This window comes from Orcinus orca, chromosome 2, assembly GCF_937001465.1.
Source record: "Orcinus orca chromosome 2, mOrcOrc1.1, whole genome shotgun sequence".
Taxonomy (NCBI): Eukaryota; Metazoa; Chordata; class Mammalia; order Artiodactyla; family Delphinidae; genus Orcinus; species Orcinus orca.
Window position 1 is genome coordinate 78,388,292 of NC_064560.1, and position 288,358 is coordinate 78,676,649.

Genomic DNA, 288,358 nt, shown 5'->3' on the forward strand with positions numbered 1-288,358 from the left:
GCCCCACACATTTTTTACTTTGTGACTGTATTACTGTCCACAGGCAGTGGTGGAACAAGTCGCTCCAATTGTGAACAAACACACCATTTACAATGGAAGTGTTCATGGGCAACGCTTCTTTGGGCTGATTCTTAGAGATGGGGGTGCTAAGATTTAAGGACTTTGAATGTTCAACTTTCAGATGAAACACCAGAACACTAACTGAAGTGGGTATACCAATTCATACTTCCACTGGTGAAGTTTAAAAGTTTCTTCTAGAGAGGGTGTGGAGAAAAGGGAACTCTCCTACACTGTTGGTGGGAATGTAAATTGGTGCAGCCACTATGGAGAACAGTGTGGAGGTTCCTTAAAAAACTAAAAATAGAACTACCATATGATCCAGCAACCCCACTCCTGGGCATATACCCAGAGAAAACCATAATTCAAAAAGATACATGCACCCCAATGTTCATTGCAGCACTATTTACAATAGCCAGTACATGGAAGCAACCTAAATGTCCATCGACAGATGAATGGATAAAGGAGATGTGGTCATATATACAATGGAATATTAGTCATAAAAAGGAATGAAATAATGCCATTTATAGCAACATGGATGGACCTAGAGATTATAATACTAAGTAAAGTAAGTCAGACAGAGAAAGACAAATACCATATGATATCACTTATATGTGGTATCTAAAAGAAGATACAAATGAACTTATTTACAAAACAGAAATAGACTCACAGAGGAAACAAACTTATGGTTACTAAAGGGAATAGTTGGAGAGGAGGGGAGATAAATTAGAAGTTTGGTATTAGCAGATGCAAACTATTACCTATAAAATGGATAAAAAACAAGGACCTACTATATAGCACAGAGAACTATATTCAATATCTTGTAATAACTATAAATGGAGAAAAATCTGAAAAAGAATATGTATATACATATATATAACTAAATCACTTTGCTGTACACTTGAAACTAACACAACATCGTAAATTAACTATACTTAAATTTTAAAAATTACTGAGTAAAAAAAAAAAGTTCCATCTAGTCCACATTCTCAAAAACCTTAAGTATTATTTGGCTTCTTAATTTTTGTCAATGCAGTATGTTATTAATTTATCTCCAAAATTTTTTTCATATTTATCTCCATTTATTCTTCAGTTACTTATATTCAATTTGTCAAGTTGAAAAAAAAATCCAGTTGCAATTAGTTTGGAAAACGCACAAAATCAACAGGTTAATTTGAGAGGTGCACCCAGGGACACGGCATACTTCTATCTTTATTTAGATCTTCCTCAGTAAAATGTCATGTTCACCAGCCACGTGTTCACATGTTCCTCATCTCTAATATTGGGATAAAAATCCTTCTGCCTCAGGGCAGGATGATGGAGATAAAGGCTATAAAGTTATCAGCACACACTGATCAGGTATTACATGCTCCCCAAAGGTTAGACGTTACTGCTGCTATTGTCGGGGGTTGTTATGCTTATTTGCAAACAGCCCAAACAGATTTTTAATTGCTTTTCATTAGGTATTTTATATTTATTCTAAAAATGAGGCCCGTTGGTTGATTCATTACATTTTCCAATTGGCTTTTGGTTGTATATGAGAAACCTACTGATTGTATGTCTTTATCTTGCCATTGGTGATATTACTAACCATATTACTAACCATTTTCTTGGATACAGCCATGATGTTGCAAAGAGTGATAAACTGTGCCTTTTTCTTTTCCAATATTTATACCTATACATATTACTATAGGGTAAGAAATTATAAATAAACTATAAACGGTTCCTTCACAATTACACGTTCTGATTTTAATGGGGGTTTTGCTAGCCTTGTAGAACAAATTGAGAGGGTCTCAATATCTTTCTATACAATATTATGAATACAATTTAAAACTAAACTATTTGAAGTTTCAGCAGAATTTGTCAAATGTTCTCCATTGGGTGCTTTTGGAGGATGGATTTCTGAGGACACTTTCAAGATCTTCTGGGGCTGGTTAATCTATTCAAAATGTTTTCTTAGCAAACCATGCAACCAACAAGAGATTAATTTCCAAAATATACAAAGAGCTCATACAGCTCAATATCAAAAAACAAACAAAAGAACCCAATAAAAAATTAGGCAGGGCTTCCCTGTTGGCGCAGTGGTTGAGAGTCCACCTGCCAATGCAGGGGACACGGGTTCGTGCCCCGGTCTGGGAAGATCCCACATGCTGCGGAGCGGCTAGGCCCGTGAGCCATGGCCGCTGAGCCTGCGCGTCTGGAGCCTGTGCTCCACAACGGGAGAGGCCACAACAGTGAGAGGCCCGCGTACCACAAAAAAAAAAAAAAAAAAAAAAAAAAAAAAAATTAGGCAGAAGATCTAGAAAGACATTTCTCCAAAGAAGACATACGGATGGCCAACAGGCACATGAAAAGATGTTCAACATTGCTAGCTATTAGAGAAATGCCAATCAAAACTACAATGAGGTATCACCTCACACCAGTCAGAATACCATCATTAAAAAATCTATAAATAATAAGTGTTGTAGAGAGTGTGGAGAAAAAGGAACCCCCTGGGCTTCCCTGGTGGCGCAGTGGTTAAGAATCCGCCTGCCAATGCAGGGGACACGGGTTCGAGCCCTGGTCCGGGAAGATCCCACATGCCCTGGAGCAACTAAGCCCATGTGCCATGACTACTAAGCCTGCACTCTAGAGTCCGTGAGCCACAACTACTGAGCCTGCGAGCCACAACTACTGAAGCCCACACACCTAGAGCCCGTGCTCCACAGCAAGAGAAGCCACTGCAATGAGAAGCCTGCACACTGCAACGAAGAGTACCCCCTGCTCGCGCGTAACTGGAGAAAGCCTGCACGCAACAACAAAGACCCAACACAGCCAAAAATAAATAAATAAATTTTTTTAAAAAAAGGAACCCTCTTATACTATTGGTGGGAATGTAAATTGATGCAGCCACTATGGAGAGCAGTATGGAGGTTCCTTAAAAAACTAAAAATAAGAGTTACCATATGATCCAGGAATCCCATTTCTGGGCATATATTCGGAGAAAACTCTAATTTGAAAAGATACGTGCATCCCAATGTTCATAGCAGCACTATTTACAATAGTCAAGACATGGAAACAACCTAAATGTCCATAGACAGATGAATGGATAAACAAGATATGGTGTGTGTATGTATATATATATATATATATATATATATATATATATATATATATATATACACACAATGGAATATTACTCAGCCATAAAAAAGAATGAAATAATGCCATTTGCAGCAACAAGGATGAACCTAGAGACTATCATACTAAGTGAAATAAGCCAGACAGAGAAAGACAAATATTATATGTGTGGAACGAAGAAAAATGATACAGATGAACTTATTTACAAAACTCACAGACATAAAAAACAAACTCATGGTTACCAAAGTGGAAGGGGGGAGGGATAAATTAGGAATCCGGGATTAACATATGCACACTACTATATATAAAATAGGTAACCAACAAGGATCTACTGTATACAGGGAACCATACACAACATTTTGTAATAACCTATAAGGGAAAATAATCTGAAACTAATACAACATTGTAAATCAACTATACTTCCATAAAAATAAAAGTTTTCTTATTCCCGAGTCACTTATTCTAGTTTATATTTTCTAATTGTAGAAAGTAGAAAAATAACACTAATATATAAAGGCAGATTATGTTCATTTCATAGATATATTACCACAAATAGTAAGCTACATTTTTTTTTTGTTCAGAAAACAAGCATGAATGGCTGCCTCTCTGAACTTTTGAATGTCTGGCAATGCATTTAATTGCCAGGACAGTTGAATATCAATTTGACTAATATAGAAATCTGTATTCAAAATCTGCCTCCCGTGGAAGAGTGTTGCAGTTTTTCCATCACGTGAGGAAGGTAAATGTTTATCTGCTGAGTATGTTCCAGAGGCAGCCCTGTGAGGCACTCTCCTGGCACCAGGACGCATGGCAGCAGTGACCAAGCAGCCCCCAAGCCTGGCCTGGTGGAGCTCAGGTCTTGAGCTGCAGAAGAGCGCCCACAAACAGCACATCAGGCGTGAGTCACAGCAGGGAGGGGACAAGCCAGGCTGCTAGGGAGAGGGGCCTGCAGAGTCCTGTCCCAGACACTGGACTCTGCTCTCTGATGTCTTCCTCCTTCTGGGTCCTGGCCTCATTACCTTTGCTTTTTGTTCACTCTCTGATGCTTCCAAACAGATTTTCTATTAATGTTTTGTCCATTTTTTCTAGATGTCCTCTGAAGTGTTGGTCCAATTTACCTTGTCAACCATCAGCACAGGCATCTGGGAGGGAATTTTCTGGATCCATCCTCCACATTTCTAGCCTCTTCTCTGCTGTTTTCATTTCTTCATCTTTATGCCCTGCATTCTAAAAGATTTCCTCAGTTTACCATCCAGATTACTAATTTTTCCCCTCTATTATTTTTTTTAAATTATGATAAAATATACATAAATATAACATTTGCCATCTTAGCCATTTATGGTGTACAGTTTAGTGACAGCAAGTACATTCACATTGTGTATTATGTTTTTTAAAACTATGTAACCAGCCCTGCCTTTGCTCCAAAGCTTTTACTATTTTTAATTTATTGTTTCTCATTTGCTTCTTTCTCATGGCAATTCTATACATGGGCTGGACTTTGGGATCTTTTTTAAGGATAATAATGATTTTTAATGTTATTCTGTGTTCTGTGTTGGCTCTGTATTCTCTCAGAGAGGACAAACTTGTGTGGAGTTGTTTTCTTTCTCTCATGTTACTAGTTCTGCTCAAGGATCCGGTGACTCTTGACTGTTTAATAAGTTCATACTTAACAACTGCAGATGTAGACCAGAGTCTAAACCCACCTGCATGTAGAATCACCCACACATAACTGGTCTGGAGCGAGACTTGGGTGTTGGTGTGATTTTGAAGCTCTGCAGGGGTCCCTCATGTGCATCAGGCAGTGAGGGCAACTAGTAGAAATAATGGGCCTGGGGTCTAGAGCAGCACCCTGGGTCCTTATAATGCAGGAATGATGGACCTCCTTTCCTCCCCAGATGCCCCAGCACGGCTCGTGCTCCCAGACCTTCTCTTCAGATTTGGGACCTTTCCAGGGGGAATATTTGGAAAACACTTTTTAAAAAGCTTGCTTGCCTACTTGACTATATAATGCATTCCCTTATATTCATTAGACTTCTTCACCAACCCACTTTCACCTGCTTTATATCTCCAGGCATCCCTTTCTATCTTCTGAAGATACTTTCCCCAGTTTCCCAGCACAACTATACAGTTAAATGTATCATCTGTCTTTCACAAGAAATTTAGTTTGGAGAAAAGGAGAACAAATTGTGCACAGGCAAGCATTCTAAAATAGAATGTTTACTTGAGTCTCGGTGAATTTGGCATTTCTGGGATTTGGGACATTATCATGGATCATTAACCAATTAATCTAACCTAATATTCCACAGCTCTATACTTTGATAATTTTTAAATAAATGTTAATTAATTAACATTTATTTAAAATCACATTATTAATGCCAGCATCTGTGCCTTGTTAATAAATGGCCAGCATCTGTGCCTGCTTTTATACATTTCACATTTCAAACTTTCTTATGCCTTTTTGTAAAAAATTAGGGGCAGTCACAGAGTAAATATTAAACAAGTGTTGTTAGTTTAAAACGTTGAGAATGTGATTGTCACTTAGTCCAGAAGTATTCATTAAGCAAGCATCACACCATCAAAGGGGCTGATTCTCCGTATATGAAAGCTGGACACAGTTTTCAGGACTGCCTCGTCCAATTCTCTACGTTGTTCAGTGAGAACGTCACACCAGGGTCTCTTCTATACACTCTATTTACGCTCTGTCTGTAGGTGCCAGCTTCTCATCACATAGCTCTAAATTACAGGTCTCTTTTGATGTTGCCCAGATCTGTATCTCTGGTGCTGGCCTCTCCTGTGATGTTGAGACCTCACTATCTCACTGCCTACTTGGCATCTGTTTGAGGTCCAACAGGCATCTCACACTTAGCATGGGGTATGCTACCTTTGTGTTTTCTTCCCCAAACTTGTTCTTCCCTTTAAGGGTGGAAAAACTTTTCCTTCTTTCCTCCTAGGTTCTGTGGCTGGTCTAATAGTTAAACTGACATAAGATAAATTAATAGGAGAAAAACACATGTAATTTTTGTACATAAAAAAACAGACTCAAAGAAGTGACCAAAGCAGGCAGCTTTTAGACCTTTTAGGCAAAGAAACAATGCATTTGTGAAGAATTGATGAGACAAAGGGGTTTGGGCTCAGGGAGTAAACGGTGAAGAAGTAAAAAGGTTTGTGTATATAGCCTTCTCAGTCCTAAAATTCCTTCTTTCTTTCTTTCTTTCTTTTTTTTGGCAGCACTGCATGGCTTGTAGGATCTCAGTTCTCCAACCGTGGATTGAACTCAAGCCATGGCTGTGAAAGCCCGGAATCCTAACCACTAGACCACTAGGGAACTCCCCTAAATTCCTTATTTCTGGTGATAAGTATGATTTCTACCCTCCTGTTACAGGGAGGGGTATCTTCACATGGGATATTTATTTCCTGATTTCAGGGGGACAAAGGAGGGTCAAAGTGTCCTTCTTGCACTGGCTGTTTCTCAAGTAACTTTAATTCAAAATAATCAATGTGCCAAAGTGGCATATTTTAGGGTGGCATACTCTGCTCCCCTTCATCCCCAAGTTATTAACTAAACTCTTAAGTGTTACTGTTGATTCACCTCATTTCCTCATTCAAACATCCAACCTGTTGGCCAATCAATTAACTCTACAGCAAGTCCCCTACAAACAGACGTATTCCACTCCAAGAGTATGTTCGTAAGTCCAATTTGTTCGTTAAGTCCAAAAAAGTTAGCCTAGGTACCCAGCTAACACAATCGGCCATGTAGTACTGTACTGTAATAGGTTTATAATTCTTTTCACACAACTAATACATAAAAAACAAACAAACACAAAAAATAAAGAAAACATTTTTAATCTTACAGTATAGTACCTTGAAAAGTACAGTAGTGCAGTATAACAGCTGGCATACAGGGGCTGGCATCGAGTGAACAGGCAAGAAGAGTTACCTACTGGAAGAGGGAGAGGAGGTGGGAGACGGTAGAGCTGAAGGATCGTCAGCAATAGGAGACGGAGGGCAAGCTGCAATTTCACTCACACCTGACGCTGATGGCACAGGTTCTGGTTCCTTGCTGTATTCAATTCTATCTACCCTCTTGAAAAAGTGATGTCTGGGTAGTAGCTCTTTTTTTCTCATCATAGATTACATGGTAGCACTGGATGGCATTCTGAACAGCTGCTGCAACCTTCGTGTACTGTTCTACATTCCGGTCCTGTGCCTCAAAAACTAGCAGTGCCTCCTCAAATAAGGAAAATCCCCTTGCCATTTCCTGTGTCATGAATCTCTTCGGTTCTTCAGTTGCTTCTTCTTCCTCTTGTTTCTCTGTGTCCTTTCTCTGGGCCCCCAATTCCATCAGGCCTTCATTAGTAAGCTCCTCATGTTGCACAGCAAGGAGTTCAATGAAGTCGTCCTCTTGCAGACCTAGCTCCAGCTTCTCGCTGAGGGTACTAAGTTGATGAAGACCTCTTTGGACTCCTCATCCACTTTCCCAAATCCATGAAAATCATGAACAAATTGCAGGCAAAGTTCTTCCAAACCCCATTCATGGTGACGGCCATAACCTCACGCCAAGCAGAGTCAATGTTTTTTATGGCCTTGTAGACAGTATAGTCCTTCCAAAATTGTCACAAGGTTGTTCCTGATTCGTCACTCACCTTTACTGCCTGATGAAAAGTGTGACATAAATAATATTTCTTGAAAGTTGCTGTAAGTCCCTGGTGCATAGGTTGGATCAATGACGCAGTATTTGATGACAGATGCACTACTTTGACATTGGGATGAAAGTCGTCCATGAATGGGGGGTGGCCCAGAGTGTTGTCAAGCAGCAAAAGAATGTTGAATGGGACATCCTTCTCCAAGTAATATTTCTCTACCTCCAGCATAAAGTGGTGGAAAAACCAATGTACGCCAGACACATGAACTAACTTACATGATTGGACCCGTGAACACACGTTCACACCTTTGAAAGTTTGCAACTGAAGGTCTGTATGTAAGGGACATACTGTACCTGGAAGACATACTTCCAATTTTTCTATTGTCTATCCATTGCCTGGGTCTAAGCCACCTCCTATTTAATCCACTGCCTTGCTTGCTCCCACTGGGCTCCAAGTCCGTCTTCCATCTTTTAAGAGGGAAAATCAGATTCTTTCATCTCATGCCTTTGCTTGGGGCAGTCCGTGGCTTCCTGTTGCCCTTGGAACGAATCTAGAGAGGCCTGTCCCTTCCAAAGGCCGGTGAAGCCCTGCACGCTGGCCTCTGTGCCCCAATCCCACTCCCAGCCACGCTATCCTCCACCCACATCCTGCTCTTTGACCCCAGACTGACATCTCTGGCTGGGCCTCCCTGCTGAGCTGGGATGTGTGCACCTGTGCACCCCTGCCTCCTGCACCTCGGCTCTTGGGCCCGGTGCCCACCTGCAGCACCCTTCCCCCCACTCCCCACACTGTCCTCCTGCCTCAGCAACTCAAGTTTTTAGCTAGACATCCTCAACTCCCTTCTTTCTTTCAGACACCACGCCCAGGCCACCAGCAGATTCTGCTTGCTTGAGTAGCTGCTTTCCAGCCTCCACCATGGCCACCCCTGCCTGAGCCACCGTCCCCTGTCCAGGGTCACTGCAATGGCTTCTGACGGCCTCTCTCTGCTGCTCTCACTCCTCTGCATTCTATTCACACAACAGCCGATGATCTGTTTCTTTTAATATAAATTTATTTTATTTTTACTTATTTATTATTTTTGGCTGTGTTGGGTCTTTGTTGCTGCGTGTGGGCTTTCTCCATCCACTTGCGGTGAGCAGGGGCTACTCTTCGTTGCGGTGTGTGGGCTTCTTATTGCGGTGGCTTCTCTTGTTGCGGAGCAGGGGCTCTAGAGGGTATGGGCTTCAGTAGTCGTGGCGCGTGGGCTCAGTAGTCGTGGCGCGTGGGCTCAGTAGTTGTGGCTTGCAGGCTCTACAGCACAGGCTCAGTAGTTGTGGCGCACGGGCTTAGTTGCTCCGTGGCATGTGGGATCTTCCCAGACCGGGGATGGAACCCCTGTCCCCTGCATTGGCAGATGGATTTTTTTTTTTTTTTTTTGCAGTACGCGGGCCTCTCACTGCTGTGGCCTCTCCCGTTGCAGAGCACAGGCTCCAGACGCGCAGGCTCAGCAGCCATGGCTCACGGGCCCAGCCGCTCTGCGGCATATGGGATTCTCCCGGACCGGGGCACGAACCCATGTCCCCTGCATCGGCAGGCAGATTCTCAACCACTGTGCCACCAGGGAAGACCAGGCAGATGGATTCTTAACCACTGCACCACCAGGGAAGCCCCAGCCGATGATCTTTGAAAACCTGAGTCCAGTCACATGAGTCCTCCACCCAGACCCTTCCTAGCCTCCCTTCTCACTCAGCTAAAAGCCAAAATGATCACCGTGATCCTCCAGGCCCTCCAAGAGCCCACCCTGGGGCCCTAGTCACCTAGCCCATCTTCTGGGCCCGGAACCCCACCCTCTCCTGCACTTGGCATTTCTTCTCCCAGACATCTGTGTAGCTTGTTTCCTTAGCCTCTGCTCAGGGCTGCCTAGGAGAGGCCCACTCCAACAGCCCTAGCTACAGTAAGCCAAGCACACCCCTCCCCGCCGGGTTGCCCGTGCCCCTCCATTTCCTGTGCCCGCCTTGTTGGTATTCCCACAGGAGAACACAGTGTTCCAGAGAGCAGGGACTTAGTGGTGTTCCCAGAGTGTCCTGTTTAGGACTGCCTTTGTTATGGGACACTGATTCCAATATGTGTGTGTGTGTGAATTCACCAGCTGGTGTCCTACAGTTCATCTCAATTATGACACCATCTACCTGACGAGAGCGTCTGATCCCACAGGGTAACGGCTCAGTCTCACAAGACTGCTCCCACTTCAGGAGACAATCACAAGTTCAGGTTTGTCAGCTGTGCTTCTGGCAATAGATCAACTATAGATTCTGGCTATAGATTGGAGGTTCCCAGAAACCCCCCTTCCTTGAGTTTGACTGATTTGCTAGAGTGGTTCACAGAACTCAGGAAAACATTTTACTTACTAGATTACCAGTTTATCATAATAGGATATAACTCAGGAACACGCAGATGGAAGAGGTGCACAGGGCAAGGTGCGGGGAAAGCACAGAGTATCCATGCCCTTTGTGAGCCCTCAACACTCCCAGAATCTCCACATGATCACCACCCTAGAAGTTCTCCAAACACAGTCCTTTGGGTTTTTATGGAGGTTTCATTACATAAAAGTGATTAAAACCTTTGATTAATGGTAATTGATTCAACCCCCATGATCCCTCCCCTCCCCAGAGGTCAGAGGGTGGAAAATTCCAAACTTCTAATCACTTAGATGGTTCCCTGGCAATCTGCCTCTATCCTTAGGGCTTTCTAAAAGTCACTTCATTAACATAAACCCAGATGTGGTTGAAAGGGGTTTGTTATGAATATCAAGGCACCTTTATAGCTCTTATCACTTAGGAAATTCCAAGGGATTAGGAGCTCTGTGCCAGAAACCAGAAATGGAGACAAAGACCAAATATATATTTCTTATTATAGATCACAATATCACACTGCCTCTTCTACTAGAATGTTAGATCCGTGAGACAACTCTCCCCTGCGGCCCCAGTGCCTATGAATGACGCCAGGCACATGCAGGTGATGAGTAAGTATTTGCTGAGTGAGGACAATGAAAGATATTTGCCTGGGGGTCAGCAGCAGGGCCTCCTTAGAACTCAGGGGTCCAGAGGGCCAGCCTGGGAGTCCATCCAAGCCTGGTCCTGGCCCAGGAAGCTAAGAGTCTGAGAGTTTGGCTGACAGAAGACATCCAAACCCAAAACCCCTGCAGAACAGTCTAAAAGAGGCTTACATACCACTACACATATGTCAGAATACAAGTAATTCCATGAGGTTCATGGAGCATGCAGTGTGGAAACCTTCAAGGGCAGATGAACTAGGCCTTAGTGGAAATACTTAATTTGGATTGGTGAAGAGCAGGTGGGGAGAGAGTCCAGGCTTAGGGAGCAGTGTGACTCACAGAACCTTGGAACCTTAGAGCGGAACACAGATGGGAAAGAACAAGGCCTGTTCTGAGAAGGGTAAGGAGACCTCTCCCTTGGGGCTGGTGGGGAGGAGGGCAGGGCAGAGTTAAATTAGCAAGTTGGTGCCTGTTCCCTGAGGGTCTCAAGGGACCTCTGCCTGAGGAGCCAGCCTTTGACTTTGTAAGCAGCAGGGGACTCCTGTAAGCTCCCGGGTAAGAAAATGAATTGAAGTAGTCAAGGAAGTCAAGTAACCGCTTTGGCCACCTGGGGACTGGCTGTAGCTGGGAGACTGGAAGGCAGGGAGACCCACCCAGAGGCCCTGGGGCAACCCTGGGGATACTGTAGGGATGGGAAATGGAGGGAACCAGCAGGCCCTGGGACCTCGCTGGGTTGGGGGATGGAGGAAAATGTGGATCCATGAGTTAGTCCCTGGACACCAGGGAAATTGTGGTCCTTCATGGGCTGTTAACACTCAATTTGGGATGCCACTGGTCCACTGTGAGATCTGATTTCTTTCCCTGAAAATGCAGGCACTTCAGTCAAAATTTTCTCTGACTTGGGCCTTTGATGTATGATGATGTACCATACATCAATATGGTACCCCCAGGAATGGTGGAAGGAAAGAGGCTTGATCAATGACATGGATCATTTTCTTAGTACCTGTCACTCTACCCTCCTCAAGCTGGATTCTAGTAAATATTGTGGTCCATGGCAAGGTTCCCTGTAGAGATGGAGCCCCTGTCCTGGCTGGATGGGGTGTAAGCCAGGGTACGGGAGGTGAGGACCATCCTGAGAGAGCGTCATGGGGAAGAGGTAAGTGATTTGAGCAAAGCCAGGGAAGTGACTTGTCAGCGGGCACACGAGGGAGGAACTCAGGCCAGCAGAGGCTGCTGAGGTGGTCCCTTGGGAGATGATAGTGTCCCAATGCAGTAAGAGAAATGAGGGGCTGGCCTGAAGGAGGAGGAGGAGGCCAACAGCTCCCCAAATCCAGATAGGCAGCACCCAAAAGTGCTCCTCTCACCCAAATTCCCAGCCATGGTCTCCTGGGCAAGAAATCCCTGCTTCTCGCATCTGTACTTCTAAAGTGGCCAAACTGTCACCGCTGGCTGTAGTACATCTGGGGGCGAGTCTTACTGTCCCCACTTGGGACTCCCCATACCTTCTGCCATGCCCAGCCTCTGCCCACCCTTCACACACTGCTCTCTCTGATTCCCTATGAATACCGAGGGGAGCCCTTTGCACCTACAGACACGTCTGCCACACCCTTCTGGGCCCCCCCCCCCTTCCCCTTCCAACAACCATCTTCAATGCCCCGTCACCGTCTGGGTCATAGAGGCCACTTCAGAACCAGAGCATACAAGGTATATTTTGGCCCTCAGGGTTTACCAGAGAGGAAAAGAGATAGAAATAAAGCAAACCAAAGCCTGCCTTTGCTTAGCGAAATATTCCTCCCTTCAATTAAGGAGAAAAAAAGAAAAAAGAATCCTATTTAGGGAAGTAAGGAAAGGCAGTGATGATCATAAAAGTTCAAAGTCTAGTTCACCCAAGAAGTGAATCTGAAAGGGCAGGGTAAGGAAGAGTGTAGAGACAATGAAGAATCCTCTTGGGGTCCCAGGAGCAGATGTCCTTGGTAAATAAGACATAAAAATCGTAGCATTGGTTTGGTATGCCCTGATTCATTTGAACTTTGATTCTAGTTTACTCCAGGAGGCTCCCAGCCTCCTGCACGGACTCGGGAAGAGTCCGCCAGCCTAGGGGGGCTGCGGTCCTTTTCTCCCACACTCTGCCGCCTCCTCTCTCCTCCGGTGGCGGACCGAACTGATGCTTCTGGGAAACGAAACTAAGCTGCTCTAAAGTTTCCAGCTCGGCTTTTTGTTTCCCGCTCTCCGCGGTGTCCCACTCTGGGCGCGGCGCGGGGCGGGGCCGGGAGCCGCCAGGGCGGAAAGGCCCGGGAGGGTGCGAGGACAAGGGGTCTCTGTGCGGCGCCCGGCCTCGACGGCGGGCGGGCTGGCTGGGCTGGGCTGGGCTGGGCTGGGCGGGGCGGCAGCTAACCGCGTCTCTGTGCGTCCCGCAGGCGGGCAACCCGCGCCGCCGCGCCGGGCCGCCGGCGATGATCACCTAGGAGGCTGGCGCGGGCGGGCGCGAGCGGCGGAGGAGCCGGGCGCGGCGATACGCGGCCATGGAGTGGGAGCTGGCGGCGGCTGGGGAGCCCGGGACCCCGGGACGGCGGCGGCGGCGGCGGCGGCGGCGACGGCGGCGGCGCTGGGAGGTCAGGACGCGCACGGTGCGCTCCAATCTGCTGCCGCCCCCGGGCGCCGAAGACCCTTTGGCGAGCGCGGCCAAGGGCGCGCGGCGGCGGCGGCGGTGCGGGGGCGCCCAGCACCTGGCCGACAACCGGCTCAAGACCACCAAGTACACTCTGCTGTCCTTCCTGCCCAAGAACCTGTTCGAGCAGTTCCATCGCCTGGCCAACGTGTACTTCGTCTTCATCGCGCTGCTCAACTTCGTGCCGGCGGTGAACGCCTTTCAGCCCGGCCTGGCACTGGCGCCTGTGCTCTTCATCCTGGCGGTCACGGCCTTCAAGGACCTGTGGGAGGACTACAGCCGTCACCGCTCCGACCAAGAGATCAACCACCTGGGCTGCCTCGTCTTCAGCAGGTGAGCGGAGTGGGCGGGGCGGCGCTGGGTCCGCGCAGGGCCGGGGCGCTCCCGGAAACTTGGCGTTGGGCGCGGCGTGAGTGGCACGGGGTGGGGAGCCCCGGAGAGAGCGACTCAACTCTGGGCGGAGGGCCGGGCCTCGAGGGGCCGGGGGCCGAGCCGGGACTCTGCGACTCTGGTCGCGGAGAGCAAGAAACCATAGATGTCGGGGCGCGGGGGTACCCTGTCCTTGATTGCCACTCGGACGCCGCTTCTGAGCCTAGGGATCCCAGGGCTGGAATCCAGAGGCAGCTGGGCGTCCTCATTCCCAGTCGCTCCTGCCTTATAAGTAAAAAGGAGGGAAACCTATTCCCGGGCGCCCCAGCCTGAAGTCCCAGCCTCTATCTTCAGCCAGGCTCCAAGCGCCAGGATGTTGAACGACTTTAACAACCTACACAGGAATGAATGTAAAGCTCGGTCTTAGATAACATTTCGTCTTGGGGCAACAGAGTGAAACTGCCGCCAAGTGCCGACATGCCAGTTAAAAGGGCAGGGGTAGTAACAGCGGCGTCCATCCATTGACGTGAGCTGTGAGCAGGCCACCCAGCTGGGTGCCATCCCATAGTTGACTGTTTAGTTTTTAAAAAATTAACCCCGGTTTCCAGATGGAAAGACTGAGGCTTTGAGGGGTTTTTCAAGCCCTGTCCACAGTTAGTACCAAGGAATGTACTTCTTCTGGGCTCCTCCTGTACCTCCCTAAAGTTTTGGATCCTCAGGCGGGACCTGTCTGGGATGCTTCTGTCTCTTCTCTCTTTACACTCCCCACCCCAAGAGAGGCACTTGGCTGCATACCCATCTTGGAGCTGTGTCTAGTAGTGGAGTCCACCTTAAGGCCGCATCCCTCAGGAAGGCAGATGGTCTTGGCCTCCATCCAGAGCTCAGCCCATCTTTCCCTCCTGTTGTCTTTGCTTGAGTCTCGGTGTAGGGGCTGATATGGGCCTCTGAGGTGAAGGACATTAGCCTTGTTCAGCCACCATTACATGTGAGCGGACTCCAGGAAGCCCCTTGTACTCTCAGTGGGCCATGGTTATTCCTGCCTCTTAGGATAGTTTAGACGAAGACCATGAATGCGTTTGAGTATCTCTAACCCTCCCAGCAGCACTGATTGTGCCTTATACTTATTTTACAAATGAATAAACAGAAGTTCAGAGAGGTTAAGTAACTTGGCCAAAGCCACACAGCTGCTATGTAGTAGTATTAGAATTTGACCCAGGTCTTCCCGACTTCACAGCTTTTACGATATTCTGGTGCTTGTGCTTCTTAAATTTATGTAAGAATCAGCCTGAGGAGCTTATTAAAAATAACAATTTAACAACTTGAATCCCAGGCTCATCTGGGATTGGGCCCAGGAATCTGTGTATTTAATTAGCACAGAGGTGATGCTTATATCATGACCCACTTTTGAGTAATGCTGCCTGCTTGCCGTCAAGGGGTACCCATTGACCAGTCAGCAAGCATGACATCGATAGAAAGGGCTGTGGGGTTTCCTGGCTTCTGTTCCCCAGGCTCCTGAAGCCAAGAAGGGAGGGGGCACCCTTATGCAGATGTCCTCAGGGTCCCCCGTTTCAGCACTCCAATCTGTTCTGCTCACCATGACCCCAGTGGGGCTCCAGGTTTTAGTCTTTACACATGTATCACTTCCTGTTATTACTCGGCTGGTAGCTCCTGAAGCCTCCTTTTTAGGAATACTTAGGCCTCAAGAAACAGTTTATTTTCAGCTGACAAAGTGCTTTCCACCCGTGAAGTCAATTAACCCTTAAAACAACCGTCACCCACAACATGCCCATGAGAAAACTCAGAGTGGAACCCCAAAGCAATCTCTGGACTCCATGACCTCGGAATGCTTCATGGGATTCTGAAACCTTCATCTTCCTCGTGGACCCACCCATCCCCGTTCGCTTCCCCTTCTACCCTGACCTGACCTGGGTTCTCAAAAGCTGGGTACAGTCCTTGTGGGCGAGGCCTCGGGGATAATGGTGCTTTCAGGAGGAGTTCCCCAGAACCTCCCAGTTCCCAAGTCAAATTCCTTGAATGCTTTCCTGGGGAGAGAATTGGCCTTCTTCCTAAGGAGGCTCCGTGGGTGTGAGATGGTGGCAGCTGTGTGTGGAGAGGAGGCCTGTCTGGAGGAGAGCCATCCCTTTTCAGAAGCCAGGTCAAACTTCTCTGGGCCCAGAAAGTCTGGGATGGGTGTTTTCCGGCCTAGGCTTTGAGTCCTGTGGATGTCCGAGCCCTCCCCGTCCTCCGATTGCATTCCACGCTGCATGTGGCTGCCTTGCTGCTGTTGCCCATAGGCTCAAACCAATACCCTGAGCTCTTCCTCACTGAGCCAGACCCAGGCCAGGCTCTGGAGAAGGGAGAGTCTGGGTCTCACCTGGAGCTTACCGTGGGGACCAATTGCACCGTGGGGCATGTCCGTGGGGGTCCTGGGTGGGGCTGCTAGCCCAGAGAGGCAGCTCAGGAGACTCCCTGCAGAGGGCACGAGTCCGAGGACCAGGGAGTGTGGCGCACGTGACAGAGTCAGGGCCCCCTGAGACTGCAACCAGGTCTTAACCTGTGCGCAGGGACGTGTATGGCCTTGAAGTCAGGATCTCAGAGAGCTGGCACTGAGGCTGGCCAGAGAAGCCTGGGAAATGACATTTTATGTCAGGCCAGAGTTTGTTCAAGGCCTTTGGTGACTACAGAGGCAGTGGCCCCACAGTGGTGCACAGTCAGGGTCTGTCCTGTGTCATGGCATTGCTCTGGTGGCTGTGAAATGGGCCTTCAGTCAAGTGAATGTAAATGCAGAGTGAGAGCAGACTTTAGTTGTGGAAGCCTGACCTGTTGACAGTGTCTCTGGAGGGTTGCTTCTCTGTGTTCTGACTGGAGCGTGCAGTGCATCAATGATTTGTACCGTTATTTATGTGGTGTGTCCCCATAACGGAGTCCTTGGGTCCCCTCTCTGTGAGAATCCCCCATCAGGCTTGCTGGAAGTGCAGGTTCCCAGGTTCTCCTCCCCCCACCCCTGGGCTGCTGGGCCTCTGGAGGTGGGAGGCTGCTGTCCACATCACGGCTTGGTTTGCACGAACAAACCTGAGCGGAGGTCCTATTTCCACGGCCTGAGCCCACGGTATCATCTCCTGGATTTCAGGCTGTGTTTAGGAAAACCCTCCTGAGCCAGCAGGATAGGAGCGCAGTGGGTGATCCTGGGGGTTCAGGTCCTGCCTGTGGCGCCCATCCTGGGGGAAGGCAGTCTGAGCATCACTCGGCTGTGGGCTAGTGCGTTGGGGGAGGCATGGAAGCCCTTTCTGGTCACGTAGACCTCCCTGGTGTTGGTGACAGTTGGCTGGAGAAGCCACCTCCTTCTGGGCGCAGGTGGAAAGAAAGGGGGTGACTGAGTTCTGTCCCCCTTCCCTCCCAATGTGACCTCAGGTTCCTGTTGCTGGGGGGCTTGGAGTTCACTTTAGCTGGCAGGCATCCACCTCCAGTACCAAGCGAGCGTCCAGCTGGGACAGGACCGGTGCCACCAGAGGCTGGGATGAAGGGGGCAGCGAATGACCACAGGTCCCAAGGCAGGTGGAACTGACAGAGGAGAGGGGACAGGAGTGCAGAGCCAGCCCAGAGAGTGGCGGTTCTGGTGGTGGGAAAGCAGAGCATGGTTATCAGAGGAGGAGCTGGGGGGAAATTTAAGAAGAAACATTCCTGGAAGGGGATTTGCCCAAGAGAGGTGAAGGGCGGAAGCAGGGGTCCAAGCACTCATCCACCTCTTCAACCACAGGGCGGGGGGGTAACACGTTAAAACCAGAAACCTCGCCCCTGCTGCCAGAAATGGAATGAGCCTTAGAGTGGCGCAGCCTGAGGTGGGGGTCCTGCCTGGCCGAGACTCTGCACAAGCCCCCCTGCCTCACTTGCACTCCATTTCCTAACTAGTCAAGTGGGGTACTGGCCCCAGGTCCACGTGCCCCTTCTGGCCCTGATCCTGTGGCCCTGGGAGAGTTTGGCACCCTTGTGCTATGGGCTGCCCGCCCTCTGCCCAAACCCTGCCTGGGTTCTTGTGTAATGTTTTCCCTTTAGCTTCCATACGCTTTGAGATAACTCAAACACAGGCACCTTTCAGTGTCTGACTCTAGGATGATGGAAACAGCAGCGTTTCTGCATGAATTAACCCAAGGTGACTTTTCCCTGAATCTTTTGGGCTTTGGGGGCTCTGTTCTTGGATATGAGTATGGCTTCTTGGTGTCTTTCCATCATCTTTTGGGAAAACAGGTAGTCAGGGCGTGCTCTAATGCTTACCTTGGAATTATTCTGATTGTTGTCTCTTCCCTTTCCTTTGATTCTTGCTTTGTTCCCCCAGCTCATCAGGGTTATCTGTCCAATTTGCTTACCCCGGGCTTCATGATTTGTTTTTTCAGAAGAGCCTGAAATGGGACCTGACAAAGTTCTCCTTTTGTTTCTGTCCATTTATCTTGTCTTGGTCCTCCTTTCCTCCCTTTCCTGGAGAGCCCAGTCTCTTCCTCACCACCAGCAGAAACATTTTGCCCCTGGGAAGCACAGCATCTTTGTCTTATTTGGAGTAATAAAAGATTTGAAGAAGCAGAGGTACCAGCGCAAGACCCAGGGGACAGGGACATATCAGGACAATGCAAGTGTTCTTTAAGCAGGGACATCCCTCTGGTGTGCTAGGTTGGGGGATACTTGAGGAATAATATTTGGACATTGCCATTCACATGGTTTTTGGAAATAATTTTTCTTTTGATACCTTTCATGAGTCATAAATTGGGTCCAGTTATAGAAAAAGAAGCTATCTTTCCCTAAAAACTTGCTTGCCTTCAGGAGATAGTCTTGTTCATGGGAAGGTTCTTTTTATACTTGTTAATATGAGCCAAGTGTTTTAGTGCACAGTTCCATCTTAACATCCTGATGGTACTATTTTCATATCCCCATTTCACAGATGAGGAAACTGAGCTTCAGGGCTTGATAGCTGCCTTAGGGTTCCCTATTAGGAGATGACAGTGCCATGGCTTCAACCCAGAGTCATCCTGCTCCGACTCCATGTTTGTAGTTTGCTTGTACTTGTCATCTCCACCTCCTAGAGCAGTATGCTTCATTTAAAAAAAACCCAAAAAACAAAACCTTCAAAATTTTATTTATCTCAGAGTATTTTCTAATTTCCCTGGTGATTTCTTCTTTGACCCATTTTATTTATCTCTGAGTATTTTCTAATTTCCCTGGTGATTTCTTCTTTGACCCATTTTATTTAGGAATGTTTTAATTTCCATATATTGCTGACTTCCCCAAATTTCGTTATTGATTTCCAGTTGCATTCTATTTACACAGATAAAGAGCAGTGCACAGATAGGGAACCTCTGTGTCTCCATCACCTAGTTTAACAGTTAGCACCTCATGGCAACATTGTTTATCCATATTGCCCTCACTCCCTCACCCACTTTTTATTTGGAAGCACATCCCAGACATCAGGACATTTCTTCTGTAATGTTTCAGCATTTATCTTTAGAAAATCAACAACTTTTTAAAAACCTAAACTACAATACCATTATTATAAAGAATTAATATTAATTCCTTAATATTATTAAATACCCAATCAATGTTCAAATTTCCACTTGTCTCATACATGCCATATTTTTTTTTTCAATTTGTGTGTTTGAATCAGATCCAGATAAGGTTGCCTCATTGCAGTTGGCTGATCTGTCTTTTAGAGCTCCCATACTCTTGATTTCCTCCTCTAAAATTCCCTTTCTCCCTCTCTCTCTCTCGTTTTACCCCTTGCAATTTGTTTTATTTATTTTTCCCCTTGCAAAATATATTTGAAGAAACTGAGTTATTTGTCCTGGAGGGTTTTGCATAGCTTGAATATTGCTGATTCCTTTCCTGTGGATCATGTAACATATTTCTTTCTACTGTAATTCCTGTGAAGTGGTAGGTGAGTCTCGATGCTTTATCAGAGTTTCATCAGGTTCAGGTTTGATTTTTTTTTTTTTTTTGATCAAAACCGCAAGCGTAGGTGGTGCACTTCCATCGTGAGGAACATAAGCTCCCTGGTCCATCTTTTTATGATGTTAGCAGCCATGATGATCATTGCCTGCATCCATTTATTTGCTAGTCGTTGTGAAATGATGGTGGTCTAATTCTTTCATTTATTATTGGGAATACTTTCATAAAAAAATTCTTCCCCTCATCTACTGCCTGGTTTCCCAGTGGTACAACTCATATAGGAAAGAGAGAAATGCTTGATTTGGATCACAAGCATCTTCCAATTGGAACTAATTGGTTTTCTAAAATGTTTAAACTTTTTATTTTAAAATAATTTTAGACTTTATAGAAAAGTTGCAAAAATAGTATACCCCTAACCAACCTTCCTCTAATTTTAACATTTTACTTAGCTGTACTACAGTTGTCAAAACTAAGAAATTAACATTAGCACAGCACAAACCTATTAAATTAAACTACAGTTTTATTCAGATTGAAATGGTTTTTCCATTAATGCAGTAACAAGTATTGGTCAGTCCTTCGGGTGCTGATCCTGTATCCTGCCCCCTTGCTAACTCATTTATTAGACCTAATACTTGTTTTGTGGATTCCTTAGGATTTTCTATATATGATCATGTCTTGCTCCTGATCTAAGGGTGAAAACATTCAGTCTTTGACCATTAAGTGTGATGCTAGCTGTGGCTCTCTTATGGATGCCATTATCAGAGAAAGTTCCTTTCTATTCTTTGTTGATTTTGTTGAGGTTTTTTTAAAATAAATTTATTTATATGTTTATTTACTTATTTTTGGCTGTGTTGGGTCTTCGCTGCTGCGCGCGGGCTTTCTCTAGTTGTGGCGAGCAGGGGCTATGCTTTATTGCAGTGCACGGGCTTCTCATTGCAGTGGTTTCTCTTTGTTGCGGAGCACGGGCCCTAGAGTGCGCGGGCTTCAGTAGTTGTGGCACATGGACTCAGTAGTTGTGGCTTGCGGGCTCTAGAGCGCAGGCTCAGTAGTTGTGGCGCACGAGCTTAGCTGTTCTGCAGCATGTGGGATCTTCCTGGACCAGGGCTTGAACCCGTGTCCCCTGCATTGGCAGGCGGATTCTTAACCACTGCACCACCATGGAAGTCTGAGTTTTTTTTATTTTATTTTATTTTTTAAAATCCAGAAAGAGTATTGGATTTTGTTAAATGCTTTTTCTTCATCTATTGACATGATCGTGTGGCTTTTGTCCTTTATTAAATTAATATAATGTGTTACATTGATTTTTCTTTTTTTAAAAAATAAATTTATTTATTTATTTTTTATTTTGGGCTGTGTTGGGTCTTCGTTGATGCATGCGGGCTTTCTCTAGTTGTGGTGAGCAGGGTCTACTCTTCATGGCGGTGCATGGGCTTCTCATTGCAGAGGCTTTTCTTGTTGTGGAGCATGGGCTTTAGGTGCACGGACTTAAGTAGTTGTGGCATGTGGGCTCAGTAGTTGTGGCTTGCAGGCTCCAGAGCACAGGCTCAGTAGTTGTGGCACACAGGCTTAGTTGCTCCCGGACCAGGGCTTGAACCCGTGTCCCCTGCATTGGCAGGCGGATTCTTAACCACTGTGCCACCAAGGAAGTCCTGATTTTTCATGTTAAACCAATCTTGCCTTCTTGAGATAAATCCCAAGATTTGTCATGGTATATAATCCTTTTTATAATTTGCTGGATTCAATTTACTAGAATTTGTTGAAGATTTTTGTATCTGTATTCGTATGGGATATTGGGGTGTGTGTGTGTGTGTGTGTGTGTGTGTGTGTGTGTGTGTGTTTGGTTTTGCTGTAAGGAAAATACTATACTGGCCTCATAGAATGAGATGGGGAGTATTCCTACTATTTTTCTTGGAAGAGTTTGTGAAGAATTGGTATGTATTCTAAACTAGATGTTTGAAAGAATTCACAATTGAAGATATCTTCAGTGTGGGGTTGGGCTTTTCTTTGTGGGGAGTTTAAAAATTACTAGTTCAATCTCTTTACTTGTAGGTTTCCATTAAGATTTTATATTTCTTTTTGAGTCAGCTATGGTAGATTTTTATCTTTCTAGGAAATTGTCCATTTCATCTAAGTTATCTTGTTTGTTGGCGTAGAGTTGTTCATAATATTCCCTTATAATCCTTTACATTTCTATAAGGTTGGTGGTGATGTATCCTCTTTTATTACTAATTTTAATGATATACGCTTTCTCTCTTTTTTACTTGGTCATTCTAGCTAAAGGTTTTCCAATTTTGTTGATCTTTTCAAAGAACCAACTTTTTTTGTATTGTTTTTTCTCTATTGTTTTTCTATTTTCTACTTCATTAATTTTGCTCTAATCTTTATTATTTCCTTCCTTCTGTTTGAGTTGGGTTAGTTTGCTCTTCTTTTTATAGTTACAGAATTGTCTTTTTTTTTTAATATTTATTTATTTGGTTGCACCAGATCTTAGTTGCGGCAGGTGGGCTCCTTAGTTGTGGCACACAGGCTCCTTAGTTGTGGCAGGCATGTGGGATCTAGTTCCCTGACCAGGGATCCAACCCGGGCCCCCTGCATCGGGAGCATGGAGTCTTAACCACTGCTCCGTGGGGAAGTCCCCAGAATTGTCTTTTAAATATGGATAGGAGAAGAAAACAGTTACCCAAAAATACACTTGTCTTGTTTTCCCCAACTGGTATAGCAGCCTCAGGCAGCTGTGATGTTGAACAATTGCTGCTGATTGCTTTCAATGCCTGTTCTATTTTATAGGGCTTTTCCCACAGAGCGAAGTCCAGATCAGCTCCCATAATGACACTGTTCTGGGATTGGGACTTTTTGAGGAACTCCAAACTCAGTCTACCTCTTCTGGTGGCATCTAGTCAGCTGGTTTTCACAGGTACTGTGGAGCTAGGGAGAGGGGAATGGTAGTAAGTCAAGTTAAAACACCACCAATCCTACTGTTCTTACTGAGGTTTATCAGGTTTTTTGGTAATAGACTCTCCTCAGACTATGGCAAGCCTTTGTTAATATACAGCACTCTGAAAAAGTTGACTTGGAAATTTTTGCCAGTGTAGAGTTTTTATGCAGGATCAAATTTACAGAGTTCCTCGCTTCACCATTCTGGCAGTCCCACCTCCTGATCAGTTACTTTGTGAAATTTTTCCCTCAGTTAGTGTTGGTCTGTTGTTCCTCATTAAATTGAGATTTTTGGTTTTTGGTGGGAATCCTACTGAAGTGATGCCTTTCTCTGCATGATATCAGGGGGTATACAATGCCAATATATATTACTACTGATGAGGCTAACTTTGATCAAGTGGTTAGGATGGTGTCTGCTAGGTTTCTGCACTATAAACTTATGATTTTTTCTTTGGTAAAAAGCATCTTGGAGTCGATACTTTGAGACTGTAGGTATCTTATTTCTCCTTAAATTTTGCCCTCCAACATTAGCATCCATTGACAGGTCTTGTCTGCAGTAATTATTGCAGGAGTGTTCTAATGGTGATCTTCTTTATCCCTCACTTCTGCGTTTATGAGCTAGAATTCTTGGAAGAGCCAGTTTTTCCTTCCTTGTTGATTTATTTACTCAATTATTTATATCAGGGCAGATTATTGCATATTTATTCCAGGGGTTATAGTCAAATACTACTGTAATTTATCTGGTTGCTCACATTGTTCCAGCTTTGGTGATTGGGAGCTCTCTCAGGCTGGATCAGTGTCCCTTTGATGTGCCCCCAGCTTTCCTTTTTTTAAATTTTTAAAAAAAATTTCATTTTATTGGAGGATAGTTGATTTACATTGTTGTGTTAGTTTCAGGTGTATAGCACCCCCAGCCTTCCTTGAGCTGTGCTTATTTTCTGGCTCTGTAAGGTGCTCCAGGCTTATCTTCTGTTTTCCTTTCCCTGGTTCTGGAATCAACCACTTCTCCTAAGGGTATTTAGCATTTAAAAAATTATTATTATGGCTTTTATAGGTTTATTTACTGTGGAATTCATAGATTTAAATATAATTCATTGGTTTTAGTTAGTTGTAGTTATTATAATTGATGTTCTTTGGTCAGGTTGAGTCCTTTTGACAGAACTGCCCATCATTTCTTTCGGTCCATATCACAAGCTCAGTCTTAGACATTTTCTACTGTACTTCTCCAACCAAAGATGACTTGTTATTTTTTTCATTTTATTGAGATATAATTAAAATACAGCACTGTGGGACTTCCCTGGTGGCGCAGTGGTTAAGAATCTGCCTGCCAGTGCTGGGGACACGGCTTTGATCCTTGGTCTGGGAAGATCCCACATGCCGTGGAGCAACTGACCCTCTGCGCCACAACTACTGAGCCTGTGCTCTAGAGCCCGTGAGCCATAACTACGGAGCCCACATGCTGCAACTATTGAAGCCCATGCGCCTAGAGCCCATGCTCTACAACAAGAGAAGCCACCGCAATGAGAAGCCGCACACTGCAATGAAGAGTAGCCCCCGCTCACCGCAACTAGAGAAACCCATGTGCAGCCCAAATAAATAAATAAATAGCACTGTGTAAGTTTAAGGTGTACAGCGTAATAACTTGATTTACATATATTGTGAAATGATTACCACATTAAGTTTAGTTAGTATCCATCATCTCATATAGATGCAAAAAAAAAGCAAAAGAAAAAAATATTTTTTCCCTGTGTTAAGAACTTTTAGAATTTACTCTCTTAGCAACTTTCAAATATACCTTACAGCAGTGTTAACTATCGTCGTCATGTTAACACTATATCCCCAGTACTTACGTATAACTGGAAGCTTTCACCTTTTGACCACCTTCATCCGTTTCTCCCACCCCCACCTCTGGTAACCACAAACCTGATCTCTTTTACTGTGAGATTTTTTGTTTTTCAGATTCCACATGTAAGTGAGATCATATAGTATTTGTTTTTCTCTGACTTCTTTCACTTAGCATAATAACCTCAACGTACATTCATGTTGTTGCAAATGGCAGGATTTCATTTTTTATGGCTGAGTAGTATTCCATTGTGTATATGTACCACTTGTTTAGCCATTCATTGGTCAGTGGACACTTAGGTTGTTTCCATTATCTTGGCTATTGTAAATAATGCTGCTGTGAATATAGGGGTGCAGATGTCTCTTTGATATAGTGTTTTCATTTCCTTTCGAGATATTCCCAAAAGTGGAATTGTTGGATCAAATGGTAGTTCTATTTTTAATTTTTTGAGGAATTAAAAACTTTTAATTTTTTAAATTTTTAATTAAAAAAAATTTTTTTACATACTGTTTTCCACAGTGGCTGCACCAATTTACATTCCAGCTAACAGTGTATAAAGGTTCCTTTTTCTCCACATCCTCACCAACATTTGTTATCACTCTCTCTCTCTCTCTTTTTGATAGTAGCCATTCTAACAGGTGTGAGGTGATAATCTCATAGTGGTTTTGATTTGTGTCTCCCTGATGGTTAGTGATGTTGAGCACCTTTTTGTGTACCTGTTGGCTATTTGTATATCTTCTTTGGGAAAATGTCTATTCAGGTTTTTTGTCCATTTTAGTCGATTAGAGGCCTTATTATTATTATTTTTTGCGGTACACGGGCCTCTCACTGTTGTGGCCTCTCCCATTGTGGAGCACAGGCTCCGGACGCTCAGGCTCAGCGGCCATGGCTCATGGGCCCAGCGGCTCCACGGCATGTGGGATCTTCCCGGACCGGGGCACGAACCCGTGTCCTCTGCATCGGCAGGCGGACTCTCAACCACTGCGCCACCAGGGAAGCCCTGGCCTTATTATTTTTGACACAATTCTTTGATAGCTTTCAGTGGCCTGAGAAGCCCAATATGTCTGTTTTGTTCTGTTCTGCCATGCTATGGTCTGGCTGGACCTTCATCTGATGGTCATTCATTATGGTGATCAGCTACTCTGTAGGTTTCATCTTTTCTGGAAGGAGTCAGGTGTCTCATCTGTGGGAGCAGTACTGCCTTTAGGTGTGTTTGCAAATATTCAGTTATCACAGTGACTGCCAGCCTTCCTAGGACTTGGTGCTCCTGGACCAGGGTGCTGAATGATATGTGATGCTCTTGCCTAGTTCTGGTTAGTCCCACCCCATTAAGAACCCCCCTGTCCCCATGACCAGTCAAGCCCTCATTGAAAAGCACTTTTGGAAGACATTTTAAAGACAAAGCTTATCCACATTTCTGGATTCCTTGACTTGGGAAGATTGAGAGAGGGCTGTGTGTCTGCTAGGGTTCTGCCCTTTACAGTGGGTGGTCCAGCTTCTTGTTGAATTCCCTTAACAAGGCAGCCCATTGTACTCATTTGTACAAGACTTACCTTGCTATATATAATGCACTGAAAGAATTCACAGGAAAAATGGAGAAGCTATTTTGATCTTTGCTTTTTTAGAATACACTTAGCTTGGCTTTCTATGTTTACTTGTTTTGCATTTTCCCAGAGTACAGTTTGTATGCATTGCCTCCGACATACAAGTTGAAGTAGATATACTTTTAGCCAAAACAAAGACCTTTGTCATTAGCCTGTGTAGTTTTATCCTGGGTAAATGGACTGCTTTTGAAAGCATTTTGAAATATTGAAAGTAGCTTGTGGACTCCTGTTGCTAATCTCATGGACCCCTGATAATCTCGGGATGCTCCTGGTGGCTCAGGTATCTTCTTAGAAATGCACTTCGCTGGAGAAGCACTACACGGACATGGTGACATTAAGGCATTATTTGTTTAGATTAATAATTAGAAAGTAGTGTGGTGAGTTTTATAAATCCATTGGATGTGGTAAAATCCTTTTTTTTCTTTGGTTTTAAAAATATCAAATGAGTTAAATTCATTGACCTATTTGCAACAACAACCTACAGTAGGTCCTTGGTTTTCAAAAGGAGAACAAGTCTTGAGCAGCCAGGGTGGCTTCCTCCAGTGACCTGCGTGCAGGGCTCCTCAGAAGAGGACTTCATGGCCCTTCTGAGATTCCAGAGCTTAGAAGAGTAGGAACGTCCCGTCAGCTCAAGATCTGCCTTAATTTTTCTTCTTCTTTTCTTTTTTAAAATATTTATTTATTTATTTTGACTGCGCTGGAGCATAGTTGCGGCATGCGGACTCCTTAGTTGCAGCATGTGAACTCTTAGTTGCCGCATGCATGTGAGATCCAGTTCCCCTGACCAGGGATCGAACCCGGGACCCCTGCATTGGGAGCTCAGAGTCTTACCCACTGGACCACCAGGGAAGTCCCATCAGTGCTTTTCTGATGGAAATTTCTGCTCCTAAAGGACTCTAGTATCTGAGGGGTTAACTGAATGGGAGGAAGCCCAAGCTGTCACCAGGCTCTTTTCACTCCTCTTCTGTCCCGCCCTGTGTTTCTGTGTGCTTCCATGACAGCTAAAGATAAGCAAGTTCAGGAGAGTTCAGTTTTGGTTCCAAGTTCTCTCCTTTGTCAGATGTGACCTTGGGGCTCTTGGCGGCATCTGCCTCATGGGTCAGCTGCAGATGGGGACACGGGCGTGGCGCATGCAGGTGGATCCCACCTGAACCGCCCTGGCTTCGTGTCCCACCAGCCTCCTTCGGGTGGTGCCCAGATGCAGGGTCTTCTCCTGACGGTGAGTGGGCGGAGGAGGGTGCCCCGGGATTACTCAGGGTGTGGCCACCTCCCAGTCTAGTGCTGTTCTCTCCAGCACCCGGGTGGACACACAGATGGGGCCTCTCCCCTTGCCCTTGGCCAAGTTGGAAATCATTTTCATTTCAGTTACAAAATCCATCCATTTTCTCTATCCCGGTCATCTTCAGGACCAGTGGCTCAGGAAATCTGTTGACTCGGAAAGCTCAGAGCGATCTGAGGCAAAAAGACACGGCAGGAAGAGAGTGGGTTGTTGGGAGCGAGGCAGCGGTCCTCTTGGGATGCTCTCAGCTTTTGTATCTGAACAAACAAGCCATCTTTAAATGTGTGCAAACGATTTGTTCCCTCTTCATTTAACAGCCTCAGGATACACACAGCATGTATTTATTTTCTAAGAGTACTTGTGTTAAACGGCACGATAGTTTAGTAGATGTGTCTTGTTTCTCATGACTAATTGGTAGCAGCCTAGGCCCTAACATTCCATATTGCAGTTATCATCCTCATTCTTTTATTTTCTTTATTTATTTTGCCGTGACAGACTTTAGTCAAATCAGATGTGTGCAACTGTTCCTGGCATATTGAGACTGGCATTGTAACGTTTTCCACTTACAGTGGTTTTTTGTTTTTTTGTTTTTGGAAAGAAAAAACATTGCTTTTAAGCGGGGTGGAAAGTTTGATTCATTACGTTGAGGTCTGGTTGCTGTGTTGCCTCTTTAACAGGCTTGACGCTAGGCCAGGGCGCCAGGCCCGGGACTCCTTCACATCAGCTGAGCATCAGTGTGGGGCTGAGTCCGTGGGGCTGAGTCCCAGGGCTGTGGCTGCCCTATGGCAGGGGCGTCTTCCTGGTTCTGTGGGTACTCCCCACTGATCGCCGTAACCACCCTGCTTCTGGCCTTACTTTCTTTTCACCCTCTTTTCTGTCTCATTGATCTTCTGTGACTTAATGGGAATTCCTTCACAGTGCTGCGGGGCTGGAGGAGGGGTGGCTGCTGTCTGTTACTCTTGGCTTTGATCCCAATCACTGCATACAGTGACATCTTAAGTCAGTCCCTGCTTCTTCAGGCCCTTGTTTTTTAATTGTCTGTGTTCAGAGGCTTTGACATCAGGGCTTTGCCACCTATGGATGGATGGCTTCTCCCAGGACCAGCCAATTCCTAGAGGGAGCTGGCCAGTGAGTGTGCCTTTCATATGCAAACCAACCAATCCAGAGCCCACACCCTATACACCCTTTTATCAGGCTGTCACACTCAGGTCCCCCAAACCCTCAGGGCCAGGTAGCAGACCCCTGAGGACAGGCCCTATGTCCCAGAGCCTACTGATACTATTCCAGAGCCTGGTTACCCTGCCTCACCCTGTCCTTCCCACGGAAACCACAGTGAAGTCTCTTGCCCACGTTTTCCCCTCACTCCTCTGCCTCCTGACTGCCGTGGTGCTTCCCACGTGGCCTCTCCTCCTGGGAACTGTGAGAAACAAACTATCTTTTCACTGGCAGTGTCTCCTGATCTGTTGGCTTCCCCACACCTGAGTAACAGTAACCCTACTGTTAGGGTTAAGATGTGTCTCCACACAGCTACTACCCCAGGCCCTCTTTTTTTTTTTTTTTTTTTACATCTTTATTGGAGTATAATTGCTTTACAATGGTGTGTTAGTTTCTGCTTCATAACAAAGTGAATCAGTTATACATATACATATGTTCCCATATGTCTTCCATCTTGCGTCTCCCTCCCTCCCTCCCACCCTCCCTATCCCACCCCTCCAGGCGGTCACAAAGCAGATCTCCCTGTGCTATGCGGCTGCTTCCCACTAGCTATCTACCTTACGTTTGGTACTGTATATATGTCCATGCCTCTCTCTCACTTTGTCACAGCTTACCCTTCCCCCTCCCCATATCCTCAAGTCCATTCTCTAGTAGGTCTGTGTCTTTATTCCTGTCTTACCCCTAGGTTCTTCATGACATTTTTTTTTCTTAAATTCCATATGTATGGGTTAGCATATGGTATTTGTCTTTCTCCTTCTGACTTACTTTGACAGACTCCAGGCCTTCTTTAGCTTCCTTGTGTGTCTGACTTCACCTCCTAACTTAGCTACTCCTGCTTCTTCTGCACCTCTCCTGTGGTCTCCCCTCCTCATTGCCACCAGAGCTGTCTTTTTCGGATTATAAATGTTACATCTTTTTCTTTGACTCTTGGAACCTCTTGGTTAATCCCGATGTCATCTGCACCCTGCATGCTGAGCTGCAGCCCTGGACCTCTGTGCACAAGGTCCTGGGCCACCTGCTCTCCGCTGTACTGCACACACCTGTAGCCCCTCCGCCCCAGCACCCTCTCCTCATCCCCAGCCCTTTTCTCCAAGGCCTGGTAACCGCTCCCTCCTGCTGCCATTCATACCTGGAGCAGGAGTCCCTCCTCTGTATCCTGGGCATCTGTGCTCTTCCTCTGCTCCATATGCTCTGTCCTGTCCTGCTGTCTGGGACCAGCCAGTCCTCACTGCCCCTGCTGTGATGCTGTGACAGGGCCTCAGCATCTCTGATCTAATGAGTGAACTAATCCTTGTGATACCTGAATCGTGACACAATGAATGCCTGTTGGTAGAATAACAGCCCCCTAGAGATGCCCACATCCTAATCCCCAGAATCTGTGATTCTGTTAGGCTACATGGTGCAGGGGAATTAAGGTTGGTTACAGATGTAATTAAGGTTGCTAATCAGCTGGCCTTGAGATGGGGAGATTATTTTGGATTGTTCTGGTGAGCCCTTAGTCTCATCACCAGTCCTTAAAGGTAGAGGAGGAGAGGGTAGGGAGATGCAACGTTTGAAGGACTCAACTGGCTGTTGTTGGCTGTGAAGATGGAGGGAGGGTTCCCAACCTGTGGAGTGTGGGTGGCCTCTGGGAGCTGGAAAAGGCAAAGAAACCCTGTCTCCTACACCCTCCAGAAGGAGCACAGCCCTGCTGAGACTTCGGTTTTGTCCCCGCGAGACCCATATCAGACTCCTGACCTCTAGAACTGTAAGATAACACTTTTGTGTTGTTTCAGGCCACTGAGTTGTGATGATTTGTTACAGAAGCCACAGGAAATGAACACATCCCTGTTGATGGGAGGATCTGACAAACAAATACCAAGTTCTCGAACCATAGCCTTTTGTGTGTTCCTATCGATTTATCTAGTTTCAGTTGAAAACATCTGTAGCTGTTTGAAATCAGCTGATGATACCTGAGAATTCCATGTTTGCTGAATGGGGCATGAGGACATGGTAGAGTGGAAAAGAGGTGTTTACTTGTTTTTTCAGTTGAAATATTTAGTGATAAGACATCATACATGTCTCTAGCACTGTATACTTTTCAGAGTTTTTATGAATTTGTGTTGGAAGTTCACAGCCAGCCCTGGAGGTACTGATAAATTCTTCATTGAGCCTCTCAGGAAATGGTGGCCCAGAGAGGGAGGTCTCGACTCAGAGTGGGTGCACCTGGGGAGTGGGACAGATGGCTCTGGGCTCTGGGATCCCAGGTGACGCTACCCAGGGCCACCAGCCACATGCTGGCCGTGTGCTACCCTACGTGAGTATCCAGGGCCATTTTCATCTTGTGTATGGGTGCAGATAAGGCTCCAGCTGTTTAATTATTTCAGGCTTTTGAGAAAGTGTCTGAAACCAGATAGTTATCCTGACACATGCCAGGATCCAGAATTTACCAAGGGTTAATGACCAAGAGCATGTATGCTTTTTAGAAAAGTTTAAATGTTGTAATGGACATTCTTTTTGGTGTAGCTTGTTCATTTGAGCAGTAATCTCCAAACTTTTTTGATCTCACACCCTTCTAAGTCACAAGCACTTGTGTGTGTGCACTCAAGATGGACTTACTTATGTATAAATCATAGACATGTAATGCACTGCATGAATATATAAGTGAGTTTAAAAGTAAGGTAAATAGCAATTACAAATAAAAGTGGTGATGTTTTTCTGCACCTCATTGATGGTGTGATTTTGTGTGTGAGCATTGCCCTGGAGCATCCTCAGTTGGCCTTCTGTTTATCTTCGTTCACTGGAGAGCGTTGCGTGTGTTCAGATGCACAGTCCAGTTCATTCTCCGGATTTCTTTTATTTATCCAGGGCCACTTAGGAACCTTTAAAGAACCTCAGGCACCGCTAATGCCCACTGTTCACAGAGGGACGGTCCTTCCCTGTGTGCCATGAAGTCCGTCTGGTGGTCGTGGCCTGTGAGTTGCTGGATGTCTGGCTATGTCCACTTTCTGGGCACAGATGGCTTGTCAGTTCACACTGGGCAGCCTGAGCCACGCTGCATGGGCACACCGGCCACCTGCCCTCCAGTGTGCTCTTTCCTGTGCTTTACTTTTAAAACCTTTTTATTGTGGTAAAATACACATAACATTTACCAGTTTAACCATTTGTAAGTGTACAGTTCAGTGGCATTAATTACATGCACATTGTTGTGCAACCATCAACATCACCTGCAGAATTTTTTCATCTTCCCAAACTGAAATTATCCCCATTAAACAACTCATTCCCGCCTCCTCCAGCCCTGGGCACCCACCAGTCTACTCTCTGTCTCTTTGACCTCACATGAGTGAAATCATACAAATTTGTCCTTTTTTGTCTGACTTATTTCACTTAGCATAATGTCCTCAAGGTTCATCCGTATTGTAGCATGTGTCAGAACTTCCTTCCTTTTTGAGGCTGAATGATATTCAGGGAGTATGTGTAGACCCCATTGTGTTCATTCATTCAGCTGGCGATGGACATTGTTGGGTTGCTTCCACCTTTTGGCTGTTGTGAGTAATGCTGCTGTGAACATGGGTGTACAAGTATTTGCTTGAGTATCTTGTGCTTGACCTTTATGGGGATGTTTTGCATGGATTTCATTTGGATGCCCTGGTTTCCAGGGGCTGTATCTATGTATCCAGGATGGCACAGTCAGAGTGCATCTAGGCAGCATGAACTACGGGGTCTTTCCCCACCGTTAGCTTTTGTGTGGCTCCCATGAACTAAGGAGGTTGCTTCAGCCCCTTACCTTCAGGTGGTTCTGCCAACAGACAGGTCTCCAGGAGCCCGGCTGGTGTATCCGTAACCACACCTGTCCCCCCAGCTACACACCTGCGGGCTTGGGGGCACTGCTGTCAACTTAGCCTGGGTCAGGTGTTCCCTCATGGTCCTGTTGCCTGGATATCATCCTGCCCTTTATCTTTGAGCTTGAGATTCCTTTGGGTCCAGAGGCATCCCTGTTTACTGGCCGCCCAGGCACAGCTGTGGGCTCACTGCAGTGCACGCAGGTGGAGGCACCAGGTGTCACTGTTGCCGCATCACTGGGATGACCTCTGATGCCCACACGTGCAGGAGAAAGGGCCTGCTGACTTCGCGGTTCTGCAGGTGTGACTTGATCTTCGCCGCCTTTGGCACCTTTCTCACCTCTGTCATCCTTACTGGTGTTCAGAGTCTCCATCCTTGTTCACGCTTTGATTCCTCACGGTCAGAGCCCAGGGTGTCTTACAGCTCCTGAGAATCTGTGGCCAAGGTCTTGCTTGGTGAGTTCCACCTCATCAGATGGAGGTGCCACCATCTCCCTGCATTTGGGGCTTTCTCCTGGGTCACTTCCACCCTTTTGATGGGGCCCTTGTTCTGGGCTGTGTCCCTTTTGGTCAAATCAGAGGCATGTGGTGACTGGTGATTGGAGGAAGATGGGGAGGGCCCAGTGGACCTAAAATCTGTCACTGAAGTCAGGGAGGGTTGAGATCGTTCTGTGTCCCTGAGGCTGTCACACCATCCATGCCCGAATAGCCTCACCCCTTTTCCACATCTCATTTTACAGTTGGGGCTAGGCCTGTCCCCAGAGGGTGAATCTGCAGGTCTGCAGTGCTGGTGGCTTTGCTGCGGGAGCAGGGCCAATGTGCCCGCCCCATTGCTTGCCTGCAGCCCTGTGGGATGGGCAAGGTGTGGACAGGGAGGGCCCCCTGTTCCCCCCCACCCCCGCCAATCAGAGTGCGTGGTGTGGGGGGGGCATGGTGAGGGGACAGGTGGGGCTGTGCCCATCACTCTCACTGCATGATCGTGAAGCCCTTTCTGAAAGAGGCTGGTTTTCAACCTTCTTTTACTAATAAGTGAGTTCTCACTCTACCTACATTTTGAAAGCTTTCAGGAACACAGAAATTGTTTTTAAAGGAAAACAACTTTACTTATTTCCCTTTTGATTACCTGAGAAATTAAAATATCCCTTTAAAAATAGGACATCATAAAAACGAATATATTAGGAAAGTGGATGTGTAGAAAAATATTTCTTAAGCTTCATTACACTTGTTCAGGCCCATAAAAGTTCCTTTGATTTGTGTCGTAATTTAACTTGAGGTTGGAGTTTATTAATCCTCCTGTTTGTAGAGGGTCCAGCTGGCCAGAGGTGGGATGTACAGAGAAACTCCAAGATTTGTTATCTCAAGGTCATTTCCACTGAACGGCAAATTCTCTCCCTTTTTGAAAGCATTCAAATTGTAATGTTATGACGTACAACCAATGAGAAATAATAAACATGCTATCAAAGTGTATGACAAAGGCATTTTTTAATCCCTGTGTGCTTTGTGGCCTGTGTCATTTGTTTCTCACATTTTGGCTCCTTCATATTATTTGGAGTGATAGTAAAGTAAGGTGTCATCTCCACTTGATTTATCTTGAGCAAAAGTTCCTAGTGTGGTGGGCTTTGTCATAGTTTTGGCAGAGGGTGATATTGTTGTTTTAGACAAATACTTCAAAACTATGCTTTAAGGCCATGGGAAAGAGGAGAAAAGTGAAAAGGAGACTCCAGCCCTTTCTGACAGTGTCTGTTGAGTGTTTGTGAATTTAGAATTTCTGGTATCAACCAGAAACAGCATCCAGAAATTGCTTCTGGAATTAGTGGGGTCTGTGGCAGGAGCTGTGGGCTTGGCGTGATTGACTGTGAGAGTTCAAACACTGGGAGTGTCGTGTGGGTGACCCAGCATCTGTCTTTATTTGGGGGATGAGTTCTTCTTGAACATCCTCAAAGGGCTGGGGTGAAATCTGAGTAGATGGAAATCTGCGGGGTCAGGGCTTAGGGAAAGATGTTGAAAGAAGCTGTCTTCATTCATATGTGCTTAAAAGAGCTGATGGTGCACACACGTGTGTGTCTGTGTGCACGTGCACATTTGCTGTCATAAGGGATGCAAGTGTCAACCCGCCACACGCCCCCTCCCCCCGCCCTAGAAAGGAGCATGTCTTTTCTGTACCAAATCTAGGCAATGAGTTGGGAACATCAGCTATTCAGTCTAGGCAGAGGCAAAATTCAGTCAGTTTCTTAGAGAAGGTATTCTACTCCCTGCTGTTTAATCGCATCTCTGTCTGCTCACGTGGAAGAGTTGCCTTCTGTCTCCAGCTTTCTGTTTTGAAGTTTGACATCCCCAGAGGTGTGGCCCCCTGGAACCCTCTGCACACACTGATGTGGGTTTGAGTGGTGAGGAACGCCTTGAGATGCCCCAGTCACACCTCAGGGCGATGAGGGGTGGAGGATGAGCCTTTGCTCCTTGGGTTCACACCTGCTGTCTGGCACCGGGGGTGGGGGAGTGGGGGAGTGGGGAGGTATATGGAGTGACCCGGGTAGACAGGAGTTTGCACGGTTTTATTTTGTACCTCCGCTGCAACTTTAAATTGTTGGCACCTCCTGTAGCTGTTTAGAACACTAGGTTTTGAAATTCTGTATGGTGGAAGAAGGCAATTTTAATAGTTAAATAAAACTACTTGATAATAGAGTCAGACTTTTAGCTGTAAAAGACACCTTATAAAATCAGAGATGACATTTGTGTCTGAGACCTTAAAGACAGCTGACATTAATCATATATATATATAGATTATGTAAATTCTATTTATCACAATATGAGAAAGATGCATTTCTTATAGAAATATCTCAAAATTACAAGTAAACTGATGTTTTAGTTTCTCGCAGTTTATTGAAACATGGTAGAAAAATTGAAAAACAGAGACTTCTGGTTCCAGAACAAGATGGTGTAGATTCACTTTTCCTAACTCCTCCCCTACAACCAAATCCTGGAAATAATTCAACAGACAACAGTCAAAGAACACTGGAAGTTGAGAGAAGAAGGCAGACTGGCTGGGGACCTGAGAACTTGAAGTATGATAGCACGGTGAATTCTCTGGGTCTCCATTCTACCTCCCATGTACATCCAGCCTGGGCATGGATAGTCCTGTAACCAGAACTGCCAACAAGTATAGACAAAAACAAAAAAGTCTCTGTGGCCAAAGGGGAAGCTCAACAGAGACCTAGGGGAGGCCCATCCCACACAGGGTACCAGCAGGCACTGATGCTCCTGTAGGAGCAGTGTTGGCACAGCTCTGGGTGCCCTGCTCTCCACCCAGTAGCATAAGGAGACCCAGGCCCAGGGGTGTCTGCCCACACACCCACGCCACAGTGGAAGGCAACCTGGGGAGGTGCCTTCCACTCCCTTATCACATGTACAAAAATTCCAGAGTTAACATCATACTAATGGTGAAAGACTGATGCCTCCCCTCCTAAGAATGAGAAAAGACAAGAATGTTAGCTTCATCACTCTTACTTGATACAGTACTAGAAGTTTTCGCCACTGCAATAAGATACGAAAAAGAAACAAAATGCATACAGGTTGGAAAGAAAAAATAAAACTTAATTTGCAGGAAACATGATTACCTATGAAGAAAATACTAAGGAATCTACCACCAAACCAAACCAAACCCAAACAGAAACAAAAAAAACTAGTAATCCTAGAGCTAATAAATGAGCTCATTAAGATTACGGCATACAAGATCAACATACACAAATCAATTGCATTTCTATACACTGACCATGGACAAGTAGAAACTGAAAGCATAAACACAATACCATTTATAATTGCTCCAAAGAAAATAAAATACTTAGATATAAATTTAATAAAGCTCATACAATATCTGCATGAGGAAAATTACAAAGTGCTGATGAAAGAAATGAAAAGAGATCAGGGTAAATGTGGAGACATACCATGTTCATGGGTTGGAGGAAGCATTGTAACGCAGATGTCAGTTATCCCTAAAATTATCTTTAGGTTTAACACAATTCCTATCAAAATCTCAGCGAAGTTTTCATAGACATGGGCAGGCTTATTCTGATATTTATGTGGAAAAGCACAGGTCATAGAATAGCCAAGACAGTTACGAAAAGGAATAAAATGGGAAGAATCACTCTTCCCAATATTAATGCTTGCTGTAGAGCTACAGAATTCCAGATAGTATGGTATTGGCGAAAGCATAGTCACATATATCAAAGGAACAGAATAGAGAACTCAGAAATAAACCTGCACAAATATGTCCAATTAATTTTTGACAAAGAACCAAAAACAATTCAATGAAGGAAGGTATAGCCTTTTAAGAAATTGTGTAGGAGCAATTGAATATCTAGAGGCCAAAAAAGAAAAAAAAAAGAAAGAAAGAAAGGAAAAAACCCTAAACCTTACACCTCATACAAAAATTTACTCCAAAAAGATCATAGATTTAAATGTAAAACTACAAAACTTCTAGAAGAAAACATTTCAAAATGTTTTTTCAGGACCTAGGACAAGGCACAGAGTTCTTAGACTTGATACCAAAAGAAGCATCTATAAAAGGAGAAGTTGATAAATTGGACCTCATCAAAATTAAAAACATTTGCCGTGGGAAAGACCCTGTTAAAAAGAGAAGACAGATTAAGGACTGGTAGAGAATATTTGCAAATCACAAACAAAGTGCTTGTATTCAGAATATATAAAGAACTCTAAAAATTGAACATTAAAAAAACCTAATTTGAAAATGGGCAAGAAATGAGGAGACATTTCACTGGAGAAGATATGCAGGTGGCAGTAAGCACATGGAAAACGTTCAGCATCCTTAGATAATAGAGAAATGCAAATTCAAACCACCAGGAGATATCACTGTACATCTACTAGAATGGCAAGAACAAAAATGATGATAACACCAAATGTTGCCACAGATGCAGAGAAACTGGATGTCTCAAGTATTGCTTGTGGGATTGTAAAATACACCCACTTTGGGAAATAATCCTTTTAAAACCATAAATAGAATTTCTGTATGAACCCAACTGTACTCTTGGGCATTTACCCCAGAGAAATGAGGATTTATTTTCACACAGAAATCTGTACACGAGTGTACACAGCAGCTTTATTCATAATAGCCCAAAGCTGGAAACAACCCAGGTGTTCAACTGGTGAATGGTTAAACAAACTGTGGTCCATTCACACCTTGGAATGCTACTCAGCAATAAAATGGAATGAATTGTTGTTACATAACCACTTGGATGGGCCTCAAGGACATTTTACTGAGTGCAAAAAGCTGATTTCAGAAGGAAACATGCTGCATGATCCCATTTATGTAGCATTTGTGAAATAACGTAATTATGGAACAGATTAGTGGTTGTCGGGTTAGGGACGGGGAGGGTGGGTGTGGCTACAAAGAGGTAGCATTGAGGGGGTCTTGTATCTTGAGGTGGTGTTTATAAGAGGTTACACATGGAAAATCACATAGAAGTGCACATATACATACACAAGTGCACTTAAAGCTGGTGAAATCTGCATAAACTCTGTAGGTTATACCCTTGTCAGTTTCCTTGTTTCAATATCATACTCTGGTTATGCAGAAACGCAGGATGTTAACATGGGGGAGGCTGGCTGAAGGGTGCACGAGCCCTCTACATTTCTTTGCAACTTCCTGTGACTCTATTATTATTTTAAAACAAAAAGTTTAAAAATGATCATTTTGTTATTAAGTACTATAATTATTAAATATGAAAAGGAGACACAGAAATCAATGTTTCTAGGACCCAGAGAGTGGGAACGTGAGGCTGCCAGGACCATGGCCTCTGAAGGGGTGCCTGTTCCCTCATGTTGCTCTACCATTGCAGCAAGATGGGGAGAGATGTGCTGCCACTCTTCCCAGGGAGTGGTAGTGTCAGACATTACACGTCCCAGCAGAGATGAAGCGCTTGGGTACCAACATCTCTTATGGGTGCGGGTATAAGCATATATACCTTGTGAATAATTGTAATTAAGGGCAAATAGAAGAATCTGGCTGTTATTCCATACCTGACTTTGAGGTGACTTGGTTCTCTGGTTATAAGGAAAATATAAAACGCTCGGGAATATTAGCTTAAATTAATGCCTGGAAATATCCCATATAATTTTATCTTAATAATGTCCTTTTTTAAAAAAATACATTTATTTATTTTTGGCTGCGTTGGGTCTTTGCTGCTGCACACGGGCTTTCTCTAGTTGTGGAAAGCAGGGACTACTTTTCATTGTGGTGCGTGGGCTTCTCATTGCGGTGGCTTCTCTTGTTGTGGAGCACAGGCTCTATGTGCACGGGTTTCAGTAGTTGTGGCACGTGGGCTCAGTAGTTGTGGCACACAGGCTTAGTTGCTCCATGGCATGTGGGGTCTTCCCGGACCAGGGATCGAACCTGTGTCCCCAGCATTGGCAGGCGGATTCTTAACCACTGCGCTCCCAGGGAAGCCCCCTTAATGTCCTTTTATCTTATTGTTATGAGTAATTCAGATAATGATGTTGGAAGGGATGCACTAATGCACACACCCTGGAGTTACTTATTAACCCTGTCTCAGTCCTGGGAATATCCCAGCCCTTTACCTTTGAGATCAGGATTGTAACTGGATGCTGAGGAATAGCCAGTGTCTTCTAGAAAGAATTGGTCTTGGATGAAAGCATATCGCTATGTCACAGTTGACACCTATGTAAATACACATTTTTAACATATTTACAAGAGATGGATACTGCGTAGAAACACTACACTGCATGGGATGTTCCTAAAATAAACAAGCTTTCAGCCAGAGACATTCACTCCCAGGAAATAAGAACGGGGCAGGTGTCTTGCAGTCCTGTGGAAAGGTGAGGAAGTTCTCAATAGGAAATGCCTCCGAAAGGACCTTGATTTCTAACTGTAGAGAAAGGCTACTTCTAGAACAACATCTTGGAGACATGCCCGCCCTTTCCCAGTTTGCTCAGGGGAAATAATTTAAAGGAAGTACCACACACAATATCATTAATCAAGAGTCTTAACTCTCAGCGGGACACTTCCCTGAAGAGGCTACAAGGGACTCCATCGCGTTTAAAGCTGCAGAAAATCAAAACCTGATCAGCGTTTGAGTAACAATCTCTGTTGTTGGATTAATAAAATTATTTGGGGGGAAGGGATGGATTAGCAGTTTGGGATTAGCAGATGCAAACTATTATATATAGAATGGATAAACAACAAGGTCCTATTGTATAGCACAGGGAACTATATTCAATATCCTGTGATAAACCATAATGGAAAAGAATATGAAAAATAATGTATATATACATATAACTGAGTCACTTTGCTGTACAGCAGAAATTAACACAACATTGTTAACCAATCGTACTTCAATAAAATAAAAAAAAATGTTTGTGCTAGAACGGAGATTGAAGGGGTGGCCTTGAGCACAGAGCCGAGCCCTGAGGCTGTTGTTGGGATGCTCTAAAATCTGGTTCAAGCCAGGGCCGCCTTGGGCTTTCACACTGAGGCTTGGGAAGTTGTCACCCAACCCAGGTGTAGCTCTGCTGGGGATGTGAATTTGTCACAGGCCGTTTGGAATCTCCAGGTCCAGGACCTTTGCTCTGGCTCCTGAAGGAAGCTGAGGCTTGTGCAGGAGCTGAGCTTGCTTGCAGGCATGTGACCTGATGTGAGATGAAGAGTACATTCCGAAGTGTTCGCTAGGCCTCTGAGATTCTTACTGTTGAGTGGTAAGCACTTTGAGTATGTTGGTTTCACATTGAAAAATCAGAGTATCCGAGTTTCTGTTATGTCTGAATCAGGCCAAATGAGAACCTGCCAAACCTCAAGAAAACTGGACCCAGATGGAGTACACACTTCCCGAAAGGGCCTTCACATGGGACCAGCTACATGGGACCAGGATGTAGAGCAAAGATGACCTATATGCTTCTCTGACATGTGCCCACCAGAGTTAAATGCCTGGGCCATTTAGCCTTAGCTATCCGCAGCTTTCTTCTTATTATGTTAATTGGTTATCCACCCCCCAGCCCCCACCCAGTAGCATCTTAGTACTTTTACATATTTTCTTACTCTCAATAAACTTTTACTTAAGGGTAACCATGTGACAAAATAATTCCTATCTAAACCACCATTTCTCTGAAAGTTGAAGGCCATTTCATATCTAATGAGATTTACTAAAGTTACAAATCTCAGTATGGGACTTCCCTGATGGCGCAGTGGATAAGAATCTGCCTGCCAGTGCAGGGGACACGGGTTCAAGCCCTGGTCCAGGAAGATCCCACATGCCGTGGAGCAACTAAGCCCGTTCACCACAACTACTGAGCCTGCACTCTAGAGCACGCAAGCCACAACTACTGACGCCCACGTGCCACAACTACTAAAGCCTGCGCGCCTAGAGCCTGTGCTCCGCAAGAAGAGAAGCCACCTCAGTGAGAAGCCCATGCTCTGCAACGAAGAGTAGCCCCTGCTCGCTGCAACTAGAGAAAGCCCGCGTGCAGCAACGAAGACCCAATGCAGCCAAAAATCAATAAATCTATAAATAAATTTATTTAAAAAATCTCAGTATGTCTGAGTTTTTAATAAAACAATGAGTCTTACTGCCGTATACATTAATCCATTCAAACTAGCTTTCTTAGCTGTATAGGTGGGGGGTGGGGTGGGGGAAGCCCTCCTGGGGAGACCATATCAGAATCAGCTGGAGAGGTGCTTTTTCCGAGTGTATTTGCTTCCCTAGGTGAATATTTCCTCTTCTCCACTTCCCCTTTACTGCCTTGGTTTGCAGCCATCGCAGGAAAACAAACTTGCTTCCCGCTGGTTTATTCTTTTGCAGGCAGAGTAGAATGAGGTCTCTTAAGGAAGGCTAGTGGCAACTGGAAGGTACCTCTTTTCTGGAAAGCAGCTGGACCTATACTGTTTGAACTCAGAGGCCAAAGCAGACCCAGTTTTAACTTGACTAAATGTGGGGTATAACGACAGACACCAGTGTGGTATGTCATAGAAACACTGGAACAACTTCTGCTAAAGTTATGGCTAGAATTCCCTAGCGCAGTGGTTTTCAAAGTGTGGTCCCTGGACCAGCATCATCAGCATCACCTTGGAACTTGTTAGAGGTTCACATTGTAATGCCCTGTCCCCCACCAACTGAATCAGACTCTGGGGTGGGTGCTGTCTTCTGTGTTTGGTACTGCCGCTTGCTGAAGTTGGAGCACAGGCCTGAGAACACTGGTGCCATCAGCTTTCTCCCTCCTCTTGACCTCCACACTGCCCAAGGGCAGTGCCCCCAGCCAGGCTCTTTCTTCTAAGAGCATCATCACCTAGTTTAGCCCTCCCCTGCCCATCTTCCCTCCTGCCGGCTCCCCTTTTAGCCAGGTCTGCTGTGTGTTCCCCCTTCAGTTTGCCCAAAGCCTGCCCCCTATCCTCAGCTGTTTCCTAGGACCCCCCCTGCTGAATGGGAGCAGACAGGTAACTTCCACCCAAGTGACTGTGAGTGTGCACAGTTTCTGGTCCTGTACCCATTGGTGCCCATCTGTTTTAGATAATAAGATCTTAGAGCTTAAAGAGCATTGCAGTTTATACCTTTCCTTTTTGTTCCTCAAGTCAGCATCATCATCTACACGTATGAAGCCCAGTTGCAGATGTTCTGTGGACACAAAGGTGAAACATTGGCCTTTGTCTTTAAGGGGCTTACAGCCGAGTCAGAGGGACAGGTGCTCACAGAGATGGCCTTTCTAGAAGTGTGGTTCTTTGCAAGTGACTTCTGCCCTCACTCTCCTCCTCTGTGAATCAAGGGTGATGATGGTACCCATTTCCTAGGGTTGCTATGGAGACCAGCTCACGTGAGCCAGTACTACAATATATGTAGGACAGTTCCTGGCACATAGTTGGCACTAATTAATTACATAGCTGTCTGAGAGGATAGGGGGGATGGTCAGCCCTGGCTGCACTGCCCAAGAAGGCTTCCTGGAAGAAGTGGGGTTTGTGAGGGCCTTGAGGATGTCTTAGTGTTTGAATAGGTAGGCAGGAGTTTAATAAAATGTCTGCACTTGGTTGCCTTGTGTTAGTGACGTCTACAGTAATTCAGCCCACGCCATGAGCCTTAAACGCTTCTTTCTTTGATGTTGGCACTGCCACCTCTGTGGTCAGGGCGTGTTTCTTTTGCCACCACACTTATGGGGTAGTTGGTTCAGACAGCCCTCTGGAAGGAAGTTAGAAAAGGAATAGAATTAGCGAAGAGAAAAGGGTGCAGAAAGAGAGGAAGAAATGAAGGGATCCACTGGGAAAGGTGGAGCAGGAATAACATAAGGAGCTGCGGGGGAAGAAAAAGTGGGAAGGGATTGGGAGGGAGGGAGGGCGGGATGCCCAAGACTCCGGGATTGTGTTCCTGCCTTAAAGGCTGCACTGACTCCTGCAGCCCCGGAAGCAGCTGCTGATGTTGGTGACTGAGTACCCATGTCCCTGCCCTGACACAGAGGGGAGCCACTTCTGGGGGTGTTGTCCCTGTGGGGATTAGGGGGGCCACAGAGCAGGGATTCCTTTTATATTTTTTCTTTTTAAATTTTGACTCCAAAGTGAAAAGAAATGTTTGGTAGCAGTACTCTACTGGCAAGTGACTCTTCAGAAAATAAAATTGAGGATCCTACAGGCAAGTCAGCCTGAACTGGCCTCTAACCGGTCCACCTTGGCTGCTGTGGAGCCAGGTTTCCATTCTCTAGAGACAGGGGTATTCCATTCCGTGAGGTCTTTGGGGAGCGTGGCCAGCATGCACGTGTGCATTGTGCTCTTTTAATTTCCTCTCTAGGCAGAAGGCTGGTGGTTGCCCGTTTTTGTTTTACTTTTCTGCTTTACATGTAGTACATGAAAGGAGAGTGACTCGGATGCAAAGGATAAGCGCTTGGAAAAAACCTAGGACCCATCTGAAATAGTTCCCATGATCGTAAAACAAAAAATGGAATCTGCCCATCAGCAACCTGGGATGTAAAGATGCCAGTGTGGAATCCCTGTGATGGACCCAGAGTGTCTCCTGTTTTTGTGACGTCTGTGCCCTGCTGAAACAGGGTCTCTGTCAGTATAGGAAGTGGAGCTCAACTCTCCATTGTGGCTTTGGTAGTTTGGACACAAACGGGGTGGCTTAAAACAATGGAAATTTATTCTCTCACAGTTCTGGGGGCCAGAAGCGTGAAATGGAGCTGTTGGCAGGGCCGTGCTCACCCTGAAGGCTCGAGGGAGGCTTGCTTCATGTAGCTCCTGGTGGCTGCTGGCCATCCGTGGTTTTCCTTGGCTTGTAGCTGCATGGCTTCAGCTTTTATCTTCATCTTACCAGGGCTGTCTTCTCTCTGTGTGAGTCTCTGTTTTCTTTACAAAGGACAGCAGTCCGTGGATTAGCACCCATCCTTTTCCAGTGTGGCCTCATGTTAACATACAAAGACCCTATTTCCAAATAAGGTTGTGCTCTGAGGTTCTGGGTGGACATGGCTTTTGAGGACACTGTTCATCACAGTGTAATTGATGTAGTCACTTACTGACACTTGTCTCTGTTGGCAAGGTTTGTTGGTTTTCTGTTTGTAAAGGATTCCATTTAGGTGGTAAATAATGAGTTGTTAAGAGCCGAGGGTGGTGTGGCTCTTTGGAGATCTCTGACTGTGCTTGTCTTCTGTGTCTTCACCTGATCAGGCAGTGAGGTGGTGCTTTCAGTGCAGGGAGAGTCTGGCTCATGGTCCCTGGCTCCCCATGCCTGGCACAGCGCCTGGCACGTCATATGGCTCAGTTAAGAGCTTGTAGATAAATAGAAACTCAGAAAACGCGGTGCATTAATCCATATGGTATTTGGAAAAAATCCTTGAAGACACTCTGATTGCCAAGTATTTTGAGGATGTTGCTGGGTCAGCTTTGCTTTCACATCTCTACACACTGACGTGTGTTTTTAGAGAACTCCCGAAAGTGGTTCCCTCCCGTATTAGGAATTGCCCGCCCATAGCATTCCCCTGGAAAATATTATCAAGGAGATTAACTGTGTCCATGAATAAATGTGATGTTTTTGGGAGGGAGCGTAAACACACAGAACACACTGCAGTTACGGTCACGGCCCAACGGCGTGTAATTGCAGTGAGTACCTTGTATGGGTGGGTCCCCACAGCCCAAGCCACACGCAGCTTTGGAATGAGCTGGGCTTCCAGAGGAGGGAGTGGGTGTGGGCAGTGCTTCCAGACGTCCAGACACAGTGGAGGGTGCTGGGTCGGGCCCAGGGTGCAGCCTGTCTGTGGGGGGAGTGGTGGGTGGGTAGGAAGTCTGGCTGCATTTCACTGTGGATTCGTCATGCACCCTAATTACAGTTCTAGCTTCTAGTGATGCGGATGGGCTGTCGGATGCAGGGAGCCTGGCACATGGCGAAGCCATGAAGCTGGAGGAGGGTGGATGCTCCTCTGAGAGCACTGTCAGCTCGGCCAACTGTTTTCTGGTATCTTTTGTGCATCTGAGGAAATGGATTCCTTAGATTTGAAAGTTGACTCCCATAAGCTCTTAGATACTGAAGGTTTCATCAGGTGACAAGCTTCCTAAAGGTAATATTTTAAAAGGGTCTAATAATGAAAACAAAAAGAGGTAATCTTGTAGTGTCATGTTTTCTTGGATGTGGGAAAATTATAGACTTAGAGTTCTGGACCAAGGACCCTCAACCCACAGTGAGAGAAGGGGAGGGGTTCCACAGAACGATGCCCATTAGTAGAACAGAGGTGTGGCATCTGGGGACATATGCTGAGTGAAGTGACAGGGAGGATGGGGCACGGTGCCAGGCGCTGCCTGTGGGCACTGCCTCTCCTGCAGTTAAGCCTCTGATGTGCTTGTGCTGTGGAGGGGGCGGGGCTGTCCTCACTCCCCTTCACTTCATAGATGGATCCTAGCTCCAGATGGTTTTCCCTCCCTGCGTCCCTCACTTGTCACCCCTCTACCTCCACTGACCCAGCTGGCCTCTGCTTCCGCCCCTGCCCCCAGCACGCACCACATACCCTCTACCCAGCAGTGATGCCTTACAACCTAAAGCAGATCTCACAGGCTTCCGCTCAGAAGCCTCCCTGCCTCCCCTCCCACCCGGGGGAAGACCCAAAGCCCTCTCCTGGCCACAGGGGCTCTTTACCAAGCTGGCTGCTGCCTGTCTCCCTCCCTCCTGTCCTCGCCCCCACCACACATCCCACCACCCACCCCACGTTGGCCTCCAGGCTGTGCCCACTTCAGGGCCCTGGGCAGCTGCCCTTTCTGGAACCTTCCCCACGCTCCCTGGCTTGTCCCACACAGTGTCGTCCACATCTGGGTTCCAGTGTTGTGTCCTCAGGGAGCCCTTCCCTGCATCCTGCTCTGTTTATTCTGGCACCGCTCACCACAGTCCACTGTTGGTTGTTTTGCAGCACCCCCCCCCGCCCCCCATTAGAGTGTGAACTCCACAGGAGCAAGAGCTTGGCTACACACCTGGCCCCTCGAGGGGAGCACACCTGCCTCCTAAACATGCTCAAGGCATACGTACATAAGGTATATTTTAAAGAACAAATAATGTCACAATGCTCATTAACCATTGCCTCACCTATTTAAGACTTTACTGGGGGCCTCGTTTTTACTAATCTTTAAAATGGAGCTGACACTTCCTCCTCAGTATAACGTTAGGTTAAAAGGATGCAAAGTCCTGGTAGCATTGCTCCTTGGATGCTTTCAGGGGTTGCCCTCCTCCTTGGTGACATCACTACCTGCCATGAAGGTACCTGAACTGACACCTTCCCCTCCTTCCAGACAAGGTGTGGCCAAGCTTTGTAAAAATTCCATTATAAAAAAAGCACTCTGTGACTTCTCTGGTGGCACAGTGGTTAAGAATACACCTGCCAATGCAGGGGACATGGGTTCGAGCCCTCGTCCAGGAAGATCCCACGTGTCCTGGAGCAACTAAGCCCGTGCGCCACAACTACTGAGCCTGTGCTCTAGAGTCCGTGAGCCACAACTACTGAGCCAGCATGCCACAACTACTGAAGCCCGCACGCCTAGAGCCCGTGCTCCGCAACAAGAGAAGCCACCGCCATGAGAAGCCTGTGCACAGCAATGAAGAGTAGCTCCCACTTGCCACAACTAGAGAAAGCCTGCATGCAGCAGTGAAGACCCAATGCAGCCAAAATATAAATAATGATTTTTTTTTAAAAAAGCACTCTTTGGACATACTTGTGTTATTGCAAGAAAAATGGGAAAGAAAGGATTACAATTGTCCTCCTCTCCCCTGCTCCCCGTGTTGGTTCTCACGAGCACAGTGGAATCACAACATCTGCCACTGTTCCTTCTCCCACACATTTCCAGCATGTGTAAGATGCTGGACATGGCTTCATACACAATGAACAGAAGATTGCTAGGTATCACCAGCCATAGAAATAACTACCTTCTGAGTGAATGTTCCATTTCTATAAATCTATCCTGAGAAAATAATCTTTAATGCAGTCACAGATTAAAGTGTCCGAAGATAGTTTGTACAACAGCAAAAATAGAACACAACTTAAATGCTGCTAAATTAGCATAATGGTTAGATATTATAGTACATTCATTTCTTGGAATATTAATGTATTTATTAAAGTATATTTAAAAATACTTTTATTGATAATTCCATGGGAGTACTTATAATTGAAAAAACCAGTACAAATGATACTTAATATAGCATGTTAAATTCCCCTCTGTTTTAGGCCTCTTTTAGCCACATTCTGTAAGCTTTGGTGTATTGTGTTTTCGTTTGCATTAATCTCAAAGTATTTTCTTTTTAAAAATTGTTTATTTATTTATTTATGGCTGCGTTGGGTCTTCGTTGCTGCATGCGGGCTTTCTCTACTTGTGGCAAGGAGGGGCTACTCTTTGTTGCGGTGCATGGGCTTCTCATTACAGTGGCTTCTCTTGTTGCAGAGCATGGGCTCTAGGTGTGCAGACTTCAGTAGTTGTGGCTCACAGGCTCTAGAGTGCAGGCTCAGTAGTTGTGGCTCACGGGCTTAGCTGCTCCACGGCATGTGGGATCTTCCCGGACCAGGGATCGAACCTGTGTCCCCTGCATTGGCAGGCAGATTCTTAACCACTGTGCCACCAGGGAAGCCCTCAAAGTATTTTCTAATATCCTTTGTGATTTTCCTCTTTGATCCATTGATTATTCAAGAGTCTGTTGTCTAATGTCCACATATGTATGTGTTTTCATGATTAAAAACTCTCACCAAAGTGGATATAAAGGGAACAGATCTCAATATAATTAAAGCTATTTCTGACAAACCCACAGCCAGCATAATACTCAACAATGAAAAGCTGGAAGTCTTCCTGCTAAAATCTGTAACAATGATGCCCACTCTCACTACTTCTGTTCAGCATAGTATTGGAAGTTCTAGCCACAGTAATCAGCCAAGAAAAAGAAATAAAATGTATCCAAATTGGAAGAGTCATTACATGCAAATGACCTGATACTATATACAGAAAACCCTAAAGACTCCACACAAAAACTGTTAGACTGATAAACAAATTCAGCAAGGTAGCAGGATACAAGATTAACAAACAGAAATCTGTTGTATTTCTTTACACTAATGAAATATCAGAAAGAGGAAGAAAAAAAATCCCTTTTAAAATTGTGTCAAACAAAAAATATCTGTGAATAAATCTCATCAAGGAGGTGAAAGACTTATATGCTGAGAACTATAAGATATTGATAAAGGAAAATGAAGATGGTTCAAAGAAATGGAAAGATAGCCCATGCTCTTGGGTTGGAAGAATTAATATTGTTAAAATGGCCATACTAACCAAAGCAATCTACAGATTTAACGCAATCCCTATCAAATTACCCATGACATTTTTCGCAGAACTAGAACAAATAATCCTAAAATTCACATGAAACCACAAAAGACCCAGAATCGCCAAAGCAGTCCTGAGGAAAAACAAAGCTGGAGGCGTAACCCTCCCAGACTTCAGACAATACTACACTACAAAGCTATGGTAATCAAAACAACATGGTATTGGCACAAAAACAGACATATGGATCAAGGGAACAGAATAGAGAGCCCAGAAATAAACCTACACACCTATGGTCAATTAATCTTCCACAAAGGAGGCAATAATACACAATGGAGAAAAGAACATCAGTCTCTTCATGTAAATCAGTGGAGTTAGAACACTCCCTCACTTCTTACACAAAAATAAACTCAAAATGGCTTAAAGACTTAAATATAAGACATGGCACCATAAAACTCCTAGACGAGAATATAGACCAAACATTTTCTGACATACCAATGTTGTCTTAGGTCTGTCTCCCAAGGCAAAAGAAAGAAAAGCAAAAATAAACAAATGGGACCTAGTCAAACTTATAAGCTTTTGCACAGCAAAGGAAGCCATAAACAAAACGAAAAGACAACCGACTGAATGGGAGAAAATATTTTCAAACAATGCGACCAACCGACATGGGCTTAATTTACAAGATATACAAACAACTCATACAACACAATATCAAATAAACAAACAACCCAATCAAAGAATGAGCAGAAGGCCTGAATACACATTTCTCCAAAGAAGACATACAAATGGCCAATGGGCACATGAAAAGTTGCTCAATATCACTAATTATTAGGGAAATGCAACTCAGAACTACAATGCAGTATCACCTCACACCAGTCAGAATGGCCATCATCAAAAAGTCTATAAATAATAAATATTGGAGAGAATGTGGAAAAAAGGGAACCCCCTCCTACATTGTTGGTGGGAATGTAAATTTGTACAGCCAATTTGGAGAACAGTATGGAGGTTCCTTAAAAGAATAAAAATAGATTTACCATATGATTCAGCAATCCCACTCCTGGGCCTATATCCAGAGAAAACTCTAATTTTAAAAGATACATGCACCCCCATGTTTGTAGCAGCACTGTTTACAATAACCAAGATATGGAAGCAACCTAAATGTCCATTGACAGATGAATGGATAAAGCAGATGTGGTATATACAACGGAATATTACTCAGCCATAACAAGAATGAAATATGCCACCTGCAGCAACATGAATGGACCTAGAGATTATCATACTAGGCAAGTCAGAGAAAGACAAATATCATATAATATCACTTATATGTGGAATCTAAAATATAATACAAATGAACAGAAACAGACAAAAATACAAAACAGAAACAGACTCACAGACATAGAAAATAAATTTATGGTTACCAAAGGGGAAAGGAGGGGGAAGGATAAATTAGGAGTTTGGGATTAACACATACATACTACTATATATAAAATAGGTAGACAACAAGGGCCTACTGCATAGCACAGGGAACTATATTCAATATCTTATAATGACTATAATGGAAAAGAATCTGAAAAAGAATATATGTACATATAAAACTGAATCACTTTTGCTGTATAACTGAAACTAACCCAACATTGTAAACCAATGATACTTCAGTTGAAAAAAGATGAGTGTATTGTTTAATGTCTACATGTGTTTGTGTTCTCCAAGTTTGCATCTGTTATTGATTTCTAAGTTCATTCCATTGTGGTTAGAAAACATAGTTGGTATGATATCCATCCTTTAAACATATAGAGTCTTGTTGTATGACCTGTTCTATGGTCAGTGCTGCAGAGCATCCCATGTGCACTTGGGAAGATGTGTATTCTGTTGTTGGGTGGCATGTTCTGTAGTTGTTTCTTAGGTCTAGTTCATTTATACTATTGTCAAGTCTTCTATTTCTTTACTGATTTTCTGCTAGTTCTATTCATTATTGAAAGTAAGGTATTGGAGTCTCCAACTCTTACTGTTTAATTGTCTGTTTCATCCTTCAGGTCTGTCAGTTTTTCTTCATAAGTTTTGGACCCTGTTGTTAGGTGCATTTATGTTTATAATTATACGACTTCCTGACAGATTAACCCTTTTATCATTATAAAATATCCTTTATCTTTAGTACCAACTTTTGTTCTAAGTCTATTTTGTCTAATATTAATATAGCTAACCTAACTCCATTTTGAGTACCATTTGTGTGTTACATATTATCTGTGGCTGCTTTGTGCTCCCGTGGCAGAGTTAAGTTAATAGGAAAGAGATCTTATGGCCCGCAAAGCCTAACAAATTTACTCTCAGGCCCCCTGAAGAAAAAGTTTGCCAACCTCTGGAATATAATAAAGTAGCTATATTAAATTAATTATTTTTGATAAAGAATTGAAGTTGGAATTGGGAAAGATGTTAGCTTAAAGTTTGCTTATTACCACATGGTTATTTTCAAAGCTCTATTGTCAAGAATAAATTCATCGGAATGTTTGGATTGTGAGCTATGTTATGCCGTGGCAATTTTTTTTTGCTTACCTTATTAGAAATTAAGGATCAGTGATAGTTGAATTAACTCAAGCAATGTTTTTTGTGCTCTGAATAAATTTGTGTAGTAACTTCCTTGGAAAAATCTTGTACTTGGAACAGTTGGTCTAGTCACTTTAGTTTAAGCATTTGAAATACAATATTATGAATTTCTGAGTTTAAGAAGGAAGAATGCCTGTGTAAAGGCACTGACCCCACAGGAGGACACCTGGTGGAATTCCTCAAGCTTTCAGGTGACTTTGCCTTTCTGGCCTCTATTCAATGGGTACAATATAACTCTTCTGACAATGCTGTGTGATAATGAGGTTATATGTGTGAAAATTCCTCATAAACTGTAAGAGTAAACAGTTGTCTGTTACTATTATTATTACTAATATTGTTACTAGTATATAATAGAGATGCAGAAGAGTTTTTTTTCTGTTGCTAATGCATACCATTAAAGCTAGATTTTTAAAAAAACTGTTAAGCTCTCCATTCATTTAAAAATATTATAGGCTTTTCCAAACTCAAACCTCAACTTCTTCACTCTTTCTTAAAAAAATTATTTATTTATTTATTTAATTTATTTATTTTTAATTATTTATTTTTGGCTGTGTTGGGTCTTTTTTTTTTTTTTTTTACAGTACGCGGGCCTCTCACTGTTGTGGTCTCTCCCGTTGCAGAGCACAGGCTCCAGATGCGCAGGCCCAGCAGCCATGGCTCATGGGCCTATATACTCCGCGGCATGTGGGATCTTCCCAGACCGGGGCACGAACCCATGTCCCCTGCATCAGCAGGAGGACTCTCAACCACTGCGCCACCAGGGAAGCCCTGCGTTGGGTCTTTGTTGCTACGTGTGGGCTTTCTCTAGTTGCGGCGAGCGGGGGCTCCTCTTCATTGCAGTGCGCGGGCTTCTAATTGTGGTGGCTTCTCTTGTTGTAGAGCATGGGCTCTAGGTGCGTGGGCTTCAGTAGTTGTGGCATGGGACTCATTAGTTGTGGCTTGCAGGCTCTAGAGTGCAGGCTCAGTAGTTGTGGCACATGGGCTTAGTTGCTCCGTGGCATGTGAGATCTTCCCGGACCAGGGCTCGAACCTGTGTCCCTTGCATTGGCAGGCAGATTCTTAACCACTGCACCACCAGGGAAATCCCTATTTTATTTATTTATCTTTGGCTGTGTTGGGTCTTCGTTGCTGCGTGTGGCCTTTCTCTAGTTGTGGCGAGCAGGGGCTACTCTTTGTTGCTGTGCGTGGGCTTCAGTAGTTGTGGTCCGTGGGCTTCAGTAGTTGTGGTGTACAGGCTGAGTTGCTCCGCGGCATGTGGGATCTTCCCGGACCAGGGCCCGAACCCGTGTCCCCTGCATTGGCAGGCCGATTCTTAACCACAGCGCCACCAGTGAAGCCCCTCTTTCACTCTTGAGGTTTGTAAACTTTAAAGTCTACTAGAATATGTAAAAAATGAGTTTCTTTAAATATTTGGTTAACTTCTGAAAGTTTGCACATTGTAGAGGCATCAAGATTTCTTATTTAGGTTAAATGGTTCATAACTTAATGAAGGTGGATTTGCAACTTTAGATAGAAAATCTAGTGTAAGAAAGACCTTGCGTAGGAATCTAGATTTGTTTTTACGTTAGGTTGGAATTAGCAATTCAGTTTACCTGAAGTGTTTACCACAGTTAAACATTCAAACATTGATTCAGCTATGAATTGGCAATACACTGCTTTGTATAAGATATAAAAGGTGACGAGAAATTGTTATATGTAAGATATATGTAAGATATACATATATCTTATATGTAAGATAATTTTCCCTATTGACATTATTTTCTAAGCTGTAGGTTCTGAGAGAGAGAGAACAAGACTTAATATGCTTATGGAGTGAGACAGACGTGTGTTTTGGCTCCAGCTGTGCTTAGATGCTAGTTATGTGAATTTGGGCATGATGCTTGAAGCCTGTATTTCTCTGTAAAATGGGAGTATTACCTACCTCCTAGCCTTGTTGTGAGATGCATAAAGGCACATTGGGTCCTTGTGATGTTCCTGGTCAGCAGGGGTAGGAGGACAAAGCGTGGGTCAGATAATAAAGTCCAAAAGTTACATAGCCAGGCTAAATTTGCATGTAATACTGAAACAAACATAGATTATGACATAGCATTAATTTTATCATTAATCATTAGTATTTTTAGAAGCTTAGCACCACACAATATATGTTATTTACAAATATGTACATAAATAAATAGCAAATGAATACATAAATACATAATAATACATATTTAATGCATATATACATAAATATTATGTTTTTAAAATGTATACATGTTTACTATAGATCATTTGGAACATGTAGTAATTCAGAAAGAAGTAAATACCAATCATGTGCAACCTTTCCTGTCATTCATAGACTTTTACCGTCTTCATGTACTTATAGTTTTGTATGCCGTGTTTGTTGCCTTGTTATTATGTTTTATGTATCATGAAATATTCTGCAAAAATATGATTTTTAAAGACTACAAAGCTTCTGCTCTAATTATTGTTACCATTTACTTCATTGTTCATGAATTTTTTAACGGGTTATGCATTCCTATACGATCCTTGTGCAATCTTGTTGTTTTTGCTGGACGTATTCCTACAGGGCTCCTGAAATCTGAAAGAAAAAGCCTTTCCAATATAGATGCCCCAATTGTCAGTGTCAAAAATAAGCTGGGTGCCAGTTTCAGAGGTCCCCCACCTCACTGACATTGGCCCCCAGCTTATTTTTAGTCTTTGCCTAAAGGCAGACAAAAATGGCATCTTCTTATTTTCAATTTGTGTCTCTTTGATGGTAAGATTGAACATTATTTCCTTAGTGTTACTAGCTATATGTTTCCTTTTGAATCACCTGTTTTTCCCCAGTTTAAAAAAATAATTGTTTACTTTTCATTAAATTTATAAGATATATAGACATATACCATCATGTATATTAATTTTTATCTAGCATATATGTTGCAGGTACTTTTCCCACTGAATCATTACTTTCAGTTTTGTTGAGTGTTTTTTGACACATAAAAGTTGAAAACTCATATAGTCATATCAATCAATCTTTAGTTTTTTATACGTTTTAACTTATAAAGTTCTTCCAAACCCTGAAATATCAAATAGTCATTTACATTCATTTTTGTTTTCCTTATGATTTTGTTTTAATTTCTCTCAAACATTTTACAGTGTATTTTGTGAGGGTAGAAAGTATGTTTTTCCCTTCATATAATAAATTTTCCAAGAAGAATTTGTTGAATTTTTTTTCCTCACCAATTTAAAATCCTACTTTCATTGTATTCATTTTTTTCATTTTTTTACTCCAGACCACCAGTCTTACCCTGCATATTCCTTTGCACATTTATAAACATTTTAACATGTGGTGGTGAAAAATCACTCCACTGTTTTCTTAGGTATTTTCACCCATTTATTTTTCCATGTAAATATTAGAAATATTTTCAAGCCAATATAAATGGGTTGAAAAAATGTCACCAAAAATGTCCCTGTGGAGTTTTGGTTGGGCTTGCTCTGATAGAAGGAGGATCAACATCAGTATGGTGTAGCGTGTTTCCATTTAGGACCATGGTTGTCCTCATATTAGCCAGGTTTTCCTTTTAAGCTGTTCAGAAAGCACTGCCATTTCCTTCATAAAGATTCTGCACAGTAATTTTTAAATTTATTTCTTTACATTTGTAATTTTTGTGCTGTTGTGAATGGTCTGCCTTCCTTGGACAAGCTCCCTCCCCCAGATTTTTGAGCTAGTGATTACAGATGTAGAAGTATGCTGTTCAACTGCATGTGGCTCTTTCATTGAAGTTTTTGATTATGATCATATCATGATAGTTCTATCATACTTATATTCATCTATATGTGAATATATTTATATTTACCACTATATTTACCACTTATATTTACCACTATAGTATGATCTATTCCTTTAGTGTCTTTTGTTTAAAAATATTTGTTTAATATTAATTTACTGTCTTAAAAATTATTTATTAATAAAAAATATTAATAAATATATTAATGTTTGTCCTATATTTTCCCACATTAAAATTTCATTTGGTTTCAGTTTGCTTTAAATGTATCCCATAATGAACAAACACTTTTATTTTTATATATTGTTTGCATAAAAATAAATTAGCAATGTAAAATTATCCCTAAGGTTCATTTTAATGGAACCTAAGATCAAATAAATAATGGTATAGGTTAATTATGCTTTTTTAGGTGGCTTTTTGTGTTTGTAAATTAATCTTCCAGTTGTTTCAAGCAAATTCAATGAAAAATCAGTTTACTAGAATATTAAAACTAATTTATAGTGAAAACCAAAAATGAATACATTAGATATTCCATCTAAAGGAATGTACAAGTAGAACTTTATCATCGTAGCATTCTACATTTAATTACGAAAAATAACCTTTCAAATTCTTTAGCACCCTTCTTCTAAAGAGCCGTATTTGGTCTTGTTCCCATTGTAGAGATAAGAACTCTGACCCTGGGAAGGTCAAATAATGTGCACCCACCTGGATTTCCATCTATGAAGAGATGAACTGATAGTTGAACCGTGGAGGTGACCAGTGTCCTCCTGGCTATGATCTGGGTGGACTAGAGAGTTTGGAGAAAAGAAAGAGCTGGTAGTGTGTGTGCATTTGGGCAGTTGTTCTTATGAAGTAAATGATTTTATACATCATTTTTAGACACTTTTGTAAGATTAAGTATGTTATGTGAACTTTCATTTCCCAAAATGAATAGTATTTTCATAGTCTTCATGCAATCAAAGTTGGAAATTGATCTATTAAACTGATCTATTTAAATAAGGGTTTACCTTCTAGTGGGTTATGGACTGCATTGTTTGTTAAAAGAGAGAGGGAGAGGGCTTCCCTGGTGGCGCAGTGGTTGAGAGTCCACCTGCTGATGCAGGGGACACGGGTTCGTGTTCCGGTCCGGGAAGATCCCACATACCGCGGAGCTGCTAGGCCCGTGAGCCATGGCCGCTGAGCCTGTGCGTCCGGAGCCTGTGCTCTGCAACGGGAGCGGCCACAACAGTGAGAGGCCCGTGTACTGCAATAAAAAAAAAAGAGAGAGAGGGAGAATTGCATTATAAATAGATTACATAGACTAGTAGATTGTAAAATTAGAGCAGAATGTTTTTCCTACAGATGATCAAATTCTAGGGTGGGACCCACACCTTTTGTAGCCCAGAGTAAGTTATAACAGAAATTCTCACACCCATTCTTTTTTTTTTTTTTTTTTTTTTTTTGCGGTACGCGGGCCTCTCACTGTTGTGGCTTCTCCCGTTGCGGAGCGCAGGCTCAGCGGCCATGGGTCACGGGCCCAGCCGTTCCGCAGCATGTGGAATCTTCCCAGACCGGGGCACGAACCCGTGTCCCCTGCATCAGCAGGTGGACTCTCAACCACTGCACCACCAGGGAAGCCCTCACACCCATTCTTATAGTAGGCTTTTCTACTCTTAATGAGAATAATACTCTAAATGTGGAGATCTTAGATCTTTTCACTTTGCAGATAGGTCACACCTCAAAAATTCATACAGATAAGACAAAAAAATCAGTTTTTCTCACTTAAAATTTTTTCGTAATGTCATATTATCTCAGAACTGTGTAGCATAGTATTTGACGTAGCAGGTTAGGGAGAGAAGTAACCAAATCTGTGGCATGGTTGACAGTTACCTTTTAAAGAGATATTAAAAGCATAGCAATATTTTTGAAAATATCAAACCAATGTATACTCTTAAAAAACATATTTTTTAAGAAAATTCTGTATTTCATTTATTTTTACTGTGCCCATCATTAACAGAAATCTGGATTTTTGCCTTACATAAAACCAATTATATTCTTTAGGCACAGAAAGGAAAAATTTTGAGTTCATTTGGTTTTTCATATTTTCCCACTTTTGATTTAAAAGCAAAACCAGAAAAGCAACATAAGATCAGTCATTTTATTCATCATTAAGTTTTATTGCCCTGCAAGTTCTGTTCACTAACTTCAAACATTTTAAATTATAAATGTTAACTATTATTGATAATAAAGGAACAGGTATATCTCACTTTTAGAAATATTTTAAGTCTTCCATCATAAGATCCCCTATGATGGAAATTTCTGGTTTAAAAAAGATTTACGTAGTTTTCCTTCTTATCTTAAAATTCCTTCCATAAGACACAATTGTCAGAGTAACCCTCAGATTATCAGCCTAGAATTGGAAAGGCAAAATTTCCATTCATTTGCAAGACTTGGAACTGAATTGACCCATCAATTTAAAACACAAGGTAATAATAGCCTGTGTAAAGCAAAATGTATCATCCTAAGAGTGGAAGCTAGTTCCTTGGTAAAGTTAACATTTCCTCGAAAATGGCTAATAAATAAAACCAGTCTTTTGTTTTTAACATTTCCAACGTAATATCATTTTCTTGGAAAAAGCCACGTTTCACATGTGTGGAATCTAATCATTACAATAAGCTTAATAAAGGATGTTTGCAGAATTTATTCCTGAGTTTGGTTTTAGCCCGTGTCCTGTAATAACCAGGAGAGGTGACCTGGTGTGTCGGGTGAGAGTTGGAAGAGGTGAGCTCTAAGCTTCTTTGCCGTCTGCAATGTTAAGACCATCTGCTAATAGATAACAAAGTTGGTGCATTTAAGTTTTCATCTTCTTCCTGCCTGGCCACTCCTGGGAGTGAGAGGAGCTGTTGGGAGGGGCTGAGGGGAGCGTCTGGGAGAAGGGTGTGTCCCCCCGAGGTGTCAGGCTGTGCAGGCACCAAGACCCCATGATGGACAATACTATGCTGCAGAGGCCAGCCTGGCCCCAAGACATGCCCCTTGTTCCTGTGCAGTTGCAGTGCTGACTGAGTTTCACAACAAAGTAGACATCAAGATTTTTATAAATGTCTTTTTATAAGTCTCTTTTTCTGAACTCTGAAGGCAGAGGTTATTGTGGACCACTGGTTTGAGACCTTGACACTCCCATGGAACAGGCCCGCCATTGACTCTGTAGATACTATTTAACAAGTGTCCAAAGTAGAACCTTGAGAGGTTGCAGAGCCACAATCCTTCCTTTATGCAACGAGAAATCAATGCTGTTATGAAATGAGAAAACAGGCCTAAATGTGCAAGTAGCCGATCTGTGGCTGCAGCTTTCTGGTTCTCCTGTCACCTCCCCTGGGTCCCCTCCCTAGAATGCCACACAGATTTCTCCTGGTTTAGAATATGAGGTTATGTTAATCATTTTGAGTATTGATAATCTCAACTGATCAATAACCTCAACTAATTGGGTTAAGTGAATAGCTATTTGTGTCAATTTTTGTTTTTGTTTTGATGGAGCACAGCTGCTTGTGTTTTATGGAATTTAACTTCTGAGTGCTCAGTGGTTTGATGTCAACTTGGTAGAGGGTGAGGGGGTGGAGAGAGTTCAATTTAATCAGATTGATTTTAGCAAACAGCAAAACATTTAACTGTAATATCTTTTTTCTTGAAAGGATGTTCTAGCTTCTTGAGAGAACCTTCTTACATACATATTCTTCACAAGCCAAATGGATATTTTGTGTTTGGGAGGTATACACCTTACACAAATAGTGCAGATATTTGTGCATTTTCCTATTACTTTTTGAACATTGGTCCCAGACTCTGACAAACTTCACAATACCAGGTTAATATGGCTGGCTCTGCCTTTATCTTCTGTCTGTCCCCAAAAATGGAAATGCAAAAGAATTTCCTCTTTTTTGTACACAAAATAAGTTCCCAAACCAGAAATAGTTTTAAGGGAAATCCAAAGTGGCCTAATTGAAATTTAAGAAGGCTTATTCATTTATATTTCGAAGTAACAGACTCCCTTCTGCCCAGCTTGAAGATGTGGAAACCTCAGGGATCACAAGGAAACATGTATTTTCCAGAGCAACTTAAAAAAATCGCAGGAAAATGAGGCCCGGGTTGGCACAGGTGGTCCTGAGGAAAAGGGCAAGTGAGGATTTGGACTGCAGACCCAAAGGCGTTGATTTGCAGACGTCATTACTGACACCAGGTGATGGGCATCGTTTCTGGTGCCTGTCATCACTTCTGTGCAAGCAGATTTCCACCTGCTGTGACGTTCCTTCTGCCCGAAGGGTTTCCATTTCCTTTCCCAGAGTACAGGTCTACCCGGGATGAATTCTTTCCATTTTTCTAGGTCTGAAGAAGTCTTTATTTCTTTTTTGTTTTCAAAATATGTTTTCACTGGGTGTAGAATTATAGGTGGACAGTTTTTTCTTTCAATACTTTGAAGGTGTTGCTTCACTGTCTTTTTTGCTTTGGTGTTTCCAATGACAAGTTTATCAGTCTTGTCTTTGCTTCTCTGTACGTAATGTATTTTTTCTCTGTTTTTATGATTCTCTGTCATTGATTTTTAAGCAGTTTGAATATGATTTGCCTGGGGTGTCGTTTTCTTCTTGTTCTTGTACTTGGGATTTATTGAGTGTTTTGAATCTGTGATTTATAGTTTTCATCAAATTTGGAAAATTTTCGGTCATTATTTCTTCATCCATTTTTCTCTGCTCCCCCACCCACCCCCCGACTCTATTTCAGATGTATTAGCCTACTAGAAGTCGTCCCAGAGCTTACGGATGTTCTTTTTATACCCTCCCATCTTTTTTTTAAATCTATTTTTCATATTGGATAGTTTCTATTTCTGTGTCTTCAAGTTCATTAATTTTTTTCTTTTAAGATGTCTAATCTGCCGTTAATCTCATCCAGTGGGTTTTTCATCTCAGACTTTGTAGTTTTCAACTCTAGAAGTTTGATTTGGGTCTTTATTTTTTAAATCTCTTCCATATGTCTACTTAACAATTTCATCTTTCCTCTAGTTTCTTGAACACACAGATTATAGTTGTCACAACTATGTTAGTGCCCTACTCATTCTGTCATCTGTATCATTTCTGCATCTGTTTGTATTGCTTGATTTTTATTTTCTTGATTACCTTTCTTCTTCTTTGCATGCCTGTGGTTTTTTATCACCAGGCCAAGTGTTATGAATTTTACTTTGTAAGCTGTTGGACACTTCTGTACACTTTGAACTAAGAAACTTACTACTCTAGCTGGTGACAGCAAAGACTATTCCTGGACCACTGGGAAATTCAGAGATCTTTCCTTTGCTTTTTTTCAGGTGGTTCTTTCCCTGGCCTTGGGTTGTTTGCTCAGGGGCCCCTCGGTTGGTCTCCAGAGCAGCTGGCCTCTCTGGGCAGCTCTCCCTTTTTGGCACCCTGCCCCGCAAACTGCAGCGGCCTTGGTCTCCCTGGACCCTCAGCTCTCTCCCCCACCGGCTTGGGGAGACTGAGGGCTCTGCCTGGTTCCCCATCCTGTCTGCAGCCTGAGACCCTTCAGACAATAAAGCAGGGCAAGTGTGGGGCTCACCTCAATTGCTCCACTCTCACAGCTTCCTGCTGTCCAGTGTCTGAAAACCATTTTTTAAAAAATTTATTTACTTATTTATTTTTGGCTGCATTGGGTCTTTGTTGCTGTGCATAGGCTTTCTCTAGTTGCGGTGAGCGGGGGCTACTCTTCGTTGCAGTGGCGGGCTCCTCATTGTTGTGGCTTCTCTTGTTGCGAAGCACGGGCTCTAGGCACGTGGACTTAAGTAGTTGTGGCGCACGGGCTTAGTTGCTCCGTGGAATGTGGGATCTTCCCAGACCAGGGCTTGAACCCGTGGCTCCTGCATTGGCAGGTGGATTCTTAACCACTGCACCACCAGGGAAGTCCTGCAAACCATTTTTTAAAATGTATTTTGTCCCAGCTTCTTACTTGTTTCAAAGTGGAGAGTAAATCCTGTATATTCCACTTGGTCAGAAGTGGAAGTTGGTGATCAGTTTTGAAAATGGAATTATACTTTGTCTTTTTTAATACTCTAACTCAGAGATTAATAGTGTGTTTTGCTGCCCTTCCACAGCCAGGTCTCAGAGTAGCGTATTCCCCTGTGTTCAAAGAAAAATAAAGACAGCCTAGTACCCAAAAAATAGCTTGTTTTAATTTAAAGTGGAACAGAATGAGTATTTTTTCCTCACTGTTTAAGTGTGATTGATCGTAGATAAATTAAAGGACTTTGATATCATCAGCAAAACATTCTTGCCAGCCCAGGGACAAATACAAGTGTTCTTGGAAAAGGTTTGTGGGTGTGCTTAGGGCGTCCTTGTTATTTTCCCTCGCTTTGAATGAAAAAAGAAACATTTATTTTTATAGTAATGTTTCCTCAAAGTGATTGTGTAGCAGTGGTAGAACATAACACTCTACATTACAAAGCAGAAACAAATCGAGCTTTGTACTCAGCACAGGGCATGATATCCAAAGTACAGAAGTGTTCTTTAACACGGTAAGAATCTGAGTGAGGTTCCTGTTTCCTGACTTATTTTTAAAGTGTGATTGACACTGTGCTTTTTATCAGAGGATAGTCAGAAACTAAGGAAACTGTTTAAAAGACAAACAAACAAAAAAACAACTAACTCCTAGGCGTCAGTTTCTTAGTGGGCCAGGGAGGCACTACAGCTGTCATCTTTGCTCCTGTAAATGTTCGCTATGTCTCCTGATAAATTGTTTCCACTTCAGAGGAGCTGGGTGGGGAGAAACATGGACCAGGCACTGAGCAAGCATCACCATCGCTCCAGGTCCTGCATGATACCGTGCACTCTGCCGGCTGGCATCTTCCAGCCCGTGCCTCAGTTTCCCCGGCCTCACAGAGTGGAGAGCAGTGGGACTGGGCCTGGGGAGACACAGTGACTGGCGGAGTGAGCTGTGGTACAGCTGGATTAGGTGTGATGTCGGTCCCCGTGTGTCCGATGACCCATGTACACTGTCCCTGTGTCCCTGACACTTGTGATGTTTCTGGGTCCCTGAAGCTTTTCCTCCCCACAATCTCACTAGTGCTTTTTAATTTTTTTCTTGTAAATTTTTTTTCTTGTAAACGACCAGGCCCTGCTTGTCTTTCTCCTCTCTCTTCCCTCTCTGTCTTCATCTCCTGTTTCTCTTAGTTTTTTCCTCTCCTTTCTTTTCCCAACTCTGCTGTATGTCTTGGTGGGATGCTTCCCTCTCTCTGTGGCCAGGAACTGGCCAGTCAGCAAAGTTTGCCTCTGGCCTTCTTCCTCTTAATCACCCAGCTCTGTATCTGTAGAGAGCCTGCAAGAGCCCGAGTGATCCACGTCTGCCTGGGACATCCCGGCAGCTCCCTTCTGGGCTCCTGCAGTGTCCCTGATGCTGGCCTTCCCCGCCTCCTGTGTTCCACCCACACTGACCCCTCTGGGACCTATGCTCACTGGACCCCATTGTCTGGTGGCTTAAGGCTGTTAATGGGTTGTAATTAGTGAAGTGAAGAGAAATTTCTGCTAAGGTGGTGTCAGGTCACCTGTGACCCCTGCTGGATGACACATGTCCTCCACCTCATTTAAACACACACTGTTGTCATGGCTAGGAGACTTGTTCTGACTCCAGATCAGGGCAGTTAGTTCTCTGCTTCTGTCAGGCTGTATAGTTAAAGGGAAGGCTGTGCTACACTTGGCTTCTAGGCATAATTATGGTGCGTCTTTGCATACCTCACCTCCCTGGCTTTGCAGATGAATTTCTGGCCACCCAGTGATCACCCCCTGGATCCCAGTAGTGGTACTTTCTGTGGAAGCCTTTTCCATCAGACCTGGGAGACCTCGTCTCGTAAGTCCTGGCCAGGACTGTTTGCTCTGTTTTCAGACTGTGGTACAAACATTGCTTGTTGTAGGCAGGTAGGAGGTAAAGCCCTGTGGACATAGAATCATAGTTTCATCGTATATATTTAAGTTGCAAAACAGTCTGTGTGCCCAGAGCTCTGTGGGCATTGTTACACTTTGAAAACAAACAAGTATAGATGTGTATTTCCCAGAACATCTTAATATTTAAAGGAACCCTAAAATATGCAGGTGAGAGGATTGGCTTGCTCTTGAACTGCCTACCAGCAGCTTTGAATTCTAAGCAGTGCAGACACATCAGGCTCAAATCGTCCGTTTGGTAATTCATCCACGCCTTCATCCCTGCACCCTGTCTCCTGGCAACCCCACTGCTGTACTGTCAGGTAACCGCAGACAGGAAAGTTAAGGAAACTTGAACCAGGCCCTTGGGCTTTCGGCAGCAGGTCTTATTAGAAGGTTTGCAGGAGATGAGGAGTTCGGGGATAGTTTTCCTGCTTTGGCCTCCTCATTTCTCAGCCCCTACTCTGTAACACTTACATGGATCACAGGGAGTTCGCATTAAGTGATGGGGAAACTGCCATCAAGCCTTCATCTCTAGTTGAAGACCCTGACTTTGAAAACTAGATTCTAAAATGCACATTGTCATTTTTGGAAAAAAAATTCTTGTAATTAATTTCTTATGTCAGGTGGTTTACCATACATGTCCTAGATCTACCTGAAGTGCATATAGTCTGCAGCGTGGGTGACCCCAAGGCAGACCACTTCTGTATCGGCCGCCAGATGGGATCTACCACCCAGTTCTGCGACGGCAGAACTGAGAATACAGGCCATGGGAAAGAGGGCAAAGTATCTTCCATCCCCTTCTTGTTTCTACTTCAGGATTTTTAGCAACAAGTCCTCATGCTTAAATTACCGTGTGCTGTGCTCGCTTCAGCAGCACGTATATTAAAATTGGAACGATACAGAGAAGATTAGCATGGCCACTGTGCTAGGATGACACGCAAATTCGTGAAGCGTTCCATACTTTTTGTATAACTGATTCACTTTGTTATAAAGCAGAAACTAACACACCATTGTAAAGCAATTATACTCCAATAAAGATGTTAAAAAAAAATTACTGTGTGCTGCTAGACCAAAGATGAACGGTGGTCATGGAAACATCTTCCCGCCTCTCGGCGTATCCAGGGTGATGAGCACTGTTCTCAGGCACATGGTGCATCTATGTAACTATGAGTGAGTTTGAGGTTTTCCCAAGAAGGAAAGGAAAATGAGCACAAATAAAAATTTCTGAAAGCAAAAATTTAATTACATGTTACCTTGAAGATAGACTTTACCAAAAAAAAAAAAAAAAAAAGCCATCTTTATATAAATGTGCCCTTTGTTAGCTCACAGCAAATTTGTGGTGAAGTGGATGGAGTTCTTAAGGTTGGTTGCTCATTTGATTTTTCTCGTCTTTAGTTTTAAAAGAAACACCATAATTTTGAGAAAGTCAAAGTGAAATGTGTGTCCTCCATCACTCTGCCATCAGTAATTGTCCCTGGTGCCCTTAGTTCATGGCTCGTCACTCCCACCCTGCTCCCACTAGACTCTTTGTGGGAGGTATGGGCCTTACAGGCTCCCTCCTGTATCCCATCTCTTGGGGATTCCTCCACTGTGACATGTGGCCCCCACCATCCCACACTCAGCTGGGTTCTTTTGGGGGGTGGTCCCACCTCCCTGCCTCCCACCCTCCCATCTGGGGCCTCCCAGGGTGCTCTTACTTAGAGTGCAGACTGTCTCAGTGCTGGAAGCTTCCGCAGGGCTCGGGCTTCAGAGAACACAAGCAGGAATCCTCCCGTGCAGCCATCATGTCTCCCCTCCCCACCATGTGGGCCGTCTCCTGTAAGGACCTTATTGCCCACTTGTGGCCTCTCTGCATACCCCCGTCTCACGGCCAGTCAGTGAGCACATCACATCCTCCCAACTGTGACCATCTTCCTGAAACCCAGGAAAGCCTGTGCTGATGTTAGTGCGTGTGGATCCCCCCAGCCTTTAATCCTAAAGCCAAACTCCACCTTCTCCAAGAAACTTCTTCTAAGTTCCCCCAAAGAATAGACAGCATTTGGCATAAAAGTATTATAGATCCAGGCTGGTCACCTGATGGGGGAAAATACTGGCATAAAAATACATGAGTTGTGAATCACTAGTTCCTTATACAAACCGCTTTCTCACCTGGGAAACAGGAGACAAACGGGAGAGTGTTTTGATGAGAGTTGATCGATAAATTGTGCTGAAGTATAGGTATCCCCCACTTTTCGAAAGTTCAGTTTATGCCACTTTGTTTTTACTTTTATTTATTTATTTTTTTGCGTTCACTTTTGCTAACCAAAAGGAATCCAAAGAGGATTTTTGCTTTTATGAAAAAAGGCAAAAAACAAAAATAGCGTTTGTTTTGCAGCGAGCGGCAATAGAGGCAATGCACACCTCAAAGAGTGACACCACCAAGCTCTTTCTCTGGGAACCACACTCAGCATCTCTGTATCAAGTAGCTTTGAACTGTGTGAGCATCTGTGCTTTATCTAGATTTATTTTTGTGCATCCCTTGCCAGATGTGTTGTAAGGTAATTGCTTCTTCATTTATGCCATTTCAGGTCAGGAAAAGTTTCATAGAAACACTCTGCTTTTGGATAGTGGGGGAAACCTGTCATCCGTTTTTGCTCATTTAACCATTAATTTATGCCTAGCTGCTTCATCCAATATTCCCCTAGCACAGTAAGGCCATAGTGAGACCTTGAAGAAAGCAAATGCAACAGTGAGAACAAACCCTAGAACTGGGAAGTAACTTTGCTACCCAGTGGTGACTCATGGTGGTGTTATTTTCATACTGTGAAATGAAGGGCCTTGTTGTGTAGTACAGCATGGGAACCAACAGTTAAATCGGGGGCTGTGTGCTTTCAGCCTGCTGATATATTTGGCACTTGTGAAAGTAAATAGGACACATTTAACTTTCAATATTACTTAAATGGTGATTACTTACTGCCTTTTTTCTTACTGGTATGTTCTACTGTGATCTTCCTCAAAGAAATCATTCAGTCAAACTTTTTTTTTTTTTGCAGTATGCGGGCCTCTCACTGTTGTGTCCTCTCCCGTTGCGGAGCACAGGCTCCGGACACGCAGGCTCAGCGGCCATGGCTCACGGGCCTAGCTGCTCCGCGGCATGTGGGATCTTCCAGGACTGGGGCACAGACCCATGTCCCCTGCATCGGCAGGCGGACTCTCAACCACTGCGCCACCAGGGAAGCCCCAGTCGAACTTTTTACCTTCACTTCCACTATAGTTAGAAAATTTGTGAGGACATCATTTCAGAGTCCCAACTGGCACCAACGAAAGTGTTTTTCTCTTTAAAATATTTGGTTAATTAGGACTTCATTTAAAACCATCACCCTACAAGGAATGTTTGACCATCGCCAGAATCTCAAAGCATTCATCCATTCAGCCAGCAAAGCCAGCTTGACCTGTGGGAGGCCGGGCCACGGGCAGGGTGAGGGGATGGGCGGCCTGAAGGCCAGTGTGCACCCTGTGCGTGTGGCCTGGTGGAGTGGGTGAGGAGGCCTGCGGGCAGGCTGCCTGCCCACCCTCCCTGGTGAAGGTGCTCAGAGCCTGGGCATCTGGTCCCCTTGAGCATTCAGAGGCGCTCAGCGGAGGAGAGAAGATGGCATTCGGGCTGATTCTTGAAATATGTGAAGATTCCACTGCATGAAGAAATGAGTGAAGGGTGTCTTCCTGATCTCACACCCAAGGTGGCCGTTCTTTGAAAGTCCTGAGCACTTCTCCTTTGCTTTTGTTGCTCCTGAAAAGCTGAGCTCCCAGCTGAGGTGGAGGCAGTCTGTGTGATGGAGACATGGGTGCCTTGAAGGGTAGGCTGTGGTCAGAACTGGGCCATTTAGATGCACTGGAGAAAACACATGCCTGCCCTTAATTTCTCCTGCTTTGGGGTCAGGGAGCATTCATGGTGGAGGGAGAGCAGAAGGTGTGTCAGGGCGGCTGTTTCTTCTGTATTAATTAGAAGACAATTATGTTTAGCAGTTTGCAGTTGCTTCTTCTCAAAGCAATATAAGGGGCTTTTCTAAGAATTAAGATAAATGTCTTGGGAAGACTATTCAAAATAACTAGCAGATGTGCTTTTCATCTTTGATTCTGAAATACCTTTTCCTCCAGACTCTGGGAATTATGGGAATTTCACGTTTTCTTTTTAGTAAAGGTAGAAACTTGTTTTCATGAAGCAAATTATGAAATGTTTGCCAATTCCTAGAACTAGGTGAGTTTTGGGAAGGAAAATAGTCCAGCCTTCCTTTTTGAACCCATGGATTTAGAATTTCCTTGTGTTCTGCCCCTAGAAGGGACACATAAGCCTCCAACCTGTGGGCCCAGGTGGTGCTAGAGTGGACACAACCCACGGGTGTTGAGCTACAAGACTTCGACTTTTATCTGGAACTTTCTTACATGTTCATGCATTATTTTCCCAGTCAAAATCTGTAAATAGCCAGCTGTTCGAACTCAAACATAGCACAAAAATATGTATTAAGTGTGATGCAGGGGGTGGGCCCACTTTTTGGTGAATGCTACTATTGAAACATTGATTATGATAAAAGACTTTCTGTTTCTTAATGAGGCAGCCTCTCTTTTCCTGGATCTGGACCCTTGTACAGCAGGAGGAACTCAAGGTGGTGAAGCAGGGGCCCTGAGGCCAGTGTGTGCTGGGCCTGGTGGATTCCATCTGCCCTGTGGGTCCTAGGGACTCAACCAGTCATTCTAAACTAGCTGGAGAGGCATCGCTGAGCAGGTATCCAGCAGGGTCCTGTGGGCCTGTGTGTAGATGTGGAGGTTGGTTCTCTCAGAACCTTCTCCCGCATCACCATTAGCTTGCCACACCTGCTGCGTGTGCCTTATAAGATTTCAAAAGAGGGTTTTAACTTTTCCTCCATTCCCACCTTTCTGTTTTCCAAACCCAGGATGTATTACAATTTGAGCAAATCTAAAAAGCCAATACTTAAAATTCCTGATATTTTTATAATATTTTATACTTCTAAAGGAAATACCACATAATATTATTCATTCAGCTGTTTAACAAACATTTATTTGACTCTATATATTTAATATTCAAAGGTGCATGCTGGATAAAATTGGTTTGATTCCCAGCACAGTTCTGAGAGGTGACTCGCCTGTGTCATTAGCCACGTTTTCCAGACAAGATGACTTACGTTCATGTTCCTAGTAGTTAGGTGGCTTATCCAGGCACACTAAGTGGATGCCGGAGGCTGATTGAACATGTCTATCTTCTTAGATCTCAGGCTCTTTCTACTTGACCTCCACGTGTGTCAGTTGTCCTTGATGTGTATATCTGTGTGTACCCATCCATGTGTACGTGTGTGCACCCCCCCACACCTACAGACATACCGCACACACTCATGTGCATACACCACACACACACGCCTCCCACTCGCACACATCTTGTGGCAGGGCAGTGTGCAGACAGAGCAGCAGTGTGGGTGGTACTGAGGCGTACTCAAGCCCACGTCTGGCAGATCTGTGGCTCCCAGTCTACGCTCGCAGAAGCCAAGGCCTCTGGAGGTTTGGGAATTGCCCAGCTTGGTCCAGACTGAGTGAGGTTCATTCTTGGGCTTTCTGAATTCACTGTTGGGTTTAGCAGGTGCTGCTGGTGTGTCCACTGTGGGCTATCTTGGCCTTACAAGCAGGATGGCAGCACTTCGGAACCTGAGGGTCACATCCTTATGGAACAGGTGCTAGTGACAAGGGCCCTTGGGAATGGGGACTGGACTTTGCCCGCCAGGGGTTAGAACGGCAGTGGCCAAACCCTGGTTCCCATGGACTAACTAAAGCAGAGCAGCTCGGGCTGCTTGTGTAGGTTCCATCACTCTCTTTAAAGAACTCTCCATGGTGGGTGAGTTGCTCTAGTGATGCAGTCCTTGTGTCTGAGAAGCAGAGAGGAAACTTGCAGATGCCCAGAGGGCATGAGGGCATCACAGGCCCCCTTGCTCCCTGTCGTGCCTCGTCCCTTAGCATGTAGCCCAGCAGAACCAACAGACACTGGATGAATGAATGAGTGAGTGAATGAAAGGAAGAAGGTGCCCAGCAGGTCACGAGTAATCCAGGGGTCCTAGGGGACTGCATGGCAGATGTGCCTGAGGGATGGTAAGTGGGGACCCAGCACAGGCCACAGAGTCACAACCTGACCACCTTCCCACGAACCATTGTCTCCCCTCAGACCCTAGGCTGCTGTGTCCAGGGTCAGAGGGGGATGTGTCCCTGTGGCCGGGTCTTGCCTTGTTTCAGGAATCGTCCCCCCTCACAAGGGTCCCTTGGCCATGAGGGCACCAGGTGGGAGCTGACTTCAGGACACATCCCACTGAATATTGGCCACACTCTCCTCACATATAAAATGCACTTTTACCTGATTTCTGCTCATGATTTGTTTTAGGCAGCATAATGGTCCTCCAAAGACGTCCACCTCCTAATACTCAGAACCTGGGAGTATTTTCATGGAAAAGCACAGTTAAGGTGGCTCATCAGATGACCTTAAGATAAAGAGATTATCTTGGCTTTTCTAGGTGGGCCCATTATAATCCCAGGGATCCTAAGGTGGAAGAAAAAAAATCAGGAGAGAGCCAGAGAGTTGGAGCTCAGTGAGAGAGGCCTGACGCAACGTTGGCCTTGAAGGTGGAGGAGGGGGCTGGCCTTGGAAACTGGAAAAGGCAGGGAGACGGGTTTGCCCCTGGAGCCCCCAGAAAGGGATGCGGCCCTGCTGACACCTAGATTTTAGCTCAGTGAGGCCAATGTTGGGATTCTGACCCCCAGGACTATAACATGATAAATTTGTGTGGCTTTAAGCTTCGCTCGTGGTAATCTGTTACTGCTGCCAGAGGGAGCTGGTCCATAGTCCCAGACTCTGACTCAGTGCATCCACGTGGCCCCAGCTTCAGTGAGGGAGGCCTGTGGGTCTGAGAGAAGTTGCCTCCATATTTCCCAGCCTGGTGGTTTCAGTTTTCAAGGAGGAAAGCCCAGCTCCGTGTTGCGTCGTTAAAACAACACGGTCTGTACTGCAGAGACAGGCATATGCAACGTCTCCATGGTGCACTTTGCCCAATTTCTGTTCTGTTCTCAGAAGACAAGCATCCAGTTGGAGAGTTCCCAAGTAAGTCTTGGCCCAAAAGCAACATTTTACTGACTTGAAACAGGAAAATAATTTTTAAAGTCTCCCTGGTGAACAAAGATGGCTTTGTGTGTGGTACTAGCCTGAGTCGGCCACGTGCCCTCCCGTCATGTGGAGCACGTGTTCCCTGTGTTGGTATAAAAATGTGCATGAGATCCTTCCCTTTGGAACACAGGGAGATTCTCAGCCTTTGGCCCAAGGCAAGTGGTACTGCTCGCCAGTAACGGAGATATACTGCCACGTGGCCTCTGTGTTCTGTCAGGCATGTTGGGTTCAGAGATTAGCAAGGAGGGGTCCCCATGGGGGCTCGAGGTGCCCCTCCCACCTGGTGGTGCAAAAGGACAGTAGCCTGGTGAGCAGTAGGTGCAGAAGGGGCAGGGGCAAGGTGCTTTATAGAGCGGAAAGGTGTGATTTCCTTAAAAGCAAGCTGTTCCACGCCAGATTGAACCATTTTCAAAATGAGCACATTGAGGCCTGATGATTGGGGAACTAAGGGTGAGAGGTGTTGGCTGTCTGGGAGGTGAGTACGAGTCAGCATTCCAAAGCTCCGTGTTGGCACCTTCCGCCAGAGACTCTCACCCAAGACCCCGTCACAGCAGCCCTGAGTACACAGCCAAGCTCATCTCTGCACCCATTCCCTACCCCCACGGTACAAGCATTGTCACTGTTATCCCCACTCTGCAGATGGGGACACAGGCTCAGACACACGCCTGGCAGCACAGCTTGGAAGTGCTGACCCTGGGGTTGAACCCGGGGCCTGGGGAGCTGCTGTTCTGACTTGAAACAGGAAAATGATTTTTTATTTTCCTCACATCCCAATGTGTAGGACAGTGTGAGGGCAGTACATGTGGCTGGTTCCCCAAAGCATCTCTGTCCCCCTGGGGTCATGGCACACACTGGACTGCCTTCCCCAGCTGAGGAGAGACTGTCACTCCAAAGAGTTTTCTTTTGTTCAAGTTAGTTACCTAAGAGGAGATACATTTTCCTTTCACCCAGAATGACGCCCCAAACTCTCCTCTGTAAGGGGGACAGCATGAGGATAGTGCTGTCACTAAAGTTATTCAAATACTGGTGTTAGATTAAATGTGTGGACTTTATTTCTATATAAGCACATAGGCTCTGCTGTTGTTGAAATACTAGGAATAAAATAAAACTAAAAAATAAGGTGAGAAATAGATGTTAAAAAAATTAGCCATGTATTGGTATTTGAAATAAAGTGAATTTTATTAGGATGGGTAGGAAGCCTCCCGAATGTTCCAGAGTGGGCTGCCTGACACACTTTCTACGCTACCCTAGATCAGTTTGCATTGTTGGGGGGTCCAGATGAAAGCCCTTTATGGGCGTGTCCAGTGCGGGTGGCAGCCAGAGCCGCAGAATCGGGTTTTGTCACCATGATCTGAGGACTGTTCTCTTGTTGGGTGTTTGTCATCCAGCCCCGGTGGCCCAGGAGACCTGGAAGCTGTCTCACCAGACTGGGATCACATATTGCAGGAAGTAAAAAAGCCTTTTTTCTCCTGCTGATTGGAATCTTCTCGCTGTTCTGTGCTGCCCTCCTTGTACCCTTGGCCTTGCTGCGGGATGTCCACAGATGCGGGCGGCAGGTCGGCCCCTCTTCATGCCAGTGACCTGCTCAGAGGTGTGTCCTGGGCCTGGGGTGCCTGTCCCAGCTTTCCTGGCAGCAGGGGGATTCCTTGTGCCACTGAGGAGCCTAATATACACAGGTGTGTGTTTTGTGAATTCTTTTCTGAAAGATAACCTTTCCAAGTTACTAAAGTTTCAAGAGCCACTGAAAGAGTGAGAGGCCTTTTCAAGGCGAGTTTGAATTACTGCTGCTGCCATTTCCACCCAGGGGGCATTGTCCTGAGGCCCAGTTGGCCCATCCCAGGGGGCAGCAGGCAAGTTCCAGGCAGAGGACACCTGTCCAGGTCACTTGTGGTTGCAGCCATGCCCAGGATGCCTGCCTGACCACAGGGGCACATCCCTAGTGGAAAGAACCGGAGCGGTCCGAAGAAGGGAGAGTGCTCTCTGATGTCGGCCAGACTCAGCTTGTGCAGGAACAAAGGCTCCCTGGCCAGCTCCCTGCTATGGGAACCCCCGTGTGCTGGCCCTGGCTGTGTGTGCACACAGGGTCATGACAGAGCTGTGGGTGAAAGAGACTGTGACACTCAGCACCTGTGCTTTGGCTGTGAAACAAACCCTTTTCACAGGTCAAATTTTTCCCAGCGGATTTCATGACACACTACGTCAGTTAAGGAATAACATGTCTCAAGAAATATTTCCAGGCAGTAATTTTAGTGCTGGTACCTACCTGGCAGTCTTTGGGAAAATAAGTATTACTATTAATAGTGGTAAAGATAATAACATATTGCTAAAACCAAAATCAGGAATCAAATTCAACGGTATTTAGATTGTTAGAGGCATAAGCAGAAACCCAAAAACATTAAAAAAATTTTTGTTCCTATTTACAAGCACTTTCAACCCCAAATCACTGAAGTGGATTGACGGAAGAGTCTGTCTCTCCCTCATCTCAAGAAGCTACGTTGAAATCCCAAAGTCGTCATTGTTACGGGTTTAGAATTGGGCCAGGGGTGACCAGTCGGCAGGCCTTCCCACAGTGGGGCCTGTGTGACAGTCACGTCTATGGCACCCAGGCCTCATGAGGTGGGCTCCGCAGTATGACGGCGATTTGGTGCTGGGATGGTGGGAACCCCTGGCTGATTCAGTTCCTCCGAAGCGGTGTGCTTCTTAACTTTGCACATTTGTGTAGTGACAAAAGATTCTTTGAATGTAACTTACTGTAACCTGCTTGATTCCCCCAAGAAGAAAAAGAAATTTTTTTTTCTAAATAAAGATAGGCGAAAACATCTATAATTTAGCCATTCCCATTTCTTAGCATTTTTGCCCCCAATAATCTAAAATTGGAAAGCATGGGTTACATTCGTAGACGTAGAAGGCCTTCCTTCTATGCGTGTTTTTGGAGCAGCTCTCCTCTCTTCCAGCCGTGAGTCAGGGCATAGGTTTAACCCCCTCTGGTCCTCAGCATCTTCATCCTTAAAGTGGGAGTGGCACGGCACTCCCTCACAGGGCACTGCAAACATGACTGGTGACAGTGACTCTGCGGTGGCCTGTGGGGTCTGGCAGCCGTGGCACAAGGAGAAGGGGACCATCAACAGCATGGCCGAACTCACCATGTCTTTACCCAAGAAGGGGGTTAAGTCAGTTCTGAATTCCAGCATTGTTGACCGTTCTCAGAAAATTATTGGGTGAAATCAGTTTCCTGAGGTTACTGTTGCCGTTACTGCTTTACTGGAGAAAATTGGGATTGGACTCCCAAGCTGTGAATTCCAGAGGTGTCTTACGTCCCCACACAAACTGCTTCAAAAGAAATCATGTCGCCAGAGCATAGTTTGATCCATATTTTAACATCCCTTCCGTTCCAGGGGCTGAATCTTCTGAAGGACAGGGCTTGTTTGACGTCGTTCACCGTGCTTGTCATGACTGAGGGACATTTGCAATAAATCAGTTATGGAGAAATGTTATTGCGGTGAATTTTTTAGAGAACTTTACATAGAGAATAGGTTGCATGCGTGATTCCTCATTCTGGTTGGCCAGGAGGAACCCAGCGTGGATTAGTCAGAGAGTGACCCAAAGGTCAGTGCTTTTCAGTGAGCCTCGGGAAGACTCCTGGTAGTGCAGTGGGAGCAGACCATCACCCCCACCGAGTGGGAAAATCCGTCTACTTCTCTGGCCCTTAGTCCCCTCAGAATGTCAAATGAGAGGAAGGGACCTTGTCATCAATGAAGCCTTCTCACTTTCAAAATTCAGATTCAGAGGAAGCAGGGGGCTCTGGGGAAATGGGGGCCTGAACCTTTCTCCTCTCCAACCTGCATGCTGGAGCAGTGGCCACAGGTCTCTGTACATCTGGACTGACCTTGGTCCATCTGGGTCCGTACAGAGCACTGGCTCAGGCTCCTGCATAGGCCACAGGCACTCGGAGAACAGCACTGGGGTGGGTGCCACAAAGGAGAGTGTCTTGGAGAAAGCCTGGGCCTGCAGAGGGCTGTGGGCCTTCAGTGGGGAAGGTGGCCGTTGGTGCATGCAAGGGTGACCTGACACTCTGGCCTCCGGGGTGCTTTTCATTTGCCCCTGAGGCTGGGAGAGGCTGCCAGTGGGAGCCCGGATGAACTTCATGCTCACTGCTCTCTTGGGGGCCGCTTCACTTTCCGTAAGGCGGGCACCTGCCATCATTTTAGAAAGCAGAGCTAACCAAGCAGAGCTAACCAAACGTGCTAACCAAGAATAGTAACCATTCCTTCAAAGGGGCCTGGCCACCAGGGAAAGGAAAATGGTTTAAGCAGAGAGAACTCATGCCCAGAGAAACAGCTGCTGAGGAAGGCTTGGGACCATAAAGAATGACTCACAGTAACTCAGGGAGCAGTGAGCACCCAGAGGGGAAGTGGGGAGGATAGTGCTGAAAACAGGAACAAATACTATAAAATACCTAGGAGTGAATTGAACAAGAAGGGCTCAAAACCTGCATGAAGAAAACTGCAGTATCTCTTTGAAGGATGTAAGCCAGCAGGAGGCTTCCTGTGGCTGTGGGTGGGAGAGTGAGTTCTCCAAGAAGAGGGTGCATGTGTTTCTGTGGTTCTGCCTGCAAGGTTCTCTTGGAATTGAATAAAATGGCCTTAGAGTTTATAATGCCCCAGTATAGCCAAGACATTTTTGAAAAGGTCAAACAGGAGGGACTTTTCGTACAGTTAGTGGAACCAGGGCTGCAGCATGAAGTTGACTGTGACTCGCAGGGGTGCAGAGGTGGCAGCAGGAAGCACCCCGTGTCACCCAGAGTGCCAGCCGGGGCCCTGCTAGGGGGCTGCCTCCACCCGGGGTTGGGGGCTCCCAGTGATGGGGCTGATCCAGCACACTGTGCAGTGGATCCCAGGGTCAGAGTGTGGACATGGAGAAAGACATGATAAACCCCAAATACATGATATTATATATGAGAATTTTAGAGTGGGTACTTAAGTTCCGTGGGGAAAGGATTATTTAATAAACAGTGTTTATACAATTGGCTGTCTGGAGGAAACAGCCTTGGACCCTCAGGTTGTATTATATAAAAATGAATATCAGTTCATTTGAACACTTGAATACTAAAAAAGAAAAGAATGCTGCACTCCCCAACAAAAAACAAAGAAGTAAACATCCAGTCTAGGGGCACAGGGGACTTTCTTAGCCAGGCCTAGAAAACTCACACATATTTAACTATAGAAAAATTTAAAACTGTTATATGACAAAAATATACTATAAGCAAACATTAAAAAACATAATTCTTTAGAGAAAAATATTTTCAAGGTAAAATAAATAGGATTAATATTTTTAATATAAAAGCTCTCACAAATTAAGTTGTCCAGAAGGAAGTAAACAATACGATAGGAAAAACAGTGGGAAAATAGGCAGTTTATTCCCAGAAGAACAGGTTAAATGGCCTGGGAGTCAGGCAGGAGCAATAAAAAGGTAAGGTGTCCTGTCTGCCTATCAGGTGGCAAGGAGAGAAAAGAAAGAAGCACTTACTGTTTGCAGAAACAGGGCAGGCAGGTACTCTTAGGTACCAAAGGAGAAGTATGTATTGTTGCAGCCACTTAGGAAAAATTGTTAAAAACACAAGACCTCTCCCAGCTTTAAGGCATTGCTTGAAATGTGAGTCATCCTGCCTGTTTCATGAGAATGTCATACCAACCAGTGAATGTAGAAGAAATTAACTTGAAAACTCTAAAAGTGCCCCCAAAGTGTTTTACATGCTTTACAAATGGGCAGTACTATTATTGGGATAAAGAGTCTGATCCCCGCATCCTGATGTCTGGTGAGCTATTTTGAGACTGTCCCATGAAACTCAGAAAAGACTGCTGTAGAAATGATTTGTCCAAAAACAAAAGTTTTATAACTCACCAAGAAGTTTCTAATTGGTCATGTTCCTTTAGGTGTCATTTTGCTGTCACAAGCTAGTACAGCTCCTGGGGAAAATTCCTTTCTTCTGGGTATGCAGTGTGGCCTTGCAGTGAATAATTGTGTGGTCCCAGCATAGTCCAGTGTGGGCTGGCAAAGTCAGCATCCAATCTTCATTCTAAAGAAGACAGAGGCCCTGTAATCCGGGGCGAGTACCGCCAGCATGCTCTGATGTTTAGTATGAGATTCCGAATCCATTAGCGTGTCTCACCGAAGGAGCAGCTGTTTCAGTTTAGGGTGGAAAGGAGACGCATTCTGGACATTATGCAACAGATTTGGGTCTGGTGCCTGCTGCAGATTTTGCCATTTCTGTTTCAGTGCTGAGTTCTCACCCACATAATTTTTAAAATATGTTGTTTCTGTAAAGGTTACTTAATAACCCACGTTCCTGAATGTCCATCCTGGGTGCTCTGAAGTGGTGGTCCTCCACCTGGAGCGACTTTGCCCCCAGAAGGAACTTGGCTGGTAGGATTTGTGGGGAGGGGCTACTGCCCCTCTTGGGTGGGGGCTTGGTGCTGCCCAAGTCCCACAGTGCAGATAGCCCTCTGCAAAAAAAAAAACGATCTGGCCCCAACGTTGCTGAGGCTGAGAAACCCTGCTTTAAAGCCATTATCTCTCTCATTCTGGGCTTTTCCCTTCTTTGCCTGTTGTGTAATTGCTAGGGACCAGGGTTCTTGGCCTCCTTAATCAATATAGAAATTGATCATAGAAATTGATCATAGAAATTGATCAGAGGCCAGACAAGAAATTCAGGCAAGGCTTTATTGGGACTCCTGCTGCAGCAGGAGGGAGCTAAAACAAGTAACAGATTCCCTTGTTTGCTCCCTGAGGGGAGGGTTGAGCTGATTCCTTATATGGGGTGAGGGTGGGGGTGTGTCCAGGGGTCGGGCCGGAGGGGTGGCTTAGGTGATCTGCCCACCCCCTTGGTGGTGGTGTGTGCAGGGGGCATGCGCAGCACCCTGCTGTTGCTCCTGACCCCCTGTTTTTGTTCCCGGCTCTTCAGAAGTGGCAGTTGGGTTTTTTTGTCTCTTTGTATCTTGTTGTCCAGAATTTGCCCCAACTGTACATACATGCAGTTATTTTTAGTTCATTATAGTTTTGTATTTTGTAGCTAGAGGAGAGGTTTGTCCAGGTGCAGGCATCGCAACGCTGCAGCAAAGGGTCCCAGGTCCCAGGCCTGTCTCATAATGAGTGTATATTAAATTTGGGGTAGTTTCAGAGTCTCTATGGGTCTTTTTAAAATGTTGTGAAAATTGTCCATCTCTGTCTCTCACTCTCTTCATCCCCACATACTCCTTCATTTGTCCACCATCTGAATAATGAATCCATGAAGGGTTTTCTCATCCCTAAGGCATCAGGCCTTGCCACAATGATTATTCCACGAGATTCTTGGATCTCTTGCTGCCACATTCCCATTTAGGGCTTGCCTCTCACTGCATCCTGTTTTCTCATTTGTGCTGTTTGCTTAAAAGAGCTTAAAAAAGTGTTGAGCAGCTCTCCCCTTGCAGGGCCAAAGGAGTACTTCACTCGGGCCATGCTTGGGAGGCCTGAGTCTAGTCGGTTTGCGTGTTTCGTGAGTTCTCTGGGCTTCTCTTTTTCTTAAAAATGTGTTTTGTGGATCTTTCTAGATACTTTATGTTTGACCCTACCTCGATCTTGAACCATTTGGAGGAAAGAACATGCATTCAACTGCATGCATCCCGATATTTCTGGCCAACTTTTTTTCTGTTTAGTAAATGAAGCACTTTACTTGGAGCTTGCCTTTCTTATCCAGGATCCGGATGTTTTACCAACAGGGGATGTGATAAACTGACAGGTAGACCTGAAGCAATTTTATGTTTGGAAAGAGCTTTCTCTTTATAGGGAAAATTGTTCCATGTCAGAGACGTTGTATGGAATGTTGCTAACCATGCGGTCTTATTTTCTCTTTGATTCTACACAGCGCTGCCCATACAGGTACCCCATTCACTTAACTGTTCTGAACAATCACACCATCTTTCTAAGTTAAGAAAACAAAATCTCAGCTCTTGCTTTAATTACAAACCACAAATTAAATGTAAAATGTATAATACTTTCAAAACCAGACCTCCCCCAGGGCTTCATGGGCCCCGGAGTCAGACAGATTTGGTCCTCGCTGTGCCCCTTTCTGGGTGTGACTTTGGACAGGTCAGTCTGTCCATCCGTAAGTGAGAATGTAGTGTGAGGACTGTGTGTAAGCACTCTGCATGCTGCCTGCTCCATATGAGGGCTGCACTTAGTGGGGGGACGTACCTACTGTTCTGTTGCTCTGATTATTAAGATGATACTGATGTGTGGGCGCTGACGGGGATTTGGTGTCAGCCTCCAGCTGGCGTGGGCTGAAAGCCTTGTCCCAAGCCGTTAAGCATTCGTGAACCTTGTGCAGGTGGCCCACTCCTGGAAAACATTTCCCCGTCTTTCAAGAGACTGAACTCTCCCTTAGTCAGGCAGGAAATGTGCTAGAGTGGAAAACAGGTCTGGAGGGGGAGGAAGAGGGGCTAGGAGTGTTTGGAAAAGTGACCATTGATCTTAACAGGTGTGCCGTATTCAGGTTTGTGCCACTGAAGTTTGAGGCCCCACAAAAGGAAATAAAAATACAGTGACTGTGAGCTCACATTCCATGACTGTTTGTCCAGATGTGATCACTTGGCAGTGGAAAGTGTGGCCCCTGGACTCCTGCCTGTGGTGGTGAGCGGGCACCACGAGGCCTTGGGCACATCTTCATCCTGGGCTCCCAGCCTCCACTCTCTGCCCCGCCTGCCTGCCCAGCCACCCCCACCGACTTCCCCTCCTCCGCATTCCCTCCCTCGTTGCCTCTGTCCGAGCTCACGCTGTTTCCGTCTAGCTAGCTCTCTCCCTGGTAATCACCATGACAGTGCCCATGGTCAGCATCCTGTCGCCTCCATGTGTGAACCCTGAGTGCCTATCTTTATCTCTCTTGGTCTTGGAAGCATCTCCCACCCCATACGCCCACCAGCACCTTGGACTCAGAATTGCTCACAACTGGACTCTGTTCCATCCCACAGCACACCCACTTCTGGGTGAGGTCAGTGGCTCCCACATTCCAGCCACCAGGGCTGGAGACCTGGGCACCCCGTGCCTGACTCATCTAATCATTCATGGAGTTCAGTCACATCGATTGTACATTCAAACTCCCACGCCTGGTCTTTCGTTTCTGTTTCTGTGTCTGAGTCTCCTGATCTCTTTTGCTGTGTCCTGCCTAAGCTCTGGTTTGGGCACTGCCCTTTTAGCCTCTCCCTAAATTCCACTCTTTAGTATAAGTAGTCTCCTTGGGGTGGGTGGGGTATGGGTTAGGCTAAGATTTTTTTCATCCTTCAGGAGCTAAAGTCAGATGCCCCCTCTTCCAGGAGGCACTCCCTGACTGCCTAATCAAAACAAGTGTTCTTCTCAGCCCTGAATTGTACTTAAAACATAAGTGAGGGAATTGTACTTTCATCTTTAATGCCATGTTTTCAAGTGGATTTGCTCAAACCTTAAAAACCCTCCATCTCTTCTTTCTCTTTCTCATTCTTTCCTGCCCATCCAAACCCAAGACACACTCCTTTGTTGGTCTTGTTGGGGGAGAGACAAGTTTAAGGGAGGGAAAAATCAAGGGAGGTGAGTGAGATGTGCCCTGTTTACCCCTGCACACACGTTGCCAGCACCTGAGCAGGGTGTGGGCATGGTGAATGGTGGGAGGGCTTTGGGGAGTTCCTGTGTGTGGTTGTGAAACTTATATGCAATTGAATTAAAGGGAGCATTTTTGGAACATGAGAAAGTAGATGGTAAAATATGGCCACGTAAAGTTGTTAGATAATGTAAGGGCCAGAAAATCAAATATGTATCCAAGTTATAAGCATTTCAATCTCTCATTCATTTCCTAAATTACTGAGAAATGGAAGAGGCAAGCATCTCCAACAGCAAGATGCCCTGGGACGCTGGTTCCATGCATGTGACATGGGCATTTCATGGATACATTTAGAACTGTGGGCAGCCTGCCTCCTGGTCACTAAACTGGAATGGTCGTGTCACATTACAAGGGAGGAGTCACCTGCTGTGGGTGGAGTCAAAAATGGGTGTGCATCTTCCTCTCCCTCCTTCCTTCTGGCAGGAGGACTCTTACGTTCATGACTCCATAAATCAGGTTGGAGATCAGGGACAGTGACAGCCCAATTATTGTTGGGACTGTCCTTGTACAAGGAGGGGCAGTGGGTCACCAGGGATGTTAAATGGTTTCTCAAATTTGGAATCTGTTGTCACCTTAAAAAAATTTTCTTTTGCTGTTTGGGAAAATGGTAATCCAAGAACCTAAATGAAAATTTATTTGATAACAACGCACTGAAGATGAAAGTAAAATTCACTCAATTCTGCAATGCCTTTTTTTTTTTTAAAAAAAAAACTTTATCTGTTTGTTTGGTTTTATACCTTGGCCACATCGTGTTACTGAGTCCAAGTTCATAATGCTTGCTGCACGACAGGACAGGCCAGTAAATTGAGAGATGAGTTGCTGGAGCAAGGAGTAGTGACGTTATTTGGAAAGCCAGCAGATCATGAAGGTGATGGACTCCTGCCCCAAAGAACCATCTTGCCTGAGTTAAAATTCAGACTTCTTTTATACTAAAAGGGGAAGTAAAGTCAAACATTTCCTGGTTCTGGTCAGCCTCCAGAGGGGATGTGTTAATTTCTCCTCCCTGTAGTCATTCACAGGTGGGCCTGGTCAGGATGTTTCCTGTGAGCTAAACAAAGGTATTTTAGCTTAAGGCTCATTACCTGGGAGGCACGGTTCCCAGAGATGGGCCATTATGTATAATTTATGCTTAAAGGCAATGTCCCTTTAGTGATTAACTTAAAGCAAAAGCAATAGAATACAGAAGTTAAAGAAACAGATCCAGTATGGAATCAGATTTGTTTTTCCCCCCAATACAATTGGAGAGATTTATAAATACATTGTTGAAAACCCTTAGCCATTGCAGAGACAGTTTCAACACTGGAGAGGGATCATGAGTGAGGCTGAACTGGTGGGAATTCTGATGCATTTCAAAAAATAAATCATTAACAGAACAGTTCTGAGCAGGAGTCCTTGAACCATTCATGAAGAGCTACATGAAAGTAACATAGTGATCTTCAGGAAGAACCTGCTTTCAACTGCTTAAAATAATTCCTGTAAATTCCATAAGCCAGCTTACCTCCTCTTATTGGAATTGTTTACTTAGTAACTTTAAAAACATAACTAGTGGGCTTCCCTGGTGGCGCAGTGGTTGAGAGTCCGCCTGCCGATGCAGGGGACACAGCTTCGTGCCCGGGTCCGGGAAGATCCCACATGCCGCGGAGCGGCTGGGCCCGTGAGCCATGGCCGCTGAGCCTGTGCTCTGCAACGGGAGAGGCCACAACAGTGCGAGGCCCGCGTACGGCAAAAAAAAAAAAACACCAAAAAACATAACTAGTACAAATAAATAGTTTGTCAGCCTAAACAACTGACCAAAAATGATGAATTAAGGGATCTTAAAATTTTGTTTACTGCTTGTCTTTAAATAAAATTTGTCACTAGTCACTCTAATATTTCCTTATTCCTTCACCCCCCACATTGTGCTGTTTTGCACAAAAAAGGCTCAGATAAGAACTTCAAAGCTCAGCAGGACTAATTATAAATTGTGTTAATTGATTTTCCCAGAAGAGGAAAGCTAATCATTAGAAGCCTCTTTTGGCCTAAGAACAGATCTTGGAAATTATATATTTAACACTCTGGCTTTACAGTTGAGCAAACAACAGGCCAAGAGGTGAGGGGTTTGGCGCAGAAAAACTGGTGGCAGTGCTTCCCTAGAAAAGACATGTTTTTGCCTGTGGCCTCCTAAGGGTTCTTCTGAACAGAAGGCGTTTTTATCAGGACCCCTTTCAGCTTGGACCCCTCCCCCACCCCCGCCCCCATCTCAGAAGAATCACACTTTTTTCCACCAATGACCCTTGACCTCTTGGATCAACACTCTGGGGCAGACCTCTCAGGACACCTGAGCAGGGTACTCGGTGATGGCTGATTGCAAGGGCGGTTGTCATTCTCTTGGAGGGTCCATGCTCCATGCTTGTAATATGTATGATGTGGCCCATATTTCAAGACTACACATTTTCAGGTTTCCCCACATTTTAATATGTTATGCATACCTACTGTCGGGCTCCCACTTTGTGAGGAGAGGGAAGTGTGTTTGGATTTTAACCAGTCTTGCTCTGCGTTCTTTTCCTATGAGGTAGTCTTTTCTCGGTATGCATATTCTAAAGCTGAGTGGGAGTTTTCCAGTTGCTGTGCCCTGAGAGGACTGAGCTGCCTCTGACTCCTGCTTCTGTGCAGAAGAAGGGAATTGTGCATATTAGTTTTCTACTGCTGTGTGATGAGTTAATATAAACTCAGCAGCTGGAGACAACTCAGATGTGTGCTGTCACAGCTTCAGGGAGCAGGCATGCAGGTGCAGGTTGGCTGGGTGCTCTGCCCTGGGTGTCACCCGCTGCAGTCCAGGCGTTGGCCTGGCTGTGGTCTCGTCCTCTTCCAGGCTCATTCAGGTTCTTGGTGGAATTCAGCTCTGGTGCTGGTAGGCCTGGGGCCCCGTGCTCTTGCTGGCTGACGGCCAGGGCCACTCTCAGCTCCTGGCCCTGTTCATGAGGCCCTTCCATTGCTCTCTACACTTTAGTGTCTGACTTACTGTCTCTGGTTTAGGCCCGGTTTACAGGGCTCCTGTGGCTCCATCAGGCCCACCTGATGATTAGCTCGTAGCCCACTGACTGGTCACCTTCATTACACCTGCAGGAGTGACTCCTCCCACATTCACAGCCCCCACTTTACTTGGGGGCCGGGGGTGGGGCGCTGGCAGGGACTTGCACACCAGGGCTGGGGATCTAGGGGATGTCTCAGAATCCTGCCACCACATGGGGCAGCACCTGTGCTTAGAAGGAATATCTCAGGGGCAAACTACACAGTGCCACTTCCTAAAATTGCTGGAAACAAATGCATAGTGTTGAGGACTGGGTGATTTTAAACCTTGCATCTCAGGTGGATCCCCTGGTCCCTGGAGGAGTGCAGGCACCTGCCTGGTGCAAGTTAGAATTCTGGAGTTTGCAGGGAGGCCACAGGTGGCATACACTCCTGAGACTTTTCCTATGGAGAGGAGGGGTCATGTGTCCTGTCCACCCTAACCTGCATCCACTGTGACCTGAGGAAACAGAAGCCGGTCCTAAATTGTTTACCTGCTGCTTCTAAAATCAGTGTTCTTAGGAGGCCAGTGTTGCCGTATGGTGTTAGTGGGACTTACATGTTTTCTCTGCGGTGCTTTTCCTGTGCACAGACACGGGGGCATGTGGTACACAAGCCTGTGGAAGTGTCTCCTGGTGTGATGCCCTCTGTCACCTGGTCCTCTGCTGCTCTCCCCCTTCCCATCCCTGCAGGCTGGGAGCCGCCCCTTCCAGCTGGAGTCATGGAAATTGAAGTTATGGGGTGCTAGTCTGCTCTGGCTGCTGTGACAGCACCACAGACTGGGCGGCTTAAACAACAGAAGTTTATTGTCTCACAGTCTGGAGGCAGGATGTCCAAGATCAAGGCATTGACAGGACTGGTGTCTCTGGGGGCCTCTCTCCTTGGCTTGCTGATAGCCGTCTTCTCCCTGTGTCCTCACATGGTCTTCCTCTGTGCACACACATCCCTGGTGTCTCTCCCTCTCCTTATAAGGATCAGGGCCCCACCCTATGACCTCATTTTGACTCAGTCACCTCTTTAAAGACCTTATGTCCAAATACAGTTGCTGAGAAAAGGAGGACAACTTATATCTAATATGTATGTTATATGTAATGTATCTGTTATATATGTATAGACATACACATGTAAAATGTAATATATTATATATAAGTTATATAGTATATGTTACTATATAATGTATATGGTATACATATAATAAAAATAAGAGTAACGCAGGCCAGGCAGGGGTGTTGCCGGGTCAGTGTAGGGTCCACACTCAGTGCTGGAGCTCCCGCTGGAACAGTCAACCGGACTGTGGGGCTTCAATGAGGAATTTTTGTCTGTCTGTCGAGGTGATGAAGGGGTTCTGTGATGCTGTTCTTCCACAAGTGACTCCTGAGTCTGGGTTTTAAGGGTCCTGCTGCTTTAGGAGTTCCTGTGAGCTGCAGGGCCTTTCTCTTTCAGGCATCCTGGAGCTGCTCTGCTGCAGCTCCCTTTGCTTTCCATGGCTGGGACGGGTCTTCCTGCCAGGACGGTCGGTCACCGAGGTCTCCTCATCCATTGCTCTGTGTTTACAGGGGCCTGTGCGGGGGTCTCCTTCGGGCTCAAATGCCTCCATCAAAGTTAACTGTTTTCAATACGTGCTCTGCTGGAGTGGGCAAGCTAATGTTCTAAGATTTCAAGGCAGATGGAAACTGACTTTATTTTTGATGAGTTCTGTAAATGGAATGTAGTCAAGATAAACAACCCAGACAGTGTCACGCCCTGCCTCCTCTGGCCCGGTCATCCCCGCCTCCTGCCTGTCCCCAGGGCCAGTGTAGGACCACCGGTCTCCTGGCAGCTGCTGTCACACTGGGGCCTGTCCAGCTCACTGTCAGCATGCATTGCCCACCTCAGTGACCGCACAGCAAATTAGCTTTTGGAAACTTTCTTCTGGAAAGGACAGGGCCTTTCAAATTCCTCTGTACTTTCTGTGAGAAGCCAACAAAGTGTCCTGATAAGGAAGAAAGACTAAAGAGCTAATGTTGCAATGATAGAAAGTCAAGGTTTGATCTTCAGAAGAGGAAATAGGAACATAGTTAAGTGATGTTTCATTTGTCACTCATCAAGGCTGTCTGTCCACTGGGAAGAAGTCAGACTGTGACAGTGAGCGGGCAGCGCCCTTGGGCCGGAGCCGGGGGACTTGTCACAGCTGGAAAAGGATGCCTCACCTGAACAGCACCCTGGCCTTGCAGGGAGGGTTGGGTCCAGAAGAATACCTTTGTGCTCACATTGGGGGCTTGATTCTATAGCCCCCAGGGGGTGCTATCTAGTGCTTTGGTCTCGCCTTGAATTTATTTTTGAGGACAAAGTTGTATCTAATTTATCTTTGTTGGCCCTATAGCGACCAAACTACGGTGTATCTTGAAACAGAGGAATGCAAGTAAATAGAGGCTTATAGTGGAAGGGGCTACTTCTCTTTTCAGCACCTGGGGCAGCTGATGCTAGGAGCCCCTGGAAGTCTGCCGTGGGTTCCCTCAGATCCACAGTGTGGAATAAAATAGAGGTCTGACACTCAGGACTCATCACCCAGCGCTCAGGAGTCAGGTGAGACTCAGACTCGCTGCTGAATTGTTCTCCGGGAGCTCAGGCGAGGAAGTGTGGGGGGCCAGTGAGAAGGTGATGGTGAAAGTGAAGTGTGTTTTAGGGCTTTTTATTTTCCTAACAACATAACCCAGAGGATTTTTTCATGCAGTTTTCTCATGTAGAATGTCATGTTGAGATAAAGTCTTGTTCCTTTGCTTATTTATAAAACTGGACAAAACTGCCTCCAAGGAGCTCTTAAAAATGCCATTTGTAGGATTAATGAGCCCATCTTTCCAGAGTAAAAAAAAAAATCTAAAGCGGAAATCTACCCATGTTTTCATCCTACTACCTATTAATCAATAGTAACTATCAAGGGTTGAAAGCTGACTGTGGCAGGCACTGTTTTGAGTGATTATCTACTTCATCTTGAGCGTCGTGGAGAGGATACATCTGCTGTGATCTCCATCCTGCAGAAGGTACAGAGGTTCTGCTAGCTGTCTCTATGAATTTGTCTATTGTAGGGACCTCATAAGAGTGAAATCGTACAGTGTTTGTCCTGTTGTGACTGGCTTATTTCACTTAGCATAATGTCCTCTGAGTTCATCCATGTTGTAACATGTGTCAGAATTTCCTTCCTTTTCATGGCTGAATCATATTCCACTGTATGAATATACGACATTTTGCTTATCCATCTATTGTTGGGCATTTGGGTTGTTTCCACTTTTGGGCTATTGGGAGTAATGCTGTTATGAACATGGGTAGGCAAATATACATTAGAGTCCCTGCTTTTAATTCTTTGGGGTATATACCTAGGAGTGGAAAGCGTAGCCATTTTAAAGGGGACAATTCAGTGGCATTTAGTGTAACCATCACCACTACCTAGTTCCAGAACATTTTAATCACCCCAAATGGAAACCTGTGCCCAGGAAACAATTTCTCCCCATCCCATCTCCCCTCCCCTCAGGCTCTGGCAGCCACGAATTCACCTTCTATTGCCATGGATTTGCCTGTTCTAGATATTTCATATTACTGGAGTTTCACTATATGTGGCCTTTAGGAATCTTCTTTTAAATGCTTGCTATTATGGAAAATTTCAGCATACCAGAAAGTGGCATGATGTGTTCAATGAGCTGCATGTGCCCATCACCCAGATTTGGCCTCCATCAATCTCCTCCAGACTTGTTAATGGCTGTCTCTTTACCAGGGAAGAAAAGCAGTACGTGAACCGATTCTGGAAAGAAATCCGCGTGGGAGACTTTGTGCGTCTTCGCTGCAACGAGATCATCCCTGCAGACATCCTGCTGCTCTGTTCGAGTGACCCCGACGGGCTGTGCCACATCGAGATGGCCAACCTGGATGGAGAGACCAACCTGAAACGGCGCCAGGTGGTCCGAGGCTTCTCCGAGCTCGTAAGTGACCTGGTGTGTCCAGGGTCCCAGGTACCATGTCCTGTGGTGCTTCCCATGCCGGCCCTCCAGGCCTTCGAGCACCTGCATCCCCTCCATCAGGCCAGGCTGATGGATGGATGGGGGACTGAGGGTCTGAGAGGACCCCAGTCCCCCTGAGAACATAACCGGCCTGTGGCTATGGGAAACAGGACCCAGTTTTATGACTCTGATTTCCACGGCACAATTTGTAGATTTGGAGTCCCTTTAAAGTCACTAGGAACACTTGGGACTGGCTGACTGTCAGCATTTACCCAGCTGTTGCTCTCATTCTAACACAGCAGCAGTAATGACCTGACCCCAGCATGTGGCTCAGGAATTTCTCTCCTCAGAGGTGTTTCTGAGTTCAGTGTCAGGTCTTCTGTGACTGAATTCTGCCTTGGAGGAGCATCGACCACAGCTCAGAAATGCTGGCCCTGTGGGGAGCGAGAAGTAGGAAGGGGAGCAGGGTCCCACCACCTATACCCACCGATAGCCTTGTGGCCGGAAAGTTCAGACCCTGTCAGGGGTTTCCAACCTCTGTCCCCCTCCGGGTCTGTGCAGAGGATGCGGGGGTGCCAACGCCAGGGGACAGAAAGGAGCATGAGCCCTCGGGGATCAGGAGGTGTCTGGCAGGGCAGTGGGCTAGCCCACACCTTGTTCTCCTGACACTGAGCTGCCTGTCTCTGTCACTCAGGCGCCTTGCCATCAAGGAAGGAAGGTTTAAGAAGTGCCCGAGGCAGTGAGCTCCTGAGTTTCAGGAAGGCAGCCACTGGGGGGGGTCTCTTCCTCTGTCACATAATGGGTGTCAGTGTCACACACACTGGGGATTTTCTTCCTCTGTCGTTGGCGCCCTCTCAGTGAGCTCTTACAGGAGAACCAGGCCTTAGAATCAGGACTGGGATGGGTCTGGAGCAGTTGGCTTGTTTTATAGCCTGGGGGTGTCCCTGGGCCACTGTCAGCATTTGACATAGGGCATTAGTTGTGCAGGATTGTCGGGGGAGGGGGGCATCTCCGCATCCCTCTATGAGTGTCCATGCCATTTACCCTTGGTCACTGTGACAGCCGAAGGCACCTCCTACACGCTTGCAAAGGGCCAGATGGCATCCCACACCCTGGGGCTACTGCCGGCCTTGGTGGCAGGACTTTCTGAGCCTGACACTCACCCACCTCCTGCAGACGGCCCGGACTTCCTCAACAGTGTCTGGATTGTTCTGCCCTCGCTTCTGTCCACCACCATGATTTCCTCATTTTCATCTTCTTTTGCGCCAAGAATGTTTTTGTGAGCTGCCTCAAATCTTTCTTGGAACAAGGCAAAGCATACATAAGCATTAAAAATAGTATTTTTTTTAAATGGGATGCTCTTCTCCCGGATCAGGAGAGTTGGTGACAGTGCTTATTGGGGACCCTTGAGGCCCAGCACTGGCACATTCAGTGAGTTCCAGCTTCTGCATTGATTGTGCTCCAGGGTTTGGTAATAAATGTGGGCCAACATTCCCCTGCCATTTCCCCCCCGGCCACATGTGCATGTGTCCTGAGGTCGCCTCACTCCCCCAGAACCCACTGTTCCCAAGCCCTCTCCAGGGCACAGGCGTGGGGACGAGCCCTGAGGTCAGCAGGGATGGGCTTGGATTGGAGGGAGGTGGTGACCGCACAGGCTCCAGCTCCATCCAGGTGGAGCAGCCAGTGTGCGCAGAGGGTGCCTGTAACATAAACGGATGCATACGTGTATCTAATGGGCGAAACTTCAGACACTGTGGAAAATCTGGCGAAACTGCAGAACCTGCGAGCAGAGTGGATCTGTTTGTGTGGCGGGTGGGGCAAAGCCACGGGGGGGCATCTCCTTGGTCAGCTTTAGGGAAAAACTTCCTTGTTTCCTGTCTTCTAATTTGTTCAGCTGCTGAACCCAGTAATATCTAAAAGCCTCCTCCACCCACTTTTCTCACTGGTGCTTTGTATAAACGCACTGTTCGTAAGATGGATGTTGAAATTCCAGGATCGCTAGAGACAGACACATCCTATATCCTGCTGCGTAGTGCCCGTGCATGCCTGAGGAGGTCAATGGAGCTGAGCCGTAACTTAGTCAAAATGGCCAAAATTAAGAACCAAAACCATTTTGATTAAAAAAAAGTTTCTTTATCAGCACCCAAATTCTTCAATATGTATGCACACTCTAGTCCCTATTATTGGTATATTTTTTCACTTTCTGTTTTTTTCTCCCTCTTTCCCTAACGTCCAAAGGCATTTTTCTGGTACCTGAATTCTTGTTCATACATTATTATTCTGAAATGTATGAACTGCCCCATGGAAAATAAAGATAGGAAGTCTCTGGCTTTTAAAAGCCTGACAATTGGAAAACCAAGGTTTGGCTGTAACATTACAATGCCAGGAACATTTCAGTTCTGTGTATTGAAGTGGGGTTTTCACGGGTGGAGTCAGCTGGTGTCTCAGGCAGGTGAAGAGCGGATTCCTGTCCAATGCACAGTAACAGTGCCACGTTGACGAGGGCTCAGTTGGAAGTGCAGGCCCCAAGGAAAACTTAAATTAGAGGTGATTTGCAAAACTAAGGTGAAGAATATGAGAGGACCTTGACATTCATGCAGGGGCTGGGTGTATCTGTCAGGGTCCAGTGAGGAGGCAGAAACCGCAGCTGATTTGGCCAGGGTAAGTTTGATGTAAAGAACTCCTCATGGGGGATTGCACAGTAAAAGTGAAGGGACTCCTCAGAATGTAGAAGAGCTGATAGAGGGAACAGCCAGTGGTCCTGGTGGTAAGATAGTGCCCAGGGAAGAGGCCCCCAAGCCTGAGTCTTGTTCTCATGGCCGAGGGCATGGCTGTCCTTCATGGGATGGCAGAAAAGTTACTGAGGGGCGGGCTGTACCAGTGGGTCAGCCCTCACAGGTGCAGGGGAGCCATACACTGGGAGGTGCTGGGCCTGGGAGCTTGCGAGATGCTGGGACAGGTGCTGCTGGAGCCGGGTGCTGGGGATGCCACCCTCTGTGTGGGGCTCCCACCGCTGCCGTGGACGAAGGCCAGGTGGCGGCTCTCTGGACAGCAGCCCCATGGATCCCAGGCCTGTATATGCGAGGTGTTCAGCGGGCATGCAGAGAGCAGCAGCCTGGGCTGGGGTCCGAGGCTGATCCTCAGGGATCTGGTTTCCCTGAGCTGAGAGCTGGGGAGAGCTTGTGCAGCCTGGGTCCTGGAGAACAAATCCACTGACCCTCCACCTGAAGGCCAGCTCCTCCCTCTAGCACCCTTGGCTGACAAGGCAAGAATGTGACTCCTCTTCCCACCCTCTCCAGTTTCCAAAGTCATTTATGAAGTGCGTGTTGTTTGCTTGGGGAAGGATGCTAAGAAAGAGGGAAGTGGTCCACACGCTGTAGGGTCTGGTCATTTAAGGCAGTGGGACCAACACCTAGAGGACCCAGGCCTGCTCACCAGCAGATACTTGATACTGAGCAACAAGAAGAATCCCATTAGGGGATTGAGCTTGGAAAGTGGCCTTCCGAGAGGCCTAGGGAGGCTCCCAGAAAGAGGGCTTAAATCGTATTCTGAAGACTAGGATGGGAGGGTTTGGGTGCCCGGTAGGTGTTTTAGGCAATGTTACAGGTCAGATGATGTCTCAGAGGTGGAAACAGGATTGTATGTAAAGAAGAGAGTTAGACAAATTGTACAGAATTGAGGGGCTGGAAACACAGCGAGGTGGGGATGCATGGCTTGCCCAGACCCCTGAGTCCAAGGGGACAAGGCCCCCAGACACCTTCAGCCACCCAGCCATCTTGCCTCTGGAGAAGGAAACATAGATATTGGCACTTCAAAATAAACATTTGATTTAAAAGTTGGGGTCATGGGAGTTCCCTGGCGGTCCAGTGGTTAGGAGTCCGTGCTCTCACTGCCAGGAGCCTGGGTCCAGTCCCTGGTTGGGGAACTGAGATCCCACAAGGCACACAGTGTGACCCAAAAAAAAAAGTTGGGGTGAAATTGGCATTATCCAAGAAATAAGAGGGACGGCAAGGCTGAACACGAGCTGTCACAATAACAACTCACATTTGTTCCAGCATCCTGGGGGCCAGGCGTTATTATGCCTCTCCCGTTCATAGTGGTTCAAACATTTTAAAATCATATTTTAAAATATAAATTGTGAGGTAATGATGATCATACCCTTTTATAGATGACAAACAGGGAAGTCAGGAGATTCTGCCAAGGCCCCCCTCCCCCACCCGTCAAATCAGCGGAGAGCTCGAAGCTTCCGGGTCTGGCAGCTCCTGGGTTGGCAGGATGGGGGTTCTCCAGCTCCCTGTCTTTCCTGTTCATTGGGCATCTGTGTTGCTTCATCCCACGTGTTCATTCAGACCTGCAGCCCTACCCATGCAGCTGCATGTGTTCAGCCTCTATACAGGGAGAAGTTTCTAGCTCATCTGTAACATTCGCACAGTCATTTCTGCAGAATGAGGAGGTCCTTAGGCTGATAATTTTACATAAAGATCTTTTTTTTTTTTTACAGAGTCTCACTTTTGTGATTTTTCATTCTTTTAACAAATATTTATTGAGCACCTACTATGCTTTAAATGCCATTCTAGGCACCCATGAAAACAGGTAAACGTCTTTCCCTTCATGGTGTTGTGTGACGTGTGAATAGGTAAATCGGGCAGAGGTGGACTAGGGATACTGCTGAGGATAAAGCAGAAGCAGGGGCCCTAAGCCTCAGGTGGTGTTGGAGTTTCAGAGTGGGTGGGGCCGTCTAGGAGGGGACTTACGTGTGGGTTAATTTCCTGGGAAAAAATGTTCCTCCAGTTTGTCTCTTGGATGGACTAGTGGGATTGTTGCCCACCCCCCGGCTACACCCACAGGGCCATCTGCTTCCCACAGTTTGGAGCGGTGATCGTGGGAGCTGCAGGAAGAGCTGAACCCACAAGCCTGCCGAAGCTCGCTCTTCCCAGGCGTGTGTGGGTGTGTGCACACGTGTGTGCATGTGTGCCCGGCGCGTGCTCCCGATGACATTAGTGTGGAAATTTCCTAGGCTGGAAAAAGTCTGAGAAGCACTACTTTAAAAAGATGTACCTAGGGGCTTCCCTGGTGGCGCAGTGGTTGAGAGTCCGCCTGCCAATGCAGGGGACGCGGGTTCGTGCCCCGGTCCGGGAGTATCTCACATGCCGCAGAGCGGCCGGGCCCGTGAGCATGGCCGCTGAGCCTGCGTGTCCGGAGCCTGTGCTCCACAATCGGAGAGGCCACAACAGTGAGAGGCCCGCGTACCGCAAAAACAAAAAAAAAGATGTACCTAATGTCTAGATTGGCACGGATCCTAAGACAGTGACCTGGCTTTTCTTCCACTTTGCACGTAGATTTTACTAAGTTACCACCAGCATTGGGTGCCAGACTCTCTCAGGCAGTGACAAAGCTCAGAGTTTCCTTTATGAGGGAGAGTCAGTCCTCCCCCAAGTCACTTGACAAAATTCAGGGAGTTTAGAAGAATGACTAAAATTCCAAATATGTAGGAGACACAATTAATATTTTTTTGTTTCTACCTACACATGCTCCCAAAATTATCTCTACCACAGGAAAACTAGGGGTGAAAAGTTGGTTTGTAAGATAGTTCTTACACCAAAGTTTCTTTTTCCTTAAGCTGTTGGAGTATTCAAATGAGCTATATTCTCTGCTGTGGGATTGAAGAAGGAAACCATCTGTCATCTAAGTGGAAAACAAAGACAGCTGGCTGGGTGTGTTAATTGGATTGGTCAATATCAAGCCTTGGCAAAAAGATTCATGGTTTCCTTTTACATAATGAAATATAGTCACTAAGCTCATAATTTATACTGTGAGACATTTTTATTCTCATATTTAACAATCATATACTTTTGTTGAAGGATATTGAATAGGTAACAGGAAAGAATATGAGAAAGAAAATTATTTTGAGAATATAATAACTATATTTGGACTAAAAATTTAATTCTAGCCAGTGTGGATATTCAAAGCAATTCAGTTAGGTAGGTAATATAATTATCTGAGACATACCATGTTTTATAATATCAACTGCATTTACTTCGTGGGGAATGTCAATTTGGTTGTATAATAAGATGTTTTGGTTTCCAATCCAGGTGACTTTGCTATGGATTCTTTGCCTTGAACCTGTGGTCTAGGAAAGCAGTGCTTGCAGAGAGTAAAGTACTGTAATCTTAATGAAAACAACTAAATGCCAGGAAGTTGATAATATTAGGCTCCCCTGAAGTATTAATCCTAAAAGATCTTATTACAATATATAGAAACTTCAACATTTTTTTGTGTGCATTTAACTTCGTGTTTTTTTGTTTGGTTGGAAGTGGTTATTTTCTATTCTAGGAAAAAGACAACTAAAGCAATAAGGTTTTTGTTCTATTCATGGTGGTATACAATGTGAAGTTTTATTTTTATTTTCATTGGAAAAAAAGGAATTTAATCAAATTCCAATTTTTCTAAATGTAGTTAAATTGCGTCAGTAATCGCAGAGTTTGAGGCTGTGTGTGTGTGTGTGTGTGTGTGTGTGTGTGTGTGTGTGTGTGTGTGTTTCTGGAGCAGGCATTTCTTACCAGTAGAAGGAGCTTGCAATGTGAGATCTGTCCAGTTGGCAGTAAGGTCCTCCTCACAAGTGGGTATGGGTGTGTATGTAGACGTGTGGTTGTGTGCATGTGTGTTTGCCCGCGTGTGAGTGTATTTGTGTGTGGGTATGCGCATAGGTATGTGTATGTGTGTGAGAGTGTGTGTGTGCAAGTGTATGTCCCAAAGAATAAAGCAAAATGAGCTAAGCGTGCCCAAGTTACCACTTTTGACTATCTTTGAGGAGAGGATAAAGATTCTTTCCTGGGCTAAGACATACTGTTCTAGCAGTATATTGATGTGCAGGAGCTCATTCCTGGGGGACCTGGAATTTTCAGTCTGGTTGTTGAGCATCCCCTGTTCACTGCTCACATTAGGCGATGGTGCCCAGGCAGTCCCGTCTCTGCGCAGTGGACTCTGGGGCAGATTGTTCCTTGATGGGGTGTCGTGCCTGGGGCTGTGTCCCTTCCCCTTGTTTTCTGAGCAGAGCCCCCGATGAGAGGAAGGTCCCTGTTCCCACAATATGAGACCAGTCGCCACAGCATTTGAATTTTTTGAGTTATCCTCCTTTTGTTTCTGAATGTTGAGTCTAGATCCCCATTTTACCAAGAATTACTGGGGAAGTTATATAAAGCTTTCAGCCTGCATGTACTCCTCGAGTGGAAACCAGTGCTAGGTTCTTGTACTGGTGCGAGTGCTTCTGAGAGTCTGGCCTCCCCACACAACAGAACAAAGCAGGGATCCTTATCCACATCTGCACAGTCATCATGATGTCCTGTGAACCAGTCCTTGTGTTACCTACCAGGGTTCTTGGCCTTCCCCAATCAATAGAAATTGATCAGAGGCCAGACAAGAAATTCAGGCAAGGCTTTACTGGGGCTCCTGCTGCAGCAGGGAGAAGTGAGAACAAGTAACAGTTTCCCTTGCACACTCCCTGGCGGGAGTGGCGAGCTGGTTCCTTGTATGGGGTGAGGGTGGGGGTGCGTCCAGGGGTCGGGCTGGAGGGGTGGCTTAGGAGGTTTGCCCACCCGTTAGGTGGTGCTCTGTGCAGGGTGCATGCCCAGTACCCTGCTTTTGCTCCCGACCCCCTGCTTTTGCTCCCGGCTCTTCAGCAGTGGCAGTTTGGTGTTTTTTTGGTCTTTTTGAATCTTGTCCATAATGTGCCCCAACTGTGCATGCACGCAGTTATTTTTAGTCCATTATAGTTTCTTTGTATTTCGTAGCTCCAGGAGACATTTGTCTAGGTGCAGGCACTGCAGCAAAGTGTCGCAGGTCCCTGGTCCCAGTCTGTCTCACCTGTAAGGGGAAGGGAGCTGTGCTACAGAGCACACTGTTACCTGCTTGGGTGTGGATGAAACTGTGCTCCTGACATCTGAATTGGGTTTAAACCATATTGAGATACATTCGGGGCTTTTCCAGCAGTGCTGACGAATAATCCATACTGGGGAAGGCACCGGGATTCGACCTAGCAGCCCCGATTGGCACTGTCACCCAGCCGAGGTCAGGCAGAAGTTTGTTGGTTTCCAGTGGAGCCTCTTGCAGTAACAGATGTGTCAGGGCACCTTCCCCTCCAGTGACCAGAGCCTGTGTGTCATAGCCAGTGACCAGAAATCTTCCCCTCCGATCCAGAGAGCAGACACTGAGGTACATCTGCATGGGTTTTTGTAAGTTTAGAATTAGGCCAAAGCTTCAGAATTGTTCTTTGTTGCACACACACACACCTAACCCTAACCCTAACCCTAACAGAAATATCCATGTGTGAGTCTTGTGTCTTTGAGAAAAAAGGAAAAAAATATTCTCACATACTTGTGACGAGTGACTTTTCAGCACATCTTCCTGCTGTTGGTTAGAAGTGAGCCCTTTCGTTTGGGTGGTAAAGAAGGCTGGCTTCAAAGGACTGCAGATCTAGGTTTGTTTTGGAAGGAACATCAAATGGCTGGTTTGGTCATCCGGCCTTTATCAAGCATTTTAGAGCCTTGACCATCAGGCAGGAAATCTTGTGAGGACAGACTTTGTGAGGTTGACATGAGGACAGACTGAGAGGGGGCGTGTCTCTCTCAGCCCTGGAGACCCTCCTCCAGGGTCGTGAGTGTTGAAACCCTGCTTGGATATTCTGAGTGTTGGTGTGTCAAGGCTAAGGATGGGCAGGGAAGATGTGCCAGGAGGGTCGGGCTCTATAGCCCAGGTGGGACTGTTTGTCCCAAGCACCAGAGATCAGAGGCTCAAGAGCACTTGGATTCAACAAGGTGGGGCCATCTGCCTGTTCTAAGCCATCCTGCACCTCGTGCCCCTTGGGGAGATGGGCATCTTTGTGACAGCTGCCTGCCAACCCCCTGTTGACCCTGTTGACAGGAGACCCTAGGGCTGGCACTGTGCAGAACCTGGAACTGGGGGGGCTCTGTGTTAGTGTTCAGAGAGCTTGTGACCCTTCTGGTGAGAGTGAGACTGTCTGCGCCAACCACTCCCCCCTCCGCCCCCGCCTTGGGTAGTGGAACCAGCTGACACTCACCCAGCACTCACTGTGTGCCAGGCCTCTCTGAGCCTCCCAGGTCACTGCTTCCTCTGATTCTCTTGAGGGAGGTGCTGGGACACCCATGTCATCCAGGTCCCGTGTGACAGATGAGCCCTGACACACAGAGGGACTCAGCCCCTTGGCCTATCATGGGGCAGAGGGACGGTTGGGACTCAGGGCCACCTCCAGAGATCCCTAGACCATTGCTGTTGAATATACAGGATGAGGAGGGCCGGGCCGGGCTCATCCACAGCCATGGGGGCGGGAGCAGAGCGTGGCCGTCCTTGGGGTGGACAGGGTGAGTCTGGGGTCCCGCGGTCACACTGCCACACCTGGTCTGGCTGGCTTCCTGCCCAGCTTGGAGTATGTGCTTCTGATTCCACCTCTGTGGCTTGAGAGGCATAGGAAATGTTTGCTTTATTCTAAGCAGAAGAAGCCATTTGTTCCACTGATTACACCTTTCACCAAAAAAGTCCACAATTAAAGGCGTTGAGCTGCTGTGGTAGGAGCAGGTGGCCAGGACACCCCTTCCTTCTACTACCCACCCCACAGCTCAGGAGACCCCTCTGACCCTCCCCTCCCCTTGGTCATGGTCACTCCTCCCCAGTGGCTGTCACGGTTCAGTCATTTCCCAGCCACCCCAGCCCAGCACTTGGAGTTACCGCTCCCCCGACCCTCCCTGAGTGCAGAGAGCTGGTCCCAGTCCTGTAGCTTCTGCAGTGCCAGGCCTGGGACCCCGACTGGGAGGCAGCCCCTCATGAGGTGTCACCTCAGCTGGGGACACCCAAGGCCCTTGTCCCGAATACGTGACTCTGAAAGGTCCCTTCATGGAGAGCAATTCCCCTCCCCTCCACAGAGCTCTTCAGAACTGTGAAAGCTGCTGGCAACTAGCCTGGGGCAGTGGTCTCCACAGCTGACATTTGCTGGCATTTAACCACTTAACAGTGCTTTCTAGTATGGTTGACTTAAACCTGCCCTGGGGGGGTACATGGGACCCTCCGGGCTGGGCCCCCCAGCGCTCTGCCTACCTTGGTGTGGGGTGGGCAGGCACTGGGCTGTTCCGAGCTCCCCAGGGTTTCCCCAGGGCTGAGGACAACTGCCTTGAGATAAAAACAGTTGCCTTCCTGTTTTACAAGTAAGGTGGCCCAGGTCCAGAGAGATAAGCGGGCTCGCCCCAGTCCTGTAGCTACAAAGCAGGCATCCTGGCTGCACTGCCCATACCTGCAGCGCCCCTCCAGCTCCTGCGCTCACCCTGCAGGGGTGCGTGAGTCCATCCTTCCTAGGACAGCACCTGACTTGGTTCCTCCTTGCACCTTCCCAGTGTGTCCACGCAGCGTCTTCCCCCCGCAGTTGGCCCTGAGCACTGCTGCAGTGGCTGCTAGAGTCATGTCCAAATGGCAGCTCTCACCTTGGCACTGTGGCTCAGAAGCCTGCAGTGGAGGCAGGCACTTTAAAGCATTGTGGTAAAGTTAAGGGACAAGTCCCTAGGCCAGAAAGGGCAGAAAAGAAATTGATGACTGTCCAAATATCTGACTACAGTGCACTGTGTAGCAGAACAGCCCAGTCTAAAGAAACTGCTGATGCCAAGAACCCAGGGGCAGAATGCATGATACGTGTTTGTCTATATATGTCTCTCTCTATGTATATACACACATAGATGTAGTCGATAGGGATGTACATGCACACATGTATCTGTGGGTTCCACTTAAGAGTTGATTAGTGGTTTGAAGTGTTCGCAAAACCCTGGCTAGGTTGTTTCTGGGGCTTTTGGGCTGTGCTTCTCACCGAGCTGTGGTCCTCGTCCCTGGCTTCACTCCAGGAGGCCTGGATGAGCACAGGATTCTGGGGCTGGAGAGAAGGCTCCGTCTCTGATGGGGGTTGGGGTGCCCCAGCTGGTTAGCTGGGGTGATGAGGGACCCTCGGACCATGGGCAGACAAGATGACCACCTGGACCTCTGGCACGTCCCCGTGCAGGCTGCTGCTCTCAGACAGCAGGGACAGGAAGCAGTTGCCCATGGGCATTGTGGCCCTGTGAGCACCTGGGTCACTTCTCACAGCAGTGCTGCACTTGGGCTTTTAAATGAGCATGACAGCTGTCACCGTTAGGGGTCTGGCCAAGATGTGGAGGGAAAACTGAGCCCTTGCCGTCTTTGCTCTCTGCCCTCCTTGAGATGGGCAGCCCGGGGTGGGGGGTGGGGGGTACTGCCCCCTCCCCGCCTCACAGGGTGGTGGGATCCAGGTGCTGATGAGGAAACGGGAGGACAGGGAGGCTCGGAAAGGCTCCTTCATTGTTCACAGACTTAGCACTTTGTGTGCTGGGCACTGTGATTAAAACAGAAAACATCCCTTCCTTTAAGGAACTGCAGGTTAAGTGATCTGAGCTGTTGACTGCAGCAGAGCCGGATGCAAACTGAAGCCTGCCTGAAGCAGCATGCGGGGGGCTCGGCCAGCCTCCTGGCTCCCCGGCCACCGCCCAACCCTTCCCTCACTCCCGAAGGGTGGGTGATGCCTGGGCGTGTGGTTGTTCTGTGTATGTCAGCCCTGCCTGCCCCGTTCCCTCCAAGACTTTCTAAGAAAAACCCAATTATAGTAGAGGCTGGCAGAGCTGGCGAGGCTGACTTGAGGCTGCAGCCCCTCAGTCCACACTGAGTAGAAATAAAGCTGGCCTTCCATGGCCTGTGAAGTGGCATGTGGCTTCCTTCCTTCCCAGCTTCCCGACCCACCTCGGTGGTGGCTGGCTCTTCTCACCCCTTCTTCCTGACTCAGAGGAAACCCCTGTTTTAGGAGGGACCACAGTCCCTGACGGGCCTGGGAGGAAGTCACTGGTAGACAGTTTGGGGTCTGAGAAGGAGGCCCCAGGCAGGCTTGGTCACAGTGAACAAGATGGGGGCCACGGAGAGCACTGTGGAGAACAGATTCTGGGTTCTGCACCTGCTGGCTTGCGACACAAGAGGGTCATATCACCTCTCAGGCTTCAGTTTCAACATCTGCAAGATGGGAGCATTGTCAGAGGTCCTCCTCTCCCAGCAGACCAGAGCTCAGCATGGGTGCCTCTGCCCCTGCCCCTGCCCCCATGACTGTCCTCAAAGGAAAGGTGGGAGCGGCCCCTGTGGGCCTCTCTGTGCAGAAGAGCCTGATAATAAACACAGCAGTGGGAGGCATTGCCCTGAGCTCAGTGAGTCCAGAGTGCCTGGAGAGAGCTGGAGAGTTGGGTGCTAGTGGGGAATTGTGCGGGGTTCTGGGGAGGAGGAGGCTGCAGCATGGAGTACTGGCCTGTGGGTGTGGGACTCTGGGTCTGCAGCTTTAACCTGCCTCCCTGGTGCAAGAACATGGGAGCAGGTAGGACACAACCAGCGCTCTGGGGAGCTGCTCCTTGACCCACTCGCAGGGCAGGGCTACATGCTTCTAAGGGAAAGTCCTGTTTTTTAGAGGGAATCCTTTTGTCACATATTGCAACTGTTGGCATGTATTCCACAGAGGAAGGGAGGATGCTGGCTTGATGTGCCGGGGACTGTTAGATCTCTACCCACAGCCCAGGAGCTCAGCAGACAGGAAGCCCCACCGTGCAGGGCTGACATCATTACCAGTGTCCATGGACCTGCCGGGGCTCTCTGGAGGTGCTTCACCTCAAACCGTAGGATGGTTGTAAAGGCCAGGCTTGCAAAGGGAAAATAATTGAGAAGGAAGCCTTCATTTATGTCCATAAGGCTCCTCACAAGCGTTCACCAGATACACTGCAGAGTTATCCTCTGCAGTTGGCAGGCTGGAGCCGGGAGCTCTTGGCACCCTTGAATTCAAGGGCAGGGTCCATATGATTTCTGGTATCACAGATGGGGCGTCCTTTTTGATGACCCTTGTGTCTCAGCTACCGGAAGTTAAGGATGGCTGAGATAACCAGTTGGGGCATCCTTGGTCCTGGAAGCCCACACTGCACCATGGGTCTTAGACTGAAAAACTATTTGCACGTAATTGCTTGTGTTCTTGTGTTCTTGTCCAGAGGTTGGTGGGTAGAGCAGCAGCATTGCCCTCACCTGGGGCTGGTGATAAATGCAGAGTCCCAGGCCTGCACAGCCCCACAGAGGCAGGATCTCATTTTGATAAGATTATTGTGGGATTCATGTCTGAGAAGTCAAGCGGTGCTGATTTATACCTGGACATACTTAGTTTTCTGTATTTCCTCTGTTTTCCAGACACAAGTAGGATAATAATCAGTTTCTATGTTCTTCTTCTTTTTTTTTTTTTTTTGCCATACACGGGCCTCTTACTGTTGTGGCCTCTCCCGTTGCGGAGCACAGCGGCCATGGCTCACGGGCCCAGCTGCTCCACGGCATGTGGGATCTTCCTGGACTGGGGCACGAACCCGTGTCCCCTGCATCAGCAGGCGGACTCTCAACCACTGCGCCACCAGGGAAGCCCTATGTTCTTCTTGATGGAGGCAGATATTTCAGTAATTCACTAATTAAGACACTTCTTTTTTTTTTTTTTTTTTAAAGTCACAAATATAGATCACCTTCTACAAAAGATGTGCCTTTGAACACCTCTGGATAAAACAAAATTGAATGATATTCTCCCCTAGAAGTAATTTCAGGGATGCTTTGTTTGCACCGCTAAGTTAGTCCGTGGGGCAGGAGCAGTGCTTCCTGGGGTGAGTACTGGTACAGCAGGTTCTGGGCCCAGGACTTCATGGACCTGGCAGCCTCTTCCTTCGGTGTTCCCAAGCTAGGGCCACTGTCACCTGGTGTCCTAGGGAAGCCGCTCTGCCCAGCTGAGTGCCACTGCACGTTAGGGCTACTCCGATTCCCACGCTGGCTCTCCTGCACGCCTGCCCTCCTCCCTTTCGCAGGACTCCTTCTGCCACCACTTCCGAGGGGACACTCTTTCTAACACACCAATGCTTTGGAATGCTGTCTCCAGTGTGCCTCAGGCCTCCTTGCTTGGTGTCCTGGGTCCTCCCCCAGGTGTGCCTACAGCCTCGGGGGCTTCCTCTGCTCCTGGAGTCTGGTTTACTTTCAGGTTCTGCCCGTGGGTGAAATTTCAAATATCACATCCGTCCTCTGAGGCCTCCAGAAGTATTGCAACACAAGACTAAGATATACAACAAGCATTCTTGGCTTTTAAAGTTTAAAATGTAAGGACAAACCACAGGCACATGACACACCTCTGTGACCGACATGAGTGCACACGTGTCTGTGTATGTGCGTACGTGCACACAGATAGATACACAGAGACCTGCAGTCTTCCCATTATGGGGTGCCTGCCCTGAGAATCGGGATTTTTACCAGCTAGGTCAGCTGAATCTGAAAGGAGCAACCTTTGGCAGAGATCCCCAAGGGTGGAACTGCTTACAGAAACTGCGTTTTTCCCAGCCCCTGCCTGTTTCATACTTACTGCTCTCAGGGCCGTGAGACTGGGGAAAATGCCTTACTTAGGTCTCTGGGAGTCCTCAGAAACGGTAACAGACCCTAAAATGTTGTGGTGCATTGTATTGGGGTTCTCCAGAGAAACAGAACCAATGGGAGAGATGAAGATAGATAGATAGATAGATAGATAGATAGATAGATAGAAGGATATAGTCTCTCTGTATATCTCTTTATATGTCTGTGTATCTATGTCTATATCTCTATATTTGAGTCAATAGCTATATAAGTCTCTCTCTTTATATATATGTACATATATATGTGTGTGTATATAATGTTTCTTTAGAGGAATATAGAGATATATAGATATTTCTATATATGGGAATCTATGTACATATAGAGAGATTTATTATGGAAACTGGCTTACAGGATTATAGAGACAGAAGTCGCATGATCTGCCATCTGCAAACTGACAGGAAGGACCAGGGAAGCTGATGTGTAGTTCAGTCTGAATCTGAAGGCTTGAGAACCCGGGGAACCTATGGTATGAATCCCAGTCCAAGGGCAGGAGAAAGTGAGGTGAGCTGTCCCAGCTCAACAGTGAGGCAGGAAAAAGGGCGAATTCCTCCTTCCTCCACCTGTTGTTCTGTTCAGGCCCTCAGTGGATTGGAGGATGCCTACCCACTTTGGGGAGGGCATCTGCTTTACCAGGTCCACTGATGCAAATGCTCATCTTGTCCAGAAACACACAGACACACCCAGAAACAATGTCTGATCTGGGCACCTCATGGTCAGTCAAATCGGCACATAAAATTAACCACCACCTGTGTTTACTTGGTATCTTGTGGGGTTTTCCTTGGAGAGAGTATGAACAGTAAAAAGGCAGAGGGAGGCAGTTCTGGAACTTCTGCTTTGGCTGTGACCACCCTTTGAGCGTGGACTCTTCTGCTTCTGACCTTGACTTATGGCTTGAGTGGGAGGACACCATCCCAGGGTCTCGCAAGAGAGCAGAAGTGGGAGGGGATAGAGTTGTGGTGAACAGGTTCAGGAGTCAGTGAGGCTGGGCAAGGGTTGGGGCGGGGAGGAGGCTGCCATAGCATGGCCTCGGGACCTTGACCAAGTCACTTCTCTCCCAGACCATCTAGAAATGGGCAGCATTGGACCATGAGGTCTCTGAGGCCCCTCTTGTCCCTGCTCTGTGATTGCCTTTCATGAAAAAGGGCAAGGACACTGCAGTGGCGTGGATGGAGAGATGGCAGGGATTAGTAGGCAGCTATGCCCCGGTCGTGACACATCCAACTCCAGCGCCCGCCAGTGCATTTCCTGTGTGCCAGGCCCCCAAGGTGGCCTCTCAAGTGACCCTCAGTGACCCGAGGGGTTTGTGTATATCACTTCTCCCATTTTACAAAGGCAACAGCTGAGACAAGGAACATGAGGTCTGCTGCTCGGAATGAGATGCATGGTGTGACGTGCTGGACCCTGGCCTTGGGCCGAGGGAGGCTCTCATCTGCCTCAGAATGCTGCATTCAGAGGCCCAGTTTTGTCAAGAATAGAACAGAGGAAAGTAGACTTGGTCAGGGAAGATTTAAGTTAGACGTGGGGCTAGACTCTCCTGCATGAATAAGACAATCGTGTGTTCTACCCTAGTGTGGGGAGTTGGGGGCAGAAGTCCCTGCAGCAGGAGGTCCTGAGCTGCTCAGGAAGCTCTGGGCTCTGTTGCAGTGCTGTCAGGAGCAGCTGTGAGATGGGGGACGTGCTCATTGCAGAGGAGGGACGTGGAAGACATTTAACGCAAGGGCCCTGTTGGCTCAGAAGGGTTTGTGCCCAGAGAATGACTGGACATCATGAACTTGGGTACCGTGGATGTGTCAGGAGCCTCCCTCAGGAAGGAGAGCCTCTCTAGGGCTTCCTCTGGGTCCCTGCAGCTCCACTCACCATCTCCTGCTCTGTCTCCTCGGGGAGCTCTGCCTTGGCTGGACCCTCCCCAAGGGGCCTCTTCTTCATTGCCTTGCTTTACCAGTGTAACCATTCACATCTGCTGCCCTGTTAATTCTCACCCCATGAGACAGCATTGCCGTTGCCTCCACTTTACATGAAGGAATTGGAATCCTGGATAGATGCTGTGATTTGCAGGCAGGCACTCAGCTAGTGCAGGAGAGACCTGGGATTCCCATTTGGATTCGTAGACTCTGCCTACGCCTTTTGTCCTCCCAGTGAGATCACCGGTTCCCAAACTAGTTCACGCACCCTAACTGGTAACCAGTGCCTGAGCACTGCAATGTATGCTTGTCAGTTTCCTTCTCAGTTAGATTCTGTGTATTGGGTTGAACCATTGCTGTTGTGTGGGTCAAATAATGACTATACTAATACTTTAGGGACCTCATAAAATATAGAGGACAAACATTTCAGGATGAGATTTAAAAGGAGTATCCAAAGCAGTCTGTTCCTCGCTTGCTGCTGTGTGGTGGATCTCATCTGAGGCCGGTGCTAGTGGAGAGCATGTGCGGGCATTGGTATCTTCGTCATGAGTGGATCACACACATCTGTGACAAGGGGAGTGATCAGAAGCCTGTGATCGTCTCCCTGGAAAAGAGGGACATGTGTCTGAGTGCCAGGCACCCCCCTCTGCTCCTTCTATTCTGTATTTCTCCTCTGCTTTGATCTAGGTGTACCAGGTTAGCTGCCTGAGACTGTATGTGAGTGAACCTGGCAGGGATTAAGTACACTGCACCACTGACTGACTGCCCAGCAGGAGCTGAGAGTTTCCCTCCCTATGCCCTGGAGGACAGACCCACAAGTGCCCATGCTGCCCCCAGGGGCAGGTGTGCTGAGAGGGGCGGAGGGAGCAGGGAGGAGAATTGCTGTCTGACTTCAGATCATTGGATAACAAAGGGGATTCTTTCATTTGCTCAGGATTTTCATCCTGACGACGATTAAGGTCAGGAGGAGAACGAGTGTTGCTAGCTAGTTAGGTGTGTAAATCAGTGTGTGTATTAAGTGTGTAAATTAAGTGTGTAAATCAGAGTAAGCAACAGAGGTCACTGCTGTTGACTTGCTTGGCAGAGCAAGTGGGCAGCTGCTGACACCTGTGTTGCCAGGGGCAGAGGAGCGAAGGAGGCGTGCATGAGAGTAGCACACATGGCACAGCTGTTCTCCGTCACCTGGAGCCCCCTTTCTCCACCCCTTCAAGCTGGACACTGACCTTGGGGGCAAGAAGGAGTACATGGAAGGGGATTCTGCCAGGGCCAGCTACATGCCTTCTGGGTGTCCTAGTTTCTTTTTGTTTTTGTTTTGTTTTTGCGGTTCGCGGGCCTCTCACTGCTGTGGCCTCTCCGATTGTGGAGCACAGGCCCCGGACGCGCAGGCTCAGCGGCCATGGCTCATGGGCCCAGCCGCTCTGCGGCATGTGGGATCTTCCTGGACCGGGGCACGAACCCGTGTCCCCTGCATCGGCAGGCGGACTCTCAACCACTGCGCCACCAGGGAAGCCCTATTTTTCATCTCAAACACTGTCATTTTCATCTCTAGATGTTCAGTTTGGGTCTTTTTTTAAATGCCTTTCCTGTCTCTACTTAAATTTTTAATCATAGGAAATCCAGTCATAATTACTATTTCAATGCCCTTTCCTATTAATTCTAACAACTGTCTCTTTTCTGGATCAGTTTCAAAGGATTTATTTATTCTCCTCATTATGGATCTTATTTTCCTGCTGTGTATTTGGATTTTACATTATTGGGTGCTGCCTATTTTCATGTTCCTTTAAATATTCTCGAGCTTTGCTTTGGACTGCAGTTAAGTAACTGAGAACAGTTTGATTTGTTAGGTGTGTCCAAAGCAGTACTCATTTCAAGTTAATTATTCTCCATACCTGAATACCCTACCAGTGCCCATGGATTATGCATTTTCCCATTCTGGCTGATAGGAACAGTTACTGTTCCAGGACCTGTTTGAGCCCAGAGCCCCTCTAACCCTTTTTGAGTGTTTCTCTCCCTGCCACATACAATTCCCTCACAGGTATGCGTCTGTCATCCTTGCTGGATACTCACGGGGGAACCTCTACAGATCTCTGAGGTTCTCTGTGTACTTTTCTCCTCTCTGGTACTCTGTCCTGCAAACTAACTCCCCTAGTCTTCTTGGACTCCCAGGTCCAGCTTGTCAACTGAGGAAATCAGCCAGTTGGGTTCCCCTCCACAGTCATGGCCTGTAAAGTCTTTCAGTCTGGGCAGTAATCTGGGGCATCTGTAGGACTCAGTTTCTTTGTTTTCCATCTTTCAGGTGTTGTTGTCCGAATGTTCCATGTCTTTGATTTATATATTTTGTATGTTGTTTTCGACTGTAGATTAAGTCCTGTCTCTGTTACTAAATCTTGACCAGTAGCAGAAGTCCTGAACTTTAAATTTAAAAATCTGCCTTTCTCATAGGTATTGTACCTGTCTTTCAGTTCACTCAATGACACATTCCCAGCCTCTTCTCCTGGGCACTTAGTTCTACAAGGGGATTGCCCCTGAGGAGGATGGCTCCGTTACCTGTCTTTTTGTAATTATTTTCGAAGAATTCTTTGTATATTCTTTTATAAAAGCCCTATGCAGATATTTTCTCCCATTTTGTGGCTTGCCTCTTTACCTTTTCTGTGATGTCTTTTGATGAAGGGAAGTTACTAATATTTCTAGAAGACAATGTATTCATCTTTTCCTTTGTGACTAATCTCTCTAGTTTGCTATTTAATAAATCTTTCTTTACCCTGGTATCATGAAGATATTTTCCTGTAACTTTATAAAAGCTTTATTGCTTTACCTTTCACATTTAGGGCCACAGTCCGACTGGAATTGATTTTTGTAGATGACTCCCTTTTCCCATGTGGATGCCCAGTTATCCCAAAATCATTTATTGAAAAGACACCCTTTACCCAGAGCAGCACCACCGTATCGTAGATCAGATGACCATCATGCACAGCTCTGTTTGCAGGCCTCCATGCTCTTCTATCCATTTGTCTGTCCTTAGTTTGTCCTTATACCAGCGTGGTACTGTTTTAATTACGTTGCTTTCTGATAAGTCTTAGTACGTGTTAGAAGTCTTCCTCCCACTTTGCTCTGCTTTTCAAGAGTGTCATTACTATTCCTGGCTATTTGCATTTCCATTTCCATTCTTTTACAGTAAACTTGTTCCCGAACGAATTCCCAAAGAGGTTGGAATTTTGATTGTGATTACATTGAATATATAGATAAATTTGGAGAGATGAGAATCAATATTGTAACAATTTTGAATTCTCTAATTCATAAATACTATATATTTCTTCACTAATTGTGTCTTAATAACACTTTCTAGTTTTCAACATAGAGTCTTTGTACATTCTTGTTAGATTTAATCCTAGCAAAATGATTTGGTTAGCTTGTTATAATGTGTATATAAATGCGATGTGTGTGCATTTACAAAGTAGTAAATGCACTATACATGCATATGTATATATGTATATGTATACAGTCTGTAGAAATACAGTGGTGGATCTGCTATCCAGAAACCTTGCTAATTAATAAGTGGATTTACCTTATTAATTCTAACAAGTTTTCTGAAGATTATTTTAGATTTTTTACACATATAATCATTTCATTTGTTAATGATGATAGCATTTCTACCTTTCCAATTATCATAGTCTTAGTTCCTATTTTTGCCCATTTGCAAAGGCAAGGACCTCCAATACAGTCTTCAATAAAAGTGATGATATCAGACATTCTTTCTCTGATATGAACCTTAAAGGGAAAAATTAGAACATTTCACTATTATATATATTTCAGTATGATATTGCTGAATACCATTTACAGATTAAGGATGATCCCTCTTATTTTTATTCTGTTAAGAAACGTTATCATGAATGGATGTCGAATTGTATAAAATGCATTTTCTGCTTCAAGTGAGCTGATTGTATGATTTTTCTCCTTTTGTGCTAATGTGGCTAATTACACTGATTTTTTCTTCTTTTTGAATTTTATTTTATTTATTTTTTTATACAGCAGGTTCTTAGTTATCCATTTTATACATATTAGTGTATATATGTCAATCCCAATCTCCCAATTCATCACACACACACAACCCCCTGCCACTTTCTCCCCTTGGTGTCTATACGTTTGTTCTCTGCATATGTCTCAATTTCTGCCCTGCAAACCGGTTCATCTGTACCATTTTTCTAGATTATACATATATGCATTAATATACGATATTTGTTTTTCTCTTTCTGACTTACTTCACTCTGTAAGACAGTCTCTAGATCCATCCACATCTCTACAAATGACCCTATTTCATTCCTTTTTATGGCTGAATAATATTCCATTGTATATATGTACCATATCTTCTCTATCCATTATCTGTTGATGGGCATTTAAGTTGCTTCCATGACCTGGATATTGTAAATAGTGCTGCAATGAACATTGGGGTCCATGTATCTTTTTGAATTATGTTTTTTTCTGGGTATATACCCAGTAGTGGATTTGCTGGGCATATGGTAATTCTATTTTTAGTATTTTAAGGAACCTCCATACTGTTCTCCATAGTGCGTGTATCAATTTACATTCCCACCAACAGTGCAAAAGGGTTCCCTTTTCTCCACACCCTCTCCAGCATTTCTTGTTTGTAGATTTTCTGAAGATGCCCATTCTGACTGGTGTGAGGTGATACCTCATTGTAGTTTTGATTTGCATTTCTCTAATAATTAGTGATGTTGAGCAGCTTTTCATGTGCTTCTTGGCCATCTGTATGTCTTCTTTGGAGAAATGTCTATTTAGGTCTTCTGCGCATTTTGGGATTGGGTTGTTTGTTTTTTTTAATATTGAGCTGCATGAGCTGTTTATATATTTTGGAGATTAATCCTTTGTCTGTTGATTCGTTTGCAAATATTTTCTCCTGAGGGTTGTCTTTCCGTCTTTTTTGTAGTTTCCTTTGCTGTGCAAAAACTTTTAAGTTTCATTGGGTACCATTTGTTTATTTTTGTTTTTATTTCCATTACTCTAAGAGGTAGATCAAAAAAGATCTTGCTGTGATTTATATCCAAGAGTGTTCTTCCTATGTTTTCCTCTAAGAGTTTTATAGTGTCCAGTCTTAGATTTAGGTCTCTAATCCATTTTGAGTGTATTTTTGTTTATGGTGTTAGGAAGTGTTCTAATTTCATTTTTTACATGTAGCTATCCAGTTATCCCAGCAGCACTTATTGAAGAGACTGTCTTTTCTCCATTATATATCCTTGCCTCCTTTGTTATAGATAGTTGACCACAAGTGTATGGGTTTATCTCTGGGCTTTCTATCCTGTTCCATTGATCTATATTTCTGTTTTTGTGCCAGTACCATATTGTCTTGATTACTGTAGCTTTGTAATATAGTCTGAAGTCCAGGAGCCTGATTCCTCCAGCTCTGTTTTTTTCCCTCAAGACCGTTTTGGCTATTTGGGGTCTTTTGTGTCTCCATACAAATTTTAAGCTTTTTGTTCTAGTTCTGTAAAAAATGCCATTGGTAATTTGATAGGGATTACATTGAATCTGTAGATTGCTTTGGGTAGTATAGTCATTTTCACAGTATTGATTCTTCTAATACAAGAACATGGTATATCTCTCCAACTGTTTGTATCATTTTTAAGTTCTTTCATCAGCATCTTATAGTTTTCTGCATATAGGTGTTTTGTCTCCCTAGATAGATTTATTCCTAGGTATTTTATTCTTTTTGTTGTAACGGTAAATAGTGTTTCCTAAATTTCTCTTTCAGATTTTTCATCATTAGTGTATAGGAGTGCAAGAGATTTCTGTGCATTAATTTTGTATCCTGCAACTTTACCAAATTCATTGATTAGCTCTAGTAGTTTTCAGATGGCATCTTTAGGATTCTCTATGTATAGTATAATGTCATCTGCAAACAGTGACAGTTTTACTTCTTCTTTTCCAATTTGTATTCCTTTTATTTCTTTTTCTTCTCTGATTGTCGTGGCTAGGACTTCCAAAGCTATGTTGAATAATAGTGGTGAGAGTGGACATCCTTGTCTTTTTCCTGATCTTAGAGGAAATGCTTTCAGTTTTTCACCACTGAGAATGATGTTTGCTGTGGGTTTTTCATATATGGCCTTTATTATGTTGAGGTAGATTCCCTCTATGCATACTTTCTGGAGAGTTTTTATCATAAATGGGTGTTGAATTTTGTCAAAAGCTTTTTCTGCATCTATTGAGATGATCATATGGTTTTTATTCTTCAACTTGTTAATATGGTGTATCACATTGATTTATTTGCATATATTGAAGAATCCTTGCATCTCTGGGATAAATCCCACTTGACCATGGTTTATGATCCTTTTAATATGTTGTTGGTTTCTGTTTGCTAGTATTTTGTTACGATTTTTACATCTATATTCATCAGTGATATTGGTCTGTAATTTTCTTTTTTTGTAGTATCTTTGTCTGGTTTTGGTATCAGGGTGATGGTGGCCTCATAGAATGAGTTTGGCTGTGTTCCTTCCTCTGCAATTTTTTGAAAGAGTTTGAGAAGGATGGGTGTTAGCTCTTCTCTAAATGTTCGATAGAATTTTCCTGTGAAGTCATTGGGCCCTGGGCTTTTGTTTGTTGGAAGATTTTTAATCACAGTTTCAGTTTCATTACTTGTGATTGGTCTGTTCATATTTTCTATTTCTTCCTGGTTCAATCGTGGAAGGTTATACCTTTCTAATGGTTTGTCTATCCCTTCCAGGTTGTCCATTTTATTGGCATAGAGTTGCATGTAGTAGTCTCTTAGGATGCTTTATATTTCTGCAGTGTCTGTTGTAACTTCTTTTTTATTATTTTTAAACAGGATATTTTTATTTTTTAAATTTATTTATTTTAGTTTTGGCTGTGTTGGGTCTTCATTGCTGTTCGCAGATTTTCTATTGTTGTGGCGAGCGAGGGCTACTCTTTGTTGGAGTGCACAGGCTTCTCATTATGGTGGCCTCTCCCGTTGTGGAGCTTGGGCTCTAGGCATGCAGTATGTGTGGCGCACATGCTCAGTAGTTGTGGCGTACAGCCTTAGTTGCTCCACTGCATGTGGGATCTTCCCGGACCAGGGCTTGAACCCACGTCCCCTGCATTGACAGGCAGATTCCCAACCACTGTGCCACCAGGGACGCCCTGTAACTTCTTTTTCATTTCTAATTTTAATGATCTGAGTCCTCTCGCTCTTTTTCTTGATGAGTCTGGCTAGTGGTTTATCAATTTTGTTTATCTTCTCAAAGAACCAGCTTTTAGTTTTATTGATCTTTGCTATTGTTTTCTTTGTTTCTATTTCATTTATTTCTGCTCTGATCTTTCTGACTTCTTTCCTTCTACTAACTTTGTGTTTTGTTTGTTCTTTCTCCAGTTCTTTTAGGTGTAAGGTTAGATTGTTTATTTGAGATGTTTGTTGTTTTTGAGGTAGGATTGTATTGCTATTAAATTCCCTCTTAGAACTGCTTTTGCTGCATCCCTTGGGTTTTGGGTCATCATGTTTTCATTGTTATTTGTCTTTAGGTATTTTTTGATTTCCTCTTTGATTTCTTCAGTGATCTCTTGGTTATTTAATGATGTATTGTTTAGCCTCCATGTTTTTGTGTTTTTTATGTTTTTTTCCCTGTAATTCATTTCTAAGCAGAAAAGATGCTTAATATGCATCTAATGTAAAGCAGAAAAGATGCTTAATATGATTTCAATTTTCTTAAATTTAGTAAAGCTTAATTTGTGACCCAAAATGTGATCTATCCTGGAGACTGTTCCATGAGCACTTGAGAAGAAAGTGTAATCTGCTGGTTTTGGATGGAATGTCCTGTAAATATCAATTAAATCTATCTGGTTTATTGTGTCACTTAAAGCTTGTGTTTCCTTATTAATTTTCTGTTTGGATGATCTGTCCATTGGTGTAAGTGAGGTGTTAAAGTTCCCCACTATTATTGTGTTACTGTCGATTTCCTCTTTTATAGCTGTTAGCAGTTGCGTTATGTATTGAGGTGCTTCTGTGTTGGGTGTATATATATTTATAATTGTTATATCTTCTTCTTGGATTGATCCTTTGATTATTTTGTAGTGTCCTGCCTTGTCTCTTGTAACATTCTGTATTTTAAAGTCTACTTTATCTGATATGAGTATTGCTACTCCAGCTTTCTTTTTTTTTTTTTTTTTTTTGCAGTACGTGGGCCTCTCCCATTGCGGAGCACAGGCTCTGGACGTGCAGGCTCATCGGCCATGGCTCACGGGCCTAGCTGCTCTGCGGCATGTGGGATCTTCCCAGACCGGGGCATGAACCCACGTCCCCTGCATCGACAGGCGGACTCTCAACCACTGCGCCACCAGGGAAGCCCCCAGCTTTCTTTTGATTTCCATTTGCATGGAATATCTTTTTCCATCCCCTCACTTTCAGTCCGTATGTGTCCGTATGTCTGAAGTGGGTCTTTGTAGACAGCATATATATGGATCTTGTTTTCGTATCCATTAAGCCAGCCTGTGTCTTTTGGTTGGAGCATTTAATCCATTCATGTTTAAGGTAATTATTGATATGTATGTTCCTATTATCATTTTCTTAATTGTGTTGGGTTTGTTTTTGTAAATCCTTTTCTTCTCTTGTGTTTCCCACTTAGAGAAGTTCCTTTAGCGTTTTTTGTAGAGCTGGTTTGGTGGTGCTGAATTCTCTTAGCTTTTGCTTGTCTGTAAACCTTTTGATTTCTCCATTGAATCTGAATGAGATCCTTGCTGTGTAGAGTGATCTTGGTTGTAGGTTCTTCCCTTTCATCACTTTAAGTATATCATGCCACTCCCTTCTGGCTTGTAGAGTTGCTTCTGAGAAATCAGCTGTTAGCCTTCTGGGAGTTCCCTTTATGTTATTTGTCGTTTTTCCCTTGCTGCTTTCAATAATTTTTCTATGTCTTTAATTTTTGCCAATTTGAATACTGTGTATTTCGGCATGTTTCTCCTTGGGTTTATCCTGTATGGGACTCTGCACTTCCTGGACTTGGGTGGCTATTTCATTTCCCATATTAGGGAAGTTTTCGACTATAATCTCTTCAAATATTTTCTTGGATCCTTTCTCTCTCTCTTCTCCTTCTGGTACCCCTATAATGCAAATGTTGTTGCATTTAATGTTGTCTCAGAGGTCTCTTAGGCTGTCTTCATTTCTTTTCATTTTTTTTTTCTTTATTCTGTTCTGCAGCAGTGAATTCCACCATTCTGTCTTCCAGGTCACTTATCTGTTCTTCTGCCTCAGTTATTCTGCTGTTGATTCCTTCCAGTGTGTTTTCATTTTTCATTTCAGTTATTGTGTGTTTATCTCTGTTTGTTTGTTCTTTAATTCTTCTAGATCTTTTTTAAACATTTCTTGCATCATCTCGATCTTTGCCTCCATTCTTTTTCCAAGGTTCTGGATCATATTCACTATCATTATTCTGAATTCTTTTTGTGAAAGGTTGCCTATCTCCACTTCATTTAGTTCTTTTTGTGGGTTTTTTTCTTGTTCCTTCATGTGTTACATTAGCCCTCTGCCTTTTCATCTTGTCTGTCTTTCTGTGAATGTGGTTTTTGTTCCACAGGCTGCAGGATTGTAGTTCTTCGTGCTTCTGCTGTCTGCCCTCTGGTGGATTAGTTTATCTAAAAGGCTTGTGTAAGTTTCCTGATGGGAGGGACTGGTGGTGGGTAGAGCTGGCTGTTGCTCTAGTGGGCAGAGCTCAGTAAAACTATAATCTGCTTGTCTGCTGATGGGTGGCACTGGGTTTCCTTCCTGTTGGTTGTTTGGCCTGAGGCAGCCCAACACTGGAGCCTTCCTGGGCTCTTTGGTGGGGCTAATGGTGGACTCTGGGAGCGCTCACGCCAAGGAGTACTTCCCAGAACTTCTGCTGCCAGTGTCCTTGTCCTCACGGTGAGACAGAGCCACCCCCCGCCTCTGGAGGCGACCCTCCAATAATAGCAGGTAGGTCTGGTTCAGTCTCCTGTGTGGTCACTCGACCTTCCCCTGGGTCCCACTGTACACATCACTTTGTGTGTGCCCTCCAAGAGTGGAGCCTCTGTTTCCCCCAGTCCTGTCAAAGTACTGTAATGAAATCCCACTATTCTTCAAAGTCTGATTCTCTAGAAATTCCTCCTCCCGTTGCCGGACCCCCAGGTTGGGAAGCCTGACGTGGGGCTCAGAACCTTCACTCCAGTGGGTGGACTTCTGTGGTATAAGTGTTCTCCAATGTGTGAGTCACCCACCCAGCAGTTATGGGGTTTGGTTTTCTTGTGATTGCACCCCTCCTACCATCTCATTGTGGCTTCTCCTTTGTCTTTGGACGTGTTTTATCTTTTTTGGTGAGTTCCAGTGTCTTCCTCTTGATGATTGTTCAGCAGTTAGTTGTGATTCCGATGCTCTTGCAAGAGGGAGTGAGAGCATGTCCTTCTACTCTGCCATCATGAACCAATCTCTGATTTTTTTCTAATACCATACCAACTTTGAATGTTTGGACTACAACCACTTTCCTAATGTATTATCTTTTAATATATACTGTTGGGCTTAGTTTGCTAATGTTTTATTAAGAATATTTGCATAGTAAGATAGGCTTGTAATTTTCTGTTTTCATAATGTGTTTGTTGGGTTTCAGTATCAAGTTGATGTTGGCTTCAGAAAATAAGTTGGAAAGTGTCCTTATCGCTGAACAGTTTTCATCAGTGAGTGTTATTACTTCCTCAGATTTTGCTAAAATTCACTAGTGAAATCATCTGAATCTGAAGTTTTCTTTGTGGAAGATTTAAATATCTTTCAATTCATTAATGTGTAAATAACTAGAATGTTTATTTTTCTACTATAAATTTTAGTATTTTGTATTTCTCTAATAATCTGTTCTTTTCATTTAAGTTTCAAACTTATTGGCATACAGTTATTCATATAATACCTTTAAACTTTTTGATGCCTGTAGGATCTATAGTGAAAACCTCTTTTTTATTCCTGTTATTTGTAATTTATACTCATTCTTTTCAAGCTTAGTCTTTCTGGGGTGGGTTAGTTATGATATTTGTACTTTTATTTTTTTCTATTATGTTTAATATAGCCTTCATTTAACTTTCTTTAGATTTCATTTACTGTTTTCTAATTTTTGAGGTGGATGCTTATCTTGTTATTTCAGCTTTTAATACTTTTAATATATGCGAATAGGCTCTTAATTTCCCTGAAAGGAAGCAATATCCCACAAGTTTTGATACATAGCGTATTTAATAGTATTTAGGTAAATACATGTCTTAATTTCTCTTGTGACTTTTTTCTTTGACCAATTGATTATTTAGAATTATATTCCATAATTTCAAAGCAAGAAGTCTTTTAAAAAATCTTTTTATTATGTATTCTGGTTTATTTGAATTCTATGTTCACTTTTTTGAGATTTGTTACTTGCTTTATGGCTCAGAAAATGGTTAATGTTTGTGAATTTTGTGTCTGCACTTGAAAAGGATGTATTCTACAGTTGTTGAGTGCAGTGTTTTATATTTATTTATTTATTTATTGGCTGTGTTGGGTCTTCATTATGGTGTTCAGACTTCTCTTGTTGCAGAGCATGGGCTCTAGGTGCGAGGGCTTCAGTAGTTGTGGCACGTGGGCTTAGTTCCTCCATGGCATGTGGGATCTTCCTGGACCAGGGATCGAACCCATGTCCCCTGCATTGGCAGGCAGATTCTTAACCACTGAGCCACCAGGAAAGTCTGAGTGCAGTGTTTTATATATATACGTATATACCTATTCAGTTAAGTTTGTTAATAGTGCTGTTCAAATTTTCTGTACCTTCTGGGTTTTTGACTGTCCTGTCAAATACTGAGAAAGGATTGTTAAAATCCCTCTATTAAGATTGTGGCTTTGTTTTGAAGTTATGTTATTTAGAGTTATTTTTATTTTCTTATGGATTGAACTTTTTATCATTTTGAGTTAACCCTTTTTATATGTAGATATGCTTTTTGATTCAAAATCACCTAGTCTAAGATTAATACAGGTACACTAGCTTTCTTTTTGTTACTCTTTGTCAGATATATTTTTCATCCTTTCACATTGTTTTCCGGTATCTGTATTTTTCTTACAAATACCATATTGTTGAGTATTTAATAAAATTCATTCTGACAATCTTTATGTTTTCCCTAAAAGATTTTACATGATTCACTTTTAATGTTACTGTTGGGAAGTATATTTGAGTGTGAAGATTCCATCTTTTATTTGTTCTGCCTGGACCATTTTCCCTTTTTCCTCCATTTTCGCCTGCTTTTAGATTAATTGAGAGGTTTGTTTATTTATTTATTTATTTATTTTTGCCATGCCACATGGCTTGCATAATCTTAGTTCTCTGACCAGGGATCGAACCTGGGCCCTTGACAGTGAAAGCTCCGAGTCCTAACCACTGGACAGACAGGGAATTCCCAACTGAGCATTTTATTTTTCTTTCTCCAGCTGGGTTGGAAGTTATACATTCCTTTACTCTTATATTAGTGGTTGTATTAGAGATTACAGCATGCATCTTTGAGTTATCAGTATTTAATAAATATGAATTGATTTTTATCCTTTCCCTGGACAATGCAAGGACTTTTTCTTTTAACATCTTTTTATTCTCTCTTAACTTACATGCTCTTATAGGTATGTGTTATAATTATAACTGTTTATAAATCCCCTGAGATGTCATTATTATTGTTTAATACAGTCACCATGTATTCACATTTGCCCTCACATTTACCTTTTTGCTGCTCTTCATTCTTTCCTGCATCTGAACCAGGACCATTTTTCCTTCTCTTTGAAGAGCACTATTTAGATTTTCTTTAGTTCTAGTCTGCCAGTGACACTCTCAGTTTCCTTTTAAGATTTTATCTTCTTTGGTCTTCAGCATTTTAGTGTCGTGTGCCTAGGTATAATCTTCCTTTAACTATTTAAGGTTTATGGATCTGTGGTTTGGTGCTTTTAATCAGATTTACTAAATTCTCAGCTATTATTTCTTCAAATATTCCTCCTGCATAATTCATTCCCTCCTTCCCAATGACAAATATGTCAGCCTTTCCCCCTCTCTCCTCTGTGTCTCTTACCCTGTCTTCTGTTAGCTTTCAACTTCTAGTCTCCCAATGCCTTATTCTATTTTTTTCTAACTTTTCTTCTAGTGTAATAATTTTCTCTTCAGCTTTACCAAATCTTCCATTGAACCAGTAATCAAGCTTGTAATTTTTTTTTTCAGGTCTAGTTCGTTTTTTGTTTGTTTAACTTTTATTGAAATATAGTTGATTTACAATGTTGAGTTAGTTTCAGGTATACAGCAAAGAGATTCAGTTATACATACATATATATATACCTATATATATATATATATACACACACACATATATTCTTTTTAGATTCTTTTCCATTATAGGTTATTACATGATATTGAGTATAGTTCCCTGTCCCTGTCCTTGTTGGTTATCTATTTTATATATAGTAGTGTGTATATTTTAATCCCAAACTCCTAATTTGTCCCCCCCATTCCCCTTTGGTAACCATAAGTTTGTTTTCTTTGTCTGTGAGTCTCTTTCTGTTTTGTAAACAAGTTCATTTGTATCATTTTTTTAGATTCCACTTATAAGTGGTATCATGTAGTATTTGTCTTTCTGTCTGACTTACTTCACTTAGTATGATAATCTCCAGGTCCCTCCACGTTGCTGCAAATGGCATTATTTCATTCTTTGTAATATTCCATTGTATGTATATACCACATCTGCTTTATCCATTCATCTGTTGATGGACACTTAGGTTGCTTCCATGTCTTGGCTATTGTAAATAGAGTTGCTATGAACATTGGGGCGCATGTATCTTTTTGAATTATGGCTTTCTCCAGATATATACCCAGGAGTGGGATTGCTGGATCATCTGGTAACTATTTTTAGTCTTTTAAGGAACCTCCAAACTGTTTTCCATAGTAGCTCCACCAATTTACATTCCCACCCACAGTGTAGGAGGGTTCCCTTTTCTCCACATCCTCTCCAGCATTTATTATTTGTAGGCTTTTGATGATGGCCATTCTGGCTGGTATGAGGTGTTCATTTGTTTAAATCTGTTAGGTCATTTTTTATAGTTTCTAGCTCTTCTAAGTGCCAGTCTGGTCAATCTTATCTTTAACTTCAGGATCATCGCAAGCATGGTAATTTAAAGTCCCTATAAGCCTGATCCTATTCTTATTTTTGTTGGTTCTTATTGTATGATACCTTATCTTGTGTTGTGCTTGGTTATCTCTGAGTATGTGTCTGACATTGTACTTGGAAATTTATTTCTTATAAATAATTTGAGGACTAGGATTATATGTTTTTTTTTTAATTAAGTGAGGACTTTGTTTTGTTCATTATCTGGGAGTTCCCGCAATCTGGAATGACCTTAATCCAGTGCCAGTTCGTGATATTTTCTGGGCCACCCAGTTGACCCTAAGCTGAGGAGCAGTTTGCACAAAGGCTCACTCTTACTTCTGGTTCACTGCCAGGCCCCAGTGAGTTCTATGGTAGCAGAATAATAGCCCCTCACTTTCGCCCATGTCTTAATCCCCTGGACCGGGGAATATGTTGTGTTACATGACGAGGGGAAATTAAAGTTGAAAATGGAATTACGGTGGCTAATCAGCTGTCCCTGAGGTGGGGATAATATCACTAATTATCCTGAACTATTGAGGCAGTCTCCTAGTAATTACAGGGGCCCTGAGAAGTGAAAGAGGAGGCAGGATAGTGAATGTCAGCGCGAGAAAGACTCCATCCCCAGATGCTGACTTTGAAAATGGAAGGAAACTGTGAGTGAAGGAATGGGAAGGGCCTCGAGAAGCTGGAAGAGGCAAAGCAGTGGATTTTCTCCTAGAGCCTTCAGAAGGAACACAGCAACATAGCCCTCTAGATACCTTGGTTGCTCAGTGAGGCCCCTTTCCAACTTTTGACCTCCAGACCTGGAAGATAGCACATGTGTTACAGCAGAGGGAGGAAACTGGCTCAGGTCCTGCACTCACCACTGGTCTCATTAGCTCCACTCGTTTCTCTACTATCTCTTTTAGAGACCAGAGACTCCCTGAAGGAAAAAGAGGCCCCAAAGATCAGTCCCAACTCTCCAGATTTTTGTCTTTTCTAGATTTGATTCTACTTCACCTTCTTGTTAAATCTCTGATACCTTTGGGCAGTCGTTTTTAATATTTTGTCCAGTGTTTCTATTTGCCCCCAGCTGGACGTTTGGTCCAAATTGCCTATCTTTCAAGCTGGGCATTTTTTTTCTCTCTCTTGAATTCCAATGAGTGAACTAGTCTGGTTGCGCTTTAGAATTCTACTTTCCTGCTGCCCTTTTGGTCATTTCCCAGGTTAGTGAAGGGCTCCTTAGCTGACCTCTTTTTGTATCCTCCATCCTGATTTTCTTCTAACACCAGCAGTATGACTCTCTCCTACATGGTTACCCTTGGGAGCTGCCCTCAGAATCCACTTGGTTATAAATGCACCCAGGTTTCAGTTCCCTTCAAGCCACCTTGTGAGAGGTGGGTGCCTTTTTTTCCAGTTGGGCTGTCTGCTCAGTGATCTCCAAAACGGGACAGGTTCACACCCGCTGCCCGGTCTGTGCCTACACATCACACATCACCTTTGGTGATGAAAGAGGGACTGGAGGCCTGTGGTTGGTGTGAATGAAAAATATCACCTGCTATATCATTAAAAAAAAAGGATGTTGCAGCCATCAAGCCATCACCTTAGGGACAGTGAGCCCTGAGGGAACTCAGGATGGAAACAGTGTTTGCCTTTAAGCCGCTCTCACCCTCACCCCAACAGCCTGCCTGAAGAAACTCAGGATGAGAAAGCACAGGCTACTTGGCCCCAGATAGCTGAGATGCATGTCAAAGGAATGCTTTCAGTGAGCCCAGACTCTTGCATCTTTCCCATACAGAGAAAAGCACCAAATTCCTTAACTTGATATATCTGGTTTTCTTTAATCAACAGTAATCTTTTGATGTTCCGACTACCTGGTCTTTTGTTGCAAAAACTACTATATATCTTGGCCACCCCACCCCACCTCTTCAGAATGGTTCTTCAGTGTTATCTGAGATGCTGTGTCCTGGTCGTGAGGTCCTCAGAATGTACGCGGAATAAAACACAATTCTGAACTTTTAGGTTGTGCATTTTTTTTCAGTTGACACTGGGAAGCAGACAGGCTGGCCTGTCACCTGGCAGAGCAGAGCAGATCAGCAGCGCCGATCCAGACGTGTTTTATGCAGTGGCACCGTGTTGGATTAAGTACAGATTCTTTAAGAGGTCTATTTTAAAGAATGGCCCTCATTTAGGTTTTGAAGTTGGTTTTCTGTAAAAACAACTCTATTGCTTAACTGTCTGAAAGCATAGCCAGCCCTTAGATACTCTTTACACTTTTGATTTTTTTAAAAAAAAGGCACCTCTGCTGGCAGTCACAGCCTACAGAGGCAGCATGGAGCATTTGTAGTGAGAGGGAAAGAAAGCCTTTTAATTTTGAGAATTCAGGCTCAAACCCAGCACTCTGAGCCTTTGTACTTGGCCACCATCTAAAATAAGCTTTGAGGCTTTTTGACTGTGAACCAGCAAGGAGACAAGGGAACAAAGGAGGAAAAGGTAGGGAAGGAAGGGAGGGCTGGCTTGTGCATTTTTAAGTCAGATTTAACAAATGAAAGCCTGGCTTTCTGCCTTCACACAAAGGGAAGTCTAGTGCAGGTACTTGTGGCAGGAAAATTTGCAATTGGAAAAAGAAGACCTCAGCCCAGACACCCCTCAATCAGGTCTCTATCAGCTGTCAAAGACGCTGATGTTCAGAAGCCTCCTGTGAGGCCCGCTGAGGCCCTGATGCCTGTCTGCTGTCCCTGTCAGCTTTGTTTCCCTGGAGACACTGATGGATCAGGAGCCGGTGTGGCACTCAGAAAAATCGCCACATTCTGGACTGCCTGCCATCCAGGGCCCTGTCACCAGCTGCTGTGCCAGCCTCCTTATGCACTTATGAATCTAGGATGTGTTAAATGATAGTCAAACTCCTGCAGTTGTAGATTAGTTACTTAAATGTGTTTTGTGATAATTTCTATTCTATTTCTGTTTGTATTGGGCATAAACTCCCAGCGTTACACTGAACTATGAAACCAATTGGAGAGAAGATTCTTTGGTTGAAGACTCCTTATACATTTGGCTTCTCCTGCCCCCAGGACCAGAGTGCCTTTGGTTTCATTCAGGTTTTTAGTTATTTAATAAAAACTGATTGATCAGGGGACACCCTGCCATGAGCCAGGGGACACCGTGGTAGACAATTTCTTTCCCATTTCAGGGTAACTGACTGAAAATATTGATTTGGCAATCTAATCTTTGCAGTAAATCATTCGTTCATTCCCTCATTCAGTATTGGGCCGTCTGCCCTCTTTTGAATGCCCACAGCACTGACAGGCGTGTAGTAAATACAAATTGTACTAAAAATGGAAAATAAGAGTTGGGATAGTTATTCCATGCATTTGGGTTAAATGTTTTGCCTAAATTAATGCAGGTATTGTTCACCCATCGTCAATAAATAAGCAGCCAAATTAGAGGCTATGAAGAAATCATTTGATATTGCTACCCTCACACTTGTTAAAGAGGGACTGTGCTTTCTGGAACACAGAGAGGCCCTACCGGGCCCCCTGGCAGTCCCATCTGCCTTAGCATCAGGTGAGGGGTGTCTGGTAATCAAGGGGTCCAGGCCTCCAAGGGCTCAGCACGGAGCTCTGGGTCTATTCGGGAGCTTGTGGTACATGAGATCCTTGAGGAATAAGCATCTGTCACCCCTGGGTCATGTGTGCACCAGACCCTGTGCTGGTCTTGAGGAAACAGAAGTCCTGTCCTCAGAGAATCTGAGGCCCAGGGAAGGAGCAATGTGTGTGGGGGCCATGCAAGCACGGAGTAGCAGTACCCGCCTGCCCAACCTAAGGCAGGGGGCTGTCCACATCCTGCAGTGCAGGGGGCGGTTAGCCAGGTGGAGTCAGGCGGGAGGGCAAAGTACGTCATGTGGAAAGGTGTGGGCCTCTCCAGGGCCCCTGAGTGCAGGAACGGGTGCCAGGAGGGATGGGGGCAGCCAACAGGGTCACCTCGGGGCCCCCTGGGCAGAGCCTGGCTGCTGCATGGAGGTGCAGATCTCATTCTGTAGTGCAGCAGCCGAAGTAGGGTGATCAGCCTTCAAAGGCTACTGTGGGGCAGTGATGTTGAGGCTGGAGGTGGAGGGGAACCCTGAGTCCCTTGTGTGGAGGAGATCGTGGCAGACCACAGGACACAAAGGGTGTTTTCAGGATGGGGGTCCCAGAGGCAGAGAATAGAAGGAGCTCATGTGTGCCCAGGTCTGGCCGCTGGTGCAGGAGGTGGTATTGCCAGGCTCTGTGGGTCCTCTCACCAGCCTCCTCTGGGACCCAGAGACCAAGACAACACAGCCTCACTCTGAAGTCTCCACAGGGAGATCCAGGTGAGGTTCCTGCTGGCGGCACCTGCTTGTCCCATCGGCAAAGCAATGTAAACTGGTTTATGTAACATTTTAATTTTTTAAATTATTTTTTAATTTTTAAAATTTATTTATTTATTTATTTTTTGCTGCAGTGGGTCTTTGTTGCTGTGTGGGCTTTCTCTAGTCGCGGCAAGCGGGGCCTACTCTTCGTTGCAGTGCGGGGGCTTCTCGTTGCGGTGGCTTCTCTTCTTGAGGAGGACGGGCTCTAGGTGTGTGGGCTTCAGTAGTTGTGGCATGTGGGCTCAGTAGTTGTGGCTCGCAGGCTCAGTAGTTGTGGCTTGCGGGCTCTAGAGCGCAGGCTCAGTAGTTGTGGCACACAGGCTTAGTTGCTCTGCAGCATGTGGGATCTTCCTGGACCAGGGCTTGAACCCTTGTCCCCTGTATTGGCAGGCTGATTCTTAACCACTGCACCACCAGGGTAACTTTTTTTTACCACCAGGGTAACACCACCTATGTAACTTTTTTATGATAAAAAATAATGTCTCTTCTTTAATGGACTATAAATGGCCTTTTTCAGACATCACTGCTTCTGTTATAGGATGGAGGGAGTCCACTTCTGCTTTTACAGAGTATTTATTAGTCATTCATTTAATGCAGTGGTCCCCAACCCCCAGGCCGTGGACCAGTAATGGTCCAAAGCCTGAACCATCCCCCACCCAACCCCACCCTACCCCCATCCGTGGAAAAATTATCTTCCACAAAACCAGTCCCTGGTGCCAAAAGGGTTGGGGACCACTAATTTAATGCAAATGTGAAACACAAGATTGATAACAGAATTTTGCACAGCAAAGGAAACCATAAACAAGATGAAAAGACAACCCTCAGAATGGGAGAAAATATTTGCAAATGAAGCAACAGACAAAAGATTAATCTCCAAAATATACAAACAGCTCGTGGAACTCAATATCAAAAAAACAAACAACCCAATTAAAAAATGGGTGGAAGACCTAAATAGACATTTCACCAAAGAAGACATACAGATGGTCAAGAGGCACATGAAAAGATTCTCAACATCACTAATCATTAGAGAAATGCACATCAAAACTGCAATGAGGTATATCACCTCACACCGGTCAGAAATGGCCATCATCAAAAAATCTACAAGCTATAAATGCCGGACAGGGTGTGGAGAAAAGGGAACCCTCATACACTGTTGGCGGGAATGTAAATTGATACAACCACTATGGAAAACAGTTTGGAGGTGCCTTAAAAAACTAAAAATAGAACTACCATAGGACGCAGCAATCCCACTACTGGGCATATACCCTGAGAAAACCATAATTCAAAAGGACACATGTACCCCAGTGTTCATTGCAGCAATATTTACAATAGCCAGGACATGGAAACAACCTAAATGTCCATTGACAGGTGAATGGATAAAGAAGTTGTGGTACATACATACAATGGAATATTACTCAGCTATGAAAAGGAACGTAACTGGGTCATTTGTAGAGATGTAGATGGACCTAGAGACTGTCATACAGAGTGAAGTAAGTCAGAAAAAGAAAAACAAATATCGTATATTAACGCATATATGTGGAATCTAGAAAAATGGTACAGATAAACCTATTTGTAAGGCAGGAATAGAGACGTAGATGTAGAGCACGGACATGTGGACACAGGAGGGGAAGGAGAGGGTGGGATGAATTGGGAGATCAGTATTGATGTACATACACTCCCATGTGTAAAATAGATACCTAGTGGGAACATGCTATAAAGCACAGGAAGGTCAGCTTGGTGCTTTGTGATGACCTAAGGGGGTGGGATGGGGGGGTGGGAGGGAGGTCCATGAGGAAGGGGATATAGGTATACATATAACTGATTCACTTCACTGTACAGCAGAAACTAACACAACATTGTAAAGCAATTATCCTCCAATTTTAAAAAAGAAAAAGAATCTTCCTGGTGAATCAAACATTCATTCAGCAACTGGTCTGGGCACTGCATTCAATACCAGACTCCCCTGTGTGGTTAAACCAGGGACATGGCACCTGCACAGGTAGCTGTTCTACCTGAGGGGGTGCCAAGTGTCAGGAGGATGTGGGAGCTGGGCATCTTTGGAGGGAAGAAGGAGGGACCACAATCTGGGGTGACTTGGCCCACAAGGTTGTCAACTGCCACAGTTTCTAGAGAAATACAAGTTCAAAGGCAGGGGCCAGGGCTCTCCCCTGTGTCACCACCCTTACTCTTCTTTCCCACCTACCTAATGAGGTCAAATCACTTCATCCAAAGAAGCTTGAGAAATGTTTGCAGCAGAAACCATGTGCATTTTATTGCCAGTAAGGTGCTTGTTTGGACATGTAGGCTCTGCAGTGAATGATGTCAGCTGCACTTGGCCCAAGATGCTGGGTGTGCTGTGGCCAAGCTGCGGAGAGAGTGGGCGGCATGGCTGAAGGCCTGCTGGTGTGACGGTATCCTCGTGGATCATGCTGCTTCTGCAGCGCCTTCCAGTACCAAGGCCATTGCAGGCGGTGGGGTGGGGGTGGTTAGAATCACCTCTGCATTCATGGAACTGTGAATTCACAGAGCTCCGGAGATCTTGGAGAGCCAAGTCTAAATGCCAAGAGGTCTGCACTTCTTAATCAGAAGAACTAGGAGTAAATCCCAGGGCTCCTGATTTTTTTACTCCGGTTTTCAGTGAACTGTGCTAACTACATCCAGGGGCATTGCTGAAGATGGGAAGGGGGTACATTTAATTGACGTATGTTTTTGAAAACATTCAAACTTTGACATGTTTGTTTCTTTGGTAATTTCTGTGGAATCAGTTCTACACTTTCTGGCTTATACATACGTTATCTTTTCTCGTTAATGCAAGATAGTCTTGGTGAGGTCGGCGGCTGAGCTGGATGTCTGAGAGGCCAAGGAGCTTCCCTCACTTGCTCCAAGGTCTCTTGACCTTGGACATGGTCCTTAATTACCCCACATTAAAGGTAGTTTGAAAACCAACCTCATTGTGGTGCTGTGAGTGGTGGTGAACACCACTTAGCACAATGCCTGGCAGTAGGTGACCTATAAAACATTGTAGCTGTAATTGATGATTATGATATAGATAACGGTACAGAGGTGCCCTTGGGTGAGTTAAGCATGAGGCTCTCTGTATTTGTGCTGAAATTCCTGGATCTCTGAGCTAGGTGCTACTTGATGATTCATCTATTTCTTCACAGTCAATTGTCAATGATTGTTTATATTTGCTTTCTTTAAACTTTTTTTTGTGGTAAAATACACATAACAGCAAAAGGTACAATTTTAACCTTTTTTGTTGTTTTTTTTTTTAGATAGAATCTCTTTATTGCTTTGAACTTTTCTTTTCTTTTCTTTTCCTTTTTTGGCACACTGTGCGACTTGCAGGATCTTAGTTCCCTGGCTAGGGATTGAACCTGGGCCCTCGCCAGTGAAAGCACAGAGAGAAAGTGTGGAGTCCTAACCACTGGACCACCAGGGAATTCCCCATTTTAACTTTTTTTTAAATGTACAGTTCTGTGACATTAAGTACATTCACATTCTTGTGCAACAGTCACCACCGTCCATCTCCAGAACTGTTTCATCTTCCCCAGCTTTTTGTCTGCTTTTTCAAAAAATGGAGTTAGCATGCTTGGAATGGAAGGATAGACTGGACCTTCTGTCCATGCTCCGGTACCAGGTCAACAGAAGGTTGGCTGTTGGATGACTTGGGCACTACCTTGAGGCCAGTTTGGCATGAAGGAGATGGGTAGATGACTGGATGGAGTGATGAATAAATATATTTCTTAAATGAGGTTATTAAGAAATTGCCAATTACTTTGGAAACAATCAAGATAAGCAGAATTTTCTCACCCAAAAGGTATGCTCTGGACATGAAACCCTTTTTAAATGGGAAACTCAGAGATGGTCTCTGTATTAGTTTGTTAAGGCTAGGAGTGGCCCAAACAACAAATTTATTTCCTCACAGTGCTGGAGGCTGCAGAGTCCAAGATCAGGGTGTCCACAGGACTGCTCTCTTTGAAGCCCCTCTCCTTGGCTTGTAGATGGGTGTCTCTTCCCTCTTTCTTTTCACAGTCTTCCCTCAGTTTGTGTCTGTGTCCAAATTCCCTCTTCTTATAAGTACACCAAGCAGATTGTATGAGGGCTAACCTTGATGATCACATTTTACCTTAATTATCTTTGAAAAGACCCTATGTCCAAATACAGTCACATTCTGAGGTACTGGGGGTTAGGACTTCAACGTATGGATTCTGGGGGTGGCGTAAGGAGACACAGTTTAACCCATAACAGTCTCTAAAAATCCCTCCAGCTCTAAAAATCCTCCCCAATTCCAGACAAAGCAGAGGAGGCCAGGCATCCCATGCCCTGGGGATGCACATTCCCTAAGGCACATGGTTATTAGTAGAACATTACAAATGCAGCTCTGAAGCCCCAGAGACAGAATGTTCTACCGTTTCTGAGCCATGCACATTACATTTTTCTTAGAGAGAAAGAATCATAAACAGAGACAGAGTATTTTAAGTCTACCCTCCCTGTCTGCCAAGAATAACCCTGGTGTGCTGCAGAACTCCCTCCCTTCATGGCCGTCCTGGGCACTGTATCTGCAGATGTCTGCTCTGGAAAAGTCAGCCAACTGGCTTCAAGAGAAGCACAAGGCTTGAAATAAACACCGCTTCTCCAAGCATAGCCTTACTCTGGAACAGAGCCAGAGGCCATTTCAGTCCACGGAGAGAGGGGCCGATGGCTAATGAAACTTCAGGAAGAGGCTTTTAAAATGGCACTTTCCTTTCAGCTGTTGAATTGAGCTACTACTATGTAGTGAGTTCTTTTAATGTACATGCTATACGGGAAAACAGTCAGGACAGACTTTTGAGTCATTGCCTTTACAGCCGTATCCTGTCCCAGGGAGGGCATTGCTTTGCTGGAGTAATAGTTATCTGGGTGGGTATCAACAATGTTTATTCCTTTGATTTTTAACCAGTTGCACTTCTTTTTTTTTGTTTGCGGTACGCGGGCCTGTCACTGTTGTGGCCTCTCCTGTCACAGGCTCTGGACGCGCAGGCTCAGCGGTCATGGCCCACGGGCCCAGCCGCTCTGCGGCATGTGGGATCTTCTCGGACCGGGGCACGAACCCGTGTCCCCTGCATCGGCAGGCGGACTCTCAACCACTGCGCCACCAGGGAAGCCCCAGTTGCACTTTTTTTGTGACGCCATGCTTGCGTGAGGAAAGACAAGTCCTTTTTTTTTTTTTTTTTTTTTTAACCACTTGTGACACTCATGGAGAAAAGAGAGTGGCCAGCCTGATCAAAGCAAGCTGATTTTTAAAAACCCATAAATGTACTCAGTTATTTACACTAAAGACATATTCCCGGTATTTCTCTCTTCCCTCCCTACCACCCCCCTCCTCTCGCCCCTTCCCTCTCCCCACTCCTCATTTCTCCACGCGAGCCAGGCCTTGCTTCATCTATCAGTGCCAAATTCTAAGTGAAGGACTTTCTTTGTGGTGAGCTGTCATTTTTTTCATCAAGCAGAATAATAAAGAAATTGGTGGCTGACACATTGATTATTTAACTGTTTTTCCCCAAATATCTGTGAAGAATTTTTAGCGCACATTGAGGAAGTGATATTTTTATTCTAAGTTCCTATTTTCCAGATGGAATCTGCTTCTCTAAATCTGTATAGAAAGTTGGAAGGTGCTGGTCTGTCTCAAGAAACTCACTCATTCCTTCCCGTCACTAGTGGCTTCCCTCTTATACCATATGTGCTTAATTTGCATTAGAGCTACAGTTCTATGGGCTCACTGTCATTCACTGTAAAAACAAAGATGCACAGGCCAAGTGCTCTGTGTGTGGTGTGTGTGTGTGAGAGAGAGAGAGACTCTGCACAGGTTACAAGGCAGAGTCCTTCTTCATGGAATGTTCCTGCTGTGGGTGGGAGACAGAGAAGCAAGTGCCTTTTAGATGGACAGGCTGAGCTCAGATCTCTCTAATGTGTATGTGCTATTATTTTAGGTCTCCGAATTCAATCCTTTGACGTTCACCAGCGTAATCGAGTGTGAGAAGCCCAACAACGACCTGACTAGGTTTCGTGGGTGCATGTGAGTATCAGACCTCTGCCTGGGCTTCCCCTTCTGTTTGACAGACTACATGTACATATGCGGTCAACCCTTGAGCCACAAGGGTTGGGGGATGCCAACCCCCACCCAGCTGAAAATTCACATGGTCAGTGTCAATGGGGGATTGGTTCCGGGACCTGCCAGGGATACCAGAATCCCTGGATGCTCAAGCTCCATAGTCTGCCCTCTGGATGTGCAATTCTGCATCCACGGATTCAGCCAATCTCGGATGGTGTAGTACTGTGTTTATTGAAAAAAACCTGTGAATAAATGGAACTGCGCAGCTCAAACCCGTGTTGTTCAATGGTCCACTTTGTATAGTATAGTACAGTACTATATATATATATTCTTTGCCACTTGGTGCAGCCTTTGAGGAATGTTGCCCTGCACCTGAGCTCATGGGGCTGCTTGGTAAGAGCCTGTCAGCAGTAGAAGTTTGTCAGATCCCCTCCCTCTAGCAGCCAGAGAAGGTGGGGACGTGGGAAACAAGGTTGACTACATGTGGCCCCATAAATGTAAGCACAGGCCCCAGGCAGGAGGAGCCTGCCTGGAAGTTCATTCCTTCATTCATGCACTCAGCCATTGAACAAGTATTTGCTGAGCACCTACTGTGTGCTAGGCTCTTTTCAAGGCTCTGGGGATAACACAGTGAACTGAATAGAAAAGAAATTTCTGCCTTCATGTTTATTTCACTCTAGTTAGAGAGACAGTAAACAAAGTAAGAAGTCCTAGAACATGTTAACTTGTCCAGCTCCTTGCTCCAAAACAGAGAGACAAGAAAGGTAGATGAATGACATTGGATTGGCCATCTGTTGGTCCTTGTTGAAGCTGGGCTGGGGGTACATGGGAAGTATGGACTGGTATCTCTGCTTCTGTGAATAGTTGGAAATTACTGTAATCATGTTAATAGTTGTGCACGACTTGGCTGGGCAGTGTGGGGAAAAGGGAGGAGGGAGAGAACAGGGTGTAGCGTGGAGTTGTGGAGCTGCCTGCTGGGGGCAGTGGGGGTGCCCCCCCACAGAGGGAGCCAGCTGTGTGGGCATGAGCCTGGGGGCCACAGGTGTGACCTGGAGAATTGGGGCCTCCCACGGCCGTCCGGCTCTGAGGGCCAACTGACCAGGATGCTGCTTAGCGGTCCAGGTACAGCGTGGGTGCCTAGGACACACAGGTAACACAGGTGCTCTGCTCCTGGAGGGGCTCCACTGCTGAGAGCTTTTGGTGTGAGGTCAAGTCTTCTGCTTTGCTGACATGTCCAGCAATGTTTCCTTTGCCCAGCACGCGACAGGCTTCCCATCATGTTGCGGGGCAGGAGGAGAGTCAGTGAATGAAAAGTGTGAACAGCGAAGGGCCAGATACTGCCTGTCACCTGCTGAAATTGCGGATACTTGTCTGAGGATCGACTAGAACTTGAAAGTGTTAGATCACCCCTTAAAGGAACCAGTTAAAGGAGAGTAAAAACTCATTAGAAAAATACTAAAATGTCATCTGTAAAATTTGGGGGAAGATACTCAGCCGTCCGTCCGAAACTGGTCTGCTGTGGGTTTCTCAGCCCCTGTGGCCCTCCTGGGCTTCTCACACGTGGCACCGTCCTCTGCACCACCCCAAATCTCCTGGGTCAGGCGGGCAGAACAGAGCAGATGCTGGATCCACAGACCCTGAAATGACTACTGTGAAGGAGGTGGAGGCAGCCTCTAGGGAGAATGTTCTGTGGACATTCTTGCTGATGGGGTAATTTTTTGGTACCAACTCTCCCAAAGGAAAAAGCTAGACCTCCTTCTCCTGACTATACCCTGGCCTGTGCTCTCCTGCTCTGTGGGGCCTCTGGAGCCCTGTTCTCAGACCACTCCTCACACTCTTGTTGCCTGCCCAAGACTTGGATTAGCGCTGCAGGGGGTTTAGCCCCAAGTCAGCAGCTCTTGGTCCTGCCCTTGGGAGCTACCTCTGTGTTAAACAAGGGTATTGACCAAGTCTGGCTTAGTGCTGAGGCTGGCAGACTCTGGAGCCCACGCTTTCCAGCAAGATAGCTCTGGCAAACTACTGAACATTACTCATCTGTATAATGGGGAGAATCCAGGAGCCCCCTTGTGTCATGGGTGCAAAGCTTTGTCAATTTAATACATGGAAAGCTTTCAGAAGGGTGGGTGCTTAATAAACATTGGCCACTATTATGGTCATTGCTGCTGTTGTTAACATTTCTTTGACTATATTACTATATAGTAATATATTATTACTATCATACTATAGAGCAGGGAGAGAGACAGGTCAGGAGGGAGGCAAAGGCGAGAACTCAGATGTTCCCTGGGGAGGGGGATACAGTGGAAGAGGAGGCTGGGAGGATGGTTTGTCTACTATGTATGGATCATGGGGAGCTATAGGTGGAGGAGAGATGGGGTTTGGGATTCACTGCATTCGAGGAGCTGGAGAGTGCATTCGGTGGGGTGACAGAAAAAAATCTATGTGATAGGAATTCAGGGGAGTAGGCGCTAAAGACACAGGTTTGGGGAACCTCTGTCTAGAAGTTGTGTTTGAGGATGGAGAGACACCAGACCAACATGGGACAGAAGGCAAGAGAGAAAAGGAATGAAGACAAAGCAATCCCAACAGGCAGGAGCAGGATCCCTTGCGGATGTGGTTCCAAAGGCAACACCCAGTGGAGGAGGCCCAGAGGGACATTTAGGAAGGAGGTCTGCCAGATGCTGGACTCCACAGGAACCTGGGAAAGGGGAGGGCCGCACTGTCGGAGTAGAGCCCAGATTATAGGAGATGGAAGAGGAATTGTACTTTCAACCACTCTTTCTAGAAATGTGGCTTGAAAAGGAGGGACAGGGCCAGAGATGAAAACCTCCAAAAAAGAAGAAGGACACTTGTTAGGAAGAGAGAAGATAACAGAAGGCCAGGCTGGAGATCTCCGTGGGGACCTCCATGCAAAGGGATTCAGTGATCCGGGAAAGGGGTGTCCCTTGGCCCCTCGCCCACCTGCAGCCCCTGCATTGCCTCCAAGCTGGCCCTCAGCTGACTTGGTGCCCCAGCTGCCTCTTTCTTGGGAAGACAGCCTCAAGTGGATAGCATTGTGCCTATGGCCGGCTAGGCTGACTTGGCCGCTCAGAGAGATGCTGCCAGCAAGTGTTCCCAGCATGCATCCTTCTTGCTGGCACGTTGCCCAAGAAAGGCAAGAAGGGCAACTCTCCCCAGGTGAAACCTCTTCCCGCTCTGGTTCAACCTTGTCATGCTTTCTCTTACTTTTCCCAGCAAGCCATCCTGCCCTGAGGCTCATGCTATAGAGCCCGGCCAGTTCAGGCCTCTGCGTGCCTAAACCTCCATGCGTTTGTGACTTGCTCTCTCTACTAGGTGATATTTGGGATTTGCTACAAGAATGTCAGGGTGCAGACAGGCCCCTCTCCCAGCTAGGCCTGTCCAGCCAGGAGCTCTGGAGGTTGGGTGTTGGTGACAGTGTGTTAAAAGCTCTTCCCTCCGTGACTCGGGCTGAAGTCTCCAGGAAGAGTGCTGAGGGGAGGAGAGGGAAGGGCAGGTGAACAGAGCCTCTGGGAGGGGCCTGGTCACCCCAGGTCCTGAGTCCTGCCTCCAGGCAGAAGGAAGGGAGGAGTCCCCAGCCCCGCTACTGGTCCTGATGCTCAGGGGTGGGGCTAACCTGGGTGGTAGAGCTGAGATTTAGACCCAGGGGGTAGACCAGCTGCTGAGCCAGTTCCCTGGTTTGCTGGCTCTCACTGTCTGCTCCTGGTGGCTTTCCTTCAGCCTAAACTCAGCTGCCGCCCTGTAGCCTCACTCACACTGGAGAACCCAGGACTATAGGCCACTGGACAGGCCATCTGATTTCACTCTTATTTGGACCAGTCCATCCAAACTGGAAACCTTAGCTGTTTGCAGCTGGAGAACTAAGCTTGCTTGGGGTCGTACCAAGAAGTCCCAAGCCTTAGGAAAGTTATCCTGTGTTTCCGAGCCCCGGCTTCCTCCTAATTCTGGAGAGAACAGTGGCTGACATTGAATGGAGTGAAAGACACAATGTGAATCAGAGCACTTCGTGCAAGAGGGTGGTGTCAGCCATGGTGTGTGGTCCCATTGGTGTGAAATGTCCACAGTAAGAATATCTTGAGAGGCAAAAAGTGGATTCGTGGTTTGCCACGGTTGGGGGGTAGGATGGGAATGGGGAGTGACTGCCAGTGGGTACAGGGTTTCTTTCTGATGAAAACATTCTCAAATTAGCTGGTGGGGAGCACTGCACAAGGCTGTGAATATAAAAAACCCTGAACTGTACACCTTAAATGGGTGAGTTGCATGGTATATGAAATATAGCTCAAGCTGTTAAAATAAGAGTGTCAGGTGCATCATTATTCAAGTGCACTTTAATGCCCACTAGTTTTTAATGCAATCCCTGTAGTTAAGCACTTATGAAATCCTCAGAGACAGGAGCTGGAAATAACATTGTTCCCCACCTCTTCAGCTGCCCTGGGCCCTGGCAGCCCAGAGAGCCGCTGTGGATGGGGGCTCTGGCTGCTCAGGGAACCCTGCTTAGCTCGCTCAGCAATTCCAGGGCAGGACGATGTGGGCTTTGAAGCCACCAGTCAATCAAACATTTTCACTTACTCCTAAAGAATAAATAAAGCAAAGAGGTTGGTTGGTTTCATCATCTGATGTGAAATTCCATTTCCAGCTATAAAGCCAGGCTCCATTTCTTATCCTAAGTCCTCCGTGGAGCAGGTTCTGGGGTCCCTCCCCGTGGGCCACAGAGCCTGCTTGACCACATGAGGCTTCAGGACACTGGCTGCCATCCAGAGCCCAGGGTGTGCTTGTTGGGGCATCACCCTTGCCCCATCCCGGCAGATGGCATGCTCCAAGACTGTGGTCACCCCAGGACACCCTGGCAGTTCCCCCAGCCCCCCAGCCCAGCATCTGGATGGAGCTCTGTGTGGGTTTATATCCAAAATGTCCTCACTCCCAAGGACCAGGCTTTGAGACGAATTGTAACTGCATCAGCCAGACTCTAAAATCAGAATATTTTCATTTTACCTTAGCACCTTTAACTGATATTTACATGTCAAGAAAATCTAACATTGGCACAAAACACAGTCAGGTCATTTCTGTACTTACATAGATAAGCAGAAACCTGAGCAACTATTATTTTAAAGAAAATGATGCCTAGGACTCGGCAGTAGAGAAGGGGTTATCTCTCCTTCCATCCTTTCTACCTGTGTCAGTCGGATCCCTTCTGGAAACAGATCAGATGCTCAAATTTGAATGTGTGGGGCTATTAGCCAAGGGTCCATTTCTGCAGGAGGGGCTAGGGCTTAAGGCAGCCACAAGGGTTAGGAGCAGCTGAGCTGTGGTCACCGTGAGGCCCAGTGGTCCCGGGGGGGTGAGGGGAGTGGCCCCGGGGGACTCATGTCCAGGGGCCGCCTGGGAGGCTCACCACCTTGGTTGAGGGACACAACCAACCCAGCACTCTCTCCTAGGAGGAGCCGAGACACGCTCCCATCCTCCCTCGCCTCTGTCCACGCCTCTGGTTTCCTTCCGACATCCCTGTGGGCTGGACCACCCCAAAGCTAAGGGCCAGGCAGCCTCAGCATTTGCCAGGGTCTGGGGTGGGCATGGGGTGCAGGATGGAAGAATATGCGAGGAGCCCGTCTTTACAAGCAGAGAGAGGGAAGCACAAAATATCGCAGAGTCTCCTGGCTGTGGGGTCTGGGGAGCTTAGTGTTAGCAAAGCATCTTCCTGAGGGCTGTAAAATGTGAGCCCAGGGTAGCAGGCCAAGCTCCCCAAGGCAGGACGCGCTGGGCCAACAGGCAGCGTGGGTAGCAGGATGTGCAGTATGGGTGGCCGGGGCCGAGAGCCTGCACAGGATGGGCCCGCCCAGGGCGCAGAGTGGCCGTGTGTGCCAGAGGAAGTCAGAGATCCTGCAGGATGCTCCCAGGAGAACTCAGCACTCAAACTTGCACCCTGAAACATCGGTCGGTGCCTGGGTGAGAAATGGACAGGAAGGGCCAAGGCTGGTGGCATCCAAGCCACAAGGGGTGCGTCGAAGGCTGCAGTAGGGAAATTTGGAAGCCTGAATTAGGGCAGTGATGCACAGAGAGTGTGAGAAGAAGGTGGATTAAAGAAATAGCCAGTGAGTAGCGGATTCAAGATGGCGGAGGAGTAGGAGGATGTGGAGTTCATCTCTCTCTACAGATGCGTCAGGAATACACCTATAGATGCAACAGTTTTCACAGAACACCTGCGGAGAACTAGCAGAAGACCTTGGACACCAGAAAGGACTATAAAGGTCCCTGCATAACTGTGTAGGACAGAAAAAAAGAAGGGAGAAGGAGGAGGAGAGGAAGCTGTACGGGACCTGCATCCCGGGGTGGGGGAGCTGAAGCAGAGGAGAGATTCCCGAATTCGGGGAAACCCCCACTCCAACGGGGAAGCCCCATCTCTGACGGGGAATTCAATTGGGACAGAAGGGATGCATTTGAGGCTGTTGGAAGAGGGTGAAGTGGCCAATCTGTGGCAGACGGGACAGAGTGAGAAATAGACAGTCTGTACATCCGTTCATGGGTGTGCAGGGGGGCTGGGAGCTGGTGTGTGGGGATTGGAGAACAGACCCAGAGCGAGAACTCCTGTTGGCTGTGGGGCGATGGACTGAAGGGATGGAATGGAGGAAATCCACAGCAGGAAATGCCTACGGAGGAAGACCGGACTGCCATGGAAACAGGGCACTTCTGCTGAGTCACACGCAGGGGAAGGAGCCACTGTTGTAGTCTCTCTCTCCCCACACGACAGAGCCTGCCGACGACAATAAAAGAAGCACACTCAGAGCTGGCCCTCACGCGCCTGTAGCTGGGCACCAGAAAAAGCCCTCACTATTGCCATATCTCTTGCACCCGTGGCTGCTGGCTTTTTTGTGCATTTGGCGCTGCCAGGGCTCTGCGATCCAAGTAGTCATACCACCTCTTTGCCTGGTCCTCACAGCGACTGACCCAAGAGCTCGAAGGCAGCCTCAGGACTGGACTACTGTGGATGGACCTCACACAGAGGTGGGGATAAAACCAAAGCTGAACCCCAGGGACAGGGTGGCTAAGGAAAAAGGTCAAAAATCTTTCTATCAGCTGTACAAGCTGAAGATTAAATCCCCACGATCAGCTAGGTAGTCCCTGTGTCTGTGGAATACCTGAGTAGGCAATGAGTGTTCCCACAAATGAAACGGTCTAGCTCTGGCAGCTATGGACTTTGGGGACAGCACATGCAGGAATCAGGCCAGATCAGAGTCTGAGTGGTCCCCAGAGCACCCACAGCAGGTCCAGAGACCAGCCCAGAGGCAGAGGAGAGGCTCTTGGGGAGGCGGAGGTGGGCTGTGGTTCATGGCATGTGCAAGGACACTTACAGTGGAGACCCCAGGGAAACATAATTATTATTATTAATTCTATTTGTTTTGATTCATTCTGTCTTTGGTTCTAGCTTTTGTTGTTGTTGGGGGGTTTTTTTTGGTTTTTTTTTTTTCTTTCTCTTTTTGTTTGGTGGTGGTGGTTTAGTTTTTTTTGGTTTCTTGGGATCTGCATGTTTTATAACGTTTATTTTTTTATTTATTTTTACTTTGCTTTTCTTTGGTTCTGTGTTCTTTTCCCTTATTTTTTCTTCTTTTTCTTTAATATATTTTTTCTTTCTTTTTTAAAAATATATTTCCATTTCTACTTTGCTTTTCTGTTGTCCTGTGATTTTTCCTTTTTTATTTTATTTTATCCTATTTTTTTAAATCCTATTTTTTTAAATCATTTTAATCAGTTTTTTCTGTTTCCTTGCTTTATTCTTCAGTAGGCACATTGCTTTGGTTTTGTTTTTAGGTTATGTGTTTCTGTTGGTTCTAATCCTAATTGTTTGATTTCGTTTTTGAGTTCTTCTATTTGTCTGGTTATTCTCTTGCTTTTTGTTTTATTTGGCTCTGTTTTTGTTTTTTTTACATATGTGTTTCCTTGTCTCTGTTTTTGTTTGATTGATTTTGTTTTTACCATTTCTCTGGGGTTTTGTTTGTCATTTTTAGAATATATTTTCTATTTTCTTTTTTTAAAATTTCTGTTTCTATGTTGCCTTTAATTTGTTCTTTCTCCTTTCTCTTTTTCTCTTTTTTTTTTATCATTTTCATTGGTTTGTTTCTTTGCTTCATTCTTCCGTTGGCACTCTGCTTTGATTTTGCTTTTTGGTTTTGTGTTTTTGTCAGCTTTCTTCTTAATTGGTGGATTTCATTCTTGGGTTCTTTTGTTTGTCTGGTTGTTCTCTTGCTTTTTGATTTATATGGTTCTGTTTTTGTTTCTTTTGTGTGTGTTTCCTTGTTTCTGTTTTTTTTATTTTACTTTTTACCATTTGGGGTTTTGTTAGTCTTTTTTTTTCTTTTTTGATCACCTTTATTGCTGGGATGAGCAACTTGTGGGGTTTGGTCCCTTGACCAGAAATCAGGCCTGAGACTCTGGTGGGGGGAGCACCAAGTCCAGGATGCTGGACCACTAAAGAATTCCCAGCCCCAGGGAAGACTAATCACCGAGAGCTCTCCTGGAGGCCTCTATCTGAATCCAGACCCGGCTCCACCCAACAGCCAGCAGCTCCCAGTGCAGGACGCCTCACACCAAACAACAAACAAGACAGGAACACAAACCCACCTATTAGCACACAGACTACCTAAAGTCATGCTAAGGTCACAGACACTCTGAAACACACCACCTGACACGGCCCTGCTCATCAGAGGAAAATGACTCAGCTCCACCCACCAGAATGTAGGCACCAACTCCTCCCATCAGGAAGCCTACACAAGACACTGGACCAATGCCACCAATGCGGGCAGAGAACAGAAGCAAGAGGAACTATGACCCTGCAGCCTAGGGAAAGGAGAGGATCAAATACTGTAAATTAGACAAAATGAGAAGACAGAGAAATATCTTACAGGCAAAGGAGAAGATAAAAACCCACAAGACCAAATAAATGAAGAGGAAATAGGCAAACTACCTGAAAAAGAATTCAGAGTAATGATACTAAAGATGATCCAAAATCTTGGAAATAGAGAAAATACAAGAAATGTTTAACAAGGACCTAGAAGAACTAAAGATCAAACAAACAATAATGAACAACACAATAACCAAAATTTAAAATACAGTAGAAGGAATCTATAGCAGAATAATTGAGGCAGAAGAACGGATAAGTGAGCTGGAAGACAGAGAGTGGAAATAACTGTTGCAGAGCCGAATACAGAAAAAAGAATGAAAAAAATGGAGGACAGTCTCAGAGACCTCTGGGACAACATTAAGTGCACCAACATTCGAATTATAGGCATCCCAGAAGAAGAGGAAAAAAGAAACGGGCTGAGAAAATATTTAAAGAGATTGTAGTTGAAGACGTCCCCCAAATGGGAAAGGAAACAGTCAGTCAAGTCCAGGAAGCGGAGAGAGTCCCATACAGGATAAACCCAAGGAGAAACATGCCAAGACATATATTAATCAAACTAACAAAAGTTAAACACAAAGAAAATTATTAAAAACAGCAAGGGAAAAGCAAAAAATAACATAAAGGGAATCTGCATAAGGTTAACAGCTGATCTTTCAGCAGAAACTCTACAGGCCAGAAGAGAGTGGCACAATACATTTAAAGTGATGAAAGGGAAAAACATACATCAAGCTTTAAATGACACATTAGACTAGATGGACTGAATTGATATTTATGGGACATTGCATCCAGAAACAACAGAATATGCTTTCTACTCAAGTGCACATGGAACATTCTCCAGGATAAATCACATCTTGGATCACAAATCAAGCCTCAGTAAACTTAAGAAAACTGAAATCATATCAAGTATCTTTCCCAGCCACAATGCTATGAGACTAGATATCAATTACAAGAAAAAAACTGTAAAAAGTACAAACACATGGAGGCTAAACAATATGCTACTAAATAACCAAGAGATCCCTGAAGAAATCAAAGAATAAATCAAAAATACCTAGAAACAAATGACAATGAAAACACGACCCAAAATCTATGGGGTGCAGCAAAAGCAGTTCTAAGAGGGAAGTTTATAGCAATATAATTCTACCTCAAGAAACAAGAAACATCTCAAATAAACAACCTAACCTTATACCTAAAGAAATTAGAAAAAGAAGAACAAAAAAACCCCAAAGTTAGCACAAGGAAAGAAATCAAAAAGATCAGATCAGAAATAAATGAAAAAGAAATGAGGGAAACAATAGCAAAGATCAATAAAACTAAACACTGGTTCTTTGAGAAGGTAAAGAAAATTGATAAACCATTAGCCAGACTCATCAGGAAAAAAAGGGAGAAGACTCAAATCAAAAGAATAAGAAATGAAAAAGAAGTTACACCTGACACTGCAGAAATACAAAGGATCATGAGAGACTACTACAGGCAACTATATGTCAATAAAATGGACAACCTGGAAGAAATGGACAGATTCTTAGAAAGGCACAACTTGCCAAGACTGAACCAGGAAGAAATAGAAAACGTGAACAGACCAATCACAAGCACTGAAATTGAAACTGTGATTAAAATTCTTCTGACAAACAAAAGCCCAGGGCCCGATGGCTTCACAGGAGAATTCTATCAAACATTTAGAGAAGAGTTAACACTATCCTTCTCAAACTCTTACAATATAGCAGAGGGAGGGACACTCCCAAACTCATTCTATGAGACCACCATCACCCTGATAACAAAACTAGACAAACATATCAAAAAAAAAGAAAATTACAGGCCAATATCACAGATGAACATCCTCAACAAAATACTAGCAAACAGAATCCAACAGTACATTAAAAGGATCATACACCATGATCAAGTGGTGTTTATCCCAGGAATGCAAGGATTGTTCAATATATGCAAATCAATCAATGTGATGCACCATATTAACAAACTGAAAGATAAAAACCATGTGATCATCTCAATAGATGCAGAAAAAGCTTTTGACAAAATTCAATACCCATTAATGATAAAAACTCTCCAGAAGGTGGGCATAGAGGGAACCTACCTCAGCATAATAAAGGCCATATACAACAAACCCACAGCCAACATCATTCTCAATGGTGAAAAACTGAAACTATTTCCTCTAAGATCAGGAAGAAGACAAGGATGTCCACTCTCACCACTATTATTCAACATAGTTTTGGAAGTTTTACCCACAGCAATCAGAGAAGAAAAAGAAATAAAAGGAATCCAAATCAGAAAAGAAGTAAAACTGTCACTGTTTGCAGATGACATGATACTATACATAGAGAATCCTAAAGATGCTACCAGAAAGCTACTAGAGCTAATCAATGAATTTGGTAAAGTAGCAGGATACAAAATTAATGCACAGAAATCTCTTGTATTCCTCTATAATAATGATGAAGAATCTGAAAGTGAAATTAAGAAAACACTCCTATTTACCATTGCAACAAAAAGAATAAAATATCTAGGAATAAACCTACCTAAGGAGGCAAAAGACCTGTATGCAGAAAATTATAAGACACTGATGAAGGAAATTAAAGATGATACAAATAGATGGAGAGATATACCATGTTCTTGGATTGGAAGAATCAACATTGTGAAAATGACTCTACTACCCAAAGCAATCTACAGATTCAATGCAATCCCTATCAAACTACCACTGGCATTTTTCACAGAACTAGAACAAGCAATTTTACAATTTGTATGGAAACACAAAAGACCCTGAATAGCCAAAGCAATCTTGAGAAAGAAAAACTGAGCTGCAGGGATCAGGCTCCCAGACTTCAGACTATATTACAAAGCTACAGTAATCAAGACAGTATGGTACTGGCACAAAAACAGAAATATAGATCAATGGAACAGGATAGAGAGCCCAGAGATAAACCCATACACATATGGTCACCATATCTTTGACAAAAGAGGCAAGAATATACAATGGAGAAAAGATAGCCTCTTCAATAAGTGATGCCAGGAAAACTGGACAGTTACATGTAAAAGAGTGAAATTAGAACACTTCCTAACACCATACACAAAAATAGACTCAAAATGGATTAAAGACCTAAATGTAAGGCCAGACACTATAAAACTCTTTGAAGAAAACATAGGCACAACACTCTATGACATAAATCACAGCAAGACCTTTTTGACCCACCTCCTAGAGTAATGGAAATAAAATAAAAAATAAGCAAATGGGACCTAATGAAACTTAAAAGCTTTTGCACAGCAAAGGAAACCATAAACAAGATAAAAAGACAACCCCTAGAAAAGGAGACAATATTTGCAAATGAAGCAACTGACAAAAGATTAAGCTCCAAAATATAAAAGCAGCTCATGCAGGTCATTATCAAAATAACAAACATCCCAATGCAAAAATGGGTGGCAGACCTAAACAGACATTTCTCCAAAGAAGACATACAAATTGCCAACAAACACATGAAAAGATGCTCAACATCACTAATCATTAGAAAAATGAAAATCAAAACTACAAAGAGGTATCACCAGTCAGAATGGCCATTATCAAAAAATCTACAAACAATAAATGCTGGAGAGGGTGTGGAGGAAAGGGAACCCTTCTGCACTGCTGGTGGGAATGCAAATTGATACAGTCACTATGGAGAACAGTATGGAGGTTCCTTAAACTGAAAATAGAACTACCATATGACCCAGCAATCCCACTACTCGGTATATTCCGTGAGAAAACCATAATTCAAAAAGAGTCATGTACCACAATATTCATTGCAGCTGTGTTTACAATAGTCAGGACATGGAAGCAACCTAAGTGTCCATCGACAGATGAATGGATAAAGAAGATGTTGCACATATATACAATGGAATATTACTCAGCCCTAAAAAGGAACGGAATTGAGTTATTTGTAATGACATGGATGGACTTAGAGTGTCATACAGAGAGAAGTAAGTCAGAAAGTGAAAAAGAAATACCGGATGCTAATGCACAGATATGGAATATAAAAAACGGTACTGATGAGCCTAGTGCCAGGGCAGGAATAAAGACGTAGATGTGGAGAATGATCTTGAGGGCATGGAGGGGAAGGGGAAGCTGAGACAAAGTGAGAGAGTAGCATTGACATATATACACTACCAAATATAAATGGCTAGTGGGAAGCTGCTGCATAGCACGGGGAGATCAGCTCGATGCTTTGTGATGAGCTAGAGGGGTTGGATAGGGAGGGTGGGAAGGAGGCTCAACAGGGAGGGGATATGGGGATATGTGTATCCATATAGCTTACTCACTTTGTTGTACAGTAGAAACTAATACAACATTGTAAAGCAAATGTACTCCAATAAAGATACCAAAAAATTAAAAGGAATAGCTAGCGAAGGGGGCAAAATCGAAAACTGATGTCTGTGTGGATATAAAAATAAGGAGGGGAGTCAACAATGGCAGCAAGGGTGCTGGCCCATGTGTGACCAGTCAGTGGTGGAGCTTCGGCCAGCAATGGAGCAGAGAAGAGACCCAGGTCTGGGTGCTAGAGGTGATGTGACCTAGGGAGGGGCGGCTGCAGGTTGCTGTCCAAGGTCCCCCTTCTCTTGCATCACAACCATGGCACCTTGCACCTGTGTCTGGACATATGGTTGATTCTCCCCAGCACCTCCGAGTGCTGGGACTTAGAAGGACAGAACTGACATGCAAGCCCATCAGGAGACACAGCCTCTCTTGAGAAAGAACAGCCAGGCAGGAGTTTATTAGCTGAGCCCTGTCACATCCTGCATGTGGTATTTCCCAGGGCACTTTTGGACAGTTTCTATTTAGAAGAGATTGTTTGGATGAGTCAAACAATGGGGACTTGAACTAAAGGAGCTCTTGTACGTGGCTCAGATTAAATGTTAAGGGATGTGTCCGTTTGCTTGGGCTGACACAGACCCTGCAGCTTAAACAACAGAAATGCATTGTCTCACAGTTCTGGAGGGTGGAAGCAAGATCCAGGTGTCAGCAGGACTGGTGTCTCCTGAGGCCCCTCTCCTTAGCTTGCAGACAGCCGCCTTCTCCCTATGCCCTCACATTATCTTAACCTCTGTGTTTGTCCGTCTCTGTGTCCAAATATTTTCTAACAGAGACAGCAGTCATATGGGGTTAGGGCCCATCCATATGACCTTATTTTAACTTAATTACCTCTTTAAAGACCTAACTCCAAATGCAGTCACATTCTGAGATACGGGGGTTAGGACATCAACATATGAATTCTAGGGGGGACACATGTCAAGCCATAAGACAGAGGTAGGTGCTGAGGGCAGTGTGATGGGCTCATATTCTCTTGCACGTCTTCCTGGAGTCAAGCCTCATGCCTGCTGGGTCCTGGGCCTATTCGCCCTTAGCAGGGACTTTCCCCCTTAGGAGACCAAGGCAGCACTTGCACTGCCAAGCACCTTTAGGGTGACGCCGTTCTCCAGCCTTCCTCCCCTTCTGATGCAGGGAGACTCACTCAGAGCACAGCCCCCATTGCCATTTGTATGCCGCTGGGGGCCTTAAACAGGCCGATACACCTGCTGTGATCAGTTCTGGTCTGGCTTGGTCTGATTAGAAAACACAGTAGTTACTGAAAGGTGTAGGTCACATCAAAGGAAGCTTAATGTAATACCTTTTCTTGTTTCTGTTGGGTTCATCTCTTCTTCTGAATAAGCATGACTGGTTTGATTTAGATGGTTCATCCTTGACTGCTGTCCCGAGAAATGGTTTCCATGTGCGGCTGTTGCGGAGAGAACCGTGGCGGTGGGCATTCTCTCACTCCTGACTTGGGAGCTGGGTTTTGTGTGTAACGTCTCATGCACTCGGGCCTCTTGACGCTTTAGCTGGCACTGAGGTTTCCAGTCTTGAATCTCTTTTTAAAGCAGAACTTTATTCTGGAATTGCCACAAGGTGGGGGGGAGGGAGAGGGCATCACACAGTGTTGATTGGCCCTCCTCCTGCACGTTCCTTTGCATGAGTTCTGCAGAAGAACCAGTGCCATGTTGGTAAATAACAGGCTTGCAGGAAATGCGTCCCCCCAGCATGGTGTTTTGGGCTTTTCTTTATTGTTTAGCTTCTTTTCTTCACCATAAAATATATTGATTTCCCTGGTTGTGAAGAATACAGATTGTGTCTTAGGTTGAGAGGCAGCCCCATCCCTCATGCAGGTGACCAGGGTCCAGAAGTGGCAGGAAGTGCTGTTTTCCTGGAACCCTTAACGGCTTCTTCTGACCTTGTACCTCTCCAAACTAGCTCTGCTCGCTGGTCAGTGGGCACTGCTAGGAGCTGGTGGGAGGGGCGACACCTGCAGGGATCCTTGGTGACTTCAGAGAAGGAGTTTGGGCTGTGGGTGTGTGTGGGAGGGCTGCGGAGGGCTGTCCACATAGGGTGTGAGAAGGTGGCTTCTTGGAAGGCCCTCCTCTTGGAAGGCAGGTGGCACTGCCTGATTGATGTAGGTTAGGCAGGGCCCCTGCTCTAGTTCTGAAAGCCTCCAGGGCCTCCCCTTGTGACCTATTCGTCAGGCTCCCAGGACCTCATCCACCCCAGTGTGGCCCTAGCACACTCCTGACCAACAGGGGTGAGGGTGCGGCTGCCATTAGTAGGTCAAGAGGATGAGTTTGAAAAGCAGTTGCTTAAACGTAGGATATTCTCTGAATCTAAATAGCAGTGAAACCAAATGTATAAAATTGTATCATGGAGTTTACCACATTTCAAATTTAACATGCTAATATTTCTAATAATTGTGTGACTTTTAATAAGAAAAACAGAATGTAGGAAATATTGCTGAAATCAATATGATCCCCTTTTCTAGAGAAATATTTGTACCCTTGTGACAACATGAGGTACTGGTGAGGAGAAGTGTTCTCTGTGATGATCAGGACATGGGCAGAGATCACCTGGCAGGGCCTTCCTGGGCCAGCTTTCCAACCCGGTCCCCCAGTTCCCGACTCTGCCCTCTCTAGCTGTGGCCAGACCTTGTGGCATGAAGCCTACAATGGTCCTGGTACCAATTCTGACGTGTGGGTTTTTCCCACACCAAGCTGGGTGTCCCACAGTCTAACTCAATTCTGATGCTATCTACCTGGGGAGAGCGTCAGATCCCACAGGTGACAGGCTCAGTCCTGTGTGTCAGGAACAGCCGGTCTCGAAGACCAAATGTTAGAACAAAAGATGTTCCTAGTGCTCTGATCACTTAGGAAATTACGAGAATTTTAGGAGCTCTGTGCCAGGAACTGGAGTCAAAGACTAAATGTTAGAACAAAAGATTATCCTAGGACTTCTATTTACAAAGGTGTCAGGAGCCCTGTGTCAGGAACCGGGGGCAGAGATAAAATCATATATTTCTTATTTCACAAAGCCCGTGGGCAAAGTAAACGAACAAACATCAGGCTCTGGAGGGGCTTCTAGAAGCCCAGTTACTGGTGAGTGCCAGCCCCATCTCAGCTCTTGCAAAGGTCCACTGAGACCCTCCACCCCTCCCCTCCCCAGCCCCGGGTCTAGGCCTTCCTTCCCAGAGCGGTGCTGCTTGAGCTGTGAGGCCATGTAAGCACCCACGTGACACATGCCAACTGTTCCATGACAGCATACACAACAACGGGAAAAAGGCTGGGCTCTACAAAGAAAACCTGCTGCTTCGAGGCTGCACCATCCGAAACACAGAAGCCGTCGTGGGCATCGTCATCTACGCAGGTAGGTGCTGCGTGTCACGTGCTGTCTGTGATGGCATTGGCTCAGCATGGTGGGCTGGCTATTCCTGGACATTGCTCCTGGTTGTTTTGGTTTTTTCCTGATTATCAAAGTAGCATAAACTCATTGTAGAGAACCAGGAAAATAGATGGACGCAAAATGTCTAATAATATCTGGACCAGAAGTGTTCTTAGCATGTTAGCCTATTTCTTTCTGTGCATTTCCCCGTGGTGGTTACATAGTTGAGATTAATTGTAGAGCCTACTTTTCTGACTGAACTTATCCCATATGGATCATTGGATGGCAGCACCCTTTTCCAATCCATGGAGTCAGCGTAGCCCGTCCCTTTCCTGCTGGGCACTGACTCACCGCCTCCCCCGCAGGACATGAGACCAAGGCTCTGCTGAACAACAGCGGGCCCCGCTACAAGCGCAGCCGGCTGGAGAGGCAGATGAACTGCGACGTGCTCTGGTGTGTCCTCCTCCTCGTTTGTATGTCTCTGTTTTCAGCCGTCGGTAAGTCTCCTCAGAGGTCACGATGAGTGGGCACTGCTGGACGGCTGCCGGGGGCCCCGGCTGGGCTGTCTCTGTCTCCTTCTGACCCAGTGCTCTAATTAACACACATTTGTCACTGGCTTGGACTCAGGGGATGTTTGCATTGGCAAGGCCACGTTGAGACGTTTCGATGAATGAGCTCCGCAAACTAGTGTTTTTCGAATTGGCATCTTCTGGGGTGGAAGAACGGCTTAATCATGCCTCCTGTAATGATTCCAATGGAAAGAGTGATACTAACCTGGTGATAACAGGAATCAGAGCAGTAGAAGCACGAATGCTACTATTAGGGACTCTGTGAGAAGAGGGAAAACATTATTTGGGTCCCAAGAAGGGGCTAGCAGTTAGGCTGTGTGCAGCCTGGCGCCCCCAGCTTCTGGTGGCCTCCAAACCGGCATGCTGCTTTGGGAGTGCCTGGCAGGGAAGCGCGTGGACCTCCAGGTAAACGACCTTCACCGTGTCCCGCTCAGCTGCCATCACACACCAGACAGGTGTGACATGGTCTTGGAACTCAGTGGTAAAAGGCACTGGTATACGGGGCATGAAAAGGGCTCTGTCATCATTTAGGTGTGGGGCTCAGTTGAAATAACGAGTGTTGCTGTTGGCTTTTCAGAGTCTGTGAGATGTGAATTTTGAATCTCTAAGCAGGGACAATTACAGGCAGTATTCAGAGCCTATTGAGACTGGTGTTTAGTGAGGCATTGGGAAATTCCTTTCTGGGATTTCTCGTTGGCAGCTACCAGCACACGTCCAATTCCTGTGTTATGACCAGTGGTGCTATTCAGTACCAACGATGGGAAAGGCCGGGGTTGAGGCAGAGTCCAAGTCCCGGGGCCTTCCTTCCAGTGCTCTGATTGTAGTGCCAACAATACCGTGGGCTTTTGCTTTCTTAGGTGGCCAGGTGGGCTCATAAAACCCGATGTACTTGTGTCAGGTGAATGACGTTCCTCTTTGAACTTTGCTACAGGACATGGACTATGGGTGCAGCGCTATCAAGAGAAGAAATCATTATTTGATGTCCCTGAGTCTGACGGCACCTCTTTATCCCCAGTCACAGCTGCAGTTTATTCGTTTTTGACAATGATAATAGTTCTGCAGGTAACAGTACTAAGTTCCATATGACAATTGCTTTACTTTTCTGATGAGAACTTTGAGTCATCATAGTCTGCTAAGAACTTCCCACAAATTCTGCACCTGGGAGGAGCACAGGTTCATCTGACAAATGTGTTACCTTTTGTTTTCCCACCCGACTTATCTAAAGGATCTTTTCTTGGGTGCTTTTCAAGTTAAAATTCTCCTTTTCTATTCTTAAGATTTTTAGGCTCTGAGGGGTCGGTTTTTCCATCATTGGTTCTGTTTTGTTTTTCCACTCAATTACTTCTTTTTTTTTTTAATTAATTTTTATTGGAGTGTAGTTGCTTTACAATGTTGTGTTAGTTTCTACTGTACAGCAAAGTGAATCAGCTATACGTATACCTATATCCACTCTTTTTTGGATTTCCTTCCCAGTTTCTACTGTACAGCAAAGTGAATTGGCTCTACGTATACATATATCCACTCTTTTTTGCATTTCTTTCCCATTTAGGTCACTACAGAGCATTGACTAGAGTTCCCTGTGCTATACAGTAGGTTCTCATTAGTTATATATTTTATATATAGTATCGGTAGTATGTATATGTCAATCCCAGTCTCCCAATTCATCCCACCCCCCCTCCACTCAATTACTTCTTAAAAAAACCTACATTTTTTTCTTAACATCTTTATTGGAGTATAATTGCTTTACAATGGTGTGTTAGTTTCTGCTTTATTAACAAAGTGAATCAGTTACACATATACATATATCCCCATATCTCTTCCCTCTTGCGTCTCCCTCCCTCCCACTCTCCCTATCCTGCTCATCTAGGTGGTCACAAAGCACCGAGCTGATCTCCCTGTGCTATGCGGCTGCTTCCCACTAGCTATCTATTTTACGTTTGGTAGTGTATATATGTCCATGCCACTCTCTCACTTTGTGCCAGCTTACCCTTCCCCCTCCCCGTATCCTCAAGTCCATTCTCTATTAAGTTTGCGTCTTTATTCCTGTCTTAAACCTACATTTTTATTTCAGAATAATTTTAAGGTTTACAGACAAGTTTCAAAAAATAGTACAGAGAGTTCCCATGTGTCCCTCACCCAGTGTGTCTTAATGTGAGCGTATTACATTTCTCTGGTACATTGTCAAAACTGAGAAACCGGGCTTCCCTGGTGGCGCAGTGGTTGAGAGTCCGCCTGCTAATGCAGGGGACACGGATCCGTGCCCCGGTCCGGGAAGATCTCACATGCCGTGGAGCGGCTGGGCCCGTGAGCCATGGCCGCTGAGCCTGTGCGTCCGGAGCCTGTGCTCCGCAGCGGGAGAGGCCACAACAGTGAGAGGCCCGTGTACCGCAAAAAAGAAAAAAAAAACCTGAGAAACCAACTTTGGTACTTTGTCTCAAACAAAAATCCAGACGTCATTCGGATTCTACTAATCTTTCCACTGATGTGCTTTTTCTGTTCCTGGAGTCAACTTAGGATATCACATTGCATTTTGCAGCATTGGTTATTATTATTATTATTAGTTCCCATGCTTCCTGAACAATTCCCCATCACTAACTGAGAATTTATGCCCCCAAAAGCCTGTGAGAGTGGAGAGGGGCAGTGAGCATCTCTGCCACCCTCCTTAGGGACACAGTGAACAGAAGATATTGGCTTAGCCTTTGCCTGGAAGGGGCGTTCTGCTGTCTTATATCACATGTACTTGAGTTCGTCCTGTAGTAGGTGTTGCATTAACATATACTTAAGTTACCCAGAGAACCCAGTTAGTCTGGATGTGATATTCTGAGCCCATAAGTATCAGTTCAATACTGTTACTCCAGAGCTAAAGAAAAAATTAAGCGTTGATTTCATGAAGGTTATTCTTGAATTGTCAAAGCATAACCGTGACTGTTCTTCTCAAAGCCTCTCCCCTCTGCTCTGTATTGTACAAAATCACAGAGATTGTCCTTCAGCACAGAACCAGCCACTGAAAAGACTATCTCTTCTGAGCTGTGGGGTTGTGTCTGCGGGACAGGCAGCTCCTGTCACTGGGAGCCCCGGGACAGCCTGGGTGTGAGGTGACTTTGCTTATGAGGACTCTGACTGTGCCATGTGTTTTGTGTTTCTCTTTTCTCTTTTTCCTCTCCTAGCTTCTCTCAAGCACAACTTAGTAATATGAAAACGCTTGCTTCTATACAAGCCATGGTTTCCATACTTCCAGACACGATAGTGGATTTCCGCTCTGCAGTGGCACCGTAGGCTGTCCTAGTTTAAACTCTTTGCCAATATCCTAATACTCTAACAATACTGACTCTAAGCCAACTTGTTTAAGCTCTGAAAGGTACAGTATAGTCCCTACTTACTTGGGGTTGTAGTTATTTGTCGTTTAGATTGGACTAAATCCGCAGTTCTCGGGTCTTCACAGTCATTCATTCTATGTGCCTTGTGTCTCCTAGGTTTTGATCCCAATTTCCTTGTACGTTTCCATTGAAATTGTTAAAGTATGCCAAGTGTACTTCATTAACCAGGATATAGAGTTGTATGATGAGGAGACAGACTCACAGCTGCAGTGCCGAGCCCTGAACATCACGGAAGACCTAGGGCAGATACAGTATATCTTCTCCGATAAAACTGGCACTTTAACTGAGAATAAGATGGTTTTCCGAAGATGCACTGTGTCTGGCATAGAATATTCTCATGATGCAAATGGTGAGTCTGGGGATGGGGGCTCCCAATCTGGGCAGGACCAGAGAGCTGCTGTATCAGAGTTGCATGCCCACGTGCCTGTGTGTGCGTGCGTGTACACATACACACACACACACAGCTTCAGGGGTTGATGATTTTTGAGGAAGAATAAAACAGAAAGGCTGGCAGAGCAACTCTGGACCAGCATCTATAGAAAAGGCCCCTCCTTATTGCTGATGGCGCCCTGCTTCCTGCACTATCTGCTGTTGTGGGCATCTGCTTAAACACTCATTTTCTGCCAGACAAGCAGAACCAAAGAGGGCAACCTTGAGGAACTCACCTCAGAGGCACCCGGTCTCTGTCACGCCAAGAGGCAAAGAGATGTTTCCTTTGTCACGCATCAGTCTCCTTGTTATCAGCTGCAAATTCTCAGCAGGGCACTGGGCAGTTCATGCTGCTTTCTTTCCTCTGGAATATGACCTCCCAGAGGGAAGTGTCACCTCACTTTGGAATTTAGGCAGTCCCTCCTCCCACCTCTCCTTTTCTCATCCTTGGCTGCCTCCCTCTGTCCCCTCTGAGCACATAGGGGAGCCATCTGCTTCCTAAGTCGAGGGGTGCCTGGAGCCAGCTGCCCACCCAAAACAGGAGGGGGTCCCTGTACCACAGAAGTGTCTCTGGGGCCATCGTACCTCTGAGAGAGAGGGCACCTGCTCTGCAAACAGGACTCCCCTTCTTTCCTGGAACAGCATCTGAGAACATCAAAGAAACCTTGCCACAGAAACAGAAGCAAGTACAGAACAGGGGGACAACATGGGGGCATCAATAGGAAGCTGTTCTTTAGGGGCATTTGGTGGGAAAGATCTGCTGGAAGCACGAGATTTTTGTGAGTTTTATAAAACCAAGAATTATCATGATATCCACTATATCCTCCATGATAAAATGAATCATATTAACAGAAAGCATAGGAGTGTGTCCAATTTGTTTAATGTTTTATTTGCCACTCAAAAAAACCGGTCAGGAACAGTGTCCCATCTGCCCACCTGCCTCCCTCTCTGGCTCCTCCCTTCCCTGACTCCCCAGGCTTGTGCAGAAGAGCTTGGGGGCCTGAAAGCAGACCTCATCCTGCTTATAAAGGAGTCAGAGGACCAGGTCTGAAGTCGGCCTTTGAACTGGAACTGAGGCTCTGGGGGCAGAATCCCAAGTAAGATTACAGAAGGATTTTCACAGTTGTCAGATGCTTACCATAAAACCAAAGGGGTCCATCGCCCCCAGAAGACACAGGAAAGCATTGCTGGGGAAGGTGGAAACAGCCAGGTGTCTCTGCAGCATGTTTTAAAGAAGAGCCGTGATCAGTGACTGACGGGCCCCTGGGCGGGCACCCTTCGCAGCTGCTCGCATGGTCCGACCTCTCAGATATGTTAGTAAAATGAATTCAGGTGGGTTTGACTCTGAGTACTGAGCCCAGCTCACGTGTACCTGAACCGGCTGCACAGACCATGGGCGTGTCCCTCTCTACTTCGTGTCCTGGTGACGGTGCAGGGCCAGGGCCAAGCATCACCTGCTCCTTGTCTCCGTCTTCCCCAAAGAGCCCGAGGGCATCGCTGAGGCCACTGCTGTCTGGTCACAGAGCACAGACGCACCAGCAGCGGCCTGAGGGATGGCCGCTTTCAGGCTAACATCTCATCACTGCTGTGGGAGGGTGGGCGGGCAGATGTGCCCTTGGGAGGCTGACACCGTGCTCATAATGTCCAAGCCTAGGAGCTAGACAGGCCCAGTCCAGGCTTTGCCCTTCCTTGCCATCCACTCACCACCTCACTGCCAGGGGGAAAAGGGGGCAGATGCAGGAGTTTTCTCCTGGAATTAGGAGCTCCCTGAGGTGGAGTCCTGGGGTTGGCAGTTACCCGGCCTGGTGGCCATGGACAGGTGACTTCCCTTTCCTCATCTCTAAAGAAAAGTCTTCCCAAAGAAGATGCTGAGTTCAAGGCCTGGCCCACAGGACAGACCACACCATGGCATGCCCAGACGGGGGGCCCTTCTCTTAGCCCCTCACACGGGCCACCTCCTGTTAGGATGCCTTGTGTTGCCACCCAGCACCGGGCCTGCCCTGGAAGTTCTTAAGAGTTGCTTGTTTGGAGCGAGTGGTCCCTATGGATAGTCTCCTGTTGCTCACATATGATGGAAGAAGCTGAACTAACTGGGCAAAGCCAGGAACACGTGTTGAGAGCCCTTGTTAGCAAGAACAGCAGCGTGGGTGCACTTCTGTGATTCACTGAGAGCCCTGGAGGCCTCAGGGACTGTCGCTCCACGGTGCCCCCTAAGAGCCAGGCACAGCATCACAATCACCGTCTTCTTCAGTGGAGCTCTGCTTGCTGGGTCTGAACACTGGCGGCATTCTTCCACGCTGTACAACCCCAGGAGGATGTGAGCCTCCCTGCTGCTAAGTGCTTCATCCCCACCTGACGTTGAGCAAGGAGCCCTCTCAGGAGAGCACCGTCAACACAGCCTGAGAACCGTTATTTCTGCTTGACTGCAAGGCAGATGCTCAATGCGTGATCTGTCCTGACAGCCCCAGTAAGCAGGTGGCCCTGTGACCCTGGCATGAAGGTCAAAGCCTGGAACCCAGCTACTCTGTGGGCCTCCCAGCCACCTGCCCACCCACCCCATTCACATGGGGGCTCCCCCTGAACAGAGGGGCTGTATGTGGACCCATCTCCACCCACATCTGCTTTTTGTGGGATGGGGTGGCCCCTTTGCCATCACGGGCGGGACCTGAGCTTTGGCATCCCGTGGGCCTGGGTACCATCTCAACCCCCTGCCCCTGCATCCCATGACCTTAACAGATGAGACTCAGTCTTCTCATCTGTGACGTGGGGTTGAGAACATAAGCCCCATCGGGTCCACTGAAGGTGCATGTAAATGAGAACATCCCCCATCCCTCAGTGGAAACCCCTGTCAAACATGGCCTCGCCATCAGAGAGCGAGGGTGGTGAGGGCCCAGGGTGCCCTGCTGGATGCCTTGTGGAACCTAGACCCTTCAGTATCACACACAGCCTCCCCACGATGTCACTTAGTTCCCCTCCCCCACAGCCCGGCGTCTGGCCAGGTACCAGGAAGCAGACTCGGAGGAGGAGGAGGTGGTGCCCAGAGGGGGCTCACTGCCCCAGCGCAGCAGCACCGGGAGCCACCAAAGCATCCGAGTCGTGCATCGGAGCCAGAGCACCAGGTCACACCGGCGCACCAGCAGCCGTGCCGAGGCCAAGAGGGCCAGCATGCTGTCCAAGCACACAGCCTTCAGCAGCCCCATGGTGAGTCCTGCAGCCCTCCTTCCCGCTGTCACCTCCCCCAGTCACCAAAAGTGTCTGTTCTTCACTGGGGAGTTACCTCTGTTCAGTTAGGGGATGTTTTTCTGTCCAGTGCCTTCTTCCCACACTGCTGTATCTTTTCCAAAACACTGATTAGGTCCCCTTACCAGGCGGGGACTGCCGATGACCCAGCCAAGTGGGTGACGGAGAGGAAGTCTGTCCTGCCCTATGAAATGTGTAAAACATCAGGGCAAGATGACAACTGTGCAAAAGCAAAGTCAGATTAAAAAAAAGAAATTTAATTAGATGAACCCAAATCCATCCTTTGCCTTGTCAACCGCCCAAACATTTATGGACCATTCTCATCCGGCAGGGAAATTTCCAGAAGTACGTGAGTGACAACCTCTAAAAGATCCTTTCACTTCTAAAATTTTTGAAGACCAGAGAGGGAGAATCCGTTTTATTCACGTATGGTGACCTCATTCTTTTATGTCCTTCGAAACCCATATAGAAGGTGCCATTTGAATAGAGGTCATCTAGACTTGTGGTCACTGATTGTTGTTGGGTTTACATGGGGCACGTGGGCGGGGAGCTGTCACCCGAGCAGCAGGGAGGCTGTGTTGGAGAAGGTTTTCCTGACATCAATTTCACAATCAATACGGGTTAAGAGTATTTGAAATGTTCCAACTTTCTGACCTAGGAAGTTAGTGATTCAGTGAAAGATTTCTGTGCATAGAAGCTTATCAGTGTGTTATTTACATCAATAAAACAGCGAAAAAATGTACCCAGTGATAAAGGAATGGTCAAATAAATTATGGTATGTCTGTTTTTATGCCGTTAAAAATTATGTTTTCAAATGGCTCTTAAAGGCCTGGTAAAGTTGAGGCAATATAATGTTTTTGGGGAAATGGAAACTGCCAATTTATGTATAAAATATTTTGATTAAAAATGTACATGTATAGAAAAAAGACGAAGGAAAGGCAGAGAAGCATGTTTTTTAAAAAGTATATATTACTGTAAGGTGGTGTGATAGAGATCTGTTACATTTTCCCTACTATTCTCTTATTTTTCCAAATCTTTCTGAGTAAGATATGTTAATTTTATAATAATATATATTCTTGGAGGTATTATTTTATAAAAAGAACATGTGTACCTTCTTATATATAAGAATATATGCATTTCATATGTTAGCTGTATATTCTTATACAATCAAGATTATACATAATTTGTAATTATAAAATGACGTGTGTATATATGAGGTGAAGGTCTGTTTACAGCTTCTAGTAAAATCAAGGTGCCTTACATAGTCAAGCACTAAAAAGGACACTTGGCAGGTCACTGGGTCAGACTGACCCTTCGGCCCTTGTGTTCTTCCCAGGAGAAGGACATAACGCCCGACCCGAAGCTGCTGGAGAAGGTGAGCGAGTGTGACAGGTGCCTGGCCTTTGCAAGGCACCAGGAGCATCCATTGGCCCACCTCTCGCCTGAGCTGTCTGACATTTTCGACTTCTTCATTGCACTCACCATCTGCAACACAGTGGTGGTCACATCCCCGGATCAGCCACGACAAAAGGCAAGTTCTGGAGCATCGTACTGTGAGCCCGCAGAGCCCCTGCCCCTAGGTGTGGCCCCACTGGTGTCAGTCTTCCTGAGAGGGAGCACGCTTCCCTGTCTTGCAGGAGCCCGGTCGCTCAGCACCACTCTCAGGTTTCAGGGGGTGTGCTGGGGGCTTCAGACGGGGCAGGCCAGCTCAGTAGCTCTGTGGTGACATCCTCAGACTGCAGTGGGCAGGTGCTAGGACTGTGGCGAAGAGGGAGAGGGCAGCCAGCCAGAGACAGCTACTGAGCCCAGGATGAGAGGGGCACAGAGCATACAGGCGTGGCCCAAGGTGGGCAGTGGCAAGAGGGTGGCTGCCCTCCATGCTGACCAGAGCCTCAGGGTCCTAGATTCTTACATGAGAGGGGACAGGATGGGCTGGGGCCCAGACTCTGGTAGGAGCCGCCTGGACTTGCATCCTGACGACACTATAAGCTGGTCCCCTCCTGTGTCTTTGGCACCTTGTCTGGGATGTGGGGGTGGTGGTGGGATTCAGGGAAAGGTCTCAGAGTAGAGTTTGGCACATAGTAAATGTATTTGATGTTAATAAAGGCCTTTAACATTGGCGTTCAGGAAGTGGTTGAGAATCAGTGGGAAGTTACTTTGGGTGGTAGAAACATAGCAACACCAAGTTGGGTTTTGTTTGGGTTAACATCAAGGTTCTCTCCAAAGAGAGTAAGGTTTTATATGTGAAAGGAACCTCTATAACTCAAGCGCTCCTCCGGGTGGACCAGGTGGTGTTGCAGGGGGTGGGGTGCACCTAAGCATGGCTGTGCGTCATGCAGCTAGGCAACTTTAAGTGGATACAAATGAAGATGTTCTAGGGCTGATGCACACTATAGGTCTGTACCCTGTCACCCCCACTCTCCCAGACCCCTTCCCCTCCTCCTGGGCCTTCCAGCAGGTTCTGCTGGTGAAGCCATTGTTGTGATGGAGGGTGAACAAGGGGCCCCTGCCCTCTCTGCGGCAGCAACATATCTGGCAGCAATGTGACCCCCCTGTACTCTTTGCTCATACCCCACTGGCCTTTGGAGGCCCCAGTGGGCCTGGCGGATCCCAGGTGGACGGGCTCTGACACTCAGAGAGCACAGGCTTGTGCCATCAGCCCTGGGTGGAGGCTGCTTCCTTTTGCAGTTCACCTCTCAGCAGCCTTGGCATCCCTCGTCTGGCCTCTGGGTTCTTCCGCCACCCTGTTCAGTCCCTCTGGAATACTTCCCTGAAGAGGGGTCTGGTTTCTAGGTTAGACCCTACCTGACTGACCCTAGGCATTGTTGCAATTACTGAATAAGCGAGAGAGACCCCGACATGACTGAGGTGTGTGCCCATGGTCACACATGGAGTGAGTTCCATGTAGGGAGCAGAATCCTCAGACTGCACATGAACGTGTCTCTGGATGCATTTCTGTGCCCACCTGTGGGTGGGTGCCACCTTCAAGGGCATTTGGAGCTAGCAGGAGCTCTGGCATGGCTGTCCGAATCTCCCACTTGGATATGTAGCAATATTTAAAGTCAGTAGAAGACCAAAGAAAAAGCACCTTTATCAAAATTGGTCCCATGTGCCTTGTTTTACCAAATGCCTGACGTTTCTGGAGGCTCTTACTACAATTCACAACTTCAGACCCATGGACAAAATTGCAAAGATTAAGGGGTAACTGTAATTCAGTGGTTTGATTGTTTCAACATTTGCTCTAAATCCATTATCTAGCAGAAAATTAAAATAGGTATATTGTATCATCATTAGCATACAGCACTCATTTAAATAATGTGTTGCTTTGTTGCTCCATATTGAGCTTTTTGAAACTTTAACAATTGTATACATGTCGTTTTGTTGTTTTCAGTCCTCTTTAGAAAATACACAATTTATTGTGATTTTTTAAACATTTGTTTAAGGATTTGGAGCCTGAATTTGCCTATGTATTTCATTTGTTTCGAAAGATTCTTTGGGGTTTGGAAAATTTTGTGTAAATTTAAGTTTTTTATGGACATAATTCAAAGGAATGTATAAATTGGTCTTTTGTTAAATGGTTTTTTTAATTGAAAAAAAAAAAATCCAGGATTCATGCCAGGCAGTGGCAGGCCCACTCCTGGGAAGTTTCTGTAAAGCCATGGGCCACTGCAGTGAGGGGACAGTCCCAAAGCCTTGGGAACCACAGGCCACCCAATGCCCTGAGTCCATCCCGGGCCTTGGTCATTGCTACCCTACAGTCACATGCTGAAAGAGTGAATATGGCAGAACCTGTGTTGAGGTGAAGAGGAAGAGGCCAAGGGATAGTCTCAAGGAAGAAATGCTGACTCTGGTTGCAATTTTCAGTGGGAAATGGGAAATCCGTATTCGGGCCCCCCTGGGGAAGTGGAGGGCGGCCCTAAGGGAGTCAGGGTGAGGGCTCTTGGGAGACACCTAACCTGTCTTCCGACTACTTCCCTGGCAGGTGAGGGTGCGCTTCGAGCTGAAGTCTCCGGTGAAGACGATAGAAGATTTCCTCAGGAGGTTCACGCCCAGCCGCCTGGCCTCGGGCTGCAGCAGCATTGGGAGCATGGCCACCAACAAGTCGGCACACAAGTCCAGCCTCTTGTCCACGCTGGCCAACAACGGCATGCTGTTCCGGCTGGAGGAGAGGCTGGGCCCGCCGGCCCCAGGCCTTGCCAGCAATGGCTACAGCAGCGGGGCAGACGGCTGGGCACCTGAGTGCTCAGCACAGGAGCCTGAGCCCGAGCGGGAGCTGCGCTACGAGGCCGAGAGCCCCGACGAGGCAGCTCTCGTCTACGCCGCCCGCGCCTACAGCTGCGCGCTCGTGGACCGACTGCACGACCAGGTGTCGGTAGAGCTGCCCCACCTGGGCAGGCTCACCTTCGAGCTCCTGCACACGCTGGGCTTCGACTCCATCCGCAAGAGGATGTCAGTGGTGATCCGGCACCCACTCACGGACGAGATCAACGTCTACACCAAGGGGGCCGACTCGGTGGTCATGGACCTCCTGCTGCCCTGCTCCACAGGTACCCTGCTCCCCTCCACTAGCAGCTGCCCACTGCAGGGAGCAGTCCTGAGAAACCAGCCCCTCCCTCCAGTGGAGCTTTGCCTCTCTGGGTGGGCTTTTCCTTGTCTGAAGGGTTTGGACTAGAATTGGGGGGAGGGCCCAGTGCCTGAACCCACCTCAGAAGAATGGGGTTGGGGATTAATGGGGGTGAGGCCTAGCATCAGGTTTAAATCTGGGCAATGCAGGTTAAGAGCTTTTAGATTAGAAGTCCCAGAAGGTTCCTTTCTGCCCTGTGATCGCTTGGACCTTGGGCACCTATGAGGCCCAAGCCATGGTTTTTAGCCCATTTATGGAGTGTTCTCAGGCCACAGCGAGGGCCCAGGTAGTGGGGGCTGCTGGCCTCTGGCCATCTTACAGCCAAGAACCTCCATCTTGGTCTCTTTTGCACTTGACTTCCATGTAACTTTCGGGTTGAAAAAGAGGGGTTCATATACCACTGGTGTAGAGGGTGAAACTTTGTTTAGCAGAAAGGCTTGTACCTCTTTCCAGATACAAATGCTTCTGGGACTTGGAAGGGGGAGGGCCTGGGTCCCCACTAGTAAACCTAGTCACCCCTCCCTCTGTGCCCAGAGGACAAAAGAGGTCACATCTGACCTCCAGGGGGGAGAAGCGGGGTGGATGGCAGATGGCAGATGGGAGAGGGACCACTGCCTGACCCCCACAGCCTCCCTCTCTTCTATATCCTGGAAACAGCTCTGGGTACCACCTGTGGGAAATCCTTACGCTGGGTATGCCCTTCTGGGGCTCTGGAATGGAGCTAGGGGTTACCACTTTGCTTCCCACGGTCCTCTCGCCATGATCTCAGTGCCTCAGAACAGGACTCCAGCTCCAGTTAAGGGAAAGTGCACTGGTGGATCTCTGCAGACAAATCCGTTCTCCTGTCACAGAGCTATCGCCTCCCAAAGGCAGCTGAGCGAATTGCAAATGCGTCTTTGAAAGCGGTTTGCATGGCCTTTCTTGAGGGTGACCTACTCCAGGGCAGGGTTTGCCTTCCTACCCGTGTGTTGGTTCTAGGGTGGATGTAGAACCCAATTTACAGGCTGATTTTGCATTCCAAGAGCCTCCTTCATTCTGAAATTTGATTTTGCATCCATGCAAAAGAAAAACAGATAGGTATGGCAATTATCTGAGCAGATTTTATTCTACTGCAAAAATATCACCTTTATCCTATTCCACAGCCTTGTATTAAAGATAGTTTAATGGACCGCTGTGTTTCAGACTTTACTACATACAGTGGGTCATGGATAAGGTGAAAAGACTGGACCAGCTCTAGCAAGCAAGGGTGGGATGGGATGGCAGGAGAGGCTTACCCCCACCCCAGAGAGAGGGCAGGGAGTCTGCTGAGCTGTTGCAAGGGACACGAGAGCAACCAAGAAGGCTGCAGCAGTGGCCACGCTTGTACTTGGCTGGCAGTGCACTTTTTTTTTTTTTTTTGGCAGTGCACTTTTAAAAATGAGTAGAAAGCCTCAAATTTCTAGATGAAGCACAAACAAACAAAACTTCTATCACTCAGAGTCAGCTTCAAGGTCAAGGGGTGAAGGGAGCCCTTATGCAAGCTGGGGAGCTTCCCAGACCCCTCCACCTGGTCCTGGGAGGAATTAACTACAGGTGAGAAAGAACAAAGCCATGGAACAGACAGGTTCAAAGCACAACATTGCCCAAACCGTGACATTGAAGGGGGCACCTTAAAAATAAGCAGTTTGTGTAGATCTCTGCCTTCCTCTGGGAATTTCCAAGCAGTGTGCACTTCAAATAAGTTTGAATCGGTCAGAGCTACATGTAGACACCAGGCAATTTAAGATTCAGGATGTTCAGAGCCCCCAGTGGTTTCCCAAGAAAGGGGATGGCTCTGGGGTAATCCTGAAGTTATCCACAAGTGACACCCTGACATTGTACATAAATCATTCAACTTTCACTTTGGAGGTGGGGTGGGCAGGGTATGGAGCAGAGCAGGCTTGCAGATGGCCAAGCTGTTCTACCTGTGTGCAGGCGATAAAGTAAGGAGGGCACATGAGTGTCCAACATCTTTCTTCAAAGAGTTCGCAACACTTTTACCAAAAAGGGCACGAGAAGCCTAAGCTGCTGGTGGATGGGGAATGTGTTGTATTTTTGGATGTGCCTATGTCTTGCCTGCCCTGCCACTAGCTTGTGTGGGGTCAAGTAGAAAGCAGGGACTCTACCCCACCCATTACCTTGCAGACCTTGGTTCAAATCCCAAGTCTACATTTATGGGCTGGGGTCACCCTGGACAAGTCACTCCTCCTGTGCCTCAGTTTCCCATCTGTACAAAGGAAATCAGGCTTCTGACCTCACAAGAAGCCCCTGTCCAAGCTCCTAGCACAGTGCTTGGTGTGTTATAGGCATAAAGCATAAGCTGGGTCCCTTTCCCTTCTCTCTGGTTTCTTTTCCTTAAGATTCACTTGCCTGAGGTTCAGTCCAGTGCCATTCTGTGTGGTTTTCCTTCCTTCCTTCCTTCCTTCGTTGGGTCTTCATTGCTGCACGTGGGCTTTTCCTAGTTATGGTGAGCAGGGTCTACTCTTTGTTGTGGTGTGCAGGCCTCTCATTGCGGTGGCTTCTCCCATTGTGGAGCACGGGCCCCAGGCACACAACCTTCAGTAGTTGTGCCACATGGGCTCAGTAGTTGTGGCTTGCGGGCTCCAGAGTGCAGGCTCAGTAGTTGTGGTGCATGGGCTTAGTTGCTCCGCGGCATGTGGGATCCTCCCAGACCAGGGCTCGAACCCGTGTCCCGTGCACTGGCATGCGGATTCTCAACCACTGCGCCGCCAGGGAAGTCCCTGTGTGGTCTTTAAGACACAAAACTTGTGATGGCTCCATCCTCCTCCAAGGGCAAGAATAGAGGGGGAGGGATGGGCAAGATGTGGCGGTCACGGCTTCTCTCCCTGCTGGGCTGGGTGGGCTCCGTCCTGCACAGAAACATGTCAGTGTGGTCTGTGACCGCACCCTTGTCCAGGGCACCCTGCGTCCCCAGTGGCCCACCCTGCCTTCTCTCACTCATTAGTTTTGTTTGGACCAGTGTGGTTAAGGGCAGCATCACAGCCCCTGCATCCTGCTCCTGCTCTGGAATGCAGCCTTCCCCTCCCCCTCTGGACAACTCAAGTACTTTATTACTGTTAATTCCAGAGTCCCTCAGCTAGACATGTCTTTGTTCAAAGAACAGTCAGAATCTGGAATAATGTTATCACAATACCAGGAGTAAATGGTAGTCAAAATTAAGATGACTTTCAGTGTCATCTTTTCAGGAAATTTAAATTCCTATAGCACAATAATCTAGGGCAGTGTTTCCCAACTCTCTCTCTCTTTTTTTCATTATTGCCCCCTTAAGGAGTCTTTTTAGATATTTTTTTTCTAATGGCCCTTCCATGACATTTTAATGCCACAGATATGCTGTATATTTGTTTATGTACTGTACATGTATCTGTGCTTTATGCGTAATAAGATTTTTTGCCTCCAAGGGACCAGTCTTCGGTCTGTTGGGGGCACTGTCTTCTCCATGAAGAGCACAGATCTAGAAGATTAAGAGTGTTTCGTGTGTCAAGGAGCTGACCTGGTTAGTAGACAGCCTTCCCCAGACCAGGGGCCTCACCACTGGAAAGTAGGGTTGCCAGATTTAGCAAAGAAAATATATTGACTGTCTAGTTAAAATTTAATCTCAGATAAACGACAAATAATGTTTTTAGTAAAAGTATGTCCTATGTGCTATTTGGGCATCTTATATTCTTATTTTTTGGAAGGTGTAAATCATTTCTCACCTTTATTCTTTTTTAAAAAAATTATTTTATTGATGTATAAGTTGATTTACAATGTTGTGTTAATTTCTGATGCACAGCAAAGTGCTTGTTATAGTTCCCTGTGCTATACAGTAGGACCTTGTTATTTATCCATTCTATATATCTTTGCATCTGCTAGTCCCAAAACACCCAATCCATACCTCCTCTACCCCTCACCCCCTTGGCAACCACAAATCTGTTCTCTCTCTGTGAGTCTGTTTCTGTTTCATAGATAAGTTCATTTGTGCCATATTTTAGTTTCCATATATGTGATATCATATGGTATTTGTCTTTCTCTGTCCAACTTATTTCACTTAGTACATAATCTCTAGGTCCGTCCATGTTGCTGCAAATGGCATTATTTCTTTTTTTATGGCTGAATAGTATTCCATTGTGTACATATGTATCACAGCTTCTTCATCCATTCCTCTGTTGATGGACACTTAGGTTGCTTCCATGTCTTGGCTATTGTGAATAGTGCTACAGTGAACATTGGGGTGCATGTATCTTTTCGGATTATAGTTTTCTCCAGATATTTGGGCATCTTATATTCTGTCTGGCAACATGACTGGTGTAGGAAGATAGAAACTGCACTTTTAAGTATGACTTTTCCTAAACGGGAAGTTTATGTGCCTCCATTTACACCCACCTCCTGGACGAAAAGATGCCAGATCACTCTTAATGAGGTTTTGTTTATGTGAGATGCTCATTTCAACAAGGGATATTAGAAATAGTCAAAAATGTTATGAGGTTCTTTTTAAAATAACATCTAACTTTTGCTTTAAGTTTTATATTGAACATGTATACTACTGACAAGTAATGAAGCAAGAGGTGGGCTAAATCTACTGATGCAGATGTTTTCTGGGCGCCCTTTCTGGAGGCTGTTGGAGTAAATCACAGTGATGTGACAGGGCGCCTATGACATTCCTGCTTAATGAATTGCAACAAAATTCCTGCTAGCATTCCAATTGCAGCCAGCTACAGTGAGGCAGAATGGGGAGGGCCACATCGTCCTCACTGGCTCTGAAACACATTCACTTCTAACATACTTTTATCACACGAAAACTAAAGTGCCTTCTGCCTTCTCACTAACAATTATTGACCCAAGAACATGGTGGAGTTACGAAGGTGTGTGTCACTTTGCCATGGATTCCACAGTGGTGAGGCTCAGAGTCAGCACTTCTGCAGTCTGGTAATAAACAGCAAGTCTGTTCCACATCTGTGTCTACAGAAAACAGAAAAGGGTGGATGTTTGGAAAAATCTTACTAGCTGATAGCTAATTTCTTAGTTGTTTTGTGTGTGTGTGTGTGTGTGTGTGTGTGTGTGTGTGTGTGTGTGGTTAAAAAAAAACCACAGTATAAATTTACCATCTTAACCAGTTTTAAGTGTACAGTTCAGTAGTGTTGAGTATATTCACATTGGTCTGCAGCAGATCTCCAGAAATTTTCATCTTGCAAAACTGAAGCTCTGTACAAATCCTTTCTCCCCTCCCCCCAGCCCCTGGCAGCCATCATCCTACTTTCTGGCTCTCTGAGTGTGATTACTTTAGAGACCTGAAAATGTGGCTGTTTTCTCTCCCTGGGTGAGAAGAGTACCCAGCTAGAACCTCTGATGGCGCTGAGCTCTCAGCTGCGGAAACTGCATATATGCAAACTCATTTCAACGGGCCAGGTGTCCTGGGAGTCCAGGCCATTTCACTGGGCTCTGTTGTTCTCACTCATCCTTGTTTCTGCTCTTACTCCAACTTAGATGACGCCAGAGGAAGGCATCAAAAGAAGATCTGGAGCAAGACTCAGAACTACCTCAACCTGTATGCTGTGGAGGGCCTGCGCACCTTGTGCATCGCCAAGAGGGTGAGTAGGCGTGGCTTCGTGGAAGGAGCGGGGCCGGCCACGGGGCTCGGCCTGGGTGCTCATCAGCGGCTCTCACCCAGGTTCTGAGTAAGGAAGAGTATGCCTGTTGGCTGCAGAGCCACTTGGAAGCGGAATCCGCCCTGGACAACCGCGAGGAGCTCCTGTTTCAGTCTGCCATTCGCCTGGAGAGGAATCTGCATCTGTTGGGTAATTACACTCTCCAGCGGGCAGGTGCCGCGGGGCCGGGTGGAGTTTGCAGCATCCTGGATGGAGAGGTGCCCTGGCTCTAGTCAGTGGCAGCTCTGCACACTCTAGGCTTGATGAAGGACCCCTCTGGCCTGATGCTAGCGCGGCCCCAGACAGGGCTGTGCTCGATTGAACGTTCTCCCCGTGGCCCATTTCTGGGGCATTCTATTGGTGCCGCCCTGCCAGGCACCACGACAGCGCCCGACTTGCCTCCCCTGAAACCCTGCTTTCCCACCAAAAAATAGAGATGAAGAGCAAGGCTTCTCAACAACTGATGCATTAAAGGATCCCCCCAGCCCCAGGAAACAAACAGAAACCGTTGGACTCAACAGGGCTGCATTTTTACATCTAGTAAATATTTCACAGATTTGATTTGGGTGAAAAAAAAAGGGGGCTCATTCTTACTAAATTGTGCCTGTATTTGCTACTGAGTTCATATTAGTATTTATAAAATTATTTATTGCTTTAGTATTTATTTAATTTATTATTTAAAATATTTATTAATGTACGTATTAAATTAGCTGGATCTTTGTATACATGCTGTCTGTGCTCTCACCAGGGGCTGGTTGTGGCAGTGCTGTGTATACACACTCCCCATCTCATGGTGCTGGTGGTCAGATGATGATACTCTTGGGGCATGAAGATACGGGGGTTCATCTTTCAACAAGAAAGGCCGTAACTCATTTGGCCCCCTTCCTTTATTCCGTTGGGATATCTCTGTATCTACATACTTATATCTAATAGAATAGCTAATATTCAGATATTTAAGAGCACTACATATACATACTTTATGCAATATTCTATTTCGCCTACAGTGTCCTATACGAGGCCATGCACTATTCAAAAAAGCCCAAAGATCCAGAACCCCAGAGGCATCCTGAACGGTACTCAGGAGTTGAATTAAATGAAACACTTGGAAAATGGCTGTGCCTCCTCTAGATTGCCAGGTTTTGATTTCCTGAACTAGGACTGTTCACATCTGGAACATGCTTCTCCAAAAGACACTGTTGATAGACCCGTGGGATGGGAGGGGGTCCGCTGGTTGTCATGGTCCCCCCTCTCTGCAGGGTGTTCTCCCCTGGGACAGTTCTCCTCCCACCAAGCTCTAACATCTTGAATGGAGTGAAATCAGCCTCCCGGTACCTTCTTCCAGGGGGCGCTGGTCCTACCCTCTAGAGCAATGCAGATAAAATCTCTTCCCTTTTCCACAGGATAAGACCTTAACTGTTTGAGAACACAGCTATGAGTCCCTGAGCTGTCCCTCCTCTGCCTGTCTTTGCAGGCACTCCTTTCTTTCTTTCTTTCAGAGTCTAGGAGCCCTGGCTCAGTTGTCCAGTCCTGGCTCTGCTGCTTACTGGCCATGTGAGCCTGGGCACTTGCATCCCAGTTTCCTTATCTGCCAAGTGGCGGTAATAGTTCTGTGAGGGTGAGCAGAGGGGATGCAGCAAAGCACTGAGCAAGGTGCAGGCACTAGGTCCAGCCCCACGTAGCTGCACAGTGAAGGTGATGAAGCTAGTGTTACTGCTTCCATACCTGTGTGGCCTGGCTGGCATCTTCTGCACAGACTCTCTGCTGATTGGGACCACAGAAATGGCAAACGCACTAATCAGCCTTCTTCCTGCAAGCCAGTTCTTAAACATGTACCATCCCCTACAACCTGGAATGTTTATGGTTCAAATGATGAAGCCAAGCTGGAGAGTGGGAGAACCCCCACCTCAGTGGTCACCACTGCTTCATCCATGGGCACCATGGATGATTTGTATTTGAGAAATGTGAAGTCAGCTTTTATATTTTTAATATCCCATACCAAATACCCCTTTTTAAAACCTTTTCATTTAGGTTCTTACATTAAGTAACATCAGAGAGCCACAGGGCAAGGATTGTCATTCCCACTGTGTTCTTGAAATTTTCTTTTCCATAATGTTCTGGCCAAGAACCTAAATTCAAAAGACAACATTCTGCTCACTCTCCCCAGCGTTCTTGCTGGTTTCTCCAAATGTCATCTGAAACTTTCCAGCTGGTGAGATTTTTCCCCTCCATTGAAAGCTACCTGACATCTGAGTGCAGTGAAGTAAGGTGGCACTAGCTTGAACCCCACTAACTACCCTGGTTATGATACTCAAAATGCCAGGTTCTCCCAAGGATCAGATTGTAAAGAAGGTGACATTTATTCAAAGTCACATAAATTATATTACAAACAAGCTACCTTGGAGAGCTGAAAGGAGATACTAGGCTTCCAGATCATTTTAAAAGGACTGTTCCTCAGATTGCCTCTTTATTCTCAGCCATAGTTCACGCTGAGACAGACATGCTTTCCATAACTATATTTCTAAGTTCATTAATACCCTGTGTTTGATTCAAACATGCACATTATATAGGTGAGGGGCAGTCAATTAGGAGCCCATTACTTTGACCAATAAGCTCCTGAAATAAAGAGGGTATGTTTTCAAGGTGTTAGGTTTTCCCTGAAAAGAGGCAGACTTCCTCTGGATGGGAATTTATCTACAAGGTCTTCCTTGCTTTCTTTCTTGGTGGACACTTGACAAGGAGCCCTGGATGAGTGGCCAGAGTACAAGGATGGGAGATAGAAGGCCTTTCTGCAGAAAATCCCCATCTAGTGAAGAGTGGGTAGTGGTTGAGTTGTACACAAAGCACTGCATTTTAGGAAGTGCTATCCTAGAGCAGACATGTAGCTCAGAGGTTTGGATCAGAGACATACCGTAAGGGGAATGCTGGCCCTTCCCTGGCTAACTCACTTCCCTCACCCTGCTTTCCACACCTGTGTTGTGGGGATCATTGTAGTTCTCACATCTTAGGGAAGCTGTGAAAACTTTTTCTGGCATATAGGAATCCATCAAGGTTAGCTATGGTTATGATTATTCCACAATCATTATTATTAAGTATGAATAAGACACTATGAACACGCAGAGGTGGCAAGATCATCCCTTCCTCTTTCCCCCACATCAGGGAATCTATTCTAGCAGAAGTGACACTTAGGATGCACTGAGAGATGTCGACTCTGTTGGATGGTGAAGATAAGGAGCCAGGGATGCACACTCTATGCTAATGTTAGAGCCACAGAGCTGGGGAAGGGGAGAGGGGCCAGGAGGGTGGTCAGGGCCATGCTCACCATGAGCAAGCAGCATAAAGTGGTTCCATTCCTAAGCAGACCTTGAACCCCACACCCCTCCCTGGTCCTTCCTGGGAGGACTTAATGGTTCAGAGCAGAGGAAATCTTGGGTGCAATGTCCCCTCCTCCTTTCTGGGTCCTTCCCAAGTTACCACTTAGCCTTCTGGTGCATTCATCAAGTGTGGGGTAGGCCCAGGTCCAACACCCCACACAGGCTGCATGAGATGGAAGAGAGAAGACAACCAATTGCCCCTGAGGGGGGCTTCTGGGGAGTTGGTGACACTGTTTCCTGAGCTCAGGACTGACTACACAGCTGTGTGATTTGTGAAAGTGCATCAAAGGGTATACTTAAGAAATGTGCACTTTTTGTACGTGTGTTCTACCTTGACTCCTTCCTCCCCGCACCTGCCACCTCACCCATTCAAGGCAGAGAAAAGGAAATGTTGTCTCTCTTAGTCATTTCAGGCTGCTTGAACAAAACTTCCATAGACAAGGTGACTTAAACAGCAGACATTTATTTCTCAACAGTTCTGGAAGCTGGAAGTCTCAAGTCAAAGTGCTGGCCAGTTTGGTTCCTGATAAGGGCTGTCTTCCTGGTTTGCAGACGGCTGCCTTCCTTCTGCATCCTTGCACAGCGGCGAGAAGTCGTCTCCCTTGTGTCTTTTGCTGTGAGGGCACAAATCCCATTCATGAGGGTTCCACCTTCATGACCTAATCACCTCCCAAAGGCCCCACCTCCTAATGCCACTACCTTGGGGGTTAGGGCATCAACCTATGAATTTTTAGGGGGGACACAAACATTCAGTCTATAACGGCATCCCAGCACAGGGAGCAGCATGCATAAAAGAGAAAGACAAGGCTGACAAGGAGGCCTCAGGCAATGCTGCACGTCTAGAAGGAAGGTGAGACCATCTCACCAAGTTGGAAATGGAGGGAAAAACAGGCTGGCCTAGAGGACACTTTTCTGCATTGAGTAGTATATTTTTCCCAATATACTGAGACCTGCATGGGAAAATCTGCCCCTTAATCATTATTTTTGTGGAAAAAACATTCAGGATAATGTTGCTGATCGACAGCTAATGGTAAGCATTGTTGAGAGCAAGCACTGTGGGTGTCATTCACCAGAAGCTATCTGTGGGATGGATACGTTTTTTTTTTTGCGGTACGCGGGCCTCTCCCATTGCAGAGTACAGGCTCCGGACTCGCAGGCTCAGTGGCCATGGCCCATGGGCCCAGCTGCTCCACAGCATGTGGGACCTTCCCAGACCGGGGCATGAACCCGCGTCCCCTGCATCGGCAGGCGGACTCTCAACCACTGCGCCACCAGGGAAGCCCTAGGATGGATAAGTTTTAAAACTTTTCATCCCTCAGAATATGGTCACTCCCACCATCTCCCCACAAGCTTCGTTTCCAAGCTATCTGTAAAGTTAAAAGTTGTCTGCATGTTAGAAAGCATTGGAGGTGCTCTGTTGTACGTCCAGAGAATTATGTTCAGTGCCTCCCAGGTATCCCTACCATGTGGAATCGAGAGCTAGTGAAGGTGCCCCCATGTCCTGAATGAGGAATCACCCGAGTGCTTCCAGATAAGATGGACCACAGCAGGGCCCAATCTGCAGGGTGGGGCCAGCACCTCTGCTGTGTTGGAGTGAGGCATTCATGCCGGTCAGGGTCGGGGCCCATGAGCAGGGGGCTTACCCACACTGTTGTACCTTTGACCAGGTGCCACTGGGATTGAAGACCGCCTGCAGGACGGAGTCCCTGAAACCATTGCTAAATTGCGTCAAGCAGGCCTGCAGATTTGGGTTCTCACTGGTGACAAACAGGAAACAGCCATTAACATTGCTTACGCCTGCAAACTGCTGGACCACGACGAGGAAGTCATCACCCTGAACGCCGAATCCCAGGTGGGTGGATGTCGGGGAGACCCGCTCTGCTTGGCCAGCCTCACACCCCACCAGCCCCAGAGCAGAGCAGGAAAGAATGCCTTCCATTTCTGGCAGCCGCTGTGAGGCGGGCCTTTGCCCTCTGCTCTGTTTGCACCTGTGTTGTGTTTCTGGCACTCAGAACGTGCTTGTCATAGTCTTGGAAGATGTGGGATTTGCTGGGATTTCTTATGAACACGCATCTGAGCTTTATAAAGCAAAGTTCAACCCGCTTTTTCCTGAGATACTTTCCAGCCAGCAGTATCAGAGAGTGTTTTTCATGAGGTCACATGGAGCCAGGGCAGCAGTCCATTCTGCCTTGGTGTCCTCAGGATGGCATGTGTTGTCTCACGGATGCCCCAGTGGCATGTGGGTTTTCATTTGTCACATCTATTGACTGAAATCCCCAAGTGTGGAGGGTGGATCTCTTCCCATAGGCCCTGGCCGGGGCTCTGATTCCTCGAGGACTGACTCTCCCTTGGAACATCTCCTCCAGCAGATGACAAAGTCTAACTTTTATGGATCATGCTCTAGGTGTCACACTTAAGATGTGCCTAATCACAAGGATTTCTCCTTTATTTTCTTCTAAAACTTTTATAGTTTAGCATCTCAGCTTTAAACACAATCTTTTTTGTGTAGAATTTTGTCTAAGGTGTGAGGTTTACATCAAACTGCATTTTTCTGCATTATTCAGGCACCGTTTGTGGACAGTCTTTTTTCCACTGAATTGTCTTTACACCTTTGTTGAAAATCAATTGGTCCTATTTGTGTGGGTCTATTTCTAGACTTTCTATTCTGTTCCATTGATCTGTGTGTCTGTCCCTTCACCAATACCATGCTGTCCTGTGGGTTTTTAAATGTCTTAAAATAGGCAGTGTTTTGTTTAATTTCCAACTGTTTGGAGTTTTCCTATTTTCTTTCTGTTACTGATTTCTATTTGAAACCTATTTTATTGATTTCTATCCATTATCATCATAGAATATGCTTTTTATGATTTTAATTCTTTCATATTAATTTTTTTAATGACCCAGGGTATGGTCTATCTTGGTGAATGTTCATATGCATATGAAAAGGATGTGTGTTCTGCCGTGTTGTTGCCTGGTATATCAATTAGATCCAGTTGAGAGATGGTATGGTTCAGTTTTTCTATAATAGGGGTCAGCAAACTGTGGCCTATGGGTCAAATCCAACCTACCACCTGCTTCTGTAGAGTTTTATTTGAACACAGCCTTCCCCATGTTTTTATATACAATCTTTGGCTGTTTTCATGCTATAATGGCAGTTTTGAGTAGTTGCCACAGAGACTGAATGATCTGAAAAGCCTGAAATAATTTACTCTGGCCCCAAATAGCTACTCCAGCTATTTTGATTTCTGTTTGCATGGCATACCTTGTTTGATCCTTTAGTTTTTAATCTACCTGTAGCATTACATTTGAAATGAGGTGAGGTTTTTTGTTTGTTTATGTTTTTTTTGGTAGATAGGTCATGTTTTCATATATTCAGATAGTCCCTTTTAATTGGTATGCTTAGATCATTTACATTTATTATAATTATCAATATGTTTGGATTCAAGTCTATTATTTTATCTTTTGTTTTCTTATTATTCTCTGTTTTTTGTTCCTCCATTCCTTTTTCTACCTTCTTTTGGGTTATTTGAACATTTTTTAGTATTTCATTTTAATTTGTCTCTTATGTTTCGACATCACTTAGCTTTTTTAGTGTATTTTCTAGGATTGCACTATGCATACTTAAGTTGTCACAGTCTACTTAGAATCAGTGGGATGAAGAAATCTTACCACTCCGCTTGCCCCTTACTCTTCCCCCTAACATTGATAGTGTCATATATTACAACTGCATAAATTGAAATCCTCATCAGATATTATATTTTTTGCTTTCAATCTAAAAGCGTATTTTAAAGAAATCAAGAGGAAAAGAATGGTCCATTATATTTAGTTAAAATAAATTATATTTACATAAATTAAATTTTATTTACAACTTCTGTTGCTCTTCTTCCATTTCTATTGTTTCAGGTTTCCTGTGGCACAATTTCCCTTCTCTAGGAAGAACTTCCTTTATCTAATTTTTAGAGTAGGTCCACTGGTGGCAAATGCTCTTGCTTTTCTTCATCAGATAATGTCTTTATTTTACTGTGGTACCTAGTGAGAAATCAACAGTCATTTGAATCATTATTACCCCATAGCTAATGAATCATTTATATCTAGCTGCTTTCCTATGTTTTTCTTTGTCTATAATTTTAAGTAGTTTCATTACAATGTGTTTGGGCATGGATTTCTTTTGATTTATAATCTGGGATTTGCTAAGATTCTTTAATCTGTGGGGTTATGTCTTTCACCAGATTTGGTAAGTTTTCAGCCATTATTTCATCAGATACTTTTTCTGCACTGCACTTTCTCCTCTTCTTCTGTAAGACTGATGACATGAATATTGGGTCTTTTGTTATTTTCTCAAGGGTCCCGCAGGTGCTCTTCAGTTTTCAATTTTTTTTCTTTCTTATTCAAATTGGATAATTTCTCTTGATCTGTCTTTGAGGTCACTGACTTTTTCTTCTGTTATCTCCATTCTTCTATTGAGCCCATTTAGTGTTTTTCTAAAAATAAACTTTTTATATAGAATGGTTTTAGATTTACAAAAAAATTGTGAAGATAGTACTGTTTCACCTATACATAATTTTGCCTATTATTAACATCTTTACAATTTTTAATATGGTATTGATATACAGTTACTTACTAAAATCTGTGCTGTATTCAGATTGCCTTAATTTTTACCTAATGTTCTTTCTGTTTTCCAGAATCTCATTGAGGACCCACATTACGTTTTCTTTAAATCAATTTATTTATTTGGCTGCATCGGGTCTTAGTTACAGCACACAGGCTCTTCATTGCAGCACGCAGGCTTCTCTCTGGTTGTGGTGCTTGGGCTCTAGAGTGTGCGGGCTCAGTAGTTGCAGCACACAGGCTCTTCATTGCAGCACATAGGCTTCTCTCTGGTTGTGGTGCTTGGGCTCTAGAGTGTGCGGGCTCAGTAGTTGCAGCACGCAGGCTCTCTAGTTGTGGCGCGTGGGCTCTAGAGCGCATGGGCCAGTAGTTGTGGTGCATGGGCTTAGTTGCCCCACGGCATGTGGGATGTTAGTTCTCTGACCAGGGATCGATCCCACGTCCCCTGCATTGGAAGGAGGATTCTTAACCACTGGACCACCACCAGGGTAGTCCCCAGGATCCACATTACATTCAGTCGTCATGTCTCCTTAGGCTCTTACTGGCTATAACAGTTTCTCAAACTTTCTTCATTTTTGATGACCTTGACAGTTTTGAGGATAGATACATTCAGGTGTTTCGTAGAATGTCTTTATGTGGGAATTTGTCTGATATCTTTCTCATGATTAAAGTTATGAGTTTTGGGGAAGAAGACCACAGACAAAGGGCCATTTTCATCATTTCATCACATCATATCAAGAGTACATTCTATCAACATGACGTATCACTGTGGATGTTAATTTTGTCAGGTTTCTCCCCCATAAACTAATTCTCACACTGTCCTCTCTGGAAGGAAGTCACTGTGCACAGCTCACACTTAGAGAGTGTGGGGGTTATAATCCCCCTCACTGAGCACAGAGAAATTATGTAAATTATTTATGTAATCCAATGATGGACACATAAGTGGAATCCAGTGAGCTTTTCATTTTTGTTAATGTGTTTTGGGTGTTCTAAAATTTTTATTTGATTCCTCTTTATATCTTCTGTTTTTTGCTGAGACTTCCTTTCTATTCATTTCTAGAATTTTTTCCTACTTCTTGGAACACTTTTATAATGGCTGCTTCAGAGTCGTTGTCAGGTAATTCCAGTATGTGTGTCATCTTGACATTGGCTTCTGTTGATTGTCTTTTACCACAGGCACTGAGAATTTCCTAGCTCTTTATATGCTGATAAATTTGGAGTTATGTTGTGGGTATTTTGAATGGCACTCTGGTCATTTTAAATTTGGAGTATGTGGATTTTTTTAAGGCAGGATATCAGTCCTCTTGGGTGCAGGCTGCAGGCTCTGAACAGCCTTGGGGTGTTGATTTCAATGTCAGTCTTGTTTGGCCTTTGCCAAGCTGTTAGAATCTGTCTCACATTTTTGCCAAGCTACCCCCTCCTGACAATTTTTCCAGTACTTTCTGATTCTCTGGGACTCCCTCTGGCATGAAAGCTGGGGTTTGAGTTACCTTGATCTGCTTTGTACTTCTGCACCGACTTCCAGGGCCAAGTGGTGGCAGGACAGACAGAAAGGAGGGCAGCCATTGCCTTGCTGTCCTAGGGCCACAGATGCTCTGATAGGAAGGAAGGACCACCTCCCTCAGAGTCCCCAGCAACAGATGGCTGTGCTACCACTGTTGTTCCTACTGCTGCCCACAGAGCAAAATTGCCTGGGGCTGGGTTCAAGAGAATAGAGGAAAAAATAAATAAAAATGGGGTTTCCTCCATTTTCTCTAAGCATTGGAAGTTCTCTTTTCCTCTCCTCAAGCCAGAAGTAGAGGGCTTCTAGAGCTGGAGCTTTCTCTGTCCCAGCCTCGGTGCCCACCTCCAGCTTCCGTGACACCTGGGTCCAGGTGAGGGCCTGCCAGAGTGACAGTGGAAACCTTGCAGTTCAGTGTGTTTAGAATGCCAGTCTTCTTCCCCAGTCTGACAGCTGCTGTTTACTCTGAGTACTCAAAGTGGCCCTATGAATCTGTCCAGGTGCCACAGCTGCACCTGTAGGGGAGGCAGGGTGTGCTTGCTCCATCCTACCTTGTCAGTGCCTTGTGCTAGGACCAGGGCATCCATGGTATTCCTGCAATGAGGTCCCGCATTCTCTGCAAGGCCTTCCCGGTCACCACCACTCCCAGCCCTGCCTGGAAGCAAGTCTGCCCCTCCCTGTATCCAGGGACATGTTGCACATGCTTGTCAGTGACTTGCTGTGGTCATGGGTGTGTGTGTGTGTGTCCGGCTGCCTGCCCATCACTCAGGGCCAACAGCTGCGTCTTCTTGGTCTTCTTTTCTCCAGTCTCACTCACTTTCCTCGATATAAAAGGTCCTCAGTTAAGTGCTTGTCGGACACACCTGGATTCCCACAGTGCATTGTAGGAAGCTGCTTACTAACCTGTGGGCTACTGTCCATCCGTGGCCATCCGTGGAGGACCAGGAACCACTTGAGTTCCCTGGAGTGTGTTCGTTCTTGGAAACACTTTTCCCTCCTATGCCTCTGTCCCCTGACCTTGCAGGGTCCCCAGGAAGTTTCCCTATTCTTTCTGGAACTCAGATACAGCTTTGGAAGGGCACTGCCAATTCAAAGCCTCAGTAATTAGGCTTTTTTTTTTAACTTCATTTTCCTGAGCTTAGGGAGACACTGAGTACTCTTCTTTCAGAGCTAATCACAACAGAAGCTTTTGTTGGTACCTCACTAGGAAACAAGAAGGGCTGAGTAAGGGCCTCTGAGGACCATGGGGAAGTGCCTGGAAAGCTCCCATAGCCTAACTAGCCAGCAGCTAGCCAGTCTGGCCAGGCCTCCCAAAGTGAAAATACTTTGTCCTAACCTCTACACAGTATAACGGAATCAAGTAGAGTCTTATAGGAACCCTAAACCAACTCAAATCCTTTCATGTTGAAAGTCATCTACTTCTACTGACTTCCCAGGCCCAGGAGAGCCACCTCTTGGGCAGAGCCTGCAGCCTGGGTCCCTGGAGATTCTCAGATGTGTTGTGCAGGTAGCCTGGTCTGTGATGCGGCCGAGTGACCTGCACCATCCTCTCATGTCCATTTCAGGAGGCGTGCGCAGCCCTGCTGGACCAGTGCCTACACTATGTGCAGTCCAGGAGCCCCCACAGTGCTGCCGACAAGACCGCTGGTGGCGTGAGCGTGGGCTTCTCCCCACTCTGCCCGCCCTCTGCAGCTGCCATGTCTGGCCCCAGCCCCAGCCTTGTGATCGATGGGAGAAGTCTGGCCTACGCCCTCGAGAAAAACCTGGAGGACAAATTCCTCTTCCTTGCTAAGCAGTGCCGGTCTGTCCTTTGTTGTCGCTCGACTCCCCTGCAGAAGAGCATGGTGGTGAAGCTGGTCAGGAGCAAGCTCAAGGCCATGACTCTGGCCATAGGCAAGTATCCAGGCCGAACAGCCCCCACCTCTGCAGCTGCTTCCTGTCAAAGCATCTTGAATTTCCTGCCCCTTCTACGCTATGCCATAGGATGGGAAAACGCTTCCTTGCTCTTTTTTCTATTTATAAAATCACACCTGATACAATGAAACAGGCAGCCTGTTCCAAATATAAAGCTTGGATTTGAAAGCCACAAAATGTACTAGCAACAGATATAGCTACATATTAGGAAGTCAGTAATTCAATGGTGGTTGAAGAAGATGGAGCTTATTACTGTCTCCTGGGCGACAGAAGACTACTGTCCAGCAGCCTCGGCCACGGTGGAGCCCAGCACACTAAGCACGACCCCAGGCCAACTTAGGAAGAAGGCCCTTTACAGGTGCTTCTGATGGCCGTGAGCCGCCTGGAGTCCAAGGCTTCATCATGCTGCACGACCCAGCGACTCCATGGTGATCAGAATTTCCATCGCTTCTTGTCTGCTGAACTTTGTTTCAAGACAAGCATCTACCCTCCTAAGGTCTGAATAGTTGCTAAATTTTGCGTCATTTCCTTAAGGACTGTGCATCTAATGGTGGTTTTTCCTTGCAGACTGTTGGTCTGGAGAGCCTTCTCGGCCCCTGTTCCGTGCTGTACGGTGCTCACCTGTCTCCCCCAGGGGAGTGTCCCCACGTCTGATACAGGTCCAGCCTCCAGTGAGGTTCAGGGACTTGGCAGCGCCACCTGCTGGTGAGGGATGGGAGAGACTGCAGGTAGCCCAGGAAAAGAGATGATATGATCCCCGGGATCCCCCGATATCGATATCAAACAGTTTGTTTTCCCTGCATATAGAATGAACACCGGGGTGAGAGTTGGCTCTGAAATAAAGCATCCTCACCAATCAGTAATAGTTACTGTATTTTCTACAAAAGGTCTGTGACAGCCCCTCCTTGATGACGTAGGGATTGCAGCCCTGTCATACAGGACACCTCATCAGGATAGTTGAGGCCGGTGTTGAGCCCAGTCCGTGGGGGATGGCCTTAGCATGGTCGTCATGGAGACGGCCCTGCACATCCCCAGGGCCATGGTATCTGCTAAGGGGAGTGAGTGTGTGTTCATCTGTGGCCCCTTGGTTCAGGCTAAGACAGGCAGCTCTTCTGTGGCCCCTCCTCAGGGAGGCTGTCTCAGGACCACCTTTGCCCTCATGTGCCTGGAGAGGCCTTTAGGGCTCTCTGAGCAAGTGTTGGAGGGAGAAGCTGAGGAGTCTGCAGGCTGGGTCTGCACCCTTACCGATAACTTTGCTCCTGTGTAACATGAGGACAGTGCCCCCCAGCGGGGCTGGTGTAAGACCTGAATGATAAAGCACATTTTCACTGCCTGGTCAGTGCCTGCTCAGCCACTGAATCACTGATGTGTGGCACTCATTTAGGAAAACGGAGGTAGAGCTTGGCTGATTAGAAAGAAAAGAAAAAAACAAAATAGAAACTCAAAAGGGAAAGGGAAAGTAAGGACCAATCAACTTTAGTTCATTTCTTTCTATGAATTAAAGCATGGATATGACCTAGTCCTGGGCATCCAGCAGCTAATAATCCAGAGAACATCATTGTCTACATATCTCATTTTGAATGGGACGTTCTGGAAAAAACTGCAGAGGTTATTGCTTCACAGAATTTCAATTTGACAAATATTGACTCATCACCCATGTGTTGGGCCCAGTGCAATAAAGAACAGAGGAATCACAAGGGAGAGATGTCCTATAGCCATGGTCTGAGATACTCTGACTTTATGTATCTACACTTTTTGCATATTTGAAATTTGGGAGGTACTTGGTGATGTGGGCCCTTCTGCTGCCTTGTTCCAAGAACGGTCACTATCACTGAATGACAATGACTTTAAGTCTGCTTGCCTTTCCCTAAAGGTGTCCAGAGCTCTGACCTATACCCTATATTCCTACACATTTTCTGTGACTGAATAAGTAGACGGTCTCCTTTATCACATGCTCAAAGAGCCCAAGGGTGGGCACAGTAGCTAATGAGTTAGCTGGACACTGATGTACAAAAAGAGCTCCACAGTTTGTTTGGGCAGAGTTTAACCTCCTTCGTTCAGTTTAGAAAACCACTCACCTGAGTATGAATTGGAGTAGCCTTGACTGACATGTGACAAAGTCTGGAGTGGTTCAGGAAACAGCAATGAAGGTGGTGGTCATATCTCTCTCGGTGCTGGATGCCACGTGAAGGGCTCTATTGGCGTATGAGCCAGTAGCTTGGAACGTGTACTAACTAGAAAGGGACATGCTGGCCACCGCTTGGAAATACCTCCTGGTGTGGCTGGTGGGTGCAAGCCTCCCACTAGGCTCTTTCTGGCTGCATAACTTGGCTCCCCCAAGGCAGACTCTGCACTGCCTCTTCCTCACTCCTCCCCAGGACCCTTCACAGGACCCAGCTTACAGAGAACCCAGGAAGATCCATCAAGCTGATTTGATTCTGTGCATCTCAACTCAAATGATTCTTCCTGCCCGTGCTGTTTCTAGGAGATGGAGCCAATGACGTCAGCATGATCCAGGTGGCAGACGTGGGCGTGGGACTCTCAGGCCAGGAGGGCATGCAGGTAAAGACCAAAGGGGCTGTCCTGGGTGACCAAGGGGTCCTCACACTGTGAGCTGTGCTGGCCTTCTTGTGGGCTCTGTGCCGCAGAGCTAAATAAAGGGTTGGACTTCAGTACAACTGGTGCTCTCCTTCTGCTAAGCCAGTGGTAGGAGACCAGCTCTTCATGTTTATGAAGCCATGTGCAGTGAATGTGTCTATTAGTGTATTTCTGTGAAAAGGTGGGATGGAGCGAGGCATGGTGAGTCATCGCCTTTCTCTGGCTGTCAGTGGTTCGTCCCTCAAAGGCATTTTTTACTGTTCCTGAACATTAGTGATACCATTTGAAGAATGGACTTTGCTGTAGGACTGTTGTATCCTGGTGTCACTATAAAGGTGGAGTGCAGCCATCCTTGCTCATGTGAAAATTTATTTCTGCATTTTTCATTTGCCACTGTGTTGGTTCCTGACATGTGATCCAGACGATGAACAAATGAGTTCATTAAAAATGTACTTCTTGGGCTTCCTTGGTGGCACAGTGGTTGAGAGTCTGCCTGCCGATGCAGGGGACGTGGGTTCGTGCCCCGGTCCTGGAGGATCCCACATGCCGCGGAGCAGCTGGGCCCGTGAGCCATGGCCGCTGGGCCTGTGCGTCCGGAGCCTGTGCTCCGCAACGAGAGAGACCACAACAGTGAGAGGCCTGCATGCCGCAAAAAAAAAAAAAAAAAAAAAAGTACTTCTTGGGACTTCCCTGGCGGTCCAGTGGTTAAGATTTCGCCTTCCAACGCAGGGGGTGTGGGTTCGATCCCTGGTTGGGGAGCTAAGATCACACATGGCTCGTGGCCAAAAAAACCGAAAACAAAACAGAAGCAATATTGTAACAAATTCAATAAAGACTTTTAAAAAAATGGTCCACATCAAAAAAAACAAATCTAAAAGGAAAAAGATGTACTTCTTTTGGATGTAACATTACAACAATTGCCAACATTTGATTAACTTTGAGTCACAGTATTTTTTAACTTGGTGGAGACTTTCAGGAACAATCTATCCAGTTGTCTTCTTTTAAAAATCAGCATGTTGGTCACTGGTCATTGGTTGATCTCATTGATGCATTCATTCAGTAATTAGCTATTGAACTCTCATGTGCCATGCTTGTGCAGGCTTGTTGATTTTCTCACTTGACACTGAAATCGCAGTAAGATGGAAAGTCCTGAGCCAGAAGCACGGTCGCTCCATCTTGGGCCCATCCTCAGCATCTTCTTACTCTCCTACTGCCCGTCCTCTGACTTGTGTTACCTTATTGTACATTTTCCTTCCTCCATGAAATTGAAAATAGAGCCCAGCTTGGACTCATCCGTGCCTCTTCATGGTGCCATGTACATGCGGGAAGCTCAAAACACATCTGTTGAATGAATGAACAAAATAGTTAATTCCTTCTGATTTTTTCAGCATTGCCTCCTTTGCATTCATTTCCTAGAGTGAAAAGCTACCCAGGGCAGTGCTTGTAAACCACATATACAGAGAAATGCACCCAGTGAATCCACTTTGTATCAGAGTCTCTAAGGTTGAGCATGTGGGTGAGGAGGGCCGTGAGCTGCCCCCACTGCATGGCCTCAGGGCAGGAGCCAGAGGGGTCTATGAGCCATGAAAGAGGTGTGGGGATCAGCCAAGCTGTATTGAGACTTGGCTTTGAGTGGACGTGACTTCTGCGTGGGGTGTTACTGGATGCTTCTGTATTGTTTAAAGCTATACTTCTTTTTTAAGGGCACATTATGTAAGATGGCAGTAAGACTGGACACCTTTTCTTACTGCTCTAAGGGCTCAGGTTACCCAGGGGAATGTGGCCCTGTTTGCATGTTAGTCAGTCTGATAAGCAAAGGGACATTGTGCAGAGCTCTCTGGGAGATGCACTTTGTGGGGCGCTGTGGCCACAGGGACCCAAGGAGTCCAAGCTGCATCCCTGAGGAAGAGTGAGGGTGATTGCAGCTCCCCAGCTCAGCCAAGGTGGGAAGGGTGTCCAGGGCAGAGAGACAGAGGGGACCAAGGAGATTCTGTAGCTCTTAGGTGCTCAGTCTTTGTAGAGTCTTCTGGTCAACGATGTTTGTTGAGTGCCCCATGGGCCAAGCACTGACTGGGAACTAGGGCTGCAGGGTGATCACAACATCTACCGTCCTAGCTCTCATGGGATGTTCAGAAAGTCCAGAGAGGGAAGACAGAGAAGTATTTTAAACTTACACCAGTAGTCATAATTGTAGTGAGTGCTGTGAAAGAGAAAACTAGTTTCCCTGTTGAGGATGTGATGGGAGGCTCTAACCCAGCTGGGAGCATTGGGGAGGCTCCCTTGATGGAGGAACAAGCAGTGTGTTTGGGGTGTGGAGGTGGAAAGTTGTGGCCAAAGGCTGGAGAAGCAGGTAAGGCCTGGAAGGAAGGGTCTATCTGCAGTTTTCAAGGGTCGGGGCTGCTTCTCAAAGACCCCCTGGGCCTCTCCTTAACTCTGTTTAACAACCCTTTGAGTTTTTAGACTGACTCCATTGAGGACAGGGACCCTGTGTGATGGTGTCTGTCTCCAAGTCTATGCCTGGCAACTGGAGGGTCTTAATACATGATTTTTGAGGGGATGAATCATGGAATAAATGAAGGAAAGTAGAAAAGATGCACAAAACCCTTGACTCCTACATGTTGACAGGAAGAGGAGTAAAGACATTATTTGCTTTCAGATCCTTGTGTTTGGGTTCAGAAAGCAGACATTCTAAGGCTTCATTCTTTTCTGTCATGCACAACGATGTTATTCTGTTGCACAGATGGGACATCATCACCTACTCTTTTCCAGGTGTTGTTTAAGGAAGTCCATAAAATTTGAAAAGCAGACTTAACATTTTTGTGTGGAATAACCCTCAAAGATAAGCAGAAATGTATGGAAAAGAAAGCATGGAAAAGAAAAAGCAAAAACTTTAAAAATCCATCATTACATATATTTGAAATCTTAAATGAGTCCTCTAGGGTGATATCCCTAAACTAGAGTGTTGTTTAGATTGGATTTTTCTTAAATGCAGGCATTCATCAGGGAGACAGTGGTACAGCCAGCTCAGACTGGATTTCTCCGTCCATTTTGTGCCTTGTGTTTGGGGGGAGATGAGACAGACATTAGGCGCAGTGAAGGGGCACCAGTAACGGGAACTCTCTCCCTTTCAAGGCAGTGATGGCCAGCGACTTTGCGGTGCCCAAATTCCGATACCTCGAGAGGCTCTTGATCGTTCATGGACACTGGTGCTATTCCCGACTTGCCAACATGGTGCTGTACTTCTTCTACAAAAACACAGTACGTATTTGGTGCCAGAGTCAAGGATTTTTGATGTGAAAGGCCTGAGATTCACAGGACCATCACCTGAACGTGGCCGGAGGGCTACCCCACAGCCTCCCATTGGTCCCACCCTCCTTGACCTTTGTGGATTTTCCCCAGGCCTGGCCTGGCGTTGTACCCTGCAGGGTCAGAAGTCTTAACTCACCTGCACCTCTGAGGATAGAAACAGGTAGATCCAAGGAGAACATCCACTTGGAGCTTTATAATAAGAAGTAGAGTGACCACGAGGTCCAGGGGTTTGCATGAGATCATCAGCCAGTGAGTGGCTGAGGCTGCATTCAGCCCCCATCCATCTGACTCCAGCTTCCAAGCCCTTGACCACTCTGTCCCTTGGTCTCTAAGGAGTGGTCTGCCGAGGTGCCCACAGACAGCAGTGCTCTGATTGGTGCTCTCTCCAGAGCAGGCAGGGGATCAGAAGATAAGCAGGAGTGTGATTGGCAGTCCTGGGTCAGCATGCGAGGACTCAGCCAGGCTTTGATCCTGATACTGAGCAGTCTTCGAGAAGCCTTTCCTCGTTCCCCTGGCCGACATGAATATACATACTCCTATGGCTGCATTGTTGCTTCTGTATTTGTCAACAATAGGCATCATCACATTTTACCATAGTTTTCTATTCAGGGTACTTCCACACTAGACATTGACGCTCTACTACAACTTACTACACTCTACTACAACACCTAGTCCACTGCACCGTCTCAATAAATATGCAAATAAAATAATTTCACTTGTAAATCCAAGATTAACATGGACTGTCCAGGGACTTCCCTGGTGGTGCAGTGGTTAAGAATCCACCTGCCAATGCAAAGGACACGGGTTCGAGCCCTGGTCTGGGAAGATCCTACATGCTGCGGAGCAACTAAGCCCGTGTGCCACAGCTACTGAGCCTGTGCTGTAGAGCCCGCGAGCCACAACTACTGGAGCCCGCGTGCCACAACTACTGAAACCCACACGCCTAGAGCCCATGTTCTGCAACAAGAGAAGCCACCTCAATGAGAAGTCTGTGCACTGCAACGAAGAGTAGCCCCTGCTCACCACAACTAGAGAAAGCCCGCACGCAGCAACAAAGACCCAATGCACCCCCAACATTAATTAATTTTTTTTAAAAAGAAAAGATTGTTCAGAACCAGTGAATGAAGCATGTGAAGTGATAAAAATTTGATTGTGACCTAAACTGATTTCATAGAAAATTGTTTATTCAGATACAAATGGGCTTTGATATAGCAATTATGGCATTGAAGCTTTGAGGTCCAGATTTAATAAAGTAGAAACAATCGGTAAAAAAATGCGCCCACCCTGGGCCAGTGGGAAGGGGATGCCAGCAGGCACCCTCTCTGGCCAGCTCAGTCTGTAGTTGACCCTTCAGTTAGGGCATTCCCAGACCTGGCTGGCTCAGGACAATTCTGTCTCTCCAGGGACTCTGATCCAGGGCCCTGGTCCATTCCCTGTTGACCCGAACATTTAAATCTTAGTTCTTTCACTACTGTGTCCTTGGCAGACAGCTGTATGGCAGCCATAGTCCTCCAGGCTGGACCACATGGCCATTTCAAGACCCTACCCTACTTGTAAGTGAGGTATAGACGTTCTGCTGAGAAGTTGCCGGATTGCTACTTGTCCGTCTTGCCTCTGATAGCTTGTGGTTGAATGTACAAACAAGGAGACAAAGTAAATAAACTCTTGGGGTAACTGACTCTGCCGAGTAGTCCCATAAACCTACCCTGCTGAAATCCACAGCTCCAAAGTCAAGATCATCCTGTAGTCTTCTGAAACAAAATCAAATAAATTAAAAGGTTTATTTGTTTATTTCTAATTCCATTTTAAATCTCCATGTTCACTCTGAACTACCATCAGGACAGCTCTTGTGCATGTTCTTGTAGTTTGTTCCAGACGCTTAGACCCACCTTTCTTTTCCCATCTCCCACCTCCTCACTCTCACCCATTATTCTGAAATGTCTTATAGCAAATTAATACAGATATTCAGGACCAATCATGGCATGTCTAATTTTATAAGTTGGGTCTTGGAAATAAATTGAGATTGGGTTCTGCCTGGGACTCAATCCACACAAGGATGTGCCGTGCTGTCCCTGTCCTTGTCAGATCACTCCCTTTTTACTGACTGCGTGGCGTTGCTTCCCTAGCACCACCCCTCCCCACCAAGCACACAGTTGCAAACCTGGAGGGTCCCAGCTCCCAAGGGTGTAGGAGGGTGCTTTGAGTAAAGGTGAGCGGGGCTGGGCAGGGTGGAATCCTAGCCCCTTTTCTTTAGTTCATTAGCTGTGCAATCTGGAGCGAGTTATTTGCCTTCTGTGGATTTTGTTTTCTTTATCTGAAAACAAAACAAAATGGAACACGTGAATTGAACTCTGCTCTCTGTAATTCCTAATGAAAAGTTCTCAGATTGAGGGGATGGCATTCAGTATTTCAGTTGCAGACGAGGCCCAGAGTGGCCGCCTGCAATGGTCACTGGCTCCTGCCTGCCACGGTGAATCTGTCCTCACGGAGGGGACAAGGAACGAGAAGGGGTCCCTGTTTTTATTCTGTATAAGATGCAAGGCCTCTGTTAACAAGTACTTAATCTACTTGAGAAATTCGAGGATAATCACTCTGCCTCCCAAAGTGAGAAATTCATTAGTTTTAGGAATAAGTTGGCCTTCCTTCCAGTGAGGAGCAGAGAAGAAAACTTTCCATAGCAACAGTGGTTTGGGGAGAAGGCTTTTGGGTACTGCAGTTAAAAAAAAAAAAAAGTCTCAGGTATCTTAAGTACTTTTCCTCCTCTTTGTCTGACTCCACTTGCTCACTGATGAGTCATTAGGCTGTGCCTGAGGAGGTGGGAGAAAGAAAAGCAGGCGTGGGTGTGAAAAAGGGAAGAAAGTCAATGAAAAAGCCAGGTTTGTCAGTTTTCAGGGTGGAGGGGAAAAGTTGCATTAAGTCATAGATTGAAACAAGTCCTGGAGGATCTGTGTCATTAGAGGTGATATCAGTGTAGACTATCATTTTTTCTGATCTTTGGAACAAGCCATTTTCAGGTCAGGAAACCCGAGCTCAGAGAGGTTAAGTGACTGTGTCAAGGTCAGAAATGTGCACAGCGGCAGCTCCAGAGCCCACACCCAGGCCGTTGTATGCGGTGCACAGCAGAGAATGTTCTTCCACCATGGCTCCTCCAGGCCACGAGTGGTTGAACAAGTTGGGTTTGTTACTCATACAATGACCATAGTCCAGTCGTTTGACATCTTGGACCTCAGTTTACTTTCCTCTAAATGGGGTGAGCACACTGACCCTGCTTGAGCCTCAAACAAAGGAAATAGCCATCCTGCCGACAGTAACGACCACAAAGCACTGATGAGCATCTCAGCATGCAGGAAGCTCTTGTGAGTACTTGAAGGTGCATTAGTCATTAATCTTCACCACAACCCCACAGCTACGTACCATTGGTGTGCCTATTTCACGGACAAGGTCACTGAGGCAGAGAGGGGCTAAATGGTCTGTGCCAGGTTGCACAGCTAATAAGTGTAGGAATGCTTTGCAATTGCTAACTTTCCATGCGCCCCATAAAACATCAGGCCATGGATGTTCAGTGATCAAGTAATAGTGGGAAGAGGTCCACCCAGCTCCTACTGCGCATGGGAGGAGGCTCTTCCACCTCTCTGAACCTCACTTTCCTGTTCAGCATAGCTGTAGGGACCAGCAATAATGCCTGTAGCTCACCCACTAACAGAGTGCCCAGCAGATACCAGGGCTCAGTCAAGGCAGTGATGTTGGTGTCACCATCAACTTTACCGCCATGCTTGTGTGTGTCCTCCCCTCCATGCGAGTCAATAATTGCACACTGTTCCTCATTAAAAGAGGGAGGCAGGATCCAGGGTGTAGCCCAGGTAGGTTTGGTTTAGTGCCACAGCGTGGAGCACAAGGAAAGAAGCCTCATGATGGGTGAGGTATCCAGCCAACCCTCTTGAGATGGGAGCCACCCTAGACCCTGCCAGACCTTTGTTTTGTTTTCTCTTATGATCTGTGGCATTTGGGCCCAAGACTCCATCCCTCCAAGGGCTGTTGGTGGGAATTCCCAGCTGCCAATGCTGGTCTTTGATGCTCGAGGGATCGAGGAGGGAGGAGAAGGGGGAGGGAGAGACAGAGGGCACCAAAGTGAGGACTGTCTTTGGAGACAATTTCTGCCTATAAATTCAGTCTTTACAGTCAGACTCTGCAAAGCCCTCAGCTCCCTTGGACAAGATTCTGCAGGGCAGCTGAGAATTGCTTGTTCCCACTCTTCCCTTGATCGCAGATGTTCGTGGGCCTCCTGTTTTGGTTCCAGTTTTACTGTGGCTTCTCTGCATCCGCCATGATTGACCAGTGGTATCTGATCTTCTTTAATCTGCTCTTCTCATCGCTTCCCCAGCTTGTGACTGGGGTGCTGGACAAGGACGTGCCGGCTGACGTGCTGCTGACCAAGCCGCAGCTCTACAAGAGCGGCCAGAACATGGAGGTGAAGCTCCCCTTCCCCCCACCCCATCTCCTGGCCCTCCACGCTCCACATCCAGCTCCTGGAAAGTTCAGGTCCCACACCTGCCTTTAAATGGACACCCTGGGCAGACAGAGAAAAACAAATACCATATGATATCACTCATGTGGAGTCCAATTTTAAAAAATGATATAAATGCACTTATTTACAAAACAGAAACAGACTCTCAGATTTCAAAGACAAACTTACAGTTACCAAAGGGGAAACATTGGCGGGGAGGGATAAATTAGGAGCTTGGGATTAACATACACACACTACCATATATAAAATAGAGAACCAACAAGGACCTACTGTATAGCACAGGGAACTCTACTCAATATTCTGTAATAACCTATATGGGTAAAGAATCTGAAAAAGAATATATATACGTATAAGTAAATCACTTTGCTGTACACCTGAAACTGACACAACATCATACATCAACTGTACTCCAATAAAATTTAAAAAATAAAATAAAATCTTCCAAGAAAAAAATGGACACTGTGGAACAAACAGTTAAAATTCTAGAATCTGACCAGTGGGAGGAAAACAAAGAATTCTGTCTCTTGACTGCAATGCATTTATTTAAGTAGAGGGTTGATTGGTTGTGGTGATGGTATCAGGGGTGTATGTATGTGCCCAAACCCATCGAAATGTGTACATTTAAAGTGTGTGGTTTTTGTATATCAATTTACATAAAGCTTTTTGAAAAAAAAAAAAAGATTTTTTAAAAAGTATACTGAGGTGAAAACTGTCTTTACACCAGGAGTCTCCAGGAGCCCAAGGAAAGCCCGTTTGGAATCCAAGTCACGTGGGATGACTGCAGGCAGAGCAGAGATTTTTCTAAAACACCCCCAAAGAAATGTGATTTCCTTTGAATGGGGATTAATGGGAAAATAAACCCTTAGGGAAACCCTGGGAAGAACAAGTGAACACAAACAGATGATGTAAAATACATGTTTACATCAATACATCACATAGATTGACGTGCTAATTACCAGCTGTTCCTAGCTGGCCATTAAAGAAAGCCCTGTGAGTGCTTCTCTTGGGCTGGTTGGAATTATTATACGAGTGCCCAGGGAACGGATCCCCGCATATCCCACAATGGTCTCTCATTCGGAACTGATTTACTGAAGAGTGGACTTCCCCACAGGCAGCCTGGGGTAGGTAGGGGGCTGCTTAGGGTCAGGTAGATGAGGAGGGCCTCCGCTTGTCACCTGTCACGTGGGGGAGCTCTTGCACTCAGCCAGGCCTCACGTCCTAGGTGGCCACAGGGAGTTTGTCCTGGGGACAAACCAGAAGGGCCTGGCTTTCGTAAGTGCTCAGTAAACGCTCATCCTGCCTGCTCTGCGCGTCCTGCGTCCTGCGGGCCAGTGCTGGCACCAGCAGCTCAGAACTCCGCAGTGCCAGATACAGATTGGGGCATCCAGATAAGGAAGACTTGATTAGTCTGTTTCAAAGTCATTTTTTGCCCATGGTAGACAGCTTTTTGATTTTAACATTAGGAAACACCCATGATCTAATTTTAAAATAACTCACTTTTAAGAAATATTCTAGCGGGTCCACCAACGGAGGGAAGCAAAGCCCTGACAAAGTAGGCGGCTCAGGTTGGGGCAGGTGCCGGAATTTCATGCACTAGTCCCTGTCTAGGGAAATTCCTTATGGGATTTAGAAAGCATTTTCATCTTTCTGCTGTTGACTGAGAATGCTGTAGCAGGCCTTGTGGGCACAAATGCTCGCAGTGACTTACTCAGCCCCATGTGTCCCTGTAGGCCTTTCTGTAGTGTTTTTTCACCAGCCCTCCACACTCCAGGATCTCCCTCTCCAAAGTCCTGAATTAGCAGGTGTCCCTGGGGTGCTTGACTTGTGCCTTCATGGCCCCCGTAGGTGACGGAAAACCATTTGAAGAGATGAGGCCTTTCCTGTAATCTCCGTGCTTGTTTTTGTGTCTCAGGAATATCGGCCTCGTACGTTCTGGTTGAACATGGCTGATGCTGCCTTCCAGAGCCTGGTGTGTTTTTTCATTCCCTACCTGGTAAGTTGGCACCCGGCCCAGCCTTTCCCACCAGCTTTATCTGGCGACATACAGACACAGGACCTCGCTGTCTTTCAGGCCTACCACGACTCAGACACAGACATGTTCACCTGGGGGACCCCCATCACCGCCATCGCGCTGTTCACCTTCCTCCTGCACCTGGGTATAGAAACCAAGACCTGGGTGAGAGTTGTGGGCCTGATCCAGAAGGGGGCTGGTCTGCGATCTGCTTACTTCCGTGCACATTCTGTGAGATTGAGCAGAGATTTGAGTTGGGGGCTGGGGGGGACTGCAAAGCTGGCCTCACTGTGATGAGAACAAAAGCAGATGCACAGGCCGGCCATGCACACGCAAGCCCAGGGTGTGGGAGCAGCACTTGTCCCGGGCAGTGCTGGGCTCCTGCCTGCCTGAGCCCCTCCACCCCAGCTCTCCTTCCCTGTCCTTCCCTTGGCACCTGACTTCCATCTCCCCACTTGTGTTCAGGCCGGTCCACCAGTTCTCAAGGCTCCATGCCCCACCGACCACCCTGTTCCCACTACGCCCTCTTACATCCTCCACTTGTAGAGGACCAGTGCATTTTTGTTGAGATAAAAGCCCTTTCTTTTTCCCCCTCAGACCTGGCTCAACTGGATGGCTTGTGGCTTCAGTATACTTTTATTTTTCACTGTGGCTTTGATTTATAATGCTTCCTGTGCAATGTGCTACCCTCCATCCAACCCCTATTGGACCATGCAGACGTTAATGGGCGACCCTGTGTTTTACTTCATTTGTCTCATAGCACCTGTCGCCGCGCTGCTGCCCAGGTGGGTATCAGGGACAGTGGCCTTTGGGTCCCACGTGGGCTCTGACAGCATTCTCCTTTGTTGTGTTCCTGTACCGTTCATGTCTCAGAAGCTCAAAGGCCCCACTGCAGCAATAGCTGACTGTGTTCTATATGTTCTTTCCAGATTGTTTTTCAAAGCCCTGCAGAGGAGCCTTTTCCCCACCCAACTGCAGCTGGGACGCCAGTTGGTTAGAAGGTCCCCCAGGAAACTCAGGGCTCCCAAAGAGACCTTTGCTCAGGGACACCTCCCAGGAGAACCGAGGACGGAACCGTCAGAACAGAGGAGCATCAGTGCCTCGGGGTCCTTCTCCCAGGACTGTAGCTCGCAGGTGTTTTGGCATGCACAGCAGTCGTCCTGCTCTCCAGAGGCCAGCGGGGAGCCCAGCGTGGTGGACATGGGCATGTCTCTGAGGGAGGACACCCTGCTGGAAGGGCTGGGCAGCCAGACCCCAGGGTCCTCCTCACCAGGGAAGGTGATCCCGGAAGGCTGTCCAGGGGACTCCAAGATGAAACCCACAAGTGCCAGCAGGGCAGCTGCCCTGTCGTCCATCTTCAGCCTGCCCAGCCTCAGCTCACTCAACTGGATTTCCTCCCTCTCTCTGGTCAGCGGGCTGGGAAGTGTCCTACAGTTCTCCCGAAGTGGTTTACAGATGGACAGGCGGGACGGCGAGTTCCTACCCAGCCCCCCGCAGCCAGACCAGGACCTGCGAGGCTTGAGTGGGCAGACCACGGACTACTTCTAGGACCTCCTTCCAGGGATTACAGCTGGCGGTGGCAGCGGTGAAAACCTCGAAATGCTTTTTTTATAACATAGATGTTAATATTATTTATGTTTATTATTTGCACAGAAGAGTTCTAGTGAGATGTATTTTATATATTTCCAAGGCTAACACAGGAAATGAAAGGTACCAAAAAAGAAAGTTTATTTTTTAAAATTTCTAACTAGAGTATATTGAAAAGAAAAATAAGAGCTTTATCATATATAAAAGTTTAAAGAAGAGCGACACTTGAGAGGTGGGTTTAGATTTATTTTTTCATCTCATTTTATAAGAAAATGCAGTCTGATCGGTTTTCTTCAACACGTGTGATGTTTGCTTTCCCCTAGTGGAAATGCGTGTGAGCACAGTGAACCCTGGGCGGGTGTGGACGATGTGAGGGGAGGTGACAGGCACGCACACGGCCCCAGCAGAGATCCCCACTGTCTGTCTCTCAATCCCACCACTGGGAGGGTGGACTCTGCTTCACCAGGAAAGGGAAAGTGAGAACTCTGGGAAAACACACATACACACACACACACACACGAAATTCATTCCAACATTCTACTCTATGCAGGCATTTGGTAAAGACCACCTGTAGGTATTATAGTTCCTATGTAGGGTCTCGCCTGTTAAAATCATAACAAGCAATAAACAACCTTCACTTTGCAAAGAGAACGTTTGGGGTTGCCACTGTTGTGTGGTATTATTAATACGTGACCTAATGTTACCAAATGCAAGTTCATGTGCTTGGCGCACAGTGAGGCCAAACAAACCAAAACATCAGAGTTTGGATCAGAGAAAAGCTCATTGCAGGGCTAAGCAAGAACGGGTAGCGCGTGCTCAAAAATACCCCAAACTCCTCAAAGGGTTTCAACAAAGCATTTTTAAAGGCCAGGTGAGAGAGGGACATGCCAGGGTCTGTGATCAGCTGTGCACAATTCTCTGATGGTGATCAATCCTTAGGGCTCACGATCATCAAGCATTAATTTCTTCCTTCTGGTGGTGGTACCAGCATCTAGAAAACTCAGGAAATATGCATCAGATACTATCATCTAGGTACTTCAGAGAGGAGCTATAGCAGAGAATATGGGGGAGGGGTCTGTCCTGGGAAGACCCCGTAGGGTCCTGCTCGGTTACACTGACAGAACATATTCTGAGTACTCCAGGGCACTTCCTCATGGCAAATCCTTTTAGACCCTGTGGAGGAAACAGCTGGGTGACATGCAAGCTGCACATTGGGACACTGTGACATAGGCTACACCAGCTCCCTGCACCAAGAGACTGGGGTCTTTAGGTTTTTGTCTTATGAGTCATTACTTCTGTCTCTAAACAGAGAAAAAGAGAAAGAAAAGATTATAAGAATCCAAGGCAGTTGTATAGCATTTGCTCTTCAGAACCCTCTCTTTAACTTTGCCAGCCATTGTGAGTTACCTGCTTGCTCAGCCTGGGGATGTGAAGTGAGCAGGGTGTGCTCCTGCTTAGGACTCCTGTGGCTGCCTGTCCCCGGAGCAGCAATGTGCAGAGGTCGGAGGATCTCAGGACTAAGAAATTTCTGAGCACAGCATGCCAGCAATAATGGCTGGTTACCCGGCATGTGTGGCTCATTGCATGTGACAGAAGATGCACCTCATCTGGTCAGATGGAAAGGGACGGCAGGCCTCATGTCTGCAAGGCCAGGGAGAAGGTGGGCTCCAGGGCAATTGAACATGCAACTCAGACCTGGGCTTTCCCCTTTCTCCCTGCACTCAGCTTTCTGGGATCAGCTTGATCCCAAGGCTGGCTCTGTTCTTGGTAATGACATGACTGGAACCATCCCAGGACATGTGCTCACATCATGCTCCAGAGGAGAGAGAGGGTGTCACTCTCCACATCCTGAGCAGAGTCTTGGTTTCCTTGACCTCATGCAGTTGCAGGACAGCCTTAAACCAGTTACTGGAAAATTGTGAGAATGTCCTGACAGGCTCCAGGTTGGAGCTGAGAAAGGTCAGCTTCCCTCCAAGTAACTGGGCTGCATGAGTGGATACTCAGGAATATCTGGGTCCTGTTAGTGGGGCAAGAGAGAAGAAGGAGTGGAGGGGCTTCAGCAGCCAGCAATGCCCAGGACTGAAAGTGGTGCTGTCCTAGCCCACCCCCTCCCCCCATGCCTGAGATTACCTCATGTTTTCTTGGAGCAACACATATGAAAAGAATTTCCCTGGGAAGATACACAGCTCTATCATTTCCTGAATTAAGGTAATGGTTGTTAGTACAAAGTACAAGAAGAACTAGACACCTATTTACCTGAGTATCTGAGAATTCAAAATGCCCCAGCTTCCAGATTTTCCTGCACTCACAATCTACCTTCTTTCCAAAGACATCTTTCTTCCATAGATACTTTCTCTTGGGAAATGGAATGATCCAGGAAGTGGCTTTGTGAATATGCCTACCAAGGCCATTTCAGAGAAAAAAGCATCATAAAGGGCATTGGCAGTTAGCTGCCCAAAGGATGAAAATATTTATAGAAGCCTACAATAATATTATCACACGCAGCTAAGTTTGATCTCAAATGAACATACTACAGAGATGAACTCCATGATTATCTCAAAAGAACCCTGGGAAGTACATGTCACATCACTCAATCCTAATTACAAATCCAAAATAAAGAAGGCTGCCTCTGCTCGTGGTGACAAAATGGATGGACTAAGTATATGACATTATACAAAACCAATTTTAAGTTCTTGGCGGTCAGATCTGTGTCCTCTTCACCTTATACCCTTGGCAGTAGCATAGAACCTAGCTCTGAGAATGCACTCAGGAAATGTGTGGTGACCCCAAGAACTAATGTTTATGCTGAAACACTAAAGGCATTCCTGTTAGAATCAGAGATAAAGGAAAGTTGCTTGTTATAACCCAGTATTATTTAATATTTTTTGGAACTTCTGGGTAATGCAATAAGACATGAACTTTTAAAAAGAATGAATATTGGAATTAGAGACCAAATTATCATTACTTACACGTATTGAAACCGTGCACCTCAGATGGGACTTGAACCCGTGGGCCAGACTCAAACCCAGCCAAAACCCAGGTTGGGACTTGAACCCACTGTCTTTTAATTGAAATCACACACCTGATCTCAGGACTTAGTGAAGCTCAGGTTTTTTATGTCTCATGGCAGAAAGAATTCAGTGAGAGACAAAGTGATAGGTAAGAAGTGGATTTATTTAGAGAGAAACACTCCACAGATGGAGTGTGGGCCATCTCAGAAGGCGAGAGGCCCTGAAATATGTGGTGGTTAGTTTTTATGGGCTGGGTAATTTCATAGGCTAATGAGTGGGAGGATTAGTCTAACTATTTTGGGGAAGGGACAGGGATTTCCAGGAATTGGGCCACCGTCCACTTTTTGACCTTTTATGGTCAGCCTGGAAACTGTCATGGCACTGGTGGGTGTATCATTTAGTTGATGTATTATGATGAGCATATAATGAGGCTCAAGGTCTAGTGGAAGTCAAATCTTCTGCCATCTTGGACCTAGTTGTTTCTAACCAGTTAATGTCCTCGATGGCTATGCCATTCTTTTAAATGTTGTACCCTGCCCCCTTTCCTCCTCTTTCATTCCCCAGAGATTTTACTCCTATATTCTTCTGGGAAGTAGAGGGGCAACGGTCCATCTCTGTAACTGCTTCAAGGCTGAGTAGGGGGATCGATCCTGCCTGTCAGGGAGTAAAAATCTCTAGATGCTTGATCTAGGGACCCCAGGGACAGGACAGCTCCTTGTTTTAAGTTGGTATGGGCTGGAATCCTCGCACAGCCATCATCTTGATATGGAACTGTTGTGACTGTTTCCTTAGCCTTCCTATGAATCTTCTTGATGATGAAGCACTTTTTGTAACAGCATCAGAGTACAAAAATAGCCATCTATAAATGACAGAACACTTAAAAGGCATGATTAAACCTCTGATTACAGTGTAATTGATAAAGAAACTTGGTTACAATAACCAGAATTAGGAATGATTACATTTAACTTAACACACCAAATAATCTTAGTTAAGTATTTTTCTTTGAGATGCCTCAGGGGCCCTCTAAAGCATCCCAAAGTTAGCTGTAAATCAAAAGAACTAATTAAAATTTGATCTTTGGTGAGTTTGTCAAAAAGTTTTAAAATACTTGGTCAAATACCATCATAGGTCACTGTGAGACAATACTTATTCCTTAACCAAAGTTAAAAGAGGTCTCAAAAGCAAAAACAGTTCACTTAAAGGCAAAGAAATTTACATAATATGTTATCAAAAGCAGCATTTCAAGAAAACTTTGCAGGGAGAAACCAAATCCAGTCTTGCCTCAGCCTACTCCCAACAAAATCCATTTGCCCAACTAAATTTAATCCAATCTTAGAAAATCCTGATCATGCACAACTCTTTTCAGTATTTTTTTTTATTCCTCACACCTTCTTTCATTGAAGACATACATCTTACTTGCCTTAAAAGTTTTTTTCACGTCGAGTTAATTTTCTTACTGACAAATTTGCTATAGGAATAACATAAACTTGACCTTCAGTAAACCTAGGTACAACAGAAGAAGTATTATACTTAACATTGATGACTCTAAAGACGTCTATATTAATTAAACCAAAAAGCTTAAGCTAGCTTTAATACCAGATATCCGTTCAGTACTGAATATTTCCCAGATCATGTGAACCTGAAATTCATTTGGCTGGTTTTCTTCACATTTATGAGTATTTATATAAACACTTAATTTTAAAAGCCAATTAAATAGAGCTGTTTTATGAATTTTGGCAGTACCATACATCTATAACACATATATAGATAGGTACAAACAAAAACCTCATAGCTCCTGTCTCAAAATTTCAGCCATGAGTCAGGTACAAATATGTAAAACCCATCATTTACAGAAGAGATTGGATTCAAATTGGGCTTCTGGCAGATGAAACAAATCAAGGTCACCTGTCTAGATGGCTAAACTCTTTTTACTAATGTTTACAGAAAAGACACTTAGGATTTCTATTTATCCTTGACAAGTCATGTTCTAAATTACCCCCTTTTTCAAAATTTGTATTTTAAAAGATGGTGGAGATAAGTGTTCCTGGAGAAGACCAGGTAGAACATTTGTATCTTTGAGAAGGCACAGGCAATTTCCTCCTAGGATGACTTTTGTTCCCTTAAGGTCAGAAAAATGAATTTTTTCTTCTTTTCTTTTCTTTTATTTTTTTAAAAATATTTATTTATTTATTTATTTATTTTTGGCTGTGTTGGGTCTTCATTTCTGTGCGAGGGCTTTCTCCAGTTGCGGCAAGTGGGGGCCACTCTTCATTGCGGTGCGCGGGCCTCTCACTATCACGGCCTCTCTTGTTGCAGAGCACAGGCTCCAGACGCGCAGGCTCAGTAGTTGTGGCTCACGGGCTTAGTTGCTCCGTGGCATGTGGGATCTTTCCAGACCAGGGCTCGAACCCATGTCCCCTGCATTGGCAGGCAGATTCCCAACGACTGCACCACAGGGAAGCCCCTCTTTTCTTTTTTTTCCCTCGAACAACTGTGTGGCCACCTCAATGATATCAAATGACTGATACATTCATTCACCTATGTTGTAATGTTTTACTTTCCCTCATTTAGCTTAGGGAAAAGGGCTTCCCCAGAAAATTTTTATCAGGCTCCAAATATCAGCTATGGTTAGTCTAGTTCGATTACTGACCTCCCATTTTGTAATGTATCCACAGACACTTTTGAGGATCTTCCCTGGTTTAAGAAATTTGTGCCTTATATTCAGACACTCTGTAACCCTTTTTAACTTAATAATCACCAGCTGGAAATCTTTGGCCAAGCCCGGAACCTCACTATTCCATACTCCAGGGTCTACTAAGTCTTCTATTTTAGCTCCAGATTCAATCTGTTACTTTTCTGCTTTCTGTTAGTATCATATGGTGGTGAAGGTGTTTCCCTTGCCCCTCAAGAAACAGAGTGGCCCCTAACATAGTTAATAAATCTCTTCCCATTAAAGAGATGAGACTATCAGGTACAAAGAGAAAGGAATGTAGAAACAGCTGGCCATTGATGTTGCATAAAAGGGGTTCCAGGAAAGTGTGCCACTGCCTCATCTCTGACACCCCCATTACATACTCCTTATGACTGCTAAGGTTTCCAGTCCTTTGGGTTAAGACTGAAAAGGTTGCACCAGCAACTATAAGAAATTTTATAAAGTGGCCCACCATATCAGTGACCACCCGAGGCTCGACATTAGTTATATAGATGGTATCTCTAGGCAGAGACACCTTTGGCCTTGGGCCGCTTCAGTCTTCTGATTGTAAAACCATCAATGGCCGAGGGGCCCCCCATCACTCTCTGGCATCTGGGGCATTCCCTCTTCCAATGTCCTGGCTATTTGCAAAGGGTGTAATGATTGCAATCCTCATTCTAGTGCCCTGTTTGTCCACACAGGGTACATTGGTCCTGTCTGGGTGCCCGTGGGCCTAATAGTCTGCCAGGGCCAGATTGGCCCCGAAAAGCTGGCTTCCCCTTTGGTGGTCTCTGAGCAGACAAAGCCACTGCCAGCATTTGGGCCTTTTGCATATTTTGCTGGGTGCATTCATTCAGCCTTCTCAGCCATCTCCCTATATTGAAAACTTAATAAGCCAATTGAAGCAAATCATTCATTGGAGTCTGAGAACCAGCAGTTGCCTTCTGAATTTTGTGCCTGCTGTCTGGGGCAGACTGGGCTATGAAACTCAGAACCAAAAGGACCTGTCCCTCGGGGGAGGAGGGATCTATGTTCATATACTTCCTAAAAGCTTCCATTAGTCTCCCTTGGAAGACTGCAGGATTTTTGTCCTGTCCCTGTTGGATCTCTTTTACCTTTTCATAATTAACAGGTTTTACTGTAAGTTTCTTCATGCCCTCTATTAAACAGGTAATCATATGGCCTTGTCTATCTCTTATCAATAGAATTTACCTGGTAATTCCATTGTGGGTCTACCTCTAAGAATGGCACTGTTCCCCACCCAGTGTACTTCATGGCCCTATAGGGTGGGTCAGTTAAAATGTCCTCTGTGTTCTTCCTAGAGTTATCCCTCTGAGCTACACATTCCTTAAATTCCTTTGGGTTTCACTGTCTAAATACAAGGCCGTGAAAATTTGAACATACAGAATCTCACTCCATTTTCATTTTCTTCTACAGTATAAACCTAACTGCAATATAGTATCATAACTCAGGGACCCATTTAGTGGCCACTTTTCTTGGCTTTCTAACTAATATTGTGGCCAAACCTGATTATATAATGTAATATGTTTTTTCCTTTTTAATTCCTTTTGTCTGAATTTTTTTTTTTTTTTTTTTTTTGCAGTACTAGGGCCTCTCACTGTTGTGGCCTCTCCCGTTGCAGAGCACAGGCTTTGGACACGCAGGCTCAGCGGCCATGGCTCATGGGCCCAGCCACTCCGCGGCATGTGGCATCTTCCCGGACTGGGGCATGAACCCGTGTACCCTGCATTGGCAGGCGGACTCTCAACCACTGCGCCACCAGGGAAGCCCCTGTTGTCTGATTTTTTTCCCCCAATCCCGGAGGATATGATCCTGAGGGGTATTGGTCAGGATTGATGTGGCTTGACCCATTTCAAACCCAAGCCTGAGGTGAGGTCTTTAATTTCCATGCTATCCAAAAGTTCCCCTCTTATGTCAAAATCCACCACGCAATTTGGTCAAGATTTGCACTTATGATTTTAGGTGCTATCCCTTCCAAGGTAGCCTCCCAACCAGGTGTTAGTGCCCAAAAAGTTGCCACAAAGGAATGGTACAGAAGGTGTCCCCCACAGTGTTGATGATGAGTGAGAGTTGGCCTAGCTGCAAGTTGGGAATAAATGGTCAGCACTTGTCAATAAAAAGTACATCTTGGCAGCCACACACGTCTTCTGGGGTTAAGAAAAGAAAAAAAGAAATGAAACAGGAATGAACATAGAATGTAAGAGAAAAACCAGAGTCAAGGAGAAGAGTATAGATTACCAAATTCTGCAGTAATAATTCTGTCCTGGACCTGCTGTTGGATGTGCCTAAGCATAGCCATTCCACACCATCTTTCTATAGCAAACCATGCCAATTGCCATTATTCCTCTGGTCTGGACCTAGATTCCTGATCAGAGCCCTGAAGCATTCGGGGTTGACCAGCCCATCAAAAATGGGCAGACATTGGCAGAGCATACTCCCCAGTACACCTGGCTCATGGAATCCCACAAGCCCGTCTACGACCAAGACCTAACTCTCAACATTTTCTTACCTTATCACTGTCCCTTCATGGTTGCCAGCTGAAACTATGCACCTCAGATGGGACTTGAACCCACGGGCCGGGACTTGAACATGGCCAGAACACATATTGGGACTTGAACCCACTGTCTTTTAACTGAAAAATCACACACCTGGCCTCAGGAGTTACTGAAGCTAATGTTCTTTATGTCTCATGGCAGAAAGAATTCAGTGAGAGACAAAGTGATAAGTAAGAAGTGGATTTATTTAGAGAGATACACATTCCATAGACAGAATGTGGTCAGTATCAAAAGGTAAAAATGGCCCTGGGAGAAACACACTCCACAGACAGAGTGAGAGCCATCTCAGAAGGTGAGAGGTCCTGAAATATGAAGTGGTTAGTTTTTATGGGCTGGGTAATTTCATAGGCTAATGGTGGGAGGATTATTCCAACTATTTGGGGGAAGGGGAAGGGATTTCCAGGAACTGGGCCACTGCCCACTTTTTGGCCTTTTATGGTCGGCCTCGGAACTGTCATGGCATTAGTGGGCGTGTCATTTAGCATGCTAACATATCACAATAAGCAGTTAATGAGGCTCAAGATCTACTGGAAGTCGCGAATCCTTTGCCATGTTGGATCTAGTTGGTTCTAACCAGTTTTTGTCATGTCCTATGGCTATGTCATTCTTTTAAAGTTGTGCTCTGCCCCCCTCCCTCCTGTTTCATTATGGTTGTATACCCCAAATTCAAATGAATAAACTAGAAGGTTTTTCAGGACTAACAAGAGGAAGCAATAAATGGACTAACTACAAGGGAAAAAAACTAGTTTTTCTATAGAGCATGATGGGGAAAAGGAAAAGTTCTCATTCACCAATACAACACCAGCACTAACAAAAATTTAAAAACCTAAGAATACTCTAAGTATAAAGACAACCTACCAGAGTTTAGGAAGACGTTAACCAAAGTCTTAACTATAAAGACTTGCCTCATTTCTAGGTTAGAAAATTAAGTATTGGGGATTTCCCTGGTGCTCCAGTGGTTAAAACTCCACAATTCCACTGCAGGGGTCACAGGTTCCATCCCTGGTCCTGGTTGGAGAACTAAGATCCCACATGCCACGTGACATGGCCAATTAAAAAAAATAAGAAAGAAAGAAAATTAAGTATTGCAAAGGTACTGCATTCCAAACACAATTTCTATAGCCTTTAAAAATGTTTAGTTCTTTTTTGTTTCTTTTCCTTGTTTAGGTATTTTTGAAATTATTAGAATGGATCTAGAGTTTATCTGGCAAGATATACAGGCAAAAATATCAAAGTATATTCTAAAAAGTAAAAGTAATGGAGAGACCAAATAGTAAAATATAAAGCGCTGATACTTAAAATAGTGTAGTAATAATTCAGAAAAACGTACATAAACAGAACTGACTAGAAATGTATCTGACTAGAAATGAACTGACAGAAATGAAAGAAATGTATCCTGTTACATACAAGAACTTAATGTATAAGGTTTAAGAAAGGATCAAGAATCAATGAGGAAGAGAAATAGTTACTAAAAATCTCATTGGTAACTGGTCAAGAGTGTAGAAAAATAACTTATTCTTATGTCCATATCAGTAAATTCCAAATAAATTAAAAATTGTAAGAGATCAAAACATGGTAAAATTAGAAGAAACTGAAATCAACTATCCTCAAACTGCTGAAGAGAGAGCCCTTAGGCACATGTGGCGGGTCCTGAGGTTTGCCTGCCCTTTGGCTTGGGGCATTCCCCAGCCTCCTTTTCCCGCAGCCCCTCTGAACCTGAGCAGAGCCCCACACAGCTCCTTTCCCAGCCTTCTTGGTTTCTCATTTGCACATTTTGGACTTGCCCACACTGTTCAATATTATAATCCGGAACCTGGACTGTCCAGGATGCTGCTCCTACAAACATCACTTAGGCTCACTTTGATATTGTTATTTATAATTAGACAGGTCCTGTTCCTAGCACCGAGCTCCTAAAACTCTTGGAATTTCCTGTGAAGAGAGCAGTAAGGTGTTTTTTGTTATGCTAGTGAAATGGTTTTTAGAAAGCACATAAGGATGGGGGCAGGTTGACTGTGAAACCAACTAAGTGATTAGAGGGTCTGAACTTTCAGTCCCACCCCCTGACCTCTGGGGAGGGGAGAGAGGCTGGAGATTGAGTTCAATCACCAATAGCTAGTGATTTAATCATGCCTATGTAATGTAGCCTCTGTGTAAACCCAAAAGGACTTGATGGGGGTGGGGGTTCAGAGAACTTCCGGGCTGGGAGAGTGGCACACTTGGAGGGGACATGGAAACTCCACGTCTGTTCCCCATACCTCACCCTGTGCATCTTTTCCATCTGGCTGTTCTGAGTTATATCCTTTTATAATATCTAATGAGTAAACTGGTTTCCTGTGTCCTGCAAACCACTTTAGCAAATTAATGGAACTCATAGAGGGGGTCAGGGGAACTTCTGATTTATAGCCAGTCAGATGCACAGGTGACAACCTGGACTTGGAATTGGTGTCTGAAGTCTGAGACTGAGCCCTAAATCTGTGGAATCTGATGCTATCACTGGGTAGTGTCAGATTTGAGTTGAGTGTAGGATATCTAGCTGATGACAGAGAATTACTTGGCAGTATGGGGAAACCCACACATTGGAATTGGTGTCAGAATCCTACTCACACACCAATACTCCCATGAAGCATGAGGGGTCATGTCTATGACCACACCCAGTCCCTGGGACCCCAACAGTCAGCCCAGAGCAGGGGCTTTGTTTAGGAAATCTAACAGGAGGGATGGCATTCCCAGAGAGAAATGATAGGAAAAAAACCCAAAAAAGAACTCGGTCAATTGGACTAAAAGATATTTCAACATTTTTGTATTAAATATAACCAAAATTGAAAGATCAACCCCATTGAGAAAAACCGTAGTAACTAGGAAAAGAAGAACTTTATGAGACAAATGACTGCTATGAATCAATAAAACAAATATCGAGATGCTATTTGACCAAAGACTGATGAGTTGACCACTCATATTTTTTAGTGGGAACAATCCTGGAAAGAAACTTGGCAAGGTACAACAAAATACCTTGAACATATTTAATCTCTTTACCTAATAATTTCAATTTGGTGATTAAATCTAAAGAAAATAATCCATTATTTGCATTTTATTTGCATTTTATTGAATAGATATTCATTACCTGTCATATTTAGTGGTGAAAATTTGGAAACAATTAGAGTGATATCAATGGGAGTATGACTAAATGATTCTGGGAACATTTGAGATTTCAAATATTCCAAAAACAATGTTTATGAATTATAAGGGAAAATGTATATGAAACAGTGATGTTAAAAAAGCAAGATTAAAACTATGTATGTAAAAAATAAAACTTGGATTGATAAAGACTATAAGAGTGATGAAATTGTGAGTGATTTCTCATTATTTCCTAAATTTCTGCAACTTGCTTATTTACCTAAATTCTATTTAGTAATAACTTCATGAGGCCCTCTTTATGGTGTGATTGAGTGTTTATGTACCATATCGATTCTGCCACACCCTATAGCAATGGTTCCCAATTTGGAAATAGAGCTAGAGGAAAATCAAGTTATTTCCTATATTTTAAAAACTCTACTAGAAATAGTATTCTTCCCAGGAATAAAGCTGCAAAGTCAAATGTCATGTTAAATATATTTACTTTTGACTTGAATTTATACCAGACTACTATCTATGGATTTTATTCATTATGATGGAAAAACAAAATTGTCATTTTTAAAAGCCAGCTTTTATTTTAAAAGTGATAGATTTTTAAAACAAGTTGTCCATTGAGGGAAACGTAAGAAAATAGGTTCTTTATGATGGAAAGGTTAGAAACCATTTGCTATATGTTTAATTACATGTGATCAAGTGCCAAGTACAAAGCCTAGCACAGATTATGTTCTAAATACATATCAGCTGAACTGAGACACAAGCCCCATCACACAGTAATATGCAGGCCTTGGGGTTAATCAAACCCCAAGCCCTTGGGGCAATCAAAACTGCACTAAGGAATTGTCTAGTTTAATTGACACCCTTTGGACCTGCATTCACTGGACCTTTTGGATTTGTATTTCCATCTCCTTTTTTGGGGGGGCGGGATTCTAATCACTGAAAAACAGCATGGTGTAATGGTGGAAACTAAATACAGTGTCTCAAAATTGGAATTATGGTCTTGGCTCAGCAGGAGTAATAGTAAATCCACAAATGTTACCTCCTCTTTGGAATCCTTTTCCTAGTTGGAACATTAGTCCAAGTAAACAATTAATGTAGTGCTGTTAGTTCTAGAATTCTACTCTTTTAGGATAGGCCATCTTAGGTTAAAAAAAAAGAGACAATTTGAACTGCTGTCATGTATTCTGTGATGTGCTGCCTACACCCCAGGTCCTCTCAGGACAGTAACACTTACTTCTTAGCTCCTGGCAGTGTTGGTACCAACAGCTCTCTGCTAAGTCTCTCTCTAGAAATTGCCCTCAGCTAAAGAGACTTCCTTCCCAGGCTCACATTCCCTTCCTGATTGCAACCTGCATCTTGGTTTATGTGATGGTACAAAGGCCTGGCCTCTTGCCTCAATTCTGAACAGCACGGAAGGGTCAACCCAGATCCAAAGCTCCTTGTGGGACAAGCCAAAGCCTTTGTTATGACCCAATCACAGTTCAATGATTTACTCTGCCCAATCCTGTTTCCTTCATGTTCCAGCAAATGAGGTTCTGAGACCATTTCCCAAGAGACTTCCTCAGTCTCAGAGGATCCTCATCTCAAATAGCTCCCAAATCAAGAACAAATTCTTCTTGACTTGACTTTGCCTTTGCAAACTATGCTTGAGCCTCTGGTGTACTCCAGTTCTCATGATAACACCTTGTTGTCTCTCTACATTGGAGATGGAAGTCCCTAGCTTTATGCTCACTTTGTATTGAACTTCCTTGGCACTATGATCATATTTTTCTAACTGGAAATCAGAATCCCCGCTCTGGCAGTCCATAGAACAATACAGTGTTTGAAATGGGAGTTCTAGAGAAATGCATGGATCTATATTTCATTAAAAATGAAAATAAACAATTATGATACAAGAAGTACAGCTTTAAAAATACAGAAAATAAATTTAAAGATTAAAAATTATTAGGATCATACCCCTCTTCCCACAAGGTAAGGGGAAGAAAGGAACAACTACAGATGGACATTTGTTTACTATTTAGTAAACAAATAGCAAGGTCGTAGACTTGAACCAATCATATTGATAATTACATTAAATGTAAGTAAACTAAAAACTTCAATTAAAAGACAAAGATTTTCAGACTAGATAAAAAAAATAAGATCCAACTATATGCATTTGAAGTATAAAGACACAGACAGGTTGAAAATACCAATATGGAAAAAGGAGTAACAAAAAAAGAAAGGTGACGTAATTGGAGCAATAGCAGATACATAGACTTTGAGACATAAAGAGGGACAATTAATGATAAAATGTCAGTTTCTTGGGAGGACATAACAATCCTGAATGGTGTGCACCTAATAACAGAACTTCAGAATACGTGCCACAAAAATTGACAGAAGGGAGAAATAGAAAAAAATCACAAATATAGCTTGACCCTCTCTCAGAAATTAATAGAACAGGTAGAGAAAAAAAGTAGTTGTAGAAGTTAGAAGATCATAAGCAGCTTGTTTCTGTACTTGTGACTGTGAATTGAGTACAAAATAGTGGCCCAACTGTATATCTGCAGAGGCCACAAGTCCCATAGACAGAGCACCTCCACTTCCACTAGAAGTGGATTAGACCAAGCAAGGCCAAGGAGGAGCTGGGGGTGGGGTTGTGGACAGTGAACAGAGACAGGGACAGGGAAGGTCCTGGAGTCCCTGACTCTTATTGGCTAGGGAGGGAGGCCCTCCCTCTCACCTGGCTCTGCCCTGGCCTTTCCCTTTGTCTGTGCCTCCAAGGAGGGAGGGTTCCATGGCCTCCTTCCTGAGCCCCTCACACATTTGCCAGCTCCAGCACTGTGACTCAGTTTCATCTCATCCTGCATTTCTTGCATCTCCACTGAATAATCTCCATACTGGGACTTGTTCTCAAGTCCTTTCCTTAAGTGTTCACTCTGCCACCACAGAGAAACCCATCTGGGATTGGGACCCATTCACAGATTATGAAATCAACTTTGTATCCACCAGCTACTTTTCTTTTCTTTAATGAATTGATGGCCTTGGGTCAACTGAGCAAGCCACAAGGAAAACAGGGCTTCCTCACCTCCCTCCCAATCTCTGGACTTTGATCTTACTCAGAATGAACACTGCCTCCAGGATGGCTGCCTCTGCCCTGCTCAGGGATGACCTCTCTGTCATGTGGACTATTACACAAGTCCTTAGTGTCTTTTCCAGAAGGACCTGCATGTTATGAGTCCTTTTTGATCTCAACCCTGCAGTTTTAACATAATCGCAAGCTGGTTTCTTTCTTTTGTTTGCACATAAAAGCACTAAAACACTTTTGAACAATTTGATCTTAGTTTATATCTAACTTAAAGCAAGTGTTTTGGAAAAATGACAAAGTGTTTTCAAGACGCTTATAATGGTATTTCTTTCCTCCTGTCCTCATTAATAAAAACAAAGCTGAAGACCTTCACTGGAAAGTTTATGACACGGTTCAGACACTGACTGGCATAAGGAAAACCTTAACCAAGCCCGGTCCTGCTCAGCACATGGCGGCCCTCCCACCCTGCCAGGAAGGCAGCTCCCTGCCTTACAAGTTACATGAGCCGTGTTCCCATCCCACACACACTGAGTTAGGATAGTTTAGTCACCTCAACTCAGGGTGGATTTCAGGTGACTGGTTTTCTTTATAATTAGGATTTTAACTTTCTTCAGTTTTTTGATTTGTTTTTGCTTTAATTTTGCCTTGCACTACTATTCCATGTATGTGTTTATATGTTAAGTCTTTAAAAATCAACATTTAGGTAAACTGAGGTTAAGAATCATCTGTCATCCTCAGTTCTTCCTTAAACCGGCACACAAGGCCTAGATTGCTCACTGGATTGAACCCCTTCCTGGTTCTTACCGGTTCTCACCCTTTTTGGAGGGAGAGTGGGGTCAACCCTAGCTAAGGGGGAGGCCGAGAAAAGAGCTGTGCTCAGGAAGAGAAGAGTCATCCTCTGCTCTGCCTTCTGTACATCCAGTGAGGCTGCATTCTATGACACCCCAGGTCAATTAGTCTTTTACCTCAGAAATTAATATTTCCTAGCCTGTAATTTAATTATTTTAGAAGAGGTTTCTTTTTAGTTTTAAAGATTTTTGACTCTCATCTTGCCTTTCAAAATTAAATGACAAAAAAATAACAAGTGACACAAGATACGCTGGTCATGCTGGCTCTAGCATATAATCTACATACAGAGAAATGTAAAAATGTTGTAGGCTGTCAGGGTGGATCCATTACACTGTTGGGATGAAGCCAAGAATTTTAAGAAGAACTGGCCAGAAACATGGCTACATAATAAAACAGAAGAGGGGTTCATGGATAGCATGACCAATTGGAGCTCGTGGGTCTTTACTGTAAATAGAAGTCCATATGTTGGGTGGGCAGCCGAGGTAGGTAGAGGAGTTTTAGCAGATCCGTTCTCTTCCTGAATTCCACTTTGTACCTAAGGTCAGGGCATGTGGCCTGGGTACTCACTCCTGGGCTTTTTTAGGTGTAAGTGGCTGTGTAGCTGAAATTCAGCCTCTGTACACCAGTAATGAATTGAATCTTGGAGACAGAGTTTTGCGTGAAGTAGGAAAGAATATCTTTATTGCTTTACCAGGCAAAGGGGGTCACAGTGGGTTAATGCCCTCAAAGCTGTATGTCCCGGGCTTCCCTGGTGGTGCAGTGGTTGAGAGTCCACCTGCCGATGCAGGGGACACGGGTTCGTGCCCCAGTCCGGGAAGATCCCACATGCCGTGGAGCGGCTGGGCCCATGAGCCATGGCCGCTGAGCCTGCGCGTCCGGAGCCTGTGCTCTGCAAGGGGAGAGGCCACAACAGGGAGAGGCCCGCGTACCGCAAAAAAAACAAAAACAATAACAATAACAAAACTGTATGTCCCGACCTGGGGGGAGTAGTGAGAAATTTTATAGTAATGATTCAAAGAGCAGGGCATGGTCAGCTCATGGACAGTCTTTTGACTGGTTGGTGGTGAGGTAAGTGGGAGTCAGCTTCATCAACCTCCTGGTTCCAGCCTGTCTGGGGTCTGTGTGCTTGTGGGCAGCATACTTCTTCCACCTGGTGGGCGTTTCAGTATCTGCAAGACAGCTCAAAGGTATTGTTATGTACATCCCTTGAGGGGGAACCAGGACCCTGACCCAAGGTTGTACTACTGTTTCTTGACTGCTCCTCCCTTGTCTCTGCATCCCCTCCCTTCCCTGATTAGCAACAGTTTGAACCTGCCCCTTGGAACGCAAGGAAGGTCATGGAGGCTGAATGAAGCTTGTTTCCTGTAATCAAGAAATGGGGGACACAGAAAGGCTTTTGCACCCAGGATCCCCACATGGTCCTGCTCTGTTTCAGCTGCAGGGGTTTCTCTGTTTGGAAAATGTTCTGGAGTCCTGACCCACATCAGGAACAGCTTCCGGTCCTGGTGCACCTGTCACCTCCAGCCCCAGCAGCCCAGGGGGGACAGCGGGCAAGCCTCCTCTTCCCTCTCTGGCTCAACTGATGGGTCAGGGACCATGAAGCTCTGGTCCATGTGCAGCAACTCAACAGCTTCAGCGGAGAGTGTCCGAGGCCGGGGACGTGCACAGAGGCTTGTCATGTGTTCTTTCCATCCCTTTAAGGAGAGTGATTGTCAGGGGCATGGCATTGCTGTCTCTCATCACACTACTTGGGCCAAGGAAGCAGGGCAGCTGGAGCTGTGAAATACCAGTCAAATTCATGTCCAAGATGCCCACGTGGCTGTCACACCAACACCCACAGCTGCCTCCCTTGGCATCTGCACATACAGGTGACCCCAGGACTGCCCCAACCAGATAAAGAAGCAGGCTGCCAAGAAAGAGTTGAGGCTCCCAAAGGAAACGGTGCATTTCACCGTTAAGCACACACACAGAGAAGCACTGCTGCCTACTTCCCTTCTTCATTTTTTTCTTTTTTGAATAACATTGTATATATTTTTACAATTATTATTTTAAATTAGAGCATACTTGATTACCAGTGTTGTGTTAGTTTCATATGTACAGCAAAGTGATTCAGTTATACATGTCCATGTAAATACAAGGAAAAGGGATCTCAGTATTTTAAGTACTCACTATTCTTGAGACTTTTAAATGTGGCGACCTCAAAATGAGTCAAGGCAGGTTAGGAGGGGCATGACAAACCTCTCTGGGTAACAGTCTAAAGGGACAGAGCAGGCTGTTGGAAACCCACCAGCAGAAGTCCCACCTGGTTGAGGAACCACCCCTTCCGGTGCTTAGAAGGCACCGTGGTCCTTGTTCTGTGAGCCGGGTTCTCAAAGTCTTGTGTGAACTAGGTCTGAGGAAGCAAGAGTTGCTTGAAAACGAATAGGGCATTCAGTGCAGAAGGAGAGCTGATTCCTCCAGCTCCGTTTTTCATTCTCAAGATTCCTTTGGCTATTCGGGGTCTTTTGTATTTCCATACAAATTGTGAAATTTTTTGTTCTAGTTCTATGAAATATGCCAGTGGTAGTTTGACAGGGATTGCATTGAATCTGTAGATTGGTTTGGGTAGTAGAGTCATTTTCACAATGTTGATTCTTCCAATCCAAGAACATGGTATATCTCTCCATCTATTTGTATCATCTTTAATTTCTTTCATCAGTGTCTTACACTTTTCTGCATACAAGTCTTTTTTCTCCTTAGGTAGGTGTATTCCTAGATATTTTATTCTTTTTGTTGCAATGGTAAATGGGAGTGTTTTCTTCATTTCACTTTCAGATTTTTCATCAATAGTGTATAGGAACACCAGAGATTTCTGTGCATTAATTTTGTATCCTGCTACTTTACCAAATTCATTGATTAGCTATAGTAGTTTTCTGGTAACATCTTTAGGATTCTCTATGTATAGTATCATGTCATATGCAAACAGTGACAGATTTACTTCTCCTTTTCCAATTTGGATTCCTTTTATTTCCTTTTCTTCTCTGATTGCTGTGGCTAAAACTTCCAAAACTATGTTGAATAAGAGTGGTGAGAGTGGGCAACCTTGTCTTTTTCCTGATCTTAGTGGAAATGCTTTCAGTTTCTCACCATTGTGAACGATGTTGGCTGTGGGTTTGTCATATATGGCTTTTGTTATGTTGAGGAAAGTTCCCTCTATGCCTACTTTCTGGAGGGTTTTTATCATAAATCGGTGTTGAATTTTGTCAAAAGCTTTCTCTGCATCTATTGAGATGACCATACGGTTTTTCTCCTTCAATTTGTTAATATGGTGTATCACATTGATTGATTTGCGTATATTGAAGAATCCTTGCATTCCTGGAATAAACCCCACTTGATCGTGGTGTATGACCCTTTTAATATGCTGTTGGATTCTGTTTGCTAGTATTTTGTTGAGGATTTTTGCATCTATGTTCATCAGTGATATTGGCCTGTAGTTTTCTTTCGTTGTGACACTCTTGTCTGATTTTGGTATCAGGGTGAAGGTGGCCTCGTAGAATGAGTTTGGGAGTGTTCCTTCCTCTGCAATTTTTTGGAAGAGTTTGAGAAGGATGGGTGTTAGCCCTTCTCTAAATGTTCGACAGAATTCACCTGTGAAGCCATCTGGTCCTGGACGTTTGTTTGTTGGAAGATTTTTAATCACAGTTTCCATTTCATTACTTGTGATTGGTCTGTTCATATTTTCTATTTCTTTCTGGTTCAGTCTGGGAAGGTTATACCTTTCTACGAATTTGTCCATTTCTTCCAGGTTGTCCATTTTATTGGCGTATAGTTGCTTGTAGTAGTCTCTTGGGATGATTTGTATTTCTGCCGTGTTTGTTGTAATTTCTCCTTTTTCATTCTAATTTTATTGATTTGAGTCTTCTCCCTCTTTTTCTTGATGAGTCTGGCTAATGATTTATCAATTTTGTTTATCTTCTCAAAAAACCAGCTTTTAGTTTTATTGACCTTTGCTATTGTTTTCTTTGTTTCTATTTCATTTATTTCTGCTCTGATCTTTATGATTTCTTTCATTCTGCTAACTTTGGGTTTTGTTTGTTCTTCTTTCTCTAGTTCCTTCAGGTGTAAGGTTAGATTGTTTATTTGAGATTTTTCTTGTTTCTTGAGGTAGGCTTGTACAGCTATAAACTTCCCTCTTAGAACTGCTTTTCCTGCATCCCATAGGTTTTGGATCATCGTGTTTTCATTGTCATTTGTCTCTAGGTATTTTTTGATTTCCTCTTTGATTTCTTCAGTGATCTCTTGGTTATTTAGTAACGTATTGTTTAGCCCCCATGTGTTTGTGTTTTTTACCTTTATTTCCCTGTAATTGATTTCTATTCTCATAGCGTTGTGGTCAGAAAAGATGCCTGATATGATTTCAATTTTCTTAAATTTACTGAGGCTTGATTTGTGACCCAGGATGTGATCTATCCTGGAGAATGTTCCATGCGCACTTTAGAAGAAAGTGTAATCTGCTGTTTTTGGATGGAATGTCCTATAAATATCAATTAAATCTATCTGGTCTGTTGTGTCATTTAAAGCTTGTTTCCTTTTTAATTTTCTGTTTGGATGATCTGTCCGTTGGTGTAAGTGAGGTGTTAAAGTCCTCTATTATTATTGTGTTACTGCTGATATCCTGTTTTAGAGCTGTTAGCAGTTGCCTTATGTATTGAGGTGCTCCTATGTTTGGTGCATATATATTTATAGTTGTTATATCTTCTTCTTGGATTGATCCCTTGGTCATTACGTAGTGTTCTTCCGTGTCTCTTGTATTATTCTTTATGTTAAAGTCTATTTTATCTGATATGAGTATTGCTACTCCAGCTTTCTTTCGATTTCCGTTTGCCTGGAGTATTTTTCCATCCCCTCACTTTCAGGCTGTATGCATCCCTAGGTCTGAAGTGGGTCTCTTATAGACAGCATGTATATGGGTCTTGTTTTTGTTCCATTCAACAAGCCTGTGTCTTTTGTTTGGAGTATTTAATCCATTCAGGTTTAAGGTTATAATCGATATGTATGTTCCTATTACCATTTTCTGAGCTGTTTTGGGTTTGTTTTTGTGGGCCTTTTTCTTGTCTTGTGTTTCCCACTAGAGAAGTTCCTTTAGCATTTGTTGTAGAGCTGGTTTGGTGGTGCTGAATTCTCTTAGCTTTTGGATGAGCACCATTTTTTGATTCTGGAGAAATTAAATTTATTATTCTTGTGTGTGTGTACTCTCCAAGGTATATTTGCCTACCCAGTGGTTACATGCTAGTCTTCTAGGTTATTCCTAGAAGCTTTATAATTTTAGATTTTGTGTTTAAGTCTATGATCTATCTTGAATTAGTTTTTGTATGTGGCATGAGGTAAGGCTTTTACCCCAGGGAATGGAGTGGGCATGGGTGAAATGATCAATGCCTCAGCCCAGCTAAAGTTCTGGTAATTCTTGTGGTGGAACAAAGTGCCATTTACCACCATCTCTCCAGGTCTGCTAAATGTAGTTGGCACTTGTCTCTCAGAATCTTAGGTTAGTTTTGTACTAATGACATACATATATTTCTAGCAAGACAGAAGCCATTTGGCATCATATCTACCACAAAATCCCTGGCTTAACACAAGAAACATTAGGATTATATAGACCAGTGCTTTAATTTTACAGAAGTCAAAAATCCAGAAATGGCAAAAGTAAAGCCATGAAATCAATAGATAGTACTTACTAAGAGTTTATTGTGCTTATAAAAACAGTTCACTGGGAGCTTCCAAATTCAAACTGATATGAAGCTCAGGGCCATGAAGTTACAGGTTGGCTTATAAAGTAAAAATGAGGATTGTTTATTACAATGGGGGTTTCTGGATAGCAGGAGATTAGTTAAAAGTGATTATCTCATACCATTTTTAGGAAGATGACAAGTTTCTTTTAAAATTGTCAGAGCCATTTACCAGAAATAACCTAATTAAGTTTTTTGCTTTTGTTCATGAAATAAGCCTGATTTAGTTTTACTTACATGGCTTAAATGACTTTGTCTGCTCAGATAATTCTCAAGTCTGCTCTCCATTTTGTATTTAATTTTAACATAAAGGAGAGATTAAAGTTCAGAGAGGTTAAGTGCCTTGTCTGAAGTCACACAGCTTTGCAAATGGTGGAATCAGGTCTAGACTACAAAACTGTAAGGAATAAATTTCTATTGCTTAAACCACCAAGATTATGGCATTTTGTTTTGGAAGCCCAAGCAGACTAAGATACTAGGTCATATCAAATTGGCTTCCAATTTATATCAATACATCCACCAGAAGAATCCTTACCTTTTTTAAGAGACATTTTTCAGTGAAAAATATGGTCTTTTTGATAGTGTTCCCATTCTCCTATCTTGATTGGCAGTTTTTCTGGTCTGGGGTGGTGGGTCTTCCCTCCCTCACCTGATCCCCATGACAAGGCCTGGAGGACCCCTTGCCTGGTTCTCTCTGGGGTAGCCTCCAGGGAAAGCACTGCCAAACCCTGCTGGTCATGACTGACATGTGTTTTATTTGTCTCAGGGGCTCTCACAAAATACCTTTATGAACCCAATAAAAGCAACAATTCCTGTTGCTGGGAAAACACATATATGCACACAGCTTTCATTTAATTTCATGAGATCCATAGCCCTTCCAGCCCTACTCCAACTGAATAAGCTGTATTGAGTCTCGAGTAGAAGCCTGTGTGAGCATTTGGCCCTGACTAAAGCTGGGGCTACATTGCAAAGTAAATGATGAATAATAAGTTCTTATGCACTTTTAACAGAGAAGAAATGATGGCAAGATGCAGAGTGGCAGTAGGTTTCAACAGCAGAGAAATCTTTGAAGTATGTTCATTTATTCCATAAAAAGTTACATCCCAGCTCCATGAACCAGGCACTGTGCCTGGATACAGAGCAGGCTGTGATCAACACAGAAATGGAAGCAAGTGTGTTTCTTTAAGGAGGAGGACACCAGGAAGGCAGCTCCTGGAGGTTCCATCTGCATTGTCTGGCAGTGGGAGAGGTGCTGAGAATGGTGAAGGGTCCTTGGAACCTAACAAGTTAGCCTGCTACTGTTCATAGAAGCTGAAAGACGACTTCTCGGTCAGAGAAAAATGACCTCATCACTCATGGCAACTGTTCACTTTGTCCCTAAAGTCCCATGGGGGTGATGTGATAGGCCCAGGAGGATGCTGCCCACATGGTGGGTCTATATCATCTGAGGAACTCTGAATTTAGGAACCTCCCAATCTTATAAGGGGGTTGCTAACAAACTTGCTCAAATTGCATCATTATCCTCTCTTGGTCAGGAAACGAATCTACCCTCTGCCCCAAAGGGAGACACTATCTCTACTTCCCAAAGCTGTTTGCTATACAGACATCTTTGGAGTGATAGCTCAGAACAAAAGGTGATGTAAGATGTGCAGAAATACATGAAAAATTATTTCCTATCAAAAGGTGATGGCATTATGGTTCCCGGACGTAGACAAGGAAACTAAGGTGCAGAGAAGTTAAGCTCTTATGTGGGAACACACATTGATGGGCCCTGGGCTTGAAGTGGGTCATTAGCCTCCAGAATACAGAGTCTGCCCACTGTACCAGTAAGATTGGGCTGGTTTGGGGTTAAGCGTGGAGGATTTCCCTGGGAGAAGAGGGATGGTGGGGAGAGAAGGCACTGAGGCAGACAGAGCATGTTATTAGCCATTGCATCAGGAAGTAGGTGGGGTGGTGAGCTGCAGCCGGGACAGTGGGGACAGGGAGGTGGGGGGAGGGCAGTGGTGGAGGCAGGCGGGAAGCTGGGCCAGCATAGCATGTAGAGGGCTAGACTTGATCTACTGCACAAGGAGCAGGCAGGGAAAGTTGTGCATACACAGCCCTTCACAAGCAGGTGTTCCATGGCAGCCATCTGGATCCTACTCCATCCCAGGAAGGTAAAGGTGGAAAATAAGAGAGGTCAACTTTGTTAAAAAGGTGTTATATTTCAGATCACCTTTGAGATATAAGCAAGGAAACACATCTCCTGTCTTACATCTCTAGTACACAGAGATGAAGGGATCTGAGAGAAACTTCCAGAAACTAGAAGGAACTCTAGAAGCTAGACAGAATCCCAGAGGGGAGGGGCAACTCATTTGACATCAATTGTCTGCTGCAGATGATGGACACGACTTCTCCTGAGTACCACACTGGTTGAATTAAAGTGATGAATAAACAAGTCAGTCCCCATACAAGATTATTGAAATTGAGGAGAGTGAAATCCAGACACTTTTTTTTGAGTGTGGGAAACAGAGAACTTCACAGGAATAAACCCACAAAAGCAGTGGGTTAAGACCCATCCTTGGCTGCAGGCTTAGAAGGTCTCTTTGCTTCCTTCTTTCTCTCTTTCTCAGGACCACTGGCCAGTGCAGCCTCAGAGGACTGGGTGACAGGATGAGCTAGGTCGCTGGAAGGGAGACTTGACCAGTGGGTAATGGAGAGGGTGAAGCTCAGGACAGTTCTCCAAAAGTCCACCCCTGTCGTGGGTCCATCTCAATGCTTCAGGAGGAGGTCCACTGGCCGAACGGAAGAGGCGCTGAGAACTGTAGTGTCTTCATGGTGAAGTGTGGACAGCATGTGGCATCTTCCTTGATTTACCATCCATAACTTTCCATATGATCATCGCACTCTGGTCCTGGTTTACAGATCTATTTTCTCTAGGACTTGCATTTGATTGGAAGGAAAAAGCAGGGATTGATAAACATCTCTGTATTCCTTCTTGGGCTGGTGTGGATGAACACATGTTTATCAAGCAAAAGATATTACTCCCGGCTCTCTGGCCTTTTCTGGGTGGGCCTTCTCTCTTCTCTGAAGACCCTTCTTCTCTCCCCAACACCAGCAGCCTCGGAAGTCTGCGGCTCTCTTCTCCTTTTGCAAACAACTTCCTAGGAAACAACTTCACTTGAGTCATGAATATTTTGATGTAGGTATTAGTAGATCTGTGACCTCTCAGAGGTGTTTTCCATTGAAAACCTTATTGCTTATGGTGGACTGTGTTGTTCATTGGTAGCTGACATCATCTGGGGAGGGATGGAGAAATGGTTTAGGACAGGAGCCCGTTTCCTGAGAGGCACGGTAAAAGAATAAATCCTTTGAGTCCTTGCTTTGTTCCTGCAAATGGTGTGATTTTGTGTGTTACTTAACACAGATGTCATGACATATTCCCATCCATAAATCAGAAATAATTATATCTTTACCTGTTCAGGAGGATTTTGTAAGGATGAAATGAAATAATTTGGAGATGGAATGCTTTGTGTGACTCACACAGAAACTACTACCAAATCCATTCATCTATCAATCTATCTGTCCCTCTTTCTTCTTGTGTGTATGTGTATCCATCCATGAATCCATCCATCCATCCATCCATCCATCCGACTCTCCATCTCCCTACTTACCCATCCACTTAGCCCTCACCATCAGGCAGACAGCAGACCCCAGACTGTGGGGTGACATATCAGTTGTCCAATGGCATAACCTGCCACCCATGGTCAGAGGAGTTGCTAAAAGTGGGAACAGTATGATTAATAAACTGCTTGACAGGTTTCAAGGAAAAAGCTGCCTCAATAGTTATCAGAACTGGGATGTTTTAGTGGCTCTGGGGGATTCGCTGATGCATCACTTTTCAGTGTGATCGCTTGTCCACAAATCCAGTTGATTGTGTTTTCTCTAGGTGCCTCCAAGGGGGAAATACAACTGCTGATGGCTTGGTTGAAGAGTTGACTCTCGATTGTGGAAGGAGTAGGAGGTTTATGTGTAGAGGCAAGGGCAACGATTCTGTACCTGATGTTGAATTTGGGAGAACCACTGCCAAAGAGGCCTTAATAGATGACAAATCCACAGGCACATTAAAAAATCACTATATATCGCAACTTTTCTGTAATACTTTCAGAATTTATGCTAAAAAATTAATCCTCCAAGAGAGCACTTATTTAGGAGAAAAGTTGGTTCATTGTCCCCATCCATGTGACAGTAACATTGCTGCAGGGACCAGAAGCCTAAGGCTCTCCTTTCCTTGCTCTTTCTCTGTCCACACCTCTCCCCTTCCTGTGTGGAGTAAGCTTCTTTTCTGTGCACACCTGGCCCCGGCAGAGCTTTGTGTTGTTCCTTGGATCCAGGTGCTTCTCTCTGACTCTTCCCACAGGAGGAAAAACGCATTCCTTCCAGAGCCCACCTCTTGCCCTATTTCATTTGCTGAACTGTCCTGTATGATCTTGTGTCCTGTCAAGGGCTCGATCAGAGGGCTTCCGCACCAGGTAAGGTCAGATGCTGCCCTGGAAACAAGCGATTCTCACTCAGTCCTGATTGCCTGTCACAATCACCTGGGAGCTTAAAAATATCCACCAGCCCAGGTGCCCTGCAAACTCTGGGTGGGGCCTAGTGAGTTCCAGAAGCCCTGTCCTTGTTCAACTCTTCCATCTTTGCACTCAGCAAACCCTGGTTTCTGTCAACAAGACAAGCATGTCCACCATGAAAACGGGGTCATATTCATTTTTTTTGTCAAGTTAAGCAGAAAAAAAAAATAAAGCTAGTGTATAGAATTTTCTCGAATTTAAAATTTCTCCTGTAAGTTTTCTTAAAACTTCAAGGTCTAATACTGCTTATGTGAATTAAAATATAGCCAAATATATTGTGTCTGATTTAGCCTGCATTGTGTTTTATTATTTTACATGAAATATAAAAATTGTTCATGGGGCTTCCCTGGTGGCGCAGTGGTTGAGAGTCTGCCTGCCGATGCAGGAGACACGGGTTCGTGCCCCGGTCTGGGAAGATCCCACATGCCGCGGAGTGGCTGGGCCCATGAGTCATGGCCGCTGAGCCTGCGCGTCCGGAGCCTGTGCTCCGCAACGGGAGAGGCCACAGCAGTGAGAGGCCCGCGTGCCACAAAAAACAAAAACTCTTCATGATGTTAGGACAGAACCCCATGTGCTTTGTCAGTGGAACACATTTGGAATGATGCTGACACTTGCTTCTGGAATGGGATATTCGTCAATGTCCTCTAAAGAAATAGAGCCAATAGGTTGGAGGAGGGATGGGGAGGGAGAAAGAGAAATCTGCAGTGAGCCAGCAGGCTAGAGACCCAGGGAGGGGTTGATACTGCAAGCTCAAGTCCAAAGGCCATCTGAAGGCTAAACTCCTTCTGGTTCAAGGAAGGCCAGCCTGTTCTTTCTTGAGGCTTCAGCTGATTGGATGAGGCCCACCTACATTACAGAGGGTCATCTGCTTTACTCAAAGCCTACTGATTTAAATGTTAACCTCATCCAAATAGACATCTTCACAGAAACATCTAGACTGGTGTTTTGAACAAATATCTGGGTATCGTGGCCCAACCAAGTTGACACATAAAATTAACCATCACAGATGGAACATGCATGTACATCATACATTACACGCTGAGCAACTGTCTTTGAGGAGGGCAAGAAGCGGGAGGGTGTGGCAAGCTGCCATATAAGCTGTGGAGCCCATGAGAGATCAGCGGAGCCAGGAAGGTGCTGTGGGGGGGGGTGGGGGCGGGGCGGAAAGAAAGGAGGGCCGCAGCATTGCCTTGGAGGGGGTATTCAGATACACCAAAGGGCTGCCTTCCCACCCACAGAAGGTGGGCTGTGATGTGCCTCCCAGGAGAGTAAAGGCATCTCCCTCCAGAGAGGGGCCCATCAGCAGGTGTCATCATGCATCCATGGGTGGTGGTACTGTTATTTTCATCCCCAACTCACAGGTGAAGTTGCTAAAGCTCAAAGTGAACCCACCATCCAGGTGCACACAGGGACCATGTGAGGAGCCAGAACTATGCCCAGGTCTGCCTGCTCCGAAGTCAGAGATACTTTCCCACTTCACCATTCAGCCTCACTCCACATGACAGTGAAAAGAGCCCTAAGAACTCGAGTTTGACATGATCGAGACCTTGGAAGGAGGAAGTAACGAGCTGCAGTCTTTTCTCATTCAGCACTGGTAGCTCAGCAAAGGAAAGGAAATCTGGCTCTCCAAGCCTGAGACAAAGGCACCCACTTCCATGCTTGTTCAACTTAAGAGGAGGTTCATTTTTCCTTTATTACCTAATAGATTGTGGCCTCAGTGAGAAGCATCTGATTCATCCATACTTGATGACTCCCCATTACTGGAATTTCTCCAGCAATAGTTTCCCTTTCTCACAGAGGACCATTTCTTGTTCTCCGGGTCTGGATACTTGATTGCCCTGAGTGAGCACGTGCTTGGAAAGGACACGTGTGGTGGCAGCAAACTGAGGGGATGCTTCCTGGAGACTCAGGGAAATGGGAGCTGTGTGTCCCAGGAAGAGCAGCTTCTCTGCAACCCCTAATTGCCAGGGGAAGACCAGGAAATGCCCTTGGCTTTGAAGGGCCAGCCTCTCTTGTGTTTGCTCAGGGACTCTGTGGAGTTAGCAGGCCTAGTGTTGCCCTTGACACCCACAAACCTGCACAGGGAGAGGGAAATAGTTCACTCAGTTTGGCACTTTAAAAACTGACAAGGCTCTGGGTCAAGATGGCAGAGTGGGAAGATGCAGAGTTCGCATCCTAGTCCTCACAGCTAGGGCACCTACCAGGCACTGGTGGGGACATCGTACACCTAAAGGGATGGGAGGAATCCCCAAGTGACCAGGTAGGACACCAGGTTGGGGGAAAGAAAGAGGGGAGGAAAAGTGGAGGTGGGACAGGACCAGTACCCCTGGGGGAGGAGAGGGGTTTCCATGCTTGAAAGGGCCCACCCACAGGGCAGGGATCAGCGGGGATGGGGAGAGACCTTTGGGGGATCAAGGGATCAGAGGGGAATGAGGCTAGAGTCTCCCTTGCCTCCTCAAGCCCCAGCAAGCCTGCTGGGGTCCTGGGGCTAAACCTCAGCCCTCTGGGGCCCCCTTGGTCTGTGCTGAGCCTAAGTCCAGCCCCCATACCCCCAGGGCCTTTTCCGGATGCAGGGGTCTAGAGCCTATGGTCCACCCCTCCCAAGCCCCATCCCACCTAAGCCCCACCCCAGACTAAGCCCAACCCCCCCAAGGCCCTTTCTGGACTTCTTTTTCATTTTTTTTTCTTTGCTGCTGTGGTTCTTTTGTGTGTGTGTGTGTGTGTGTGTGTGTGTGTGTGTGTGTGTGTGTGTGTGTTTGCGGTATGCGGGCCTCTCACTGTTGTGGCCTCTCCCGTTGCGGAGCACAGGCTCCGGACACGCAGGCTCAGCGGCCATGGCTCATGGGCCCAGCCGCTCCGCGGCATGCGGGATCTTCCCGGACTGGGCCACAAACCCGTGTCCCCTGCATCAGCAGGCGGACTCTCAACCACTGCGCCACCAGGGAAGCCCTGCTGCTGTGGTTCTGTTTTGCCTTGTTTTTGTTCCATTTATATTTTTTCTAATATATTTTTTATTTTTCTAACTTAATTTAATTTTATTTTATTTCGTTGTTGTTGTTCTGTCTTTTTTTTGTTTTTCCACACTGTGTGGCTTGTGGGATCCTGATTCCCAGGCTGGGGGTTGGCCTGAGCTCCTGTGGTGGGAGCACCAAGTCCAAACCCTGGACTAACAGAGAACCTCAGACCCCAGGGAATATTAATTGCTGTGAGGTCTCCTAGAGGTCCTCATCTCAACACCAAGATCTGGCTCTACCCAAATGCCTGCAAACTCCAGTATTGGATGCCTCATGCCAAACAACCAGTAAGATAGGAACACAGTCCCACCCAACAAAAAATATTAGAGGACAAAAAAATATGTTATAGTTGAAGGAGCAAGGCAAAAACCCACAAGACCAAATAAATGAAGAGGAAATAGGCAACCTACCTGAAAAAGAATTCAGAGTAACGATAGTAAAGATGATACCAAATCTCGGAAATAGTATGGAGGCAAAGATCGAGAAAATACAAGAAATGTTTAACAAGGACCTAGAAGAACTAAAGAACAAACAGTGATGAACAACACAGTAACTGAAAGGAAAAATACACTAGAAGGAATCAATAGCAGAATAACTGAGACAGAAGAATGAATAAGAGAGCTGGAAGACAGAATGGTGGAAATAACTGCTGAGGAGCAGAATAAAGAAAAAAGAGTGAAAAGGAATGAGGACAGTCTCAGAGACCTCTGGACAACATTAAATGCACCAACATTTGAATTACAGGGGTCCCAGAAGAAAAAGAGAAAGAGAAAGTGTCTGAGAAAATAAGAGATTATCGTTGAAATCTTCCCTAACAGGGGAAAGCAAATATCCACCCAAGTCTGGGAAGCACAGAGAGTCTCACACAGGATAAACCATAAGAGAAACACGCCAAGACACATGTTAATTAAATTAACAAAAATTAAATTCAAAGAAAAAAATTTTTACAGCAGCAAGGGAAAAGCAACAAATAATATACAAGGGAATCCCCATAAGATTATCAGCTGATTTTTCAGCAGAAACTCTGCAGGCCAGAAGGGAGTGGCAGGATATATTTAAAGGAATGAAAGAGAAAAACCTACAACCAAGATCTACCCAGCAAGGATCTCATTCAGATTCGATGGAGAAACCAAAAGCTTTACAGACAAGCAAAAACTAAGAGAATTCAGCACCACCAAACCAGCTTTACAGCAAATGCTAAAGGAACTTCTCTAGGAGGGAAGCACAAGGAAGAAAAAGACCCACAAAAACAAACCCCAAACAATTAAGAAGATGGTAATAGGAACACACTTATCGATAATTACCTTGAATGTAAATGGATTAAATGTTCCACCCAAAGACACAGACTGGCTGATGGATGCAAAAACAAAGTCCATATATATGCTGTCTACAAGAGACCCACTTCAGACCTGGGGACACATACAGCCTGAAAGTGAGGGGATGGAAAAAGATATACCATGCAAATTGAAAGCAAAAGAAAGCTGGAATAGCAATACTCATATCAGATAAAATAGACTTTAAAATAAAGACTGTTACAAGAGATAAGAAAGGACACTACATATTGATCAAGGGATCAATCCAAGAAGAAGATATAACAATTATAAATATTTATGCATCCAACATAGGAGCACCTCAATACATAAGGCAAATGCTAACAGCCATAAAAGGGAAATCAACAGTAACACAATAATAGTGGGGGACTTTAACACCCCACTTACACCAATGGACAGATCATCCAGACAGAAAATAAATAAGGAAACACAGCTTTGAATGACACAATAGATCAGATAGATTTAATTGATATTTATAGAACATTCCACCCGAAAGCAGAAGAATACACTTTCTTCTCAAGTGCACATGGAATATTCTCCAGGATAGATCACATCTTGGGTCACAAATCAAGCCTCAGAAAATTTAAGAAAATTGAAATCATATCATGTATCTTTTTGGACAACTACGCTCTGAGATTAGAAATTAATTACAGGGAAAAATCTGTAAAAAACACAAACACATAGAGGCTAAACAGTATGCTATTAGATAACCAAGAGATCAGTGAAGAAATCAAAGAGGTAATTAAAAAATGCATAGAAACAAATGACAACGAAAACACAACAACCCAAAACCTATGGGATGCAGCGAAAGCAGTTTTAAGAGGGAAGTTTATAGCAATTAAAGCTCACCTCAGGAAATAAGAAAAATCTCAAATAAACAACCTAACCTTACAGGTAAAGCAACTAAAGAAAGAAGAAGAGGAAAAACAAAAAAACCCCGCAAAGTTAGTAGGAGAAGAGAAATCATAAAGATCAGGGCATACATAAATGAAATAAAAATGAAGAAAACAATAGTAAAGATCAATAAAACTAAACGTTGGTTCTTTGAGAAGATAAACAAAATTGATAAACCATTAGCCAGACTCATCAAGAAAAAAAAAGGGAGAGGATTCAAATCAATAAAATTAGAAATGAAAAAGGAGAAATTACAACTGACACCACAGAAATACAAAGGAACATAATAGACTACTACATGCAACTATATGCCAATAAAATGGACAATCTGGAAGAAATGGACAAATTCTTGAAAGGTACAACTTTCCAAGACTGAACCAGGAAGAATTAGAAAATATAAACAGACCACTCACAAGTAATGAAACTGAAACTGTAATTAAAAATCTTCCAGCAAATAAAAGTCCAGGACCAGATGGCTTCACAGGTGAATTTTATCAAACATTTAGAGACGAGCTAACACCTATCCTTCTCAAACTCTTCCAAAAAATTACAAAGGGAGGAATATTCCCAAACTTGTTCTATGAGGCCACCATCACCCAGATACCCAAACCAGACAAAGATACCACACAAAAAAGAGAAAATTACAGACCAATATCACTGATGAACATAGACACAAAGATCCTCAACACAATTCTAGCAAACAGAATCCAACAACATATTAAAAGGATCATACACCATGATCAAGTGGGATTTGTCCCAGGGATGCAAGGATTCTTCAATATATGCAGATCAATCAATGTGATACACCATATTAACAAATTAAAGAATAAAAACTATATGATCATCTCAATAGATGCAGAAAAAGCTTTTGACAAAATTCAACACCCATTTATGATAAAAACTCTCCAGAAAGTGGGCATAGAGGGAACCTACCTCAACATAATAAAGTCCATATATGAAAAACCCACAGCAAACATCATTCTCAGCAGTGAAAACCTGAAAGCATTTTCTCTAAGATCAGGAAAAAGACAAGGATGTCCACTCTCGCCACTATTATTCAGCATAGTTTTGGAAGTCCTAGCCACAGCAATGAGAGGAGAAAAAGAATTAAAGGTAATACAAATTGGAAAAGAAGGAGTAAAACTGTCACTGTTGGCAGATGACATGATACTATATGTCGAGAATCCTAAGGATGCTACCAGAAAACTACTAGAGCTAATCAATGAATTTGGTAAAGTAGCAGGATACAAAATTAATGCACAGAAATCTCTTGCATTCCTATACACTAAGGATGAAAAATCTGAAAAAGAAATTAAGGAAACACTCTCATTTACCATTGCAATAAAAAGAATAAAATACCTAGGAATAAACCTACCTAAGGAGGCAAAATAACTGTACTCAGAAAACTATAAAATGCTGATGAAAGAAATCAAAGATGACATAAACAGATGGAGAGATATACCAAGATCTTGGACTGGAAGAATCAACATTGTGAAAATGACTATACCACCCAAAGCAATCTATATATTCAATGTAATCTCTATCAAATTACCAATGGCATTTTTCACAGAACTAGAACAAACAATTTTACAATTTGTATGGAAACACAGAAGACCCTGAATAGGCAAAGCAATCTGGAGAAAGAAAAACTGAGATGGAGGAATCAGACTTCCTGACTTCAGACTATACTACGAAGCTACAGTAATCAAGACAGTATGACACTGGCACAAAAACAGAAATATAGATCAATGGAACAGGTTAGAAAGCCCAGAGATAAACCCATGCACATATGGTCACCTTATCTTTGATAAAGGAGGCAAGAATATACAGTGGAGAAAAGACAGCCTCTTCAATAAGTGGTGCTGGGAAAACTGGATAGCTACATGTAAAAGAATCAAATTAAAACACTCCCTAACACCATACACAAAAATAAACTCAAAATGTATTAAAGACCTAAATGTAAGACCAGACACTATAAAACTCTTAAAGGAAAACCCAAGAAAAACACACTTTGACATAAATCACAGCAAGATCTTTTTTGACCCTCCTCCTAGAGTAATGAAAATAAAATAAAAAATAAACAAATGGGACCTAATTAAACTTAAAAGCTTTTGCACAGCAAAGGAAACTGTGAACAAGATGAAAAGACAACCCCCAAAATGGGAGAAAATATTTGCAAATGAAGCAACTGTCAAAGGATTAATCTCCAAAATACACAAACAACTCATGCAACTTAATATCAAAAAAAAAACAACCTAATCAAAAAATGCATGGAAGACAAAAATAGATATTTCTCCAAAGAAGACATACAGATGGCCAAGAGGCACATGAAAAGATGCTCAACATCACTAATTATTAGAGAAACGCAAATCAAAACTACAATGAGGTATCACCTCACAGCAGTCAGAATGGCCATCATGAAAAAGATCTATAAACTATAAATGTTGGAGAAGGTGTGGAGAAAAGGGAACCCTCTTGCACTGTTGGTGGGAAGGTAAATTGATACAGCCACTATGGAGAACAGTATGGACATTCATTAAAAAACTAAAAATAGAACTACCATATGACCCAGCAATCCCACTACTGGGCATATACCCTGAGAAAACCATAATTCAAAAAGACATTTGTACCCCAATGTTCAATGCAGCACTATTTACACTAGCCAGGACATGGAAACAAGGTAAATGTCCATCGAAAGATGAATGAATAAAGAAGATGTGGTACATGTATATAATGGAATATTACTCAGCCACAAATAAGAATGAAATTGGGTCATTTGTAGAGATGTGGATTGACCTAGAGTCTGTCATACAGAGTGAGGTAAGTCAGAAAGAGAAAAACAAATATCGTATATTAACGCATATATGTGGAATCTAGAAAGATGGTACACATGAACTGATTTGCAGGGCAGAAATAGAGACACAGATGTAGAGAACAAATGTATGGACATCAAGGGGCAAAAGTGGTGGGGGCGGTGGGGGGATGAACTGGGAGATTGGGATTGAAATATATACACTAATACATATAAAATTGGTAACTAATAAGAACCTACTGTACAAAAAATAAATAAAATTAAATTTTTTTTAAATCAAGAAAAAAAAAGTAATGAAGCTGGGTCCGTGTAGAGAGGTGGATGGATCTAGAGTCTGTCACACAGAGTGAAGCAAGTCAGAAAGAGAAAAACAAACATTGCATATTAATGCACATAGGTGGAATCTAGAAAAAATAGTACAGATGAACCAATTTGCAGGGCAGGAATAGAGACACAGACACAGAGAATGGACATGTGGACACAGGGGAGAAAGGGGAGGGTGAGATGAAATGGGAGATTAGGATTGACTTATATACACTATCATGTGTAAAATAGATAGCTAGTGGGAACTTGCTGTATAGCACAGGGAGCTTAGCTCGGTGCTCTGTGATGTCATAGGTGGGAGGGATGGGGGGAGGATGGAGTGGGAGGGAGGTCCAAGAGGGACGGAATATATGTATACATATAGCTGATTTACTTCATCGTACAGCAGAAACTAACACAACATTTTAAAGCAACTATACTCCAATTAAAAAAAAAAGAAAGTTCCTGACTTTGGCTGCCCCAGGGATTTGGATGTAACTGGGAGGGGGGGGGTGCAGCCTGGTCAGTGGGGTTCTAGGTGCAGTCCACTTTGAAGAGTGCTGATCTGCACCAGGGGCTGTCGCATGGTGCATTCCATGGACTGCAGCATCACCCTGCCAAGAGCTTGTCAGCCACACAGAACCCCACGTCCACCCAAACCCGCTGCATCAGTACCTGCATTTCTACAGGTGATGAGTTTGCATGTGGAGTTTGAGAAATGCAGCTCTAACGTGGAGCAATCCTGTTGCTTCTCCAGAAACAGGCGGTAATGAGGTGGAGCTCAACTCAGGTGCACAAGTAGATTTCAGAAAGTCAGGGAGCACAGCAACACAGTCAAGCCTCTTCCTTCCTCTGCCTGTGCCCTGGAGCCTCAATCTTGCAGCCGGCTTCCTCCTGCCATAGGGAGAGCCACGGCCCCGGGATGGGGACTGTGACACCCGCAGGTGCTCAGGCAGAGTCTGGGACAGGCACAAGCTCTGGGATGCCCCCAACAGCCCCATCCTCTCCCTCAGCCCTTCCCGTGCTTTGGGTGTAGGAAACATTTTCATTAGTTTGTAAACTGTCATACATATTAAATACATATTTCTAAATATGTTGACATAACTCACCTCTCCAATCATTATCCAGATGTGATGATTAAATGACCACTGCAGTGGTGCTTCAAACAAGGGTGTTCTTAGAGGGCTTAGGTGAAGATAAGACGGAAAGGTGGGGTCAGGAACGGCTGTTGGCTGTGTTGTATTGTGATTTTGTTGGTTTAGGAGGTGACACTGGTGGAGAAGAGGGTTATGTACTGGCTGCAGGCGTGTGATCCTGGGGCCGGCTGGGCACCCACTCCGCTGGGCCTCAGCTCAGAGGGCCGACACTGAGCGGACCCTGCCCTAGCCTCCTCCCTGCCCTGAGGCTGTGAGTCTGCCTTCTTGAAACCACTAGAAGGAGAACCAGGGATTCTCAGAGCAGCCAGCATTGGGGCAGCACTGGCTGCTGGCCATGATGTCTGCAGCCCTGTGGACAGGATGGCAGTTCAGTCCCCAAAGGCCATGGTCCTGCGGGGAACTCTTCTCAGGCAGAGGACAGTACCTGTGGCTCTGTGAGCCTGAAGCTCAGCCCCTCTCAGGGGACAAGTTAACCTGGAGGAGGACAAACAGGACTTTCAAAAAGAGGACAATACTCCAAGGACCCCACAACCACACCTGCTTTCTAGTCCAGGAACACTGGACTGGGGTCACAGGAAAGAGGCAGCAAGTACCTTTCTCCACGGCCCTGTGGTCTGGTTGATGGGATGAGGCCGTTCAGGGACTCAGGACTCAGCTGCAGATGCCAGCCTCCCCAGGCAGCACTGCTGCTCTCAAACACAGGAGACCAGGAGGCCTGCCCACATCTGGCTAGGGGCTCAGAGGCCAAGAAGGATGTGCAAGAAGAAAGGCTGTCAGCCCTGGGATCTGTCTCCACCCTCCCCGTGGCCACCTTCTAAGATGTCAGGCAGTCTGCGTTTGCGGGAGACTCAACCCCACCCACCTGTGGGAGGAGAATGCAGGCTTTCTGGATCTCCAAAGGAAAAAAAAAAAGCATGTTTTAGTATACCCACTGTCTTGACCATGCCCTGTCTTACACGCACACACAACCACATGGCCACGTGTGCTCACCCACGCCCACATTTACACACTCACCACGAATCACCCAGATCACTACTTTGAGAAATCATGTGTCATCCCATCCACACACACTTCCTGAGGCCCCCTGTGGCAGCCAGACAGTGAACGGCACTCTTGGAAGAAGGCAAAGACAATGGCTCGGGTCTCTAGAGGTCCTGCACTCACCCTGTATCAGACCATGGAAACTGGGTCCTTTGTGCATGGAAGCTGAGGGCTCTAGTTAAGGGAGGGGTTCTGGCCCTAAAGGGCTCCCAGCTTGGCCATAGCAGCTCAGCTGCCTTAACTGACACAAGCTGACAGAGAGAGAGAGAGAGAGAGAGAGAAAATGCAGAGCAAGACCCTTCAGCCATCTAGAAGCTCCCTCAGGCCCTGCTCAGAGAGAGGGTGCTGAGTGCTGGGACAGAGCTGGGCTGGGCTGCTTCCTGGGGGGTCCCAGTACTCAGCTTTGAAAAAGGTGACTCCTGGGTCAGGTTCAGTGGTGGACAAATTCTGAAAACAGCAGCCACTCAACTCCCCTGGCTCTTCAAGGGGGGCACGGGGTGTACTCATCAGGAATGTAAAAGATAAATACCTGTCAGATTCCTATTGCAAAAACAAACAAATAAAATCCATGCAACTTCTTTGCTAGAGTCAGTCTCCCTGGATGACTCACGGGAGGCCCAACTACAAAGTCACAAACACGAAAATGTGGGAGCAGCCAGAACTGTGAGCAATCAGACTCCTGCCCCTTTCACAGGCTCTCCTGAAGTCCCTCCCTTGGGCAGCCCTGCCCTCCAAACCATTCTTCTCAGCTTGACACTTAAAATGTAGATTTAGGGAAATTCTTGGTCACTTAAAAAAATCTCCTGCTGCCTTTTTGGTTGACCCCAAATGCAAAACCTATCAGATATATCAAGGGCACCAGTGTGACCACACAGTCTGCTGCCCCATTGGTTCCCTGCGTGATTGTGGACATATAGCTTGTCCTGCTCCTGGACTGCAAAGCTCATGCTTCATCTCCAGGCCCCCGCCCAGTGTGTACGCTCATGTGAAGCAGGGGCTCATAGAATGCTCCCAGGTGATGAGCATCAGCATAGCAGATATGCTGCTCTGCATTTTTCCAACAGAGCTGCCCTTTAATCAGGATCTCACTATTGGCCCAGTTTAGAATTTTTCTAAAAGGAGTTTTGCCCTCATGGAAACTCAGAAATTTAGGTTTTACCTATTCTTGAGCTTTTGAACTAAAAAGAAAAAAAAAAAAATCAAGGAAGGATATTGTCTTTTGCATTGGAGCACCAGGCACTGTTACATCGACACTATTATGGACCAGAAAAGCCAAAATAAGCTCACTGCAAACCTTCTAATCTATTTATAAGGCCCTCCCTGCCTGCCTGGTTGTCACTTCCTATTATTACAAAGTTATCTTTGGTCTCAGTTTGTATAATACCAAGAACTGCCCACCCACAGTTATTGAGTTCCTGATATTGTCCCAGCGGTGACTTTTATGAACTGTGCTGAGGGATTCAGCCTTCCAAAGGAGTGCAGATTTAAAAGGAACTGGAGACACAAAGGGAGGGTGACATCACAGGCCTTTTCTTTGTTCAGAGCTGCCGGGAGGGGAGGGAAGAGCTGCCCCCATTCCCTGCCCACCTGGAGGGCAGGCTCTGTCTCCACTCCGGGTCCCTGAACTTTCTCTCATCCCTCCCACCAGCCTCAGTGCTGTGAGGCCAGTCCTGGTGGGTTTTTACAAAGGAGGAAAAGAGGCCCCAAGTGCAACCCTGGCCTATTTCCCCCGAAACAGACAGGCCTGGGGAGAAGTCCCTGGACCCACCATTTCTCCACGCCCCTCCCTTCAGTTGACAGGCAGAGTGCCAAGGCCAAAGCTGTCCCCAGGGTCCTGGAGGTCACACCCGGTCAGGTGGTCTCCTCTCTTCCTCCACCTGCCTGGTGAGTCCCCTCTGAGTCTGAGCCATCTGAGTTGAGGACTGCAGGCCACGCACGGCCCATGGGTCAGTGTCTCCATCACCTCTGGCCTCCATTCCCTCATCCATATTTTCTCTCCCTTCCTCTCCCCAGAGTCCTAGTTTTCTTCTGATATTTTATGGAAAGTCTTATACTTTTCACTTTGCATTTAATAAGTTTTTTCCCCCTCCTTTCAGTAGCACTATTTAATTTTATCATCACAGAAACATCATCTGTGAGGTAACATGAAAGCAGGGACCCTTACCCCCATTTCACAGACTGGGGCACCTAAAACCAGCAAAGAAGGCAAACGTACTAAGTCCACACAGTGAGGAAGAGCCTGGGCTCTTTCTTCTAAATCAGGGAAGGAACTATAGGCTGCAGATCTCAGGAGCCCCAGAGTTTCAGGGGACTTCACACTGGTGACAGTCCCTCCTCAGCCTGCACTGCTGTTGTCATGAACATAATGCCCATTCACTCTGAATTCATAGTAGCTTGGTTGTTTTCTATTTTCTCAATTGGCAGGTAATGAAAGAAATATCACCGTCTAGAGGAAGTGCACAAAATTTTTTCTCTATTCATTCAAAAGACCTCCTTATAAAGGGTTAAGAATCATAGAGAAGGGCCAGATACCATCACCATTTCCCAAAGTGGGGTGGACATTCTGCTGCTGGTGCACAAGATAATTTTCAGGGCTACACCGACATTTTTTATTTAAATGTGTTAGCCTCCCGTTGTGACAGTAGCATTAAATTTTTTTGGAGAATATTCAAGTAGAAAAGTATTGATAGGTTGATGTAAAGAAAAGGCTTGTAGGTAACTGGCTCATTGGTTCTGGGGACGTGCTAATTGCAGGAGTGAAGGATGTTTGTCCAACCCAACACTGTACTGAGCTAGGCAGTCAGGATATTGAAAAGAGAATCACTGGTGAAATGAATCCATTACCAACCATCAGGAGTGAGGTTTCCTGTGCACAGGTATCCATGTGAGGTGAGGACAACCATCAGGTGGCTGAGAAGGTCCCTGCCCTGTAATTCTTGCAGCCTTTCCAAGAAGGCCTCCATGAGGACAATGCAACAAAGAGAAGCCCTGGGACGGTTCTGCCAATTATTCCTCTCCCCCCAGGGATGCCTGCCCTGTGCCCTGGGATCCCCCTGCTCCCACAGGCCAGAACTGGCCCAGGGCCTGCAAGCCCCTGGGGCTGCCTTCCCCAGTGGTTGCAAGCTGCTCACCCCCATGTCCCCACGTGAGGGCCACATCAAGGGAAAACTCTCTTTCTCCTCAAGGACATGCCATTTTCACCATTATCAGGCTTCAAAATCCAAAATTCATTCTCGGAGTTTTGATCACTGTAAGTGATTCACTTTTCCTTACATTGGAAGAGTTGTAGTCTTCTGAGTGATTCAGAGTTTGAATGCAGATCTCCAACAGTGGTTCCAGTGGATTTCATTCATGTGGACAACTTGATGAGGCTTGGGCCAGAGGAAGGATTAAAGCAGACAGAAACAATAAAAGCAGCTCTGCCTGTACAGCTCCACAGACCTCGGCCTGCACAGGTGCAGGTGCAAAGAGTTACAAAGGTCCAGCCCAAAGTAGAGAGCTGGAAGGACCAACCTGGCAAAAACCTGTGCCCTGTGGTTACAGAGCACAGCCCAGAGACGCAGCAAGTGGGCCGGGGGAGGAGATGCACAAACTCCCCAACAGAAGATTCTTTTGCTGCCGGCTGGGTTTCCAGGTAGACTGTGGCAGGCTTGCAGTTTGAAAAAACAGGCTTGTTTTTAAAAATTCTTCCTTTCTGTTTTGTAAGAATAAAACTATGAGGTAGAGCTTTGTTATGAGTTGAATTGCTCACCCCCCACTCCCCAATTTATGTACTGAAGTCCTACTGCCAGTACCTGAGAATCAAGTCTCCAGTGACCCAGGGTGATTAGTGAACATGAGGTCATACTTGAGTAGGTGGGCCCCTCACCCAATATGACGACCTTATGAAAAGAATACCATGTGAAGAGAAAGAGACAACACACGCAAAGGGAAGAAGATGGAGAGAGGCACAGGGAGAAGGCAGCTGTGGGCAAGCCAAGGCCTCAGAAGGAGCCAACCCTGCATGCACCTTGATCTTAGACTCCCAGCCTCCAGAACTGTGAGACAATATCTTTCTGTTGTTTAAGCCTCCCCATCCATGCTACTTTGTTATGGCAGCTCCTAGGCAACAAATATATGCTCCATGTAAATTCTTTATGCTACATATGAAGAAAAAAATTTTTTAATTTAAAACAGAAAACAAGTACAATAAAAAATTTGCCTTTCCCACAGTGACCTAGGATCCATTTCTATCATATAATCTAAAATTAAAATAAATTTCATTCCAAAACACCTCTTGATTGAGAAGCTTTATTCTGGTTGATGCTGTGCAAAAATGGATTAGACACAACCTCTCTTTCGAGAGTTTATTCAGGTATAATTGGCGTACAATAAGCCTCATGCATATAAAGTATACAATTTATAAACTGTGAAAGCTTCAGCACAACCAGGACAGTGAACAGATCCATCTCTTCCAGAAGTTTCTTCTATTGCCTCTGTAATCCTATTCCTGTCCCCTTCCTTCCTTCTCTCCCTACCCCTCCATCCCCAGGAAACCAGTGATCTGCTTTCTATCTTTGGTAAAATTTTATATAAATGGAATCACAGCATGTCATTTAAAAAATTTGCTTTGCTTCTTTTGGCATAATTATCTTGAGATGTTTTTCTCCCATGTGGTTGCATGTATCAATAATTCATTCCTGTTTATTGCTGAGTAGTAGTCTATTGTGTGGCTATGACTGTGTTTATTCATTCACTTCCTGATGGGCGTTTAGATTGTTTCCAGTTTTCAGTTATTACAAATGTGCTGCTGTGAACATTTGTGTGTAAGTCTTTGCGTGGACATACACTTTCTTTTCTCATGGGTAAATACCTAAGAGTGGAATTGCTGGATCATATGGTAGGCGTATGTTTAACTTTTTAGGAGATTGCCAGATGGCCTTCCAAAGTGCTATACCCTGTTATGCGCCTAACAGAGGTGCACGAGTGTTCCAGTTGCTCCACACCCTCGCCCATGCTTGCAGGGTCAGGCTTTCTTATCTACTTTGTTCTCATACATGTGCAGTGGTGTCTCACTGCATGGCCTGGAGGCTTTGGCGTGAGCCATGTCCCGGAACCTTGTAACACAGAGACCCTGTGGAACCAGGGTCACAGGGTAAATGACTGACCTGCCTTTGCTAACTCATGAGGGAATAATGAAGATGGTACTAAAAAATCTGATTAGCCATTTGATTCCTTTCCTTCTGACACACAAAATAAATTCCAGGTGGATTAGACGTGCATTTAAAAAACATCTCAGGATAAACAACAATGTCCTACTGTATAGCACAAGGAACTATATTCAATATCTTGTGACAAACCATAATGGAAAAGAATATGAAAAAGAATATTTTATATATATATATATATATATATATATATATATATAAAAAACTGAGTCACTTTGCTATACAGCAGAAATTAACACAACATTGTAAGTCAACTATACTTCAATAAATTTTTTAAAAAATTAAAAAAAATCTCAGGTAAAAAGTACTATTGTTTGTTTCATAGCAAAAATACATGAATGCATAAAGAGAACCTAACTAAATATGCAAATGTGTGATGCTGCAATCCACACTACCTGCTCCATCTGCTCCCAGGCTCCTCCAGCCTCTCCTCTAGGCCTAAGGCATGAGCCGGACTCCAGTCACACAGGGCTGCTGACCATCCCTGGGGACACTGAGCCCTTCCACACGTCAGCAGCTTTGCCCATGTGTCTCTGCCAAGAAATGCTTCCCCCTATTATCCACTAGGCAAACTCCTCCTCACTCTGTAGGACCCACAGTGAATAGATACCTCGTCCCTGTGAACCAGCAACTGCCTGCACAGTTGGACTCTCCCACCTATGTGTTATTACAGCACCCGTCATGTCACTTGAAATGAGCAGGTTACAGGTTTGCCTCCATGCACCTGTGAGTCCCTCTTGGGTGAGGACTTTGTGCTTGGGGGACTGTGTTCCCAGTACACAGCAGAGAGCAGGTACCAAGCAACGTGTGCCTAGTGAAAGGAGTAAGCATGTGCATCTGTTTAAAACATACACGACGTTGCAGTGGGTAGTCAGCCAACTCTGAGTTTAGCTCACAGTCAGCCCTCACAGGAGCCTCCCTGGAGCTCCTCGCTGGGCTCTCCCAGCTCCACCTCCCCTCAGCAAATCCATGGGTTGCTGTTGCGGATCCGGGGCCCTTGATTGATCCTTCAATACATGTGCCTCCCTGGAGTCGGCGGCATTGCTGTTTAGCCTTTGTACTTTAATTAAACACTACATAATCCCATGAAATATGAGTGGGAAAAGAGAGTGGTTGTTTCTACAAAAAACAAGTTAAAAGCTTTGGAGAGACTCAATAATGGTAAATCATGGAAAAAAAAGATGATGTTCCATTATGTGTGCATGGGGAAACTCTTTACAGATGGGCAGGGGAGTAAAAATCCATAAGAATCTGCATTTAGAGTCTTGTGCAAATGTCTTAGTTTCTCACATCACTTTAAATAAGTTGAAACTGGTGTATATATACTGGTGTATATATAGAAAATGCATTATGGCTGTGTGTGCTTTGGAGAGGGAATGCGGATTGGAAATCACCAAATCAGATGATCAGCACATACATCTACGTATTCAGGCTTCAAGTTAAAATAAAATGTTATAGATAGACATACACATATATACATACACGTACGTGTATACACACTCATATACATACGTGTATACATATATTTGTGTGGGCATGCATGTACACACACACACATGATTTTCTACTTTAAGTGATTTTGGCTATTCACTTACCACCTACTGATCTCATAGACGTTAGATAAGAGAGCTCCTACTAAATACATAATTAAGTATGTGTGTATATGTGTATAGATTTTAAACATTTGTTTTCTATACATTAAACATCTGTGTAAATATATTTTATATATTGAATACTTTTTTGCATATAGATACATAGTATATAAACTGAACATTTGTTTTTGGTTTTTTTTTAATTTTTATTTTATATTGGAGTATAGTTGATAAACAATGTTGTATTAGTTTCAGGTGTACAGCAAAGTGATTCAGTTATACATATACATGTATCTATTCTTTTTCAACATTTGGTTTTGTGATTTGAATTTCCTCTATCCTTGGCCTTTAAGCATTTCTAGGACAGATGGTTGTCACGACTGGCTTCCCAGGAAGCCAACTCTGAGGTAGAGTTGGATGTTTATTAGGGAAAACCTTTGGGATCATCACCTGTGGAAGGCAGGACAGGAAGCAGGATCAGGGAGAAAAGGAGTTAGATAAGAAGGAGCACAGCTGACTTGGCTGGCCCTAGGGGCTCTGGGGTTATAATGGTCAGAGTTGTCCTACCTGGATGGAAATGGTAAGACCTGGATCTGCCACAGGATGTGGGCCGCCCCAGGGAAGGAGGTCACCCCGGGTGGGAGGCGCTCCTGCCAAGGGGCTGAATGCTGAAGGCTGACTGCCCACTTCTCCCCCGAGGCCAGGCAGCGAGCCCTCCCAGGAAGGGACTCTGGGCAGCGCGGCCCAGTATCCACAGCAGGGGTGGTTGGCTTTGCTCTAGAACGAGTTTCCTCCATCACATGGAAGAGATTCTAAAGTACCTACAGGAGCATCTGGTTAGAAAACCTAGACTTTTACTTATTTTCATGGCATTTCTCCTTTCCTTCACCTCAAAATGCCACATAGGACAGATCCAGCCCCCCACAGGTGAGCACACTATAGGGTGCTGTGAATAACTTCCTTCTTACAAAGGGGTTGAGGAATATTTGGACCAAAGGCTCAGCAGTCCCTGTTCACCAGAAACTAGAGCACACACAATGACCCACACATAAGCACATACGTTTGGCATCGCAAAGTGGCTGTGCCCTGCTAATGACACACAGGTTCTTAAAGGGGCTAGGAGGAGGTAAATTCTAGTCTTCTAGCTCCCCATCTTACTCAAGGATTCCATGAGTCCACAGTCTTAGAGATGGGTGGCTGCTCTGCTGTTAGGTGGGAGACAAAAACACAACGGCAGTGACAACAGGTTACCAACAATGTCGAAAGCCTGGGTGGGAATCCTGGTTGCGTGGGACAAGTTTCTTTACCTCTCTGAGCCTTTCTTTCTATTTCCCAGCTCTACACAGTGAACAGTGAAATCATATGTATTAAAGTGCTTGTTGCTCAAGGCCTGGTGAGACCCAACTTTAGAAAAGTAGTAGCTGCATTACCAGCTATCACTCTGTGCTCAAATATGCTCAAATACATAAATACGTGTGCACAGAAAACTAAAGTAAACATTGGTATTACTGGATTGGGAGATACAGGTGAATTTTTTTCTATAAGTTGTTTTCCATGAATTTTTTAAAGTAAAGAGATACTACATTTGTATTCAGAAAGAAAAATAATTTTAAAAATAAAATTAATTGGGCTTCCCTGGTGGCACAGTGGTTGAAATCCACCTGCCGATGCAGGGGACGCGGGTTCATGCCCCGGTCTGGGAAGATCCCACATGCCGTGGAGCAGCTGGGTCCGTGAGCCATGGCCGCTGGGCCTGCGCGTCCGGAGCCTGTGCTCCGCAGTGGGAGAGGCCACAGCAGTGAGAGGCCCGCGTACTGCAAAAAAAAAAAAAAAAAAAAAAAAATTAGTTAATGTTAAAAATCATACTATTTTCTACAGTGGGTGAAGTCAACAGAATAGTCAATTTTGTGGCCTGATTGCCCCACCTCAGGAGGGAGAGAGTATCAAGAAGGCAAACTTGTACCAGGAGATCCCAGAGAGGCTGGATTACTTAACTTAGCTCTGGAACAGTGGTTGACATGTTGTAGAAGACAAGTTAACAACGTTTTTGGCCCCAAGTCATCAGGTAAACACACACTTTTCCCCCAACTCATATATAAACTCCAGCACCCAATTACTTCTCCCTTAATAAAGATCAAATAAAAATTATTCAAAGAATGGTACCACTTACCCATCATGGAGGAGGTCTGTCTGCTGCTGCCACTGGGATAGTCTGGCCCCAGGAGAGCTCTCCTGGTCATCTTGTGACCTCAGCTGCACTCCCGGCTACTTCCTAAGAGGAATGATGGGTGTTCAGATGGGGCTGCCCAGTTGTGTTGGGAACTCCTGGTGACCCTGCGGTAATGAGGATCATGAGGTCTCATACCCCCAAATTTGGACAAACTTGCCTTGAAGACCACCTCTGTGCTGTGTACATGCAACTTTGCAAACTGCATTCTGTAGCTTGGATTGGAAGCAGTAGACTCTGACCCAGGGTGAGGTTGCCCTCAGCAACCTTCTTCATAAGGCAATCCATAATGTCCCCACCTTCTTCATAAGGCAATCCATAACCACATCACCTCGCCTTTCCTTCTTTTTCTCTTTTAAAAATTTGTGTTCATTTTTCTCCTTTCCAATTTTCCTTATTTTTCTTTTTATTTAACAAAACATACTTCTTGTAAAAAGTGATCCAGCAAAAAAAAAAAAACATAAAGCAAAAGTTAATGGGTCACCACCATCCACATGCCCTCCCCATTTCATCCTGAATTTGAAGGTTTGCTCATAGTTGTCGTGTCATCCCCAGGAATCAGAATACAACCACCTAGGCCAACACATTTTTATTTAATTAATTAACATTTTGTTCCTAGTTATGATGATGAAGCTCTGTTAATTTCCAGTCATTCAGACAGAGAGGGAATCATCATCATGGCAGCATCCCCCCATGGGTTAAGGTCTAGTCACCCACCCTCTGTGTTTCAGATTTGTGCCACTCGGGACATCTTGAATGACACTCATTCTGAAGTGGAATAGAAACTCTGTACCGAGCCATGGAGGGCAGTCTGGGGAGGGCCGGGCACACCCCTTTGCTCAGTAACTGTTCACAGATGCAGGTCCTGAGTCTGTGGGGATGGCAAGGCCCTTGCCCCTGGTGTCCTCGTTCATATTTATGAATGTCTCCTCTGGAAATAGTTTTCTCTGGAACTTCAGCATTGTAAGTTAGAAGAGTTTTCTTAAAGTCATATCACCTTCAGGAGGGAAAGAAGGAAATAAAGAGAACTAAAGTGTGCCCAGACTGTGCTTATCTCAAACCATCATAACCTTTAGAATCTCATGTCTCCCCCTGCCCTGCCCTACCCTGGAGACCTCATCTCACTGCTTAGTAAATTAAACAGGCATGAAAGATGGCTGATGTTGTAAGCCTGCAACTCGCCCCTCAGTCACTGCTGGGCATGGCTGTGGTGGCTCAGATCCACCATCCTGCTGTGCAGGCAATTTCTAGAGTCATCGTCTCCTTGGGCTGGAAGATAGCAGGCCTTCATGGCATCAGCCATGAGCCTGAGGCCACAGAGGTGACCTAATGATCCAGAGTGCCTGACAGGTAGTGGGGATCTGGCACAAGACCACAGGCAACACAGAGCGACATGACACTTACACTCACTCATCCCTACCCTGCACGATCCCTCAGCTGTGGGTCCATACCCGGAGCTCCACTTCCTTCTCCCCATGCTGCTGCTCCAGGTTTCCCTTGCCAGCCTCCCATCCATGTCCTCTTTAGAGTGAAGCCCTCCTTCTTCTTGTTTGTCCTCTTCCCAGAGATCGGAGCCCCTCTTTACCATTCAAGGCAGCAACAAGGACAACAGCATTCAACACAATATTCACGTCAAGAAGAACACTTCTCTGTTTGTGAAACCACATCAACCTAGAGCTTCATAGCTCAGGGCTGAGCTGGTGGTAATGAGATGGAAGAGCTGAGGGCCTTAGCCATCCCTCCTCATACCACCTGGAAAGCAGGGACCGGCACTTACTTGCCTTGAGGTGCAGAGCCTGGTGCCTTATCCAGGATCCATGAGCAGCAGAAATAAATGCAGTTGGCACCCTGTTATTCAATCTTTGCTCTTATCCCCCTCCTGGATTGTTTCCAATCATTGCCGAGTTTCTGTTGGCCTGAAAATCTGCCCCACGTGTCCAGGTACTGAGGTGGTCTTGCCTACGATGACACGTGATCCAAGTTTCTACCAGCCTGCTCCCCATCAGTCACCAAAAACAATAAATCTGTGATTGTGCCAAGAGCTGTTCTGGTTGAAGTCTCTGTAACGGCACAGTCTCTGTCTTTCAGGACTTGTTGGTCTAGCAACTGGAGAAACCAGAGATAGCCATGGAGTCCCCAAGCTCTAGCTAAGCATGCTCTTGCTGAGGACAAGTGGATGGTGTAGAGAACTTGTGAGTGAGGGGTGCGGCAGAGGGGCCAGCGATGAAGGGTGTCAGGAAAGAGGATGGCCAGGTTGCAAGGAGCAGAAGGCAGGCAGCAGAAGTCAGGATGAAAGAAGGGAGGGCATGTCCTGGGACACAGCAAATGACTTCCCCCAGGCCTGTCCAGGGTCACCCATGTGCCCTGAAGCCATGGTTTTGTGCTTCCTTGATTAAGTCCCTGACAAATAGTTGGCTCTCAAAAACATTTGTTGGATTCAATTCTAACCAAAGTAAAAGTGAGAGAAGCTTTTTTGCAAGATAATCACAGCAAAGCAGATGACAAATGGTGAGCATATGGAAATGAGGGTCCTGCTGAATCGTGCATTTCCCCTGTGAGCGCAAATGTAAACCCATGGAAGCAACCCAAGTGTCCATGGACAGATGAATGGATAAAGAAGATGTGGTACATATATACAATGGAATATTACTCAGCCATAGAAAAGAATGAAATATTGCCATTTGCAGCAACATGGATAGACCTAGAGATTATCATACTAAGTGAAGTAAGTCAGACAAAGACAAATATGATACTTAAAAGTGGAATCTAAAAAATAACACAAACTTATTTACAAAACAGAAACAGACTCACAGATATAGAAAACAAACTATGGTTACCAAAGGGGAAAGTGGGGAGGGGAGGGATAAATTAGGAGTTTGGAATTAACAAAGACATTAATAGATACACACTACTATATAAAAAATAACAAGGTCCTACTGTATAACACAGGGAACTATATTCAATATCTTGTAATAATCAATAATAGAAAAGAATCTGAAGAATATATATATATGTATAACTGAATCACTTTTCTGTACACCTGACACTAACACAACATAGTAAATCAACTGTAGTTTAATTTTAAAAAAGTTTAAAAAAAGATGTAAACCCAGACTCCAGAGGCCTTCTGCTATGCCTTTCACAGCAAAACCCTCAGCGAGCCCCCACCCAGCACCTTCAGTCTGAAAGACCATCTTGCCCCCTCCTCAGGCCTTGACATTGTCCGTTTTTTCACTTTGCCTGCTGTGAGTTAGCAGACTCTTGTTTCCCAATGTATATACCTGTGCCTGCTTGCCCAAGGTGGTTCACATAGAACCTGTAATTGTCAGGATCCTGCAAGACTGTTTCCCTGGAAACAGCTTCAAGAAGCATCCAGGTGTGAAAGGAAACATTTCCACTTGCAGCAGCACCTTCCAAGGAGACATTCAAACTCCACACCGTCTTCCATCACAGCTGGTCCCAGCTGTGAACCGTGAACTTCCCCTCAGCACAAAGGACTCGCCCCAACACTGTGCTAAGAGTTCTAACCAAACTTGCGCCTGGCTCCAGCCCTCACTGGGCCAGTCCCTGAAGGTGACCTCAGCCTCTGTGTTGAGTCTTTGCTCAAGAAAACACAATGCTGCCAAACTGCAAAATGTCCATCATCCCAACCCACATTGCCAAACCACTTTCAGTAATTCTTCACTTATCCTTTCTGCAATTTTCCATCTCCTCAGAGCCCCCAGTCTCCTTTTTGGTTCCCCAACTTTCCACTTCCCACAACCCCTTTTTGTTCCTTCTTGGTCCTCCCATTAGGTCTTGGCTGGTGTTGAGCTCAGTTTATACTGAAGTCTCTCTCCACTATAGCAAGAGTCTGAAAAAATCCCTCTTGCTGCCTTTATCAAGTTTCCAGAGCTGTTTCTCTTTGACACAACCAGCCAAATCTGGGCAGACAGACCCTCCTGGGTACTAAATGAATATGCTTCCTGACCAATGAACCATGACACTTGGTGCAATCAATCAGTTAATCCACCGTGCCAGCCTCAGTCCTCATTAACATAACCACAATAAAACTGCTTTCCTGAAACATAAACACTACTGACTATTTCCTCTTAGAACCACAGGTGAGCTGACTCCCTCCCTGGTGTGGGCGCCCTTGCCTGCCAAGTAAACGACCCCAGTTCTCACCACCTGTGCCGATAGGAGGAGGTCAGGCCCCCCAAGTTCATGATCAAAAACCAGAGATCTACACCAAACTTCAAAGCACACCACTCAGAACTGCCATTGACCGAATTCCTATGTGTGTACCACACTGCAGGCTATTCACACATCAACTATTTTTGTTTGATCCTGCAAGACCCCCACTTTACCAACGAGGAAACCAAAGGGTCAGGTCATGGGCAGGCCAAGCTCAAAGTTATGTGTTCCTGATTCCAAACGCATGACCAGGAATACTGTCCAGTGGGCCATGAATTCAAGGGAGTGGACATTTGAATAAGAGAGCTTTACCAGATGCACCACAAGGCTTGAAGCAGAAGGTAGGAGCAACTTGAAGAATGAGGCCACTCCGGCCAGGGCTGGCTCCCAGAGACGAGAGGCTCCTGGGTCAGCAGAATGGAACAGGAAGCTTGTCTGCCCCAATAGCTGGTGAAAGGGTCTGCTGCCGACACACAAGCCAGGATGGAGAGAAACCAGCTACAGAGAGGGTGGGACCTCTAGGATCTGGACAGCATCCTCAGGGTGGTCCCAGCGCAGCCCAAAGCCAGAGAAAGACTCTCAGGTCCTAGATACGGAAGTATCTCTTTCACACCTGAGCACAGGGCAGAACTCATGGGGGCTGGCAGTGCCTTCGAGGGGGAACTGGCTCACATGGCTAATGGGCACTAGTCTGCGCTTTCAGGGATGATTTTCAAATCAAAGCTAAATAGGTTCAGGAAAATGCCAAGAATAGAGTGTCAGCTCAGATTGTGACTTGTTTCCACTTGAGATGGACCTTACAGCCTGGATTTCCAAATCCTCGAATTTCTGCAAGGAAGAGGCTGGTGCTGCCTGAGCAGGGCCCTGGTCTTGAGACTGGAGTGCAGAGAAGCAGTCAGAGTATCTGGGGCTGGATTGGGGGTCCCCACCTGATACAAAGGAAAGAGCAAATTTGGAGGAGGAGAATTGTAAAACCATGTAGGAAGGCCAAGTTCTCAAATCTCAGAAAAGTGTACGAGCTAAATGTCCATTGACAGATGAATGGATAAAGAAGATGTGGTGTATATATATATATATGGAATGAAATATCACTCAGCCATAAAAAAGAATGATATAATGACATTTGCAGCAGTGTGGATGGACCTAGAGATTATCATACTAAGTGAAATCAGTCAGACAAAGAAAGACAAATATCATATGACATCACTTATAGGTGGACTCTTAAAAAAATGATACAAATGAACTTATATACAAAACAGAAACAGACAAAACTCACAGAGAGTTATATACAAAACTCACAGATAAAGAAAACAAACTTATGGTTACCAAAGGAGAAGGGTGGGTGGGAGGAATAAATTAGGAATTTGGGAATAACATATACACGCTACTTTATATAAAATAGATAAACAACAAGGACCTACTGTGTAGCACAGGGAACTCTACTTAATATTCTGTAATAACCTAAATGGGAAAAGAATTCGAACAAGAATAGGTATATGTATATGTATAACTCAATCACTTTGTTGTACACCTGAAACTCACACAACATTGTAAATCAACTATACTCTGATAAAAAAATTAATTTATTTAAAAATATCAGAAGAGTGTAGGTTGGTGGGCGTATATAAGCCCAAGGCATGTATCTAACGCAGGGGTGAAGCCCAGAGCCTGGAGTATGAAGTGAGGCAAAGTAAGTGAACCATCAGGAAAGAGGTGTGTGTTGTGGTGTGTGTAGAGGGCTGCGGAAGCACGGTGGAAAGAGGTGAGGCTACTGAGCAGATGACTGGAACATCTACTGATGTTCTAAGTACAGTGGGTTGGCTGGTGCGCAGGTGGGTTGTGCGTGTGAATGAACACATGAGTGTGCATATGAGTTTGTATGAATGTGTATGTACATGTGGGTGTGAGTGAGTGTGAGCATGTGTGATTTGTGTATGGGTCACAAGGAGAGGTATGGAGTCTGGCCTGAATTAAAGAGCTAGGATTTGAAGATCTGTGCCACTTTGGGCAATTTAAGACCCTTCACATTAGGACAGCTCACAAATCCTTACAGCTGGATTACCTTCATCTTTACATGCCTCCTTCTCAGAATTAGAAAGTCGTATGCACAAACACAACATCTAATTTGTGGTCGTCACTTTCCAAGATGCTCCCCCACCCCACAAGTATCCTTGCCTCCCAGTGTTCACGTCCTGTGTAGTCTCTGCTCATACTGAAGGGCTGACCTGTGTGACCCATCAAATACAGCAGAAGTGGCGATGTGTAACATCCATAAAAGACATTGTGGCTTCCACCTCAGCCTCAGGAATCACTTGCTCTGGGGAAGCTGGCACCATGCCAGGAGGACACTCAAGGCCTGTGGAGTGGCCTTGAAGAGGGGCAATAAGGTTTCCTGCCAAAGGTTAGCACCAACCTCCAGCCATGTGAGTGGTCAGCTTGGAAGCAGCCCTCTGGCCCCAGTCAAGCCTTCAGATGACTCCAGCCCTGGCCCACACCTGACTGCAACTTCATGAGAGACCCTGAGCCAGAACCACTCAGCCAAACCAACCCCAGATTCCTGAACCACAGACATTGTGAGATAATAAATGTATATTGCTGTGTTAAGCCACTAAACTTGGGCTGATTTTTTATGAAGCAATAGATAACTAATACAGTAGTATACAAACATGGATAAAAGAAGGATCTTTGGGAAATTTGTGTTTTGCAGGATAGACTATTCAACACACAATAAAATAGTGCCATTTATCTTGTATATGGGTGACTACCTTTTGATGGTGCCTCTCTAAGGATGTCAAAGGATAAGAGATAGAAGGGGGATATTAATGGGAATTCTGTATTCAAGGGTCATCTCATTTAGTTCATATTTTTTCTTTCAGGTCAGCAAAATTTTATAAATCACTTGAAAATATTAACATCACTGCAATTGCATTTTAAAATCACTTATCTGAAACTATGCATGTTTATATGTATGCATAGTTTTTGAACAATGCTGGCACCCAGTGGAAGTCCAGTGGTGTGGCAAGGTTCTTGTGCCCTGGAAGCCCTCCTGGAAACTTCCGGGAAGACCTTGAGAGAGGGTGGGTGAGGGTAGAGCCAGAAAAACATGACTCCATGCTTGTGAATACCACATAGAGCATCCCTGGCATGCTGCATGCTGCCCACCTCAAAGCATGTGTGGAGTGTTTGTTCTGTAAGGGAGACTCAAAAGAATCGAAATTGTTAGAAGTAGACTGGGCTTCCCATGTCAGTAGTGAGAGCCTGGAGTAAAATCTGTTCTGATTAAAATGTGTCCCCTTTGCTCTCATGGGGAGAGCAAGAACAGCACTTGTTATCTGGTGTCCCTTATGTGACAGTCAGCAACCCCCTTCAATAAGAATTAGAATGTGAAGGCTCAGTGCCATCTTGGTGCTCGATGGGTTCTCTGGTTCCAGACATGAGGGGTGTGCCTTGCACCTTTGTCCTGGGAATGACTTGTACCTTGGCTGCTCAGTGACTCAGTGCTGGTAGGAGGGCTGCCTTGAGCTAAGGACAAAGGTGCCAACTCCTCTCATCTCACTTGATAAGGCCAACCCCTTCATGCCCTGGGACTGTGTTGGGAATGTCCTGACATTCAGAAAAGAGTTATGACAAGAGATAGATCTCTATGGCCTACGTCCATCATGGCACAACAGGTCCATCCACATTCGATACAGGCTGCTGCTTCACTTTGGCTACACCCCTTGAAGTTCAAAGGTCTCACAAGGCTAACAGAATTCCCCCAGGTGTCTACAATACAAATTCCAAAAGGTGATGAAATGATGAAAGGGTATTTATTTTGGGATATCCTGATATTAGCAAAAAAATTTTGATTGTTGACTTCAGTACTTCTAAAACTAGTAACTTAACATTTTCCTTAAAAATGTCAACAAACTTTCAAAAATCACTGCAGTTTCCTGGCCTGTCTGAGCTACAGTAAGCTCCAAGGTGGGCCAAGGAGATGCACATCAAAGCTGTCTATTGGCTTGTCAAGATTTATCTGATCTAAACAAAGTCACAGAGAAGACATCCCTGCCAGGAGTCTCAGTGTAGAGAGGCGTGTCTTTGATGGATTCTGTGAGAGAGGCCCTGATTCAAGCTTTTGAGTGCAAGTATTGTTTTGGGGAAGTGATGCAGGAAAGACTGCTGGGGGGTGGGGAAGTCAAAAGGGAGGGAAGACAGCCAGCAGGATTGGGGGTGGGGGAGAAGTGGGGTATCATCAAGCAAATAACCATCCCACTGGAGCTCATCCCACTGGGGGTCTCTACCCACAATGGAGAAGACATCTCAAAGTTATTCCAACCAAGGGACAAGGAAGAATTGTAAATTATTACCATAAATTTTAATGTTCATCTTTATACTATGCAGTGTCAGGTTTAAATGCAAATATCAGCATTTAACTCATGCAGAATCATCAAAATTATACAATGTGTATTTGGTAGTTCACAATACATTTATATCTCTTACCAGAATGGTGGCCGCACAAAACTAACTCATCTGGTTTTATTTCTCTATAGGTGTCCTTTCCCCCCCACCCCCCGCCCCTCCCACCGGCTACCTTTGGCTCACTGGAGAGTAAAGACAGCCTGAAGGGAAAGGTGGGTTGGTCTATCTTTCCCTTTCCTTCTGCCTCTTCACTGTTGGCATAATTGATTGGCTAATACGGGGAAGTAGCAAGAGTAAGAAAGGATGTGATAGGGTTTGTTCCCTAGTTGTTTCCGAATCTTCTCTCTGCATGTGAAACAAGTTCTGGTGTGATCAGAAAGTGTCGCCTCTTGGGGCTGTTTGCACCCCTTTACTCAGTCATGAATGTGACACACTTACCTTGTGCTTGCTTTCTCCCGGCATCCTGGGTCCCTAAATTCTGGCTTGTGGGACATTGGGAATGCTCTGTGGGAACTGGGGAGGCAAGGAACGATAGTGGGGGCCACATACCTCGTGAGAATCTCCTCTGCTCACACACATGACCCAAGCCTCATTGCCTTCACTTACAAAATACTAGCCCAAGGATAGAACAACTAGAGTTTCATGACAAGGACAGCAGAGCATTAACTTGGCACAGGGCCCTTCTCAGTGTGGGGCCCCCTGGGAGGCTGGTCCTGGCTGGGATATTTATCCATCACAGCCCACATGTGGTATGTTCATGCCAAGCCAGGTAGGGAAACTGAGTGAAAGCCTTGGGCAGAGATGCAGGTGTTGACCACCTTCATTTAGTGTGTACAGGTGGGTGCCGGAGTAGATGGCGGGTGCTTATCAGTCTCCAAAGACATCTCTGAGATTTAAACAGAAGAGCATTGTACTTCAGGGTTTGCTGAGCACTCTGGACTCACCATTCCCTGTAATGTAAATGAAAGTCAGGAGATTTGTCACCAGGGATTTTTTTTCTATGTCAGTCCCATCAAAATGAAGGTCACACATGTTTCCCTCACCAACTGACCCCTTCCTACATTTTAAAAAAATTGAGGTATAGTTTATTTGCAATATAATATTAGTTTCAGGTATACAGCATAGTGATTCACAATTTTTAAAGATTATACCCCATTTATAGCTATTATAAAATATTGGCTATATTCGCTGTGCTGTATGTCACATCCTTGTACCTGGTTTATTTTATACATAGTAGTTTGCACCCATGTTTTCGTTTTGCAGCCTGTTGTGTATGTTTGAGATTGTCACTGGCTGACAGCCGCTTGTGAAGTGCCTGCAGCACTTGGCTGGGTAGAAGAGAGACAGGGGATAGCCTCTGTGTGAAGGAATACAGAAGCAGAGGAGCAGATGGAAGCTGGAGAGGACAGAGCCTGCTGGGTTCCCAGAATCTACCCATCTAAATTGGAAAGTAGAGCCTACATGGGGAGGAATGGAGGTGGCTGGAGAATGTTCTCTCTGTTCTAATTCCAAGGGCTGGAGAGGCGTTGGTGAATTGGGCTGACTGCAGAGAAAGTGTAAATGTTGATAGCTTCTGGGTAAGCAATTTGGCAACATGTATTTAGAATTTTAATAATGTTTATACCCTCTGCCCTGGAATTACACTCTTAGGAACTTATTCTAATACACATTTATTGAAATATCATTTACTTTAGAAAAAATGTGCACAGTTCAATAATGAAAAAATCTTCCAAATTTCCAGATGAAGGAATTCTGTGCAGCTAAAAGATTATTATGCTTTGGAATAATAATTATAAACCTGGCAAAGAGTTTAAAATTAGACTGACATACATCCCCATTTGTCCATTAGAGTCCAGGTCTATGCATGTGACACTGGGAGAATCACTATGGGTGTGCCTTTCACTGTCACTCCACCATAACATAGTGACTGCACAGAGCTGGCCATGGCACATTACATGCTGATTTAACTGGGACTCTCTGGGAAACTGGCTCTGATTGCAGCATCTGCCAATTTCCATGGTGTAAATACTCCCACTGTGGCCGATTTCAAGCTAAAACAGGAGGTCCCTGAAGGCAGATTTGGGCTGAAATGAGCAGAGTCGCTCTCCTGAGCCAACCAAGCAGACTCAGCCCACCTCTGGGGAAAAGTGACACTGTGTGGTGGGAACTCCACAAGGACAAGGGTGGCTGGCTTTGTTTGCGTGGTTGGAAGTAGTTTTCTGCTCTTCTCTGTGTGTGGTGAGGGAGTCTGACACCCACTGGGCACCACCTCTAGAGAGGGCGACTCCTGCATTTGTGGCAGGTGGGGGTTGAAGGGTCCTGTTGCTCTTTGAGGAGGGGGAGACTCTGAGCTCTGGTCTCCCTGCCTGCCCATCAGGGGCTCCCCTCCCCACTATGAGCCCCACCTCAGGGCAAGAGGACTAGCTCTGATCTCTGGCCTTGCTTCTAGCCCTCTAGCCTTCCAAGGATAAGAACGGGAAATAGCAGGGACAGACTGACTTGTTAGGAGGCTTTAACAGTATACAGAAGAGGAAACGAGGGCCTAACGGAGAGGAAGGGCAAGAACTTCCAGAGGAGGGGGAAGCTGCAGGAAGCACTGGATGTTCCTGTGCCCTGTCCTGATGTATGGAAGTGAGGGTGGGGACGGCCAGGTCTGGGAGCCTAGTTTATTTTGACAAACTAGTTTATTTTGACAAACTTCACCAACCAACATTTTCAAGGGATGCAGCCACACCATGAATGTGGATTAAGAGGAACCCAATGCCAGCTGGTGGAAACTCCATGAAGAGAGTGGTCACGTGCCTTTCCTCATCTGTCATCACCACTGGCTCCAGCCTCAGAGCTACAGTCACAAAGCCCATCGCCAGCAGGGCCCCACAGCCTCAGCCATGAGCAGGGCGCACCTGGATGGGGATCCTTCTCAGTGCGACCAAAGTGTCTGAAGTTATTTCCAAACTCAGATTATAGTTTCATACTGTTATGGTCTGAATTTTATTGCTCCCCAAAATCATATGTGAAATCCTAACACTCAAAGATGATAGTATTAGGAGGTGAGGCCTTTGGGATGTGATTAAGCCAGGAGGATGGAGCCTTCAGGAATGGGACTGGACTTTTATAAAAGACCAGAGAGATGTCTCTTCCATCATGTGAGGACACAGCGAGAAGGTGCAAGCTATGAACCAGGACACAGACCCTCAGCAGAAGGAGATCCTACTCATACTTTGATCTTGGACTCTCAGCCTCCAGAACTGTGAGAAATAAATTTCTGTTGTTTATAAGTCATCCATTCTGTGGCATTTTTTATAAAGCTCAAACAGACTAAGACACATACATTCATTCCTTCATGAAATATTTATTAAGCACCTACTATGTGCTAGGCCCAGGTATAGGCACTCGGGGTATACCAGTGAACAGCAGCAACAAAAAATACATAAAAATCCCCACCTTTGAGGATCTATTTCTTACAAGGAGAAGACAGACGGTCAATGATGTGGTGTGTTGCACGTGCTCAGTGCTTGAGAAATAATAGAGCAAAGCAAGGGGGATGGGAGTACAGTCTGCCCTCGGTATCCACAGGTTCCTGTTTGCAGATTCAACCAAACTTGGGTCAAAAATATTCTAAAAAAGAAAAATTCCAGAGAGTTCCAAAAAGCAAAACTTGAATATGCCACATGCGTCAACTATTTACATGTCATTTACATTATATCTGCAACTATTTACATGGCATTTACATTGTATCAGGTATTATAAGTAATCTAGAGATGATTTATGGTATACGGTAGGATGTGCACAGATTATAAGAAATACCACACCATTTTATAAAAGGAGCTTGAGCATCCATGGATTTTACTATCTTTGGGGGTGGCAGCATGGCGGAGAGGGTTCTGGAACCAGTTTCCTGTGGATACTAAGGAACAACTGTACTTGATGGGCACCAGGGAGGAGAGCTGAAACTCTCCCTTAATTCTGGTGCATTTCCCATCAGTCAACCACATAATTTAGTGAACTGATGTGTTGGTCTAATCAACCTCCAGCACAGAGTCCACTGGGTCCTGTCTAATCCCATGTTCACCCTCCTTTGTCTGCATCCGAGTCTCACTGCTTTGGAAATCAAGTCCTCTCTAAGGGATTTACCGGAATGTCCCAATGACACAGGTCGCTAAGTCACTGTGAGATATACTCCCTTCATTTGTGAAGGAGACAGAAATCCTGATCCCCAAGGAGCTATGCTTGTGGGGGAAAGACGCAAACTGTCCCAAACAAGGGAGTAAGGGGCTAAGGACAGCAGAAGGTTCTGGAGTGGGTAGGAGGGTGTGGGCAGGGGAGGAAAGTCAAGAGAAGTGCTAGAGGGGAAGATGAGTGGTCTTCAGGTGGACAAGGGAGAGAAGGACCTTCCAGCAGAGGAAACACTTGAACCCTTTCTCCGTTTTTGTCTGACCATCCCCAGACGGCCAGGTCTCCATTTACCTTACCCACCCCCTCCTTAGTCCCTACAGGATGAGGACACAGCCAGTGCTAGGTAAATACTTACTGTGAGGAAGAAGAGAAGAAAAAAACACAAGGAAAGACCCTTCAGCTGGGACAGTGGCTCGTCTAATAGACCTGAGGTGGAGAAACCAAGGGAAGAGGTGAAATTAGAAGTTATGGGAGACAGATGCAAAGAGCCTGATGTGACATAATAAAGAGTCTGGGCTTCCTCCTGAAGGGGTGATGGGGAATCTTAGAGTATTTTAAGAAAGAGAGAACACATGATTGGCATTACATATTAGAAAGATTGTTCTGGAAGCGGTAAGCCAGATGGACGTGGGGCAGGGAAAGGGGTTGGAGGGTTGGACAAGGGATGAGGCTGTAGACCAGTTTAGAAAACTGGGGAGAGCTGGAACAGGGTGGGAACATTGAGTAGGGTGGCCAGGCGAAGCAGGCAGTGGTGGGAGGAGGGCAGGGCAGAAAGAATGCACGTCAGACTGCTTAAAGATGCACCGTGTTTCTTCAAGAATCAAGATTGCACTTTGAAAATATTTTTCATCCATTCTAATTGGCACTCCCCCAGTTACATTTTTTTCAGTTTAGAAATTTGTGGTAAAGGAAAACACCAGCTTAGCATGTGCAAAAAGACCCCAACAACAGTGATAGGACTGCGTTACTTCAATCCCCGCAAAATTGCAGAGACCCTCAGTCCTGCACCCTCCCTCCCAGGCACTGCCCACAGGAGGGTCTCCGCCCTGTTCTGATAATGCTGTAAGCTCAGTCCCCTATAGATTTTAAAGACAGGGCTCTGGGTTAGCGTCTCCTCCCATTCAGACTTGGAGTGAAAGGACAGTGACAGTAACCCCACGTTTCCACACTCCAAATTCTTTTTTTTGTTGTTCTGAGTTTCAGGTCTTAACTTGCTTGTGAGCTTCACTTCTCTTGCTCAGATTGAAGCAAGAGAAGTTCATCTTTATGTCAGCAAACAGATTCTTCAGGAGGCCAGAAAACAAACCTGGACTTGACTACCTAGCAAGGGGTCTGTGGCTTATGCCAACTACATGATTGTAACTTGGTGATCAATTTTCCTCCCAAATTTTTATTATGAAAAATTTAAACATAAAGAAGATTTGAAAGAATACTACAGTGAATATTCATATATCCACCAACAATATTCAATATTCCATATTTTGTCATGTGTACTTCTCTACCTAACCTATCTGCACTTTTTTTTGAGCCATTAGAAAGTATGTTACCTTTACCTTTACCTCTTCAGCATGCATCTCCCAGAAAAAAGAAATTCTCCTCTGTGACTATAATAGCATAATCACATTTAACCTCAATTCTCTAATATCCTTTAATATCCTCTCTATATTAGCATTTCCCAGTTGTCTCCAAAATGGTTTTTATAGCTCAATTTTTAAAAAATGTAGATACAACCAAGATTCACATGTTGCATTTTGCATTTAGTGGTTGCATCTTCTTAGTCCTTTTTGATCATGACGTTTTGAAGAGACCAGGACAATTGCCTCGTGAAATGTCCACATTCTGGATTTGAGGGTGATATCATTTGTGGCAACATTTGATGCTCCTCTCTAAACTAGAAGTCAAAACAAAAGCTTCCTTTAGATTTAGTGTAAACATTTTCATCAAGAATACTTTAACTTGACTAAAATATTTCCCAAGTTTTCAAACCATACCAAATTGGGTTTGATAGCTCCAAGAATACAACGAGGTCATGTTGTAGCCATGTGGAAGTGTCTTCCTCACTCCTCTGTCTGTGTCTGGGTGTCAGAGCTATGATAAGTTACTTCACTGAACAATCCATGAACATCACCACTGTTAATCAGGCTGCAGATATGGATTCAAAGATGCTTTTGAATCAAAATAACCCTGGAGCTTCAGTTTAGCACTTTGGTTCATTGAGTTTTCTTTAACAAGAAACCCTAAATGGAAGACTTTTTCAGACCTCTCCTTTTCACTTTCTTTCTACCTTCTAAGGTTAGTTGAAGAAGTAAAATCAAAGTCAATACAAAACTCACTCTTTTCTTCTGATGTTGCAATAAATACTATAGGCAAATGAAAATTAATTTCCTCCAAACTATAAAAAATAAACCAATTAGGAGAAGAGAGTTTCAGCAGTGGCATATTAAACTGGTTGGTAACTGTGGCAAAATGATATAGTAGTTCTTTCAAGATGATGCAAATAAGCCTCATGCTGTGTACATGGGCAATTCTACAGATGAGTGTAACCCAGGGTGACTGCAGGCAGCCTAAAAACCTCACATCTAGGTCTTTCCCTTCCAGAGCAAACTCTAGCACTGTAGGTAGAGCATGGTTGAATGTGTATAAATCCAAATTAATTATAACTTTTTATTGTGGTAAAATATACATAACATAAAATTTAGCATTTTAACCATTTTTAAGTATACAGTTTAGTGGCATTAAGTACACTCACATTGTTGTGTACCTGTCACCAACATGCATCTGTCTTCCAACTCTTCAGCTTCCCAAACTGAAACTCTGTACCCATTAAACTACAACTCCCATTCTCCCCTCACTCCCTGGCCTGTGGCAACCACCATTCTGCTTTCTGTCTCTACGATTTTGATTCATTTAGATACTTCATAAAAGTGAAATTATACAATATTTGTCCTTTTGTGACTGCCTAATTTCACTTAGCATAAAGTTCTCAGGGTTCATCCATGTTGTAGCGTGTGTCATTCTATTTTAAGGCTGAATACTATTCCACAGTAGGTATAGACCATATTTTGTTTATCCATTTATCTTTCAATGAACTTTTGAATTATTTCCTTTTGGTTATTGTGAATAATGCTGCTATGAACTTAAATGTATAAATGTCTGAGTCCATGCTTTTAACTCTTTTGGGTATATACCCAGAAGTGGAATTGATGGATTATATGGGTAATTCTATGTTTTGTTTTAATTTATTGAGAATAACCATAACTTTTAAGTGTGGCAAATAAAGATATGGTGAAAGTTCCTTATATAATACTAAAGAAATCACAAGGACAATTTACACATTTCAGTTAAGGTCACCTTTTCCTCAGGTAAATAGAACCTATGAAGCAGCTTCTTGCTCTCAGTTTCCAAGACCATCATCTCAGTGAACAGTGCATAATCCTCATTAAGACCCATGTAAACACTTTCAAAGTGGGCCAACCTGCAGGCAATAGTCCAGGCAGATGGACAGTGAATTATAAGAACCAATAGAATAGATGACAAAAACATTCATCAAAGCTTCCAGATCCAGCAAGGTACAAATTCCAGAGATGTTATTAATAGGAAGAAAGGAGGTAAATTTTAGACACTGGTCCAGATATGCTAACTCAGGAAGAAATCATTCTGGCTTTGAGGCTGTAGAACGCAGCTCTCTTTGTTGTACTAGCCATCCTTTTTTTAATCAAGGCAACAGAGAACACAGCATGTCAGAAACTGGGCCAGTCTCCTTTTTTTCAATTCTTTTTTTGGTTTTCATTCCTTTCCAAAGTCAGACTAGAAGTCTGAGGAGAATTTACTCTTTGATGTTGGTAATAAAATGGTTTCTGAAGAAGAAGAGACTGAAATCTGAAAAAGGGAAAAAGCAACAAAGAAAACAAAAGAAATGGAGGTGAACAAGCAGCTAATGAACAGATGGATAGCTTTACATACATGTATATATATCTTCTTATCTGGAATCAGTGGGTTCCGTTGCCAGTAGACACTTTGAAAGCTGTCATTGAACTCTGGAGCAGGAAGGTAGGGAACCATCATTCAGTCCTCCGAATGATGTGGGGGAGGTCCTGGAGCCCAGGGACAGGACAGGGAAGGCCAGCAGCCTGTCTCTGCAAATAGGAGATGAATTATTCACTCTGGAAACTAGAGCCATCCAGACACTCGGCTCCCCCAGCTCAGGACCCAATCTGAGAATCTGAGGTTGTGATGTTCTCCAGACAGAGTGCTTGGGGAGCTGTTGGTTCACATACCATCCCGATAGAACACTGATTCTCCATGGACAGCAGAAATCACCAAGCTGGCCCTGGGTGACTGAGAAGAAGGACTACAAACAGAAGTCACTTCAGTATGAGAGGGTTTTCCTCGTGAGGTGAGATTAGCTCACAAACACTAGCATGGCTTTCCTCTGCTGTTTTAATTTCCATTCCATTGTCCACCACATGGACAACAGCTAGAGTCGTACAGAGGAGCTGCTGTTCACACAGATGCTGCACCACCCACAGACCCCTTCACATGCCACCCTTTCTGTCATATGGAATCAGCAACAGAGACCAGATGGGACCCTGTGTCTCTTTTCAACAAAATTAGACACACTTCTGCCTAACTGTTCCTAGTCTTCTGGACTGCTGGCCTACAATGTTCCCATTCAGCCTTGGGGACCATCATAGCATGGAAATTCAGATATAGAGAATCAGGCTAAGTGTCTGAAGTGTCTGCTCCTGGGGTCCACGGTGCCCAGGATGCTGGTGGGGACGGATGTGGCTCGAGTCAGTTCTGTTCTCATCGTGCTTTCTCCCCGCTCAATGACTACTGATGACACTCCCTTCAGCTCTCCTGGGAGACAACTGTCTACACTGTGGGGCTCATGCCTCTCACCTCTTTCTTGTCCCTGCCACAAATGAACTGGACAAAGGGCCCTTCTGCAGCAGTAATTCATCTGACTTTTTTTTTTTTTTTTTTTCGGTACGCGGGCCTCTCACTGTTGTGGCCTCTCCCGTTGTGGAGCACAGACTCCGGATGCGCAGGCCCAGCAGCCATGGCTCATGGGCCCAGCCACTCCGTGGCATGTGGGATCTTCCCAGACTGGGGCATGAACCCGTGTCCCCTGCATCGGCAGGCAGACTCTCAACCACTGCACCACCAGGGAAGCCCCATCTGACTTTTTAAATCAAGTGTTACAGCATCTCCTGAAAAGGGCCTTAGTGTAGAAAATGGGGTGCATAATTGGGCTCATGATAATTGCATTCATAGTCCATGTAAATTGTTCTTGATGTTGTCTCAGTGACCATTCAGATCACAGTGTAACACTGGGCTCCTTACTAAGCTCAGGCTTAGAAATAGGTGATCTCTGGTTTGTACATTCTTTCATTTATCTGTTCATTCCCTCACATCTCTATTTGAGAGATGATGGGTAGGCTCTGGGACTATACCTTACTTCTGCAGTCTCCCTCTCAGCTTGGGATAATGATATTTGGGTTTATTGGAAGTTTTTCTTTAAAAAGATCTACAGTATCTCCCTACAAATCATGGTCCATTAAACTGTAACTGCTTTTGGAACATCCCAAGGCACACATAGAAGCTTTATCTTCCAAGATGTTTAAGCTTATGTTATTGGAAAGAATATTATATACACAAAGGGGGGAAATGTTAATGCTAATATGATTTTTTTGGTTCAGTATCCATAAGTCAAAACTGACACTGATAGCCCAAATTATCATGAATGTTTCTTTTTAATTTTTTTCCCCAACTATGAAAGTAACAAATGGTTCCAGTAATGGCAGACTGAGCAATTCAGACCAGCTCTTGCTCTAGGAAAAACTAAACTACCTGGATGATGCTAAAATATATCATCTTAAGAGCATCCAAGCATTGACATATATACACTAACTAATATGTATAAAATAGATAACAAATGAGAACCTGCTGCATAGACAGGGAACTTCACTTCACTGTACAGTAGAAACTAATACAACATTGTAAAACAACTATACCCCAATAAAAATATAAAAATTAAAAATAAAATAAAATTGCATAACTGTATACCAATGGGAAGGTCTTATAAATATAGATATAATATTCATCTAATATAAATATAAGCCACTACATCTTATGAAATATTTAAAAGTCTGCAAGTTTAAAATCTCTATGTGTGTGTGTGTGTGTGTATGTGTGTATATATATATATATATATATATATATATATATATACATGCATACGTATATTAACATAGCTGGAGACAAAAAAAAAATGTTGCCTGCCACTCCAGTAAACAACGAATGTTGCCCAGCCACCAAGCCATTAGCCACTGTAGCCATCCCCAACGGTAGGCCCTGAGGGAAATTCAGGATGAAGAAAAACAGGACACAGTGAGAAGGCACCAGCAATGAATCAAGAAGAGAACCTTCAGGTGACTATTCTGGCGACTTGATCTTGGACTTCCTGCCTCCAGAATTATGAGAAATAAATTTCTGCTTTTTATAAGCTAAAAATAAATAAATAAATAAATAAATAAAAGCATCCAAGAGCTAACAAGAGAGTAAAGAACCATTAGACCACACTTTAAAAGAAGACAAAAACCAGAAAAAGTAAGCCAAAGGCTCAGAGCTATTTTGCCCTGGGGATTTTCTCTATAAACAAAGAAACAGCAGGAAAACTGATTTTAGGTCAGAAGGAATTAAAGGCAAACCTCCAGGCCTCCTAAAATAAGGCTGCAAATAGACTGTGCTGATGGGGAGTTAGGACTCCAAAGGCCAACACTCTCTGGGTGAGAGTGAAGTGGACATAAATGAGCCTGTGCCTAGAATTGCAGCCTGGCTTTGAGTTGTTTGTGTGACCCAAGGAGCCTCAGGCTTTGAACTTGGATTTAAGGAGTCCTAGCTGAGTGGTGCACCCATATTCTTATGCATAAATACTTTGCCACTATTAAAAGGGATTCTGCTGGAGAGTGAACTCCAGGAAATATTGTTAAGGGAAAAAGAAACATGGAAAAAATTTGTAACATTGTAGCATGCCTTCATTTATCTGGTCAGGGTAGGGGTAATATATATATATGTATGTGTGTATGTATATGTGAGCTTATATCTTTAAACACAAAATAAACAATAGATTGGTTCAAAATGGTGGAGTAGAAGGACATGCACTCACTCCCTCTTGTGAGAGCACAAGAATCAAAACTAACTGCTGAACAGTCATCTACAGGAAGACACTGGAACTCACCAAAAAAGATATCCCACATCCAAAGACAAGGAGAAGCCACAGTGAGATGGTAGGAGGGGCACAATCGCAATAAAATCAAATCCCATAACTGCTGGGTGGGTGATTCACACACTGGAGAACACTTAGACCACAGAAGTCCACCCACTGGAGTGAAGGTTCTGAGCCCCATGTCAGGCTTCCCAACCTGGGGGCCTGGCAATGGGAGGAGGAATTCCTAGAGAATCAGACTTTGAAGGCTAGTGGGATTTGATTGCAGGACTTTGGCAGGACTGGGGGAAACAGAGACTCCACTCTTGGAGGGCACACACAAAATAGTGTGCACATTGGGACCCAGGGGAAGGAGCAGTGACCCCATAGGAGACTGAACCAGACCTACCAGCTAGTGTTGGAAGGTCTCCCCCAGAGGCGGGGGGGTGGCTGTGGTTCACGGTGAGGACAAGGACACTGGCAGCAGAAGTTCTGGGAAGTACTCCTTGGTGTGAGCCCTCCCAGAGTCAACCATTAGCCCCACCAAAGAGCCTGGGTAGGCTCCAGTGTTGGGTTGCCTCAAGCCAAACAACTTGAGGGAAGGGAACTCAGCCCCACCCATTAACAGACAGGATTAAAGTTTTACTGAGCTCTTCCCACCAGAGCAACAGCCAGCTCCACCCACCACCAGTCCCTCCCATCAGGAAGCTTGCACAAGCCTGTTAGATAGCCTCATCCACCAGAGGGCAGACAGCAGAAGCAAGAAGAACTACAATCCTGCAGCCTGTGGAACAAAACCACATTCACAGAAAGATAGACAAGTTGAAAAGGCAGAGGGCTATGTACCAGATGAAGGAACAAGATAAAACCACAGAAAAACAACTAAATGAAATGAAGATAGGCAACCTTCCAGAAAAAGAATTCAAAATAATGATAGTGAAGATGATCCAGGACCTCAGAAAAAGAATGGAGGCAAAGATTGAGAAGATGCAAGGAATGTTTAACAAAGACCTAGAAGGATTAAAGAACAAACAAACAGAGATGAACAATACAATAACTGAAATGAAAAATACACTAGAAGGAATCAATAGCAGAATAACTGAGGCAGAAGAATAGATAAGTGACCTGGAAGACAGAATGGTGGAATTCACTGCTGCGGAACAGAATAAAGAAAAAAAAAATGAAAAGAAATGAAGACAGCCTAAGAGACCTCTGGGAAAACATTAAACGTGACAACATTCACATTATGGGGTCCCAGAAGGAAAAGAGAGAGAGAAAGGCCTGAGAAAATATTTGAAGAGAGTATAGTCAAAAACTTCCCTAACATGGGAAAGGAAATAGCCACCCAAGTCCAGGAAGCGCAGAGAGTCCCATACAGGATAAACCTAAGGAGAAACATGCCAAGACACATAGTAATCAAAGTGGCAAAAATTAAAGACAAAGAAAAATTATTAAAAGCAGCAAGGGAAAAATGATAAATACAAGGGAACTCCCATAAGGTTAACAGCTGATTTCTCAGCAGAAACTCTACAAACCAGAAGAGAGTGGCATGACATATTTAAAGTGATGAAAGGGAAGAAGCTACAACCAAGATTACTCTACCTGGCAAGGATCTCATTCAGATTCAATGGAGAAATCAAAAGGTTTACAGACAAGCAAAAGCTAAGAGAATTCAGCTCAACCAAACCAGCTTTACAACAAATGCTAAAGGAACTTCTCTAAGTGGGAAACAAAGGAGAAGAAAAGGACCTACAAAACAATTAAGAAAATAGTAATAGGAACATACACATTGATAATTACCTTAAATATGAATGGATTAAATACTCCAACCAAAAGACACAGGCTCACTGAATGGATACAAAAATAAGACCCATATATATGCTGTCTACAAGAGAGCCACTTCAGACCTAAGGACACATTCAGACTGAAAGTGAGGGGATGAAAAAAGATATTCCATGCAAATGGAAATCAAAAGAAAGCTGGAGTAGCAATACTCATATCAGATAAAATAGACTTTAAAATAAAGAATAATACAAGAGACATGGAAGAATACTACATAATGATCAAGGGATCAATCCAAGAAGAAAATATAACAATTATAAATATATATGCACCCAACATAGGAGCACCTCAATACATAAAGCAACTGCTAACAGCTCTAAAACAGGAAATATACAGTAACACAATAGTAGTGGGGCACTTTAGCACCTCTCTGACACCAATGGACAGATCATCCAAATAGAAAATTAATAAGGAAACAAGCTTTAAATGACACAATACACCAGATAGATTTGATTGATATTTATAGGACATTCCATCCAAAAAAAACAAATTACACTTTCTTCTCAAGTGTGCATGGAACATTCTCCAGGATAGATCACATCTTGGGTCACAAATCAAGACTCAGTAAATTTAAGAAAATTGAAATCATATCAAGCATCTTTTCTGACTACAGCGTGATGAGATTAGAAATCAATTACAGGGAAAAAAAACGTAAAAAAACACAAACACATGGAGGCTAAACAATATACTACTAAATAACCAAGAGATCACTGAAGAAATCAAAAAGGAAATCAAAAAATATCTAGAGACAAATAGCAATGAAAACACAATGATCCAAAACCTATGGGATACAGCAAAAGCTGTTCTAATAGGGAAGTTTATAGCAATACAAGCTTACTGCAAGAAACAAGAAAAATCTCAAGTAAACAATCTAACCTTACACCTAAAGGAGCTACAGAAAGAAGAACAAACAAAACCCAAAGTTAGCAGAAGGAAAAAAAAAATTCAACAATCATTCATGATTAAAATTTCCCAGCAAATAAGAGGCAGAAATGAATTTACTTAACCCGATAAAAAGTCTATTAAATATTATATCTTATTAAATACATATTAAATATAAATATATTAAATATTGTATTTGTTGATGATACATTGAAAGCTTTATCTTTGAAATTAAGAATAAAATAAGGGTGCTTTCTATCACCACTTTTTTTTTTTTGGTCACGCTGCAGGGCTTGTGAGATCTTTGTTCCCCCACCAGGGATTGAACCTGGGCTATGGCAGTGAAAGCACCAAGTCCTAACGACTGGACCACCAGGGAATTCCCCTATATCACCACTCTTATTCTGCATTTTATTGAAGATGCTAGACAACAAGACAAATATATCAAAGATATAAAAACTAAATAGATAAAACTTTATTATTCACAGAGTATATGATTGTGTATGGGAAAATCTGTAAACAAAATATTACAGTTTGTAAAAGAGTTTGTCAGGATTGTCGTATTTTAAGTAAAGATATAACAATCAATTGTTTTCTATATATCAGCAACAAATATTTATAAAATGTTTTTCAAAATATATAATTAGCAACACATCTAAAATAGCAGGAACCTAGTAATAAATTTAGTGAATTACATTGTAAAATACTATGAGAAATTACAAAATTTTATTGAGAGACATCAAAGACTATTAAGATAATAGAGAAATACCATCTTTATGAATTGGAAGACAGACTGTTATAAAGGTCTCAGTTCTCCCCAAACTAACTTATAGATTAAATGCAAACCCAGTCAAAGTCCCCAGGGGGATTTTGTGGAATTTAACAAGTTGATTCTAAAATATGTATTCATCTGCAAAATGCCAAGACCTTTAAAGACCCTCTGGAAAAATAAATGCAAGTTGGGTTTATTATAAACTTACTCTAAAGCCATAATAATTAAGATGGTGTCGTATCAGTACAGAGATAGAAAAAAGGCCAAAGGGCCCCCCAAACTGATCAGAGTTGTGCAGATGACCAAACAGTTTGACAACCTTCTGGCCCCTCTCTAGTCTAGATTATTTCTTCTTTTACCCCCAGTGCAAGTTCTTGAAATTGACCATTACCAGGGACAGAGGCAAGACTGCCTCCTTCCTCCTTCCTGGTCCTTATGTGAACCTGAATGACTCTTGGATTCCCTCTTTGTCACACAAAGCTCTCTGTGAACTGGCTCTACTCTTTCCACTCTCTCCTTCAACCTCATGCAGTGTACAGCCAACTGAGAGTCCCCTCAGTGGGGAAGACATCTTCAATTGCCCACCATCAGTCAATTTTCCCATTCATTTCTTCCTTGCTGCCTTAGCCCACATTCTACCAGAGATGATAAAAGTACCAAGTCTTTACATCCCCACCCCCTGCAGCCAGAACATGGGCATGAGATCCAACCCTAGTCCACAGAATCTGAACAGAAATGTGATGGAAGGATTTTCCATCCCCGCCCCACACACATATGCTCACACACCACTCCAGTATCTCTCTTCTTGGACAGGATATGGCAGTGTCTACCTTTGAATTTGTAGCTGAACCAACCCTAGAACAATCTACTTGCAGAATTCTTATTGTGAGTTAATGTACAATTCAGATCTTTGCAGAACATAGATCACCCTCAAAGGGTTCATTGAAGAGTTTCATAAAGGGGCTGGTGACAGATGTGTGGGTAGAATGAAAGGAACTGGAAAAGGTTGTTGAAACATCCAGAAACTGACAACAGTAGGTAGCCATTATGACTCTAAGTCTGCAAGGACAGGGAGTGGGTGGTTACTGGACCTTGATGAGAGGATGAGGCTGGGAATAGAGTAACTGAGATACTTTCAAAACCACAGCCCAGTGTGAAAAGGGTGGAACTAATACTGCAACCTCTCTCTCCTGGTGCCATCTGATCTCCTGCCAATGCCTCCCACTAGCTGAAACCCAAAGGGGGCCCAGGTGATGGAGCTCAGCTTTCCAGGGCACAAAGAAGTGCAGTGAATGGACCTGGAAGGGTAATCAGAGAATAGCCAACACTTAAAGCAAACCCCTCTCCATCAGGCCACTTTTAGTGAGTCTTGTATTACTTTTGATTAAAGCATCCTGAATGATGAATTACCCTTTTCCACCTCTGTACTTCTGGAAAGGTTGTTTTGATCTCTCCCTAAAAGGTTCCTGCCACCCCTGAAAGCCCCCCATCAACCTTTGGGACTAGGTTCATATGTTGCTTCCACAACTAAATCTTTCCCACCCCTGCAGGGCTGTTACTCCATTCTCTGTGTTTTTCAAACTTTTAATTTTGAAATAATGGTAAACTCACAGAACCTTGCAAAGAAGGCAGAGTAGTCCTATGTATGCTTCACTCAATTTCCCTTCCGGGTTATATCTTACATAATTATAGTACACTATCAAAACCAGTAATTTGACACTGGACAATGTGAGTGTACAGTTCTGTCATTTTACACAGATAGATTTGTGTGATCCTCATCACAAGAACTTTCTTTACCACAAACATTTCTCTGAGCTACCCTTGAGCAGTCACACATTCTCACCCATTCCCCAATCATCCCTCACCTCTGGAAACCACTAACCTATTTTCTCCATCTTAATACTTTTGTCATTTCAATGAGGTTATACAAATGGAGTCATAAAATGTAATGTTTTGAGGGTTTTTTTTTTTATCACTTAGCAAAATGCCCTTGATATCCATCAAAGTTTGTGTATTCACTCCATGGTATAGATGACTCATAAACCACAGTTTGTTTAACCATTCACCTATTGAGGGATATTTTTGTTGTTTCCAGGTTTACGAATAAAGCTGCTCTTAGCAATCACCTACAGGTTTTTGTGCTGACATAAGTTTTCATTATGAGCATAATTGCTGAATTGTATGGTGAGTTTATGCTTAGTTTTTTAAGAAACTGACAACCTATTTTCTAGAGTAACTGTACCATCTTACATTCTCAACTAGTAATATATGAGAGATTCAGTTTCTCCACACCCCCTGCAGCATTTGGTATTGTCGCTGTTTTTTATTTTACTTGTTTTAATAAATGTATGATGATATCTCATCATCATCTTAATTTGCATTTCTCCAACGATTAGTGGTATCATGGTATTGAACATCTTTTCATGTGCTTATCTGCCATATATAAATTCTCTTGAGTGAAATGTCTGTTCATGTCTTTTGCCCATTTTCACATTCTAATTGTATTGTTTGCTTTTTAAAAAATTCTCACCTTTGAGAATTACTTATATATGCTAGAGATGATTACTTTGTCAGATATTCAGTTTGCAAATATTTTCTCTCTGTCTATAGTTTTCATTCTCTTATCAGAGTCTTTTGAAGAACAAAAGATTTAAAATTTGATAAAGTCCAATTTATCAATTACTCCCTTTTATGGATTGTGCTTTCAAGTCATCTCTAAGAACTCCTCACTTAGACCCAGGTTTCAAAGATTTTCTACTATGTTATCTTCTTAAAGTTATATAGTTTTGCAATTTACACTACATCAATTATCCTTTTTTTAATTAATTTTTGTCTAATGTGTAGGGTTTAGGTCAAAGTTTATTGTTTTGACTATAAATATCCAATTGTTTCAGGACCATTTGAAAAGACTATTCTTCCTTTGAATTTTTTTTTTAACCTTGTCAAAAGTGAGTAGCCAACTTTTGGGGGACTCTTTCTGGGTTTTCTATTCTGTTCCAATAATCTATGTGTCCATCACTTTGCCAATACCACACTGTCTTGATTAGTGTAGCTAATATTGGGTTAAGTGATTTCTCTCACTTTACTCTTGTTTTTCAAACTTGTGTGTGTATATATATATATATATATACTATCGTGTTGAGATTTTGATAGGAGTTGCACTAAACCTGTTTATTGTTAGACCTGCGCGGTCTCCTAGGAGTTTCGACTCGCCCAGGAAACAACAAGAGTCGGAAGTCGATGCAAAACGCAAGAGGTTTATTGAAGGCCGGTGCACCGGGGTTCCTTGGTCCTCACGCAGGAGGTCGAAGAAGGAACCCTTTTGGGCGCGAATATGTCAGTTTTATAGGTTCCCACTTCCCCGTATGTAAATTATAGATTTGGTTGTGTTCTCCTGCTGATTGGTCCCGGCTTAGGCTCGGACCAGAGAGGGAACTTGTCCCCAGCTGCCTGATTGGTCTTTGACAGACACCTTTTTTACATTTTGTTATCTCCCTCCTTCTCCCCAGCTGCCTGATTGGTCTTTGACAGACACCTTTTTTACATTTTGTTATCTCCCTCCTTCTCGGAAGGGGGCCGGACATCCTGGAAATTCACCCATTGTCTAAGAAGCCCCTATTGTCTGGAGAGTTCTTAATCATTAGCTGGAACAATGTCCCTCGAGTCCCACATTATCAATTTGGAAAGAAGACATCTCTACTATATTGAATCTTCTAATCCATGAACACAAAATATTTCTCCAATTATTTAGACGGTCCACTTACAAAAATGCACAACGTGAGAGTTTCGAGTTAAGTTTTGTTTGGGACAAAATGAGGACTGCAGCATGGGAGACAGCATTCCAGATAGCTCTGAGAAACTGCTCCAAAGAGGTAGTGGGTCAATATGTATGTGATTTTGGTGAAGGGGGAATACATGCAATCAAGCACATATTTTTGCAGAAGGTGTTGTGAGGGTTAATGCTAGTCACAAGGAGCAGACTTCACCATGAAGGAATTTAGTGCTTTTCTAGCGGGGATGCAAGAAATGGGCTCATAAATTCAGCTCCTGAAAATATCTAACTATCTGAAGACCTGTTCTGCTAGTTTTTCTCAGAGCACCTAGTGCCTCATTCCTGATCTCCACCCTGAATTCCTTTCTGGGAATGTTGAAGGCACTTGGTTTAATCCTAGTAGAGGTAGATGGCAAGTGCCCATGGCAAACGTGAATTTGTAGTTGGCAAGATCTTCTTTGATTTCTTTCATCGGTATTTCATGGTTTTCAACATACTAGTCCTGTACATGGTTTGTTAGATTTATACCTAAGTATTTCAGATTTCCTCCTTCTGTCTTCTGTGGACAAAGAATGTCAGTAAACAAAGGATATTGTGGCCATCAAGCCATCAGCCACTGCAGCCACCCCCAACTGTGCACCCTGAGGGGACTCAGGATGGGAAAGCCCAGGATACTGGCCCTATATAGCTAAGGTGCATATCAAAGGAATGATTTCAATGAGCCCAGACTCTTGCATCTTCCCCTACATAGAAAAGTGCTAAATTCATTAACTTGAGATGTCTGGTTTTCTTTAACAGTAATCTTTTGATATTCTGACTACCTGGTTTTTGTTGCAAAACTCCTGTATATCCTGGCTCCTCCCTTACCTCTTTGGAGCCAGACCCTCAGAGCGATCTAAGAGGCTGCCTCCTGGGCTTGAAGTCCTCAGAAAGTCTGCCAAATAAAACATAATTCTCAACTTCTGGTTGTGCTTTTTCTTTTCAGTTGCCGCTTCTTTCAAGATTTTGTCTTTGGTTTTCTGATGTCTGAATATGACATGCTCTGTCTGGTGTAGTTGTTTTAATATTTGTACTGCTTGATGCTCCCTGAGCTTCTTGAATCTATGGTTTGGTGTCTATCATTAATTTTAGAAAAATCTCAGACATTATTACTTCAAATATTTTCCTGCTTTTCTCTCCTTCTGCCTCTGGTATTACCATTATGCCTATGTTATACCTTTAGGAATTGTCCTGTAGTTCTTGAATATTGTGGGGTTTTTTCTTTGCACTTTAGTTTGGAAGTTTCTATTGGCATATCATAAGTTTACCGATTCTTCAGCCATGGCCAGTCTACTGATGAGTCCAAAGACATTCATCATTTCTATTACAGTGTTTTTGATTCCTGACATTTCCTTTTGAGCTTTTCTTAGAATTTCCATCATTCTGCCTATATTACTCATCTGTTCTTGCATATTTCTACTTCCCCCTTTTTATTAATCATAGTTATTTTAAACTCTTCATCTGATAGTTCCAATATCTATGTCATAGTCTTGTTTTGATGCTTGCTTCGTCTCTTCAGACTATTTTTTCTTGCTGTTATCATGCTCTGTAATTTGTTGACTTTATTGGGAAATGGTACCTGAGGTAAATAGGCCTTAAGTGTGAAGTTTGATGTTAATCTGGCCAGGAAGTTGGTGTTGTTTTATGTTTGCTGTAGCTGTAGGAGCATCAAATTCCTTGTTTTGTTTCCCTTGTCTTTGGGCTTCTCCTTAGATGGAGGCTATGTCTTGTGGCTCCTTCAGTTGTAATCCACTGATATTATGCTACAGCCCTGTTGATGTGGTGATCAGGTGTGGGAAAGGAAAAGCATTCTATAGTCTTATGATTAAATCTCAGTCTTTTAGTGGGTCTGTGTCCCCAGGTTATGACTTTCACAATTGTTTCTTACCTTTTCTCCTCCCTTGGGTGAAACAAGAAGGCTCTGGTAAAGACTTTCCCCATAAAGAGTAGGTATTTGTTATGAAGAATGCTCTGGGCGTATTTCATAATTTTTTTTTTTTTTGCACAACCTGCCAAAGACATGAGGGATTTGCCTTGGCTTTTCACAGTGAGAAGCTGGTGGGGTTCCTAAAGATTAAAACCCATAAATGTTTGGGGTCCACCAAGCCTATAACCCCAGGAATCTCTTTAACTCTCACACTAGTCCATATTCTGCCTTCAGCAATTCATCAAAATTACCGTTTAAGTGTTCCTTTCGGTAGCTTCTGCTACAGGTAAGCTGATCTCCATGTGATTCCTTGTAGTCATCTACCTCTCCAGATATCAGGGTTGTTGTTTGCCCTGTGACCCCAGTTCTCTAATGAGTCCAAGATAACTCATTGATTTTCAGTTTCTTCAGGTTTTTTCTTGTTTAAGAAGGGAGTGAGGACATTCAAATCAATTTTTTAATTCCCCTTGAAGCATTATTTTTGATCCATAGTGCATTATTTAACTTCTGAGTATATGGAGATTTTCCTGTTATCTTTCTGCCACTGATTTCTACTTTGTTTCCATTATGGTCAGAAAACATACACTGTGTGATCAATTCTTATAAATTTATTAAGTTGTTTTATCACACAGACTAAGACAACCTACTTGCTTATCTTTGTACAAGTTCTGATCTATCTTGGTATATGTTCTGGAAGCTCTTGGAAAGAATGTATTTTCTGCTATTGTTTAATTCAATGTTCTATAAATGTTAACTAGATCGTAATTGTTTGTTCAGTTCTTATATATCTTTTCTGATTATTTTTCTGGCTGTTTTGTCAGCTGTTGAGAAAGTAATGTTGAAATCTCCAATGTAAATGTGGATTTGTCAACCTCTCAGTTTTATCACTTGTTGCTTCGTATATTTTGCAGCTCTGTTGTTTGATATATATATATATATATTTAGAATTGCTATGTATTCTTGGTGGATTAATCCTTTTATGTAATGTCCATCTCTGTCCTTAATTTTCTTTGCTCTGAAGTCTAATTTATTTGATATTAATATAGCCTTTCCTGATTTAAAAAAATGTATTAGCAAGGTATGTTTTTCCGCCTTTTTCCTTTCACTTTGCCTATATCATTATATTTGAAGTGAGCATAAGGGAGTGGATAAAGTTACTGGGTAAGAAGTCTGGATGCAGGCAGTCCCAAGATTCTGTCTGAAGAATCATTCTAACCGCAGACTTAGTTCTGTAGGTCCATAAAGTCACCAATTGTATGGGACCCTTTAATCTGTCACATGTTGGGCACACCTTTCTCTTCATCATCTTAGTTGACTGCTGTTTCAAGCACCTACATCTTTACAGAAAGCATCCAAAGCAGAAAGCAAGGGGCAGTGGGAAAATCTTTCTTTCTCTCCATATTCATAACTATTGTCAAGTAGGAAAAAATTCCCAATGTGCTCATCACATTCCCCTTCATGTCTCATTGACCAAAATAGGGTCACATGCACACCTCAGGCCACTCACTAGTGGAGGGGATGCCAGTCCTCCAAGACTTCCAAGACTGCTATTCTGGCAAACACCAGTCGTTACCCACCCAGTGAAGTGAGGCAGATGCTGTCAGAACAACAGTGAACTTCTTCAGAACACAAGGAAAAGAGGAAGAAACATTAAAAGGGAGATTTCATCGGGCAGCTGAGATGTTCAATTCTTCTGTAGAGGTGGGAAGGCTAGCACCCAAGAAAAATTACCTGAGGAAATTCATGAGAGTTCTAGATTAAAATCCATCTTAGGGATGCATATTTAGCAGGACAAGGTAAATTTAATGAGGAAAAATGAATGTTCTAAAGGGGAAAAAAATAAAAGAGGAAAAAACAGAGCCAAAGACTGAAACTTGGGATGATTTCCACTGTAAAGAGATGAAAAAGAAATGGTGGTATCAGCAAAGAATGCAAAGAGGAAGGCAGACCACCAATATGGAATCTTGACAGGGAGGTCTTGAAAGAAGGATTTCAGGTGCAGGCAGTACATGGTGTCAAGTGCTGCAAGAAAGGTGTGAGTGTTCATATCAGGAAGTCTCCTTCAAGAGTAAAACTCAGCTACATAGTGAGAAGAAATCTCAATGCAGAGGGCTGAGGAGGGCATGAGTATTTATGACAGAGTGCAGTAAGTATAACCCAGATGCCAGAATTTTGAACAATGAATAAATGTGAAGAAAGAAGAGGCTAACTTGGGAAATGACAAGGTCAAATAACGACTTTTAGGGAAAAGGAAGATGACACACAGTTGAAGGCAAATGCAGAAAAGTTAGTGGAGAGAATAAAATTCTGCCCTGGAGAATGAGAGACTTGGTTATTCAGAATAACCCTTCTGCTAAGCCAGATGAGAAAGCTGAAAGAAGTAAACCAGCAATACCTGGAAGTACAGACAGAAATGAAGCAACAGCATTCTGAAACAACAACCTTTGTTTTCTCAGAATTGTAATGGAGAAGTTTACATGTCCTCAGTGGAATAGGTGAGATCTGGAACTCAAGGAAGATGAAGAAGGAGCAAGTGCTAAGGGAAGTGGGGTCCAGAACCAATAAGACATGCTTGCAGGGTAGACAGGAAACACGGTGTAATTTATATTCCATGAGTTGAAGGGCTTTGTGGATTCCTATAATCACGCTAGTTTTGGGCTGGTAATAGATGCATATAAGTCAAAAAATCAAGGAAATAGTGGTAGACAGAAATTTTTGTGGGTGTTATCTAAATTGTATTGATTCCTGAAAATATTTTCAACATGACTTTTCAGAAGCCACAAGTTTGAATGTAAAAAATAGTAATGCATTCTTAACCCCACCCCAAAACTCCAAATGATTTCCCCAAATATGACTAAAACACATTTTAACACATACATAACAATTCATCATGCATTTCTGCAAAATGCATGGCATTTAAAAGACCAAGTAGTAAATAAACTAACACTTAGAGACTCACTAATGGGTATGCTTGTGAGTACTGTGTATTAATCCTGTCTGTATAAAATATAGATTACATTTACTTCTTACACAAGCGTGTAAAGTAAATAAATAGTGAAGTAGCATATTAAAGATACACAATGAATGCAATAACACCTGGCAGAAAAACATAACAAAGAAAACAATTTTTTTTAATGGGCTACTTCCTGATTTCCTAATCCATTTCTAAAGTAGCTGGTATGAGATATCCTCCTGTTTTAAATAACTATAAAATCTAGATAAATATATAAACAAAATATATAAAACAACTGGACACTGGATAGTAGTCTTGGACATCAGTCAGTGCAAAACTTTCAAAAGTCTTTGAAAGAAGGAGAGCACAAGAAATGAGCCTACATTCACCTGTAGTACCCTGAATTCATCTTCTAAATGGAGGCACAGAGAAATGGAACTGAGGCAGAGAGCAACAGTCTCAGTGGGTGACAGAATCTTTGAGCTTTGAAGGCAGTGGGATGGTGGGAGAGGGTACTGAAAAAGAGGGCACTTCTGAGAAAGTACACCCAAAAATCTCAGCCAATGCATCTTTGGCTTCTTGTCCTAATTTGAAGCTGCACAGGTACAGGGTGAGACTCCAGGATACCTGTCAGAGAACAGTTGTTGCAAAAGAGCATGTGAAGCAGAGATTTCAGAGATCCTACAGTGCTGGAGAGACATGGGAATTCCATCTCAGCCAGTGTTGAGATACTTTGGTGAAAACACTGGACATTCAGTACAGACTCCAGAAACGCCATGCTTAAGAGTAAGAACTATGTCTGAGGAATAAGAACTATGCTCCAGGACTAAAACAAAACTGAAATACATCAACTTAACAAAGCCTAAAACTAAGCCTTAATAGGAGCCACACATCAAGAAATAAATAGTCAATGAAGAGACACATTCATATTGGGTCTTCACAGACAGAACTCATTCATGTTGGAATAAATAGAAAGGATGTCAAGATAACTGTGATTAACATGTTAAATAAAATAGAATTAAAGATTGGAAACTGATGAAAAGACATATTTCAAAAGAGAATTCAAATCTACATAAAAGAACTAAATGAATATTCTAGGACTTCAAAATATAATATCTGATGTTAAGAACTTATTAAATAGCTTTAATAGCATAGTGGACATGACAGAATACAGCATTAGTATATACAAAGATATGTTAGTAAAAATATCCAAACTGAAATAGAAAGAAAAAAGATTAAAAAATAAAACAGTATGAAAGATGTGGGATGCATTCAAAAGGTCTGAAATAGGCATAATCAGGGTACCAGAAAGAGAAAAGACAGAGAATGAGACAGAAGCAAAATTGGAAGAAACAATGGCTGAGAACTTTCCAAATTTGATTATACACATCAACTCACAAATTTAAGAATCACAGAGGACCCCAAACAGGATTACTACAACACACACACATGTGCAAATATCCATAAGCATGCTATAGTCAGAAATACTGAAAAACAGAAAGAGAAAATCTTTAAACACCATGAAAAAAAGACATTATCATTGGAAAAAAAGTAACAATAGAAGCAAGAGACATCAGAATATAATCTTTAAAACATTGTAAGAAAAAAAACCTATCAACCTAGAATATAACCAGTGTAAATATTCCATAACCAGTGTAAATATTCTTCAAAAATAAAGATGAAATAATGATGTTACTAACAAATGAAAGCTATGAGAATATATCTCCAGCAGACCTACACTTCAAGAAATACTAAAGAAAGTTCTTCATGCTGAAGGAAATTGATCTCAGATGGAAAAATAGAAGTTTAAGAAGTGAACAGCATTGGAAAGGGTAAATATATGTATAAATATAAAAGACTATTATGTTTAAAGAACAATAAAAAGCATATTTTGTAAAGTTTGTAATCTATGTAAAAATAAATCACACAACAACAATAGAAAACAATAGAAAGGAGGAGATGGTAAATAGAGTTAAATTGTTGCATGGTTGTTTTATTGTTGAGAAGTGTTAAAATGCTAATTTAAGGTAGACCATAATAAGGATGAATTTTGTAATTTCTAGTAACCAAAAAGAGACTGATACTAAAATGTATTACAAAATGCTAGTAGATAAAACAGAATATTAATAAAAAACAAAACACTTGCTTAATGTATACAATGGAAGGCAAGAAAGGAGGAAAAAGGAAATAAATGTCAGAACAAATAAAAGATAAATAGTAAAGTGATAAGCCTAACATATAATATTATATTAAATATGAATTGAATAAATACACCAATTAAAATACAAAGACAGATTTTTTTAGAAGCCCAAACTATATGTTATTTACAATAAAAGTATTATAAACTTACAGAAATAAAATTACAGGATGAAAATAAAAGACCAAAAAGATATACTAATTAAGTGAAATCTAGCATGGCGAAATTAATATTAATTAAACTAAACTCTAAGGTAAGAGACATTGTGAGAGATAAATGGTGACATTTTATAATGGTAAAGGGTCAAATCAAAAGAAAGTCATAACAATCTAATATCATAGTTTCAAATATGTGAAGCAAAAATTGACAAAACTAAAGAGAGAGAGATGAACCCACATCAGAGTTGATATGTTAACTTTCTTCTCTCAGTAACTGATGAAACATACAGGTAAAATAAAAGTAGTCTGCCTTTTTCCCCAGCCACCCCTGTCATTGCCCAGTGGGCTCATGAGCAAAGTAGGCAGAATAACAGACCTGGAGGTTGTACGTGAGCTCAGCAACATGGACTTCCCCTCAACAAGGCTGGCCTGGCTATGGCCACTGCTGAGAGCCCAATCTGCCAGCAGTAGAGAGCAACACTAAATCACCAGTATGGCACCATTTCCCATGGTGACCAGCCAGCTACCTGAAAGAGGTGGTATTTTGTTCTCACTGGAATAGACACTTATTCTGGATACAGATTTCCTCCCCTATGCGCAATGCTTCTGTCAAAACTACCATCCATGGAGTTACAAAATGCCTTATTCACCATTATGGTATCCCACACAGCATTGCTTCTGATTCTGGAACCCACTTCATAGCAAAATAGTGCAGCAATGGCCCATGCTCATGGAATTCACTAGTCCTGCCATGTTCCCCATCATCCTGAAGCGGCTAGCTTGATAGAACTGTGGAATGGTCTTTTGAAGATTACAGCGTCAGCTAGGTGACAACACCTTGCAGGGCTGGGGCAAGGTTCTCTAGGAGGCTATATATGCTCTGAATCCGTATATAGTGTTACTTCCCACATAGTCAGAATTCATAGGTCCAGGAATCAAGGGGTAGAAATGAGATTGACACCACCCACTATTACCTCTAGTGACCCACTAGCAAAATTTTTGTTGCCTGTTCCCATGACTTTATATGCTCTGTTTGCCTAAAATCTTAGTTCCAAAAAGAGAAATGCTTCCACCCGGATACACAGCAATTATTTCATTGAACTTGGAGTTAAGATGGCCACTGAACCACTCCAGGTTCCTCATGCTTCTGAATCAACAAGAAGGAAGTTACGGTGCTGGCTGGGGTGATTGATCTTGACTACCAAGAGGAAATTAGACTACTAATCTACAATGGAGGTAGAGAAGAGAATGTTCCTTGGGGCATCTCATGCCCTGTGGTTAAGGTCAATGTAAAACTACAGCCACCCAATTCAGGCAGGCCTATTAATGGCCCAGACACTTCAGGAATTGAGGTTTGGGTCATCTCTCCAGCTGAAAAAAACATTATCATGTGAGGTAGTCGCTGAGGGCAAAGAATGAGTAGTGGAAGAAATACCAGCTACAACCACCTGACCAGTTACCAAAATGAGGTCTTTAATTGTCATGAGTTTTTCTTCCTTATTTTGTTCTGAATATGTTTGTCTGGGTGTGTATGTGTGTATAGCAAATATCTTTGACTTCTTCCCTCTCTTATTTCCTTGTCATGTAACATAAGATATGTTGACTTTATATCAGAATATTTAAGTATTGTTGACTTTACATGATAGTATTTAAATTATAAGATATCAAGAAGAGTAGTAAGCATCACCCAAGGACTTTGTGTCCTCTTCTGGGGAAAAGGCATTTTTGGTTGTATATAGGATAGCTTTATAGTATTAGGCAGAGTATGACCTTGTTATTTTCTTTATCTGGAGATTAAGTATTGTTTAAGGAGATGCATATGGGTGCCAAATTGACAGGGTGGACTTGTGATTTTATGTGTCAACTTAGATGCACCACAGTACTCAGATATTTGATCAAATATCTGGATGTTTCTGTGAAGGTGTTTTCTGGATGATATTGACAATTAAATTGGTGGCCTTTGAGTAAAACAGATTACACTCTGTAACATGAGTGGGCTTCATCCGATCAGTTGAAAGCCTTAATAGAACAAAGACTAACTTCTTCTGAGCAGGAAGAAGTTCTGCCAGATGATTGTCTTTGGACTTAAATTGCAACCACTCCCCTCCCTGGGTCTGTAGCCTGCTGGCTAACCCTGCAGATTTTGGACTTACCAAGCTTCACAATTTCATGAGTCAATTCCTTAAAATAAATATCTTTCTCTATATGTGTATACATACATATATATCTATATATATATACATCCTGTTGGTTCTGTTTCTCTGGAGAATCCTGACTAATACACTAGAAAATCTCACCGAAAGAAATGAAAAAAGACTGAAATAAATGGAGAGATATTCTATGTTCGTAAGATTGAAAAGCTCACATTGTTAGTATGTCAATTCTTCCCATATTGCCTGATGAATTCAAATAAATCTACCAGTTTTTTTTAAATGAAGAAAATTGACAAGCTAATTCAAAAATATATGTGGAAATGCAAAGGACCTAGAAGGAACAGAACGCTTAAAGAAGAAAAGCAAAGTTCAAGAATTTCAAGACTTACTTTAAAGCTACAGTAATTTAGACAGAGTGGTATTGGAGGGAGGATGGACAAAGAGAAAAGTATAACAGATACACAGTCCAAAAATAGACACCCACATGATTTATGTCAAAGGCGCTGCTGCTAGTCAGTCAGAAACAGATGGTCTTTCTAATAAATAAAGCAATTGGCTATCTGTCTGAGAAAAAAATAAACCTTAACTCCTATCTCACACTCTAAACAAAAATTAATTTAAGATGGATCATATATCTCAGCGTGCAAGCTAAAAAAAAAATCAAGATTTTAGGAGAAAACATAGAATGTCTTCATGATGTTATGATAGGATAAGACTCTTTAAAAACAGGATATAGAAAGCACTAACCACAAAAGAAAAATATGGTAATTTGGACTCCTAAAATGAAGACCTTTGTTCAACAAAGTACATCATTAAGAAAATGAAAAGTCAATACACAAACTGGAACAATATATTTGCAATAAATAAATATGACAAAAGACTCCTCTAGAATATATAAATAATGCCTACAAATAAATAATAAAAATATAAACAACTCAAATAAAAATGAACAAAAGACTTGAACCTGCAATTTACAAAGGATATCCAAATGCCCAATAATCATATAAATTAATGTTCATCATCATTACTCATCAATGAAATGCAAAGTCTGGCAATACCAATACTGGTGAGGACTTGAGAAAAGTTACACTTTCATACTTTGGTGGAGAGTAAACTGTCTCTCAATAACTTTTGAAAATTTTGCAAATACCTATTAAAACTTGACATTGCCTACTTCAAAACTCAGAAATTGCCCCTCTATGTATATACCCAAGATATATAAATGCCCCTCTATACATATATCCAAGAGAAAAGACATGTACAAGAATGCCTATAGTACTTTTATTATAATAACAAAAGGCTAAGAGTAACCCAAATATACATTAAAGAATAAATAGAGATATTTATAATGGAAAATTGCACCACAGTAAAGAACACATTGTTGATACATGTAACTAGGTGGATAAATCTCAAAAAGAAATATGCTGAGTAAAAGAAGCCAAACACAAAAACAAGTATATCTGAATAATTCCATTTATGTGAAGCTCAGGAACAGGCAAAACTAATCTCCGGTAATAGAAGTCAGAATAGTAGTTACCTGGGAGGTAGATGGCATTGACTGGGAAAGGTCAGGAAGGAAGCTTCCAAGTGATGGAAGATTCTTATCTCCTGATCCATATAGTGGTTACATGTATGCATATGTAAAAAATTCACCCAGCTGTCAACATTTGTGCAATTTACTACATATAATTTATACTTTAATAGAAAGTAAAAACTGAATTGCTTTCTGTATTAGTTTTCTGTTGCTGCTATAATAAATTACCACACAATTGCTGGCTTGAAACAATAGAACATTTTTATCTTTTAGTTCTGTAGTCTAGAAGTCTGACAGGGGTCTCATTGGACTAAAATCAGGGTATCAGCAGACTGTATTCCTCTGGAGGTTCTAAGGAAAAGTCCATGTCCTTGCCTTCGCCAGTTTCCTGAAGCCACCTGCATTCCTTGGCTCGTGGCCTCTTCCTTCATCTTCAAAGCCAGCCACATTACCTCTCTCTGACCCTGCCTTCCAAAGGCATACCTCTCTCTAACTACAGCCAGGAAAATGTCTCCACTTTTAAGGACACATGTGATAGAGTGGGCCCACCTGGACAGCAGGATAATCTCCCCATCTCAAGGCCCACAACCTTAATCACATCTGCAAAATCCCTTTTGACATTGAGGGTACCATATACACAGTTTCCAGGAATTAGGGCATGGCATCTTTAAGGGACCATTACTCATCAACCACACTTTATTCCTTAATTGAAAAGTTGCTTGAGTAACGTTTGACGGCAAGAGGAAGGAGACGGATCTGTGGTCTCTGATAAGCTGGAAGGTGAAGGTGGTCAAGAGAGTGGGTTGTAAAGGAGAGTATACAGTAGTAAAGGCCTGAGGGTATGCATGTTTGAATTCAGGGAATTGGTGGGCTGTCTGCTTTTCTTGGCACTTAAGACTCCAAGAGATGGCCTTGAACCCTAGTCTGAAGCCATAAGCAAAGCATCGGATTAAAAAAGAACAGCCCTCAAATAGGTCCTGTTGTATTCCTTTTTCTTTCATTGTACAGCTGCTGGTAACACAAGGCTGTAATTTAACTTCATTTGTGAATGTGATGTTTTTATCATGATCACACTGATGTGCCACAACAATCATTTTGTCTGTACCATTTAATATTTCTTTTAAATATTTGGCATCCAGTATTTGTGACTTCTTCTCCTCTTTTTGCCCTTCCTTACCATTTCCTACTTTTATTCTAATGCTTCTTAGGCTCACTTACTTTCTTCATAAACTTTGCCACTAAGGTAGAAGACATTTTAAGCTCATAAAGTGGGGAAGGTGATAGCAGTAATGCATAGTAGCATATTTAAACAAGCTTGAGACACCATCCTGATGGAAGAACAGCTGAGATATCCAACAGATCACTCCATTTCTTCACACCTGTTCTCAAACTAAACTCAGTTTTGTTGACAGATTCATTTTATAGGAATTTCAAAATGGATAGTAAGTTTTGGGGAAAAGAAAATTTGCAATCCATTATATAGAATATACAGACAGGAAGGGTACAATTAAAAAGAGATAACCTAAGGAAGGACTAAAACTGAAATAGTACAATTGGTATCTAGGTATTCATGGTAATATTCTAAAAACAAGTATCTTCCAATTTATGCCATCAGTTAAGTGGGTTTAATATTTTTACATGAATCTTTCATGTTTGCTACCTTCACACTACTCCTTATTCCTCTCATACTTACATCACCAGTCCCATAAAAATAAGTATCATTAATAAGACTTTATGATACTGCACTTGATTTATATGCTACTCCTTGAAAAACTGCACAACTTAACTTTTTTTTCTTCTTTTCTTAATGGACTCAAAATAGCTTTTGTTTTTCAAAGGTCCATTCTTTACTGTGAATTCAGTTCTCTGTTTCATTGATATTGAGAAAAATGAAACCTCTACTATGCTGCAGGGGAGTCAGGGAGACACATAGGTTAAATACTAACTGGACAATTAGTGACCCTGCAAGTGACTCAGCCTCCACCCTAATCCTTACCTTCTTCCACTCTGTCCCACATCCCCATCCCTAGACCCAGGGGCTGACTTTGATTAATCTAACACAGTTAGTGTAATTCCATGCTCTAGTCTTGCCCCATGGTTAACGCTTTACCTAAGTCTATGGCATTCCCTGAATAATAAGCTCTGTTCAGGAACTGGGCCAACGTGATGGGAGGAGAGTTGTTGGGGACCTTCTTGATGGTGGGATTAAAGGTCTGGTACTGCAGTAGGCATGATGACACTGTTGAGTCCTGAATTAAACCCATTCTCAAAACTGTACCAGCCAGGATGGGCAAGAATACATGGTCATCCTAAACCACTATTTCAGTGCTGATTTGCAAAAGTTTGTTTCTCATGTGCACATTCAGCTGTGGGCCTCCAGGACACCATCCTTTAGAGCTGGTTCGGTATTCCCAGCTGCTTTGATCTTGTGGAACCCTCATATCAACACAAGAGAACATAGTGACTCACACACTTCTGTTCCCCCAGAGGAAAGCACACATCATGTTTGCTGTCCGTAATGTGACATGCCCAACGTCAAGAGGTCACATGCCTGAAAAGGAGATTTTGAGAAGTTCTAGTAGTGTCGATCATTCTACTTTATCTACAGATTGTCACTCAAGACAATACTTCCATTTATGGTTTAGGTAGCTAGAATTTGAATTTATGTTTTTAATTTCAACCAAAAGTATCTAACATCCTAACTGAAGCAATTGCTACCATTTTCATTCAAAGAGTGAGGAAATTTCTCAATATGCCGAGGGTTCAGCTGCGCATCCATTTCTGGCTTCTCAGCAGGGAGAAAAATACAACTACATGGGATTGGCAACAGCCACAAGCCAGCTTGGTCTTCAGGTGACAGTGACAAGTTTCAAACAGAAGGCTGGCATCCAGAAATGTACAGCATTGGCCATGAAATCATGAAGATATTCCAAAGTATTCTGAGACAGGTCTTGCTGGCACCCATATTCTGAGGCCTGTTTTAAATAAGATACCTGGCAGCAGGCCCCTGAGCCTCAGGAATATATCCTGGTTCCTCCAACCAGTCACTCACCCATCTCCCTGAATGCTGTCACATCTGGGTGTTCTCTGCAGTTCAGTTATTCTTCAAACTATCCTTTGTGCGAGCAGCCAAGTAATCTAACTTTCTAAATAAGGATTTAAAGGTGCCCCTCCTGATGAAGGTAAAATGTCTGTAGGCTTTTGAGTGTCTCTGCTGTCCTCAAAGGCACCTGGACATGTCGTCAGCCTTCTACATGTGCATGCAGGTGTTCAGTTCTTTCCAAGGGCCCAAGGGCAATGACTTTCTGTCCAAGTGGCACACTATCTTCACAATGCTGCCAAGAAAATATGCAACAGGGAGCTTGCAAAAGCACCTTTTGGACTTCTCCCATATGTCTTTTTTCCCACCTAACTTCAGAAATACAGGTATGCACGTGCAAACGTGGCTTAAAAGGAGCAAGATTCTGTGATGTGTTCTCCAGATGATATATCAAGTAATGGATATGTAGTAGAATTTAGGACCATGGAAATGACTCCTATGTCTCCAACACTGCTCATTTAATTCCCTGCAAGCTCAGCTGTCCGCACACTGGCACTGTCTCATGCGTGTTGCCCTTATGTTCCCCTTAGTCTGGACAGCCCTCCAGGACACTGATTGGGGATGAGCTTGCAAACTTCAGCTTCCTCTGTAGAGCTGACAGCTCACTTAGGAACACACAGGGCACTGCCTTAGGAGCTTTCATGGGTCCTTCTGGAATTCCTCCCTGCATCTTAATTCCTTTACATCGTTACAAGTTGAAATCACCATTAGATCAAAGGGAGCCATTTCCATGTCAAAAAGCATCAGTCTGCCTTTTGTCTCTTTAGGTTAAAGTTCAGGTCTCTGCCAAGATGCTCAGTCTTTCTTGACACCCACAGGGGAAGTGATGACCCAATTTCAGATCTACGGATTTTTCACTCCCAATGCCTCCCACCCCACAATATTATCTCAGAAACTTCCTGTAAATTGTAACTGACTCTAAATTTTTTAAATTCAGTTTTTAAAAATTCCATGGGTTGCAAGTTGGCAAAAGAACAAAACCATAAAATTTGGGACAGTCTTTGCTGTCCTGAATGTGTGAATTTTTGGCAGGTAGTAGAGTACCTTCCTTGATTTGGGATTCATCACATGCACAGTCTATTTGTCCACTTTTAAAGTGATTTCAAGGAGAAAATGCAGCCACTTCAAGAAAAAGAAGGAGGTCACAAACCTAAAATGATGATGTGGAAAGCACAAATTGATGAAGCACCGTCAGAGTTTCTTGCCATAATTATACTAGTGTGGAAAGGGAAGATCCTTTAACTGCAAACAATTCCTAACTCTTTTTAAAAAATAAAGTAAAATGAGGCCCAGAAAAGTAGAGATTTAAAAAAAATAAGCTTGCATTTTCTCACACACACACACACACACACACACACACACACACACGAGTGATTAATTCCTATCAGGAGCATCATACCAGGGATGGTGCCAGCATATCACCCCATTGCACAGTGTGGGGAAACTCCTTTCCCAGTGAGAATCTGGGCTAGGAAGAGATTGACGAAGACTATGACAAGCAGGGGTAAGAATCGCCCCCTCCAAGCTCCTGGAGCCAAAAGATTGCTCATCACAAACAGCTGGGCTGGAGTATGGGAGTTGAAAGTGTAGCCCGACCGGTGTTGCCACCCTCAGGACAATTGATACCTTTGTGTGTTCTTAGACACCCAAGCTATGCCGGGCACTGCTGAGTCTTACCCCTTATGGGCCAGCAGTTTAGCTGGGATAGTCAGACCATAAACCACTTAACAAGTGATTATGTAAAATGTCAGGAAATGACAGCTCGCTCTGCCCAGCACACACACCCTCTAATTGCATGGCTTTTGCTGCCATTCATCCTCTCTGCTCAGACCTTGGCCTGCTCCTCAGAGGTCTTCCCTGGATGCCTGACTTCAGTGAAATGTCATGACTATTACAACACAGGGACAATATGCAATAAAGCTAGTCACCAGAGGACTTCACCTGCTCCCAGCGCTCACAGCCAGTCTAGGATGGGAGAAGCAGAGCCCTGGGGGTGGCTCCTGGTACTGAGGAATAGGCAAGCTTCCTCCTTCTTTCTCCGTTTCACAAAGACCAGTTTTTGCTCCATGGACTGCCACAGAAAGAGCTCAGCAAGAACTCTTGCACGCACTGCGAGGAGCTCATGGCTCTTAGGGCAACGGAGAGGCCAGCAGCCATGCACTCGGCTGGCAAACACTGGATGAAAAGTGTAAGAAGAAAGTCCAGGCCTCCACAGTTTCCTTGCTCAATCCACTTGGGTCAATTTGCTTATGTTTTAGCATTATGCACATGCAGTTTCTGATGTCTCCTACTTATCTGCCTTTATATTAACCGTTTTAGAAGAAATTAAAAGAAGGTCTTTTAAAAATTAAATTGGTTCTGTGATTAATAAACATTTAATTTATTGTGGTTAAACTACAAACAGGAGACATGAAGCTGAGTCAGCTGGTGTCACCTAGAAAACATGCTGTCCTTTGGGCTTCTCTTCATGGCTAAAGTTCCAGCTGATTGTCAGCTCCACCTGTGCCAAATTAGTGGGGCTCTGCCAGGTTAGTGGGGAGAGTCCTGAAAGAAACCACAGTGCCAGCCTAAGAGTGACCAGTGAAAGAAACCTGACTAGCCACTTCCTGCCAGGAGGTTGCTGACCCCAGGGGAGGAGGAGTGTGAAAGAGGGTTTGCCTCATCTCTGGTGTGGACACAGCTACAGTCCCAGAAATGTGAATGATCCATTCAAGGAGTGCAGTTGTCCTTTCTCGGCTGGCATCTGTGTCCCTGAGTTCATTCCCTCATCGCAGAGATGAAACAGTGATAAGTAACTAACAGTGTATATTGGCAATTTCTAAGTTAATAGATGTTATTCTTCAGATCAGTTTTAAGTTCACAGTATAATTGAGGGGAAGACACAAAGATTTCTCGTATGCCCCCTACTCACACACATGAATTTTGTCTCCCATTAACGACATCCCTCACCAGATGGGACATTTGTTGCAATCCATGAGCAAACATTAACACATCATTATCACCCAAAGTCCATAGTTTGCATTAGGGTTTACTCATGGTGGTGTACATTCTATGGGTTTGACAAATATATGATTCCATGTATCCATCATTATAGAATCATATAAAGTAGTTTCATTGCCCTAAAAATTCTGTGCTCCACGTATTCATCTCTCCTTCCCCCCAACCCCTGTCAACCACTGATCTTTTTACTGTCTCCATAGTTTACCTTTAACAAAATGTCATGGAGTTGGAATCATATAAAGGTTTTTCAAATTGGCTTCTTTCACTTACTAAAATGCATTCAAGTTTCCTCCATGCTTTTCACAGCTTGATAGCTCATTTCTTTTCAGCACTGAATAATATTCCATTTTCTGGATGTATCACAGTTTCCTTATCTCTTCACCTACTGAAGCACATCTTGGTTGCTTCCGAGTTTTGGAAAATTATGAATAAAGCTGCTGTAAACATCCATGTGTGGGTTTTTGTGTGGACATAGTTTTCATCTCCTTTGGGTAAATACCAAGGAGTACAATTGCTGGATCGTATGGTAAGAGTATGTCTAATTTTGTAAGAAATCACCGAACTGTCTTCCAAAGTGGTTGTACCAGCTTGTATTCCCATTTATGAACATTTTTAATATATAAAGAATTCTCAGATATACTGTTTCATCCAATCATCAAGATAAAGTCATCAGGTGGTAAAATTAACCCAGCCGTGTAGCTGGAAATGGTGACTCTGAGAGGCAGGAGATTCCCCCAGGGCTGCACAGATAGGGTGGGCAGGCCCTCTGAGAAGTGAGTCAGATGGCTTAATGAAGATTATGAGGCAAGAGTCCTTACAGAAATGGAGGATTCATATCCCAACTTGACTAGAATTTAAGGAAAACACTGCAACAGGATCCACAATGCAAGAAAAGTCACTATCAACTAAAATGGTAGTGTTTTGTGTGTGTGTGTGCGTGTGTGTGTGTGTGTATGTGTGTGTGTTTAATTAATATCATGTCAAGGTTCACCAGATGAAATTCTTCTCTTCCTCACTGTGATTGCTTTGGCAAACTGAAGATATTCTGTTTCCTCCTCAACCATTTCATGAGCTGCTCTTGATATGGAGTACCCCAATTGGTCCCCACACCAAAGGCTACCCAGGAGGAGCTGGAAGCTACTGATTCCAGGCTGCATGCTTACACTTTAGCCTCTGCTCAGGCTAAACACCCCTCTCTTCTCAAGATGTGTGCTTCTGAAGGACAACAAATATAGTTTCCAATTCTTCTCTGGGCCTGCTTCTCAGGATCACTGCAGTTTTCTGAGTTCTGCACATAATGGGTTGCCAGCCTGCAGCTCTGACTTCCCTGAGTTCCTATGGTACCTGGAAGGCCTGGTCTCAGAAACCCAAATCTCAACAACTTTTGCAGGACAAAGGGTGATTCCCCAGGACCAGAGGCAGACATCTCTGCCCTCTTCCTACTTGGTTTAAGAACTTTAATTTCATGAATGGATAAAGAAGATGTGGTATATATATATATACAATTGAATAGTATTCAGCCATCAAAAAGAATGAAATAATGCCATTTGCAGCAACATGAATGGACCTAGAGATTATCATGCTAAGTGAAGTAAGTCAGATAGAGAAAGACAAATATCATATATCACTTATACATGGAATCTAAAATATGGCACAAATCAACATATCTATGAAACAAAAACAGGCTCACAGATATAGAGAGCACACCTGTGGTTGCCAAGGGGAAAGGGTGGTATGGGAGGGAAGGAATGGGAGTTTGGGATTAGCAGAGGCAAACTATTATATATAGGATGGATAAAAAATAAGGTCATACTGTATAACACAAGAATGATATTCAATATCCTGTAATAAACCATAATGGAAAGGAATGTGAAAAGAATAGGTATAGGTATAACTGAGTCACTTTGCTGTACAGAAGAAATTAACACAGCTTTATAAATCAACTATACTTCAATATAATTAAAAATAAAAAAGAACTTTGATTTCCTTGGGCAGCCCTGTTCAGTGGGGATGGGACCTCCTTGAGACCCTGAGACTCACCAAAGAACCAGAGCCCATGTCCCTGGCCTGCTTCCTGGCCACACCCTGCAGCTTCTCTCTTAAAGACCCCACCCCAGGACTTTCTCTGGCAGCAGGAGGGTGAGAACCTTCTCCCGTCCCTGGCCTTGCTCTTGGGAAAGCATACTTGCCTCAGCTATTACGTTTCTATCTCCTCAGCCACTGGAAATGTGCATAGTTTAAGATATGTGTGTATCTGAGGGGGAGGAGGTGGCAGGCTGATGTAGAAAAAAATTACATACATACATGAAATTAGACAATATCTTGCCAACAATAACAAAAGGACTACAGGTTGAGGAAGAAAGATTAGTGACCACATAGATGGCTTTCTAGGACAAGATTACCTTTCCATGCTGATAAAACACTATCAAGACTTCCCTAGCTCAATAACTACACAATGTATAACCCAAACACATTACCCCAAATAGAATTTTACCCATCACATTAGTAGTTTCCACACTTTCACAAAGCAGCATATTAAAAGGTGGTAGATGGTGTCTTTTAATTTTGCCAATAAGAATTTAATTTTTTAAAAAATACCATTTATTGTCACTATCATTTGATTAGAGAAAGAATATTCTAACACCAAAAAGTAAGAAGGACATAATCTCAACTTGATTATATTTTGTCTTCTGCAAATTCGTTGTCTTGCTTTATCTGTTTCAACAGAGGCCCGGGAAAACCTCACCAATGCTAGGCACCATGCAGGTACTGGCACCTGGGGACTATTACTTTGGACATTTGTTTTTTTTTAATATACAAATTTATTTATTTTATTTAGTTTTCTTTTTGGCTACATTGGGTCCTCATTGTTGTGTGCGGCCTTTCTCTAGTTGTGGCGAGCGGGAGCTACTCCTCATTGCAGTGTGTGGGCTTCTCATTGTGGTGGCTTCTCTTGTTGCAGAGCACGGGCTCTAGGTGCGCAGGCTCCAGTAGCTGTGGCCCGCGGGCTCTAGAGAGCAGGCTCAGTAGTTGTGGCGCACAGGCTTAGTTGCTCCGTGGGATCTTTCCGGATCAGGGCTCGAAACCGTGTCCCCTGCATTGGCAGGTGGATTCTTAACCACTGCGCCACCAGGGAAGCCCTGGACATTCGTTTTTAATTAAAAACTATAAACAGTTTAAAAAAATTATATATATATATATATATATATAAAGCTACCTTCAGGTCAGGTGGCAGTAAAAGGACCAAGGGTCAATCAGGTTTGCTTGCTCAAGGCCAGATTCTGTCTATGGGCGGTCTGCCTGGATCTCAGCACGTTACATATACTATGTATGTTGGGTGCTCACTGTATAGCCTGCTGTGTGCACACCCATGAGTTCCATACACATCCCTGACACATGGGGGCAGCAACCTCACGGACTTCTGTGTTCCTTTGCCATAGATGCACATCCTTATCTAGACATGGAAAATGCAGCAGTTGCCTGAGCCTTTTCTGCAGGCTGGACAGCCCCCCAGCACTGGCGCACCTCCTCCTAAGGCAGCAGAATCATCATGTTTCCCGTGTCTTCCTTGTGAGTGTGAAGCAGAACCCGCCACTGCCTTTGGCAGCACACACTTCCAGTTGGAAGAAAATCTGAAATGATTCAGGGAAAGGGTGCAGAGTCAGCTGGGTGGGAAGACGTCCTATTCTAGAGTCCCTCTGTCATTGGAATTCTTTCTTCCAAACAGGGCTGTTTTTCACCAGCCTGCCCAGCCCACAAGGAGAAGACAGGGAGGAATAGGAAGCCCGAACTGTCAACCAGGACTGAGGAGAAGGAGGGGTACTCGAAACCCTGGCAGGAGCTGGACTCAGCCAGGAAAGTGGAGACACAGCCAGCACCTTCATGATTCAGGGGGACGTTGGTAGCAGTAGAGGGTGGGGGTCTTGGGGGAGCAGCTGGCTATTCCAGCAGCCAGGCAGCTGGGATCAGAGGCTCCTGGAGCTAGAAGGTGTCAGGAGGACACAAAAGCAGCTCGAGGGACCCAAGCCAGGCAGTGCTGGGCAGGTCAGACATGGTCCCAGTCCTGAGTCCAGGGACCTCTCCAAGCTTCCTCCTTTGGGGACGTGCTCACTCCAGCTCCTCTGTGAAGCTGTCCTTGAGTGATGTCCTGTGACTCAGTCCCACCGTTCACACAGCCCTTGCCCAGATCCCAGAGCTCATATGTGTACAAGCAGCCCCTGGAAAGAGCCTTGTTTTCCAGAATTTTGGGAAGCACTGCTCCAACCTCCTTGTAACACATCACTAGACATATTTCTTATTCTTATGGTTTCTGACAGATATTTTATTTTCTTGGCCTTGGCACTTAAGTCAGTGGTTCTTGACTCTTTTTCTGCTCCAATCTGCTCGAGGAACATGATCTATCCCCATAGTCAATAACAGAAAGTCCCACCTGGTAGGGAGAGGCAGTGGAAAGGCCTTCTACATGATGTGCACAACTATCTCCTCCCCCAGCTGCTACTAAAAATCACTAATCTGAATGATAATAGAACATGTGTCTCATTTCTATGCCCAGGGCTTTAGCATGTAGTATTGGGCACATAGTAGGTACTCAATAAATGTTTGTTTAAATAAATATAAGTGATAGATGAGCAAAATATTTATTGAATGAATTGAAGGGTGACCAAATATAAAACTTTAGGTACAATTTAAGGGCATTCTTCCCAGCTTGGGAGGTACCAGGTAGGGCTCTCATACCAGTGGCTGAGGCCCAGGCATAGAGATGTCTGCAAGGGGATCAGGACCCTCCCCCCAAATGCCCAGCTCTTCCAGCATGGGGTCTTGGTGATCTCTGACTGCTCCTATCAAGTTGCTCCCCTTCTCCAAGGCCTTGATGATTGCCCAGACTAAGAGCTGAATTGCCTAGAGAAATTGGAAGGTTCCATTTGAGAATGAAATCTTGAAGGAGGTGCACCAAACTTGCACAGCCTCCAAACTAAGGGTCCAGAAAAGGCTGCACCTGACCACAATGAGAGATTGTATGTAACTGGAGTGGGGGTGAGGTTTTCAGGGGGCCTGAGATGATGGATCTCTGCTGGCCTGTCATCACCAGTTTCCATGTCTCTATCCTTTAGATGCTGGGTCCCACCCTGCAGTATGAATCTGCTTCCTTATCTTCCAAATCTCCTTTTTATCTGCACTATCTGAAACCCATACCTGGGGGAAGCCTAGGAAGCTCATTGCTGGTTTTTCCACCTCTTTTAAGCTTTTCCATCTGATAGGGACAGGGTAAAGGGACAAAGTAGGTGATTAAATAACTAATCCCACTAGGGGATTGTAAGTAAAGAAAAAGTATGGAAGACCCCTGTAAGTTAATGATCACTCAAGAAAGCAGGTTTCTTTAACCACAAAACCAAGCAGGCTTGCTTAGCAACAAAACCATGCAACAGAAGCATGAGATATGCTCAAAAACAATAAAACAATGGTGGAATGAGACCCACATCCTGCCCAGTGAGTTCAGTAAGTTAATGACTCCTAGGACATGCTTCTCTGTGCACACTGAAAACAAAAGTATAAGGAAAATGTCACATTATACTGAAACCTGAGATGATTTACCATCTTTTCGTATATGTTACCACCTTTTTGTTTATTTCCATTGCACCATGAAAGTCCCAGTTTGACCATGTAGGTCAAGAAAACTCCCCCGCCCAACGTGGAGGAGGAGGAGGAGCTGATGATAGAAGCTTGACGTCTACTTGAGAATGAGGAAGAAGTTTCACTAAGGCACCATTTACAATAGCCAGGACATGGAAGCAAACTAAATGTCCATCAAGAGAGGAATAAAGAAGATGTGGTACATAAATATGATGGAATATTACTCAGCCATAAAAAGGAACAAAATAGTGCCATTTGCAGCGACATGGATGGACCTAGAGATTGTCATACAGGGTGAAGTAAGTCAGAAAGAGAAAGACAAATATCCTATAATATCACTTATATGTGGAATCTAAAAATATGGTACAGATGAACTTATTTGCAAAGCAGAAATAGAGTCATAGATGTAGGAAACAAACTTAGGTTACCAACAGGGGAAGGGGAGGTGGGATGAACTGGGAGATTGGGATTGACATATATACACTACTATATATAAAATAGATAACTAATGAGAATCTACTCTATAGCACAGGGAACTCTACTCTGTGCTCTGTGGTGACCTAAATGGGAATCTAAAAAAGAGTAGATATACATATATATATAACTGATTCACTTTGCTGTACAGCAGAAACTAACACAACATGGTAAAGCAACTATACTCCAATAAAAATTAATTTAAAAAAGAATGAGGAAGAAGATAGTCTTCTCCCCCTCCCTACTTTTCCTTTGATTATAAAACTGTAGCCCACTAAGTTCTCGGGGTGGTACCCTCCTGCCTCCCGCTTGTAAACCTCACACGCATCCTATTCTAATAAATCACTTCTTACCTATCACTTTGCCTCTTGCTGAATTCTTTCTGTGCTGAGACATAAAGAACCAGGACTCCTCAGAGCCCCCTGAAACACATTTCTGTGGTTTCACATCCAGGGCAGGATCCAGTACTCCTGGAATTCTTGGGCCCTTTTTATCAGGGTCTCCAGAATAGGGTCTGTCCGGCAGAGAAGGGTCCTCTGTCCTGGGCTGTCCTAGACTACAGATCTTCCCCATCTCCCTGAGCCCACCAAGTTCAGAGTATTTATTTGCAATCTTAATTAAAGGCAAGACAAGTTGAGATAGAAATTGGTTTTATGAATGCCAAATTTCATTTCTCACAAGTTGACTCTTCTCTGGCGCAACTCTTCCTGAGCATCCTTGGGATGAGTCTTCCTCCTTGGAGAAGGCTTCAGTGACCCCCCCCCCCCCCCATTCCCTCTGTCTGTGCTGTTGGGAGGCTGAGATCTAACAATCTGTTTACATGCCTGCAGCCCTTAGAGACTGTGAACACCCTAGATGTAGTGGTGGGACAGAGCGACATCATTCATCTTGCATCCGCTCCTGTGTCTGGCATATAGCAGGAGCCTCTGACTAAATGTTGGCAGACAAGTAACTTTTTTGTTGCCTTTTGCATGCCCATAAGAATTATATCCCTCATGATAAATCAAAACAGGAAATATGTGGTTTCCTATCATGCATACCCACAGGTTATTTTGCCAAGTAAAACCAGAAATTAGGTGCAAGCTTTCTACTGGGAGAAAATCCTTTTCCTGAATAATAGCAAAGACTATTATTCAGAGCTTGCTAAAGCAAGGGAGTCAGTCAATCACCGTCATCTGCGTTTGGCAGACTCAAAGGCAGGCAGAGGAGGAGAAAAGCTTTATAATGGAAAAAAGAGAGGGCTTCAGGCATGCCCTGTCGGCCTGGGGAGGCTGGAGGTGGGCCCACTGGAAGTAGGGTGTCCTGTGCGGTTGGGTAGGGGTGCATATTTGGTTTTCTCTGGATGGTTCTGAATTGGAATTGGGGGCAAAAATTAGGGAAACTGCCAGTCATTAATCAAGTCCTGGCCAATTTTAGCCGATCGTTACAGAAATTATTGTTTAGCTTTCTGGATTGTCACAGTGACTAGAGATGGCAGTCTGGCCTCCTGCAAGTCTGACTGACAGCAGGCTGCTTTCTGGACTGGTCACTGTAGACCAGGGCCTTGGTTAGTTAGGTTGCTGCCAGCTGTGGGTCTAAGTTCTATTTTTATTATATGATCTGGTCACTATCCCTTTTTATATTCAGTTTCTCAGCATGTGAACATGCTGCTCCAGAGCCACAGAATTTGGAAGCTGAAAGAAAACCTAGAATCCTCTGCTCCAGCCCTAATTGTCATGTAAATACACACACACACACACACACACACACACACACACACACACCCCTCTGTCTCCACTATTCAGGGGGATGTTCTCTCAGGCAGCCCCTCTTCCAAAAATTACACAAAATCCCAACACATCTGGGAATGCCCTAAAAGGCAGACGAGCTACTCTAAATGAAAGTTGCTCTTCCACACCCACACGCTTTCTTAAAGAAGGGGCAGAATCAGCACTGCTTGGGCTGTATTCTCACATCCCACTCTGAATCCAGTCAACATTTAGATCCCACTGTCTTTCCAGGGAGCCCTGTGTGTGCTGAAACTGTCCTTAGCGCTTCTCAGAAGTCAGACGGGGACTACTTTGGTCTTCTGGTATTAGTCTTTTCAGAAGAATTTCGAGATCCATAAACCCAGAATCTTCTCAAAAGAGCTACACATTAGGCCCGTAATAGAGGGCTTAGGATTCCGGTCACTGACATTGACAAAGCCGTTTTTTGAACCTAGAGCCCAGAAACTGAGGGCGGGAGGCGAGCACCGCCCACGGCAATCCTCGCCTTGCTCTAGCCGGCCCAGGATGTAACTGCCCTGCAATCCTCCTCCCTCTTCGGTGGCTGCGTCCGTGCGACCTGGGCTGGCAGCCGCGTGATCCCTGCGTCCTCTGTCCTCCCAGGCGCTGAGCCTGCTGGGGCTCAGCCTCTGCAGCTCGGTCCCCGCTGCGCTGCTATTTTTAGCCTCCCTGGCGCAGGAGCTGAGCTATGGTCTGTGATGATGTGCCCGTGACGCAGAGAGAGCACATCCCAGCAACCGCAGACCCTCCCCACCCAGAGGACGCTCCTTCTGCAGCTCTGTCTGCCTCCCTCGGGCCCCAGTGAGAATGCACGTGTGCCTGAAAGGGTCGGTATTATCGTCATTCCATCTTAAAGTGGTTTTATCAGACTAAGAGGGCGGGGCGCCAGGAGAGGAAAGGCTTTTTCCCCATGGGAGCCCTGCTCTGCTGCTCGGCCAGGGCCAGGCTTTCCCAGGAAGGGTCAGCTCTAGGGGTCTCGCCCTCCCTAACCGAGGGACCCCATTTTTCCACTCTACCAACCTTACTCCTGCAGGTTGGGTCCCCTGGATCCTCCTGGAGGCGCCCTTCAGACCCTTGATTGGTGGGAGCCATCCCCTCCCTCCACCCCCCTCTCTGGGGCTCCCTGTCCTGTGTCTGCTGGGCGTCCTCCCAGGACTCAGACCAGTAGGCCAAGCTCTGCCCCAGCACAACCTGGGGCCCCACACACCACATTTTTGGTTGTGGTCTGCTGTGGAAACTTCTTTCTTAGCAAAGAAAGATTATCATACTAAGTGAAGTAAGCCAGGAAGAGAAAAACAAATATTATGATATCGCTTATATGTAGAATCTAAAATATGACACAAATAAACTTATTTACAAAATAGAAATAGACTCACAGGCATAGAAAACAAACTTATGGTTAAACAAAGGGGAAAGGGGAAGGAGAAATAAATTAGGAGGTTGGGATTAACATATACACACTACTCTATATAAAATAGATAACCAACAAGGACCTATTATATAGCACAGAGAACTATACTCAATATTTTGTAATTACCTATAACGGAAAATAATCTGAAAAAGAATATATATGTATAACTGAATCATTTTGCTGTAGACCTGAAACTAACATGATATTTTAAATCAACTATATTTTAAATCAACTTCAATTTAAAAAATTTAAAAAACAAAATAAACAAAGAATTTGGTTTAAGTAGAAATTGTTCCACAAATATTGGCTCCTATAAGTGTATGAAAGAATTATGTAAATGGTTTACTTTTAATATCTTTAAAATAACTAAGCTAACCCTCTGGGCTAAAAGCCTCCTGTAGACCACTCCTGACAGAGCAGATGGAGGAAAGTCCAAATACCTCTTCCCTCCACAGCATTTACTGAGCAGTCATTTATGAAGGATCCTGAGAAATGATGAATTCTCACTCAGCTGCTCACTTCTGGAAGACTAGATTTTGCTGCATGGACAAAAAAGTTGAAAGGTATTTATGAAGGTCTGTAGAACACTCACTATAAAGATGAAAACCTTATTTGTTTATATCAAATATCTTCATGAGGTTCATTGTTCAATACAAACATTCAAGTGGACAAGGTGGTGACCCATCATCAACTTCCAGGCTGTTCTTGAGGATCTCCTGCTCCTGACACACAATAAAATATCCCTGATTTCATGTTTTACTTCACCTGATGCTTCCTGGCTCAGACTTAGTGTTAATTTAGATAGGAAAGAGTCAGAGTAGTAGCAGAATGAGAAACTAGGCGGTCACTGAATTAAAAGAAGAGGATTCCAAAGGGGAAGGGTATTCGGACATAAAATTTGCGAAGAGGCCAAGAAACAATAATGATAGTGGCAGTTAAGCTTACTCTGCCAAGCACTTTCTGACACCATTATTATCCCCATTTTACAAATGTGGAGACTGAGGCAAAGATAGGTTATGTAACTTGCCTAAAGTTGTGGGCAGGTAAGTGGGTGGGCCAGGAGGTGGAGCTGGACATTCTAATCTAAACCACCCATTGTCTCCCCATCTGGGGTAGCAGCACAAAGACCAACAGCTCTGGGATGCAATGAATGAAGAAAGGGATTTGTTTCCAGCCTAGTTGAAATGTCAAAGACTGAGAATTTTAGCCCCAGGTGGGATTTTAAAATGTCAGTACTTGATTACTTTTGGTTCCACCAAAGCAGAGCATCACTATCCCTCCCAGGTCTTCCCCTCGCAACTATAAATCCCTGGATGTAACCCAACAAATGCACCTGGGAGGGCTGGCAGGTAGGAAGAGGGGAGGCGCTGACTAGGGGCCTGGGGCCCCACATGTGTTGTTGCTTCCCAGAGCCCTGATAGGGCTGCAGAGCCTCCCCTGGGCCATTGCAGGCATAGACACAGAGAGCCTTGAGCAGGCTGGCCCTCCAAGCCAAGAGCTAGGAAGGCTGAACTAAGGATGGAAAACCTTTTGGCAATATCCCCCTTTCTTCAGCCAAATGCCAAGGGAAAGAACTGCTCCTTCCTTGGTTTCAGTTGATTTTCCACCTACTCCCTGCACCATGGAGCAGGTGACTACCATCCTGTCATGGGGCTGAGTGGTGAGCTCACTGTTCCTCCCTTGCCCAGGGATGCGGGCAGGACACCAATTTCCCCCACTGCAGTCTCTTCAGGATAAGCTGTCTCTACCCCAACAGTATGAGTCAGCTCTCTGCTTCCCTTCCCTTGGGTCAGCACAGCATAGCCAGGAGCTGAGCTTATACACCTCCCCCACCCCACAACTACAAGGCAATGTGCTGGTGTGAGTTATACATTTTCCCCCAGAAGGGGTCAACGGTGGAGGGGAGGCTGAACTTTCACCCACACCTCCACAGGGAGGCAGGTGACTCAGTGTGCTCTACTTTTGTGGTGAGGCATTGGCAGGACTCAGTGGAAAGATGAATACACACAACCAGCAGGCCTCTGTGCTGCACCTCTATAAGGAGATGCCTACTAAAAAGATGAATAATAGGATTCAGAGCCTCATAATATAATATCCCAAAA

The 288,358-nt window shown here is 44.5% G+C and overlaps 1 protein-coding gene, 1 long non-coding RNA gene and 1 other non-coding gene across 4 annotated transcripts; 2 read left to right on the top strand and 1 right to left on the bottom strand.

Moving 5' to 3' along the window:
• Window positions 1-11,232: 11,232 nt before the first annotated feature.
• Window positions 11,233-192,507, top strand: ATP10A (ATPase phospholipid transporting 10A (putative)). 2 transcript variants are annotated; one of them, XM_049706097.1, is made up of 22 exons: window positions 11,233-11,254; window positions 13,272-13,855; window positions 86,236-86,440; window positions 127,342-127,427; window positions 143,964-144,070; window positions 144,451-144,582; window positions 145,586-145,716; window positions 148,128-148,380; window positions 151,444-151,661; window positions 153,037-153,231; window positions 155,683-156,247; window positions 161,827-161,930; window positions 162,011-162,137; window positions 167,026-167,210; window positions 173,030-173,357; window positions 175,864-175,940; window positions 179,109-179,234; window positions 183,553-183,753; window positions 185,723-185,803; window positions 185,882-185,986; window positions 186,419-186,606; window positions 186,751-192,507. In XM_049706097.1, exons 2-22 carry the CDS (start codon window positions 13,377-13,379, stop codon window positions 187,367-187,369), a joined length of 4,512 nt encoding a protein of 1,503 aa, XP_049562054.1. In that variant the 5' UTR covers window positions 11,233-11,254; window positions 13,272-13,376; the 3' UTR covers window positions 187,370-192,507. The 2 variants fall into 2 exon arrangements, with proteins under 2 accessions (XP_049562054.1, XP_004271724.3); XM_004271676.4 differs by lacking the exon at window positions 11,233-11,254 and having other exon boundaries at window positions 12,955-13,855.
• Window positions 63,442-63,548, top strand: LOC117202053 (U6 spliceosomal RNA). The gene has a single exon (XR_004484230.1). It is a non-coding gene; the product is annotated as a U6 spliceosomal RNA (small nuclear RNA).
• Window positions 192,508-259,378: 66,871 nt separating the features above from the next.
• LOC125963379 (uncharacterized) lies at window positions 259,379-259,818 on the bottom strand. Its single transcript, XR_007475263.1, has 2 exons — window positions 259,677-259,818; window positions 259,379-259,613 (listed from the first exon to the last, which is right to left on the bottom strand). It is a non-coding gene; the product is annotated as an uncharacterized LOC125963379 (long non-coding RNA).
• Window positions 259,819-288,358: the final 28,540 nt, after the last annotated feature.

Coding starts and splice junctions, on each gene's coding strand:
- ATP10A (XM_049706097.1), top strand. CDS start 13,377: ATGGAGTGGGAGCTGGCGGCGGCTGGGGAGCCCGGGACCCCGGGACGG. Junction 127,428..143,963: donor ACTAGGTTTCGTGGGTGCAT/GTGAGTATCAGA, acceptor GTTCCATGACAG/CATACACAACAACGGGAAAA. Junction 179,235..183,552: donor ACTTCTTCTACAAAAACACA/GTACGTATTTGG, acceptor CCTTGATCGCAG/ATGTTCGTGGGCCTCCTGTT.